The sequence below is a fragment of the Oncorhynchus nerka genome, linkage group LG7 (assembly GCF_034236695.1).
Source record: "Oncorhynchus nerka isolate Pitt River linkage group LG7, Oner_Uvic_2.0, whole genome shotgun sequence".
Taxonomy (NCBI): domain Eukaryota; kingdom Metazoa; phylum Chordata; class Actinopteri; order Salmoniformes; family Salmonidae; genus Oncorhynchus; species Oncorhynchus nerka.
In genome coordinates, this window is record NC_088402.1 from 78742885 (window position 1) to 79024029 (window position 281145).

At 42.4% G+C, this 281145-nt stretch overlaps 11 protein-coding genes and 2 pseudogenes across 21 annotated transcripts; 4 read left to right on the forward strand and 9 right to left on the reverse strand.

The window, feature by feature from the left end:
* The first annotated feature begins 31239 nt into the window (after positions 1–31239).
* LOC115132460 (adenosine deaminase-like) lies at positions 31240–51796 on the forward strand. The gene is made up of 11 exons (XM_029665137.2): positions 31240–31422; positions 36429–36490; positions 37086–37208; positions 44112–44255; positions 44509–44624; positions 45400–45524; positions 46667–46738; positions 48551–48652; positions 50581–50648; positions 50817–50946; positions 51215–51796. Exons 1-11 carry the CDS (start codon positions 31255–31257, stop codon positions 51317–51319), a joined length of 1215 nt encoding a protein of 404 aa, XP_029520997.2. The 5' UTR covers positions 31240–31254; the 3' UTR covers positions 51320–51796.
* A 694-nt stretch (positions 51797–52490) lies between these two features.
* LOC115132461 (cAMP-dependent protein kinase inhibitor gamma-like) lies at positions 52491–112566 on the reverse strand. 7 transcript variants are annotated; one of them, XM_029665139.2, is made up of 5 exons: positions 112265–112566; positions 84839–84935; positions 53763–53937; positions 53332–53516; positions 52491–53150 (listed from the first exon to the last, which is right to left on the reverse strand). In XM_029665139.2, coding segments are annotated over exons 3-5 (270 nt in total). In that variant the 5' UTR covers positions 53765–53937; positions 84839–84935; positions 112265–112566; the 3' UTR covers positions 52491–53067. The 7 variants fall into 7 exon arrangements, with proteins under 7 accessions (XP_029520999.2, XP_029520998.2, XP_064876911.1 ...); XM_029665138.2 differs by lacking the exon at positions 84839–84935; XM_065020839.1 differs by lacking the exons at positions 84839–84935; positions 112265–112566 and adding an exon at positions 84001–84145.
* A 172-nt stretch (positions 112567–112738) lies between these two features.
* On the reverse strand, positions 112739–118350 carry LOC115132855 (alpha-tocopherol transfer protein-like). 2 transcript variants are annotated; one of them, XM_029665593.2, is made up of 6 exons: positions 118267–118350; positions 117497–117782; positions 117061–117242; positions 116455–116648; positions 116150–116260; positions 112739–115871 (listed from the first exon to the last, which is right to left on the reverse strand). In XM_029665593.2, exons 2-6 carry the CDS (start codon positions 117772–117774, stop codon positions 115587–115589), a joined length of 1050 nt encoding a protein of 349 aa, XP_029521453.1. In that variant the 5' UTR covers positions 117775–117782; positions 118267–118350; the 3' UTR covers positions 112739–115586. The 2 variants fall into 2 exon arrangements, with proteins under 2 accessions (XP_029521453.1, XP_064876915.1); XM_065020843.1 differs by lacking the exon at positions 118267–118350 and adding an exon at positions 117911–118242.
* Positions 118351–123251: 4901 nt separating this feature from the next.
* Positions 123252–147323, reverse strand: LOC115132462 (hepatocyte nuclear factor 4-alpha-like). Of its 3 annotated transcripts, none has more exons than XM_029665144.2 (10): positions 147206–147323; positions 131412–131586; positions 130981–131105; positions 130250–130356; positions 129918–130073; positions 128723–128810; positions 128197–128349; positions 127729–127965; positions 127386–127508; positions 123252–126919 (listed from the first exon to the last, which is right to left on the reverse strand). In XM_029665144.2, the coding sequence occupies exons 1-10, from the start codon at positions 147291–147293 to the stop codon at positions 126777–126779; spliced, it is 1395 nt and encodes a 464-aa protein (XP_029521004.1). In that variant the 5' UTR covers positions 147294–147323; the 3' UTR covers positions 123252–126776. The 3 variants fall into 3 exon arrangements, with proteins under 3 accessions (XP_029521004.1, XP_029521003.1, XP_029521005.1); XM_029665143.2 differs by lacking the exon at positions 147206–147323 and adding an exon at positions 133088–133376; XM_029665145.2 differs by lacking the exon at positions 147206–147323 and adding an exon at positions 133088–133369 and having other exon boundaries at positions 131011–131105.
* A 3328-nt stretch (positions 147324–150651) lies between these two features.
* LOC115132465 (peptidase inhibitor R3HDML-like) lies at positions 150652–155089 on the reverse strand. Its single transcript, XM_029665148.2, has 6 exons — positions 154890–155089; positions 153163–153522; positions 152654–152772; positions 152345–152447; positions 152023–152138; positions 150652–151333 (listed from the first exon to the last, which is right to left on the reverse strand). The coding sequence occupies exons 1-6, from the start codon at positions 154893–154895 to the stop codon at positions 151192–151194; spliced, it is 846 nt and encodes a 281-aa protein (XP_029521008.2). The 5' UTR covers positions 154896–155089; the 3' UTR covers positions 150652–151191.
* Positions 155090–178631: 23542 nt separating this feature from the next.
* LOC115132466 (acyl-coenzyme A diphosphatase FITM2-like) lies at positions 178632–184895 on the forward strand. The gene is made up of 2 exons (XM_029665149.2): positions 178632–178943; positions 181569–184895. The coding sequence occupies exons 1-2, from the start codon at positions 178771–178773 to the stop codon at positions 182149–182151; spliced, it is 756 nt and encodes a 251-aa protein (XP_029521009.1). The 5' UTR covers positions 178632–178770; the 3' UTR covers positions 182152–184895.
* On the reverse strand, positions 183401–199850 carry LOC115132464 (ganglioside-induced differentiation-associated protein 1-like 1). The gene is given in 7 exon segments (XM_029665146.2): positions 183401–186691; positions 187140–187254; positions 188389–188483; positions 189350–189523; positions 192420–192555; positions 192557–192613; positions 199494–199850. Coding segments are annotated over 7 exon segments (1104 nt in total). The 5' UTR covers positions 199677–199850; the 3' UTR covers positions 183401–186347.
* Positions 199851–200955: 1105 nt separating this feature from the next.
* On the forward strand, positions 200956–227965 carry LOC115132467 (junctophilin-2-like). Its single transcript, XM_029665150.2, is given in 7 exon segments — positions 200956–201898; positions 204459–205293; positions 220912–221030; positions 223496–223654; positions 223657–224399; positions 225387–225483; positions 227289–227965. Coding segments are annotated over 6 exon segments (2316 nt in total). The 5' UTR covers positions 200956–201519; the 3' UTR covers positions 225468–225483; positions 227289–227965.
* A 3303-nt stretch (positions 227966–231268) lies between these two features.
* LOC115117762 (tubulin alpha-1C chain) lies at positions 231269–236606 on the reverse strand. The gene is made up of 4 exons (XM_029646258.2): positions 236492–236606; positions 235020–235242; positions 234766–234914; positions 231269–234683 (listed from the first exon to the last, which is right to left on the reverse strand). The coding sequence occupies exons 1-4, from the start codon at positions 236492–236494 to the stop codon at positions 233709–233711; spliced, it is 1350 nt and encodes a 449-aa protein (XP_029502118.2). The 5' UTR covers positions 236495–236606; the 3' UTR covers positions 231269–233708.
* Positions 236607–237069: 463 nt separating this feature from the next.
* Positions 237070–239655, reverse strand: LOC115132469 (tubulin alpha chain-like; annotated as a pseudogene).
* A 605-nt stretch (positions 239656–240260) lies between these two features.
* On the forward strand, positions 240261–247598 carry LOC115132468 (tubulin alpha chain). 2 transcript variants are annotated; one of them, XM_029665152.2, is made up of 4 exons: positions 240261–240425; positions 245951–246173; positions 246282–246430; positions 246534–247598. In XM_029665152.2, the coding sequence occupies exons 2-4, from the start codon at positions 246053–246055 to the stop codon at positions 247512–247514; spliced, it is 1251 nt and encodes a 416-aa protein (XP_029521012.2). In that variant the 5' UTR covers positions 240261–240425; positions 245951–246052; the 3' UTR covers positions 247515–247598. The 2 variants fall into 2 exon arrangements, with proteins under 2 accessions (XP_029521012.2, XP_029521011.2); XM_029665151.2 differs by lacking the exon at positions 240261–240425 and adding an exon at positions 244954–245090.
* A 59-nt stretch (positions 247599–247657) lies between these two features.
* On the reverse strand, positions 247658–254028 carry LOC115132650 (melanocyte protein PMEL-like; annotated as a pseudogene).
* A 16319-nt stretch (positions 254029–270347) lies between these two features.
* Positions 270348–274749, reverse strand: LOC115132856 (uncharacterized). Its single transcript, XM_029665594.2, has 3 exons — positions 274096–274749; positions 271014–272845; positions 270348–270848 (listed from the first exon to the last, which is right to left on the reverse strand). Exons 1-3 carry the CDS (start codon positions 274735–274737, stop codon positions 270656–270658), a joined length of 2667 nt encoding a protein of 888 aa, XP_029521454.1. The 5' UTR covers positions 274738–274749; the 3' UTR covers positions 270348–270655.
* Between the last annotated feature and the right edge of the window lie 6396 nt (positions 274750–281145).

Here is a 281145-nt window from a genome sequence, read left to right on the forward strand (position 1 = left end):
CGCTGTCGACTAAGACAGTGTAATATACAGTGCATTCGGAACGTATTCAGACCTCTTGACTTTTTCCACATTAGGTTAAGTTACAACCTCCTTCTAAAATTGATTAAATATTTTTTTCCCTCATCAATCTGCACACAATAACACCAAAAAGACAAAGCAAAAACAGTTTTGTAGAAATTTTAGCAAAACAAATAAAGAAATATCACATGTACATAAGTATTCAGATCCTTAACTCAGTACTTTGTTGGAGCACCATTGGCAACGATTACAGCCTCGAGTCGTCTTGTGTATGACGCTAAAGCTTGGCACACCTCAAGGACATTCAGAGACTTGTCCCGTAGACACTCCTGCGTTGTCTTGGCTGTGTGTTTAGGGTTGTTGTCCTGTTGGAAGGTGAACCTAAGCCCCATTCTGAGGTCCTGAGGACTCTGGACCAGGTTTTCATCAATGATCTCGATGTACTTTGCTCCGTTCATCTTTCCCTCAATCCTGACTAGTCTCCCAGTCCCTGATGCTGAAAAACATCCCCACAGCATGATGCTGCCACCACCATGCTTCACCGTAGGGTTGGTGCCAGCTTTCATCCAGACGTGATGCTTGGCATTCAGGCTAAAGAGTTACATTTTGGTTCCAACAGACCAGAGGATCTTGATTCTCATGGTCTGAGAGTCCTTTAGGTACCTGTCGGCTGTCATGTCCCTTTTACTGAGGAGTGGCTTCCGTCTGGCCACTTCACCATAAAGGCCTGATTGGTGGAGTGCTGTAGAGATGGTTGTACTTCCGGAAGGTTCTCCCAACTCCACAGAGGAACACTGGAGCTTTGTCAGAGTGACCATGGGGTTCTTGGTCGCCTCTCTGACCAAGGCCCTTCTCCCCCGATTGCTCAGTTTGGCCGGGAGGCCAGCTCTAGGAAGAGTCTTGTTGGTTCCAAACTTCTTCCATTTAAGAATGATGGAGACAACTGTGTTCTTGGTGACCTTCAATTCTGCAGACATTTTTTGGTACCCTTCCCCAGATCTGTGCCTCGACACAATCCTGTCTCAGAGGTCTACGGACAATTCCTTTGACCTCATAGCTTGGTTTTTGCTCTGACATGCACTGTCAACTCTGGGACCTTATATAGACAGGTGTGTGCCTTTCCAAATCATGTCCAATCAGTTGAATTTACCACAGGCAGACTCCAATCAAGTTGTAAAAACATCCCAAGGATGATCAATGGAAATAGGATGCACCTGATCTCAATTTCGAGTCTCATAGTTAAGGGGCTGAATACATGTAAATAAGGGATAATCTGTTTATTTGTAATACATTTTCAAACATTTCTAAAAAACTGTTTTCGCTTTGTCATTATAGGGTATTGTGTGTAGATTGATGATATATTTATTTATATATTTATATATTAGAATAAGTCTGTAACGTAACAAAATGTGAAAGAAGTCAAGGGGTCAGAATGTTTTCCGAATGCACTGTACATGATTACTACAATGCATTGCATGAAGCCTCTCTTCATGTTCCACAAAGCTAAAAGGTTTACTAAGTAGACACCAGCAGGAAAGGTGGCGGTCAAAGACTGCACATGGTTTCAACTGCATGGTTAGGAAACCTGGGATGAAGAGGATGAGGAGGTCGCAGGTGAATAGTTTGGATAATGTAATGCTCACCAGCCAGACAGAGACACTATTTTAGGTTCTTGATGTACTGTACTTTACAGGTGTGTCCATGAAAATATTTGCATGTACAAGGATTTGCATGCTGACCTCTTGAAACCCATAAGAAAATGCTACAGGTGCATATTTGGAACATCATGCGAAAGTATATTGTCTGAAATTGGGAGAGTACTGTCAGAAAACACAAATAAATACTTTTCAAGTAACTAATATATAAAAGCAAAAATGTTCTCAATCCTTTCATGTTCAACAAGATGCTTTGTCTATCTTTAATCCCAGCTGTGGTCCAGATGTGCTTTGACAGTTCAACTATGTAGACACAGAGAGCTCTCCAACTCTCCAACATGGAGGGATAGTCTCCGGCAGCCAAGATGTTTTGCTATTGGAGGAAATGGCACCTAGATTCCAGGTATTCCAGGTGGATGTGTGAAAATCTCATAGGGCTGTCAGAGACACTCCGGAACAACCAAACACTCCGATAAGGACAGTGTCCTGACCAGAAGGTCACCTGATGACGTCAGTAGGGTGAGGCACTACACTCTCTCCCAGGCTTTGTCCCAAATGGCATCCTATTCCCTATTTTGGCCCTGGTCAAAAGTAGTGCATTTCATAGGGAACGGGATGCCACTTGGGACACAGATCCTGTCTGTCTGTCTGTCTGCTAAATAGGAAACTTTGGTAGACTACCGGGACACACCCACCCACCTTGACAGCTGCAGTGACAGGATTATTAGCTAGGAAGGAAGGAAGGAAGACAACACTGTCTGAGTAGCAACATGGGTGTAAATATTAGTTTCTGGCTTGTTAATGACAATCTGTGTACACTATGACTTTACTGGTAATATTCTGTTAGCCATGGCAGAGTAAGGTTGGCCTTGAGATTTGATTGATAAATTCAGGGAATGTCAGTACGTGAAATGAAATTCGTTTTCCTGTATAGACCGGATTCAAAATGGAATACACCTTCAACCCTGTTCTGATAATCCAGCATGGTCTTTCTTGGGTACCAGGATGGCGCAACCTCAACCTGGACCATTTATGTTACACGTTGCATACAGAAACAGGTTTGGTAGAACTTCAGGCTCTTTCAAAAATGGACAAACAACATGTATGGCAACCCAGTGGCAACAGTGAGTAGACGTTCAGAGGGACCAAAAATCTTCCAATATGTTGTATCAAACTCAAAAAATAAAAACAACTACAGAATACATAGCATCACTTAATGTGCCTGTCATTAGGCTATATCTTCTATAGTCGGACCATTCCAGCTCTAGTGAAGGAGGAGGAATGTTTTTTGTTGTTGTTGATGACATTATGAATTAACCGCAGCAACCTGGTCTCAGAGCATTTCGTATTATTTGGTATGTAAATCCGGGTGTTACGGCTGTCGTAAGAATGGGACCAAGGCACAGCGGATATTGAGTTCCACATATTTATTCCAAAGAAACTTAAGCAAAAAACAAATCAAATAAACAAACAACAGAACGTGACTACGTGGTGCACATGCACAAACACAAAATATATCCCACAAACACAGGTGGGAAAAATATCTACTTAAATATGATCCCCAATTAGAGACAACAAATACCAGCTGCCTCTAATTGGGAATCATACAAAACACCAACATAGAAAACATAAACTAGAACACAACATTGAAATATTAAACCAGAATACCCCCTAGTCACGCCCTGACCTCTTACACCGTAGAGAAACAAGGGCTCTCTATGGTCAGGACGTGACACCGAGACGCTCCATTTCGTGTGATATGTTACGTTTCGTATGGAATGTATTAATTTGTAGATGTCCATCACCCAGAATACCTACTCATTCAAGGGTTTTTCTTTATTTTTACTATTTTCTACATTGTAGAATAATAGTGAAGACATCAAAACTATGAAATAACACATATGGAATCATGTTGTCACCAAAAAAGTGATTCTTCCAATAGCCACCATTTGCCTTGATGACAGCTTTGCACACTCCTGGCATTCTCTCAACCAGCTTCATGAGGTAGTCTCCTGGAATGCATTTCAACCACCAACTTACTACCCTGAGACAAGGCTGAGTATAGCCCACGAAGATCTCCCCCATGGGTCGAACCCGAGGGGGGCGCCACACCCGGACAGGAAGATCACATCAGTGCCAAAGGGGCTTCAACAAAGTACTGAGTAAAGGGCCTGAATACTTATGTAAATGTGATATTTTATTATATATAATTAGCAAACACTTTAAAAAAAAAACATTTTTGCTTTTTCATTATAGGGTATTATGTGTAGATTGATGAGGGGAAAAAACAATTTAAGCAATTTTAGAATGAGGCTGTAAAGCAACAAATTGTGGAAAAAGTCAAGGGGTCTGAAAACTTTCCGAAGACACTGTATATTTTATCACGTTCATCACACTAACCGGTGATCTGAAGTTGAATTACAACAATGTTTCACAGTCATTAGCTAATAGAAAGCGAGCTGCAACAAAAAAACAGTGCCACCAACCAGATGATGATCATTTGTAAGCAAAGTTTAAAAGAAGTTTAAATGTTAATTTTATAAAGGGTGATGCTAACAAATTAGCAACAACATCCACCTTGAAGTTGTTAAGAGCTACTGCTGCTGCCATCGCCGTTGTCACCCTAATACAACACAAGCTAGCCAACTTTACTAGCGTTAGCATGGGAATACTACTGCTCGCACCACTGATTATTTGCTGTTGCATGTATGTAGTGCATGTAGTGACATGTTTAGGCCTTAATTTTTTTTTACGGTTCCACCCATTGTAAGCAACTGCTCTAATACAGTTGAATGGCATTAGCCTTCTGTCCAGCTTCTGAAGGTCTAGCTAAAGGCTGGCTGAGTTAGCTAGATTTTTCTACCCAGAGACTACCAAAGAAAAATCCTGACTGCATATTTCTTTTAATCTTCAGTACTGAAGCGATGAAATCAGAAAATCATAAAAAATATTATAAAGATGAAATAGAAATTAAAAGGCCTCTGAAGGCCTTCACTATTCCCCACTGCGGCATCCCAACTTGTCAAGTCAAGTTTGCTCTTCTTTGCTCATTGAGTTCATTTGGTCAGCCAGGATTCACAAAGGTAGCTGTTTATGGAAAAATAATTGCAGCAACAACATACTGTAAAAATAGCCATGTGCAATGCATCCAGACACACCTAAAACAACAACACATCCATTTCTAGTCTCGTTACTAAAAATAACTTGACAACAAATAAATATGGTACAAGGACTGACTTCATCTATGAGACCACTTCCTTACATGTCGTGAGCCGTGTCAATATTTTTAGTTGAGATTGTGCCCTTTACTTCAGTGGTGGTTATATACTGTACAGCATACAGCATATTGAGCATGTCTAACACACTGTGAATCACTGAGAAACACTGAGAACTCAACTGGGATTTAGCCTTTTTACAATGCAAACCACTGATCAAATGAATGAATAATGTGTTGACAGATGTGAACACTAACAGTAGCGGGTTGCTGTGAAAACGTCTGATGACAGCTTGCTCCTCCTTCACTAGAGCTGGAATGGTCCGACTATAGAAGATATAGCCTAATGACAGGCACATTAAGTGATGCTATGTATTCTGTAGTTGTTTTTATTTTTTGAGTTTGATACAACATATTGGAATACACATGGAATATTATGGGAATGTTTAAACCAACAACGTTACTGTGAGAGAAGCTCAGCTCGGAACATGTGTGATTGATCACATCTCTTTTGTTTCCGAGGCCCCAGGCAGAAATAATCTAGCACTAAATACACCCAGCAAACCAAAATTGGTTCTGTGAAGGTTCCCAGAGCATTCATTAAGTCGTGGCAAATGTTCTCATAACACAAAAATTGTCCAGTTATGGTGATGATTATAGAATTATCTTTTATTGTTCTTTCTTTGAAACGCTTGATATGACCCCCAATGGCTTATTTTTCATGATCTGAAAAGCAAAAAATGATCCTAGATCAGCTGTAATAGTCTTGTAAATGTGGGCCCAGAAGTATGCAGCATATAAAGAGGATGGGTGGAGTGATGGTGAATAACCCATTTAACAGTATTTCCCTGGGTTAGTTATGTGAAAGAAGGCTAAATGGGAAGCATGGAATTCCTAAGTGACCATACTGCCATGGCTATATACTGAAAAAATACAGTGCAGATGAGCTTCTGTGGTGGCGCACATGAGCTTCTGTGGTGGCGCAGATGAGCTTCTGTGGTGGCGCACATGAGCTTCTGTGGTGGCGCAGATGAGCTTCTGTGGTGGCGCACATGAGCTTCTGTGGTGGCGCAGATGAGCTTCTGTGGTGGCGCAGATGAGCTTCTGTGGTGGCGCAGAGGATAAAAGACATGGCTTGGGAACCAAACATTGCAGGTTCAAACCCTACATGTGCAGATTGTCCACAGATTAACTTTTAAAAAATGAATTATGTTTGTATGATTAAATGTCCTATAGTGTAAAATTCACATAGTCTAGACCAGTCTTCAAATGTGAATTGCTATAAAATCTGGTGAGCAACATAGTGGATTTTATTGCTGAGAATGTTAGGTAAAGGTAAATATAACATTGTTTTATGTTCTTGAAAGGTAAATGTATATTGTGTGAACATCAATGGAATATTATGTTAAACCTAAAACAAATACACTATGAATGTCATAAAAACTGATTTATTTGATTCTTACAACATTAATGGGAATGTCCTGTGCAACCTAACTTAAACATTCCATGAAAGTCATCAGAACTGAACATATTTTGTTTGTAATGTACCCACACTGTTCCCACAACATAATTACAAGTTCTGGGAACCTTTAAATAACCCAGAAAAGCTTAACTGTCAACATTCTTGCAACATCAAAGGAATGTTTTATGCACCCTGATACAAGCATTATCTGAATGTCAGCACAACTGGTGCTTTGGGAACCTCTCCTATCATGTCCCCACAATATTTCCACAGCCTCATAAAACATTCTGAAAACATTTAAAGAACAGATGAAATGTGTTCTGGGAAAGTTCTTGTAACATCAAATGAATTTATTTTCACCCTTAAAGAAACATTGTAGAATAATCTGCACAACTGGACAGTTTTGGGGTTTTGGGAACATATATTTTGTGACGTCCCCACCAGACTGTTCCCACAACCTAATGAAACATTCTGGGAAACTTTAAAGAAGAGATTAAATGTTCTTATAGCGACGTTTTTGCAACATCGGGCAAACGTTTCATACAAACATACACACTTCTGGGGAATGTTCTGTGGTGGTTGTTACAGATGTTGTGCACAACATTTTAGTGAACGTTAAGAGAACATTCCAAAGATATTTCATCGAAAACATTTTTGATAAATAAATGGGGACGTTATCATGCTAATGTTAGATAAAATTCTACTCAAAAGTATTTTCACAGACACCAATGAGATTAGTTAATACGGAAATCTTAGAAATCTCATCCATCAAAACAATTTTATTTTCTGAAATATAAGAAATAAATGACTTATGATTATGCTCATAGTTGTGGCTACAGAACAAGCTGTCCTTAAACTAAACTAAATAAGATCCACTAGATGACAGACTGTCAGGGTTTTCCTGTGGTGAAGTAGAGGACCAAACGCAGCGTGGTTATATTGACTCATGTTTAATAAAAACAGATAAACATGAACACTACAAAACAATAAACGTGGAAAACCAAAAACAGCCCTATCTGGTGCAAAACACAGAGACAGGAACAATCACCCACACACACACAGTGAAACCCAGGCTACCTAAGTATGATTCTCAATCAGAGACAACTAATGACACCTGCCTCTGATTGAGAACCATACTAGGCCGAAACATAGAAAAACAAACATAGACTGCCCACCCAATTCACGCCCTGACCATACTAAATAATGACAAAACATAGGAAATAAAGGTCAGAACGTGACACAGACGAGGTCCTTCTTGACTTTTGCCATGTTTTGAATAATATTCTCATAAAATTAGAGTGTAATCGATTTGACAAAATCATTTGCAGAAGTAATATCAACAGCCATAATACTTAAATATCCAGAATGTGTGAGGTTTTGGCTCTCTCTTGTATCAGCCCCCACTACAAGGATGAAAACATGTCATGTCTGAAACAATTGATTTAAGGGACAGTTCACTTCTTTGAAGTTTCAGCTTATGTTAGATTTTTTTAAGTGTTTAAAATAGTCATTTGACAGCTAGCCTTTAAAAAAATTGTATTTATTTATTTTAAGTCACATTCAATAAATCAATGGTGTCACATTTAGAAGGTTGGAAAATGATGATTTAAATGGTTTCACTATTCAGATCCATCTACACTTGCAAGGATCCAGAGACATTGAGTTCCTGACTACCTCCGGAAGTGATCAGAAAAATCTGATCACAATCAGATAACAATGTGTCTTTTAATCATATACACCTCTCTACCAATGTGAGCACAATCAGAATGTGAACAAGATCAGGACAAAGGATGCATGTTAGAACCAGAAATAAACGAGGCTTGAGAGGCTGAGGGTCTCTTATTCTAATGCAGTTTTAATTGCAGTATTTCATATATCTCTGTATTTTTCATGTATGTCTTTTCAAATATTTATCACTGTGAACAAGATTCAAATTCAAATGTATTTATATAGCCCTTCTTACATCAGTTGATCTCTCAAAGTGCCTAAAACCCCAAACAGCAAGCAATGCAGGTGTAGAAGCACGGTGGCTAGGAAAAACTCCCTAGAAAGGCCAAAATCTAGGAAGAAACCTAGAGAAGAACCAGGCTATGAGAGGTGGCTATTCCTCTTCTGGCTGTGCCGGGTGGAGATTATAACAGAACATGGCCAAGATGTTCAAATGTTCATAAATGACCAGCATGGTCAAATAATAATAATCACAGTAGTTGTCGAGGGTGCAACAAGTCAGCACCTCAGGAGTAAATGTCAGTTGGCTTTTCACTAGATGACCTCTAGTGGTCATGGAGGAATATTTATACTATATAAAGTAATCAGCCATAATAATAATCAATATCATTGTGTGTTGTCATTGTTAATATCATGTCAATCGGACACAACCTTTAGTTGAATGTATGATAAAATACAAAACGCATTTACAAAACCATTGTGTGATCGAAAAGAACATAACTTATGGGGATGTGGCTATGATAATTTCATGTTATTTAAATAACTGACCTAATCAAATCAAATGTTATTAGTCACATGCGCCGAATACAACACCTTACAGTGAAATGCTTACTTACGAGCCCCTAACCAAAAATGCAGTTTCAAATAAAAAATAAAAAAAAAAATACGGATTAGAAACAAAAATAACAAGTAAATAAAGAGCAGCAGTAAAAAAAACAATAGACAGACTATATCCAGGGGGGTACCGGTACAGAGTCAATTTGGAGACTATATCCAGGGGGTACCGGTACAGAGTCAATTTGGAGACTATATCCAGGGGGGTACCGGTACAGAGTCAATTTGGAGACTATATCCAGGGGGGTACCGGTACAGAGTCAATTTGGAGACTATATACAGGGGGGAACCGGTACAGAGTCAATGTGCGGGGGCACCGGTTAGTTGAGGTAGTATGTACATGTAGGTAGAGTTATTCAAGTGACTATGCATAGATGATAACAACAATGCGAATAGAGTTCTTATGGCTTGGGGGGTAGAAGCTGTTAAGAAGCCTCTTGGAACTAGACTTGGTGCTCTCTTGGTGCTCTGGTACCGCTTGCTGTACGGTAGCAGAGAGAAAAGTCTATGACTAGGGTGGCTGGAGTCATTGACAATTTTTAGGGCCTTCCTCTGACACCGCCTGGTATAGAGGTCCTGGATGGCAGGGAGCTTGGCCCCAGTGATGTACTGGGCCGTTCGCACTACCCTCTGTAGTACCTTGCGGTCGGAAGCCAAACAGTTACCATACCAGGCAGTGATGCAACCAGTATAGGCTTTGTTCATGTGCTTGGACCATGACAGTTTGTTTGGACACCAAGGAACTTGAAGCTGTCAACCTTCTCCACTGCAGCCCCGTCGATGAGAATGGGGGCATGCTCAGCCCTCTTTTTCCTGTAGTCCACAATCATCTCCTTTGTCTTGATCACATTGAGGGAGAGGTTGTTGTCCTGGCACCACATGGACAGGTCTCTGACCTCCTCCCAATAGGCTGTCTCATCGTTGTCGGTGATCAGGCCTACCACTGTTGTGTCATCGGCAAACTTAATGATGGTGTTGGAGTCATACCTGGCTGTGCAGTTATGAGTGAACAGGAAGTACAGGAGGGGGCTTAGCACGCACTGCTGAGGGGCCCCTGTGTTGAGGATCAGTGTGGCGGATGTGTTGTTACCTACCCTTACCACCTGGGGGCGGCCCGTCAGGAAGTCCAGGATTCAACATTTCAGTTTCAAGTTTTTATGTTTACATGCACAGTACAGTGAAATGCATTTCTTGACAACTCAAAACCCAACAATGCACTAATCAATAACAATGTAATGCTATAAAAAAACACGAGAAATTAGTAGAAATATGAAGAACACAATAAGTAACTAAGCATACTTTAAACAGGGTCAGTTCCAATACCATATTTACAATGTGCAGGGATACTGGAGTGATGGGGGTAGACATGTGTAAGGGTAAGGTGACTAGGCATCAGGGTATAAGATAAACAGAGTAGCAGCAGCTTGTATGTGAGTGGGTGTACGTGTGTGTGTCAAGTCAGTATAAATGTACGGTGAATTTGGAAAATATTCAGACCCCTTGACTTTTTCCACATTTTGTTACGTTACAGCCTTATTCTAAAATGTATGTTAAAAAAATTATCATCAATCTACACACAATACCCCATAATGACAAAGCAACGTTTTTAGACATTTTTGCAAATGTATTAAAAAAAACTGAAATTTCACATTTACATAAGTATGCAGACCCTTTACTCAGTACTTTGTTGAAGGACCGATGGCAGCGATTACAGCCTCGAGTCTTCTTGGGTATAACGCTACAAACTTGGCACACCTGTATTTGGGGAGTTTCTCCCATTTCTCTCTGCAGATTCTCTCAAGCTCTGTCAGGTTGGATGGGTAGCGATGCTGCACAGCTATTTTCAGGTCTCTCCAGAGATGTTCGATTGGGTTCTGTCTCTGGCTGGGCCACTCAAGGACATTCAGAGACTTCTCCTGAAGCCACTCTTGCGTTGTCTTGGCTGTGTGCTTAGGGTCGATGTCCTGTTGGAAGGTGAACCTTCGCCACAGTCTGAGGTCCTGAGTGCTCTGGAACAGGTTTTAATCAAGGATCTCTCTGTACTTTGCTCTGTTCTTCTTTTCCTCGATCCTGACTAGTCTCCCAGTCCCTGCTGCTGAAAAACATCCCGACAGTATGATGCTGCCACCACCATGCTTCACCGTAGGCAGAGGTGGAAAAAGTACTCAATTGTCATACTTGAGTAAAAGTAAAGATACGTTAAATTAAAATGACTCAAGTAAAAGTGAAAGTAACCCAGCAAAATACTACTTGAGTAAAAGTCTAAAAGTATCCGATTTTAAATGTACTTAAGTACATTGGTGGAAAAAGTTCTCAATTTTCATACTTGAGTAAAAGTACAAAGTAAAAGTAAATGCTATACATCAAATGTCTTATATTTAGCAAACCAGGTGGCACAATTTCCTTTTTATTACTTTTTTTGACAGCCAGGGGCACACTCCAACACTCAGACATCATTTTAAAAAGGAAGCATTTATGTTTAGCGAGTCCACCAGATGTGAGGCAGTAGGGACGTTATCAGTAGGGACGTTATCTTGATAAGTGTGTGAATTGGACCGTTTTCCTGTACTGCTAAGCATTCAAATTGTATCTAGTACTTTTGGGTGTCAGGCACAATGTATGGAGTAAAACATATATCATTTTCTTACTTAAACATGTATTGCAAATGTTCATCAGCACAGCATTATGACAGCATTTTCTAAACTGCAGAGGGGGTTCTTGCTATTATTTTGTAGGAATGTAGTGAAGTAAAAGTAAAAGTAGTCAAAAATATAAATACTGAAATAAAAAATTTACTTAAGTAGTACTTTAAAGTATTTTTTACTTAAGTACTTTACACCACTGACCATAGAGATGGTGCCAGGTTTCCTCCAGATGTGACACTTGGCATTCAGGCTAGAGTTCAATCTTGGTTTCATCAGACCAGAGAATTTTGTTTCTCATGGTCAGAGAGTCTTTCGGTGCCTTTTGGCAAACTCCAAGCTGGCTGTCATGTGCCTTTTACAGAGGAGTGGCTTCCGTCTGGCCACTCTACCATAAAGGCCTGATTGGTGGAGTGCTAAAGAGATGGTTGTCCTTCTGGAAGGTTCTCCCATCTCCACAGAGGAACTCTGGAGCTCTGTCAGAGTGACCATTGGGTTCTTGGTCACCTCCCTGACCAAGGCACTTCTCCCCTAATTGCTCAGTTAGGACAGGCGGCCAGCTCTAGGAAGAGTGTTGGTGGTTCCAAACTTCTTCCATTTAAGAATGATGGAGGCCACTGTGTACTTGGGGACCTTTTCATTTAACCAATTTTTGATTACAGCTGTAACTTAACAACATGTGGAAAAAGTCACGAGGTCTGAATACATTATGAAGGCACTGTATGTGCATGTTATGTTTGAGTGAGCAGATGATGGAGAGATTGTGAGTGTATAGGGCCCTGTGAGTGTGTGTATGAATGTGTAGGGCCCTGTGAATGTGTGTATGAGTGTGTAGGGCCCTGTGAATGTGTATATGTATGTGTGAGTTTTTAGGGCCCAGTGAGTGTGTGTATGAGTGTGTAGGGCCCTGTGAGTGTGTATTTGAGTGTGTTAGTGTGTAGGGCCCTGTGAGTGTGTGTATGAGTGTGTAGGGCCCTGTGAGTGTGTATTTGAGTGTGTTAGTGTGTAGGGCCCTGTGAGTGTGTGTATGAGTGTGTAGGGCCCTGTGAGTGTGTGTATGAGTGTGTAGGGCCCTGTGAGTGTGTGTATGAGTGTGTAGGGCCCTGTGAGTGTGTGTATGAGTGTGTAGGGCCCTGTGAGTGTGTATTTGAGTGTGTGTATGAGTGTGTAGGGCCCTGTGAGTGTGTGTATGAGTGTGTAGGGCCCTGTGAGTGTGTGTGTGAGTGTGTAGGGCCCTGTGAGTGTGTGTATGAGTGTGTAGGGCCCTGTGAGTGTGTGTATGAGTGTGTAGGGCCCTGTGAGTGTGTATTAGAGTGTGTTAGTGTGTAGGGCCCTGTGAGTGTGTATTAGAGTGTGTTAGTGTGTAGGGCCCTGTGAGTGCGTGTGTGAGTGTGTAGGGCCCTGTGAGTGTGTGTATGAGTGTGTAGGGCCCTGTGAGTGTGTGTATGAGTGTGTAGGGCCCTGTGAGTGTGTATTAGAGTGTGTTAGTGTGTAGGGCCCTGTGAGTGTGCATAGAGACAAAAATAAAATGTCAATGAGGTTACAAGGTTAACTCAGATAGTGTGTGTAGCAATTTTGTTAGCTATTTATCAGTCTTATTGCTTGGGGATAGAAGCCGTTCAAGAGCCTGTTGGTGCCAGACTTGATGCACCGGTACCATTTGCCAAATAATCTATGGCTTGGGTGTTTTGAGTCTTTAACCATTTTCTGGGCCTTCATCCCACCCTGCCTGATATAGATGTCCTGGATGGCAGGGAGCTCGGCCCCAGTGATGTACTGGGCTGTCCACACCACCCTCTGTAGCACCATTGCCATACCAGTTAGTGATGCAGTCAATAGGCTCTCAATGGTACAGCATTAAAACGTTTTGAGGATTTGAAAGCCCATACCAAACTTTTTAAACCTCCTGAAGGGGAAGAAAAATCCGCAAACTATCATTTCTAAAACAAAACCTTGTTTCTTTCAGTGAAGTACGGAACCAGTACGTATTTAATTGAACGGGTGGCAACACTAAGTCTAAATTGCAATGTAGAATCGGCCATAACCGGCATCCAAAAAGGACGATTACCGATTGTTATGAAAACTTGAAATCGACCCTAATTCACAGGCTTCACGACTGTGCGTGTGTGTTTGGACCATTTTAAGTCTCATTGAACTTACTGACGTTGAGGGAGAGGTTGTTGTTCTGGCACCACACTGCCAGGTCACTGACCTCCTCCCTGTAGGCTGACACATTGTCGCCTACCACCGTTGTGTTGTCAGCAAACTTGATGATGATGGTGTTGGAGCCGTGCGTGGCCACGCAGTCTTGGATGAACAGGGAGTACAGGACGGGATTAAGCACACACCCCTGTGGGGCCCTTGTGTTGAGGGTCAGCGTGGCGGAGGTGATGTTGCCTACCCTCACCACCTGGGGTCGGCCCTTCAGGATGTCCAGGATCCAGTTGCAGAGGGGGGTGTTTAGACAGACTCCTAAACTTGGTGACGAGCTTGGAGGGGACAATGGTGTTGAACACTGAGCTGTACTCAGTAAACAGCATTCTTAAATAGGTATTCCTCTTATCTAGGTGGGTGTGGATCTGTTGGAGCAGTATGCAAATTGAAGTGGGTCTAGGGTGTCTGGGATGGTGGAGTTAGTGTGTGCCATAACCAGCCTCTCAAAACACTTTATGATTACAGAAATGAGTGTGGTAGTGTGGTAGTCCAAAGACGCTCTACCAAATATGTTTTGTACTGAAACAGGTCTTATTACATGGCAACGTTAAACTGGATGGTATCTTTAAAGTCCAGACCAGTACAGTAATTCCATAGTAGTTTACAGCCACTATCACACACATGACCATTCTCAATCAACTTGAACACGAAACATAAGTTTCTGTTTTGGGTAAAACAAACAAATGATGTGATGTATACAACTGTCACTTTGATTCATCACACACAATACAGGTTAAACCTGTACTGTGAATCCTAACATGATAAGACAGGTTAAACCTGTACCATGAAGCCTAACATGAAGCCTAACATGAAGCCTAAACACCTTCTTTGCCCGCTTTGAGGATAATACAGTGCCACCAACGCGGCCCGCTACCAAGGACTGCGGGCCCCCTCTCCTTCTCCGTGGCCAATGTGAGTAAGATATTTAAATGTGTAAACCTTTGGAGTTGTGGTGTCAGGAAAACACTGTCTCATTCAACGTCAACAAAACAAAGGAGATGATCATGGACTTCAGGAAACAGCACCCCCATATCCACATTGAAGGGACAGCAGTGGAGAAGGTGGAAAGTGTTAAGTTCCTCTGTACACATCATGGACAAACTGAAATGGTCCACCCGCACAGACAATGTGGCGAAGAAGGCGCAACTCAGGAGGCGGAAGAAATTTCACCTAAAACCCTGGCAAACATTTACAGATGGACAATTGAGAGCATCCTGTCGGGCTGTATCACCGACCACAACTGCAAGGCTCTCCAGAGGGTGGTGCGGTCTGCACTAGAGGTCAACAGAGTAATCGGCATGGCCGATTAATTAGGGTCGATTTCAAGTTTTCATAACAATTGGTCATCTGCCTTTTTGGATGGCGATTATGGTCGATTACATTGCAATTTAGACTTAGGGTTTTGCCACCTGTTCGATAAAATACAAAACGGTTCCGTATTTCACTGAAAAAAACAACATTTTGTTTTCGAAATGATAGTTTCTGGATTTGACCATATTAATGACCAACGGCTCGTATTTCTGTATTATACACTGCTCAAAAAAATAAAGGGAACACTAAAATAACACATCCTAGATCTGAATGAATGAAATAGACTTATTAAATATTTTTTTCTTTACATAGTTGAATGTGCTGACAACAAAACCACACAAAAATGATCAATGTAAATCAAATGTATCAACCCATGGAGGTCTGGATTTGGAATCACACTCAAAATTAAAGTGGAAAACCACACTACAGGCTGATCCAACTTTGATGTAATGTCCTTAAAACAAGTTAAAATGAGGCTTAGTAGTGTGTGTGGCCTCCACGTGCCTGTATGACCTCCCTACAACGCCTGGGCATGCTCCTGATGAGGTGGCGGATGGTCTCCTGAAGGATCTCCTCCCAGACCTGAACTAAAGCATCCACCAACTCCTGGACAGTCTGTGGTGCAACATGGCGTTGGTGGAAGGAGCGAGACATGATGTCCCAGATGTGCTCAATTGGATTCAGGTCTGGGGAACGGGCGGGCCAGTCCATAGCATCAATGCTTTCCTCTTGCAGGAACTGCTGACACACTCCAGCCACATGAGGTCTAGCATTGTCTTGCATTAGGAGGAACCCAGGGCCAACCACACCAGCATTTGGTCTCACAAGGGGTCTGAGGATCTCATCTCGGTACCTAATGGCAGTCAAGGCTACCTCTGGCAGCACATGGAGGGCTGTGCGGGCCCCCAAAGAAATGCCACCCCACACCATGACTGACCCACCGCCAAACCGGTCAGGCTGGAGGATGTTGCAGGCAGCAGAACGTTCTCCACGGCGTCTCCAGACTCTGTCACGTCTGTCACATGTGCTCAGTGTGAACCTGCTTTCATCTGTGAAGAGCACAGGGCGCCAGTGGCAAATTTGCCAATCTTGGTGTTCTCTGGCAAATGCCAAACGTCCTGCACAGTGTTGGGCTGTAAGCACAACCCCCACCTGTGGACGTCGGGCCCTCATACCACCCTCATGGAGTCTGTTTCTGACCGTTTGAGCAGACACATGCACATTTGTGGCCTGCTGGAGGTCATTTTGCAGGGCTCTGGCAGTGCTCCTCCTGCTCCTCCTTGCACAAAGGCGGAAGTAGCGGTCCTGCTGCTGGGATGTTGCCCTCCTACGGCCTCCTCCACGTCTCCTGATGTACTGGCCTGTCTCCTGGTAGCGCCTCCATGCTCTGGACACTACGCTAACAGACACAGCAAACCTTCTTGCCACAGCTCACATTGATGTGCCATCCTGGATGAGCTGCACTACCTGAGCCACTTCTGTGGGTTTTAGACTCTGTCTCATGCTACCACTAGAGTGAAAGCACCGCCAGCACTCAAAAGTGACCAAAACATCAGCCAGGAAGCATAGGAACTGAGAAGTGGTCTGTGGTCACCACCAGCAGAACCACTCCTTTATTGGGGGTGTCTTGGTAATTGCCTAAAATTTCCACCTGTTGTCTATTCCATTTACACAACAGCATGTGAAATGTATTGTCAATCAGTGTTGCTTCCTAAGTGGACAGTTTGATTTCACAGAAGTGTGATTGACTTGGAGTTATATTGTGTTGTTTAAGTGTTCCCTTTATTTTTTTGAGCAGTGTATTATAATTAAGTCTATGGTTTGATATTTGATAGAGCAGTCTGACGATGATGCATCATGCTCTGGGTTGTATTCTTCTGAATCTTCTTCTTCAGATACCTCCTCCTCTTCTAAATCATTGTTCTCTTGTTCCTCCTGGACATCTGAAAAAATCTGATCTACGACCTGTTGGGCACCGAGACATGCGCACATGGCTTCAGCAAAGAGAGAACTGGGGGGACTGTCATCTGCAGCACCTTTAAGGCCTCTGACTGCCTTCCCCATTAGTAAACAATGCTTTCAATAAATGTATTTTGTCTGAAATGGTTTTTATTTTGTCTGTGAACTTGAGTCATGTGTGGGGTCATGAAGGGGGGATGCTGCACATGCACAAGAAAGTTCGAGTTCAATCAGTAGCACTCATAATCTCAATTTCTGTGTGACCCTAAAATAATCTTTGTACCCTGGTGGGGTACAGCTTTCATGGAAATATGAACAAAGGCAATGTTATACTTTTTCTAAAGTTGGGGTCACTCTAGGAAAAGTCCAATTTCAAATTTCAAGTTGAAAAAATATCATTTAGGGGGTTTTCTCTGCTGTTAAGCATAGTGGCGGGTCATGTTTTACCCTTAAGACAACACAAGGGACAACTTGAAGACACTTCACATACCTAACCATTTCCTTGGCTCTCTTGTAGAGTGTATATGTTGTTTTCAGTGCCATGATGTCCTTGAGGAGCAGATTCAATGCATGAGCAGCACAGCCAATTGGAGTGATGAGAGGGTATGACTCCTCCACTTTAGACCAAGGAGCCTTCATGTTTGCAGCATTGTCTGTCATCAGTGCAAATACCTTCTGTGGACCAAGGTCATTGATGACTGCCTTCAGCTCATCTGCAATGTAGAGACCAGTGTGCCTGTTGTCCCTTGTGGTTGTGCTCTTGTAGAATACTGGTTGAGGGGTGGAGATGATGTAGTTAATTATTCCTTGCCCACGAACATTCGACCTCCCATCAGAGAGGATTGCAATACAGACTGCTTTCTCTATGATTTGCTTGACCTTCACTTGAACTCTGTTGAACTCTGCATCCAGCAAATGAGTAGATGTCTGGTTGGAGGGGTGTATGCTGGGCGAAGAACATTTAGAAATGTCTTCCAATACACATTGCCTGTGAACATCAGAGGTGAACCAGTTGCAGACACAGCTCGAGCAAGATATTCATCAGCATTTCTCTGACTACATTCCTCCATGGAGTCAACAAAAACTTCTGATTCCAGGAGGACCATGAGCTGTCGCTATCGATAAGGTGTCTGATTCATCCATTTCACCTCGAATAGAAGTAGAGGGACTTTTGTCAGAGGTTGCTTGTTGTGAGCGCTGTGGGAACTTTTTGCACTTGGCCAGATGATTCTGCATCTTTGTTGCATTCTTCACATATGATTTTGCAAAGTATTTGCAAATGTACACAGCTTTTCCTTCTACATTAGCTGCAGTGAAATGTTTCCACACATCAGATATTCCTGTAAAGATTAGAAAAAAATGAATTTAAAAAAACAAATACAATTCCATGTACAGAGAAATAGTCAAGCAGATTAAACAACTCCTTTGTAAGATTTTTAAAAAATGAAACACGCAGGCTCAAGCAAGCTAAAACCCACAGTAGCAAAAACGAACTAGCATAAATTGCTATGAAGTTTGAAACGATTTAAACACATGGTAGGCTACTGTTTATTAACAAAAAACATATGTGTCATATAAAATACATTCACCCCACCCAGTATTGTAATCATAACTTGTCAGAAATCATGTAGTCCTTGGTTCAGACATTGTAGCAGTGTGGGCTCAATAGCATCTCATCTGACGTAATTACCTGTCTCAACTTGTGGACTTGTTTATGTGCTGCTGTATGTTTTGTTTATGCTTTATCTCGACATGGTTCTACAGGACCTCCACCAGCCGAAGCTAGGTAGTAACATTAACATTATGCATTCTAATTGGGAAATGGCTGGGAAATGGCTGACAACACAGCTCTTCGCTCCCTCAGTAGATGCCTACTGGAGAACTTATTTGTATTGCTTTTAATGTTTTTAATGAATTTATCTTATTAACACTTTGTTCTAGCTAGCTATTTGTGTAGATAGCTATCAAGTAAACGCAATGATATAGTAATGTCAAGTAATGCAAGGGGAAAAAATGGCACAGCACCCATTTTGGGAGTGGGTATGGATGACCACACACCTTAGCAGTCATCTTTTTTCTCTACCAAATGAGAACCATTAGTCGCTGTACTCATAATAAATATATATTTTAATTTTTTATTTATCCGTTATTTTACCGGGTAAGTTGACTGAGAACACGTTCTCATTTGCAGCAACGACCTGGGGAATAGTTACAGGGGAGTGGAGGGGGATGAATGAGCCAATTGTAAACTGGGGATTATTAGGTGACCGTGATGGTTTGAGGGCCAGATAGGGAATTTAGCCAGGACACCGGGGTTAACACCCCTACTCTTACGATAAGTGCCATGGGTTCTTTAATGACCTCAGAGAGTCAGGAAACCCGTTTAACATCTCATCCGAAAGACGGCACCCTACACAGGGCAGTGTCCCCAATCACTGCCTTGGGGAATTGGGATATTTTGTTAGACCAGAGGAAAGAGTGCCTCCTACTGGCCCTCCAACACCACTTCCAGCAGCATCTGGTCTCCCATCCAGGGACTGACCAGGACCAACCCTGCTTAGCTTCAGAAGCAAGCCAGCAGTGGTATGCAGGGTGGTGTGCAGGAGAACGATCACCTTATGGTGAGGATAGCAGTGCTACAAGACCGGCTTCAGGCGCAATCGTTAGGCAAGGGTAATTTAAGTGTAGGAAAGGATGAAACATCGTCTGTGCCATAAATAAGTACAGATAGTAGTATAAATTCCCTTGCACAGTTCCCGCAGCCGTACAATTTTCTCATGGCTTCTGGAAGGAAATGCTGTAGGAATGCTCAACCGGTGTCGCTCATTCAGCCGACAGAAACTTTCAACCGGTTATCCCCATTAAGCAACAAGTCGGAGTCAGAGGCCGAGCTTTCTCTGGTCTCTGCTCCACCTGTTACGGAATCTGAGACGCCGAAGCCTCCCACCATTAGTTTTGACAAATTGAAAACCCTAGTCATTGTCGACTCCATTATCCACAGAATTAGACTTAAAAATAATTATCCAGTGATCATACACTGTTTACCAGGGGGCAGGGCTACCGACGTCAAGGCTAATATGAAGATGGTGCTAAAACTGGCGAGTATTGTCACGTGTGCTCCTTCTCCGGCCTCTAGGTCGCCAGGATGCTCTGTATGGTGCACACCTGTCACCATCGTTATGCGCACCTGTGTGTCGTCAGACTCACCTGGACTCCATCACTTCCCTGATTACCTTCCTTATATATGTCACTCCTTTTGGTTCCTTCCCCAGTCGTCATTGTTTCTGTTTCTTGTCTGTGTGCTGGTTGAGTTTCATGTTTTGTATTATGTTTAGTTTATTTCTTAAAACGCTCACTCCTTGAACTTGCTTCCCAACTCTCAGCGCACGTCGTTACAAGTATAGGGATATTATTATCCACGTCAGCACCAACGATGTTAGGATGAAATAGTCAGAGGTCACCAAGCGCAACATAGCTTCAGCGTGTAAATCAGCTAGAAAGATGTGTCAGCATCGAGTAATTGTCTCTGGCCCCCTCCCAGTTAGGGGGAGTGATGAGCTCTACAGCAGTCTCTCACAACAATCGCTGGTTGAAAACTGTTTTCTGCCTCTCTCAAAAGATAGAATTGTAGATAATTGGCCCTCTTTCTGGGACTCACCCACAAACAGAACCAAGCCTGGCCTGCTGAGGAGTGACGGAGTCCGTCCTAGCTGGAGGGGTGCTCTCATCTTATCTATGAACATAGACAGGGCTCTAGCTCCACAATGAGACAGGGTGCAGGCCAGGCAGCAGGCTGTTAGCCAGCCTGCCAGGTTAGTTGGTGTCTGCCACTAGCAGTGTAGTCAGCTCAGCTATCCCCATTGAGACCGTGTTTGTGCCTCGATCTAGGTTGGGCAAAACTAAACATGGTGGTGTTCGCTTTAGCAATCTCACTGGAATAAAGACCTCCTCCATTCCTGTCATTATTTAAAGAGATTGTGATATCTCACATCTCAAAATAGGGCTACTCAATGTTAGATCCCTCACTTCCAAGGCAGTTATAGTCAACTAACTAATCAGTGATCATAATCTTGATGTGACTGGCCTGACTGAAACATGGCTTAAGCCTGATGAATTTACTGTGTTAAATGAGGCTTCTCCTCCCGGTTACACTAGCATTTACGATACCAAATTGAAATTTACAACAACCAAAAAATTATTGCGTTTTCGTCTTTTGAGCTTCTAGTCATGATTTCTATGCAGCCTACTCAATCACTTTTTATAGCTACTGTTTACATTTACGAAAATAGCTCTACACCAAACTGGAAGTCTTTCGATTAGCTTGGAAAGACAGTACCGTGCAGTATCGAAGAGCCCTCACTGCTGCTCGATCATCTTATTTTTCCAACATAATTGAGGAGAATAAGAACAATCCAAAATGTATTTTTGATACTGTCGCAAAGCTGACTGAAAAGCAGCAATCCCCAAGAAAGGATAGCTTTCACTTCAGCAGTGATAAATTCATGAACTTCTTTGACGAAAAGATCATGATCATTAGAAAGCAAATTACGGACTCCTCTTTAAATCTGTGTCTTTCTCCAAGTTCAGTTGTCCTGAATCTGCACAACACTACCAGGACCTAGGATCAAGGGAGACACTCAAGTTTTTATATATATCTCTTGACACATTGATGAAAATAGTCATGGCCTCTAAACCTTCAAGCTGCATACTGGACCTTATTCCAACTAAACTACTGAAAGAGCTGCTTCCTGTGCTTGGCTCTCCTATGTTGAACATAATAAACGGCTCCTTATTCACCAGATGTGTACCAAACTCACTAAAAGTGGCAGTAATAAAGCCTCTCTAGAAAAAGCCAAACCTTGACCCAGAAAATATAAAAAACTATTATATCAAATCTCCCATTCCTCTCAAAAATGTTAGAAAAAGCTGTTGTGCAGAAACTCACTGCCTTCCTGAAGACAAACAATGTATACGAATCGCTTTAGTCTGGTTTAAGACTCCATCATAGCACTGAGACTGCACTCGTGAAGGTGGTAAATAACATTTTAAAGGCTCTGCATCTGTTCTCGTGCTCCGAGACCTTAGTGCTGCTTTTGATAGCATCAATCACCACATTCTTTTGGAGAGATTGGAAACCCAGATTGATCTTCACGGACAAGTTCTGGCCTGGTTTAGATCTTATCTGTCAGAAAGATATGTTTGTCTCTGTGGATGGTTTGTCCTCTGACAAATCAACTGAACTTTCGGTGTTCCTCAAGGTTCCGTTTTAGGACCACTATTTTTTTCACTTATGCTGCAGTAGTTTGTGTCGGGGGGCTAGGGTCAGTCTGTTATATCTGGAGTATTTCTCCTGTCTCATCCGGTGTCCTATGTGAATTGAAGTATTCTCTCTCCTTTTCTTTCTTTCTTTCTTTCTTTCTTTCTTTCTTTCTTTCTTTCTTTCGTTCTCACTTTCTTTCTTTCTTTCTCGCTTTTTTTCTCGCTTTCTTTCTCTCTCTTGGAGGTCCTGAGCCCTAGGATCATGCCTCAGGACTACCTGGCCTGATGACTCCTTGCTGTCCCCAGTCCACCTGGTCATGCTGCTGCTCCAGTTTCAACTGTTTTTCCTGCGGCTATGGAACCCTTCACCGGACGTGCTACCTTGTCCCGGACCTGCTGTTTTCGACTCTCTCTCTACCGCACCTGCTGTCTCTAACTCTGAATGATCAGCTATGAAAAGCCAACTGACATTTACTCCTGAGGTGCTGACCTATTGCACCCTCTACAACCACTGTGATTTTTATTATCTGACCCTGCTGGTCATCTGTTATAATCTCCACCCGGCATAGCCAGAAGAGGACTGGCCATCCCTCAGAGCCTGGTTCCTCTCTAGGTTTCTTGAGAGGAACCTAGCATTGCTTGCTGTTTGGGGTTTTAGGCTGGGTGTCTGTATAGCCCTTTATGACATCGGCTGATGTAATAAGGGCTTTGTAAATACATTTGATTGATTGATTGATTGATTGATTGATTGATTGATTGATTGGGAATCAGCTGTACATGTGATGGAAGAGGGCACTGCACATGTGATGGAAGAATGCACTGTGCATGCAGAGGGTTGCAATTCCATTGAATTGGGGATAGTTTAACCAAAATATGCCAAAGACCCTTTGCAACCCTAACTGTAGATATGAACCCTAACATGATACGACAGGTACAACAACCCTAACTGTAGATATGAACACTAACATGATACAACAAGTTAAACATGCACTGTAGATATGAACCCTAACATGATACAACAAGTTAAACATGTACTGTAGATATGAACCCTAACATGATACAACAGGTTAAACATGTACTGTAGATATGAACACTAACATGATACGACAGGTTAGACATGTACTGTAGATATGAACACTAACATGATACGACAGGTTAAACATGCACTGTAGATATGAACACTAACATGATACAACAGGTTAAACATGTACTGTAGATATGAACCCTAACATGATACAACAGGTTAAACATGTACTGTAGATATGAACACTAACATGATACGACAGGTTAAACATGCACTGTAGATATGAACCCTAACATGATACAACAGGTTAAACATGTACTGTAGATATGAACACTGACATGATACAACAGGTTAAACATGTACTGTAGATATGAACACTAACATGATACGACAGGTTAAACATGTACTGTAGATATGAACCCTAACATGATACAACAGGTTAAACATGTACTGTAGATATGAACCCTAACATGATACGACAGGTTAAACATGCACTGTAGATATGAACCCTAACATGATATGTCAGGTTAAACATGTACTGTAGATATGAACACTAACATGATACAACAGGTTAAACATGTACTGTAGATATGAACACTAACATGATACAACAAGTTAAACATGTACTGTAGATATGAACCCTAACATGATACAACAGGTACAACAACCCTAACTGTAGATATGAACACTAACATGATACGACAGGTTAAACATGTACTGTAGATATGAACACTAACATGATACAACAGGTTAAACATGTACTGTAGATATGAACACTAACATGATACGACAGGTTAGACATGTACTGTAGATATGAACACTAACATGATACAACAAGTTAAACATGTACTGTAGATATGAACACTAACATGATACAACAGGTTAAACATGTACTGTAGATATGAACACTAACATGATACGACAGGTTAGACATGTACTGTAGATATGAACCCTAACATGATATGTCAGGTTAAACATGTACTGTAGATATGAACCCTAACATGATACAACAGGTACAACAACCCTAACTGTAGATATGAACACTAACATGATACGACAGGTTAAACATGTACTGTAGATATGAACACTAACATGATACAACAGGTTAAACATGTACTGTAGATATGAACACTAACATGATACAACAGGTACAACAACCCTAACTGTAGATATGAACACTAACATGATACGACAGGTTAAACATGTACTGTAGATATGAACACTAACATGATACAACAGGTTAAACATGTACTGTAGATATGAACACTAACATGATACGACAGGTTAAACATGCACTGTGATATGAACACACAGGTTAAACATGTACTGTAGATATGAACACTAACATGATACGACAGGTTAAACATGTACTGTAGATATGAACACTAACATGATACAACAGGTTAAACATGTACTGTAGATATGAACACTAACATGATACGACAGGTTAAACATGCACTGTAGATATGAACACTAACATGATACAACAGGTTAAACATGTACTGTAGATATGAACACTAACATGATACGACAGGTTAGACATGTACTGTAGATATGAACACTAACATGATACAACAGGTACAACAACCCTAACTGTAGATATGAACACTAACATGATACGACAGGTTAAACATGTACTGTAGATATGAACACTAACATGATACAACAGGTTAAACATGTACTGTAGATATGAACACTAACATGATACAACAGGTTAAACATGTACTGTAGATATGAACACTAACATGATACGACAGGTTAGACATGTACTGTAGATATGAACCCTAACATGATACAACAGGTACAACAACCCTAACTGTAGATATGAACACTAACATGATACGACAGGTTAAACATGTACTGTAGATATGAACACTAACATGATACAACAGGTTAAACATGTACTGTAGATATGAACACTAACATGATACGACAGGTTAAACATGCACTGTAGATATGAACACTAACATGATACGACAGGTTAAACATGCACTGTAGATATGAACACTAACATGATACGACAGGTTAAACATGTACTGTAGATATGAACACTAACATGATACGACAGGTTAAACAGGTTAACAGGTTAAACATGTACTGTAGATATGAACACTAACATGATACGACAGGTTAAACATGCACTGATAGATATACGACAGGAACTGTAGATATGAACTAACATGATACAACGACAGGTTAAACATGTACTGTAGATATGAACACTAACATGATACAACAGGTTAAACATGTACTGTAGATATGAACACTAACTAACATGATACGAACACAGGTTAAACATGCACTGTAGATATGAACACTAACATGATACAACAGGTTAAACATGTACTGTAGATATGAACACTAACATGATACGACAGGTTAAACATGTACTGTAGATATGAACCTAACATGATACAACAGGTTAAACATGTACTGTAGATATGAACACTAACATGATACGACAGGTTAAACATGTACTGTAGATATGAACCTAACATGATACGACAGGTTAAACAACTGTAGATATGAACACTAACATGATACGACAGGTTAAACATGCACTGTAGATATGAACACTAACATGATACAACAGGTTAAACATGCACTGTAGATATGAACACTAACATGATACGACAGGTTAAACATGTACTGTAGATATGAACACTAACATGATACGACAGGTTAAACATGTACTGTAGATATGAACCCTAACATGATACAACAAGTTAAACATGTACTGTAGATATGAACACTAACATGATACGACAGGTTAAACATGTACTGTAGATATGAACCTAACATGATACTAACAACCCTAACTGTAGATATGAACACTAACATGATACGACAGGTTAAACATGTACTGTAGATATGAACACTAACATGATACAACAAGTTAAACATGTACTGTAGATATGAACACTAAACACTGTAGATATGAACACTAACATGATACGACAGGTTAAACATGTACTGTAGATATGAACCCTAACATGATACGACAGGTTAAACATGCACTGTAGATATGAACACTAACATGATACGACAGGTTAAACATGTACTGTAGATATGAACACTAACATGATACGACAGGTTAAACATGTACTGTAGATATGAACCCTAACATGATCATTTCATGTAGGCTATAAAAATTATGATGAACAAAAATATAAACGCAACATGCAACAATTTCAATGATTTTACTGGCTTACAGTTCATATAAGGTTATTGAAATAGTGAGGCTCATACATACTCTACTAAGACTTATTAGTCATACCAGGAACTCTTGACATTTGCATAGATAAGAATGACTGAACTTTTAACCTAATAAATGAGTGAACCCCTGTTCACGATCCAGAGAAATGTTAAAGAGATTCCCCGGTACTTTTGTATACTTTTTAGCCAGAAGTTCTGAAAGTAGCACTCAAGAAGTGGTCCCAGAAAATTAGCTTTGTCATTTTTATGCGGTATTGTGTGTAGATTGTTGAGGGGAAAAAACATTTAATCCATTTTAGAATAAGGCTGTAATGTAACAAAATGTGGAAAAAGTCAATGGGTCTGAATACTTTCCGAATGCACTGTATGTGCACCACTTATTGTGCTCTCTCTCTCTCTCTAACTCAGCTGTCACTGAAAAGGTGATTTATGGTAATTTAAGTATTTTTCTGGACAACATTTCTTATCTATGTGAACATAACTTGCTAAACTAATGCTTGAATCATGGAGGCCCCAAAGGCAATAAGGTAATATCTGGCGGAAGCATGTACAACCAGTACATCTAATGCCGGAGTAGAAAAAACAACTAAATATTGAGGTTTGATGCAGGATGAAAGTAATATGCAGTCTAGCTACTTAATTAAACGTATGTGTTCTCACATGTACACTACAGTCATTGGTTTATTATGGGACATAGAACCATAATAAACAAAGGCAGCTTCAGATAACAAACACATGGTGGTGCTACATCCTAATAGTGTTGAGATTTCAAGAGCAATGTGGGGTACCCTAACACTACAAATGTTCTTGATCTTTATAACGTTCTTAATTGCATTTAGAAAGAACAGACCAAATACAAAAAACATATGTAAGTTGTACAGATCAGTAATTTAAAAAGAAATGGCAAGTGTGCATATTATCTGTGTGGCAATGATACCTGATGCCACTGTTCTGTTTGAAATATATGTTTGTTGATTTTCACTGTAGAGCGTAGCTTACTTTGTTAATTGTTGAGTGTTCTTTAATAGTACAATGAAAAAAACTGCAATAAGACATAGATTTAAAAAAAGGAAGCTGACAAGATGAAGAGGCCCAACTGAAGAGGCCCAGGACTTGATGATAATCTTGAAATTAAAAGGGAAGCACTTTCAATAGTGGCCCCAAGCCAGCAGGCCCCATAAGCTCCTGTAAGAGGAACCTGACACCTGAGTGAGTCCCATGGACATCCCTATATCCTTTTCATTATGTGGTACCACCATCAATTAGGCTACTAGTTTAATCAATTTGAAGAACCATTTAATTATTTACCTGTATGTTGGACTTGTTTCCTTATCAGTAACATGATTGGGTAGGTTACTTTCTAAATGTAATTCTAATTTTAAATGCAATAGTTACATGTCCAAAATTGTTATCAGTAACGCAACTTTTGGATGACCCAAACTCAATAACATAATCTGATTACTTTCAGTCACTTTTGGATTACTTTCACCTTAAAGGCCCAGTCAAAATGTGTTTTATATATACTGTATTTCCACACTATGAGGTTGGAATAATACTGTGAAATTGTGAAAATTGTAATAATGCCCTTTTAGTGTAAGAGCTGTTTCAAAAGACTACCTGAAATTTCAGCCTGTTTTCGTGAGATGGAATTTTGGCCTGCCTGGTGACATCAGTATGTTGTAAATTGGTTAATAGACCAATATAAAATAGTTTCAAACCACTCTGCCAATAAAATAAAATAAAATGTTATTTGTCAAATGCATGAATAAGACAGATGTAGACATTAGGGGGTGCGGGGTCAACATAAATAGTCCGGGTGGCCATTTGATTAACTGTTCAGCAGTCTTATGGCTTAGGGGTAGAAGCTGTTAAATTCATTATTGAGCATTTTGGTCCTAGACTTGGCTCTCCGATACCGCTTGCCGTGCGGTAGCAGAGGGAACAGTACTTAACTTGAGTGACTGGAGTCTTTGACAATGTTTTGGGCCATCCTCTGACACTGCCTAGCTTCCCCTAGTATATAGGTCCTGGATGGCGGGAAGCTTGGCTCAGTGATGTACTGGGCCGTACGCACTACCCTCTGATGCCAAGCAGTTGACATACTAGGCAGTGATGCAACCGGTCAGGATGCTCTCGATAGTGCAGCTGTAAAACTTTTTGAGGATCTGGGGACCCATGCCAAATCTTTTCAGTCTCCTGAGGGGGGAACGGTGTTGTCATGCCCTCTTCACAACTGTCTTGATGTGTTTGGACTATGATAGTTTGTTGGTGATGTGGACACCAAGGAACTTGAAACTCTCGACCGGCTCCACCACAGCCCCCTCGATGTTAATGGGGGCCTGTTCGGCACTCCTTTTACTGTAGTCCACAATCATCTCCTTTGTCTTGCTCAAATTGAGGGAGAGGTTGTTGTCCTAGCACCACACTGTCAGGTCTCTTACCTCCTCCCTATAGGCTGTTTCATCATTGTCGTGATCAGGCCTACCACTGTTGTGTCAACAGCCAACTTAATGATGGTGTAGGAGTTGTGCCTGGCTACGCAGTCATGGGTGAACAGGGAGTACAGGAGGGGACTGAGCATGCACCCCTGAGGGGACCCCGTGTTGAGGATCAGCATGGCAGATGTGTTGTTGCTTACCCTTACCACCTGGGGACGGCCCATCAGGATGTCCAGAATCCAGTTGCAGGGGAAGGTATTTATTCCCAGGGACCTAAGCTTAGTGATGAGCTTTGTGGGCACTATGGCGTTGAACGCTGAGCAGTAGTCAATGAACAGCATTCTCAAATAGGTGCTCCTTTTGTCCAGGTGGGAAAGGGCAGTGTGGAGTGCGATTGAGATTGCGTAAACCGTGGATCGGTTGGGGCGGTATGCGAATTGGAGTGGGTCTAGAGTTTCCGGGATGATGGTTTTGATGTGATCTATGACCAGCCTTTCAAAGCACTTCCTTGCTACCAACATGAGTGCTACGGGGCGGTAATAATTTAATTAAGCAGGTTCCCTTTGCTTTATTGGGCACAAGGATTATGATGGTCTGCTTAAAACGTGTAGGTATTACAGACTTGGTCAGGGAGCAATTGAAAATATCAGTAAAGACACTTGCCAGTTGTTCCACGTATGCTTTGAGTAGACGTCCTGGTAATCCGTCTGGCCCGCGACTTTGTGAATGTTGACCTGTTTAAAGGTCTTGCTGACATCGTCTACAGAGAGCGTGATCACACAGTAGTCCGGAACAGCTGGTGTTTTTATGCATGCTTCAGTGTTGCTTGCCTCAAAGCAAGCATAACATGCATTTAGCTCGTCTGGTAGGCTCGTGTCACTGGGTAGCTCGCGGCTGGGTTTCCCTATGTAGTACGTAATAGTTTGCAAGCCCTGCCACATCTGACGAGCGTATGAGCCGGTGTAGTAGGATTCAATCTTAGTCCTGTATTGATGCTTTGCCTGTTTGATGGTTCGTCAGGAGGGCATAGCGGGATTTCTTATAAGCGTCCGGATTAGTTTCCCGCTCCTTGAAAGCGGCAGCTCTAGCTCTGTGTGGATGATGCCTATAATCCATGGATTCTGGTTGGGATATGTACATACGGTCACTGTGGAAACGACGTCGTCGATGCACTTATTGATGAAGCCGGTGACTGAGGTGGTATACTCCTCAATGCCATCGGATGAATCCCAGAACATATTCCAGTCTGTTCTAGCAAAACAGTCCTGTAGCGTAGAATCCACGTAATCGGACCACTTCCGTATTGAGCGAGTCACTGGTAATCCCTGCTTTAGTTTTTGCTTGTAAGCAGGAATCTGGAGGATAGAATTATAGTCAGATTTGCCACATCGAGCAATAACAGCTAGCTTTCAGTTTTCCCCTCCCCACTCAGACTACCCCCAGACAGTCCTGGCAAAATTCTTGCTTGAGAAATTGTTATTTGCTAAACAAATATTTTTGTTTATTTTTGACCATTTTAATTGATACAGTCACAGTAAGGTATTTAATTGTTACCCAAAAATGATATGATATTGAGATTTTAAAAAATATCTGCATTGGACCTTTAAAAGGCATTAGAAGAAGACAAAAAGGATCCATGAAACACATTTGGTGTGTCATCATAGTGGTCTCTGTCTTGTGGTCTCAAAGGAATAAACTTAAACATGCACTTTTTTCAATGCTGAATTCAATGTTACTTAGAAAACACATTTTTTATATTTTTTTATTTGTATTTTGTATTGTAATGTCTTTTTTTTGCAAACATTCTTTCTGATTTTAAAAGTAGATCACCTAGTAATCGTAGTTTTCAAATGTATCTGTAATCTGATTACAATATTTTTGCTGTACATTCAGGTACATTTTTGTTTTGTGTAATCAGATTACATGTAACTGATTACATGTATCACTTCCTCCTTTCCCTAGATGTGTAGGACTTGGTCTGGCTACAGTAGCTCTGGACAGGCCATAATCAGATCATTGGTAAACCTCTAAGCATTTGGCCAACGATTAACCTACTGTATGCTGCTAATCCTACTCACCACAACTAGTCTACTGGTTACACCGTGGAAACATTGTTACCGTGAAAATGTATCTGTAGACCTAATTATCTGGTTACAATACCTTCTATAGTATAACGGTAGATACACTCGATTTGCTTGCACGTTTATGACAATGGGCCTAATTGCATGCTGTTGTTGGGGGTAGGATCAAGGCGTGTCCCATGTCCCATGCGAGCTAGACATGTATATAATGGTAGTAATGAACGCTATTCGAGTCCTGGGAGTGACAAGCTTGAAGTTGCGCCTCTCATTCTGTGCTATCAGCACTTTCACATTCACCGGCACACACAGGAGAGCCTTCACAATGGCAGAACACTTCACTGAACAAATAGTATTTAACAAACCAAAGGTAAGTTGTATTTGACGACTAATGTATCAGGCAGAATGACAGTTGCATTACATTATTAATTATCCTGTTTACTCTCCTTTCAACCACTTTGTAACCATTTATTCATTACCCTATTATTCCTTCTCAAACTTGTCACCGTGTAGGCTGTACTTCGTTCGGTAATGATAGGGTTTGACGTGGCTCTTTCATTTGTTTCTAAATTCTAAAATCAAGGAAGCACGTGGTTAGAAGAAACGAAAAGTAGAAAGGGAGCGTAGGCTACTATTGATGAACTGTTGTGCCATCTGTGGGCCGTTCCTGTAGCCTATTAATTTGCATCAATACCTAGCTAAACGTTTTAAGAAGATCCTAACTAGATGCATTTTCCATTGATACATTTTCTAAAGTGTTGTGTGGTATTTTCACACTCACTTCGGTTTTACATAGCATGTAATACGTTGAGCATTAGATAACATTTCACTGTAATTATGGATGAGCATTGGTGGTGCCGCCTCTTTCTATAGGCAGACTAAGCGCGCTAGGCGTAGGGCACCACGTTAGAGCATCAGTATATTTCCACTTATGTCAGTCACTCAACGCTTTTAGATTGCTAGGTGAGGTAGTCTAGCCAGCTATCTAACCCTTGTATGAGGCCTAATCATCACCAAATTACCAACCAGGCACGCAGGGCATGTTGATTTACTTAGTCACTCTCACACATATATCATGTGAACATGACACAATGTGTAGAACGGCAGGAAATTTGCTTTAAAACTGCTAAATGTTCTCCGCCCCATGGCAAACATATTAATAATTGCAGATTGCTTTAAAACTGCAACACAGTCTCCCGACCAAATCTCGCCTAGCGTCCCCAAAAGGCTAGAGGTGGCTCAGGGTGGTGGGATTGGCAGGTGCATTTACTGGTGGAGCCAGATATCTTGATGTGTCAAGCCCATGAAGACTGGCTGTGTTTAGAGTATCAAAAGACAAGGGGTGACACTGTAGGCCTATATAACACATATATACCATTGTTTAAATATTAATGGTGGACAAATGCACCAAAAACACCAGTAATAAGATAGTTTGGCTGTTGATTATAAGCAGTAGGCTACTCTACTTGTTTCAGTGTTGCCTTTTTAAACTGATGTAGAGGGTAAATTAATCTTGGTTACCCAAAAGTAATGTCTCATTTAGAATCTGCCCACGAGAGATTAAGGTTAAGCAAGCTGCTCTTCCTGATACCCGGACAGTGTAATTCAATTCACACACTGTAGCTTGTACTGCACCACTGTGTCTCCTATAGAGGGGCAACACAAAAAACAATACAATATTTTATTGTTCCATTATTCAGAGACAATGGTAATGTGGTTGTTTTTGCTGTCAGAGTCCCCAGCCCCAACACACAACGTACAGACAACATACAGACAACACACAAAGTACAGACAACAACACACAACAGGCTGGGAGCAGCACAGGGTCAGCCACAGAGCAGTGACCCTGGAGCAGGTTAGGGGTTAAGTTGCCTTGATCAAGGGCACATTCGCAGTAGGTGGAGAATGCCTAGTGAGTGCTCGATTGATTTGTATGTATTATGGATCCCCATTAGTTCCTGCCAAGGCAGCAGCTACTCTTCCTGGGGTTTATTATGGATCCCCATTAGTTCCTGCCAAGGCAGCAGCTACTCTTCCTGGGGTAAAGCAAAATTAAGGTCAGTTAAACAATTAAAAACATTACATTACATTTCACAACATATCAAGTGGATTTCCTCAGGCCACTACTCTACTACCACATATATACGATATATATGTGTGTGTGTGTGTGTGTGTGCGCTGCTCGGACATTAGTTCAGGAGGCGAGGGGTAATAAAGACCTTTTTGGATAATTATGTATAACATGGACAGGAGGGACCTGATCCTAGATCAGCACTCCTAGTCCTATACACAAGATACTGGCTCAGGGGTAAGAAAGACACTTCAGTAAATACTGATCCTAAGTCTTCTTGAACATATACCACCCATTAGCACCAGCACACAAACAATAGTGCCCTTTGGAGTTATGGTCCTGCGTCAGCAGAACATGCACAGGGCGAGGAGCTGATAGCTGATAACAAGAAGCGTAATGTGTGTGTGCAGTAATACAGTAAACAGGGATGGACAACCTTGAAGAGTGACTTTGTCATTGATAACATCTTGATTATCAACCAATAACTGAATGTATGGGGCGTGATGAGCCTGACCTCAACTATCCATGCAACAGAAACAGAACTATATGAAGTTATGTAATGACTATACATTACACAACATGTCACATTGTTTGAGTATTAATTGTCTATAAAATGATGCATGCATTTTGTGAAAACGTGCTGTTGGTCTCATGGCTGTTACATAAAGTTGTGTAATGATGGCTGTGACACAAACAAAATAAGGTTGCCGTGCTGTTATAGACACACATTTATAACAACAAGAACACAGATGATTAATAACAGTTTCTTCCATTACATTTATACCTGTTGATAGATAAAACCGGTTATATGCTTTGTATTGGTCATGGTTAGTAAAGTAGGAAATCACAGAAGAATAGCCCATGAGGAAATGAGTTGTTACTACAATGCCAGAAAATGACTTAATCTGTAAATGACTGAAACAGCTGTCATAGGCCTGATCTGTGTATGTATTTAAACACTGTCCAATTCAAGACTCTACACACACACAGGGAGGCACACACATACAGTTGAAGTCAGAAGTTTACATCCACCTTAGCCAAATGTATTTATTTTTATTTATCCGTTATTTTACCAGGTAAGTTGACTGAGAACACGTTCTCATTTGCAGCAACAACCTGGGGAATAGTTACAGGGGAGAGGAGGGGGATGAATGAGCCAATTGTAAACTGGGGATTATTAGGTGACCGTGATGGTTTGATGGCCAGATTGGGAATTTAGCCAGGACACCGGGGTTAACACCCCTACTCTTACGATAAGTGCCATGGGATCTTTAATGACCGCAAAGAGTCAGGACACCCGTTTAACATCCCATCCGAAAGATAGCACCCTACACAGGGCAGTGTACCCAATCACTGCCCTGGGGTATTGGGATATTTTTTAGACCAGAGGAAAGAGTGCTTCGTACTGGCCCTCCAACACCACTTCCAGCAGAATCTGGTCTCCCATCCAGGGACTGACCAGGACCAACCCTGCTTAGCTTCAGAAGCAAGCCAGCAGTGTGGTATGCTGCTGGCTAAATACATTTAAGCTCAGTTTTTCACAATTCCTGACATTTAATCCTAGTAAAAATTCCCTGTCTTTGGTCAGTTAGGATCACCACTTTATTTTAAGAATGTGAAATGTCAGAATACTAGTAGAGAGAATGATTTATTTCAGCTGTTATTCCGTTCATCACATTCCCAGTGGGTCAGAAGTTTACATACACTTAATTAGTATTTGGTAGCATTGTCTTTAAATTGTTTAACTTGGGTCAAATGTTTCAGGTAGCCTCCACAAGCTTCCCACAATAAGTTGGGTGAATCTTGGCCCATTCCTCCTGACATAGCTGGTGTAATTGAGTCAGGTTGTAGGCCTCCTTGCTCGCACACACTTTTTCAGTCTGCTTACAAATTTTCTATAGGATTGAGGTCAGGGCTTTTTCGTCCTTAAGCCATTTTCCACAACTTTGGAAGTATGCTTGGGGTCATTGTCCATTTGAAAGACCCATTTGCGACCAAGCTTTTAACGTCCTGACTGATGTCTTGAGATGTTGCTTCAATGTATCCACATAATCTTTCTTTCTCATGATGCCATCTATTTTGTGAAGTGCACCAGTCCCTCCTGCAGAAAAGCACCCCCACAACATGATGCTGATACCCCTGTGCTTCACGGTTGGGATGGTGTTCTTCAGCTTGCAAGCATCCCCCTTTTTCCTCCAAACATAACGATGGTCATTATGGCCAGACAGTTCTATTTTTGTTTCATCAGACCAGTGGACCTTTCTCCAAAATGTACGATATTTGTCCCCATGTGCAGTTGCAAACCGTAGCCTGGTTTTTTTTAATGGCCGTTTTGGAGCAGTGGCTTCTTCCTTGCTGAGCGGCCTTTCAGGTTATGTCGATAGAGGACTCGTTTTACTGTGAAAATATACTTTAGTACCTGTTTCCTCCAGAATCTTCACAGGGTCCTTTGCTGTTGTTCTGGGATGGTTTTGCACTTTTCGCACCAAAGTACATTCATCTCTAGGAGACAGAACGCATCTCCTTCCTGTGCGGTATGATGGCTGCGTGGTCCCGTGTTTATACTTGCGTACTATTATTTATATAGATGAACGTGGTACCTCCAGGTGTTTGGAAATTGCTCACAAGGATGAACTAGACTTGTGGAGGTCTATAATTGTTTTCTGAGGTCTTGGCTGATTTCTTTTGATTGTCCCATGATGTCAAGCAAAGAGGCAGGTGAGGTGTCTGTTTCTCAAACTAGACACTCAAATGTACTTGTCCTCTTGCTCAATTGTGCACCGGGGTCTCCCACTCTTTCTATTCTGGTTAGAGCCAGTTTACTCTGTTCTGTGAAGGGAGTTGTACACAGCAATGTATGAGATCTTCAGTTTCTTGGATGTTTCTTGCATGGAATAGCCTTCATTTCTCAGAACAAGAATAGACTGATGCGTTTCAGAAGAAAGTTATTTGTTTCTGGCCATTTTGAGCCTGTAATCGAACCCACAAATGCTGATGCTCCAGATACTCAACTAGTCTAAAGAAGTCCAGTTTTATTGCTTCTTTAATCAGAACAATAGTTTTCAGCTGTGCTGACATAATTGCAAAAGGGTTTTTCATTGATCAATTAGCCTTTTAAAATGGTAAACTTGGATTAGCTAACACAACGTGCCATTGGAACACAGTAGTGATGGTTGCTGATAATGGGCCTCTGTACGCCTATGTAGATATTCCATAAAACATCAGCTGTTTCCAGCTACAATAGTCATTTACAACATTAATAATATCTACACTGTATTTTATTTTTGTCATATTTTTATCTTCAGATTGAGCTGCATGTGCATCTTGATGGCGCTATCCGAGTGGAGACGATCCTAGACGTTGCCAGGTAAGTTCATAAACCTGTTGAGTTCTTAGCATTTTTCTTTTAGTTAAATAATGTGTTAAAATTGGTTTTGCTAGTTCTCTTGAATCATGAATTGCCTATTACCCTTCACAAAAAGGCTGTTAGGTTCAATTGACATACGATGTTCTTTCAGTCTTTGTGTTTGGAACATGTAGGTCTAGTTTTGGTGCTCTTTTTGAACTAGCAAATATCTTTAATGTCCTTAATATAATTAATTGAAATAATAATAATAATAATTTTATTTGTATAGTGCTTTTCAATACAAATAACAAAGTGATTCACATAAAATAATCAATTAAAAGTACTAAGAAACAAACAAAGATAGTAAAAAAAGATAGTAAAAAAAGACATTTCATTAAAATAATACATTGAATCATATATTAAAAGCATCTTCATAAAAGGTTGTCTTCAACAGAGATTTAAAAAGAGGCAATAAATCTGGCAGACCATTTCAAAGTCTAGGGGCCCTAATGACAAATGCCTGGTCTCCTTTCATTTTCAGCCTAGAGAAATGAACATTGAACAGCTGTAGCTAAATATTGCTGATTGTACTTTTAAAGTCCTCTGTCTGTCTCAGGCGACGTGGGATTACCCTGCCTGCAGGCACAGTGAAGGAGATGACACACATTTGTGTGGTCCACCAGCCTGCCACGCTCACAGAGTTCCTTGGCAAGTTCGCAGAGTACATGCACGTCATTGCGTAAGTACCCTGAACATAAAGATAGATATGAGATAATTAGATGCTGACTACTGTACTAACCACCTGAGCTTTTGGTTTCATTTACATTCCCAAACTGTGAACCACCTTTTTTTAAGGAACTCTGTCCGGCTTTCAACTCACTCTTGAAAGTTGTAATAGTAGAATTTACAAGGTGCAATTTTGAAATTGGGTAGTGCATCACCAGTTCCTCTTGTCATGTTAGTCATTGCATACCTTAGAGAGATATTTATAACTTGTCAGAAATGTCCAGATCAACTAGCCCACATCAGCTAGCGGTGCAGGAAGGGTGTTTCCCGATGCTGGAAGGGGTTATCTTATCATTATCACAGAGGGGTTATCTTATCATTATCACAGAGGGGTTATCTTATCATTATCACAGAGGGGTTATCTTATCATTATCACAGAGAGGGGTTTTCATGGACCTAGATCTATTTGTGCCAATAGTATAACAATGACCATAGGAATTGGTAAGACAGCAAAAACAGATCTGGGAACAAGCTAGGGACGTCAAACTCAAGAGTGAGAGTTTGACAAATATCTTAATAAATGAGTGTCACGGTTAGTTTCCTTCATACTGGTAGTGTTACAGGATTGGAGGGTCTCAAGAGAGAGGGAGAGACACACACAGGGTAGAGAGAGACACAAACACAAAGAGTTATCTATCCAAAACGGAGATGAATGGGTAAACCACTTCTCCAATCTTTTTGGCCCTATAACAAAGAACAAACAGCAAAAACATATACATGACCAAATACAAATCTTAGAATTAACTTCTCATGGCTGGGGGCAGTATTGAGTAGCTTGGATGAATAAGGTGCCCAGAGTAAACTGCCTGCAACCCAGTTCCAGTTGCGAATATATGCATATTATTAGTATATGTGGATAGAAAACACTCTGAAGTTTCTAAAACTGTTTGAATGATGTCTGTGAGTATAGCACAACTCATATGGCAGGCAAAAACCTTAGAAAAAATCTAACCAGGAAGTGGGAAATCTGAGGTTGGTCCTTTTTTCAACTCATTCCCTATTGAAGATACAGTGGGATATTGGTCATGTTGCACTTCCTAAGGCTTCCACTAGATGTCAACAGTCTTCAGAACCTTGTTTGATGCTTCTACTGTAAAGGAGGGGCTCATAAGGGCTCTTGACAAGCTCGTGACGCAAGCTCGCGCTCCATTGCATTTCTGAAGACAAGGGAATTCTCCGGTTGGAACATTATTGAAGATTTATGTTAAAAACATCCTGAAGATTGATTCTATACATCGTTTGACATGTTTCTATGGACTGTAATGGAACTTTTTGACATTTCGTCTGCTCCTAGTGAACGCGCTTTGTGAGTTTGGATTTGTTTACCAAATGCACTAAAAAAAGTAGCTATTTGGACATAAATGATTGACATTATCGAACAAAACAAACATTTATTGTTGAACTGGGATTCCTGGGAGTGTATTCTGATGAAGATCATCAAAGGTAAGTGAATATTTATAATGTTATTTCTGACTTCTGTTGACTGCACAATATGGCGGATATCTTTTTGGCTTGTTTGGTCTCTGAGCGCCGTACTCAGATTATTGCATGGTTTGCTTTTTTCCCAAAGCTTTTTTGAAATTCAACACAGTGGTTGCATTAAGGAGAAGTGTATCTAAATTTCCATGCATACCACTTGTATTTTCATCAACATTTATTATGAGTATTTCTGTAAATTGATGTGGCTCTCTGCAGAATCACCGGATGTTTTTGGAACTACTGAACATAACGCGCCAATGTATACTGAGATTTTTAAATAAATATTAACTTTATCGAACAAAACATACATGTATTATGTAACATGAAGTCCTATGAGTGTCATCTGATGAAGATCATCAAAGGTTAGTGATTCATTTTATCTCTTTCAGATTTTTGTGACTCTTCTCTTTGGCTGGACAAATGGCTGTGTTTTTGTCAAGTAATTATTTAATCAGTGTTCATAAATTCCAATTATATTTATCTGTCTGATACCCAGAGTTTGTAAAGTTCTGGTCTTAAATAAAACAGACAGAATTCCCAGCTCACAATTGATCAGGTTCCAATTTATTTGCGAGAGCTCCAAAGTTTTCACAAATCCATTCCTTCTTATATCATCCTAAACTACGCACACACATACACACAAACATGGATTTTCTCTTGAGTCTAACCACAGTTTATAACCCCTCAACTGACCGTTCCAGGCTCCCCCAGACACCATAACTCTGGAGGAGCCCTCCCTGTCCTCTCTTATCTCCACATACATTCCTTTCTTCCTAGGTACATGCCATATAACCCTTTCCTAATGGACAAACATTATTTAATACTACAAGAAAGACAGGGTAGAATTCTTTCCAGTTATAGTGCAGTATACCTCATTTAGTCATTATTGATAAAAATCCCAAAACAGTTTTTCTGTGACTTGGCTCTGACCTAACATAATCGTTTGTGGTGCTTTCACCATAACGCCTATTTGAAATCGGACACTGTTGTGGGATTAACAAGAAGTGTATCTTTAAAATGGTGTGAAATACTTCTATGTTTCAGGAATTTTAATTACGGGATTTCTGTTGTTTTGAATTTGGCGCCCTGCACTTTCACTGGCTGTTGTCATATCGATTCTGTTAGCGGGATCTCAGCCCTAAGACGTTTTAAAGACTACCATAACCCACTGGATTCTCCAGTTACATTGAATGAACTACAGGACAAAATACAAACCCTCCAACCCGAAAAGGCCTGTGGTGTTGGTGGTATCCTCAATTAAATTATAAAATATACAGACCACAAATTCCAATTGGCTATACTTAAACTCTTTAACATCATCCTTAGCTCTAGCATCTTCCCCAATCAACAAAAGTGGAGAAAAATTTAACCCCAATAACTACCGTGGGATATGCGTCAACAGCAACCTTGGGAACATCCTCTGCCTCATCATTAACAGCAGACTCATACATTTCCTCAGTGAAAACAGTGTACTGAGCAAATGTCATATTGGCTTTTTACCAAATTACCGTACGACAGACCACGTATTCACCCTAATTGACAAACAAACCAAAACAAAGGCAAAGTCTTCTCATGCTTTGTTGATTTAAAAAATCTTTTGACTCAATTTGGCATGAGGGTCTGCAATACAAATTGATGTAAAGTGGTGTTGGGGGAAAAACATATACGACATTCTGAAATCCATGTACACAAACAACAAGTGTGCAGTTAAAAGTGGCAAACACAAACATTTCTGTTACCAACAGTTACATGGTGTTGGAAGTTGAGAGTCTATGTACTCTATATGACCGCGATTAATTGGTGTTGTTGCCAACAATGCAATCAACAAGCTTTTAAAGAACACTTAAGACCAGTCTTGATTGGTCTTCTTCCTGGTTACTGAGTGGATGTAATGCAGGAGCAGGTCATGATGCAGGCAGGTGTGTCTGTGGCAACCAACTGAATTTACAGTGTCTAATTGGTCGTTATAGATATCGTTCCCATTACAATACTAGCTTATATTTAACCCTAAAGCTATCAACATATTTCACATTTTTACCCCAAGATGGTACTTTTGAAAAAAAGCAACAATCATAGTAACATCTAAAACTCAAATCTCACCCACTGCTGAAACTAAACAATGTATTAAAAGACAACATTTTCTGTGATGGTTCAGTTCCATACCAGACTAACCAGTAACTTCCCACAACCAGTGGTGGAAAAAGTACACAATTGTCATACTTGAGTAAAAGTAAAGATACCTTCATAGAAAATGACTCAAGTAAAAGTGAAAGTCACCAAGTTAAATACTACTTGACTAAAAGTCTAAAAGTATGTGGTTTTAAATATACTTAAGTATCAAAAGTAAATGTAATCGCCAAAATATACTTAAGAATCAAAAGCAAAAAGTATAAATAATTTCACATTCCTTATATTAAGCAAACCAGACTGCACAATTTTCTTATTTTAATTTACGGATAGCCAGAGGCACGCTCGAGTGAGTCCGCCAGATCAGAAGCAGTAGGGATGAGCAGAGATGTTCTCTTAATAAGTACGTGAATTGGACCATTTTCCTATCCTGCTAAGCATTCGAAATGTAACAAGTATTTATGGGTGTCAGGGGAAATGTATGAAGTAAAAAGCACATTATTTTCATTAGGAATGTAGGGGAGCAAAAGTATAAATAGTAAGTAATGTACAGATACCCCAAAAAACGACTTACTACAATACTTTAAAGTATTTTTAATTAAGTACTTTACACCACTGCCCACAACAAGTATGAAAAGACCCAATGATGGTTTGTAATAGCAGCCAGGGAAGCTGCTAGCTGTCAGTTATGCTGAATGAAGCATTTTTTAGCAAGGCCTTCCCTTGAAAAGCTGTGTTGTTGCATCTGGTGCTTCCCCCCTACACGACAACAACATGGGGAACTTGCTAGCTGTGTTTGGCTCATGCAGAATTGTTGTGTGTGTTGGCGGATAGACCGGCACAGAGGGGGGTCACGGGGTCGGAGGGAGAGACAACAAGCATTCAGACCAGGCATGTTAGAAACAGGCATTCACGTCTAGTGTAAATGCTGGTCTGTTTTCCAATCGTGATGTGAAACAGAAACTTTGTTAAGTCAAAAATCAACAAAGGGAATTGATGCTGGATATATCTGTCCCACTGAGTTTGCAGACATTTCCCACCCCTCCAACCAGAATACCAATTGCTCCACGGGGACTTTTACAGAAATGTCTACTTAAATAAAACAGAATGATATGCACTCAAAATCAAATGAAAATGACAAATGACTATAATATTCTATCATTCCCTATGTCAGGGTTCCAAATAGGTGGAACTCAAGCCAAATTAGTAAAACATATATATATATATATATATATATAAATAATGATTTTTGTTGTTGAACATAAATGGCTGTAAAATCCCCAGGAAATCAGCTCAAAGTTATTTTAATTTAGGAAATATGTCAAACACTATATTTGTTTGGGCTTCTTGCAGTCAATTTGCAGTGTAGGTCTACAAATGATTTAGAATTATGTTCCGGCCCCAGGACCATCCACTCAAAAAATAATTGGCCCGTGGCTTAATGTAATTGGTAGTCCCTGCCCTATGTCATCCCTCAAATACTGTACACAGGCTGATCTTATGTCCTTTACCTTCATTATCATACAGGGATACTGATAGTCATATTCTCCTGCTGACAGTTAGTCATATTAGCAGTAGCAGTGCCAGTCAAGTTCAGGTCAGGGGTCACAGGGAGCATTGGTTCAGCCACTTGGCTCTCTCTGTGACAGTAATAGTCCTCCTGGCGTGGTGTGCTGAGGATTTACCATCAGATTACCCTCCTGTCATTTAGAGAAACACTTCTACCATGTAATACCATGTAATACCCAGTACTAACCCTGTAATACCCTGTTACTAACCCTGCAATACCCTGTTACTAAACCTGCAATACCCTGTTACTAAACCTGTAATACCCAGTACTAACCCTGCAATACCCTGTTACTAAACCTGCAATACCCAGTACTAACCCTGTAATACCCTGTTACTAACCCTGCAATACCCTGTTACTAAACCTGCAATACCCTGTTACTAAACCTGTAATACCCAGTACTAACCCTGTAATACCCTGTTACTAAACCTGTAATACCCTGTTACTAAACCTGTAATACCCAGTACTAACCCTGTAATACCCTGTTACTAACCCTGCAATACCCTGTTACTAAACCTGTAATACCCTGTTACTAAACCTGTAATACCCAGTACTAACCCTGCAATACCCTGTTACTAAACCTGTAATACCCTGTTACTAAACCTGTAATACCCTGTTACTAACCCTGCAATACCCTGTTACTAAACCTGTAATACCCTGTTACTAAACCTGTAATACCCTGTTACTAAACATGCAATACCCTGTTAATAAACCTGTAATACCCTGTTACTAACCCTGCAATACCCTGTTACTAAACCTGTAATACCCTGTTACTAAACCTGCAATACCCTGTTACTAAACCTGCAATACCCTGTTACTAAACCTGTAATACCCAGTACTAACCCTGTAATACCCTGTTACTAAACCTGCAATACCCTGTTACTAAACCTGCAATACCCTGTTACTAAACCTGCAATACCCTGTTACTAAACCTGTAATACCCAGTACTAACCCTGTAATACCCTGTTACTAACCCTGCAATACCCTGTTACTAAACCTGTAATACCCAGTACTAACCCTGTAATACCCTGTTACTAAACCTGTAATACCCTGTTACTAAACCTGCAATACCCTGTTACTAACCCTGCAATACCCTGTTACTAAACCTGTAATACCCTGTTACTAAACCTGCAATACCCTGTTACTAAACCTGTAATACCCTGTTACTAAACCTGCAATACCCTGTTACTAAACCTGTAATACCCTGTTACTAACCCTGTAATACCCTGTTACTAACCCTGTAATACCCTGTTACTAAACCTGTAATACCCAGTACTAACCCTGTAATACCCTGTTTACTAAACCTGTAATACCCTGTTACTAAACCTGTAATACCCTGTTACTAAACCTGTAATACCCTGTTACTAACCCTGTAATACCCTGTTACTAACCCTGTAATACCCTGTTACTAAACCTGTAATACCCAGTACTAACCCTGCAGGCCAAGAGGGAAGAGACGTAAAGAACAATGGGCTGTTCCTAGAACGTCTCCTGTATTTTACGTGTCCTAAATTGAAATATAGCTTCTTCCAACATCTTCATTTGTTCCTGGATGAACATGATGTGATGAAATATAAAGCAAATGTAGGGCCTTTGCTGGTGACTATTCATTATCTGCCATAGTTGAGTAAATATTTATGTTGTTTCTCTTGGGCTTCCTCTGATTTTCTGTGAACTTTCCAGTGGTGACAGAGAGGCGATCAAGAGGATAGCCTATGAGTTTGTGGAGGACAAAGCCAAAGAGGGGGTGATCTACGTTGAAGTCAGATACAGCCCACACTTTCTGGCTAACACTGACGTAGAACCCATTCCATGGAACCAAAAAGAGTACGTGGATGATACTATGTTTCTGATCCGGTAAAGTAGATGACAGAAAAGCGTGCCTTTGAAACATACTGTATGTGTGATTGATGTCTAATTACTATATGGACATGCGCAATACAGTTCTTTGAGTTACTTGTGCTCTCCGATTGCAGTCTTGTATTGTTCATGTAGGTATCTGTTCTTAGAGATAAAAAAAAATGTGACATCGCAATGCATTGAAGAGTTCTCTGTGTGTTGATTTTACTCTCTTCCCCAGAGGTGACTTGAGCCCAGATGAGGTTGTTTGCTTGGTGAACCAGGGTCTGGCCGAGGGAGAGAAGGCATTCAACATCATAGCCAGGTCCATTCTGTGCTGCATGCGCCACATGCCAAGTAATGCCCTCACGGTCCTGTCCTGTCTGTCTGGCCCAACACAGCCCCTCCTTATTGTCTGCCTCTGTCTGTTTTCCTGTCCGCAGTCCTCTGTCTGTGATCCTCATCACACTAAGTTGCAGGCCAAACATCTCCCAGTCAAAAATACTCGCTCCTGTTTTGGGCATCGTCTGACTATGTCTTTTTTCATTTCAACCCCACTCAATGATGTTGATCTATATGTGAGGAGGTGTGATGCTGTGCTTATTGAGTTTTCTCCTTAGCTAATGTCACCATTTGCTGACCCTAATGCAGTAAAAAGGGGCTCATTTGTGTAATGTATCACTGAATTAAAAATTGCAAGCCAAATCTCCTATGTTACAGTCCAGAATAGTCCCAGCAGTAAAGGAATTTGGTTATATGTAACTTTCTGACTTCACAGAGCATAGTATCTGTTTTTGTTATTACATGCAACAAAATACAAGTGACTATTTTAGGCAAACATTCCAGTGAACAGTTTTCTGTTGTCAGTATTTAGTTTTTTGTATTTTGTTCTGCTTTTGTTAACAATAAGTTTGGAAATGAACAATTTGACCTTTACAACCATTGCTTTACACTAGCTTTCACGGAGATGCTTGATATGATTCACAATGTCTCTCATTCGTAGCAGCAGATATTCAGATAACCTTTAGGTCATAGATCTAGCATGAAAACATTTCACAAACATCCACACAAATCAAACATCCTGCATTTTAAAACGACCTGTCTCTGGGTCTTGGGTTGTTGCGTTGCGCAGGCTGGTCCAAGGACGTGGTGGAGTTGTGTAAGAAGTACAAGAAGGATGGAGTGGTGGCTATTGATCTGGCAGGAGACGAGTCACTCAACTGTGAGGCCTACCCAGGACACAGGATGGCCTATGAGGTAACTTACCACTGTCCAACTTTGAACCCTCGTGTCCAATTCATTCTGTATGTGCTGTAGGTAACTGTTCCATGCATGCATGGTTCATGGCCACGATACAAGACAATAGCTAGCCTCAGCAGGATATGACGCTAACCACTTTCCTACTGAACGCTGTCATGCAGCATTCCATGCTCATTTTTATTGCTTAAAAAGGTGGCAGATCACCCTCCAACTTGCACAAGAATTTAAAATTTGTGACACTATGAAAGAAAAAAAATCACATTTGACACTGTTGGCTACCCGTTGTCAGATAGTAGAGTTACAGTACAACCGATCTTTATTGGGGCTATTGCAGAACTTCAGACCTTAAATGGCCTACAATTGGTTGATTTGTTTTATAACTAGTCAATAATTTACACCGTATCATTATAACTCATCAACTCTCTATACATATACCCATAAATGGAGACCTGAAGGTCGCTTTAGACAGACTGTTGGAGGTCTGCAATTTCTTGCAACAGAAAACTCTCTCAAGAGCAATAACTGAATGAGTGAAACTATTCACCATGTTCATGATGACCAAATTTAGGCAATTTGTCCAAAGTATGCCACTTAAGTGTTTCAACTGCGTAGTTTGTTCTATCTCTGGTGGTTCCTGAATTAAACACACAGCCATTCAATCATTCCCCCAGGATAACATCTGGGAACACTGTGGTAAGGTCAAACAGCGGCTGAAGTGATAAATGTGGACATGTTAACATCTGTTTAAATCATTAGTGTGAATAAGTCCCATTTCCAAACACTAGGAGTCGGAGAATTAACATGCTCTTAGTAGAGTGCCACGCTGATACTAATACAGACAGTTATAACTGTACAAGCTCTAAATTCAGAGGTCTTAAATTCTAAGCTGGGTTTTGTCTAAAGCAGATCTGAAATTTCTCAAATGTTGGTGAGATGCAAATCTTACCAATCTAGCCTTTGGCAAAAAATAATGCATTCTCTTTACCGAAGCATGGGCTCTTGGAATCATGTTATGACTATGTTCATCCATGTATAATGACAGTTTCAAGACAATGGAAGGTATTTCAGTCAGGACTAACTGTCAAAGCCAGATGTTTCTCATGTTAACATGGTGTTGATGTGAGTGACCTTGTTGACAGGAAGCTGAGAGATGTGGGGTCCACAGAACAGTCCATGCTGGAGAGGTAGGCCCTGCCTCTGTGGTGAAAGAGGTGAGCTTCCCTTTCCTGTACAGCCTTTGGGGACCATTAAATATTTGACAGTTCAACTTGACCGAAGACTTTCTCTACTTCTCAACACACAACAGCAACACCTACAGTACCAGTCAAACGTTTGGACACATCTACTCATTCAAGAGTTTCTTTATTTGTACTATTTTCTACATTATTATTCTACAGTGAAGACATCAAAGCTATGAAATAACAGACTCATGTAAACAAAAAACGTGTTAAAACAAATCAAAATATATTTTATATTTGAGATTCTTCAAAGTAGCCACCCTTTAACTTGATGACAGCTTTGCACACACTTGGCATTCTCTCAACCAGCTTCATGAGGTAGTCACCTGGAATGCATTTAAATTAACACGTGTGCCTTGTTAAAAGTTAATTTGTGGTCATTTCTTTCCTTCTTAATGCGTTTGAGCCAATCAGTTGTGTTGTGACAAAGTAGGGGCACTATGATGAAAATGGCACTCATGATGACCGCTACAGGAAAAGAAGACCCAGAGTTACTCTGCTGCAGAGCATAAGTTCATTAGAGTTACCAGCCTCAGAAATCAGCAATTGACTGCACCTCAGATTGCAGCCCAAATAAATGCTTCACAGAGTTTAAGTAACAGACATCTCAACATCAACTGTTCAGAAGAGCCTGCGTGACTTCATGATTGAATTGCTGCAAAGAAACCACTACTAAAGGACACCAATAAGAAGAGACTTGCTTGGGCCAAGAAACACAAGCAACGGACATTAGACCGGTGGAGAACTGTCTTTTGGTCTGATGAGTCCAAATGTGAGATTTTTGGTTCCAACCGCCGTGTCTTTGTAAGACGCAGAGTAGGTGAACAGATAATCTATGCATGTGTTGTTCCCACCATGAAGCATGGAAGAGGAAGTGTGATGGTGCTTTGCTAGTGACACTGGTTTACTTAGAATTCAAGGTACACTTAACCAGCATGCTAACAAGCAATAAGCCATCCCATCTGGGGTGTGCTGAGTGGGACTATCCTTTGTTGTTCATCAGGACAAAGACCAAAAACACACTTCCAATATAAGGGCTATCTGACCAAGAAAGAGAGTGATAAGAGCTGCATCAGATGACCAGGCCTCCACAATAACCCAACCTCAACCCAATTGAGGTGGTTTGGGATAAGTTGGACCGCAGAGTGAAGGAAAAGCAGCCAACAAGTGCTCAGCATATGTGGGAACTCCTTCAAGACTGTTGGGAAAGCATTCCAGGTGAAGCTGGTTGAGATAATGCCAAGAGTATGAAAAGCTGTCATCAAGGCAAAGGGTGGATACTTTGAAGAATCTAAAACATTTTTTGTCGTACACTTTCAGTTACCACATGATTCCATAGTATTGATGTCTTCACTATTATTCTACAAATGGTGAAAATAGTATAAATAAAGAAACACTTGAATGAGTAGGTGTGTCCAAAATTTTGCCTGGTAGTGTACGTCATAACGTCTCTCACTGAACTGTTATCATGTTATAAGTGACACTGCATTGTGAAAACATATCTCCTCTTTTATAAGAACGTAAATACAGTTTGTTTGTCAGATAGAAACAAGTAAAACTACTGAGTACACAGAGCGCACTAGTCTGTTCATCACTAGCCAATATCACGTCACCCTGGAATTCTTCACTAGCCTATGTGAATTACTTTCTATGAAAGCCATATTTCTAAAATGTCAGGCAACTATGCAACCAAAGACAGCATGTTGCCAGGAATAGCCAGTAGTTCTGTTCGTGAGAGGATTTTGACAAAACTGATTGATGACACATATTGCATGACTTCTTCAGGCTGTGGAGGTCCTGAAAGCAGAGAGAATAGGACATGGCTACAACATACTGGAGGACCAAGTGCTGTACAAACAACTCCTGGAGCAGAATATGCATTTTGAGGTAAGAACGTACACATTTATATTTCACCTGTAATGTAAAGTAACATTAGACTTCGTACAGACAGAATATTACATGATGTATGAGCATACCTCATAAAACAAGATAAATTGATCCTACCTTGAATGGAGAGGCTACACAGCTGACGCTTAAACCGACTAGCAAAAACCTCAAAAGTGACCTTTACGTTAACCCTAACCAAATCCTTAACCCCGACCCTAACCTTAACCTAATTTTAATACTTTTATGAAATAAAATATTGGTTTGGGCATCAGGTTGTGGACTTATAGCCTTTTCCTACCATGAAGGTGGCTAGTGCAATGACCTCTGGTGGTCATGAAGAGACATTACACAAGCGTTGTGTCCCAATTAATAGCTCCTTTCTCCCAAAAGGTCTACTTTCCTAGATGGATTTGAAAGTAAAATTACTGGTACAGTGCATTCGGAAAGTATTCAGATTTTTTTTTTTTCACTTTTTATAACGTTACAGCCTTATTCTAAAATAGATTAAACAGGTTTTTAGAAATTGTTGCAAATTTATATATATATTTTTAAAAACTAATACTTATTTACAAAAGCATTCGGACCCCCTTTACTCAGTACTTTGTCGAAGCACTTTTGGCAGCGATTACACCTTCTTGGGTATGACGCTACAAGCGTGGCACACTTGTATTTGGGGAGTTAATCCCATTCTTCTCTGCAGATCCTCTCAAGCGATCAGGTTGGATGGGGAACGTCGCTGCACAGCTATTTTCATGTCTCACCAGAGATGTTCGATCGGGTTCAAGTCCGGGCTCGGGCTGGGCAACTCAAGGACATTCAGAGACTTGTCCCGAAGCCACTCCTGTGTTGTCTTAACTGTGTGCTTAGGGTCATTGTCCTGTTGGAAGGTGAACTTTCGCCCCAGTCTGAGGTCCTGAGCAGGTTTTCATCAAGGATCTCTCTGTACTTTACTCCGTTCATATTTCCCTCGATCCGGACTAGGCTCCCAGTCCCTGCTGCTGAATAACATCCCAACAGCATGATGCTGCCACCAACATGCTTCACCGTAGGGATGGTGCCAGGTTTCCTCCAGACGTGACGCTTGGCATTCAGGCCAAAGAGTTCAATCTTGGTTTCATCAGAACAGAGAATCTTGTTTCTCAGAGTCTGAGAGTCCTTTAGGTGCCTTTTGGCAAACTCCAAGTGGGCGGTCATGTGCCTTTTACTGAGGAGTGGCTTCCGTCTAGCCACTCTGCCATAAAGGCCTGATTCGTGGAGTGCTGCAGAGATGGTTGTCCTTCCCGAAGGTTCTTCCATCTCCACAGAGGAACTCTGTCAGAGTGACCAACGTGTTCTTGGTCACCTCCATGACCAAGGCTCTTCTCTCCCAGCTGCTCAGTTTGGCTGTGCGGCAACCTCTAGGAAGAGTGTTGGTGGTTCCAAACGTCTTCCATTTAAGAATGACGGAGGCCACTGTGTTCTTGGGGACCTTCAATGCTGCAGAATTGTTTTGGTACCCATCCCCAAATCTGTGCCTTGAGACAATCCTGTCTCGGAGCTCTATGGACAATTCCTTCCACCTCATGGCTTGGTTTTTGCTCTGACAGGTGTGTGCCTTTCCAAGGTATTTCCAGTTTGTCAGTATTGTGTGTAGATTGAGGAACAAATTCATTTGATCTATTTTAGAATAAGGCTGTAACGTAACAAAATGTGGAAAAAGTCATGAATACTTTCCCGAATGCACTGTATATGGAAAATCCCCATAGCCAACACAATTATTTTAAACTTGTGGGGAGTAGTGAACATGTGCACACTTCAGGAGGAAGGAGAGTTTATTGGGAGGCAACCAAGAACTAGTCTCCTTCACTAGCCATGTGTCCAACTACAGCCTAGAATCCTGGCAGACAAGGCTACTGTTCTGTAAGGAAGGAATGCCGTGTGATTTACAGGTGTGTCCCATATCCAGCAAACTGACTGGAGCCTGTGACCCAGACTTCACCAAGCATCCTGTCATCACGTAAGCCATCTTTCACTACTCATCATATTCTATGAATGATACTAACGATAAAGTTTCAACAACCCAATACCATAAAGATTGTAACAGGCGTTTGGAAACAATACCTTTTTTTTAACCGTTTCATTTTTGTCTGGGTTTACTTATCCCCTCTGAATGTTGTGTGTGTAGCTTCAGAAAGGATAAGGCCAACTACTCCCTGAACACAGACGACCCTTTGATTTTCAACTCCACCCTGCACTTAGACTACAGCACTGCCCAGAACTACATGGGCTTCACCGAGGAGGAATTCAAGAGACTGGTAAGAAAACACATTTCAACTCTTCCTATTTGGCTTGGCAGCTCAATACCATTAAATATTTAGCCTGGTCCCAGATCTGTTTATGCTGTATAGCTAAATCCTATGGTTGTTAACATGATAATTAATGACCAAAGGAGTTGGGAAGACCGCACAAACAGATCCAGGACCAGGCTATGAAATACTATGCGACTGTTGATATAACCATTAAATACTACAGTATACTCTCCCCTTATGGTTTAATAAGTCTCTCATTCACCTCGTTTTTCAGAACATAAACTCCGCTAACTCCAGCTTCTTGCCTGAGAAGGAGAAGAAGGATCTTATTAACAAGTTGTACGAAGCCTATGGAATGGTGGAGAACACTGGCTTTTAAATTAAGTACTGATCAGAGCTGCAACAACAACCCAGGCACCAACCACTTTGCCAAGTAAGATAGGTCGTATAGACTATTTGAATCGTCATGCCAACAACTTACATTTCCTTTGGTGGAAATAGAGTTCTTACCCCACATTTTAAAATAAATTGGGAATGCTTCAGGTAAACCAGCTCTATACCAAAAATGATCAAAAATGTAATGTTGTAGTCCTAGTTGTGAGCACTAGGTGACATACTCTATCTACTGCTGTACTGTTCTCACTTGGTGGAGAGTAAAGACTTCTGAAGTGGTCTTACCGTTTTTAGAGTAACTTCTGTAAGAGGTTTTTCTCAGAGGTAGATTTTGTGAAACATTTTGTAATTTTTGCATTTTACTAATTGAAAAGCAGTTCCATTTAATAAATTTCTTCCATTGAGGACAATGACGTTAAAATACGAGCAAAATCTACAATAAAAACGCTTTTGCATCTTAAAATTGTCATTATTGAAGGAATATCAGAATCAACTGCAATATGGACCTTACCTCACTATGGACAGTTTAGTTCAAATGTAAACCACTTGAGTGGCAGCTCTTACAGAGCAGCAGCATATCTTACTGGAAAAGCACAGGCTGGACCCAGGAACATAGAGCTTGCTCATGAGTACCACTTCACTCAAACACTTCTTCTCCTTTATCAAAAAAAAATACAACATGGAGGTGCTAGGGCGCTGTCCTATATGCTGTAAATTGGCTTCCTGTGACCACTCCAATGTACACTAAACTGCATTAGGAAATATTGATGATAACCTCAAATATTCAACTTCCATCAGCAATGGGTGTCTTTGAACGGGCATATCTTGGCTAACGTCAGTGTTTCAAAAAATCTATAGAAAACTGCACCTCTACTTGAGAACTAAATAAATCCCACTAGCAGTATTCTGACTACTGAAAGTACAAATTCTGACTACTGAAAGTACAAATTCTGACTACTGAAAGTACAAGTTCTGACCACTGAAAGTACAAGTTCTGACCACTGAAAGTACAAGTTCTGACCACTGAAAGTACAAGTTCTGACCACTGAAAGTAGCTTCACTGAAGAAAATGAAAGACTCCGGGAGTGCCTCAGGCAGCAATGGTATTCTGAAGATAAGATTACAGTTGTGCCAACAGCAAAAGTATGCACATACCGTAACAGAAGATAAACCTTTTATTACAGAAAAGAAATGACTATTACAAAAGGTATCAGAGAACCATTTGAAATAAATATGATACTATTATTATTGTAAAACAAAAGGTAAAATAATAAACACAAAAGAAATGGCAAACATGATTATAGATTCTACATAGCTCGTTTTTGATGATAGTTCCATGTTAGGTTTGGAACAACAACATTTCATTCTAAGAAAGGATAGTGTTCAGTACATCTGGAGAGACATAGATCCAAAGTTTGGTACATTCTCATAGTGATGTGAGAACTTTTCCTTTACCACCGTAGCCCAGCAGCACCTCTAGGCCAAGAACAGATGTAGTCCTACTTGTCAACAACTGTTCTGTCAACTACATTTCCCACAATGCCAATTGATAAAGGAGAAGGATCATGCAGCTGGACCAGCAAAGCTCCATCAAAGCTACACAGTGAGAGATGTCATCACTGTTGAGTTAGGAGAGGGGTAGGGTCTAGTCAGGCAGGACATTCAGGAGATCCTCTCTCTGTCTTATTCTGTCCCTTCTTCTCCGTGTCCCGCTCTCCACTCCTGTGAGGTGGATTAGGATGGGCCCTCGCCTCCCTGGGCCTCTTGGCTGGTCAACCCTTCACCCTCAGGGGCTGGTGATGCACCAGAGTCTCCTTCTGAAAGACACGGGAAACATGGTCCATTAAAAACAAAGAAAGTGCCCACAAGTGTCAATAGATTGGAGATGGCTTGGGAGAGAAGGCAGGAGGTAATGCTGACTAAGTGAATGAAGATGTAGAACACAAACACCTGGCTATATCTATCTACACACACACACACACACACACACACACTCACCCGCCACCTTCAGGTCCAGCCCTTCCATGTCTTTGGTTAATTCACTGGTGCTGGCTGCTGCCCCCTGTCCCTGTATGTCAGGTACTGCGTTCCTGCGGCCTGTACGATCACAGTTGATGAAGTCAGAGTACGGTGTTGTTGTCTCCACATCCATTATCTGTCCATGATCAGACACCTCATTACACCTGCAGAGAGGGATAGGATAGGATTCATTTTGATGTCCCAAGGGGAAAATTGTCTCAGACACCCGGTACTGATGTATACAAAATAGACATTACATTACACACATCATGATACACGTCACATACATAATACTTTCCATATTCCCTTATTCTGTCAGTGGCGTACTAACACAGTTCAGCTTTACTTATTGCTGGTTAGGTATTAGATGGACATGGGAATAAATGTGTGTTTATACCTGTTCAACTTACATGTGGGGACCTTACAGCGTCTGTCTGAGGGAAGGAGGGACCCTACAGCGTCTGTCTGAAGGGAGGAGGGACCTGAACTGAAATCATTTCCTGCTCTTGTCTGATGGAGAGGGGGAGGGAGAGGGACAGCCTTACTGAGGCCAACAAAACAAAGCTGAGCTAAACCAGGCTGGAACTGTGGAAAAAAAGGAAATATAAAAAATAAACATTTGAACCACCACAATTATGTTCAAGTTGACACGACAGTGTGAGGGGTATGACTATCTCAATGTTGAGCCATACAAATAGTCTGTACCATATCCAGAGCTCAGAGTTGACAGTGAAATATTGTCCTTTCTATTTCTGCACAGTGGGCTAATGGCGCTAGCGTCAGAGCTAATTTGCCAACCTAATTACAAGTTATTAAAATAAAATAAAAAACGGAGCGTTGGTCAGGGACTCAAACCCTCAAGCCAATCACTCACTTAACTTTGACTGTCTAAAAACTACTCACATGAAAAGTGCAAACTTACAATACGTTCTTTATACATATTAAGCCTTTCAAAAGTGCAGAGGCTGACTGGGGGAGAGAGAAAAGAGGAGAGACTATTGAGCTCAGCTTACATTAGCTACTCATTCCTCCCTGCTGGGTCTTCCTCTTCTCAGCAGACATTAGCTACTCATTCCTCCCTGCTCGGTCTTCCTCTTCTCAGCAGACATTAGCTACTCATTCCTCCCTGCTCGGTCTTCCTCTTCTCAGCTTACATTAGCTACTCATTCCTCCCTGCTCGGTCTTCCTCTTCTCAGCTTACATTAGCTACTCATTCCTCCCTGCTCGGTCTTCCTCTTCTCAGCTTACATTAGCTACTCATTCCTCCCTGCTGGGTCTTCCTCTTCTCAGCAGACATTAGCTACTCATTCCTCCCTGCTGGGTCTTCCTCTTCTCAGCTTACATTAGCTACTCATTCCTCCCTGCTCCGTCTTCCTCTTCTCAGCTTACATTAGCTACTCGTTCCTCCCTGCTGGGTCTTCCTCTTCTCAGCAGACATTAGCTACTCATTCCTCCCTGCTCGGCCTTCCTCTTCTCAGCAGACATTAGCTACTCATTCCTCCCTGCTCGGCCTTCCTCTTCTCAGCAGACATTAGCTACTCATTCCTCCCTGCTGGGTCTTCCTCTTCTCAGCAGACATTAGCTACTCATTCCTCCCTGCTCGGCCTTCCTCTTCTCAGCAGACATTAGCTACTCATTCCTCCCTGCTGGGTCTTCCTCTTCTCAGCAGACATTAGCTACTCATTCCTCCCTGCTCGGCCTTCCTCTTCTCAGCAGACATTAGCTACTCATTCCTCCCTGCTCGGCCTTCCTCTTCTCAGCAGACATTAGCTACTCATTCCTCCCTGCTCGGCCTTCCTCTTCTCAGCAGACATTAGCTACTCATTCCTCCCTGCTGGGTCTTCCTCTTCTCAGCAGACATTAGCTACTCATTCCTCCCTGCTGGGTCTTCCTCTTCTCAGCTTACATTAGCTACTCATTCCTCCCTGCTCGGTCTTCCTCTTCTCAGCTTACATTAGCTACTCATTCCTCCCTGCTCGGTCTTCCTCTTCTCAGCTTACATTAGCTACTCATTCCTCCCTGCTCGGTCTTCCTCTTCTCAGCTTACATTAGCTACTCATTCCTCCCTGCTGGGTCTTCCTCTTCTCAGCAGACATTAGCTACTCATTCCTCCCTGCTGGGTCTTCCTCTTCTCAGCAGACATTAGCTACTCATTCCTCCCTGCTCGGTGTTCCTCTTCTCAGCAGACATTAGCTACTCATTCCTCCCTGCTCGGTCTTCCTCTTCTCAGCTTACATTAGCTACTCATTCCTCCCTGCTGGGTCTTCCTCTTTCAGCAGACATTAGCTACTCATTCCTCCCTGCTCCGTCTTCCTCTTCTCAGCAGACATTAGCTACTCATTCCTCCCTGCTCCGTCTTCCTCTTCTCAGCTTACATTAGCTACTCATTCCTCCCTGCTCGGTCTTCCTCTTCTCAGCTTACATTAGCTACTCATTCCTCCCTGCTCGGTCTTCCTCTTCTCAGCTTACATTAGCTACTTATTCCTCCCTGCTCGGTCTTCCTCTTCTCAGCTTACATTAGCTACTCATTCCTCCCTGCTCGGTCTTCCTCTTCTCAGCAGACATTAGCTACTCATTCCTCCCTGCTCAGTCTTCCTCTTCTCAGCAGACATTAGCTACTCATTCCTCCCTGCTCGGTCTTCCTCTTCTCAGCTTACATTAGCTACTCATTCCTCCCTGCTCCGTCTTCCTCTTCTCAGCTTACATTAGCTACTCATTCCTCCCTGCTCAGTCTTCCTCTTCTCAGCTTACATTAGCTACTCATTCCTCCCTGCTCGGTCTTCCTCTTCTCAGCTTACATTAGCTACTCATTCCTCTCTGCTCGGTCTTCCTCTTCTCAGCAGACATTAGCTACTCATTCCTCCCTGCTCGGTCTTCCTCTTCTCAGCTTACATTAGCTACTCATTCCTCCCTGCTCGGTCTTCCTCTTCTCAGCTTACATTAGCTACTCATTCCTCCCTGCTCCGTCTTCCTCTTCTCAGCAGACATTAGCTACTCATTCCTCCCTGCTCGGTCTTCCTCTTCTCAGCAGACATTAGCTACTCATTCCTCCCTGCTCGGCCTTCCTCTTCTCAGCAGACATTAGCTACTCATTCCTCCCTGCTGGGTCTTCCTCTTCTCAGCAGACATTAGCTACTCATTCCTCCCTGCTCGGCCTTCCTCTTCTCAGCAGACATTAGCTACTCATTCCTCCCTGCTCGGCCTTCCTCTTCTCAGCAGACATTAGCTACTCATTCCTCCCTGCTCGGTCTTCCTCTTCTCAGCAGACATTAGCTACTCATTCCTCCCTGCTGGGTCTTCCTCTTCTCAGCAGACATTAGCTACTCATTCCTCCCTGCTGGGTCTTCCTCTTCTCAGCTTACATTAGCTACTCATTCCTCCCTGCTCGGTCTTCCTCTTCTCAGCAGACATTAGCTACTCATTCCTCCCTGCTCGGTCTTCCTCTTCTCAGCTTACATTAGCTACTCATTCCTCCCTGCTCGGTCTTCCTCTTCTCAGCTTACATTAGCTACTCATTCCTCCCTGCTGGGTCTTCCTCTTCTCAGCAGACATTAGCTACTCATTCCTCCCTGCTGGGTCTTCCTCTTCTCAGCAGACATTAGCTACTCATTCCTCCCTGCTCGGTGTTCCTCTTCTCAGCAGACATTAGCTACTCATTCCTCCCTGCTCGGTCTTCCTCTTCTCAGCTTACATTAGCTACTCATTCCTCCCTGCTGGGTCTTCCTCTTCTCAGCAGACATTAGCTACTCATTCCTCCCTGCTCCGTCTTCCTCTTCTCAGCTTACATTAGCTACTCATTCCTCCCTGCTCCGTCTTCCTCTTCTCAGCTTACATTAGCTACTCATTCCTCCCTGCTCGGTCTTCCTCTTCTCAGCTTACATTAGCTACTCATTCCTCCCTGCTCGGTCTTCCTCTTCTCAGCTTACATTAGCTACTCATTCCTCCTGCTCGGTCTTCCTCTTCTCAGCAGACATTAGCTACTCATTCCTCCCTGCTCGGTCTTCCTCTTCTCAGCTTACATTAGCTACTCATTCCTCCCTGCTCGGTCTTCCTCTTCTCAGCTTACATTAGCTACTCATTCCTCCCTGCTCCGTCTTCCTCTTCTCAGCAGACATTAGCTACTCATTCCTCCCTGCTCGGTCTTCCTCTTCTCAGCAGACATTAGCTACTCATTCCTCCCTGCTCGGTCTTCCTCTTCTCAGCTTACATTAGCTACTCATTCCTCCCTGCTCAGTCTTCCTCTTCTCAGCTTACATTAGCTACTCATTCCTCCCTGCTCGGTCTTCCTCTTCTCAGCTTACATTAGCTACTCATTCCTCCTGCTCGGTCTTCCTCTTCTCAGCAGACATTAGCTACTCATTCCTCCCTGCTCGGTCTTCCTCTTCTCAGCTTACATTAGCTACTCATTCCTCCCTGCTGGGTCTTCTCTTCTCAGCTTACATTAGCTACTCATTCCTCCCTGCTTGGTCTTCCTCTTCTCAGCAGACATTAGCTACTCATTCCTCCCTGCTCGGTCTTCCTCTTCTCAGCAGACATTAGCTACTCATTCCTCCCTGCTGGGTCTTCCTCTTCTCAGCAGACATTAGCTACTCATTCCTCCCTGCTCGGCCTTCCTCTTCTCAGCAGACATTAGCTACTCATTCCTCCCTGCTCGGTGTTCCTCTTCTCAGCAGACATTAGCTACTCATTCCTCCCTGCTCGGTCTTCCTCTTCTCAGCAGACATTAGCTACTCATTCCTCCCTGCTGGGTCTTCCTCTTCCCAGCAGACATTAGCTACTCATTCCTCCCTGCTCGGTCTTCCTCTTCTCAGCAGACATTAGCTACTCATTCCTCCCTGCTCCGTCTTCCTCTTCTCAGCAGACATTAGCTACTCATTCCTCCCTGCTCCGTCTTCCTCTTCTCAGCTTACATTAGCTACTCATTCCTCCCTGCTCGGTCTTCCTCTTCTCAGCTTACATTAGCTACTCATTCCTCCCTGCTCGGTCTTCCTCTTCTCAGCTTACATTAGCTACTCATTCCTCCCTGCTCAGTCTTCCTCTTCTCAGCTTACATTAGCTACTCATTCCTCCCTGCTGGGTCTTCCTCTTCTCAGCAGACATTAGCTACTCATTCCTCCCTGCTCGGTCTTCCTCTTCTCAGCAGACATTAGCTACTCATTCCTCCCTGCTCGGTCTTCCTCTTCTCAGCAGACATTAGCTACTCATTCCTCCCTGCTCCGTCTTCCTCTTCTCAGCTTACATTAGCTACTCATTCCTCCCTGCTCCGTCTTCCTCTTCTCAGCTTACATTAGCTACTCATTCCTCCCTGCTCGGTCTTCCTCTTCTCAGCTTACATTAGCTACTCATTCCTCCCTGCTCGGTCTTCCTCTTCTCAGCTTACATTAGCTACTCATTCCTCCCTGCTCGGTCTTCCTCTTCTCAGCTTACATTAGCTACTCATTCCTCCCTGCTCGGTCTTCCTCTTCTCAGCAGACATTAGCTACTCATTCCTCCCTGCTCAGTCTTCCTCTTCTCAGCAGACATTAGCTACTCATTCCTCCCTGCTCCGTCTTCCTCTTCTCAGCTTACATTAGCTACTCATTCCTCCCTGCTCAGTCTTCCTCTTCTCAGCTTACATTAGCTACTCATTCCTCCCTGCTCGGTCTTCCTCTTCTCAGCAGACATTAGCTACTCATTCCTCCCTGCTCGGTCTTCCTCTTCTCAGCAGACATTAGCTACTCATTCCTCCCTGCTCGGTCTTCCTCTTCTCAGCTTACATTAGCTACTCATTCCTCCCTGCTCGGTCTTCCTCTTCTCAGCTTACATTAGCTACTCATTCCTCCCTGCTCCGTCTTCCTCTTCTCAGCAGACATTAGCTACTCATTCCTCCCTGCTCGGTCTTCCTCTTCTCAGCAGACATTAGCTACTCATTCCTCCCTGCTCGGTCTTCCTCTTCTCAGCTTACATTAGCTACTCATTCCTCCCTGCTCGGTCTTCCTCTTCTCAGCAGACATTAGCTACTCATTCCTCCCTGCTGGGTCTTCCTCTTCTCAGCTTACATTAGCTACTCATTCCTCCCTGCTCGGTCTTCCTCTTCTCAGCAGACATTAGCTACTCATTCCTCCCTGCTCGGTCTTCCTCTTCTCAGCAGACATTAGCTACTCATTCCTCCCTGCTGGGTCTTCCTCTTCTCAGCAGACATTAGCTACTCATTCCTCCCTGCTCGGCCTTCCTCTTCTCAGCAGACATTAGCTACTCATTCCTCCCTGCTCGGTCTTCCTCTTCTCAGCTTACATTAGCTACTCATTCCTCCCTGCTCGGTCTTCCTCTTCTCAGCTTACATTAGCTACTCATTCCTCCCTGCTCGGTCTTCCTCTTCTCAGCTTACATTAGCTACTCATTCCTCCCTGCTCGGTCTTCCTCTTCTCAGCTTACATTAGCTACTCATTCCTCCCTGCTCGGTCTTCCTCTTCTCAGCTTACATTAGCTACTCATTCCTCCCTGCTCGGTCTTCCTCTTCTCAGCTTACATTAGCTACTCATTCCTCCCTGCTGGGTCTTCCTCTTCTCAGCAGACATTAGCTACTCATTCCTCCCTGCTCGGTCTTCCTCTTCTCAGCAGACATTAGCTACTCATTCCTCCCTGCTCGGTCTTCCTCTTCTCAGCAGACATTAGCTACTCATTCCTCCCTGCTCCGTCTTCCTCTTCTCAGACATTAGCTACTCATTCCTCCCTGCTCGGTCTTCCTCTTCTCAGCAGACATTAGCTACTCATTCCTCCCTGCTCGGTCTTCCTCTTCTCAGCTTACATTAGCTACTCATTCCTCCCTGCTGGGTCTTCCTCTTCTCAGCTTACATTAGCTACTCATTCCTCCCTGCTCGGTCTTCCTCTTCTCAGCTTACATTAGCTACTCATTCCTCCCTGCTGGGTCTTCCTCTTCTCAGCAGACATTAGCTACTCATTCCTCCCTGCTCGGTCTTCCTCTTCTCAGCAGACATTAGCTACTCATTCCTCCCTGCTCAGTCTTCCTCTTCTCAGCTTACATTAGCTACTCATTCCTCCCTGTTCGGTCTTCCTCTTCTCAGCTTACATTAGCTACTCATTCCTCCCTGCTCGGTCTTCCTCTTCTCAGCTTACATTAGCTACTCATTCCTCCCTGCTCGGTCTTCCTCTTCTCAGCTTACATTAGCTACTCATTCCTCCCTGCTCGGTCTTCCTCTTCTCAGCTTACATTAGCTACTCATTCCTCCCTGCTCGGTCTTCCTCTTCTCAGCTTACATTAGCTACTCATTCCTCCCTGCTGGGTCTTCCTCTTCTCAGCAGACATTAGCTACTCATTCCTCCCTGCTCGGTCTTCCTCTTCTCAGCAGACATTAGCTACTCATTCCTCCCTGCTCGGTCTTCCTCTTCTCAGCAGACATTAGCTACTCATTCCTCCCTGCTGGGTCTTCCTCTTCTCAGCTTACATTAGCTACTCATTCCTCCCTGCTCCGTCTTCCTCTTCTCAGCTTACATTAGCTACTCATTCCTCCCTGCTGGGTCTTCCTCTTCTCAGCTTACATTAGCTACTCATTCCTCCCTGCTTGGTCTTCCTCTTCTCAGCAGACATTAGCTACTCATTCCTCCCTGCTCGGTCTTCCTCTTCTCAGCAGACATTAGCTACTCATTCCTCCCTGCTGGGTCTTCCTCTTCTCAGCAGACATTAGCTACTCATTCCTCCCTGCTCGGCCTTCCTCTTCTCAGCAGACATTAGCTACTCATTCCTCCCTGCTCGGTCTTCCTCTTCTCAGCTTACATTAGCTACTCATTCCTCCCTGCTCGGTCTTCCTCTTCTCAGCTTACATTAGCTACTCATTCCTCCCTGCTCGGTCTTCCTCTTCTCAGCTTACATTAGCTACTCATTCCTCCCTGCTGGGTCTTCCTCTTCTCAGCAGACATTAGCTACTCATTCCTCCCTGCTCCGTCTTCCTCTTCTCAGCTTACATTAGCTACTCATTCCTCCCTGCTCCGTCTTCCTCTTCTCAGCTTACATTAGCTACTCATTCCTCCCTGCTCGGTCTTCCTCTTCTCAGCTTACATTAGCTACTCATTCCTCCCTGCTCGGTCTTCCTCTTCTCAGCTTACATTAGCTACTCATTCCTCCCTGCTCGGTCTTCCTCTTCTCAGCTTACATTAGCTACTCATTCCTCCCTGCTCGGTCTTCCTCTTCTCAGCAGACATTAGCTACTCATTCCTCCCTGCTCAGTCTTCCTCTTCTCAGCAGACATTAGCTACTCATTCCTCCCTGCTCGGTCTTCCTCTTCTCAGCTTACATTAGCTACTCATTCCTCCCTGCTCCGTCTTCCTCTTCTCAGCTTACATTAGCTACTCATTCCTCCCTGCTCCGTCTTCCTCTTCTCAGCAGACATTAGCTACTCATTCCTCCCTGCTCGGTCTTCCTCTTCTCAGCTTACATTAGCTACTCATTCCTCCCTGCTCGGTCTTCCTCTTCTCAGCAGACATTAGCTACTCATTCCTCCCTGCTCGGTCTTCCTCTTCTCAGCTTACATTAGCTACTCATTCCTCCCTGCTCGGTCTTCCTCTTCTCAGCTTACATTAGCTACTCATTCCTCCCTGCTCGGTCTTCCTCTTCTCAGCAGACATTAGCTACTCATTCCTCCCTGCTCGGTCTTCCTCTTCTCAGCAGACATTAGCTACTCATTCCTCCCTGCTCGGTCTTCCTCTTCTCAGCAGACATTAGCTACTCATTCCTCCCTGCTGGGTCTTCCTCTTCTCAGCAGACATTAGCTACTCATTCCTCCCTGCTCGGTCTTCCTCTTCTCAGCAGACATTAGCTACTCATTCCTCCCTGCTCAGTCTTCCTCTTCTCAGCAGACATTAGCTACTCATTCCTCCCTGCTCGGTCTTCCTCTTCTCAGCAGACATTAGCTACTCATTCCTCCCTGCTGGGTCTTCCTCTTCTCAGCAGACATTAGCTACTCATTCCTCCCTGCTGGGTCTTCCTCTTCTCAGCTTACATTAGCTACTCATTCCTCCCTGCTCGGTCTTCCTCTTCTCAGCTTACATTAGCTACTCATTCCTCCCTGCTCGGTCTTCCTCTTCTCAGCTTACATTAGCTACTCATTCCTCCCTGCTCGGTCTTCCTCTTCTCAGCTTACATTAGCTACTCATTCCTCCCTGCTGGGTCTTCCTCTTCTCAGCAGACATTAGCTACTCATTCCTCCTGCTGGGTCTTCCTCTTCTCAGCAGACATTAGCTACTCATTCCTCCCTGCTCGGTGTTCCTCTTCTCAGCAGACATTAGCTACTCATTCCTCCCTGCTCGGTCTTCCTCTTCTCAGCTTACATTAGCTACTCATTCCTCCCTGCTGGGTCTTCCTCTTCTCAGCAGACATTAGCTACTCATTCCTCCCTGCTCCGTCTTCCTCTTCTCAGCTTACATTAGCTACTCATTCCTCCCTGCTCCGTCTTCCTCTTCTCAGCTTACATTAGCTACTCATTCCTCCCTGCTCAGTCTTCCTCTTCTCAGCTTACATTAGCTACTCATTCCTCCCTGCTCGGTCTTCCTCTTCTCAGCTTACATTAGCTACTCATTCCTCTCTGCTCGGTCTTCCTCTTCTCAGCAGACATTAGCTACTCATTCCTCCCTGCTCGGTCTTCCTCTTCTCAGCTTACATTAGCTACTCATTCCTCCCTGCTCGGTCTTCCTCTTCTCAGCTTACATTAGCTACTCATTCCTCCCTGCTCCGTCTTCCTCTTCTCAGCAGACATTAGCTACTCATTCCTCCCTGCTCGGTCTTCCTCTTCTCAGCAGACATTAGCTACTCATTCCTCCCTGCTCGGTCTTCCTCTTCTCAGCTTACATTAGCTACTCATTCCTCCCTGCTCAGTCTTCCTCTTCTCAGCTTACATTAGCTACTCATTCCTCCCTGCTCGGTCTTCCTCTTCTCAGCTTACATTAGCTACTCATTCCTCTCTGCTCGGTCTTCCTCTTCTCAGCAGACATTAGCTACTCATTCCTCCCTGCTCGGTCTTCCTCTTCTCAGCTTACATTAGCTACTCATTCCTCCTTGCTCGGTCTTCCTCTTCTCAGCTTACATTAGCTACTCATTCCTCCCTGCTGGGTCTTCCTCTTCTCAGCTTACATTAGCTACTCATTCCTCCCTGCTTGGCCGTCCTCTTCTCAGCAGACATTAGCTACTCATTCCTCCCTGCTCGGCCTTCCTCTTCTCAGCAGACATTAGCTACTCATTCCTCCCTGCTCGGTGTTCCTCTTCTCAGCAGACATTAGCTACTCATTCCTCCCTGCTCGGTCTTCCTCTTCTCAGCAGACATTAGCTACTCATTCCTCCCTGCTGGGTCTTCCTCTTCCCAGCAGACATTAGCTACTCATTCCTCCCTGCTCGGTCTTCCTCTTCTCAGCAGACATTAGCTACTCATTCCTCCCTGCTCCGTCTTCCTCTTCTCAGCAGACATTAGCTACTCATTCCTCCCTGCTCGGTCTTCCTCTTCTCAGCTTACATTAGCTACTCATTCCTCCCTGCTCGGTCTTCCTCTTCTCAGCTTACATTAGCTACTCATTCCTCCCTGCTCGGTCTTCCTCTTCTCAGCTTACATTAGCTACTCATTCCTCCCTGCTCAGTCTTCCTCTTCTCAGCTTACATTAGCTACTCATTCCTCCCTGCTGGGTCTTCCTCTTCTCAGCAGACATTAGCTACTCATTCCTCCCTGCTCGGTCTTCCTCTTCTCAGCAGACATTAGCTACTCATTCCTCCCTGCTCGGTCTTCCTCTTCTCAGCAGACATTAGCTACTCATTCCTCCCTGCTCCGTCTTCCTCTTCTCAGCTTACATTAGCTACTCATTCCTCCCTGCTCCGTCTTCCTCTTCTCAGCTTACATTAGCTACTCATTCCTCCCTGCTCGGTCTTCCTCTTCTCAGCTTACATTAGCTACTCATTCCTCCCTGCTCGGTCTTCCTCTTCTCAGCTTACATTAGCTACTCATTCCTCCCTGCTCGGTCTTCCTCTTCTCAGCTTACATTAGCTACTCATTCCTCCCTGCTCGGTCTTCCTCTTCTCAGCAGACATTAGCTACTCATTCCTCCCTGCTCAGTCTTCCTCTTCTCAGCAGACATTAGCTACTCATTCCTCCCTGCTCGGTCTTCCTCTTCTCAGCTTACATTAGCTACTCATTCCTCCCTGCTCCGTCTTCCTCTTCTCAGCTTACATTAGCTACTCATTCCTCCCTGCTCAGTCTTCCTCTTCTCAGCTTACATTAGCTACTCATTCCTCCCTGCTCGGTCTTCCTCTTCTCAGCTTACATTAGCTACTCATTCCTCCCTGCTCGGTCTTCCTCTTCTCAGCAGACATTAGCTACTCATTCCTCCCTGCTCGGTCTTCCTCTTCTCAGCTTACATTAGCTACTCATTCCTCCCTGCTCGGTCTTCCTCTTCTCAGCTTACATTAGCTACTCATTCCTCCCTGCTCCGTCTTCCTCTTCTCAGCAGACATTAGCTACTCATTCCTCCCTGCTCGGTCTTCCTCTTCTCAGCAGACATTAGCTACTCATTCCTCCCTGCTCGGTCTTCCTCTTCTCAGCTTACATTAGCTACTCATTCCTCCCTGCTCGGTCTTCCTCTTCTCAGCAGACATTAGCTACTCATTCCTCCCTGCTGGGTCTTCCTCTTCTCAGCTTACATTAGCTACTCATTCCTCCCTGCTTGGCCGTCCTCTTCTCAGCAGACATTAGCTACTCATTCCTCCCTGCTCGGTCTTCCTCTTCTCAGCAGACATTAGCTACTCATTCCTCCCTGCTGGGTCTTCCTCTTCTCAGCAGACATTAGCTACTCATTCCTCCCTGCTCGGCCTTCCTCTTCTCAGCAGACATTAGCTACTCATTCCTCCCTGCTCGGTCTTCCTCTTCTCAGCTTACATTAGCTACTCATTCCTCCCTGCTCGGTCTTCCTCTTCTCAGCTTACATTAGCTACTCATTCCTCCCTGCTCGGTCTTCCTCTTCTCAGCTTACATTAGCTACTCATTCCTCCCTGCTCGGTCTTCCTCTTCTCAGCTTACATTAGCTACTCATTCCTCCCTGCTCGGTCTTCCTCTTCTCAGCAGCTTACATTAGCTACTCATTCCTCCCTGCTCGGTCTTCCTCTTCTCAGCTTACATTAGCTACTCATTCCTCCCTGCTGGGTCTTCCTCTTCTCAGCAGACATTAGCTACTCATTCCTCCCTGCTCGGCCTTCCTCTTCTCAGCAGACATTAGCTACTCATTCCTCCCTGCTCAGTCTTCCTCTTCTCAGCTTACATTAGCTACTCATTCCTCCCTGCTCGGTCTTCCTCTTCTCAGCTTACATTAGCTACTCATTCCTCCCTGCTCGGTCTTCCTCTTCTCAGCTTACATTAGCTACTCATTCCTCCCTGCTCGGTCTTCCTCTTCTCAGCTTACATTAGCTACTCATTCCTCCCTGCTCGGTCTTCCTCTTCTCAGCTTACATTAGCTACTCATTCCTCCCTGCTCGGTCTTCCTCTTCTCAGCTTACATTAGCTACTCATTCCTCCCTGCTGGGTCTTCCTCTTCTCAGCAGACATTAGCTACTCATTCCTCCCTGCTCGGTCTTCCTCTTCTCAGCAGACATTAGCTACTCATTCCTCCCTGCTCGGTCTTCCTCTTCTCAGCAGACATTAGCTACTCATTCCTCCCTGCTCCGTCTTCCTCTTCTCAGCTTACATTAGCTACTCATTCCTCCCTGCTCCGTCTTCCTCTTCTCAGCTTACATTAGCTACTCATTCCTCCCTGCTGGGTCTTCCTCTTCTCAGCTTACATTAGCTACTCATTCCTCCCTGCTTGGCCGTCCTCTTCTCAGCAGACATTAGCTACTCATTCCTCCCTGCTCGGTCTTCCTCTTCTCAGCAGACATTAGCTACTCATTCCTCCCTGCTGGGTCTTCCTCTTCTCAGCAGACATTAGCTACTCATTCCTCCCTGCTCGGCCTTCCTCTTCTCAGCAGACATTAGCTACTCATTCCTCCCTGCTCGGTCTTCCTCTTCTCAGCTTACATTAGCTACTCATTCCTCCCTGCTCGGTCTTCCTCTTCTCAGCTTACATTGCTACTCATTCCTCCCTGCTCGGTCTTCCTCTTCTCAGCTTACATTAGCTACTCATTCCTCCCTGCTCGGTCTTCCTCTTCTCAGCTTACATTAGCTACTCATTCCTCCCTGCTCGGTCTTCCTCTTCTCAGCTTACATTAGCTACTCATTCCTCCCTGCTCGGTCTTCCTCTTCTCAGCTTACATTAGCTACTCATTCCTCCCTGCTGGGTCTTCCTCTTCTCAGCAGACATTAGCTACTCATTCCTCCCTGCTCGGTCTTCCTCTTCTCAGCAGACATTAGCTACTCATTCCTCCCCTGCTCGGTCTTCCTCTTCTCAGCAGACATTAGCTACTCATTCCTCCCTGCTCCGTCTTCCTCTTCTCAGCTTACATTAGCTACTCATTCCTCCCTGCTCCGTCTTCCTCTTCTCAGCTTACATTAGCTACTCATTCCTCCCTGCTCGGTCTTCCTCTTCTCAGCTTACATTAGCTACTCATTCCTCCCTGCTCGGTCTTCTCTTCTCAGCAGACATTAGCTACTCATTCCTCCCTGCTCGGTCTTCCTCTTCTCAGCTTACATTAGCTACTCATTCCTCCCTGCTCGGTCTTCCTCTTCTCAGCTTACATTAGCTACTCATTCCTCCCTGCTGGGTCTTCCTCTTCTCAGCAGACATTAGCTACTCATTCCTCCCTGCTCGGCCTTCCTCTTCTCAGCAGACATTAGCTACTCATTCCTCCCTGCTCGGTCTTCCTCTTCTCAGCTTACATTAGCTACTCATTCCTCCCTGCTCGGTCTTCCTCTTCTCAGCTTACATTAGCTACTCATTCCTCCCTGCTCGGTCTTCCTCTTCTCAGCTTACATTAGCTACTCATTCCTCCCTGCTCGGTCTTCCTCTTCTCAGCTTACATTAGCTACTCATTCCTCCCTGCTCGGTCTTCCTCTTCTCAGCTTACATTAGCTACTCATTCCTCCCTGCTCAGTCTTCCTCTTCTCAGCTTACATTAGCTACTCATTCCTCCCTGCTGGGTCTTCCTCTTCTCAGCAGACATTAGCTACTCATTCCTCCCTGCTCGGTCTTCCTCTTCTCAGCAGACATTAGCTACTCATTCCTCCCTGCTCGGTCTTCCTCTTCTCAGCAGACATTAGCTACTCATTCCTCCCTGCTCCGTCTTCCTCTTCTCAGCTTACATTAGCTACTCATTCCTCCCTGCTCCGTCTTCCTCTTCTCAGCTTACATTAGCTACTCATTCCTCCCTGCTCGGTCTTCCTCTTCTCAGCTTACATTAGCTACTCATTCCTCCCTGCTCGGTCTTCCTCTTCTCAGCTTACATTAGCTACTCATTCCTCCCTGCTCGGTCTTCCTCTTCTCAGCTTACATTAGCTACTCATTCCTCCCTGCTCGGTCTTCCTCTTCTCAGCAGACATTAGCTACTCATTCCTCCCTGCTCCGTCTTCCTCTTCTCAGCAGACATTAGCTACTCATTCCTCCCTGCTCGGTCTTCCTCTTCTCAGCTTACATTAGCTACTCATTCCTCCCTGCTCCGTCTTCCTCTTCTCAGCTTACATTAGCTACTCATTCCTCCCTGCTCGGTCTTCCTCTTCTCAGCTTACATTAGCTACTCATTCCTCCCTGCTCGGTCTTCCTCTTCTCAGCTTACATTAGCTACTCATTCCTCCCTGCTCGGTCTTCCTCTTCTCAGCAGACATTAGCTACTCATTCCTCCCTGCTCGGTCTTCCTCTTCTCAGCTTACATTAGCTACTCATTCCTCCCTGCTCGGTCTTCCTCTTCTCAGCTTACATTAGCTACTCATTCCTCCCTGCTCGGTCTTCCTCTTCTCAGCAGACATTAGCTACTCATTCCTCCCTGCTCGGTCTTCCTCTTCTCAGCTTACATCAGCTACTCATTCCTCCCTGCTCGGTCTTCCTCTTCTCAGCTTACATTAGCTACTCATTCCTCCCTGCTCCGTCTTCCTCTTCTCAGCAGACATTAGCTACTCATTCCTCCCTGCTCGGTCTTCCTCTTCTCAGCAGACATTAGCTACTCATTCCTCCCTGCTCGGTCTTCCTCTTCTCAGCTTACATTAGCTACTCATTCCTCCCTGCTCGGTCTTCCTCTTCTCAGCAGACATTAGCTACTCATTCCTCCCTGCTGGGTCTTCCTCTTCTCAGCTTACATTAGCTACTCATTCCTCCCTGCTTGGCCGTCCTCTTCTCAGCAGACATTAGCTACTCATTCCTCCCTGCTCCGTCTTCCTCTTCTCAGCAGACATTAGCTACTCATTCCTCCCTGCTGGGTCTTCCTCTTCTCAGCAGACATTAGCTACTCATTCCTCCCTGCTCGGTGTTCCTCTTCTCAGCAGACATTAGCTACTCATTCCTCCCTGCTCGGTCTTCCTCTTCTCAGCAGACATTAGCTACTCATTCCTCCCTGCTCGGTCTTCCTCTTCTCAGCAGACATTAGCTACTCATTCCTCCCTGCTCCGTCTTCCTCTTCTCAGCTTACATTAGCTACTCATTCCTCCCTGCTCCGTCTTCCTCTTCTCAGCTTACATTAGCTACTCATTCCTCCCTGCTCCGTCTTCCTCTTCTCAGCTTACATTAGCTACTCATTCCTCCCTGCTCGGTCTTCCTCTTCTCAGCTTACATTAGCTACTTATTCCTCCCTGCTCGGTCTTCCTCTTCTCAGCTTACATTAGCTACTCATTCCTCCCTGCTCGGTCTTCCTCTTCTCAGCAGACATTAGCTACTCATTCCTCCCTGCTCCGTCTTCCTCTTCTCAGCAGACATTAGCTACTCATTCCTCCCTGCTCGGTCTTCCTCTTCTCAGCTTACATTAGCTACTCATTCCTCCCTGCTCCGTCTTCCTCTTCTCAGCTTACATTAGCTACTCATTCCTCCCTGCTCGGTCTTCCTCTTCTCAGCTTACATTAGCTACTCATTCCTCCCTGCTCGGTCTTCCTCTTCTCAGCTTACATTAGCTACTCATTCCTCCCTGCTCGGTCTTCCTCTTCTCAGCAGACATTAGCTACTCATTCCTCCCTGCTCGGTCTTCCTCTTCTCAGCTTACATTAGCTACTCATTCCTCCCTGCTCGGTCTTCCTCTTCTCAGCTTACATTAGCTACTCATTCCTCCCTGCTCGGTCTTCCTCTTCTCAGCAGACATTAGCTACTCATTCCTCCCTGCTCGGTCTTCCTCTTCTCAGCTTACATTAGCTACTCATTCCTCCCTGCTCGGTCTTCCTCTTCTCAGCTTACATTAGCTACTCATTCCTCCCTGCTCCGTCTTCCTCTTCTCAGCAGACATTAGCTACTCATTCCTCCCTGCTCGGTCTTCCTCTTCTCAGCAGACATTAGCTACTCATTCCTCCCTGCTCGGTCTTCCTCTTCTCAGCTTACATTAGCTACTCATTCCTCCCTGCTCGGTCTTCCTCTTCTCAGCAGACATTAGCTACTCATTCCTCCCTGCTGGGTCTTCCTCTTCTCAGCTTACATTAGCTACTCATTCCTCCCTGCTTGGCCGTCCTCTTCTCAGCAGACATTAGCTACTCATTCCTCCCTGCTCCGTCTTCCTCTTCTCAGCAGACATTAGCTACTCATTCCTCCCTGCTGGGTCTTCCTCTTCTCAGCAGACATTAGCTACTCATTCCTCCCTGCTCGGTGTTCCTCTTCTCAGCAGACATTAGCTACTCATTCCTCCCTGCTCGGTCTTCCTCTTCTCAGCAGACATTAGCTACTCATTCCTCCCTGCTCGGTCTTCCTCTTCTCAGCAGACATTAGCTACTCATTCCTCCCTGCTCGGTCTTCCTCTTCTCAGCAGACATTAGCTACTCATTCCTCCCTGCTGGGTCTTCCTCTTCTCAGCAGACATTAGCTACTCATTCCTCCCTGCTGGGTCTTCCTCTTCTCAGCTTACATTAGCTACTCATTCCTCCCTGCTGGGTCTTCCTCTTCTCAGCTTACATTAGCTACTCATTCCTCCCTGCTCGGTCTTCCTCTTCTCAGCTTACATTAGCTACTCAATTCCTCCCTGCTGGGTCTTCCTCTTCTCAGCAGACATTAGCTACTCATTCCTCCCTGCTCGGTCTTCCTCTTCTCAGCAGACATTAGCTACTCATTCCTCCCTGCTCCGTCTTCCTCTTCTCAGCTTACATTAGCTACTCATTCCTCCCTGCTCCGTCTTCCTCTTCTCAGCTTACATTAGCTACTCATTCCTCCCTGCTCGGTCTTCCTCTTCTCAGCAGACATTAGCTACTCATTCCTCCCTGCTGGGTCTTCCTCTTCTCAGCTTACATTAGCTACTCATTCCTCCCTGCTCGGCCGTCCTCTTCTCAGCAGACATTAGCTACTCATTCCTCCCTGCTCGGCCTTCCTCTTCTCAGCAGACATTAGCTACTCATTCCTCCCTGCTGGGTCTTCCTCTTCTCAGCAGACATTAGCTACTCATTCCTCCCTGCTCGGTCTTCCTCTTCTCAGCAGACATTAGCTACTCATTCCTCCCTGCTGGGTCTTCCTCTTCTCAGCTTACATTAGCTACTCATTCCTCCCTGCTTGGCCGTCCTCTTCTCAGCAGACATTAGCTACTCATTCCTCCCTGCTCGGCCTTCCTCTTCTCAGCAGACATTAGCTACTCATTCCTCCCTGCTCGGTCTTCCTCTTCTCAGCAGACATTAGCTACTCATTCCTCCCTGCTCGGTCTTCCTCTTCTCAGCAGACATTAGCTACTCATTCCTCCCTGCTGGGTCTTCGTCTTCTCAGCAGACATTAGCTACTCATTCCTCCCTGCTCCGTCTTCCTCTTCTCAGCACACATTAGCATCTCATTCCCACTGGTGTAAAGTACTTAAGTAGTACTTCAAAGTAGTCAAATGGCCGTGGTCTGAGGGGCTAGGTCCGTTCTCCCCTCCAGGAGAGGACAGCACACCGGGAAATGTCACTCAAGTGGAATTGCCCTTATAGCACCATAACTTGTACCACTGTATGCCATTAAGCTAATGCACAGCTTTACATTAGAAAAAGAGAGAAACATCCACTCCTCTATTTTCTCTGCAGACAGAAATCCTGTTTTAACGTTCTTTAGACCAACATTACAAACTAGCTAATGCAGCTCTGTTTCTTGAATGATGGTTGGTTGTTATAGTCTGCCTAGCGACAGTGTATGGGACCTTAAATTACCATTCTGGGGTCTGAGGTCTTGCCCAGACATGTTGATTTTCAGCCATGCTCTCTCTCTCAAACACACACACTCATACACAGGAACGCACACACAATAACTATGGTGTGCTCTATACTAAAGACTACCTCCACGGTGGAGGAACGCTGCAGCATCTTATTGAAACTATGGTGTGTGTGTGTGTGTGTGTGTGGTCTACATACACGTGTTATTATAATGTATGGCACGAACTGCTTAAGGCTGGGCGATATATTTAATTAGTTCGAATTTATGTTTTTGAACGATATCCCAAATGCCTGTATCACAGAATCAAGTTTTTTGTACTTTTTGTTTTTATGAGCATTTGTCTTTTTGGTCTCATCTCGTTCGCTCCTTCCATGCTGTGCAACTTCCCATTAACACCAGAGATTTGTGTATAATGATGAGATGCTCATGTCTCCAGCCTAACAATAGGAATCGTTGTTCCAAAGGCATGAAAACTGGCGACAAGCTTACATGCTGACCAGACCGGACACGTCGCAAATTGGATTTCTAAATTTATGTTATTCAATTATTGCACCCACACTGCTCGCACGCGCCAAAGTGCTTCTGCGACACCAAGGGCTAAAATAGAACTCATTCCTATTTCTGACACAGATTGCGCTGAAAGTCCTGCCTCTCCCACCTCTTGTTGTTTCCTGCCAGTTTAAACCAGTTGTCCATCAGATAACTGAATGTCTTTGGCCAAAAATTGGAAGCTCCACTTGTAGGCCTTTCAAAGAATGCCAAGACACTCTTACCCCACGCCTTCAGCACCAAAAAAAGCATCTTATCATATGGATTCTTATTGCAATCTGATATCACACCGATTATTTTAGCCTTTTAGCTAAATGTCTTAATCAAATGTATACTCAACGTGAAGAGAGGTGCAGCTCAACAGGAAGTAATGCATAATGAGGGGGCCTGCCAACAGTCTGGATTCAGATCTACAGTAACAGTCGAAAGTTTGGACACACCTACTCATTCAAGGGTTTTTCTTTATTTTTGCTATTTTTTACACTGTAGAATAATTGTGAAGACATCAAAACTATAAAATAACACATATGGAATCATATAGTAACCAAAAAGTGTTAAACAAATCAAAATATTTGATTCTTCAAAGTAGCCACCATTTGCCTTGATGACAGCTTTGAACACTCTTGGCATTCTCTCAACCAGATTCATGAGGTAGTCACCTGGAATGCATTTCAATGAACATGGAATTTCTTTCCTTCTTAATGCGCTTGAGCCAATCAGTTGTGCTGTGACAAGGTAGGGGTGGTATGCAGAAGTCCATATTATGGCAAGAACAGCTCAAATAAGCAAGGGGAAACAACAGTCCATCATTACTTTAAGACATGAAGGTCAGTCAATATGGAAAATTTCAAGAACTTTGAAAGTTTCTTCAAGTGCAGTCGCAAAAATCATCAAGTGCTATGATGAAACTGTCTCTCATGAGGACTGCCACAGGAAAGGAAGACCCAGAGTTACCTCTGGTGCAGAGGATAAGTATATATGTTTTATTTATTTTTCTATTTAACCTTTACTTAACCAGGTAGGCTAGTTGAGAACAAGTTCTCATTTACAACTGCGACCTGGCCAAGATAAATTATAGCAGTGTGAACAGACAACAACACAGGGTTACACATGGAGTAAACAATAAACAAGTCAATAACACAGTAGAAAGAAGGAAAAAAAAGTCTATATACATTGTGTGCAAAAGGCATGAGGAGGTAGGCGAATAATTACAATTTAGCAGATTAACACTGGAGTGATAAATGATCAGATGGTCATGTGCAGGTAGAGATACTGGTGTGCAAAAGAGCAGAAAAGTACATAAAAACAGTATGGGGATGAGGTAGGTAAATTGGGTGGGCTATTTACCGATGGACTATGTACAGCTGCAGCGATCGGTTAGCTGCTCAGATAGCAGATGTTTAAAGTTGGTGAGGGAGATAAAGTCTCCAACTTCAACGCTCGGTCTTTTTTGCAATTCGTTCCAGTCACAGGCAGCAGAGAACTGGAAGGAAAGGCGGCCAAATAAGGTGTTGGCTTTAGGGATGATCAGTGAGATACACCTGCTGGAGAGCGTGCTACGGGTGGGTGTTGCCATCGTGACCAGTGAACTGAGATAAGGCGGAGCTTTACCTAGCATGGACTTGTAGATGACCTGGAGCCATATTAGAGTTACAAGCCAGCAATTGCAGCCCAAATAAATGCTTCATAGAGTTCAAGTAACAGACACATCTCAATATCAACTGTTCAGAAGAGACTGCATGAATCCGGCCTTCATGGTCAAATTGCTGCAAAGAAACCCCTACTAAAGGACACCAATAAGAAGAAGAGACTTGCTTGGGCCAAGAAACACGAGCAATGGACATTAATCGGTGGAAATCGGTCCAAATTTGAGATGGACTGTCATTTGTTTTTCAACAGGACAATGACAAACACACCTCCAGGCTGTGTAAGAGCTATTTGACCAAGAAGGAGAGTGATGGAGTGCTGCATCAGATGACCTGGCCTCCACAATCATCCGACCTTAACCCAATTGAGACGGTTTGGGATGAGTTGGACCGCAGAGTGAAGGAAAAGCAGCCTACAAGTGCTCAGCATATGTGGGAACTCCTTCAAGACTGTTGGAAAAGCATTCCAGGTGAAGCTGGTTGAGAGAATGCCAAGAGTGTGAAAAAAGGGTGGCCTTTGCCTTGTTTAACAATTGTTTGGTTACTACATGGATCCATATGTGTTATTTCACAGTTTTGATATTATTCTACAATGTTAGAAATTGTAAAAAAAATAAATAAAGATAAACCCTAGTTGTGTCTAAACTTTTGACTGGTACTGTACTTCCAAATGTAATATGTCTCTGGTAAATCTCAGTTAATTATTTCGTAATAAACACGGGAAATAACTATTGCTGAAAATAACTTGTTGCCTTTATGCTGTACACACGTTACATACCAAAGCAGTGTGACCCAACTCTTCAGAAACTTGCTCCTTAGCGTCAAATTCAAAGCTTTTAGAGCACTTTTTGGTCACTAATGTCATTGGTTTGTGATGGTAGGAGCCTATGTTTGTAGGACTGCATTGGGATACGTTCAAGTAACGTATTAGAAAGCTTCCAGCAGGATTAACAATGTAAAGTGGCTTAACAAGAACTTGAGAACAGAATGCGCTGTCAGAGAAGTATTATAATGCTCTAAAGTTTACTATTATATGTTCATAAAATGACATTAAACATTGAATACAGTTGAGTATTAACTCGAATACAGTAAACATTTGTTTCCCCCAGCCTGTAAAGCAACTGATTTTAGAAGAATAAATGTTGCAGAATACGCAAATAAGGTGGCCCCACAGCATGAGTAAATGTGATTCAATGAAACATTGGATTTCTGTTCAAAATGTTGTATCAAGACTGCCCAAATGTGCCTAATTGGTTTATTAATACATTTTCAAGTTCATAACTGTGCACTCTCCTCAAACAATAGCATAGTAATATTTCACTGTAATAGCTACTGTAATTTGACAGTGCAATTGGATTCACAAGAATTTAAGCTTTCTGCCCTTATCAGATGTGTCCTGGGAAATGTGCATTACTTCCAACCTCATGCTAATCACAATCCTGTAGAAGTTAAGTATATTTAAAAAAAATACTTTTAGACTTTTACTCAGGTAGTATTTTACTGGGTGACTCACTTTTACTTGAGTCATTTAAAAAAGTTATCTTTTATTCAAGTATGACGTTTGAGTACTTTTTCCACCACTGCTCATTCCTCCCTGCTGGGTCTTCCTCTTCTCAGCTTACATTAGCTACTCATTCCTCCCTGCTGGGTCTTCCTCTTCTCAGCTTACATTAGCTACTCATTCCTCCCTGCTGGGTCTTCCTCTTCTCAGCTTACATTAGCTACTCATTCCTCCCTGCTGGGTCTTCCTCTTCTCAGCTTACATTAGCTACTCATTCCTCCCTGCTGGGTCTTCCTCTTCTCAGCTTACATTAGCTACTCATTCCTCCCTGCTCCGTCTTCCTCTTCTCAGCTTACATTAGCTACTCATTCCTCCCTGCAGGGTCTTCCTCTTCTCAGCTTACATTAGCTACTCATTCCTCCCTGCAGGGTCTTCCTCTTCTCAGCTCACATTAGCTACTCATTCCTCCCTGCTCAGTCTTCCTCTTCTCAGCCCACAGTAAATTGGGTCATGGATCTTGCCAGGGACTACAATACTATACAGCTAGCTCGTGGTTTCAGGAGAACAGGTGGGTGGAGGAAAAAAATCTGCTCCAAAAATAAGAGACAATCTGTTCCTTTTAGAAGTAGGGCCTTCCTCTGGAAAAGAGATGAGGAAGACAATCTGGTAGCCGTTTAAACCAGGCCAAACACGGCACTCAACTATTGTTTGAAACAGTGACACATTGATCATTTGTATGCCAGGCTACGAATCTGTCAGACAATTATAGGCAGCTGGACAAGTGGACATATCCTACTCCAACAATCAAACACTTCCTTCCCCCTCCAACCGTCATTAAGAATCAGGCATAGCTGGCCCCAAAGCCTCAACATGGCATGGCCAACAGCATTACAAAGACTTGATTAAACATCTGAACATCAACTAGGAGCATAACCAAATCAAATTGTATTGGTCACATACAGTAAACATACTTAGCAGATGTTATTGCAGGTGTAGCGAAGTGCTTGTGCTACATAATCTGATAGTCAAGGTCACATGTCCCCACAGATAAGCCACTTGGACAAAGCCCTGAACCACAAAGAATGGAGAAAGAAAGTTGGCAGCCAAAGCTAGACCTTCTCTCCCATGCATTGACACAATAACCCAGGGTCGGGTGTTTCCCAAATACTTTCACTCACATCACATTCCTTCAGTATCACTCAGAGGAATGGCTTCCTCTGTACAGAATATTATCTACCGTGCCAAATGAGAAGTACCCAGGGTCAGAGTAAAGCAGGGCAGCTGTGCCAAACCAGGGCTGCTTTAGAATGAGCAATGAGCAGGAATGTGCAGATAGTCCCATAGAATTACTAGAATGGCCATTCCCATTCAAGTCAATTAGGTGTACCAGTCAAATGGCCGTGGTCTGAGGGGCTAGGTCCGTTCTCCCCTCCAGGAGAGGACAGCACACCGGGAAATGTCACTCAAGTGGAATTGCCCTTATAGCACCATAACTTGTACCACTGTATGCCATTAAGCTAATGCACAGCTTTACATTAGAAAAAGAGAGAAACATCCACTCCTCTATTTTCTCTGCAGACAGAAATCCTGTTTTAACGTTCTTTAGACCAACATTACAAACTAGCTAATGCAGCTCTGTTTCTTGAATGATGGTTGGTTGTTATAGTCTGCCTAGCGACAGTGTATGGGACCTTAAATTACCATTCTGGGGTCTGAGGTCTTGCCCAGACATGTTGATTTTCAGCCATGCTCTCTCTCTCAAACACACACACTCATACACAGGAACGCACACACAATAACTATGGTGTGCTCTATACTAAAGACTACCTCCACGGTGGAGGAACGCTGCAGCATCTTATTGAAACTATGGTGTGTGTGTGTGTGTGTGTGGTCTACATACACGTGTTATTATAATGTATGGCACGAACTGCTTAAGGCTGGGCGATATATTTAATTAGTTCGAATTTATGTTTTTGAACGATATCCCAAATGCCTGTATCACAGAATCAAGTTTTTTGTACTTTTTGTTTTTATGAGCATTTGTCTTTTTGGTCTCATCTCGTTCGCTCCTTCCATGCTGTGCAACTTCCCATTAACACCAGAGATTTGTGTATAATGATGAGATGCTCATGTCTCCAGCCTAACAATAGGAATCGTTGTTCCAAAGGCATGAAAACTGGCGACAAGCTTACATGCTGACCAGACCGGACACGTCGCAAATTGGATTTCTAAATTTATGTTATTCAATTATTGCACCCACACTGCTCGCACGCGCCAAAGTGCTTCTGCGACACCAAGGGCTAAAATAGAACTCATTCCTATTTCTGACACAGATTGCGCTGAAAGTCCTGCCTCTCCCATCTCCTCATTGGTTTATAGAAGCAGGTACCCACGTGCCATCTCCTCATTGGTTATACCCACGTGGGTGACTGAAAGACGAACTGTTTTGCCGGTAGTTGTGGTAATACAATAAAAGTTTAGATGCGATCACCATATAAGTTAAACAATGAAAAGGCCTGGAAGGAGGAGAGATGACTAGAAACGATTCGGTTGGCCGTTGTTTGTCGGAGTAGAGGTCCTTGTGCATTTCAGGTAAAATAACAACTCAATGTGTATATCCCAGAACAAATTAGCTAGCAACAGCAAGCTAGCTAAATAAATACAAATTAACGTTAGCTAGCAAGTGCAAGCTAACTAGCTAAATTGCCATACATGTTTAATGACTTTCGACCTGTCCCCAAATGAATGTCATTGGTTCAGAGTTTGTTTTGATATTTTAACCTGCGTGTCGTGATCGCGTTTGGGGGGGTGGTGCAATACCTTTGTGCACGATGGCGCACGGGCGCAGCCGGTTTGGGTTCCGTGTTAGGTTCAAAATAACCTCATTGCGCTTATCTTGGACAACTTTTTGCGGGGCGGGGGTGCAATACCTTTGTGCACGATGGCGCACGGGCGCAGCCGGTTTGGGTTCCGTGTTAGGTTCAAAATAACCTCATTGCGCTTATCTTGGACAACTTTTTGCGAGAGTGAAACCTCTCGCATTCTGGAAAATTAATGCGCTAGCAATATTTTTGTCAAAAATATATTTATACTAGCTGTTTAGTCTGTTTTATAAACGTGCAGTAAGCATAAAACAACTAAGGAAATGGCAACTCGTTGCCATTCTGACAAAAAAAGGTATGCCACTTGTTTTCAACATCTGAACAAAGTGGATAGGCTAGCATGCTTTTCAAACAGTTGAGACGGACAGAATTTTGTGTTCATAACTCAACTGTTATGACTTGTTAGCTGAATTCAGAGCTTGTGAAATTATACAAAGATCCAAGTTGGCACAACTTGAAATATAAATATTAGTTGGCTACTTGCACAAGCACGTGGGCTTCAGAGATTGTTTATGAGACCGGTGTTCATTTTCTATGCTCCCTCCTACATTATCTAGGACCAAAAGGCTCCTTAACAGCTTCTTCCCCAAGCCATAAGACTTCAGAACAAATGGCCACCCGGACTATTTACATTGACACACCACAACTATGAACTAACACATATGGAATCATGCAGTAACCAAAAAAAAAGTGTTACATTAAAATTCATTTTAGATTTGACATTCTTCAAAATAGCCACCCTTTGCATTGACAGTTTTGTACACTCTTGGCACTCTCTCAACCAGCTTCACCTGGAATGCTTTCCCAGTAGTCTTGAAGGAGTTCCCACATATGTGGAGCACTTGTTGGCTGCTTTTCCTTCACTCTGCGCTCTGACTCATCCCAAACCGTCTCAATTGGGTTGAGGTCGGGGGATTGTGGAGGCCAGGTCACCTGATGCAGCACTCCATCACTCCTTTTTGGTGAAATAGCCCTTACACAGCCTGGAGGTGTGTTGGGTCATTGTCCTATTGAAAAACAAATGATAGTCCGACTAAGCCCAAACCAGATGGCGTATCGCTGCAGAATGCTGTGGTAGCCATGCTGGTTAAGTGTGCTTTGAATTCTAAAATCAATCAGACAGTGTCACCAGCAAAGCACCCCCACACCATAACACCCCCTCCCCCATGCTTTACGGTGGGAAATACACATGCAGAGATCATCCGTTCACCCACACCACATCTCACAAAGACACGGCGGTTGGAAGCAAAAATCATAACCACATGTGTGTTATTTCATAGTGTTGTCTTCACTATTATTCTACAATGTAGAAAATAGTACAAATGAAGAAAAATCCTTGAATGAGTAGGTGTTGTAAAACTTTTGACCGGAGTGTAGATTAAGCCTAGGTATGACAGTATTGCTGACAGTTTTAAAATGTAGTGTATTTGACCTTTACAATTGTACAACAAAGCTTATTTAGAGGGGGGGAAAAGACAAATTTGACTTTTTTTATTTTTAGATATGACTTTTAGGCCGTATCACTCAGCCCTAACTGCAACCAGGTTTACCCTCAGTTCACCACTTGCCTATGGTCTATGATTGAAGTTTGTTTACCCATAAGTTACAGTTTAAAAGTCAATGGTAACTCAATATATTAGCCAACAGACCGCTTCATAAAGGAGGCTCCTGAAAGGTCCTGAAAAGGGCAGAGCAGGAGAGGAAACTGGACCCAGCTGCAGCTTCTAAACACGACCAAAGTAATGTCACAGGTGTGCTTTCAGCCCAGACAAACTCCTCCTTAATCCTCTACAGGAAATTGCTACACTACAATAAGTGACCTGTTAGTTTAGCGCCTCTAGACACTAATGTGCATTTACAATGTCCTATGAATCTCTGAACAGGCGGTGATTCTCAGAAAGAGGGTGGGCTTTCATTGGCTCCATAAAGAATATATCACTATTGTAATGTGTGATGGTGTGGGGGGGGCTCACAGATTGGATAAAGGGATTTGTTTACAGTATATGAACATCGGTATCCTAGCGGTTAGAGCGTTGGGCCAGTAACTGAACGGCTGCAGTTTCGAACAGCCGAACCGACAAGGTAATTTCCCCCCCTATGTGCCCCATGAGCAAGGCACTTAACCCTAATTTGCTCCAGGGGTGCTGTACAACTATGGCTGACCCTGTAAAACCATACATTTCACTGCACTTATAAGGTGTATGTGACAAAACATCTAAACTCGGCAAAAAAATAAAATAGCCCTTTTTCAGGACCCTGTCTTTCAAAGATAATTCGTAAAAATCCAAATAACTTCACAGATCTTCATTGTAAAGGGTTTAAACACTGTTTCCCATGTTTGTTCAATGAACCATAAACAATTAATGAACATGCACCTGTGGAACGGTCGTTAATACACTAACAGCTTACAGACGGTCGGCAATTAAGGTCACAGTTATGAAAACTTAACACTAAAAGGAGGCCTTTCTACTGATTGAAAAACACCCAGGGTCCCTGCTCATCTGCGTGAACTTGCCTTAGACATGCTGCAAGGAGGCATGAGGACTGCAGATGTGGCCAGGGCAATAAATTGCAATGTCCGAACTGTGAGACGGCTAAGACGGCGCTACAGGGAGACAGGACGGACAGCTGATCGTCCTCGCAGTGGCAGACCACGTGTAACAACTGCACAAGATCGGTACATATGAACATGCGGGACAGGTAAAGGAAGGCAAAAACAACTGCCAGAGTTACACCAGGAACGCACAATCCTTCCTTCCATCAGTGCTCAGACTGCCAGCAATAGGCTGAGAGAGGTTGGACTTAGGGCTTGTAAGCCTGTTGTAAGGCAGATCCTCACCAGACATCACCGACAACAACGTCACCTATGGGCACAAACCCACCGTCGCTGGACCAGACAGGGCTGGCAAAAAGTGCTCTTCACTGACGAGTCACGGTTTTGTCTCACCAGGGGTGAAGGTCAGATTTGCGTTTATCGTCAAAGGAATGAGCGTTACACCGAGGCCTGTACTCTGTGGAGCAGGATTGATTTGAAGGTGGAGGGTCCGTCATGTTCTGCGGCGGTGTGTCACAGCATCATCGGAATGAGCTTGTTGTCATTGCAAGCAATTATTGGGAAGACATTCTCCTCCCTCATGTGGTACCCTTCCTGCAGGCTCATCCTGACATGACCCTCCAGCATGACAAGGCCACCAGCCATACTGCTCGTTCTGTCCGTGATTTCCTGCAAGTGAGGAATGTCAGTGTTCTGCCATGGCCAGTGAAGAGCCCGGATCTCATTCCCATTGAGCACGCCTGGGACCTGTTGGATCGGAGGGCGAGGCCATTCCCCCCAGAAATGTCCGGGAACTTGCAGGTGCCTTGGTGGAAGAGTGGAGTAACATCTCACAGCAAGAACTGGCAAATCTGGTGCAGTTCATGAAGAGGAGATGCACTGCAGTACTTAATGCAGCTGGTGGCCACACCAGTTACTTTTGATTTTGACCCCCCCTTTGTTCAGGGACACATTATTCCATTTCTGTTAGTCACATGTCTGTGGAACTTGTTCAGTTTATGTCTCAGTTGTTGAATCTTGTTATGTTCATACAAATATCTACACAAGTTTTCTGAAAATAAAAGCAGTTGACAGTGAGAGGTCCTGTCTTTTTTTGCTGAGTTTATAGAAAATAATGTAATAGGACCGCAACACACACACCAACATTTACATTTACATTTAAGTCATTTAGCAGACGCTCTTATCCAGAGCGACTTACAAATTGGTGCATTCACCTTATGACATCCAGTGGAACAGCCACTTTACAATAGTGCATCTAAATCTTTTAAGGGGGGGGGGGGGGTGAGAAGGATTACTTTATCCTATCCTAGGTATCGATTGATCCTATCCTAGGTATCGATTGAAACGCTATTTAGCTCGCACCACCGCTAACTAAGCTAGCTGTTTCACATCCGTTACGCTCACCCCTCTTTTGACCTCCTTTTCCGCAGCAACCAGTGATCCGGGTCAACAGCATCAATGTAACAGTATAACTTTAGACCGTCCCCTCGCCCATACCTGGGCGCGAACCAGGGACCCTCTGCACACATCAACAACAGTCACCCTCGAAGCATCGTTACCCATCGCTCCACAAAAGCCGCGGCCCTTGCAGAGCAAGGGGAACTACTACTTCAAGGTCTCAGAGCAAGTGACGTCACCGATTGAAACGCTATTTAGCTCGCACAACCGCTAACTAAGCTAGCTGTTTCACATCCGTTACACACGATGATGAGTTTCTCACATGACTGGCCTATCTGGATGTTTTTTCTCACCTTAATGATCTGAATCTAGGATTACATGGACTCTCCACAACTATATTCAATGTGCAGGACAGACTTGAGGCTATGATTAAGAAGTTGGAGATCTTTTCTGTCTGCATTAACAAGAACACACAGGTCTTTCCATCATTCTATGATTTTGTGTGTGCAAATGAACTCAAGCTTACGGACAATGTCAAATGTGATAGAGCAAAGCACCTGAGTGAGATGGGTGCACAATTACGCAGGTACTTTTCCGAAACGGACGGAACAAACAACTGGATTCGTTATCCCTTTCATGCCCCACCTCCAGTCCACTTACTGATATCTGAACAAGAGAGCCTCATCTAAATTGCAACAAGCGGTTCTGTGACAATTGTATTTAATCAGAAGCCACTGCCAGATTTCTGGATTGGCCTGCGCTCAGAGTATCCTGCATTGGCAATTTGCACTGTTAAGACACTGATGCCTTTTGCAACCACGTACCAGTGTGAGAGTGGATTCTCGGCCCTTACTAGCATGAAAACTAAATACAGGCACAGACTGTGTGGATATGCCCAAAAACGTGTCAATACTCTCTCCAATACAGCCCAACATTGCTGAGTTATGTGCATCCTTTCAAGCACACCATTCTCATTAACCTCTGGTGAGTTATTCACAATGTTCAATGAACAAATAAGGTTTTACATGTAAGATGGTAAAATAAAGAGCAAAATGGATTATTATTATTATTTGTGCCCTAGTCCTCTAAGATCTCTTTGTCACTTCCCATGAGCCGGGTTGTGACACAAACTCACACTCATTCTTATGTTTAATAAATGTATAGTGTGTGTGTGTGTGGCAGGCTTAAAATGATGGCAATAAACAACATTTGAGAGTGCGGTGACCCTGGTGAGTTGGTACGCAGCTGAAGGTTGAATGTTTGAAGGGGGTACAGGACTATAAAAAGTTGGGGAACAACTGCTATAGCCTACACCTAGCCTACAGACTACAGCTATCCTTACTGACCTTCAACAATTAAGTTAAAGGGTATTTGTTGAAAGCCCTCTGTCAAGACCATTGTAAAAGGCATAAGAAAATGTGATTTTTTTTTCTTTCAAATTTGAGTATTTGGTAAGATCAGTTTATTTGTTCTGATAGGTGAGATAATTAGCTGAACTTGTCTAGGGCTATCTGTTGATACGCAAAACTGAAAAGGTTGAATAAAACGTGGAAGATGGTGTTAAAATATTGTAGTCCAATTTGTTCCAATTTCACATTCAAATCGCCCAGAATAGAGGATAGGCAGTAGCCTATATTCCACCAGACGAGACCACCTACATTGTTCAATTATAGATAGGCATTCCACTGAGTAAATAACAGAATAAAACGTCACTCAAGTGCCTAATGTTGGCAAGTTTGACGAACACACGACCTGCATCAAAATCAGAACAAATCCCTCGTAACCAAATGTGCATCCGCCGAGGTTGCGCGGCAACAGTCATTTTCACATAAACATTGTTATAGTGTAACAAAAAGACAAATGACTAACCTTGATTCGGTAGCCTTAATTATCCACTTGATACAATCGGATCAAACACCAATTCAGTTTCCGGGCCCTTCTGCCACACGTAATGTAAATCTTACAGCGATGAAGTCTCATAAAGCGGGAATGTTTCTCTGGCAACCTCCCGAAACAATGGGACAAACAAACAAACACCAACATCATCATCAACAAAAGCCTGTGATCAGCCCGGGAATAGAATATGACTCAGCAGTGCTTTCACTGATCCAATAGGGAGAGGCTGGTCCAATTCCACCAGTCTTTTAAATCACTGTGTAATAAGCTCACATTATCTGTAATAACCTGCACAAAGAAACCCCGCCTCACTGTCTTCTAAACCCATTAAGGCTGTATCCTGCCCAATTTGGAAACTGTCAACTAATTTCACTGCATTTATTGACAGAGGGGAAAGCTAGGCTACACATGACTGAATCCAACAGTCTCTCATAGTAACAAGAATAGTCACGCAAGAATATCTCTCCTGACTGGTTGCTTTGGGGATCTGTTTGATATATTTAAGCTATAGTAAAAGGCATTAAGATGTCATTATTATAGGCTAACCATGTTAGTGAGACAATAAGAATGATCAAAACAGCAGCCCATTTTGGAAGGATAATTTTAATAGCAGAATAAAATGTATTTTCTGAAATAGGGATGCAAAATAAAACAGGAAACCATGAGCAACCAGCGGAGTAGAAATGGGACACTCAACTGTCCTAACATTCCTGTCCAGCCAAACAGCCTTTCTAATAAAAAAAAATATCAAACCATATGGCACATTCAAGTCAGAATGTTCAGAAAGAAATATGATAGTTCTCCAGCTTACCAAAATAATCAGCAGTGAAGAGTGTAGCTACACAAACTCCAGTTTTACAGAACCCAGAAGACTGTGTAAAGCAGGCAGCCGTCCATTGAGGCTCTCTCTGGGAAAGAAAGCAAAGTCTGTCTCAGCCATGGCACAGTGCCTCCCTCCACTCCTTCCCTCTTCTAACCCTGGGTGTCAATGAATCACTGGGAGTGTCTGGGTGCTGTCCGTTCTCATGCCTTCAGCAGCTGCTGCCTGCATTGACTACCAGCCCACTCCACAACACTGGGGAGTTGTATTTCCTCCAGACAGCCAGATTAGTATTGTTGTCCTACACGGTTCTTCCGTTTCTTTCATACATAAATAAATCAAACCTTTTCTATTGAATACTGGTGGTGAGTATGTGCCTCAGCTCAGTATATGGGCCTTTCCATGTAAAACTCCCCATGAGCAAGTTCATGGATGCTAAGTCTAGAGTATATTTTTGAGAAATTAAGGCACATACATTTTTCAACCATTTTCCATCCCAAAAATGTGGAATAAGCAAAGGCTTTCATTTCTGGTCAAACAGATGGAAAAGGGGTCTTAGAAAAAAATCTAAGTTTAAGAAATATTGCCTAGTGTCTTGTCATTCGGTTACCAAAAACCCACATATTTTAAAATAATCTCCTAAAGACGAAGGATAATCAAAGTTCACAGAAGTAACAAGGCAGACCTATCAATTAGTGTTTTTACTGATAACAATTTGATTTATGATTTAAGTGATTAAAACACTTCATTCTGTTACCAAATCGGTAATAGAATGAACAATAAACAGAATATTTAAAAAAAAACTGCAATGTTGATTAAGGGCTTGTAAGTAAGTATTTCACTGTAAGGTCGACACCAGTTGTATTCGGCACGTGACAAATAAAATTTGACGGACTTTAATATTCATACGAGGCCACTGGACCTAGGTGTGAAGACTTAATTTCCCCTGATAGTGAGTAGTACAAGTTGTGAGACAGAAAGCTAGCCTGGTGTGAGACAGAAAGCTAGCCTGGAGAGAGAACTTCCAGCAATTCCAGCAAGGAATTCCCCTGACTGACTGAAGGAGAGGAGGGAGGCTGAGGCTCTGACATCTTTGCCAAGTTTTATTTAAACATGTCACTAGGGCTTTTCAGCACTTTACAACTGCAGCTGCCCTCATTGCTCACTATGTAAATCTCAGCCAAATTGTTCCCATAGCTACAGAGTACAGACCATCAGTAAGGGATAATACACTATTTGATACAATCCGTTTCCCCCTCTTGATGCTGTAGAAACATGTTGAAAGGCAGATACATATAAAAGTGTGTCTAAGTGTTGTTCCCCATCACTAATCCCATCCAGTTGTTGTATCTTTCTAACAGCTCAAGGAGAGGTAAAGGTATGACCAAAGCCTGCATAAAACAAAAGCAACTATTAGCGTAAAAGTGACAATGAACTGATGAATAAAACAATAGATAATCGAGCTAGCTTGATGTGTAAAGCTACTTTAAAAAGTTACTGTTAAATCAAAACAAGCCTTAGATGCAGGATAATCTTGACAGGAAGCAGAGCCAACACTTCACAACTGTCAAAAACAACTCAATATTTAATTTGCATTTCTTGAACGATAATTTGAATCATTGTATGTTGGAAGTGAGTGGTGGCGTGAGCAGAGCAGTAATGGAGTATCAGTGAAAGTGTTTAGTAGCGCACGCTGTAGCAAGAACATTTTGCACCCATCATTGACAAGTTCAGTTGGAAATGATCCTACTGAACACAACCCTTCTGCTTTAGGACCTTCGGTTGGAGGATGACATCAGAGGCTTCACCCATCGTCCCTCACATGACAACTCACCACATCTCAGAAAGTCCTTCATTACTTCATGTTCTCAAGGTGCCTATTCAAGTAACTTACTGCTCCCTGAATAACTCACTGCTTCACTGAATAACTTGCTGCTCCCAGGCCCACTGAATAAAAACCTACATAATCTAGGCTACTGTAACACATCAAGTTCAGCCCTGACATCACATCCACTCACATTGTTTTAAAATATTCTAAAACCATAGTAGGCCAAGGATCTTTTATTTATTTAAAGGAGCACAACGTTCATTTTCTTTTTTTACCTGAAACGTAATGTGGAAAGAACAGACAGTTCAATATTTATCTTGCTTCACAGGTTCGTCAAGGCAAAGCAGAACCCTACTTGACGCCCAAAATCAGATGGCAAAGTTATCATAAACAAGAATAAATCATGTCACAATACAGGTAGAATACATCCTGTACAGTAGGCGGTCTGTTCTCTTCTTGGCATAGTTCAGTGTCTTACAGACTGCCTAAAGCTGGGTCAATATCAACTCCCTGTGGACCAGGTTTAAATGACAATGTATGGTCCACGGTGTCTTCAATGGAACCACACCACATGGCCACAATAGAGTATAGTGGCTTCACACTTTAAGGCAAAGCATCTCTCTCACACACACACACACACACAAACACACACTTGAGGGCAAAGCAGCAGATGGTGTCCATGGGTGGAAGTAGCGCTGTAAATGAACTAAAATGAATCATTCCTTCTACTCTCTTCTCTTGTCCAGAATGAATTAGAGATGTGTGTAGATGACCCCACCCTGTCAGCCAGACACATGACAATGAATGTAGAAACATGCCCAACCCAGCCTAAACAGTAAGGGGATTCCCCAGTGTGTGTGTGTGTTAGGACTGCACACATCACAGCTGAGGTGGCATCAGCAGCAGGTGTTAACAGCTTTAGAAGACAACTGCTGCTGTAAACAGTCCAAAGCACTCATCTTCATAAAACACACACATTTTGGATTTTGACCTTTTCCCATGCTGCTAAATCATATAATTGTTTTACTATTGTGACAAAGTTGAATCAGGATAAAAATGGTATGTTATTTTCCAGAGACTGTGGGAAAGTAATCCATGAAACCCAGACGTTCTCTCTCCTGGTGCAGAATGAGTTTAGAGGAAAACAAGGCTAATGAGCCAAGACCCCCATAAGGTGAGACACAGGGGCATCTGAAATGGCACTCTACTGCTTATACACATAGGCCTCTGGTTAAAAGTAGTGCACTAGATCCGAAATAGGGTGCCATTTCGGACGCAACCAGGAATGCACTGGGGCGCAGTAGTGGAAAAAGTACCCAATTGTCATATTTCAGTAAAAGTAAAGATAACTTAATAGAAAATGACACTAGTACTAGTCGCCCAGTAAAATACTACTTAAGTCTAAAATTACTTGGTTTTGAATATACTTAAGTATCAAAAGTAAATGTAATTGCTGAAATATACGTATAACTCATGCTTCGTTTGTAAATTATGTCTGTGTGTTTGGCAAATCCGCCAGATCAGAGGCAGTAGGGACGACCAGGGATGTTCTCTTGATAAGTGTGTAAATTTGACAAATTTCCTGTCCTGCTAAGCATTCAAAATGTAATGAGTACTTTTGGGTGTCAGGGAAAATGTATAGAGTAAAAAGTACATTATTTTCTTTAGGAATGTAGAAGTAAAATTTGTCTAACATATAAAAGTACAGATACCGCAAAAAAAACTACCTAAGTAGTACTTGAAATGATTTTTACTTTTAGTACTTTACACCACTGCTGGCAAGGATAAGGCTCCAGATATTAATGTTTCTAAAACAACTGTGACAGAAGGTACAATGTGCCGTTTTTATTTATTTATTTATTTAAGATGTGATGCATCTTTCTTAGCCATCTAAACAAACACTGATCAGCACAATGGAATGTTATAAGGCCTACCTAACCATGTTGAAAATGTTCAAGATTAATGTTCAGTAAGACATGTATACTCAAAACATTTACTAATATCCTCTTTTGTATACTTAAAGTAAAAGGCTAAGTTATAGGTATATGTCAAGCAGATGAATATGGGTTTATCATGGAGATAATGCTTTGTCTGAGCAGGGTCCATGCTGGTCTCTTCATATCTGTTCACTACCGTGGGGAGAGAGGGAGACAAGGGTCATGGTGGTTATGGTGACAGGACCTCGTCAATATCAAGTCTATTTCTGCTCCTCTATTTTTTTTTTTATTATAAAAAGGTCCAATGCAGCAGTTTTTTATCTGGGTAACTATTAAGTACCTTACTAATAAATAAAAAAAGTCAAAAGGTTTGGAACTCTTTCTTATTGGTCTATTAACATATTTACCACCCGGTGATGTCACCAGGCATGCCAACATTCCCTCCCACCAGAACAGCCTGAAATTTCAGGTGGTATTCTCAAACAGCTCTTACTCCTAATTATCATACTTATTTCAATGTCAGCCCTTGCTGATGGAAGGAGGTTTTCACTCAAAATCTCACAATACATGGCCCCATTCATTCTTTCCTTTACATGGATCAGTCGTCCTGGTCCCTTTGCAGAAAAACAGCCCCAAAGCATGATGTTTCCAGCATGATGTTTGGATGCAACTCAGCATTCTTTGTCCTCCAAACACAACGAGTTGATTTTTGACCAAAAAGTTATATTTTGGTTTCATCTGACCATATGACATTCTCCCAATCTTCTTCTGGATCATTCAAATGCTCTCTAGCAAACTTCAGACGGGCCTGGACATGTACTGGCTTAACTTCTTGCGTCGAGCCATCCCGGATCCGGGATCGTGACTACAGCCTCAAGCCCATTACCATAACACAACGTTAACTATTCATGAAAATCGCAAATGAAATTAAATCAATATGCTAGCTCTCAAGCTTAGCCTTTTGTTAACAACACTGTCATCTCAGATTTTCAAAATATGCTTTTGAACCATAGCTAAACAAGCATTTGTGTAACAGTATTGATAGCCTAGCATAGGATTATGCCTGGCATTCAGCATGCAACATTTTCACAAAAACCAGAAAAGCATTCAAATAAAATCATTTACCTTTGAAGAACTTCAGATGTTTTCAATGAGAAGACTCTCAGATAGCAAATGTTCCGTTTTTACAAAAAGATTATTTGTGTTGACAAATCGCTCCGTTTTCTTCATCACGTTTGGGTAAGAAAAAAAAACGAAAATTAAGTCATTAAAACGCGAACTTTTTTCCAAATTAACTCCATAATATCGACAGAAACATGGCAAACGATGTTTAGAATCAATCCTCAAGGTGTTTTTCACATATCTATCGATGATAAATCCTTCGTGGCAGTTGACTTTCTCTTCTGAAGAAATGGAACGCGCATGGACCTAGAGATTACGCAATAATTTCGACACAGGACACCGGGCAGACACCTGGTAAATGTAGTCTCTTATGGTCAATCTTCCAATGATATGCCTACAAATACGTCACAATGCTGTAGACACCTTGGGGAAACGACAGAAAGGGCAGGCTCATTCCTGGCGCATTCACAGCCATATAAGGAGACATTGGAACACAGCGCCTTCAGAATCTGGGGCATTTCCTGTATGAAACTTCATCTTGGTTTCGCCTGTAGCATTAGTTCTGGGGCACTCACAGATAATATCTTTGCAGTTTTGGAAACGTCATAGTTTTTTCTTTCCAAAGCGGTCAATTACATGCATAGTCGAGCATCTTTTCGTGGCAAAATATCTTGTTTAAAACGGGAACGTTTTTTATCCAAAAATTAAAAGAGCGCCCCCTATCTCGAAGAAGTTAAGCAGGGGGACACGTCTGGCACAGCAGGATTTGAATCCCTGGCGGCGTAGTGTGTTATTGATGGTAGGCTTTGTTACTTTGGTCCAAGCTCTCTGCAGGTCATTCACTAGGTCACCCCGTGTGGTTCTGGGATTTTTGCTCACCATTCTTGTGATCATTTTGACCCCACGGGGTGAGATCTTGCGTGGAGCCCCAGATCGAGGGAGATTATCAGTGGTCTTGTATGTCTTCCATTTCCTAATAATTGCTCCCACAGTTGATTTCTTCAAACCAAGCTGCTTACCTATTGCAGATTCAGTTTTCCCAGCCTGGTGCAGGTCTACAATTTTGTTTCTGGTGTCCTTTGACAGCTCTTTGGTCTTGGCCATAGTGAAGTTTGGAGTGTGACTGTTTGAGGTTGTGGACAGGTGTCTTTTATACTGATAACAAGTTCAAACAGGTGCCATTAATACAGGTAACGAGTGGAGGACAGAGGAGCCTCATTTTGTCTGTCATAGGTGAAGTGTACCTATGATGAAAATTACAGGCCTCTCTCATCTTTTTAAGTGGGAGAACTTGCACAATTGGTGGCTGACTAAATACTTTTTTGCCCCACTGTACATGTCATCCACGCACTTACATAGCGAATGGAATACGCTTTTCCCATGGTTCATTTTCATGACAGCCAGGTAGGCTATACTCCTGTTGTAAAGAGAAGCAATGTGCATTATATTAGGAAAGTTGAGAAATAAATGTAGTAGGCCTAGCCTATAGAAAGTTAAGAGGCAATCACCCTGTTCTCATGCTTTTGCATAGCCTATATAAATGTTGCACAACATGAGCTCATGTGCTCCCATTAAGTGTTTGATTAGATTTGACACATTGATGTCAGAGTGATTAGAGGGACAACACAGTCCTGAGTACCACAGTTAGAAAGTTTGGTAGGATACTAATGACCATCAGCAGCATCAGAGCTTGGAGATGCCTAATTACCGAGACTAAACATTCAGTGTGGCAGTAATACGGTTACCGTAAAAGCCCTAACTGTGGCTAAATAAGGCAATCAGGAACAGGGTCTTGTTTTTTCCTTTACATCTTTAGATGACTAAAAACACCCTGCTACGTACAGTTGAAGTCGGAAGTTTACATACACCTTAGCCAAATACATTTAAACTCAGTTTCACAATTCATGACATTTAATCCTAGTAAAAATTCCCTGTTTTAGGTCAGTTAGGATCATCACTTTACTTTAAGAATGTAAACTGTCAGAATAATAGTAGAGAGAATGATTTATTTCAGCTTTTATTTCTTTCATCACATTCCCAGTGGGTCAGAAGTTTACATACACTGTGTAGCCTTCCACAAGCTTCCCACAATAAGTTGGGTGAATTTTGGCCCATTCCTCCTGACAGAGCTGGTGTAACTGAGTCAGGTTTGCTCGCATACGCTTTTTCAGTTCCGCCCACAAATATTCTATAGGATTGAGGTCAGGGTTTTGTGATGGTCACTCCAATACCTTGACTTTGTTGTCCTTAAGCCATTTTGCCACAACTTTGGAAGTATGCTTGGGGTCATTGTCCATTTGGAATACCCATTTGCGACCTCTGGTATGATGAAACAAAAATAGAACTGTCTGGCCATAATGACCATCGTTATGTTTGGAAGAAGAAGGAGGCTTGCAAGCCGAAGAACACCATCCCAACCGTGAAGCACGGGGGTGGCAGCAGGTCTTAAGTGGCAACAAATCTGCCCAATAAGCTAAATCACTTTCCATACACCCAATCCTTGACACACCCACACTCCGATCACCATATTGGGCTGCAGCCAACCATACTCAGGAATCACACCTGTGTGGAAGCACCTGCTTTCAATATACTTTGAATCCCTCATTTACTCAAATGTTTCCTTTATTTTTGCCAGTTACTGTACCTGTAGAGATCTACAGTCCAGATACTTCTCTATAGAGCCAACCAACAGCATAATTCTATTTCTCCTCCTTTCCCTGGGAATTATTGTAGAGGTGTCTACTTCCATGCCTGACGCTGGCTTGCCAAGCTGCAATCCCACACAGCTGCATCATTGCCTAAACCTTGTGCTCTCCCACAAATCTACCAGGATGTGGATGCAGGGGTCCTGTGATTCATTTTGCTGAGTCGAAAATGAGAAGAGTTGAAGTAAAAGCACAACATTCCCCATTAGTAGCTAGCTTTAAAAATCAGCAGACTTGGGTAATCATTATGGTTTGCAGAGGCTGGTGGGAGTTGCTGTGCGTTTTGTTGCCAACCTATTTTGCTACCTGACAACTTTACGGTTTTTACTTTTTAATTACAGTTTATATTTTTGTTTTTTTTCCTCAACTTTTTCACTCCGGACGCTTTATCTGGACACGATTCGTCAGGACCTCCAACAGCCGAAGCTAAGTAGTAACATTAACATGATGCCTTCTAATTGCAGTCGCTGTACTCGCCTTACGGCAAGGATAGCTGTGCTACAAGCCCAGCTTCAGACGCAATCGTTAGGCAAGGGTAATTTCAGTGTAGGAAAGGATGAAACAGCGTCTGTGCCACCAGTAAGTACAGCTAGTAGTATAAATCCCCTGGCACAGTCCCCGCAGCCGGACAACTTTCTCACGGTTTCTGGAAGGAAATGCTGTAGGAACGCTCAACCGGTGTCGCTCATTCAGCCGTCAGAAACTTTCAACCGGTTTTCCCCATTAAGCAGCGGGTCGGAGTCAGAGGCCGAGTCTTCTCTGGTCTCTACTCCTCCCGTTACGGGGTCTGAGACGCCGAAGCTTCCCACCATTAGCTCTGACAAATTGAAAACTCTAGTCATTGGCGACTCCATTACCCGCAGTATTAGACTTAAAACGAATCATCCAGCGATCATACACTGTTTACCAGGGGACAGGGCCACCGACGTTAAGGCTAATCTGAAGATGGTGCTGGCTAAAGCTAAAACTGGCGAGTGTAGAGAGTATAGAGATATTGTTATCCACGATAATTGGCCCTCTTTCTGGGACTCAGCCACAAACAGGACCAAGCCTGACCTGCTGAGGAGTGACGGACTCCATCCTAGCTGGAGGGGTGCTCTCATCTTATCTACCAACATAGACAGGGCTCTAACTCCTCTAGCTCCACAATGAAATAGGGTGGAGGCCAGGCAGCAGGCTGTTAGCCAGACTGCCAGCATAGTGGAGTCTGCCACTAGCACAGTCAGTGTAGTCAGCTCAGCTATCACCATTGAGACCGTGTCTGTGCCTCGACCTAGGTTGGGCAAAACTAAACATGGCGGTGTTCGCCTTAGCAATCTCACTAGGATAAAGACCACCTCCATTCCTGTCATTATTGAAAGAGATCATGATACCTCACATCTGTGACAGCTAACCGATCGCTGCAGCTGTACATAGTCTATTGGTAAATAGCCCACCCATTTTCACCTACCTCATCCCCATACTGTTTTTATTTATTTACTTTTCTGCTCTTTTGCACACCAATATCTCTACCTGTACATGACCATCTGATCATTTATCACTCCAGTGTTAATCTGCAAAATTGTAATTATTCGCCTACCTCCTCATGCCTTTTGCACACATTGTATATAGACTCCCTTTTTTTCTACTGTGTTATTGACTTGTTAATTGTTTACTCCATGTGTAACTCTGTTGTCTGTTCACACTGCTATGCTTTATCTTGGCCAGGTCGCAGTTGCAAATGAGAACTTGTTCTCAACTAGCCTACCTGGTTAAATAAAGGTGAAATAAAAAATAAAATAAAAAACCTCAAAATAGGGCTACTTAATGTTAGATCCCTTACTTCAAAGGCAATTATAGTCAATGAACTAATCACTGATCATAATCTTGATGTGATTGGCCTGACTGAAACATGGCTTAAGCCTGATGAATTTACTGTGTTAAGAGGCCTCACCTCCTGGCTACACTAGTGATCATATCCCCCGTGCATCCCGCAAAGGCGGAGGTGTTGCTAACATTTACGATAGCAAATTTCAATTTACAAAAAAAAAAACTAACGTTTTCGTCTTTTGAGCTTCTAGTCATGAAATCTATGCAGCCTACTCAATCACTTTTTATAGCTACTGTTTACAGGCCTCCTGGGCCATATACAGCGTTTCTCACTGAGTTCCCTGAATTCCTATCGGACCTTGTAGTCATAGCAGATAATATTCTAATCTTTGGTGACTTTAATAATCACGATGAGAAGTCCACAGACCCACTCCAAAAGGCTTTCGGAGCCATCATCGACTCAGTGGGTTTTGTCCAACATGTCTCTGGACCCACTCACTGTCACAGTCATACGCTGGACCTAGTTTTGTCCCATGGAATAAATGTTGTGGATCTTAATGTTTTTCCTCATAATCCTGGACTATCGGACCACCATTTTATTACGTTTGCAATGGCAACAAATAATCTGCTCAGACCCCAACCAAGGAACATCAAAAGTCGTGCTATAAATTCACAGACAACACAAAGATTCCTTGATGTCCTTCCAGATTCCCTCGGTCTACCCAAGGACGCCAGAGGACAAAAATCAGTTAACCACCTAACTGAGGAACTCAATTTAACCTTGCGCAATACCCTAGATGCAGTTGCACCCCTAAAAACTAAAAACATTTCTCATAAGAAACTAGCTCCCTGGTACACAGAAAATACCCGAGCTCTGAAGCAAGCTTCCAGAAAATTGGAACGGAAATGGCGCCACACCAAACTGGAAGTCTTCCGACTAGCTTGGAAAGACAGTACCGTGCAGTACCGAAGAGCCCTTACTGCTGCTCGATCATCCCATTTTTCTAACTTAATTGAGGAAAATAAGAACAATCCGAAATTACTTTTTGATACTGTCGCAAAGCTAACTAAAAAGCAGCATTCCCCAAGAGAGGATGACTTTCACTTTAGCAGTGATAAATTCATGAACTTCTTTGAGGAAAAGAATATGATTATTAGAAAGCAAATTACGGACTCCTCTTTTCTGCGTATTCCTTCAAAGCTCAGTTGTCCTGAGTCTACACAACCCTGCCAGGAACTAGGATCAAGAGAGACGCTCAAGTGTTTTAGTACTATATCTCTTGAAACAATGATGAAAATAATCATGGCCTCTAAACCTTCAAGCTGCATACTGGACCCTATTCCAACTAAACTACTGAAAGAGCTGCTTCCTGTGCTTGGCCCTCCTATGTTGAACATAATAAACGGCTCTCTATCCACCGGATGTGTACCAAACTCACTAAAAGTGGCAGTAATAAAGCCTCTCTTGAAAAAGCCAAACCTTGACCCAGAAAATATAAAAACTAAAATCGGCCTATATCGAATCTTCCATTCCTCTCAAAAATGTTAGAGAAGGCTGTTGCGCAGACAAACAATGTATACGAAATGCTTCAGTCTGGTTTTAGACCCCATCATAGCACTGAGACTGCACTTGTGAAGGTGGTAAATGACATTTTAATGGCATCGGACCGAGGCTCTGCATCTGTCCTCGTGCTCCTAGACCTTAGTGCTGCTTTTGATACCATCGATCACCACATTCTTTTGGAGAGATTGGAAACCCAAATTGGTCTACACGGACAAGTTCTGGCCTGGTTTAGATCTTATCTGTCGGAAAGATATCAGTTTGTCTCTGTGAATGGTTTGTCCTCTGACAAATCAACTGTAGATTTCAGTGTTCCTCAAGGTTCTGTTTTAGGACCACTATTGTTTTCACTATATATTTTACCTCTTGGATGTCATTCGAAAACATAATGTTAACTTTCACTGCTATGTGGATGACACACAGCTGTACATTTCAATGAAACATGGTGAAGCCCCAAAATTGCCCTTGCTAGAAGCATGTGTTTCAGACATAAATCAAATCAAATTTTATTTGTCACATACACATGGTTAGCAGATGTTAATGCGAGTGTAGCGAAATGCTTGTGCTTCCCGTTCCGACAATGCAGTGATAACCAACAAGTAATCTAACTAACAATTCCAAAACTACTGTCTTATACACAGTGTAAGGGGATAAGGAATATGTACATAAGGATATATGAATGAGTGATGGTACAGAGCAGCATACAGTAGATGGTATCGAGTACAGTATATACATATGAGATGAGTATGTAGACAAAGTAAACAAAGTGGCATAGTTAAAGTGGCTAGTGACATAAGAATGCAGTCGATGATCTAGAGTACAGTATATACATATGCATATGAGATGAATAGTGTAGGGTAAGTAACATTATATAAGGTAGCATTGTTTAAAGTGGCTAGTGATATATTTACATCATTTCCCATCAATTCCCATTATTAAAGTGGCTGGAGTTGGGTCAGTGTCAATGACAGTGTGTTGGCAGCAGCCACTCAATGTTAGTGATTGCTGTTTAACAGTCTGATGGCCTTGAGATAGAAGCTGTTTTCAGTCTCTCGGTCCCAGCTTTGATGCACCTGTACTGACCTCGCCTTCTGGATGATAGCGGGTGAACAGGCAGTGGTTCGGGTGGTTGATGTCCTTGATGATCTTTATGGCCTTCCTGTAACATCGGGTGGTGTAGGTGTCCTGGAGGGCAGGTAGTTTGCCCCCGGTGATGCGTTGTGCAGACCTCACTACCCTCTGGAGAGCCTTACGGTTGAGGGCGGAGCAGTTGCCGTACCAGGCGGTGATACAGCCCGCCAGGATGCTCTCGATTGTGCATCTGTAGAAGTTTGTGAGTGCTTTTGGTGACAAGCCGAATTTCTTCAGCCTCCTGAGGTTGAAGAGGCGCTGCTGCGCCTTCTTCACGACGCTGTCAGTGTGAGTGGACCAATTCAGTTTGTCTGTGATGTGTATGCCGAGGAACTTAAAACTTGCTACCCTCTCCACTACTGATCCATCGATGTGGATAGGGGGTGTTCCTCTGCTGTTTCCTGAAGTCACAATCATCTCCTTAGTTTTGTTGACGTTGAGTGTGAGGTTATTTTCCTGACACCACACTCCGAGGGCCCTCACCTCCTCCCTGTAGGCCGTCTCGTCGTTGTTGGTAATCAAGCCTACCACTGTTGTGTCGTCCGCAAACTTGATGATTGAGTTGGAGCGTGCATGGCCACGCAGTCGTGGGTGAACAGGGAGTACAGGAGAGGGCTCAGAACGCACCTTGTGGGGCCCCGTGTTGAGGATCAGCGGGGAGGAGATGTTGTTGCCTACCCTCACCACCTGTGGGCGGCCCGTCAGGAAGTCCAGTACCCAGTTGCACAGAGCGGGGTCGAGACCCAGGGTCTCGAGCTTGATGACGAGCTTGGAGGGTACTATGGTATTGAATGCCGAGCTGTAGTCGATGAACAGCATTCTCACATAGGTATTCCTCTTGTCCAGGTGGGTTAGGGCAGTGTGCAGTGTGGTTGAGATTGCATCGTCTGTGGACCTATTTGGGCGGTAAGCAAATTGGAGTGGGTCTAGGTGTCAGGTAGGGTGGAGGTGATATGGTCCTTGACTAGTCTCTCAAAGCACTTCATGATGACGGAAGTGAGTGCTACGGGGCGGTAGTCGTTTAGCTCAGTTACCTTAGCTTTCTTGGGAACAGGAACAATGGTGGCCCTCTTGAAGCATGTGGGAACAGCAGACTGGTATAGGATTGATTGAATATGTCCGTAAACACACCGGCCAGCTGGTCTGCGCATGCTCTGAGGCGCGGCTGGGGATGCCGTCTGGGCCTGCAGCCTTGCGAGGGTTAACACGTTTAAATGTCTTACTCACCTCGGCTGCAGTGAAGGAGAGACTGCATGTTTTCGTTGCAGGCAGTGTCAGTGGCACTGTATTGTCCTCAAAGCGGGCAAAGTGATTTAGTCTGCCTGGGAGCAAGACATCCTGGTCCGTGACTGGGCTGGGTTTCTTCTTGTAGTCCGTGATTGACTGTAGACCCTGCCACATGCCTCTTGTGTCTGAGCCATTGAATTGAGATTCCACTTTGTCTCTGTACTGACGCTTAGCTTGTTTAATAGCCTTGCGGAGGGAATAGCTGCATTGTTTATATTCGGACATATTACCAGACACCTTGCCCTGATTAAAAGCAGTGGTTCGCGCTTTCAGTTTCACGCGAATGCTGCCATCAATCCACGGTTTCTGGTTTGGGAATGTTTTTATCGTTGCTATGGGAACGACATCTTCGACGCACGTTCTAATGAACTCGCACACCGAATCAGCGTATTCGTCAATATTTCCATCTGACGCAATACGAAACATGTCCCAGTCCACGTGATGGAAGCAGTCTTGAGTGTGGAGTCAGCTTGGTCTGACCAGCGTTGGACAGACCTCAGCGTGGGAGCCTCTTGTTTAAGTTTCTGCCTGTAGGCAGGGATCAGCAAAATGGAGTCGTGGTCAGCTTTTCCGAAAGGGGGCGGGGCAGGGCCTTATATGCGTCATGAAGTTAGAGTAACAATGATCCAAGGTTTTACCACCCCTGGTTGCGCAATCGATATGCTGGTAAAATTTAGGGAGTCTTGTTTTCAGATTAGCTTTGTTAAAATCCCCAGCTACAATGAATGCAGCCTCCGGATAAATGGTTTCCAGTTTGCAAAGAGTTAAATAAAGTTCATTCAGAGCCATCGATGTGTCTGCTTGGGGGGATATATACGGCTGTGATTATAATCGAGGAGAATTCTCTTGGAAGATAATGCGGTCTACATTTGATTGTGAGGAATTCTAAATCAGGTGAACAGAAGGATTTGAGTTCCTGTATGTTTCCTTCATCACACCATGTCTCGTTAGTCATGAGGCATACGCCCGCCACTCTTCTTACCAGAAAGATGTTTGTTTCTGTCGGCGCGATGCGTGGAGAAACCCGTTGGCTGCACCGCCTCGGATTGCGTCTTCCCAGTTAGCCATGTTTCTGTGAAGCAGAGAACGTTGCAGTCTCTGATGTCCCTCTGGAATGCTACTCTTGCTCGGATTTCGTCAACCTTGTTGTCAAGAGACTGGACATTGGCAAGAAGAATGCTGGGGAGTGCTGCGCGATGTGCCCTTTTTCGGAGTCTGACCAGAACACCGCCTCGTTTCCCTCTTTTTCGGAGTCGTTTCCTTGGGTCGCTGCATGCCCCAGGACTAGGACCATGCCCCAGGACTACCTGACATGATGACTCCTTGCTGTCCCCAGTCCACCTGGCTGTGCTGCTGCTCCAGTTTCAACTGTTCTGCCTTATTATTATTCGACCATGCTGGTCATTTATGAACATTTGAACATCTTGGCCATGTTCTGTTATAATCTCCACCAAGCACAGCCAGAAAGAGGACTGGCCACCTCACATAGCCTGGTTCCTCTCTAGGTTTCTTCCTAGGTTTTGCCTTTCTAGGGAGTTTTCTAGCCACCGTGCTTCTACACCTGCATTGCTTGCTGTTTGGGGTTTTAGGCTGGGTTTCTGTACAGCACTTTGAGATATCAGCTGATGTACGAAGGGCTATATAAATAAATTTGATTTGGGAGGAGCTATAGGAAAACAGGCTAATTGAAATAGCTGGAACGGAATTAATGGAACCGAGTCAAACATGTGGTTTCCAAATATGGTATAAATAATGAAACCAGCTCTGCACTAATTCAGGGTTGGTAAATTACTTACTAAATTAAATCGGTTACGATTACTAATTACCTGTTCAAAATAATCAGTAACGTAACTTTTGGATTACCTTCCCCTTAAAGGCCCAGTGCAGGCCAAAACGTGTTTTTTTCCTGTGTTTTATAAAGTATATATTTACACACTGAGGAAGGAATACTATGGTGAAATTGTGAAAATTATGATATGCGATAAGAGCCGTTGGAAAACACTGCCTGAAATGTCAGCCTGTTTTGGTGGAATGGAGCTTGGCCTGCCGGATGAATTGGTTAATAGACCAATAAGAATTTCCAAACCTCTGCCAATAACAGACACTTTTTTATATTGTTTTACTCAAACCAATCCCAGACAGCCCTAGCAAAATTCTTCTTTGAGAAATTGCGCTTTGCTAAGAAGCTGTTTATTTTTGACCATTTTAATTGACTATCATTGTGATGACTGTTATTAATTGAATAATTACCTACTATGTTTAATTATTACACTATTAAATTAGTCATGTAACAATTAACTTATTAGGAATTTAGGGCACCACGGGAAAAGTTTATTTAACGAGTTACCGCCTCCAGAATTAACTTAAAACAATAAATCCCTAGCGGACAAACACAATGACACTTGTTACACAAGATGGAGATTTAAAGAGAGCAAGAGAGAAAAACTACGCTTAGTTTAGCACTAATACCTTGCCCCGAACTGCCGTTCCTTTGGGTAAGAAGTAATGTAATGATGTATTTACACGTTGAAGGTCTTCCTGGTGTATCTCTGTTGGGCCCTCTGATGGCCTTGTCTTTCATTCTCAGGTGTAAGTCTCTGATTGTCCACAAGAGGGCACAATGTCCTTAGTTGTCTGTGTACTGGCACTCGTTCTGGAAGAGGAGTCTCCAGAGGACAGCTAACCAGCCATGTCGATGATCCCAGAGTGGTGATGAAAGCAGTGTAGGACACGATGATTTGAGGAGAATAACTGGATGGTCCTACTTAAATTCACCTTCTTAGATACTGCTACTCAACCGTAGCAATGATTGTTAAGAGGTTCTTGTCTTCAACCTCGTGTTGCGTTTTGGGGGTCACATCTTTCTTAGCCCACGCTGCAGCCCATTTTAGTCTGATATGTTAATTCTCAACTCAAATGCTTTATACCCTCGGGTAAAAAGTGGGCGTTTACATCAGGCTGACAAGCTCTCTGGGTTACCTGGTGTGTGGCTAGTTACGAAGTAAGGTATCAATTTACTATGATCTCATTAGTGAACTAAAACACAATCGTATCATCACAAAAACATCTTTATCCTGGATATTTTCCACACAACGTAATGTATATAAACATGATATACACCGTATGACAACTCAAGCAAAATTCTCATAACATCTTCACGCACCTTTTAATGACATCACAAAATAGACATATTTTCCACATTCCATCTCTCATCATTCCCAATATTTAAATGTTGAAATATATTGTCCCAGTGTCCATGGTTTGATGATGTAGTTTAGGCGGAAAACTTCATAAGACAAAGACATTCCAGTCACCCAAACTAGGCCCCTAAAGGAATCTTCTGCTACCTATGGTTTATGATCGACATGCGATGTCATAAAACCCCCACATCCATCCCTCTTCCCCTCTGCAGGAGAGAGAGCTCTGTAGAGCTGATCCACTATAACCTGATCTTCTGGATCCTCACAAGAGTCTTAACAACAATAAGATAATTATAACCCAGAAGAAGACAAAAAAGGATCCATCAAACACATTTGGTGTGTCATCAACGACTTGTGGTCAGACTCACTCAGGTGGAACAAATTTAAACGTCATTGAGAAAACCAAAAAGTGTCTATTTTTTCACAAATACCTTCTCTGAATTTAAAAGTAATCTAAGAAGTAGTTTAGTTTTTCAAAAGCATCTGACAATATTTGTTATGGTAACTAGGTTTGCACATTTTGGGGAATATTCAGGGGTGGAAACTTTCCGTGGGAATTAACGGGAATATATGCAATTAATACCATTTATGTTTTTGCATTGGATATATTTACCATATTAAATGGAGACAGAGACATAAACCTTTTACCTTATCATAAGTAGACAAATGATTAAATCCTTCCAATAGAAATAAAAACAATTTAGTTACATATTGAACTTGAATTAAATGAGTCGACTCTTCACATGGAATGATTTCACTGAACAACAAAAAGGGAATATATCCATTGCATCTCCTAAAAACATTTTCAACATACATCTGCAAAATGATAGAAACTAAAGTCTAGAAACTAAAGCTTTGGTTGTCTTTCTCTCAGGCTTCCATGTCTTCTCCCTGGACCTTCTCAATGTCCACCTCTTGAACATCAGACTCTGAGGCCTCATCTTCACTGTCACTTTCCAACCTTGAGGATGGCTCATTGTCAGGCTCAAAAAGACTCAAATTTGCTCAGATGGCCACCAATTTTTCAACCCTTGTATTGGTCAGCCTATTGCGTGCTTTGTTGTGTGTTCCCGGACCAGTTGCGTTCCGAGGCGGCTGATGTTGGTGGGATTTGGAGGATGATGGAGGCAACAGGGAAAGATCCTCAGATCCACAAAGTCCCTTCCACCAGGTGGCAGATGAGATATGTTGGCATGACTGCCATATTTCATCTCCATCCCAAAGCCCTTACTTGAAGTGTACTTCACCAGACTGCCAAGAACCTTGCCCTCATCCAGGCCAAGGTGGCGAGACACAGTAGTGATGCCACCATAGGACTTGTTGATCTCTGCACCAGACAGGATGCTCTTACCAGCATACTTGGGGTCCAACATGTACGCTGCAGCGTGGAGGGGCTTCAGGCAGAAGTCTTCACGCTTTTTGATGCATTTCAGAATGGCAGTTTCCTCTGCTTGGAGCAACAGTGAAGTGGGCAGGGCAGTACAGATTTCTTCTCTTACATCTGCAAGCAGAGTCTGAACATCAGACAGGATGGCTTTGTCTCCCTCAATCCGAGCAATGGCTAATGCTATAGCTTTCAGGAGTTTCAGGTTGCTTACCATTCTCTCCCAAAATACATCACCCAGGAGGATACTCTTGATGGGGCTGTCCATATCAGCAGACTGTGATATGGCCATTTCTTGGAGAGACTCCTTTCCAGGAGACTGTCAAACATGATGACAACACCACCCCAACGGGTGTTGCTGGGCAGCTTCAATGTGGTGATCTTATTCTTCTCACTTTGCTCAGTGAGGTAGATTGCTGCTATAACTTGATGACCCTTACCTAACATAACTAACCATTCCCTTGGCTCTCTTGTAGAGTATCCATTGTTTTCAGTGCCATGATGTCCTTGAGGAGCAGATTCAATGCACGAGCAGCACAGCCAATGGGTGTGATGTGAGGGTAGGACTCCTCCACTTTAGACCAAGCAGCCTTCATGTTCACATCATTGTCTGTCATCAGTGCAAATACCTTCTGTGGTCCAAGGTCATTAACTGCCAAGAACCTTGCCCTCATCCAGGCCAAGGTGGCGAGACACAGTAGTCTGCAATGTAGAGAACCGTGTGTGTTGTCCTTTGTGTCTGTGCTCTTGTAGAATACTGGTTGAGGGGTGGAGATGTAGTTAATTATTCCATTCCCACAAACATTCAACCACCCATCAGAGATTATTGCAATACTGTCTGCTTTCTCTATGATTTGCTTGACCTTCACTTGAACTCTGTTGAACTCTGCATCCAGCAAATGAGTAGATAAAGCATGTCTGGTTGGAGGGGTGTATGCTGGGCGAAGAACATTTAGAAATGTCTTCCAATACACATTGCCTGTTAACATCAGAGGTGAACCAGTTGCAGACACAGCTCGAGCAAGACATTCATCAGCACATCTGACTACGGTCCTCCTTTGAGTCAAAAACACTTCTGATTCCAGGAGGACCATGAGCTGTTGCTATCGATAAGGTGTCCAATTCATCATTCGTCTTTTTTTTTTTTTTGACACAGTATTTGCAAATGCACACAGCTTTTCTTTCTACATTAGCTGCAATGAAATGTCTCCACACATCAGATAGTGCCAGTGGCATTTTCCTGTAAAGTTTAGAAAAAAATGAATTTAAAAAAACTAATACAATTTCATGTACAGATAAATAGTTAATAACTTAGATTAAACAACTCCTTTGTAAGATAAATGTTTTAAAAATGAAACATGTTAGGAAACATTTAAATTAACACTCCTCAGTTAGCAGGCACAAGCAAGCTAAAACCCACACGGTAGCAAAAACTAACTAGCAGAAATTGTTAAGTTAGAAATTATGTAAAACACAAATTATGTAAAACACACTTTTCTGTAGGCTACTATTTACTAGTTAAAAAAATAAAAATAAATTGCATGTATGCCATATAAAATGTATTCACGCCACCCAGTATTATCATCAAAACTTGTAGTCCTTGGCTCAGACCGTGTAGTTGTGTGGGATCAACAGCATCTCATTAGTGTGCAAGATCTTGAGAATCAGCTGTACATGTGATGGAAGAATGCACTATGCATGCAGAGGGTTACAATTCCATTGAATTGGGGATAGTTTAACCAAAATATGCCACAAGACCTAGAATTGCCTTGTGTATCCCACAAAGGTTCACCGTTATAAGCTAACTTTTTTGATGAATTTAAGCAATATTCCCAAAATACCCGGTCTTAACTTCCCATGGAAAACGTACGGAAATTGAACAGATCGTTTCCAAACCTAAACGTAACTGATTAGTTTGTTTTTTGTAATCTGATTTTATGTAACTGATAACATGCACTTGTTACTGTCACGTCCTGATCAGAGAGCCTTTATTTTCTATGGTGGAATAGGTCAGTGCGTGACTGGGGAGGTTAGTCTAGTTTTTATTTTCTATGTTGGTTTCGGTATGATTCCCAACTAGAGGCAGCTGGCTATCGTTGTCTCTAATTGTGGATCATACTTACGTAGCATTTTTCCATCTGTGGGTTATGGGATAGTGTTTATGTTTTGAGTTAGTGGTGTAGTCACGGTTCGTTCGTTGTTGGTTTATTGTTTTGTCTTTGCTAAAGTTTCACTTCTTTAATAAATTGTGTGGAACTCAACGTACCCTGCGCCTTGGTCCGTTAATTCTACAAACGACCGTGACAGTTACTCCCCAACCCTGAATGTAGTAAATTTAAATTATGGAGCAATTAAATCTGCGTTGCTAGTTGGTTACCCACACATGTCATTGCGATATTAACATTGATCATTAACGTTATTCTAAGAGGGACTCAATCATACCCACTTATCCCTCATTCTTTTACATGTCCTTAATGACTAAGCCCACACAGTTATTTTGCTAAACCAATAAACATCTTGACTTACTAAAAAGCCAAAGTGAAGGGTAATATGAAAGTCATATGGCGCACGACAAATGAAAGACAAGGAGTTAATTCGGATCAAAACTAATAAAAAGAAATCTATGGTCTATAGATGAGTGTGTATGCCTGCGTGTCTATAATATAATTGTGCATAAGTACTACTTTTCTTCCTGACAGTCACTTGGTCACAAGAAAGAAAGGGTGGTTGTGGTACTTAACTCTTTCCCAGCCAGTGATGGAGCTAAACATCAAATGTCCTATAGCCTAGTCTAACTACAGAGCATGGAACATGGTTAGAGGTCAGTGGAGTACTGAGTAGGTGACTACTGACAAAAACACAGCCTGCAAATGTGTAAACACATCTCCCATAATTAGAGAGGGAGTAGAAGACTAAAATATAATGCCCATTAATAGTTATACACACATGCTGGATATTTCTATAGATTGGAGATTGCCTCCAGCCTCCAGTATTTATGCTGCAGTAGTTTGTCGGGGGGCTAGGGTCAGTTTGTTATATCTGAATTTAAGTATGCTCTCTCTAATTCGCTCTCGCTCTCTCGGAGGACTGAGCCCTAGGACCATGCCTCAGGACTACCTGACATGACTCCTTTCTGTCCCCAGTCCACCTGGCCGTGCTGCTGCTCCAGTTTCAACTGTTCTGCCGATGATTATTATTATTTGCCCATGCTGGTCATTTATGAACATTTGAACATAAATGTTCTGTTATAATCTCCACCCGGCACAGCCAGAAGAGGACTGGCCACCCCACATAGCCTGGTTCCTCTCTAGGTTTCTTCCTAGGTTTTGGCTTTTCTAGGGAGTTTTTCCTAGCCACCATGCTTCTACACCTGCATTGCTTGCTGTTTGGGGTATTAGGCTGGGTTTCTGTACAGCACTTTGATATATCAGCTGATGTACGAAGGGCTATATAAATACATTTGATTTGGATTTGATATAGAGCAACCAAATGCTTTACACATTTTAGACTGAAGTCTGTGGGCACTATGCTTATAGTTCTGGATCGCTTCTCTCCGTCCAGTAACATATTTTGTATTGTGTAAGAAAGATAGTCCTGAATACTAGGGATGCACTGACATGACATTTTTGGCCAATACCGATATCCAATATTCAAAATTTTAGCGGCCTTTTAAGCATTCTAGTACAGTTAAATAGTTAACAAACAGCGGTCTAAGGCACTGAATCTTAGTGCAAGAGGCGTCACTACAGTCCCTGGTTTGAATCCAGGCTCTCTCACATCCGGCCGTGATTGGGAGTCCCATAGGGCAGTGCACAATTGGTCCAGCGCCGTCCGGGTCTGGCAGTCATTGTAAATAAGAAGTTGTTCTTAAATTACTTGCCTAGATAAGTCACACACACACACACACGTTATTTTGATGGCATTTACATCATTTACATTACATTTAAGTCATTTAGCAGACATGTCCCCATTACCAGTAAAACATAATCAAAATCTTTTTCACTTAATTGCTGTGCCGTTACATTGTTAATTTGTTCAGTCATTTAATTCTCAACCAGGATTTCCTTATACATGTCAAGCAGCGAAGTTTCAGCTGTCTGTCCATGGCCTCTCTTCCTCGGTGCGCACTGTCACTGTGTCCGTTTCCATCTTGTCCAGCTGTGTTTTTATTTTATATTTACCTTTAACTAGGCAAGTCAGTTAAGAACAAATTCTTATTTTCAATGATGGCCTAGGAACTGTGGGTTAACTGCCTGTTCAGGGGCAGAACAACAGATTTGTACCTTGTCAGGTCAGGTTTTGAACTTGCAAACTTCCGGTTACTAGTCCAAAGCTCTAACCACTAGGCTACCCTGCCGTGTCCAGCTGTGTATGTAACATTTCATGTAAACCCTGTTTCTTGTCTGCGTAAAAGTAGCGGTCCTTGCACCGAGCATGGTGGCGACACTGTAAAGAGACTCAGAGAGAATGCCACAAATCGCTTGTTCACAGCCTCAAGTAATGTTGTAAATTTAACCCCACAGTCTGTATTGGCAGTTTTGTTGAGCAGCCGTTTCAATGCCATGACAGAGGGTATCACGCCTGCTGCAGACGCAGTTGATAAGCTAATTTCGCAAGTTTTTTGAATGGCGCAAAAAGTGTTTTCATGTTGCCAAGTTTGTTGCCAAGTTTCAAACGTTCAGCAGGGGTATGAGAACCAGCACATTCTTGAGCATGCAATACGGCTTTCCTCCATATGAAATCCTCATCAACCCAATTGCCAGGTCGCAATTGTAAATGAAAACTTGTTCTCAACTTGCCTACCTGGTTAAATAAAGGTGAAATAAATCAAATAAAAATCGACCCACTGTGCGGTCAGGTCCAAATGTCAGTTGTGAAGCTAATAGCAGTGAAGCTCATATATGTACGTTTCAACAATACTGTAACTACAGTAGGGCAACATCTGAAAAAGAATGTGTACTGGGGCTCGACCAGTCGGCGAAAGCCAACGTTATCCACAACAGAGGACGGTTGATTGTCAAGGGCAATAAATTCCATTATCTTGGCATTAACGGGTTTTGCCTTTGAGTTGCATCGCTGAAATGTTCTTACTTTCAAATGACTGCTCGACTTTAACTAGTTGTTGGAAGTGTGCGCTTAGTATTTTTCTGTTATGTGTAGCGCTGTGTTTTCGTGGCGTCATTACGTCATCTACCTACGTTATATAGGTATGCACGTCAGCTTTGACATCGGTTTTGCATATCGTCGTTAGGCTAGATATCGGGCCGATGCAGATGTTGGCATTTTTAGCTAATATCGGCCGATTCTGATATGCTCACCGATATATCATGCATCCCTACTGAATACTCTTAATTGGTGGCAGGTAGCTGGCCAATGGTCGCTGGTTTGAATCCCCATGCCGACTAGGTGAGAAATCTGTTGATGTGCCCTTGAGCAAGGCACTTAACCCTAACTGCTCCTGTAAGTTGCTCTGGATAAGCGCATCTACTAAAAGACAAATGTAATAGTATGACAACTGTAGAGTCAGTGGCACAACACATCAGTAGGAGTTGACAAGATAGACCAACCAGATCTGGGACCAGACACAAAAAAATGTACTTCCTGAGGGAAGAAAGTAATAAATACAAGATGACAAAACAACCATACACAACTAACCCTTACAACTGACCCTTATCCCCAACAAAACATACATTTCACACTCGTCCAGAATACTGTATTCAATCTTAATTTTTCCATTGCTTATAATGTTATTGGCCACTATCAACACAACAGCAGACATCCATTAGCTAAAGGGAAAGTTGGAGGAAGAGGAGAGTGATGCTGGTAGTGCCACTGCTGCACTGCTGCACTGCAGATATACAGTACATGACCTCATTATTGTTGATCCATGAAGCCTTGAAGATGCAATATGTAACTTGTTTGGTATTTTTTCCCCCCATCTTTTAGTTTCAGTGTTGTGCACCAGCTTCAAACAGCTGAAAATACAATATTTTTGGTTATTGAAAATACAATTCACAGCGGCTTAGATGGTACAATGATTCTCTACTTTACTTGCTTGTTTTGTCAAACTGAAGTTAGGTGCACTATTAGAATTTTAGCAGCCAGGAAATGGCAGAGCGATTTCTACATAGTGCACCTTTAAATAACTATCTGTATGATAAAAAAATGTTGTGTTTTTCGACCCTGGTCCTACAGGTGTGTGCAGGCCTATGTGCAAGGTCATATCAACTGATTCAGTTAATGGTATTGTTTGTCAGGTGTTTGTGCTGCCGGTCTTGAACAAAACCCTGAAAATACACATAGTATCCCTACAGGACCATCAGAAACATGTCGAGGGGTGTATACACTAGAAACCAAACCGATGAGGACTACCTGAACTCAAATTTTCTGTTAAGTTACAGTTTGCACTAAAGCAGGTATTCCCAAACTGAGGTACAAGTAGGGTAAGCGCAATGTCGTTGGGGGTACGCCAAATAAAAATGTGATTCATATTTAAAAATGTATATTTTCCAATGGGGCTATACATTTGGTTGTTTTTTTTCCTCCCCGAGTAGCCTCATTTCACTGGCAAAAATGTAATTAAGCCATCTAGTGTTCAGCGAAATAACGTCAAATACAGGTAGCCTAGTCAAATAAGTAACATCCAATCACATTAACCATTACTCTCCACGGGAAACCTTCACTCTTGCGCAGACATTTAGAAACATGACAATTTGAAAGATAAGCCATGGGAGTTTTTTGAACGAGAATAAAGACTACTTTCGAGTAGTAAGACAAAAGCAACAGATACCATTAATAAGAAGGGGCTAGAAGTGTCGTATATGGTGAGCTACCTAGTGGCTAGAGAGGCAAGCCCCATACTATTGTGGAGGACTTAATTCTTCCTGCTGCAGCAGATATGGCTGAGACCATGCTGGGGGAAACGGCCAAAAAAACTATACAGACAATGCCTTCCTCAAACAACACTGTCCCAAGACAGGAGATGTTTTGAAACAATTACTGCTTCGCATACAAGCCAGTGAAGTCTATGCATTACAGCTGGATGAGTCAACAGACGTGGCGGGCCTGGCAAGGCTCCTGGTATATGTCTGTTACGTTTATGGGGGGTCAATTAAGGAAGACATCCTCTTCTGCAAACCACTGGAATCCAGGACAACAGGAGAGGATAAAGTACTGGACGGACAGCTTTGTGACGTCAAAAGGACTTTGGTGGTTAAGATGTGTTGGCATCTGAACTGATGGCGCAAAAGCCATGGCAGGGAGACATGGAGTGGTAATACGTGGAGTGGAGTGGTAATACGCCTGCAAGCAGTTGCTCCTGATGCAATTTGGGTACACTGCAGCATCTACTGAGAGGCTCTTGCTGCCAAGCGAATGCCTGATAGCTTGAAAGATGTTTTGGATACTACAGGGAAAATGGTTAACTTTGTTAAAGCAAGGCCCCTGAACTCTCGTGTAACTTCTGCATTATGCAATGACATGGGCCGCGACCATGTAACGCTGTGACGCTGGTTATCAAGGGGAAAAGTATTGACATGTTTTTTTTAATTGAGAGACGAGCCTAAAGTTCTTTACTGACCATAATTTTTACTTGTCTGACCGCTTGCATGTGTAACAGTATAACTTTAAACCGTCCCCTCGCCCATACCCGGGCTCGAACCAGGGACCCTCTGCACACATCAACAACAGTCACCCACGAAGCATCGTTACCCATCACTCCACAAAAGCCGCGGCCCTTGCAGAGCAAGGGGAACTACTACTTCAAGGTCTCAGAGCAAGTGACGTCATCGATTGAAACGCTATTTAGCTCGCACAACCGCTAACTAAGCTAGCTGTTTCACATCCGTTACACACGATGATGAGTTTCTCACATGACTGGCCTATCTGGATGTTTTTTCTCACCTTAATGATCTGAATCTAGGATTACATGGACTCTCCACAACTATATTCAATGTGCAGGACAGACTTGAGGCTATGATTAAGAAGTTGGAGATCTTTTCTGTCTGCATTAACAAGAACACACAGGTCTTTCCATCATTCTATGATTTTGTGTGTGCAAATGAACTCAAGCTTACGGACAATGTCAAATGTGATAGAGCAAAGCACCTGAGTGAGATGGGTGCACAATTACGCAGGTACTTTTCCGAAACGGACGGAACAAACAACTGGATTCGTTATCCCTTTCATGCCCCACCTCCAGTCCACTTACTGATATCTGAACAAGAGAGCCTCATCTAAATTGCAACAAGCGGTTCTGTGACAATTGTATTTAATCAGAAGCCACTGCCAGATTTCTGGATTGGCCTGCGCTCAGAGTATCCTGCATTGGCAATTTGCACTGTTAAGACACTGATGCCTTTTGCAACCACGTACCAGTGTGAGAGTGGATTCTCGGCCCTTACTAGCATGAAAACTAAAATACAGGCACAGACTGTGTGGATATGCCCAAAAACGTGTCAATACTCTCTCCAATACAGCCCAACATTGCTGAGTTATGTGCATCCTTTCAAGCACACCATTCTCATTAACCTCTGGTGAGTTATTCACAATGTTCAATGAACAAATAAGGATTTACATGTAAGATGGTAAAATAAAGAGCAAAATTGATTATTATTATTATTATTTGTGCCCTAGTCCTCTAAGATCTCTTTGTCACTTCCCATGAGCCGGGTTGTGACACAAACTCACACTCATTCTTATGTTTAATAAATGTATAGTGTGTGTGTGTGTGGCAGGCTTAAAATGATGGCAATAAACAACATTTGAGAGTGCGGTGACCCTGGTGAGTTGGTACGCAGCTGAAGGTTGAATGTTTGAAGGGGGTACAGGACTATAAAAAGTTGGGGAACAACTGCTATAGCCTACACCTAGCCTATAGCCTACACCCCTAGCCTACACCTATCCTACAGACTACAGCTATCCTTACTGACCTTCAACAATTAAGTTAAAGGGTATTTGTTGAAAGCCCTCTGTCAAGACCATTGTAAAAGGCATAAGAAAATGTGATTTTTTTTTCTTTCAAATTTGAGTATTTGGTAAGATCAGTTTATTTGTTCTGATAGGTGAGATAATTAGCTGAACTTGTCTAGGGCTATCTGTTGATACGCAAAACTGAAAAGGTTGAATAAAACGTGGAAGATGGTGTTAAAATATTGTAGTCCAATTTGTCCCAATTTCACATTCAAATCGCCCAGAATAGAGGACAGGCAGTAGCCTATATTCCACCAGACGAGACCACCTACATTGTTCAAGTATAGATAGGCATTCCACTGAGTAAATAACAGAATAAAACGTCACTCAAGTGCCTAATGTTGGCAAGTTTGACGAACACACGACCTGCATCAAAATCAGAACAAATCCCTCGTAACCAAATGTGCATCCGCCGAGGTTGCGCGGCAACAGTCATTTTCACATAAACATTGTTATAGTGTAACAAAAAGACAAATGACTAACCTTGATTCTGTAGCCTTAATTATCCACTTGATACAATCGGATCAAACACCAATTCAGTTTCCGGGCCCTTCTGCCACACGTAATGTAAATCTTACAGCGATGAAGTCTCATAAAGCGGGAATGTTTCTCTGGCAACCTCCCGAAACAATGAGGGAAGGTTAGGTCTTCAAACAGCTGTTTCCAAAATGGAGTTAGCCATTCCACAGCCAATCAGACATCGTCTTGTGATCCAGGCTCACATTTCACTCACGCTGAAACGTGAAACTCTTCATAACTTCAAATATGAAAACGAATAGAATGTGACAAAATTAAGCTTTCGACTAGGCCTAATTCTCAAATCGCATAAAGCCTAAACGGCAGCCTACTGGGCAATCTGGGAATTGACTAAAATAGATAGTGTTGTGTTCTATTCTACCCAATGAAACCATCCTCTGTACTGGACATGTAGGCCTAGGGTTTTGCAAATCACACATCTGAATTTGAAATGTGTTTATTCATCTATTGATCAATGGAGGCCTACTCTAAAATATGAAAAGACTGCAGACATGCTTAGACATTTTAGAAAAATAAATGGATTAGCTAATTACAATATAACATTGTGGAATGTAACTTAACGACAAAATATATATTTTTTAGACAATTTGGCCTTTCATAAAATAATGAATAAAATATAAACTCATGAGTATACAACACATTATGAACACCTGTTTCCATGACATTGAATGACCAGGTGAAAGCTATGATCCCTTATTGATGTCACTTGTTAAATCCACTTCAATCAGTGTAGATGAAGGGAAGGAGACAGGTTAAAGAAGGAACTCAATATTAGGAAGGTGTTCCTAATGTTTGGTATACTCTTTGTCTATTGAGTGAGTTCATCTGCACAATATAACCTAACCTCAAAATGGTCCATGGTAATAATAAAATATTTGGCACAATTACATAGCTCCAGTGTTGCTGGGTGGGTATCCCCATAGCTGGCTTCTGTGCCCTGGGTTGAGATTGTAACTGGTAAAACAAAACATTATGGACCAGTTTCCAGATCACAGCATAGGCCATTTCAATGGCGAATTTCCATTGAACATGCTTTTTAGTCTAGGACTAGGGTTAATCTGTGTCCAGGAAACCTGCCCTAAGTGTTGTTAATGCAAAGAAAACACAAAGTAGCTGTATCTGTCTGTAACATTACATATCAAAATAGTCTGTGGATTCAAACTTGTCTAGAACAATGCATAAACATAGCAATTTCATCTACATACTAGCTATTAAATGTCAAAAATGTTCATGTTAATTTGAGCTATGTTAACTTTAATGTAATACTGTAGTTAGTACTTTTATATCATACAACTATCCACAATTTACAATGCTAGTGGTGGAAATCAAATCGGCATGAGTGACAACTGATCAGGACTAGTTAAATTAGTATTAATATGAACAAATGTGCATCAATATTGCTTTGGTGTCACACTGTCATGTAGGTACACTACCATTCAAAAGTTTGGGGTCACTTAGAAATGTCCTCGTTTTTTATAAGCACATTTTTTTGACACTAAGACACTAATGTACTTGTCCTCTTGCTCAGTTGTGCACCGGGGCCTCCCACTCTTTCTATTCTGGTTAGAGTCAGTTTGCGCTGTTCTGTGAGTAGTACACCGCGTTGTACGAGATCTTCAGTTTCTTGACAATTTCTCGCATGGAATAGCCTTCATTTCTCAGAACAAGAATAGACTGACAAGTTTCAGAATAAAGTATTTGTTACTGGCCATTTTGAGCCTATAATTAAACCCACAAATGCTGATGCTCCAGATACTCAACCAGTCTAAAGGCCAGTTTTATTGCTTCCTTAATCAGAACAGATTTCAGCTGTGCTAACATAATTGCAAAAGGGTTTTCTAAAGATCAATTAGCCTTTTAAAATGATACACTTGGATTAGCTAACACAACATGCCACTGGAACACAGGAGTGATGGTTGCTGATAATGGGCCTCTGTACGCCTATGTAGATATTCCTTTTTTTTTTTTAAATCAACCGTTTCCAGCTACAATAGTAATTTACAACACTAACGTCTACACTGTATTTCTGATCAATTTGATATTGTTTTAATGGACAAAGTGTTTTTCTTTAAAAAACAAGGACATTTCAAAGTGACCTCAAACTTTTGAATGGTAATGTAGGTACACTGCCATGAAGGTACACTGTAGGCTTTGGCGCTCAGTAACTCAGACATTACAGGTCTTGAGTGGTTCAGGAAGAGCATGGCGCCAGCAAAGGCAAGTTCATGGGTTTCAATTCCTGTTGGAATTACATACACATGCTACAATTGTACGCTATCCACTCACTGCACTGTACGTTGCTTTGGATAAAAGTGGCATACTTGTATGATTACATACAAATTAAAAACCATTCATAACCCCTTGCATATCTATCATTATCAAAAATAGATTAAGGCAAAGTATGTGTCCTGTAACTACATGGTGTTTGAATATCACCTTGCCGATGAAGAGCCTCGGTACGTGTATTCTGTAACTACATGGTGTTTGAATATCACCTTGCCGATGGAGAGCCTCGGTACGTGTATTCTGTAACTACATGGTGTTTGAATATCACCATGCAGATGAAGAGCCTTGGAACTTGTATTCTGTAACTACATGGTGTTTGAATATCACCATGCCAATGAAGAGCCTCAGTACATGTATTCTGAGAAATTAAGGAGAAAGTGGAAGTGAGTGGCATTTCAAATGGGCACAGTCAAACGTCTTCCTCTATGGGAAATAAATCTTACAATGGAAATCAGAGCCATTTTAAAACAGAGGCACAAACTACTAAATAAGTATACATGCATTAGCAGCTCCTGTAAAGCTTCCTTACCAGAACCTAAATGAGCCTTATGCTTGGCCAATGTGGAGTGTAGTAGGCCCCATATTCATTTTGATCTCAAAGGTAAAAACGGATCCTATATCAGCACTCCTACTCTTGAGACGCTTTTTGAATATGGGCCCAGACTTCTCTTTAGCTCTTCCTGTAGTGATTTCTACTAAATAACTTTTGCTGCGTTTATACAGGCAGCCTTATTCTGATTGGTCAAAAGACCAATTAGTGAAAAACAATCAGATCTAAAAAAAATATCTGATGTGATTGGTCAAAAGAACAATTAGTGGGAAAAATAAACAGTGGTGTCCTCAGTCTGGTCCCAGATCTAGTTCTGTTTTACCAACTATGGTCAATGTCACATCAATGACCATAGGAGTTGGCAAGACAGCACAAACACATCTGGGACCAGGCTAGTGTCCTCATAGTAGCGAGAGGTGGTGGTGGTCATTATCAGTAACAGTAGTAGAGCTGAGAGCGTAGCCCCCTGAAGGTGTCGTCATCCCTGGCACCACCACCAGGCTGCTCCCCTTCAAACAGCATGGAGTCTGGGAGGACTACACCCTCTAGAGGATCTGGCTGGCAGAACTCCACTATAAACTCCTCCTCAGAGTCCAGTAATGTCTTTGACCAGGCTGACATGTCAAGGTGTCTGGCCACTCCACCATACTCCTCTGGCAGGACGGATTGAGGAATTTTGCGGTGCAGAGAGCGCAGGTCTGACCCGTGGAGAACGTACTGTATGAAAAAATAAGGGAATTATGTTAGGCTGATGTCACACAATCACAAAGGATCCTACAGTACTTCAAGAGGGCTTCTGCCCCATGTTCATTTGATTAGGTTTATTCATAATGGCTTTAAAACACTTTGAAAATCACTGAAATCATATCACAACTGTTATACGAGATAAATGTAATCTGAATGCAGTGATCAAATTAACAGGTTACCATGTACAGAAAAAGGAGGATATGTAGAAAGACTCCATATTATGTAAAAGACAAAGAAATGAAACTCACCCTCTCTGCCATCTTCTCCTTCAGGAAAGGCTTAATTATTGCAAAGATCCCTTTGAAAATCCGGGGCTCATTTATGATGTTAACAGCCTTGATTCTTATTGGGAAGCTATCCTGAAATCCAACATTAAAATGTCTGTTATTGACAGAAGACACAAGCCATATCTCGAGGGTGTTATGTTTTCAACAAAACATATTTGATAAGATACATATTCTAGATAGACCTCAGTGTATTTTGATCATGCTGTCATGGGTGACGATCTCAAAACTTAAATAACAGAACAATAACAAGGTATTTGATGGCATACCTGAAGGATGCTGACAACCTTCTTGGCCAGGAACGGGCCCGGATTGGATGCCTGGGACAAGCCCACCCCAGTGTAGTCTGCTAAGATGACGATCCCATTCACCTGAGTCTCCTCTGGCTGAATCAGCTTCTCCAGAGTCAGGTAAACGGCCCGGATGTTGTCCTCAAATGGATAGTCATTTGCTTTCCATTTTCCTGTTGTAAAATAACGTATATTTAGTAACTCTGAAAAAGGCCAAGCATAGGACAATCTGAATCCGTTTTAGCAAGGCTATTATCGGACATGTTTTCAAGATTTTAAAAATTATAGATGTTTATGGGCAGCTATTAGCACCTATGTCATGCATTATAGTGCATTATACATAGGTCATAAGGGATAGTAAGTAAATGCACTTATAATGCCGGTTTAGGTAAAGCAGACAACCAATTTCCGTCTTGTATGAATTAATAAAGTATTATATGAAGAGGGTGTTCATATAAAGTATTATTCTATTCTTCTATGAAGTATATCCAAATAAAGATCAAAAAATGAGTTAGAGCGCTTCTAGGACATAAAACCCTTCTAGGACATAAAAGAACAGTAGATAGTGTGAGCTAACACACTGACCAGGTCTAAGACAGAGGATGTAGCATCCATTAAGGTCCGGATGGGGCAGAACAGTCAGGAAGCCCAGGTCTAACACATGTTTGACCGTGGAGGGCTTCAGGTCCTGGAAGACCTCGGGCCAGGCCCGCCGGCTGGTGTGGTAGTTGAGGAGCAGCTGCATGGCACGGTCATAGTCAAACTTCCTGTTGGATGGACAAGGAGACGGGACAGGTCATCATTATGTAAGCTTCAAGATAGAACATCTTCAATAAGATGACACCAGGGCCCTTATTCATAAAGTGCCTTAGAGTATAAGTGCTGATATAGGTTCAGATTTGCCATTCAAATCATAATAATATGATTTTATGGACAGGGGGACCTGATCCTAGATCCGACCTACTGTGAGACGCTTAAGGCCAGTTTCGTGGATCATTGTACAGAGAGCATCATGCTTTACCTGGCCCGTAGGAAGCGCAGGAGAAAGGCATCGTCCAGCCTGGTCCGGAGGTTAGGCTGCTCCTTCAGCACCATGTCCCTCAGGGCCTGTGCGTCTCTCAGCCTCCACTCTGGCTTCTCCTGTAGCTCCTCCCGGGCCTTGGCCACCAGCTCAGGAGTCAGAGTGCAGGAGTAGACGGGCGGGGGAGGGCCAGGGAACCAGTGACCAGCCGCTGGTTGTTCCAGAGAAGGAGACCCAAGATCAATGTGCCTCATGGGCTCACTTTCTTCAGACATCATTTTGGCCACTAAAATTTGTATGAATACCACATAAATGTCGGGATTAAACAACACAGCAGAAATATTCGTGGTACAAAAAAAATGGATTGGAGAGCATCACAAGACCGTAGAAGGACGTGCGAAATACCACAATTACCACTAGACATCGCTGAGGTCATCGGCAATTAGTCATACACTGTAGCCACACAATTGACTGTATTCTCTAGTCTAGCAGACAGCAACAGCAGTGACCTAAACAAAATACATATCTTGAAAACATTGCCTTGTAAACATGTATACATTTCTCATAATTGCGGATTTTGACAGCGCTGCACTCGTGAAGCTGAGGCTAGTTGCACGCCACTGCGGCTTCAGAATACCAGCCAATGGAATTAGTATTTCCAGGGTCGATTTTTTTTTGTAATATATCATAATTCCATGTCGATTTTCTGAACGTTTTATCAAGACAAATGCTTGCTAAATCATAACAGAACCTGTAAACAACAAACCAACCTGCTTGGAGCAATCCGCGGACAGTTCCGGGTGGTGCGACATTTCTTCTCTCGTTGGAGAGTGTGATGAGCTGCGTCACTCTTCTTCTTCTTCTTCTATGGTATATTGGCGATTGCAGAATTGAATGTGCATCCCGCATTCTACTGTTCAGAATGGAAACAAGACTCCCCCAAAAACGGACTCCCCCAAATATTTTTTAATAACGACCAAATTACCACATTTTTATTTAACCAAATCAAACAACCTTAATGTTAAAATAAATGAACACATCTGATCCTTACACAGGCTGAAGGGGAGACTAGGCTGCAGGACTTGCTACATTGTAACAACAAATCATCATCAAAACTCACTTCATTGTATTTAGATGGTGATTTTGGTAGCCTACTACTGTAATGAATCTCTTGGTTTGTCTTTTGTGTGATATATCCACAGCTAAATATGCTATTAGGAATTGTGTTGGGTTTAGTTTGATTTATTTTCAATTAGCATTCATGCATTTATGTGTATTAAATAAAAAATATAATTTATGATACACTTGATATTTCATCCTCGTCAGCCTGTCAGCCTGTCAGCCTAAAACTGTTTACCTAGACCTACTATAATGTAACGTTAAAATCCAGGTTTTATACGCACATTTTATCCAATAGATGGTGCAATTGCACCACAGACTTCAGATGATAGGTTTACACCCGACACCAGGGATAGGCAACTTGGCCTACACCCCTAGTGTAGGTTTTAGGCCTATCATTCACTTTTCATCGGAGTGGATTGGTCCCCGTTGCTGACAGGTGTATAAAATTGAGCACACAGCCATGCAATCTCCATAGACAAACATTGGCAGTTGAATGGCCCATACTGAAGAGCTTAGTGACTTTCAACGTGGCACCATCACAGGATGCAACCTTTCTAACAAGTTAGTTTGTCAAATTTCTGCTCTGCTAGGTCTGTCACGGTCAACTGTAATGGCTGTTATTGTGAAGTGGAAATGGCTAAGAGCAACAACGGCTCAGCCGCGAAGCCAACACATAAGCTAACAGAACAGGATCACCGAGTGCTGAAGCGCGCAGCGTGTAAATATCGTCTGTCCTCGGTTGCAACACTTACTACTGAGTTCCAAACCCTCTGTGGAAGCAATGTTAGAACAATAACTGTTCGTCGGGAGCTTCATGAAATAGGTTTCCATTACAGAGCAGCCGCACACAATCCTAAGATCACCATGCGCAATGCCATACGTTGGCTGGAGTGGTGTAAAGCTCACTGCCATTGGACTCTGGAGCAGCAGAAACCTGTTCTCAGGAGTGATGAAGCATGCTTCTCCATCTGGCAATCCGACTGATGAATCTGAGTTTGGCGGATGCCAGGAGAACGCTACCTGCCCTGATACATAGTGCCAACTGTAAAGTTTGGTGGAGGAGGAATAATGGTCTGGGGCTGTTGTTCATGGTTCGGGCTAGGCCCAATAGTTCCAGTAAAGGGAAATCTTAACACTACAGTGTACAATGACATTGTAGACAATTCTGTACTTCCAACTTTGTGGCAACAGTTTGGGGAAAGTGCTGAACTGTTTCAGCATGACAATACCACCGTGCACAAAGCGAGGTCCATACAGAAGTAGTTGTCAAGATTGGTGTGGAAGAACTTGACTGGCTTGCACAGAGCCCTCACCTCAACCCCATCAAACACCTTTGGGATGAATTGGAACGCCGACTGCTAGCCAGGCCTAATCACCCAACATCAGTGTCTGACCTCACTATTGCTCTTGTGGCTGAATGGAAGCTAATCAATGCAGAAATGTTCCAACATCTAGTGGAAAGTTCCATGTTTCATGAGCTGAAATAAAAAAATCATAGACATTTTTCATAAGCACAAAATGCTCATTTCTCTTCAATTATCTGCACAAATTTGTTTACATCCCTATTAGTAAGCATTTCTCTTTTGGCAAGATAATATATCCACCTGACAGGTGTGGCATATCAAGAAGCTGATTAAACAGAATGATCATTACACAGGTGCACCTTGTTCTGTGACAATAAAAGGCCACTCTAAAATGTGCAGTTTTGTCACAAAACACGATGCCACAGATGTCTCAAGTTTTGAGGGTGCGTACAATTGGCATGCTAACTGCAGGTATGTTGAACAGAGCTGTTGCCAGAGAATTGAATGTTAATTTCTCTACCATAAGCCACCTCCAATGTCGTTTTAGAGAATTTGTCAGTATGCCAACCGGCATCACACCCGCAGACCACGTGTAACCACGTCAACCCAGGACCTCCACATCCGGCTTCTTTACCTGCGCCACCCGAAACAGATGATGATCCTGAGGAGTATTTCTGTCTGTAATAAAGCCCTTTTGTGGGGAAAAACTCATTCTGATTGGCTGGTCCTGGCTCCCCAGTGAGTTGGCCTAACTCCCAAGTGGGTGAGCCTAAAGCCTCCCAGGCCCACCCATGACTGCACCCCTGCCCAGTCATGTGAAATGTATGCATTGGCCTAATTAATTTATTTGACTGATTTCATTCTATGAACTCTAACTCAGTAAAACATTTTTTTTACTCAAATCTTTTGGGGCCCAAATAAAATAACTCGCAAGCCGGTTTTGGCCTGCGGGCCGCCTTGCTGACTCCTACACTACACAGATTGAGCCCATTGAATTGAACGCTTGCTTCACAAGTGATCTTCTTGAGGCTTCAAGGGACTTGTCAGAAAAATGATAAATAGATACAGTTGAAGTCAGAGGTTTACATACACCTTAGCCAAATACATTTAAACTCAGTTTTTAACAATTCCTGACATTTAATCCTAGTAAGAATTTCCTGTCTAAGGTCAGTTAGGATCACCACTTTATCATTAAGAATGTGAAATGTCAGAATAATAGTAGAGAGAATGATTTATTTTAGTTTTTATTTCTTTCATCACATTACCAGTCGGACAGAAGTTTACATACACTCAAATAGTATTTGGTAGCATTGTCTTTAAATTGTTTAACTTGGGTCAAACGTTTCGGGAACCCTTCTACAAGCTTCCCACAATAAGTTGGGTGAATTTTGACTCATTCCTTCTGACAGAGCTGGTGTAACTGAGTCAGGATGTAGGCCTCCTTGCTCGCACACACTTTTTCAGTTCTGCCCACAAATATTCTATAGTATTGAGGCCAGGACATTGTGATGGTCACTCCAATACCTTGACTTTGTTGTCCTTAAGCCATTTTGCCACAACTTTGGAAGTATGCTTGGGGTCATTGTTCACTTGGAAGACCCATTTGCGACCAAGCTTAATGTTTCTTTCTCATGATGACATCTATTTTGTGAAGTGCACCAGTCCCTCCTGCAGCAAAGCACCCCCACGACATGATGCTGCCACCCCCGTGCTTCACGGTTGGGATGGTGTTCTTCGGCTCGCAAGCCTCCCCATTATTTCTCCAAACATAATAATGGTAATCATGGCAAAACAGTTCTATTTTTGTTTAATCAGACCAGAAGACTTTTCTCCAAAAAGTAAGATCTTTGTCCCCATGTGCTGTTGTAAAGCATAGTCTGGATTTTTATGGCGGTTTTGGAGCAGTGGCTTCTTCCTTGCTGAGCGGCCTTTCAGGTTATGTCGATATAGGACTCGTTTTACTGTGGATATAGATACTTTTGTACCTGTTTCCTCCATCGTCTTCACAAGGTCCTTTGCTGTTGTTCTGGGATTGATTTGCACTTTTCGCACCAAAGTACGTTCATCTCTAGGAGACAGACCGCTTCTCCTTCCTGAGCGGTATGACGGCTGCGCGGTCCCATGGTGTTTATACTTGCGTACTATTGTTTGTACAGATGAACGTAGTACCTTCAGGTGTTTGGAAAATGCTCCCAAGGATGAACCAGACTTGTGGAGGTCTACAATTGTTTTTCTGAGTTCTTGGCTGATTTCTTTACATTTTCCCATGATGTCAAGCAAAGAGTTTGAAGGTATGTAAACTTCCGACTTCAACTGTAGACCATAGCCTATATTGAATTGTCGCTGTTCCATGCTCCTGAACATGCCTGTAAGATAACACTACTCCAAAAATTGGACCACAATAACAAACTCATAGTAGGCCTATTGTGAGAAATGGAGGGAAACGAGGAAGGGGCAGCGATAGGCTACATACAACATGCTGGAAAAAATAGTTGTTTGAGTCCACCTATGATGAAATGCCTAGTCCGTAACCCATCATAAAAGGAATTAATAGTGGGGAAGATATCACTGACATTTCTTCTTTACTCAAGAGGAAATATTGGAAAAGCTTTGAAGTGAGGCGCCTGCTTCCTTTCACCTCTATCTGCAATTACTTTATGACCTTTTATCAGCCTGAAGAAACACACCTACTAATTATCCTGACGATGCACTGCCACGTAGGCAACAGCTTGTATCATTCGTCACCCACTGGCCACACACTGGTTGAACCAAAAACATTTCCACATCCTTTCAATAAAATTAAGTTTAATCAACCTGGAATAGACGTTGAATTGACGTCTATGCCCAGTGGTCAGACACTAAAAAACAGCCAACAAGCAGTTTAAACTGGTTTTGAAATGTCACTCCAAATCTTTAGCCAGGGTTAACCTGTCCTTGATAAAGAAACATTGGATACCATTATGGCCATTGGTTATCATCCATGTTACAATAGCATAATCATTGAGAAATACTCATCTTGATTGTAGGCTTCATCTTCATAATCACAGCTTAGTTATAACTCAGGACAGTAAAATGAAGATAACAAACCATCTCGTTTGCTCATTCACTTAACTTGTACAATATTGACTTAGCCAGCAAAGTGTCAGAGTGTGACAGGGGAAGACCTCTGAAATAATGTTAACAAAATGTTATATTTTTCCTCCTGACATAAGGGTTTACCAGAAGCTATCCTGCTACATTTACAGTTAATCTCCTACAGTTTAAGGTTGCATGTCCTTTTCTACGTTAACGTCTGCTCTTATTGAAATAAAGCACAGTACAATGCAATGTAAAAAATAAACCTTGACATTTTATTCATCTTCACATTGTAAGGTGAAACACATTGCCCATCTTTGCAGTACAAGGCGGTACAGATGACAAGGCACCATGTATTTTGTCATGTAGTTATAATACCGTCACAAAATAACATTCTATGGTAAAAAAAAAAAAAAAACACTACAATGTCTTTACAGTTGAACTGAAGATAAAAATGGAATGGGTAAAACATTATGAATTCATCAACCTGTGAATGCCTGTTGCAGGATAAATCCATGTTAAAGTTGACATAACTGGCCATACATGGATTTAACATTTTACTTTATGGGTTGGTTATGAAGGCTTCTTCTAACCCATTGCTTTGTACAACATATAATAATATGATTAAATTATATCTTTACATAAATATATCTAGTATATAAAGCCAAAAATGGATGTATTAACTACAGATTGCCCCATTTAAGTCTATCAAAAGTGTGCCAGTTCGAGCATGTGTCCATTAAGACTATGGATGTCTTTTTTTTGTCAGCGTGAATTTGATTAATAAAAGCCCCACTTTTATTCCATAGGCTGGGATCAGCACTATGCAGCTATTGCAAGAGCGCATTTTTCACTGGCGATCCACTGATTTCAAAAGCAATGATTGATAGGCAGGTTAAACTTGTTGAATTCAACCACTATTGTGTTCAAATATACATTAAATTTGTGAACAGCCATCCAACAACAACCACAATCCGTAAGGCGCAAATAGCTAAATGAGAGAGCAGCAGTGTGATTCACATCAATGCGCTATGTAGATATCAATAGTAAATTATATCCGTATCGCCATAGACTACACCACGGCTGTCATCCTTACCTCCAAGCGTTTATTCAAATGTAATCATTTATGGATACCGACAGCAGTTGCACCATTGGAAGACATAGCTTGGACTGTATCCTACAAAAGCCCATTCCTGCTCTTTTCCTGAGATCCATCAAACACGTTTGGTGTGTCATCGTAGTGGACTCTGATTTGTGGTCAGACTCGCTCAGGTGGAACAAATTTAAATGTGCGCCTTTTTTCAATGATGATGTGAATGTCATTGAGAAAACAGAGAAGTGTCAAATATTTTTTTCGCAATCATCCTGTTTGAAGTAATCATCTAGTTTTTCCAAAAGTATCTCATCTGATTGCAATATTTTTGCTTGTAACGTAACGGGTTATAGTTTTTTGTAATCCCTTACATGTAATCCGTTACTCCCCAACTCTGGTATTAAATTAACTGAGCTGTTATAATTCAAACATTTAAGCTTTTTGCTACACAACTAGCGAATTCCAGTGCATATAGACAGGGATATCTTAAACCTGGATTTCAATGCAACACAACTGTCATACGGCAAGTACACGATAACTTTAAAAAGCTAAATATGTCCTTTCAGAACCAATTGACTGCCTATCATACCTGTATATCTCCATCTGTCACATAATTACATTATTTAAAAACATGATAATATCATTGTATTCTTTTTTCTGGGTACAAGTTGTAAGTGACTATATCAGTCAACAAAACTTGTATTGCCATTGACAACCATCTTTAAAATACTGTGTAACAACAACATCATGATCTGCCTCATCACAGATATGAGGCCTGTTTGTAACATTTATACAATTGAAATGTGATTAAGAAAACCTATCTAACATGTATACAGTCATATTTTATTTACCAATTCATCATCTGAACTCTGTGTATAAAGACATAGATAACCTGTACAGCTACAGTACCAGTCAAAAGTGTGGACACATCTACTCATTCAAGGGTTTTTCTTTAATTTTACCATTTTCTACATTGTAGGACAATAGTGAAGACATCAAAACTATTAAATAATACATGTGGAATCATGTAGTAACCAAAAAAGTGTTAAACAAATTAAAATATATTTTATATTTGGGATTCTTCAAAGTAGCCACCCTTTTCCATGATGACAGCTTTGCACACTCTTGGCATTCTCTCAACCAGCTTCATGAGGTAGTCACCTGGAATGCATTTCAATTAACAGGTGTGCCTTGTTAAAAGTTCATTTGTGGAATTTCTTTCCTTCTTAATGCATTTGAGCCAATCAGTTGTGTTGTGACCAGGTAGGGTGGGTATACAGAAGATAGCCCTATTTGGTGAAAGACCAAGTCCATATTATGTCAAGAACAGCTCAAATAAGCAAAGAGAAACGACAATACATCACTACTTTAAGACATGAAGGTCAGGCAATACGGAACATTTCAAGTGCAGTCGCAAAAACCATCAAGCACTATGATCCAGTGTTAATCTGCAAAATTGTAATTATTCGCCTACCTCATGCCTTTTGCACACAATGTATATAGACTCCCCTTTTTTTTTCTTCCTATTGTGTTATTGACTTGTTAATTGTTTACTCCATGTGTAACTCTGTGTTGTCTGCTCACACTGCTATGCTTTATCTTGGCCAGGTCGCAGTTGCAAATGAGATCTTGTTCTCAACTAGCCTACCTGGTTAAATAAAGGTGAAATTTTAAAAAATTAAAAAATTAAACTGTCTCTCATGAGGACCGCCACAGGAAAGGAAGACCCAGAGTTACCTCTGCTGCAGAAGATAAATTAATTAGAATAACTGCACCTCAGATTTCAGCCCAAATAAATGCTTCACAGAGTTCAAGAAACACACATCTCAACATCAGCTGTTCAGAGGAGACTGCGCGAATCAGGCCTTCATCGTCGAATTGCTGCAAAGAAACCACTACTAAAGGACAGCAGTGATACGCCATCAGATCTGTTCGGCGCTTAGTGGTACTGTCATTTGTTTTTCAACAGGACAATGACACAAAATACACCTCCAGGCTGTGTAAGGGCTATTTGACCAAGAAGGAGAGTGACGGAGTCCTGCATCCGATGACCTGGCCTCCACAATCACCCGACCTCAACCCAATTGAGATGGTATGGGATGAGTTGAACCACAGAGTGAAGAAAAAGCAGCCAACAAGTGCTCAGCATATGTGGGAACTCCTTCAAGATGGTTGGAAAAGCATTCCAGGTGAAGCTGGTTGAGCAAATGCCAATAGTGTGCAAAGCTGTCATCAACTATTTTGGTTACTACATGATTCCATGTGTTATGTCATAGTTTTGATGTCTTCACTAATATTCTACAATGTAGAAAATAGTATAAATAAAGAAAAACCCTTTTATGAGTATGTGTGTCCAAACCTGACTGGTGCTGTATGTCAAAGAGCATACTGTATCAAATTGCCCATGAATGAGGTTGTTCTAGCCGTTTGCAATTTCAGCTTGATACTACATGCAATAATATGAGTAGGCCTACCGTAGGTACTGTACCTCAGCTGGGGATTAGTTTACTAATGTATCCCAACTGTACAGTACACTCCCTGAGATTTTTGGAAAATATGTATTTCTCACTAATGAGAATTGTTGTTGCACCTTTATACTGAGCGTGTTTACAGAGAAACATATGCTAGCAAAGATGGTAAAATTGTAAATGCTTTGTTGGATGGGTTTGTGGGGTCCAGTTCTGTGTTAGATGGCTTCTTGCTTGGTGATGGTGAGCTGAGGGATGGAGATAGGATGCTTGGGCACAGTGGCTATAACCCCTTGAGCCATTTTATAGTGTTCTGAACTGGAGACTGTGGGAGGAGAGGGGATTGGGGTTCCAGGAGTGGCTGCAACAAACCAGAAATGATCAATTAGTGGAGGAATCAACAAAAGTCGGGTTAACAAACAAATCAACATATATACCTTGTGGCATGACATTACTTGAAAAAATATTAATATATTCAGACAAGGAATAAGTACATTTGTGAAATTTTCTGAGGTTATTAAAAATGTTAATAAAAAATAACATACATTTTCTTTGACAAAGCAAGCCTGATTAGTCTCTCTGAATAACTTCTTAGTGGATTATTCTGCCAAGCTTGTGTGTCCTTCCAACTACCTGACTCTGTTACACATGGCAGTGGATTGATGCCACTGAGCTCACTGTTGGTTGTGAATCTCAAGCATTTTTTTGTCTAATTTTGGGGTCAGTGTCCGGGACACAGCTTTCAGTGCTTTTTAATCCAGAACTAGGCTTAATCTGTCTCTGGGGAACCAACATTTGGGGTCTGGCATGTAGTTATTGATACTCACAGATTTGGCCATTGTGGATGGAAGTAGTCATGTTGCTTGAAACGATGGCATTGTTGCTGAGGTGTTCCTGAACCAGATGTGGATGCAGAGAGTGAGGTGTGTGAGGTGCCTCAGTAGCAGAACCTGAGGAAAACAACACAACATACACCAACCCCCCAAACAGTTAATTTTCTCCTTCACTGTCCTTCGGTAATAGAGTATGATATTCAACTAGCAGTCTATCATATTGAAGAGTGTAAACTTCTCTAACCAATAGAACTCACGGAAAGTTGTTTGTATTAAATTATTTTGGCATTAGATTGAGACCTTTTACTTTCTTTGTAACAATATCAAGATGTCTAACCTCCTAAGAGCATCTCTTGGAGCAGGTTGTCAATCTTGGCCATGCCAAAGAGTTTGACAAACTGTATCTGTTCGATCATCTGCCAGGTGATGCTCTGTAGTGTGGGCAGCAGCAGGAGCAGCTCTCCAAAGCGTCCCCGGGAGTCATACTGCCGGTCGTTGATGTAGTCCTCTAGGCTGACCTGAACCTGGTACCGCATCCGCTTGATCTTACCTGGGTCACTCAGACCTTTGGCATCTGAAGCAGGAGAGAGTAGGCATTTGGTTAACAGCTTGGTCACTCGCTGCACAGACACGTTGCTCATATAACAGGCATTCTTAGTCACTAGTTTAGTTGCTCACTGGTTACATCGTTTTTTGTTTTGCAACATAAATGTTACTGCCCTAGAATGCTTCATATGATGTCTCACTGTTTGAATCAGATGATAGGCTGTTCATTTTAAAAGTGACGTTGTGTTCCATGTAATACCTGGATCGAAGAAAACAATGGCTTTCAAACAAGCGTATTCATTGTCGTCTATCTGGAGTTCCTGGAAGGACAGCACTAGCTCGTCCAGAATCCTCACTGCTACCCGGCACACTTCCATCTCCGGGCAGTTCCGGGGAATAATGTGGTCATTTCCTATAAGGAACAGAAACCAATAAATGCCATGTATACCGAATCACTCTGTGATTTTTTGATGATTTTGCCCCCCTCCCAAACAAATATCATATTGCTAGCATAACTCTTATATAACTAATCTATTATATTACATAACTATTATATGACATGGTGTAATTATAATAATAATATTACTTTGGTGTGTGCTTATATTTTTACAAGTGTGTATCAGTTACCATATGCATGCGTTAATTGGAAATGTGATTTTTGCATATACCAAATCCACCTGAGACACCCTCGGAGAATGGAGTCACTGCCAGGGTCTACCATTATTAATGATGACCCTGGAGCAATTAGATGGTGTACAGTAGCTAATATCTTATCTTGAGTTTACCTAGTAACAGGAGGTCCTTGTACAACATAGACCTCTTTGCAGCTCCAATCAGAAGATTCTCTCCTGCATGGGCTCGCAGCAATGCCACCTGAAATAAAGGAAAGCCTTTCATTATTAATCACTGGGCAAAAACTGGTTGAATCAACCAAGGTTGCCAGGTGAACGGTGTTTCCCCCGACACATTGGTGCGGCTGGCTTCTGGGTTGGATGTGCGCTGTGTTAAGAAGCAGTGCGGCTTGGTTGGGTTGTGTATCGGAGGATACATGACTTTCAACCTGTGTCTCTCCCGAGCCCGTATGGGAGTTGTAGCGATGAGACAAGATAGTAGCTACTAAACAATTGGATACCATGAAGAGAAAACGGGGTAAAAGAAAAACACCGCCTCTGAACTTCTCTATGAAACAATGCATTTTATTTTTTATTAACCTTTTTTTAACCTTTATTTAATTAGGCAAGTCAGTTAAAGAACAAATTCTTATTTACGATGATGGCCAACACCGGCCCAATCTGGACGACGCTGGGACAATTGTGCGCCACCCTACGGGACTCCCAATCACGGCTGGTTGTTATGCAGTCTTGATTCAAACCAGGGTGTCTGTAGTGACACCTCAAGCGCTGAGATGCAGTGCCTTAGACCGCTGCGCCACTCGGGAATCCCAATTTGATAAGACATGGAAAATATTACATCACTTCTGCCAATCACACCTAACCATTAAACAAGTAACCTGTCATACCACCTTTAAGGTCACTGAAGAGCTAACCAAAGATTCTCACAGAGAGAGAGTCAAGTAAATGTGTGAAGATACACCTGATGGATCCCTCACTAATTCAACATCAGCAAATCAGTTACCAAAGCCCTGGTTGTCACGGTGTTAATGATTCTGGAATCGTTCTGATCAGAGATACAACTATCAAACTAGCTCATCATATTCTAACTGGATTCGGAGGTCTTTAAAGACAGCAGCAGCACTCCATGCTCAAAATGCTGATCGAAGAGCTTTATATTCCCTGGACACAGCTTCAAGTTGTTCTTTTTAAGAATCCCAATAATGTCATTATCAGACCGGTTTCTGGCCTTATATTGCATGCTTTTTAGTCCAGGACAAAACAGCCCCTAAAATGCAGTACCCCTGAATGAGAGTAGTATGGTTTAGTCTAACCTAGTCTGTCACTGTTAAATCTAATGCAACCTTACCTGGTCATCCAGGGGCAGGTCACAGAAGGCAGGGATGTACTTGGCCCATTCCACCAACACCAGCAGCTGCTGTTTCATTGATTCACACACATCTGTGATGGTCGCTACCTTTTTTGTCCTGATGTCACCATTCAGTATAGGTCCAGGTGAGGATATCTACACATACAGAATTAAAAATGAATGAGTCTCCTATGACAAATTATAAACATAATTTATTTAACCAAAATAAATTAAACTCCATTCCATTCTATTCAGTACAACTGGGGCAAATAAAAATTTGTTTTAAACGCTTACATGATTTCGATCGAAAAAGCCATATCCATGGGCCTTACCTGTCTTGAGAGTACATCTGCCTGGATAAGTGCATTGATAGATGGTAAACTGCTGTCTTCATAGCTAGATCTCCTAGTGCTGATTCTGTCTCTCTCGTTTTGTACAGCTGAGAAACAATAGAAACATAAACCGCGGCTATCAGAATAGAATAAATACTCTATTGTTCACTAGAAATGGTTTAGTCAAAGCACTCCCCATTTTCTCAGACACAAACCTACAAAGTCATTCAACTCAAATATTCCATTCCATGTGCAGTAGAAAAAACACATGTAATAAACAGTGCATAGATTATCTGACAGACATTCATAGTTCCTAGTGGGTTATTAGCATTGACTCAGAACAGCATTGGGAGAAAACATTCTCCCAGGGCTGATGTGTTTATTAGTATGTGTGGCTATAACTCCCTCACAGAAGTTTTCGCTCAGCATAAGCTGGTCATAGAATTCAGTGAATCATGGAGTGAACATTAACAAAGTGCTGCTCTCGTGGCTCTTGCAACATACCCCACTCTGAGCCATGAGCAGTCCCAATGGCTCTGCTCCTCTCTACAATTCTACGACAGGGACTGGCTGATACAAATGGAACGTTCTAGTTCTAGGATATACCTTACCATGATTAAATCATAACTGCTAGTGTCAACACATTGTGTAGAGACTGAGTATAATACGTAATAACACAATATGGCTACACATTGCCACTCTCAATGTTGTCATTCTTTAATTCTAATTACCATTTGAATGAAGTTGAATGAATTGTATACCTTCTTTTTTCATGCCAGCTCGAAAGCATTTCTTCAATCGACAGTATCTGCATTGATTCCTCTTGTCTTTGTCCACAATGCACTGTCTGCTGAACCTGGGAAGTGAGTTTGAAGAGGGCTTGATTATTAAGGGCCTATTGAGTAGATTGCAGTTAGAAGACTCTTGTTGAATATGCCAGTGCTATTGCAACCTACTGTAGAATGTTGAAGTCTATTGGTTTCTCTCAAGGCCTAGCTACATCAGTTTGATATTGCAACCGTCAATGAACACCCCCATCTATGTACAGGTGCTGTATCCCAATCCCAAAACTTGTCAAATGTAATAGTATTTTATTGTAAATGCCCAAGGATACGATGGTCACTGTCTTTGCTCTTGTGTGTAATATTGGCCTAAACCTCACCTGCATGAATACATGTGGTTTTTGCGAACGCTCCGACGGAAGAAGCCTTTGCAGCCGTCACAGCTGGAGGCCCCATAGTGTTTGCCCGTGGCCCTGTCCCCACAGATGGCACACAGGGTGCCCGCTCCGAGGTGGTTGGCTGCATTCATGTTGGCACTCTCAGCCGGCGAGGAGTCTGAAGCAACAATGGACAAAGACATATTTTATACAGTATATTTTAGATGTGCGTATCACGCTATGCTTAAGAGTATGGAGTGAGAGATAGAGAGAGATATTCCTTATCAAGTCAGGGGCTCTTTGGGCCATCAATGTTGGAGATGAGATAGAGAATATGTGCAGTTATGTGATCCAAAATCAAAACTAAAAGATATTTATGAGGGCTATATAAAGTAATTAAATAATGAACTGCTATGTTGGTGGAAGATAACCTGAGCGAGTGTAGGGATGGATGTTATGGAATAACTAGTGGTCAACAGTTTGAGAGAACTAGAGGAAAGGTCATTCATTTAAATCATTTGTTACTTTAACCAGAACGTTTTTCTACAAAATGTGAAAAATGTAGTCTTTTTTTAAAAGCTCTTAGCTCTCTCAGTCCTCATTTATTGACTAATATAATCAATATATTGACTGAATATAACTTAGAGGGTCAATAGTGAATGACCTAACTAACTAACCAACATACTTTCAAAGAAAACAGATATTTTGATTCATTTCAAAAGGTGAGAGCGACATTAATTGGTTGACTGCATCAGGTGATTACATTAAAGTCAGTGGCATTGCTGGTTACTCTTATACTGCTTATACGTCACATTAAGTTACTCTTATTAATACATGTGCAGTAAAGCTGTAATTAAACTAGTAACATCTAAAGTAGAAATAAACAACACACTGTATTGTATGCTGTTTAAGTATCATAAAACAATTTAATTTTGTGAGGATTAAACAGTCCAATAATTAAGGCATATCAAAGATATTGGCCATGCAATGTAAGTGTCTTTCAAAGGTCATTTCTTTTTCATCCTGCAAGGAAGTTGTTTCATTTTAGAATCAGGTTCACAGCCAAATGTCATGGGAGAGTAGAAAGGACAATTTCTCACTTTCAAAAAGCATATATCATGCTGTCACACAACTCTGTGAAATGTTTTTCTCATTTTATGGACCTCAAAATGCCGAACATAGATGTAGGTAACAAGAGAGAGATGTCCATGTCTCTTAAATCACTATCGCATAGTATGAATATCTATTCGTTGTAATTCTATCTAAAGTGAAATATGACCACTATACCATAACAATCTACATGTTACAACAGGAGAAGGTAATTCTCTACCAAATGGTTGTTTCACCACTAAATTATCCAGATGCATTGTATGTATTGTGCAAAACCCCTGAATGTTTTACAACTGCAAGAAGAGGGGATAATATTATCATGAAAGAAGCACATTATCATCCATTAGCATCCAATACAAGATGGACAACTGAGAGCTGCTCTTGATAACAGCAACTAAAACCCTCCGTCCACAACTGACCTGTCCAAAAGTTTAACGTATGGGTGGTCCTGGGAATCAAACCCACTATCCTGGTGTTGAACGCCATCCTCTACCAACTGAGCTACAGAAGACCAGTTTAATAGCTAAAAGTCTCAAAGTTCAACCAGGTAATGTGTAACTCTGACTCACCTGAGCCCATGGAGAGAACTTGCATGTTTTCAAACTCCAGGGTGGTATAGGCTGGGTCCAGGGCATCGCTATAGTCTGCCATATCCATGTCTACTAGTTCTTTGGACAAACAAATTCCCTCTCAGCTACCTGACAGTGGGGAAAAAGATTTGTCCAAGAGGCTAAGTGCCCCCCCTGCACCCATCCTCCCCCTTCTCCCATATTTGGCCAAGCTCCTCCTCATAAAAGTAGATAGAGATACCTCTGAGTATTCGATGGGGACAGTCTCTCCTCCAGAGCTCCGGAGGAGGAGGCCATTAGGAGCCTGGTTGTGACTGACAGGAGGAGCCTCCTCCCAGTTAGGCTGCTAACCAGAGGAGGGCTGGGGTGAATGTCAAGTTGATATTTAACTATATTCCTCTATTGGTGTATCACAGTTGTTTTTCTCTCAAAGATAACATAACTTGGAACTCTCAATCTTTTCTCTCTCTCTCTCTCTCTCTCTCTCTCTCTCTCTCTCTCCTTCCTTCTTTCTCTTTCCACCGTGCTGTCAGTAATAGATCAACGATTATACTATGAGAGACATAAAATGTTGAATCTCAGCCAAATCATTGTGCTTTACTTGCTTGACATCACCTCTTGTTGTTTCCTGCCAGTTTAAACCAGTTGTCCATCAGATAACTGAATGTCTTTGGCCAAAAATTGGAAGCTCCACTTGTAGGCCTTTCAAAGAATGCCAAGACACTCTTACCCCACGCCTTCAGCACCAAAAAAAGCATCTTATCATATGGATTCTTATTGCAATCTGATATCACACCGATTATTTTAGCCTTTTAGCTAAATGTCTTAATCAAATGTATACTCAACGTGAAGAGAGGTGCAGCTCAACAGGAAGTAATGCATAATGAGGGGGCCTGCCAACAGTCTGGATTCAGATCTACAGTAACAGTCGAAAGTTTGGACACACCTACTCATTCAAGGGTTTTTCTTTATTTTTGCTATTTTTTACACTGTAGAATAATTGTGAAGACATCAAAACTATAAAATAACACATATGGAATCATATAGTAACCAAAAAAGTGTTAAACAAATCAAAATATTTGATTCTTCAAAGTAGCCACCATTTGCCTTGATGACAGCTTTGAACACTCTTGGCATTCTCTCAACCAGATTCATGAGGTAGTCACCTGGAATGCATTTCAATGAACATGGAATTTCTTTCCTTCTTAATGCGCTTGAGCCAATCAGTTGTGCTGTGACAAGGTAGGGGTGGTATGCAGAAGTCCATATTATGGCAAGAACAGCTCAAATAAGCAAGGGGAAACAACAGTCCATCATTACTTTAAGACATGAAGGTCAGTCAATATGGAAAATTTCAAGAACTTTGAAAGTTTCTTCAAGTGCAGTCGCAAAAATCATCAAGTGCTATGATGAAACTGTCTCTCATGAGGACTGCCACAGGAAAGGAAGACCCAGAGTTACCTCTGGTGCAGAGGATAAGTATATATGTTTTATTTATTTTTCTATTTAACCTTTACTTAACCAGGTAGGCTAGTTGAGAACAAGTTCTCATTTACAACTGCGACCTGGCCAAGATAAATTATAGCAGTGTGAACAGACAACAACACAGGGTTACACATGGAGTAAACAATAAACAAGTCAATAACACAGTAGAAAGAAGGAAAAAAAAGTCTATATACATTGTGTGCAAAAGGCATGAGGAGGTAGGCGAATAATTACAATTTAGCAGATTAACACTGGAGTGATAAATGATCAGATGGTCATGTGCAGGTAGAGATACTGGTGTGCAAAAGAGCAGAAAAGTACATAAAAACAGTATGGGGATGAGGTAGGTAAATTGGGTGGGCTATTTACCGATGGACTATGTACAGCTGCAGCGATCGGTTAGCTGCTCAGATAGCAGATGTTTAAAGTTGGTGAGGGAGATAAAAGTCTCCAACTTCAACGATTTTTGCAATTCGTTCCAGTCACAGGCAGCAGAGAACTGGAAGGAAAGGCGGCCAAATAAGGTGTTGGCTTTAGGGATGATCAGTGAGATACACCTGCTGGAGAGCGTGCTACGGGTGGGTGTTGCCATCGTGACCAGTGAACTGAGATAAGGCGGAGCTTTACCTAGCATGGACTTGTAGATGACCTGGAGCCATATTAGAGTTACAAGCCAGCAATTGCAGCCCAAATAAATGCTTCACAGAGTTCAAGTAACAGACACATCTCAATATCAACTGTTCAGAAGAGACTGCATGAATCCGGCCTTCATGGTCAAATTGCTGCAAAGAAACCCCTACTAAAGGACACCAATAAGAAGAAGAGACTTGCTTGGGCCAAGAAACACGAGCAATGGACATTAATCGGTGGAAATCGGTCCAAATTTGAGATGGACTGTCATTTGTTTTTCAACAGGACAATGACAAACACACCTCCAGGCTGTGTAAGAGCTATTTGACCAAGAAGGAGAGTGATGGAGTGCTGCATCAGATGACCTGGCCTCCACAATCATCCGACCTCAACCCAATTGAGACGGTTTGGGATGAGTTGGACCGCAGAGTGAAGGAAAAGCAGCCTACAAGTGCTCAGCATATGTGGGAACTCCTTCAAGACTGTTGGAAAAGCATTCCAGGTGAAGCTGGTTGAGAGAATGCCAAGAGTGTGAAAAAAGGGTGGCCTTTGCCTTGTTTAACAATTGTTTGGTTACTACATGGATCCATATGTGTTATTTCACAGTTTTGATATTATTCTACAATGTTAGAAATTGTAAAAAAAAAAAAAATAAAGATAAACCCTAGTTGTGTCTAAACTTTTGACTGGTACTGTACTTCCAAATGTAATATGTCTCTGGTAAATCTCAGTTAATTATTTCGTAATAAACACGGGAAATAACTATTGCTGAAAATAACTTGTTGCCTTTATGCTGTACACACGTTACATACCAAAGCAGTGTGACCCAACTCTTCAGAAACTTGCTCCTTAGCGTCAAATTCAAAGCTTTTAGAGCACTTTTTGGTCACTAATGTCATTGGTTTGTGATGGTAGGAGCCTATGTTTGTAGGACTGCATTGGGATACGTTCAAGTAACGTATTAGAAAGCTTCCAGCAGGATTAACAATGTAAAGTGGCTTAACAAGAATTTGAGAACAGAATGCGCTGTCAGAGAAGTATTATAATGCTCTAAAGTTTACTATTATATGTTCATAAAATGACATTAAACATTGAATACAGTTGAGTATTAACTCGAATACAGTAAACATTTGTTTCCCCCAGCCTGTAAAGCAACTGATTTTAGAAGAATAAATGTTGCAGAATACGCAAATAAGGTGGCCCCACAGCATGAGTAAATGTGCCATGGTAAACAGTAGTGTTGTAATTGAAGAAGGGAACGTGCCAGTACACTACAAGCCACAGGTCAATGATCTAGGGTTCACCGAGACCTCAAAGCAGTTAAACGCAGGCTGGTGAACTCGAGAACCACCCACCCAAAGCATATAGGATTCATAAAATAAAATCTCTTCTTCCGAGTTTACCATCGTAACATTCCTGTGGTTAAGTCGGTCACTGTGATCCGCCTGAGAGTGTAGAGAAGAGCAAATATTGACTAAAATTGATCCAAATCATATCAGAAGCCAATATGGGAGACACCATCTTGATTAATGTTTGGTAGATTTACATTGTTCAGGATAACCAGTTAGATGGATGAAAACAAGTTTAGCTTAATAACAAACAAAACGGCATCTTTAAACTTTAGAGAGGAATATTTGTAACCAATAACATTTTTTATCAATGGATGACAAGAGGTGGTCAAATAGAACATGCAACTAATCTAGGGCCTCGCCTGAGCTTCTGGGTGTCCGTGTGTCATAAGTCTGAACAGAGGTCATTACATTGCTTACTTCTCCACATCTTAGGTAGACATAGACTCTAGAGTAACGCCTCTCAAGTGCCCACATTTGCTCATGTTTGCTTGAGCACCAAGGCAGTAATGATCACTCTATTCCCTATATAGTGCCCTATGGGCCCTGGTCAAAAGTAGTGCACTAGGGAATATGGTGACATTTGGGACACATCCATAGACTCTGTTGGAGTGCACTTCAAGGGCCCGTATTTGCTCATTCACCACGGCAGTAATGATGGTGAAGCTAGAGGGAAATCTGTGTGACGGAATGAAGAGAACGAGTCACTTAGAACAAATCTTATCTCCTTAGCCATTAAACGTCTTTATTATCGCCAGCTCACGTCTTCATTTTCTGTGAACTCCTCCAAGGGCAATCATATACTGCTCCATAAAGTGTAATCTGCAAGGTTAAGACTTTCTTAATCACACTCAGGCAGTGACAGACTGTTCAGGTTTAGAAACATACTGATAGCAACATTTTGGATCATCACCTTAAACTCACATAACTTGTCTACTTTTTAGTAACTGATATAGATTTTTTTTCGCGATTTACATGTCATTTACATAATGATAACAGCATAACATGTCATAGTACTCAAAATGTAATCTTGAATTATAATATATAATCTTAGTAACTATTTCATTTGTCATGCTTTTGCAAATATGGAGAGTTCTATCATATCAGGTTGTATGTTTAAGCAATAAGGCACGAGGAGGTGTGGTATATAGCCAATGTACCACAACTAAGGGCTGTTTTTATGCACAATGCAATAAGGCACGAGGAGGTGTGGTATATAGCCAATGTACCACAACTAAGGGCCTGGACACAGCCCTTAGCCGTGGTATATTGGTCATATACCACAAATCCCCCAATGCCTCATTGCTATTATAAACTGGTTACCAACATAATTAGAGCAGTAAAAATAAATGTTTTGTTTTATACGGTCTGATATACTACGGCTGTCAGCCGATCAGCATTCAGGGCTCAAACCACCCGGTTTATAATTAACATTAGTCCCTGTTTGATAGGCACACTCCCATAGCACACAAATTTCCACCAGCTTCCAGAGTATCTTATCATAGAGTAACCAGAGAAGCCTCCTGATTTAACTAGTTCACTTTAGTCGGTTTAAACACTGGGCCAGACCCTAACACAGCCACCAGAAGACTAGACCATAGCAGTAACATGCAGTCCATAAAACTACAAAAGTGAAATGTCTTCTAGACAAAGAGTTTATTTCTGTGTACTCAACAAGATGATTCATATTTTTTTATGAAGGTTTAACGTGACATAACATGTTCCCTCATGCTCCCGTTTGACACAGTCAATCCTCGTCGTACACACCTGAAGCAGCCATGTTGATGTGTGTATGACGTCTTTATGTAAGTTCTGTCCTGTCAGTATTATAATGAGTCACACAAGCAGCCCGGGGCTAAAAGTCAAAAGACTGACTTCTGATGAGACCTGATGTAACCAGTGTAATTCTCCCCTTTGAAACTAACTTCAAACTCCAGTTTGTGAACAAAGTCCTGTCTGTCTTCTGAATAGGAATCTGAATAGTCCGACCACTGACCAAACTCCATTTGTTAACCACTGCCTATTTGTACCTTCCACTGAATGACTCTTTTTCATTCCACACGTCCGATCCCAATGGAAAGAGCTACTGAAGCTAAAAGAGAATAAGTGGAGACAACAACTGGAGGAAAACCAAGAGTCAATCATATTTGGAATATACTGTATGGGAAAATATGTATTTCTAGGAGAGCTCCAGCACAGGGCAAATGTGAGTGTTTATGATGTGTGTATTCTACACTGTTGTAGATGTTGATAGGAATGAATGAAAGAAGGACGGAGACATTAACAATGTGTTTGTTGTAGCATACTTGAGGCCAGTGTTGAGCCTGCGCTGCTCTGTCTGTCTGTGTGTGTTAGATGTAGGAGATACCATGTGAGTAGCAGTAGTGTCATGGCAGGCGAAGACCTTGTCAACAGATGATAACTATCTACAAATCACACAGCTTGTGCAACTCCAAGCCCTTTGGCTGACCAGTGGCAATATGTGTCTGTGCCGTTCGAAATTGTTGACTTAATATATTAATGTTGACATTTGTTGAAACTATTCTTATTTGCTGTTTTTGACGTTGCTTTGGTTTTGGTAATGCAATTGAAACATTATGTTTACTAGTGAAGGTAATTATGTTGACTTGATACCCTTTCCCCCTGTTTTAGCTAGCACTGACCGACACCTCTTGTAGATTGTTTGGTAAAACAGCTGTCAGTAAAAAAATAAGCTGAGGTGAAATCAATGCTTTGACTCACAACCATTTTGTGCAAATGTCTGGAACAACATGGAATCTTAAACTTGCAGTAGTAGTAGACTCGCAAGCCTTGTTCAGACTGTAGGCCCTAATGCTTTGTTTTTCAAATCCGTTTTGGAATACTGACTGTCCAAACAGCAAGTTACAAGTGAACAAATCAGATTTGTGTGTGTTCAGACATTTGCTGATTGCTACGCTAGTTGTCATAGTAATGGTGTGTGTGTGTGTGGTGGTGTTGGCTGATTGGTGATGGTGCTCCTGCTTCATCTCACTCAGAAGATGTTGTGCAGAAAGCTAAGGTGGCAATAATGCCTGCAATGGAAGTTTCCTAGTTGCTTAGAATGTTCGAAATCATAGTGTAAGAACACTTTTATAGCCTCAAAGTGGAAGATGATCCAACATTCAAAACTAGTCATTTTTGGCTAGTCACAGCAGTCAACTAGTTAGCTAGCTAGCTGTTTAGTTTTCTAGCACATTCACTCATTTGTTTGTAAACAATTACCACACGTTGTTGTCAAATTTTTAATTTTTTAATTTTTATTTTACCTTTATTAAACTAGGCAAGTCAGTTAAGAACAAATTCTTATTTTCAATGACGGCCTAGGAACAGTGGCTTAACTGCCTGTTCAGGGGCAGAACGACAGATTTGTACCTTGTCAGCTCGGGGGTTTGAACTTGCAACCTTCCGGCTACTAGGCCAATGCTCTAACCACTAGGCTACCCTGCCGCCCCAAATTGTCAACAGAGTAACTAACAATCGACAAGATATGCCTAACAAAAGTCTAAAAACACTTGAGGTCAAATAAATCCGATTTGACCGTCCAGACACATGCTTATTGGCCAGGAATCAGATTTGTATCTGATTTTAAACCACCTACGAAGGTGGTTTGAAATTTTCTATGAAATATCCGATTCCATGTGCTTTTTGGCTGCAGGAAAAATATCAGATTATAATTGAGCAATAATGCCTGCGGCGGTGTGGTATATGGCCAATATACCACAACTAAGGTCTGTTCTTATGCACGACTTAACGAGGAGGGCCTAGATACAGTCCTTAGCGGTGGTATATTGGCCATATACCACAAACCCCTGAGGTGCCATATTACTATTATAATACTGGTTACAAACATAATAAGAACAGTAAAAATAAATGTTTTGTCATAATCGTGGTATAGGGTATCATTTACCAGAGATTTCAGCCAATAAGCATTCAGGGCTCGAACCCTCCAGTTTATAATCGGATTTCAGTCACTTCAAACTGCCAGTGTGAACAAGGCCTACACAGTAGGAACATGTTACTTACACTTTGTTCAGAGGGCCTACATTAGGCAGCTTTTAGTCTGCCATCTCAGGACGGAACAGAAAACCACAGAGAGTTATTATTGAGGCACCAATAGTACATTTCAGAGCTCTCTATAATTCTGTCTTGAGCGTTATCCCTTTATTTTAGAGTGGCCCTTCCACTTAGAACGAGCTACAAAAGGACACTGCAGGAGCTCGTCTTCTTCAATGAGTTCGTCTTCTTGAATGAGTTCAAAGCTAGGCTCAAATCTATGGTGGACAGTTTAGTGGGGTCTGTCAATGTTTTGACCCCTAGATGCAACACACCTCCCCAGATAATTATTGCCTGTTCAATGTGTAAATGGTATGTTTTTAAACTGTAGTGCTTAGTGTTTTATGGTGTAATTATATCTGAATCGCTGTGTGATGCTATTTTGGCAAGGTCTCTTTTGAAAAATAGGTCTCTCTCAATGGCACTAACTTGGTGAAATAAAATAAAATCTTTGATTCAAGTACAGAGGAGGAAACCAAAAGCAAAAGACTGCTGTGTATTACTGTCCATGGGATTGACCTTTCAATTACTCTCAATTTCTCAGCAAATGAAGGTTTAGGTGCCGTACAAAAACATGCAGTTTTACCAGTTTTAACTATTCACTATTCCAGGACTCAACTCCTCCTTGTGGATTTACAGAAGGAAAAAGCAAAAATCTTCATATGAAAAACATCTCGGATTGTTAAAATAGTTTTCTGAAACAACTGAAATATTCTCATAGTCCTGACCCATGGCTGTTTGGTCTAAGAGCAATGATAAACTTCTAGGGCCTAAATTTGCTCACCCTCCATAACCCCAAAATTATTGGGCAATAAAGAAGATAAAGATATTTTAATAGTTGCCGTTAAAAAGTTGTGAGGGAATATGCTACACTTTGTTTGTAGATAACTTTCAACAATCAAGGATTTGACATTTAAAACTTAGACTACCATCTACATGCAAAAGTTCCTAAACTAAAACTTAGACTACCATCTACATGCAAAAGTTCCTAAACTAAAACCTAGACTACCATCTACATACAAAAGTTCCTAAACTAAAACCTAGACTACCATTGGGATATTTTCTTACACATCCACCCCTAGTTGTTTTTTCCACCATGCAGGAGGAAAACTCAAGTAGCCCCATGTCTGTACACTAAATAAGTCAACAATTGCATCAATAAACATTTAACCCAATGCTCCTCGTAAATCAATCACAGTGTCTTGATAAAGCCCTTTAATCATTAACTGCTGTTTTTGCTGAGAATTAATTTTGCCTGCTAGCACAAATCCTATCTCTCAGCAGACCGCATGGCCGGTTATCACTCTCTCTGCTGCTATAGGCTCTCCCATGATCAACCAATCAATATCAAGAAGGAATCACAAGACACTATAAGCCAAAGAATTCAACCTCATCCTAAATCATCACATTAAAATAAAATGTAATACCTAAGTAGCAGCAGAAGCTGGACGGCAACTGACATTGGTGCCTCTTTCATTAACTCTGCTATTTGCCTTCTGCAGATGTAGGATCTTAATTTCATCACCCTGTTGCAGGATAACTTTCCTGCAATGCAGGACATTTAAAACTTGTAGTGTATTTGAGGTTTAAAAAAGCTTCCGAAAATAGTCATTTCCACTTAGAAATTTCAGACTTGATTTTCCCTTATGAAAAATGGACCAACTCTTACAAAAATGTCCATGAATTATAATCCACCTAATAATTAAAATGTCCTGTTTCTGCAAGATTATTTTCCCAATGTGTTAAACTGGCTCAAATTAAGATCCTACATGTGTATATAACCTTCTTAGAGGACAGTTTCAACATTTTTTTTAAAAGTCAGTGGCCCCATTATGAGGGTTCATCACCCTTCTACAGTCTACTGACTGAGCTTGATGACTGGCAACCTCTCTGCTACAGTCATCACTCTGTTTGAACAGTTCAACCCAATGGAGAGTTGAAAGAGGATGTTCAGATAGTGATCTAAGTATTAAGCATTAAGATGAATGAGGAGGTAGATTTCACAGGCTGACCTGTATAAGGGGGATTGGAATCACTTAGTAGCAGCACCACCTTGTGGACAATGGAGGCAGTATCCTATGGTTTTTGTTTGTAATAGAGTTTCTCAAAAAGAAGACTGGTCTGTTAGAGCAAATTAATCAATCTGCAGTTTTCCCAATTTTGTATGAATACACTCAAGATAAAATATAAATTGATACACATTAACGTTAATACATGGTTTCATTTGGCCTTTTACATTACCAATATGGTCTTCATATAAAAAAAATACTATATTATACTATGGTTTAAATACTGTAGCATTACTATATTTATACACTATAGTATTTACTGTAGTGTTTTTGCAGACTTTACTGTAATATTTACTATAGTGTTTTTGTGGAGGCTTTCTCCTTGAGGAAACCTACTGGGGAAATACTAAAAGAGCAAATTGTCCATAACCTGTTGATAGGTAGGTATGTAGGACTGGGGTCTGAATGGCTAATTCAGAGATGCTGCTCTTTTCTATAACCTGTACACAATATACTTATGGGTGGCACAAATTGGGATATGGGGCAGGGAATGGGCAGGGTATATGCAAATAAAATACTGCAGTATTAACTATAGTTTAAAACAAGTTGAGTGTTTCTGTAGACTTTACTGTAGTATTTACTACATCTATCAACAAATCTACAAATCTATCAACCCCTACAAAAATGTATATTAATCCACATAATAATTCACATTTCCTGTTGCTGCAGGATTATTTTCCTGATGCAGCAAACTGGTTTAAATGAAAATCCTACATCTGTACCTGGAGTGGTGAGGTGACCATGCAGTGTTCCATGTTCCCCTCCATACATCCTCCTGACTGTGGATAGCTGACCCCTGACAGTGACCAGGCCCAGGGACCAGACTGTATGCCCATCAGCCTCTCTCTCCCCTCTCACCGGGAGCACGCTGCAGTACTCACCCAGGCCCGGCCTGAGCAGAGTGAGGGTGAAGGAGTGTGTGTCTGAGGGAGGGAGAACAAGGGGGCTGTAGCCGGTGGGGATGTAGGGCCATAAGCCATTCACCGAGGCCTGAGGTAAAATGCGTGGGTGTATGTGTGTGTGTGCGAGCCAGAGGCTGCAGCCACGTGACCATGAAGTGGCAGCAGGGATAATCCTATAATGCCTGTCACAATGAGATTTGACTGGAGTCTGGAACACTGGGCTTCATAGTGTCAAGTGTACCGAGTGTGTAATACCCCCATCCACGCACACTGCTAATGGGGATCTCTACTGGGTTTAATACTAAAACACATCTAGACCGTGTTAACTCATTATAGCAGTTGAGTCCAGCTCTTCATTGAAAAAGAAATGCCAAACTCAATATGACTTTTATAGTTAAAAAATATGAGGAGAAAAAGTTTCAGCATGTAGCCTATCCAAGCATAGAGATCAGTTATAGCCAAAGAATGAATAGCCAAAGAATGACAAATGAGATGGTTTAGAGATTATGAATGGAGAGATACAGGATGTGTCTGTCTGTGCTCTAAAGCATAAGTCTACTGCATCAGATCAGAAAACTTTCTCCACCTTAGTAAGGTATTTATCATGTTATTTGAAAAGGCAAATGCTTTCCAATGCCCTTTATGTCAACACTGTCACTATATATGAGTCATATACGGCATCTCCTAAATTCACACTTAATCTTCATCTCAAATGGCAGATCACTCCTGTCCAATCCCAGTCCAGGAAAATGTTATGAGTTAATGTCAGAGGTCAGACGTCAAATGCTTCTGAATGCCCACCCTGTTCCCTATATAGTGCACTAACTCTGGTCAAGTAGTGCTCTATATACTGCAGGCAATAGAGTGCCATTTCAGACGCAGCCCAGGTAATGTCCACCAGGGACCAGAACTGCAGGTAATGTCCACCAGGGACCAGAACTGCAGGTAATGTCCACCAGGGACCAGAACTGCAGGTAATGTCCACCAGGGACCAGAACTGCAGGTAATGTACACCAGGGACCAGAACTGCAGGTAATGTCCACCAGGGACCAGAACTGCAGGTAATGTCCACCAGCGACCAGAACTGCAGGTAATGTCCACCAGGGACCAGAACTGCAGGTAATGTCCACCAGGGACAAGAACTGCAGGTAATGTCCACCAGGGACCAGAACTGCAGGTAATGTCCACCAGGGACAAGAACTGCAGGTAATGTCCACCAGGGACCAGAACTGCAGGTAATGTCCACCAGGGACCAGAACTGCAGGTAATGTCCACCAGGGACCAGAACTGCAGGTAATGTCCACCAGGGACCAGAACTGCAGGTAATGTCCACCAGGGACCAGAACTGCAGGTAATGTCCACCAGGGACCAGAACTGAAGGTAATGTCCACCAGGGACCAGAACTGCAGGTAATTTCCACTAGGGACAAGAACTCATAACTACTGTATACCATTTCAGACGCAGCCCAGGTCATGTCCACCAGGGACAAGAACTCATAACTGCAGGTCATGCCTGTGAAACATTAACGTCAGTATTTGTAAGTCTCCTGATGCATGAGAGACATTGTGTAAGCACTGTTATGAATTAGAAGAGACCTTATCAACAGTGATTTGCAGCATTCTTGTGTCTGCACAAAGAAACATATAACCTAAGATCTAGGCCAGAAATAAGCTTAAACAGGGTAGTTGCCAAGGAAATGTATTTGCAACATACAGTAAATTTCCTGGTTTGTGAAGCTCTTTTTAGCACTCAGAGGTAACACATTCCTTGAGAAAGATGCAGGTATTGTACTCAGTGTTATTTATTTATATATTTTCTCCCCAATTTCGTGGTATCCAATTGGTAGTTACATTCTTGTCTCATCGCTGCAACTCCCGTACGGAATCAGGAGAGGCGAAGGTCGAGAGCCGTACACTGCGCCACAGGAGTCGCTAGTGCGCGATGGGAGAAGGACATCCCTGCCGGCCAAACCCTCCCCTAACCCGAATGACGCTGGGCCAATTGTGCGCGACCCGATGCAGTGCCTTAGACCACTGTGCCACTCGGGAGGCAGTTATACACTTCTTACGACTAGTCGGCTCTCGACAGTATGAGCCAGCACAAAGTAAAGCAACAGCTGGTGTGTTCCACCATATAGAGCACCACAGTGGAGGTGTCATAATACCCATAAAACCTAGCGGTCAAACAGGGAAATGGTTCCAATAGTTGTTCCACCATCCATTTTTCCCATATAAGATTATATAAACACTTCAAATAAGTGCTGTGTTTGGTGTAGTCTTACACTGGCATGACGTTTTGATAACCATGTAAATCTCTCTGTACAAGGTGGCTTTTATCAATATATTCGGCTCTATTTACTCTCAGATTCGAAAATGCTAATTAGCATCAAAGTAGATATCATGCAAAACTACAAATCCCTACAAGCTCTGGCTGACACCTTTCCTGACAGGTACTGTGTCCATTTAAAACTTGCACAAGACAGTTCACAGAATTGTCCATTTAAATAAATGTAGCCAATTTATTCATTACCATATTTAGCTAGCATTAGATAGTTCATTCAGAGATTCGCACCTTTACTTTGATTCGGCAGTCTCGTCCAGATCATCATGGCATTTGTAGGTCTTTATGATAAAAGTCACCTTGCCCTAAAGAGATAGACACAGTTATCAAAACGTCACGCCAGGGTAAGTCTACAAGAATCACAGCCCTTATTTGAAGTGTTTCTAAAATCTCCTATGGGAAAAATGAATGGTGGAAAAACCATTTCCCTGCTTGACCGCTAGGTTTTATTCACTGAAACCTGAGAAAGTGCTTTGAACATTTGACTGTATTATAAAGGAAAGATGGTACAGTACAATAAAACCAGGAAGGGGCAACTAATATCGTCAGTTTGGTTGGTCAAAAGTGTTTTGCATCTCCTTGACTTATATGTCAATTATACCATGTGTGATCAATGACATAATGACAATAAATCCCCAAGCCATTCATGCATAGGCCACAGTACACTTCTGAAAAGGCATGTTCTGACACTTTGCAGTGTAACTGAGTCACACTCAGTTTGCAGATACTGTCAGGTGTTTTCCTAGTTTTTCCCAGGTGGTTCCCATGTGTTTTTCAGGTGAAAGTCCAGTGTTGTCCTCTGACAGAGTCTGAGGCTGCCCTCCACACCTTTCCACTATCCTGGCCACAATTCCACCCAGATTCACTCTGACAAAGTGTTTTACAGTGCTTGACACTCTAACAGGACTCCTCCTGAAATGTGTTGTTATGATTACATTCAGCCCACTGCCTATAGCGGTCCTTCATTCATCATGTTATGCTACACTGCGAAGCTTTGCCATGCCAGGCTGACATCAGTCTCGTCAGTCAGTCTTAGATTATTATGGGGCCCTTTTTAACAACCTTCATATCGTCGCCACACCTCCTAGATTGCAGTCGTGTCAAAAAAAATGCTGATTATATTTTCTACATTGAATGGACCTGCCATAAGAGAAACACTCTGCAGTGTGTATTGTATACTACAGTTTAAACAAAGTCAACAGTTGGTGTGAGCTCCACCATAATGCACCGAAACCGTGAGATGATAAAAGACAGAAACTGTGTACTCACCACCAGCGAATGGAAACTCCATGCTTGTACTGACTTGTGAGTTTACATTAACCATCTCTCTCCCTGTTTCTTTCTTATGTGTTTTCATTTTCTTCTGTATTCCCAAAGTTCTAGGGTTTAAAATATGGAAGTTAGCCACTGGCTGCGTTATAATGAGGAAGGTGGTGTTGGTGCAAGGTAAGGCCCCAGCATTAGGTAGGTACTTCCAGCTGTTATCTTATTGATTTTTCTAATCTGAGAAAAATGTGGGTGGAGATGTTAAACAGTAACCAGGCTCATAAAGAGACCACATATATATGGCAGGAAGCTATCGCTATAGCAACAAGATGGTAGAAACAAAAAGCCTGTCTGTAGGCAAGTTTATTTTATTAATGTGCATTGAGTAAAGGAAGGAAGGAAGAACAGGAGTAAATGAAGGAAGGAAGAACAGGAGTAAATGAAGGAAGAAAGAACAGGAGTAAATGAAGGAAGGAAGAACAGGAGTAAATGAAGGAAGGAAGAACAGGAGTAAATGAAGGAAGGAAGAACAGGAGTAAATGAAGGAAGGAAGAACAGGAGTAAATGAAGGAAGGAAGAACAGGAGTAAAGGAAGGAAGGAAGAACAGGAGTAAATGAAGGAAGGAAGAACAGGAGTAAATGAAGGAAGGAAGAACAGGAGTAAAGGAAGGAAGGAAGAACAGGAGTAAATGAAGGAAGGAAGAACAGGAGTAAATGAAGGAAGGAAGAACAGGAGTAAATGAAGGAAGGAAGAACTCCCCTGCAAGAGGGAAGGTGGAAAAAAGGGACATAAAAGAGAGAGAGGACTTGAGAGGGTGTCACCTCCCCACCTCAGATGGTGAGTGTGAATTAAGTTTCTAATGTTTTGGTTGAGAAGTCCTCCTATTCTCTTCAGGTTACGCAATGAATGAACAGAAAAACACTGCACAAATATAATAACATACAAATATCCCTGTGAATAGCAGTAAGTTGATAACATGGTACAGGTCAAGTTCTCACACTGATATTGTTACAAAATAGTTCATTCGTTTACCTTGTGGGAACTTTCACTTTTGGTTGCATGTATGGGTCAGTTGCTGTCCTGAAATGGAATTTCCCATGTTGGCCATTTCCCACAGAATCAGATATCCTCTGAAAACGTTGAAATGTTTGTTGATTGTGTAGGAGTCGTATAATTTCACTCTTCAAATATATTTTACAAGCATGAACATGTAAAGAGGGGTGTATGCAGTACATATTAAGACTTTATGGTAGAATATTGGGTTATCGGTGTGAACCATTTTGGACATGGAATAAAATACACAAATCATATTTTCATCCCAGTCTGTCATTGTTAATGGATATAAACCAATTGAATCTCATAATTATGACCATAAAAGCCTCATTAGAGTCCAGTTTAATAGTGAAGATAGACTCTCTGCAGATGAATATGGAGAATACATGAGGTGAAAACCAGTAGAGTGGATCCCCTAGCCCCCCTTACCCTCCCCTAGCCTCCCCTAGCCTCAACTTTTCTAGCCTCCCCTAGTCCCCTTAGCCTCCCCTAGCCTCACCTTTTCTAGCCTCCCCTAGCCCCCTTAGCCTCCCCTAGCCTCACCTTTTCTAGCCTCCCCTAGTCCCCTTAGCCTCCCCTAGCCTCACCTTTTCTAGCCTCCCCTAGCCCCCTTAGCCTCCCCTAGCCTCACCTTTTCTAGCCTCCCCTAGCCCCCTTACCCTCCCCTAGCCTCCCTAGCCTCAACTTTTCTAGCCTCCCTAGTCCCCTTAGCCTCCCCTAGCCTCACCTTTTCTAGTCTCCCCTAGCCCCCTTAGCCTCCCCTAGCCTCACCTTTTCTAGCCTCCCCTAGCCTCTCCTAGTCTCCCCTAGCCCCCTTAGCCTCTCCTAGCCTCACCTTTTCTAGCCTCCCCTAGCCTCTCCTAGCCTCCCCAGCCCCCTTAGCCTCCCCTTAGCCTCCCCTAGTCTCTCCTAGCCTCCCTTAGCCTCACTTCCCCTAGCCTCCCCTTGACTCCCCTTGCCTCTCCTAGTTTCTCCTAGCCTCCACTAGACTCCTAGTTAAATTAAAACATGCAGGCCAGGGGACATTTGAGATAACATGCACATGTAGCCAGTCATAGTTTCCAATGTATAGTATCTATGCTGACATGCTGTGTTTAGGTGTACATTAATATTAAGATGGGATTGGCAAGGAAGAAATAGGTAGAAAATCTCATTTTAATACAGATATAAGTGAAAAAGCAACCTGGAACTGTAAGGTTTAAACACCCACTACTGAGTTAAACTCCTTTCTTGTTTATTCAAATAATTATTGACAGTTATTTCACATTCAGGCCAATCATGAGCTGTAATAAGTGTATTACAATGTTATTAAAAAAAAGAATTGGTCTACAAGAGAACAAATAACCAACATGATCTCTAAATCTACAGTAAAACAAATGTGTTATAAAATAATAATAATAATAATAATAAAAAACAGTAACTATAAAAGTGCTTATTTTTAGCTTCGCAAAATGTCAATCAAGAGCCATATAATCAACCAAAAGCAGTGCAAACAATTTGTGGATTTATCAAACCAAACACATTGGCATAAGCATACAAATACACTACATGACCAAAAGTATGTGGACACCTTCTCGTCAAGCATCTCATTTCAAAATCATGGGCATTAATATGGAGCTGGTCCCCCCTTTGCTGCTATAACTACCTCCACTCAACTAGGACAGCTTTCCACTAGATGTTGGAACATTGATGCAGGGACTTGCTTCCATTCAGCCACAAGAGCATTAGTGAGGTCGAGCACTGATGTTGGGCAATTAGGCCTGGCTCGTAGTCGGTGTTACAATTCATCCCAAAGGTGTTCGATGGAGTTAAGGTGGGGTTAAGGTCAGGGCTATGTGCAGTCAATTCAAGTTCTTCCACACCAATCTCGACATACTATTTCCGTATGGACCTGTATGGACCTCTCTTTGTGCACGGGTGCATTGTCATGCTGAAACAGGAAAGGGCCTTCCCCAAACTGTTGCCACAAGCCACAAAGTTGGAAGCACAGAATCGTCTAGAATGTCATTGTATGCTGTAGCGTTTAAGATTTCTCTAGACTGGAACTAAGAGGCCTAGCCCGAACCATGACAAACAGTCCCAGACCATTATTCCCCCTCTACCAAACTTTACAGTTGACACTATGCATTGGGGGCAGGTAGCGTTCTCCTGGCATCGCGATTCATCACTCTGGAGAACGCGTTTCCACTGCTCCAGAGTCCAATGGCGGCAAGCTTTACACCCCTCCAGCTGACGCTTGGCATTGCCATTGGTGATCTTAGGCTTGTAAGCGGCTAATCGGCCAAAACCCATTTCATGAAGCTCCAGACAAACTGTTCTTGTGCTGACGTTGCTTCCAGAGGCAGTTTGGAACTTGGTAGTGAGTGTTGTAAACGAGGACAGACAACTTTTACGATTTAAACGCGATACGCACTTCAGCACTCGACGATCCCATTCTGTGAGCTTGTGTGGCCTACAACTTCACTGTGTCCACATACTTTTGTATATATAGTGTACATTGCACTCATCTTCTTAACATTTTCAAAAAAGGACATGATCAAATGAATACAACAGAAGTACTGTCTGGTTTTTGGTAGCTGGGTTCTTTCTGTGTCATGGCGAGAAAATGGAGCTTTGCAACACAAGAGTTTACATAGATTTAAGTTCACAACATCATGACCGAGGGGGAAAAACATTCTTTCCCTAACATCCAGTGGATGGATCAAACATTCGTTTATGATAAACACAAAAATAGTGGTACTTTAATTGAATCGCTGAAAAAAGCAGGTCTTGTGCTTTGATTTGTGTTTTATGTTTAGAAATCCTTCACCTTTCTTTCACACACCCTCTCTTGCAGTTGTTTGTTGCTGAGATTAATGGAACGGAATAATTGACCAGAAACAATGAACTCTTAAAAGTCTTCCATTATAACAGGGAAAGTATGACAGATGTCTTTCTAATACCTTTTTCTTTTCTTGGCTTTGGCTTTTGAACCACTGAAGGAACACTGCTTTCTGTTACATGAACCTCCATATTTTGATGGACAGGCAGAGCACGGTTTGCCACTCTTATAGGGAGCCTCTCCAACCCAGTTCCCCCTGGAAGAGAAATAAAACATGGTTAACTTCTGATCTTGTTTGCTTGTTTGTTTCCTGTCATTACAAAGGATATTCAATTAAATATAAGGCTCCGATGAGTCAAGCTTATGCAATAGAAAAAGGAGTGTATTAAATGAATGTAAGACAATAGAACACATTAGATCTGGTAAAAGATAATACAAAGATAAAACATGCATTTCATTTTTGTACCATCATCTTTGAAATGCAAGAGAAAGGCCATAATGTATTATTCTAACCCAGGTGCAATTTAAATTTTGGCCACTAGATGGCAGCAGTGTATGTGCCACATTTTAGACCGATCCAATGAATCATTGGATTTCTGTACAAAATGTTGTATCAAGACTGCCCTAATTGGTTTATTAATACATGTTCAAGTTCATAACTGTGCACTCTCCTCAAACAATAGCATGGTATTCTTTCACTGTAATAGCTACTGTAAATTGGACAGTGCAGTTAGATTAACAAGAATTTAAGCTTTCTGCCAATATCAGATTTGTCTATGCCCTGGCAAATTTTCTTGTTACCTACAACCTCATGCTAATCACATTAGCGTATGTTAGCTCAACCGTCCTGCGTGGGAACCCACCGATCCGGTAGAAATTAATCTATATTGGGTATGTACTGCAAGATCGCTTGCTCTTGCCATGAACAGAGAAGTGTGTACTTACTTGATAGAGTAGTTGCAAACCAGGAACACTGCTGTCCTCCAAGAGCTCCCGTACACATTCATGTTTGAGCATTTGTTGATGGCACATCCCATCTTATTGGTATTGGCCCAGACCATCTGAAATGTGTTGATGTAATGTGTAGTTCTCATGGTCAACATGATCAATCAGAGACAGTTCTCACACACAGTCACCCAATTTCTTACTAATACAAATATAAGCTATATGTAATGTCTATAAACTATTTTCCTGCTGTAGCAAACTGGCTCAAATTAAAATCCTACATCTGTACATTCTTATTTAGTGCAATATCTAAGCCACACACCTGTGTATAGTGGGAACAAACTGGTCCACTACATGTGTTGGGATAGGAGAAGGAGTTTTTCTCATCTTGCCAGGACCTCACCAGCTCAATGATTGACCAGTATCTAGGAGAAGGAAAAGACCTTTCAGCATTTCATGTTTCTTAAAATACCACCCTACTTCATATTTGACTAGATATACTGTAGCATAAGACAGTGTTCCTATAACAGTCTTTGTTGAACAAAAACACACCAGATCTCCAACAATCACATAAGCAACAGCTATAAAACAGTTGTAAACATGGAAAGAACCAGGGCTAGTTCTACAGTACCTGCCAGAGTTAATGGACAGGTTTTGGCCCATATATCTCATGGTCTGTGAGGGTCCATGATCCCATATGCAGCGGGAAGCCCAGGAATCTGCTGATTTAGCCAGTTGCTCATCCCACACCTAAAGCATGGAGAGTGAGAGAGAGCAGCTGTTCAACACTTCTCAAATAATATTTTGTTGTATTTATTTTAACGACATTCACCCTGTCCCTGCCAAGAGGAAGGCTTTACAGATATTCCCTGGTCCTATCATTCTAGCGACTCTTTTTCACATTGCTTGATTGTGTCTGTACTTACTTATGTGAGATTTGACTTATTCAATAAATATACATAATAAAACAATTATTTAAAAAATATAATTCTAAAATGTCAAATCTAACTCTGGTGTAGAGCAAGAATGCCACAGTTATGTTTCAGATTTGATTAAGTGTTAGTAAGCCCAGCCATAGAATGTGATAGAGGAGCAGTCCCTTGTTTTCCTGTCCTGGTTCAGCAGATGCAGGGGCCTCACCATGATCTCCATATTGGCAGCCTGAGGGAAGACCTGGGAGCGGACAAGGTTGTGATAATCCAACAAGGAATTAATTTCTCTGGAGGAGATGGCTCGCCTCCTTCGGATACGAGGCACGCTGATGCTGGTAAGATTCAGATTACTCCAGTCAGAGTCAGGGTCTGACTCGAAACCAGGTCTAGTTAGGTGGAGATGGTTAGTCCGGTTGGATTTGGATAGGCTCCGCACAGCAGCAGCTCCAGTGTAAGGCATTGACCACAAGATGGCAGCGAAGAGGAGCTGAGCACAAACAGGACGCATCTCAACCCTCTTCTCTTGTCTCTGGGTCGGGCTCTGGCAACACAGGGTTCTAGTAGGCTTCTGTGGAGGGCAGAGGCATTGAGGGCAAGAATGTTAAATAACGTATGTTTTTAAAAAGAGCCAAAAGGGCAAAAATGGTTGGGGGAAAGCTTCTCTAAAGCAACCACCTGGCTAACTGCCTCGTCATTTTTTCTCATTTCTGTGCAAAGTGTTAGCTGGACTATATCAACGTTTTTATCAATTAAGAATTAATAAGCAAGTTAATGATTAGAAGTCAGAATGAAGTTTACACAGAGGACAAAGAGAATAAAATTGTTTCAATTCCTAACGTATTGTCTGTAGTGTGGCAAACAATATATATACCAGTACTATAGGTAGACCCTAATATAGAGACAATATAACCATATTTCAACCATATTAATTAATACATAAATTACACAGACATAATGTAATCATTACATTTTTTAACATACATAAGTATTGCTCAAACTCAAACTGTACTTTAGACACAACTATTTGTAATTAATATAATATTAATTCAATTTGACAACAAAAAAATGTCTGTTGAACAAGTAGCCATTAATTCATTCTCACATATCTAAAAACATCAATAAATACTAGTAACTTTCTTATTGCATACAGTTATCACATAATGTCATTTATATTCAATAAATAAAAAGGCAGCATGAAAAAGCAGCTGTAACAGTGCCCCAGACCCAGACATTACATACCTTCATCAGCTGTAACAGTGCCCCAGACCCAGACATTACATACCTTCATCAGCTGTAACAGTGCCCCAGACCCAGACATTACATACCTTCATCAGCTGTAACAGTACATACCTTCATCAGCACATTACATACCTTCATGCTGTAACCCCAGACCCAGACATTACATACAGACTTCATCAGCTGTAACAGTGCCTTCATCAGCTGTAACAGTGCCCCCAGACATTACAGACCTTCATCAGCTGTAACAGTGCCCCAGACCCAGACATTACATACCTTCATCAGCTGTAACAGTGCCCCAGACCCAGACATTACAGACCTTCATCAGCTGTAACAGTGCCCCAGACCCAGACATTACATACCTTCATCAGCTGTAACAGTGCCCCAGACCCAGACATTACAGACCTTCATCAGCTGTAACAGTGCCCCAGACCCAGACATTACAGACCTTCATCAGCTGTAACAGTGCCCCAGACATTACAGACCTTCATCATTGCCCCAGACCCAGACATTACATACCTTCATCAGACATTACAGACCTTCATCAGCTGTAACAGTGCCCCAGACATTACAGACCTTCATCAGCTGTAACAGTGCCCCAGACCCAGACATTACATACCTTCATCAGCTGTACCAGTGCCCCAGACATTACAGACCTTCATCAGCTGTAACAGTGCCCCAGACCCAGACATTACATACCTTCATCAGCTGTAACAGTTCCCCAGACCAAGACAGTAGATACCTTCATCGGTGATTCTAGCCCAGTAGAGCAGAGCAGAGCAGAGCAGTCAGATAGGAGAAGAGAAGCCTAGCAGATCCACACTTAAACACTAGGCTTTGCAAACAAGACCGTTTGACATCTGTGTCAGGGAAATTTAACTGGGCCAACTCTCTCAGGATATCTGACGCACTCACAAGCCCTCCTGTCTTCTTCTTCTTCCTCTTCTTCTTCTCCTCCCTCTTCTTCCTCTTCTCCCTCTTCTTCTTTTTCTCCCACAGAGATGTTCCTTCCCAGGGGCCAGAAAACAATTTGATAGGCAATTTGGCTTTCTCAATACACTCATTATGTAAACTTGGTCCTGTAAAAAACACAAACACAAGATTTTCCAGTAATCATTTCAATATATATACAGTGCCGTTAGAAAGTATTCAGATCCCTTGACTTTTTTGTTGCGTTACAGCCTTATTCTAAAATGTATTAAATCGTTTTTTCCCCTCATCAATCTACACACAATACTCAATAATGAAAATGCAAAAACAGGTTTTTAGAAATTTGTGCTAATTTATACAATTTATATAAATATTACATTTACATAACTATTCAGACCCTTAACTCAGTATTTTGTTGAAGCACCTTTGCAGCGTTTACAGAATCAAGTCTTGTTGGGTATGTCCCTACAAGCTTGGCACACCTGTATTCGGGGAGTTTCACCCATTCTTCTCGGCAGATACTCTCAAGCTCTGTCAGGTTGGATGGGGAGCGGTCTCTCCAGAGATGTTTTATCAGGTTCATGTCCGGGCTCTGGCTGGGCCACTCAAGGACATTCAAGGACGTGACGCTTGGCATTCAGGCCAAAAAGTTCAATCTTGGTTTCATCAGACCAGAGAATATTGTTTCTCATGGTCTGAGAGTCTTTAGGTGCCTTTTAGCAAACTCAAAATGGTTTGTCATATGCCTTTTACTGAGGAGTGGCTTCCACCTGGCCACTGTACCATGAAAGCCTGTTTGGTGGAGTGCTGCAGAGATGGTTGTCCTTCTGGAAGGTTTTCCCATCTCCACAGTGGAACTTTAGAGCTCTGCCAGAGTTACCACTGGGTTGTTGGTCACCTCCCTGACCAAGGCCCTTCTTCCCGGATTGCTCAGTTTGGCAGGGCGGCCAGCTCTAGGAAGAGTCTTGGTGGTTCCAAACTTCTTCCATTTAAGAATGATAGAGGCCAATGTGTTCTTGGGGGATCTTCAATGCTGCAGAAATGTTTTGGTACCCTTCCACAGATCTGTGGCTCAACAGAAACCTGTCTCAGAGCTCTATGGACAATTCCTTTGATCTCATGGCTTGTTTTTTTGTCTGACGTACACTGTCAACTGTGGGACCTTATATAGACAGGTGTGTGCCTTTCGAAATTATGTCCAATCTCATAGGGTCTGAATACTTGTGTAAATAAGGTATTTTTGTTTTTTATATTTGTATAAATCAAATCAAATCAAATGTATTTATATAGCCCTTCTTACATCAGCTGATATCTCAAAGTGCTGTACAGAAACCCAGCCTAAAACCCCAAACAGAAAGCAATGCAGGTGCAGAAGCACGGTGGCTAGGAAAAACTCCCTAGAAAGGCCAAAACCTAGGAAGAAACCTAGAGAGGAACCAGGCTATGAGGGGTAGCCAGTCCTCTTCTGGCTGTGCCTGGTGGAGATTATAACAGAACATGGCCAAGATGTTCAAATGTTTATAAATGACCAGCATGGTAAAATCTAATCAAATGTATTTATATAACCCTTCGTACATCAGCTGATATCTCAAAGTGCTGTACAGAAACCCAGCCTAAAACCCCAAACAGCAAGCAATACAGGTGTAGAAGCACGGTCAAATAATAATAATCACAGTAGTTGTCGAGGGTGCAACAAGTCAGCACTTCAGGAGTAAATGTCAGTTGGCTTTACATAGCCGATCATTAAGAGTATCTCTACCACTCCTGCTGTCTCTAGTGAGTTGAAAACAGCAGGTCTGGGACAGGTAGCATGTCCGGCGAACAGGTCAGGGTTCCATAGCCGCAGGCAGAACAGTTGAAACTGGAGTAGCAGCACGGCCAGGTGGACTGGGGACAGCAAGGAGTCATCATGCCAGGTAGTCCTGGGGCATGGTCCTAGGGCTCAGGTCCTCTGAGAGAGAGAAAGAAAGAAAGAAAGAAAGAAAGAAAGAAAGAAAGAAAGAAAGAAAGAAAGAAAGAATTAGAGAGAGCATACTTAAATTCATACATGACACCGTAAAAGACAGGAGAAGTACTCCAGATATAACAGACTGATCCTAGCCCCCCGACACATAAACTACTGCAGCATAAATACTGGAGGCTGAGACAGGAGGGGTCAGGAGACACTGTGGCCCCATCCGATGATACTCCCGGACAGGGCCAAACAGGCAGGATATAACCCCACCCACTTTGCCAAAGCACAGCCCCCACACCACTAGAGGGATAGATCGAAGATCTCCACCATGGCACAACCCAAGGGGGGGGCAACCCAGACAGTAAGATCACGTCAGTGACTCAACCCACTCAAGTGACGCACCCCTCCTAGGGACGGCATGGAAGAGCACCAGTAAGCCAGTGACTCGGCCCCTGTAATAGGGTTAGAGGCAGAGAATCCCAGTGGAGAGAGGGGAACAGAGACAGCAAGGGCGGTTCGTTACTCTAGAGCCTTTCCATTCACCTTCACACTCCTGGGCCAGACTACACTCAATCATATGACCTACTGAAGAGATGAGTCTTCAGTAAAGACTTAAAGATTGAGACTGAGTCTGCGTCTCTCACATGGGTAGGCAGACCATTCCATAAAAATGGAGCTCTATAGGAGAAAGCCCTGCCCCCAGCTGTTTGCGTAGAAATTCTAGGGACAATTAGGAGGCCTGCATCTTGTGACAGTAGCGTACATGTAGGTATGTACAGCAGGAACAAATTGGAAAGATAGGTAGGAGCAAGCTTTGTAGGTTAGCAGTAAAACCTTGAAATCAGCCCTTGCATTAACAGGAAGCCAGTGTAGGGAGGCTAGCACTGGAGTAATATGATCACAATTTTTGGTTCTAGTCAGGATTCTAGCAGCCATATTTAGCACTAACTGAAGTTTATTTAGTGCTTTATCCGGGTAGCCGGAAAGTAGAGCATTGCAGTAGTCTAACCTAGAAGAAACAAAAGCATGGATATATTTTTCTGCATCATTTCTGGACAGAAAGCTTCTGATTTTTGCAATGTTACGTAGATGGAAAAAAGCTGTCCTTGAAACAGTCTTGATATGTTTGTCAAAAGAGAGATCGAGGTCCTTCACAGTTTTTTTTGAGACGACTGTACAACCATCAAGATTAATTGTCAGATTCAACAGAAGATCTCTTTGTTTCTTGGGACCTAGAACAAGCATCTCTGTTTTGTCCGAGTTTAAAAGTAGAACGTTTGCAGCCATCCAATTCCTTATGTCTGAAACACAGGCTTCTAGCGAGGGCAATTTTGGGGCTTCACCATGTTTCATTGAAATGTAGAGCTGTGTGTCATCCGCATAGCAGTGAATGTTAACATTATGTTTTCAAATGACATCCCAAGAGGTAAAATATATAGTGAAAACAATAGTGGTCCTAAAACGGAACCTTGAGGAACACCGAAATTTACAGTTGATTTGTCAGAGGACAAACCATTCACAGAGACAAACTGATATCATTCCGACAGATAAGATCTAAACCAGGCCAGAACTTGCCCGTGTAGACCAATTTGGGTTTACAATCTCTCCAAGAGAATGTGGTGATCGATGGTATCAAAAGCAGCACTAAGGTCTAGGAGCACGAGGACAGATGCAGAGCCTCGGTCTGACGCCATTAAAAGGACATTTACCACCTTCACAAGTACAGTCTCAGTGCTATGATGGGGTCTAAAACCAGACTGAAGCATTTCGTATACATTGTTTGTCTTCAGGAAGGCAGTGAATTGCTGAGCAACAGATTTTCCTAACATTTTTGCGAGGAATGGAAGATTCGATATAGGCTGATAGTTTTTTATATTTTCTGGGTCAAGTTTTGGCTTTTTCAAGATTGGCTTTATTACTGCTACTTTTAATGAGTTTGGTGCAAATCCGGTGGATAGAGAGCCGTTTATTATGTTCAACATAGGAGGGCCAAGCACAGGAAGCAGCTCTTTCAGTAGTTTAGTTGGAATAGAGGCCATGATTATTTTCATCATTGTGTCAAGAGATATTATACTAAAACACTTGAGTGTCTCTCTTGATCCTAGGTCCTAGCAGAGGTGTGCATACTCAGGACAACAGAGCTTTGGAGGAATATGCAGATTTAAAAAGGAGTCTGTCATGTTTTTTTCTAATGATCATGATCTTTTCCTCAAAGAAGTTCATGAATTTATTACTGCTGAAGTGAAAGCCATCCTCTCTTGGGGAATGCTGCTTTTTAGTTAGCTTTGCAACAGTATCAAAAATAAATTTAGGATTGTTCTTATTTTCCTCAATTAAGTTGGAAAAATAGGGTGATTGAGCAGCAGTGAGGGCTCTTCGATACTGCACGGTACTGTCTTTCCAACCTAGTCGGAAGACTTCCAGTTTGCTGTGGCGCCACATCCGTTCCAATTTTCTGGAAGCTTGCTTCAGAGCTCGGGTATTTTCTGTATACCAGGGAGCAAGTTTCTTATGAGAAATGTTTTTAGGGGTGCAACTGCATCTAGTGTATTGTGCAAGGTTAAATTGAGTTCCTCAGTTAGGTGGTTAACTGATTTTTGTCCTCTGACGTCCTTGGGTAGACAGAGGGAATCTGGAAGGACATCAAGGAATCTTTGGGTTGTCTGAGAATTTATAGCACGACTTTTGATGCTCCTTGGTTGGGGTCTGAGCAGATTATTTGTTGCGATTGCAAACGTAATAAAATGGTTGTCCAATAGTCCAGGATTATGAGGAAAAACATTAAGATCCACAACATTTACTTCATGGGAAAAAAATAGGTCCAGAGTATGACTGTGACAGTGAGTAGTTCCAGAGACATGTTGGACAAAACCCATTGAGTTGATGATGGCTCGGAAAGCCTTTTGGAGTGGGTCTGTGGACTTTCCCATTTGAATATTAAAATCACAAAAAATGTGAATATTATCTGCTATGACTACAAGGTCCGATAGGAATTCAGGGAACTTAGTGAGGAACGCTGTATACGGCCCAGGAGGCCTTTAAACAGTAGCTATAAAAAGTGATTGAATATGCTGCATAGATTTCATGACTAGAAGCTCAAAAGACGAAAACGTTAGGTTTTTTTTTTGTAAATTGAAATTTGCTATCGTAAATGTCAGCAAAACCTCTGCCTTTGCGGGATGCACGGGGGATATGGTCACTAGTGTAACCAGGAGGTGAGGCCTCATTTATCACAGTAAATTCCTCAGGCTTAAGCCATGTTTCAGTCAGGCCAATCACATCAAGATTATGATCAGTGATTAGTCCATTGACTATAACTGCCTTTGAAGTGAGGGATCTAACATTAAGTAGCCCTATTTTGAGATGTGAGATATCACGATCTCTTTCAATAATGGTAGGAATGGAGGAGGTCTTTATTCTAGTGAGATTGCTAAGGCGAACACCGCCATGTTTAGTTTTGCCCAACCTAGGTCGAGGCACAGCCACAGTCTCAATGGGAATAGCTGAGCTGACTACACTGACTGTGCTAGTGGCAGACTCCACTAAGCTGGCAGGCTGGCTAACAGCCTGCTGCCTGGCCTGCACCCTATTTCGGCAGGGTAGCCTAGTGGTTAGAGCGTTGGACTAGTAACCGAAAGGTTGCAAGTTTGAATCCCAGAGCTGACAAGGTACAAATCTGTCGTTCTGCCCCTGAACAGGCAGTTAACCCACTGTTCCTAGGCCGTCATTGAAAATAAGAATTTGTTCTTAACTGACTTGCCTAGTAAAAAAATAATTTAAAAGAAAAATCATTGTGGAGCTAGAGGGGATAAAGTACCTTCTATGTTGGTAGATAAGATGAGAGCACCCCTCCAGCTAGAGTCCGTCAAAGGCCAGGCTTGGTTCTGTTTGCGGGTGAGTCCCAGAAAGAGGGCCAATTATCTACAAATTCTATATTTTCAGAGGGGCAGAAAACAGTTTTCAACCAGCGATTGAGTTGTGAGACTCTGCTGTAGAGCTCATCACTCCCCCTAACTGGGAGGGGGCCAGAGACAATTACTCGATGCTGACATCTTTCTAGCTGATATACAGGCTGAAGCTATATTGCGCTTGGTGACCTCTGACTGTTTCATCCTAACATTGTTGGTGCCGACGTGGATAACATTATCTCTATAATCTCTACACTCGCCAGTTTTAGCTTTAGCCAGCACCATCTTCAGATTAGTCTTAACGTCGATAGCCCTGCATACATTTCTAAAACCCTGTTTTCGCTTTGTCATTATGGGGTAGATAGCTGAGAAGTTTTATTTATTTAATCCATTGCAGAATAAGGCTGTAACGTAACAAAATGTGGAAAAAGTCAAGTGGTCTGAATACTCTCCGGAGGTACTGTTATATACTGTACTTTATGAATTCTCTTCTGTTTCTATAGAATTGTTAAAACATTGCCATTTCTTTTTGTATTTTCTTGTTTAGATGTATTGCTTACTTGAAAAATAGTACCCCTGAATAATTGAGATTGTGTGGTTCATCCTTCCATATAGATGAACCATAACCATTAACCATTTTTCCATCAAAAGAAGGAGCAGATTATTCAGGGGAGAAAACGGCTATAAAAACTATCCATTTCGTTTGGAGTTTGGGACATGTTTATTTACCAATATTTTTTTGGAGTGTTGAGGTCTGCCTAAAGAGCTGTTTGTCATCGTAGAACACATGCTTTGGCTGGCCCTCTACCTCCCCAGCCATCCCCAGGTTGTTTCAATAAAACAAAATAAAAAATAACAATAAATAAGCAGAAAGCCTTTAAGAATGAAAAGAGAGAAGAATGCATGTTAAGCATTAATGGTCCTATTTTGAAAGTCCCTGACACTGCAGCATTAGCATTCATCTCCAGCTGTCCTGGTGATTTCTAGGAAAGAAGGTTCTGGCACTGCCAATGTACACTACACGGCACAAGTGCCATGGAACTGCCAAGGTACACAACACGGCAACAACTGGCAAAGCTCTACCAGCAGCGTGAGGTCAAAGAGATCGCCAAGACACTGGCATCGTCAGTGGAAAACTTAAACTGTAAATGGCAAAGGAGAGGTAGTTACAGTGATTAAATCAGTGGTTAGGGACTTAATCAAAAGGTTTTTATACCATATATACAGTTGAAGTCAGAAGTTGACATACACTTAGGTTGGATTCATTAAAACCCGTTTTTCAACCACTCCACAAATTTCTTGTTAACAAACTATAGTTTTGGCAAGTCGGTTAGGACATCTGCTTTGTGCATGACACAAGTCATTTTTCCAACAATTGTTTACAGACAGATTATTTCACTAATAATTCACTGTATCACAATTCCAGTGAGTCAGAAGTTTACATACACTAAGTTGACTGTACCTTTAAACAGCTTGGAAAATTACAGAAAATTATGTCATGGCATTAGAAGCTTCTGACTAATTTACATCATTTGAGTCAATTGGAGGTGTACCTGTGGATGTATTTCAAGGCCTACCTTCAAACTCAGTGCCTCTTTGCTTGACATCATGGGAAAATCAAAAGAAATCAGCCAAGACCTCAGAAAACAAATTGTAGACCTCCGGAAGTCTGGTTCTTCCTTGAGAGCAATTTCCAAATGCCTGAAGGTACCACGTTCATCTGTACAAACAATAGTATGCAAGTATAAACACCATGGGACCACGCAGCCGCCATACCACTCAAGAAGGAGACGCGTTCTGTCTCCTAGAGAGGAACGTATTTTGGTGCGAAAAGTGCAAATCAACCCCAGAACAACAGCAAAGGACCTTGTGATGATGCTGGAGGAAACAGGAACAAAAGTATCTATATCCACAGTAAAACGGGTCCTACATCAACATAACCTGAAAAGCCACTCAGAAAGTAAGAAGACACAACTCCAATACCGCCATAGAAAATCCAGACTACGGTTTGAAACTGCACATGGGTACAAAGATCGTACTTTTTGGAGAAATGTCCTCTGGTCTGATGAAACAAAAAGAGAACTGTTTTGCCATAATGACCATTGTTATGTTTGGAAGAAAAAGGGGGAGGCTTGCAAGCCGAAGAACACCATCCCAACCGTGAAGCACGGGGGTGGCAGCATCATGGGTCGGCAGGGTAGCCTAGTGGTTAGAGCATTGGACTAGTAACTGGAAGGTTGCAAGTTCAAACCCCCGAGCTGACAAGGTACAATTCTGTCGTTCTGCCCCTGAACAGGCAGTTAACCCACTGTTCCTAGGCCGTCATTGAAAATAAGAATTTGTTCTTAACTGACTTGCCTAGTTAAATAAAGGTAAAAAAATAAAAATTAAATAAAAAAAAAAAAAATGTTGTAGGGGTGCTTTGCTGCTTGAGGGACTGGTGCACTTCACAAAATAGATGCATTATGAGGGAAAATTATGTGAATATATTGAAGCAACATCTCAAGATATCAGTCAGGAAGTTAAAGCTTGGTCACAAATGGGTCTTCCAAATGGACAATGACCCCAAGCATACTTCCAAAGTTGAGGCAAAATGGCTTAAGGACAACAAAGTCACGGTAATGGAGTGGCCATCACAAAGCCCTGTCCTCAATCCTATAGAAAATTGGGGGCAGAACTGAAAAAGACTCAGTTACACCAGCTCTGTCAGGAGGTGGGCCAAAATTCACCCAACTTATTGTGGGAAGCTTGTGGAAGGCTACCCGAAACGTTTGACCCAAGTTAAACATTTTAAAGGCAATGCTACCAAATACTAATTGAGTGTATGTAAACTTCTGACCCACTGGGAATGTGATGAAAGAAATAAAAGCTGAAGTAAGTCATTCTCTCTACTATTATTCTGACATTTCGCATTCTTAAAATAAAGTGTTGATTCTAAGACAGGGAAGTTTTACAAGGATTAAATGTTAGGAATTGTAAAAAACTGAGTTGAAATGTATTTGGCTAAGGTGTATGTAAACTTCCGACTTCAACTGTAGTTACACATACGGTTGGCATGTCAAACGGTAACAATTGCATATTATGTTTCTCTAGAAGACTGTGAGTACTGTATACATGAGGCACTATTCTATAAAAAACAGCATAGTCTAACCATTGACCACCAAACCTCTGAATGTATTGTGGAATTAATAAAGAATGTGTCACAGCCAGGAAATACCCTGGATGTATGCCATTGAATCCTATGGAAATGTCTTTACTTTTTGGAGGCTCCATCCATTCTCTTCCCCAGGGTTTGCCAAACTTGATCCTAGCACTACACATCTGATTCAAATCACCAACTCATTATCAAACTTTGATTATTTGAATCAGCTGTGTTGAGCTAGTGCAAAAACCAAAATGTGCACCCAGGGTGGGCCCCAGGACCGAGTTTGGGAAACCCTGCTCTGCTTCCATGCCATGTCCCAGGCGAAACATGGTATGTGTACAGAATTACCAGCAGTCTTTAACTTAGGTCGTCCAGTGAGTCTCTCACATTGAGTGGATAGGAAAAGCTTGGGATCTCAGTCCTTATTAGTTTAACCAGTTTATAGTAGAGAGTTTAATGGATTTCAGTCAAATTGGCCTAAATGCTAACTGCAATAAGTACAATTTTTTTCATGCAAATGAAAACCCATAATTTTGTCAGTAAAATATAATAGACTTCCTGAAAAGCATCCTGTTTTGAATAAATCATTGAGGAACAACTGTATTGATGCCTGCTGTAGGTACTAACTGGACCTATGTATGGTGAAATAATTGACATTCCCTCAACTCTGGCTAATCTTGACATCATGTTGGTGTGAGAGGAACGTGACACTCATGGAACAAGGAGCAGCCAGACCACACAATGGAAAAATTAATAGGAAATGAAAATAAACCCCATACATTTTTATATAGAGTATTTATGGTATATGGACATAGAATTTCCCATTTGAATGACCTGGCAAAAATAATTTGCCCGGACAGTGTGACAGAGTAGTGTGTGTACTGTCAAATTTTGACTTGAGAGGTTTGTTTTTATTCTGTAAATCAAGACATACTGCCAGGTTGACCTAGTCCAGTTAGGATCACCATGGTGACAGTGATTAGGTTCAGGAATAGGTTCCAGAGAGTTCTGGAACTCTGACTATAGGCAACTGAGTAGAAACACAAGCATTTTGCCCTTTTGAGTTACATTTGACATGCTCTTGTGATTTCTGTTAGTATGTAGGTTATGGTGCCTTAATTTCCTCGCCAGCCACCGTCTTTGTTGCTTCATTAAACATGTCCTCCTTTTTTCAAAAGATTGGCAGGCTGTCCATGCAGCCATGGTCAAATGCTTACAAAACAACCAATCTTGAACCAAAGCCAATTTCATATGCCTGTAAAACCTGATCACTCAATTGTATGCCCCAATTTCAAAGCCTTCAGAAATACCTCAACACAGTCTAGTAGTGTTGTCAGACTTTGCGATTGAGTGTCTAAAATGCACAGCAAACTCCTTCAAAGAGTCTGTGTGAGCTCAGGAAGTCATAGGAGGTCACCAGAAAGCTATAGACCCTTGTCTGTGTCAAGGTTTACTCTCAACGTCTGGTGATCTTCAATCTTCACTGATTTGCAGTGGTAGTACCACAAAAGACGTGGACATTAATGTTGTACTTTATTTAGACAGTTGTTTGAATTACTTGTTATGGGAAGAAAAAAAATAGAGAAATACTTTATTTCACTTAACATGTTTGTATACTTATAATATGTTGGATATATGTGCCAACCAGCATGATTATATAATAGACACTGACCTAATGGTCTCTTAGCGCTGTGTCATACAGTTGCTGTTGCCATCATTTTTAAGCAATTGGCTTTTTCCAGTGACACTGGCCTGAATCAAACTGTTATCTTTAGAGTTACATCAATGGAATGTTTTGGTGTTGGTTATGATAAAATGAAGGATGACCATGAGACACAAAGTGCCAGGTCTACGACTGACAACAGAGCCTTGTCAGGGCTAGCATTTAAATATAGCAACAAGCACACCCATGTCACTTCTGCCACATAGTTACCAGTTCTGTCATCACACATCAAAGGATAGGAAAAATGTTGTGGCAATATCAAATGGATCCACCAAACCTGCACAGTAGTAGCCTACAAGGAGGAGGACATGGACTATCATGTAAGATTTAGATGAATGATGAATGATGCAACATTATGGGATGGAACAGGACATGTTGGGTGATTGTGTTATTGGTGTGTTTGGGTGTAATGTAGGCAACAAGCTTGTCAAAAAATAATTTCCTCCTCCTCCTCAGACAAACTCATTGCCTCAAGAGTCAGTACATATGAGTCAGCAGTGATATTTCCTTGTTTTCTCCCAGTCCCAGGCCAGCTGGATATTGAATAACAACTAATTGTAGACATGAAGGTCAAGGAGTGCACAGCTGTGTGGTTATCCCTCCCCTCCCAGTCAAGGAAATGGTAGAGTAACGCCTAGCTATCCCTGTGTGAAGCACGTCATTTAGCATGAATCCAAGAAAGAGTCCTGCTCTCTATGCTCCTGCTGCTTCCATGTAATGAGCCGTTGTTTTTTTCATGTCAGAAAACTTTGTCCAAACTTTGTTTTGGCAGCAAGAAAACCAAATGTACCCAGTGATGTAGCAGCGAGCCCTTCCCGGACCGACCAGTGAAACATAGAGAGACGGAGGGAGACAGTGACAATTGGGTCATCGTTCCAGGTGGAATTTAGAGGAACTGAAAGAATTGAACATTCTGCTTTCTAGGAGAAACTTTCAGCCAGGCATTTAGACACAATTAATGGTTTGACAGGTGTTATGAAGGTCCAAAAATGACAATGTTATAGAATTGAATCCTTCACGCATTATTAGGCCTACTTCTGGAACATTTGTGTGTTTTATGTACGTCGATGAACTTTAGAAAGACAAGATACTGTTATTCCCAGCACCGCAAGTAGAGAGGAAACTATGCTGATTAACACATTAGCCACAGCGTAATATTGTGCTATATAATGTGTATCAGACCTGGGTCAAATACATTATGTCAAACACTTCAAATAATCAAGCTGTGCTTCATTTAATTGGCCTGGTACAATGGAACCAACGGAAATAGTCCCAAAAGTGTAAACTGTGTGAAATTCAGCACAACATTCACTCAGTCTTCTCTTCCATGTATTTATTTGACATTTACTGTACATGATCAGAAACTACACGATCCCTCAAGCCAAAACAACTAGGCCTACTCTTTTACAAGATTATGTCACTTAGTATTCAAATAGCCGATCACCTAAAACACCAAATGAATAATTGCCAGGCTGGTATAGACCTGGGTCAAAATTATTTGAAATCTTTCAAATACTTTGAGAGTTTATTTTAGCCTGCCTGGAGTGCCAGGTGGGCATGGTTTGCACTTTTGGGAGTGCTTTATCGCTTACATTGCAACAGGAAAGCTTAATCATGCACAGCTAAAGTATTTGAAATAATTTCAAATACTATTCAAACCCAGGTCTGGACTGGTGATTTATCGTTTGGAACTCTGCTGAAGCATTGCTAACTGTCCAATAAATCTGACCAGACCTTTCTTCGGGAAAGCTTGGAGTAGGTCAGACTGAAGCCTGGGAGGATGATACCCAGACCAGACAATCAGACCAGAGACAATCCCACCCCCTGGCCCTGCAATATGACATCATCTGTCTGGGTCTAGACAGAGTTGACTATGGCCTTGCATACAAAAGCACACTGTGACCTCGTAGTGTCTAAGTAGTGCCAAATGCATGGCACAGAAAATCTCTGCACACTAAATGGACCCCATATTTACCTTCAGTGAGCATAAAATCAACCTTATAAAAAAAATGTATTTGAAGTCCCTTAGCCACAGCATTCAATTTTCAGCCAGCTAGCTCCTCTTCACCCTGGCTACATTAGCAGCTGGTGCCTTGAGGGAAGAGGTTTGGCAGGTGAAATATAGGCTCTACCTCTGTGTCACAGCAGACACACAACTAACAGTCTAGAATGCACAGCAAATATATCCCATAGTCAAGGGGACAATAACACTGACTGCATTACTCTCCAAGCAAGGAGATCAAATAAAGAAACAAACTTGGTAGGAGTACTTGATACTTATGTCAATTAGGGAAAGGTCTCAGACAAAGTTGGGTCTGCTTTGTTTTTCAGCTTGAAGTCAATAAACACATGGACAGTAAAACAGACAGTAGTCACCATGTCAGTCATTGTGCGGGAATGCATGTAGAGTTGGCACCCTATAAGGCCAGGTCAGGGGAGTTTGTTTAAAAAATGTACAGTCTAAGTGTTGTACTCTGGGTAAGTCCAGACCCTCTTGATCATTGGGCCAAAATGTCTGCAGGACAGCATCCAATGTTTTATCTCCTGCACAGTATTTGTTCAACATTTTGAAACTCCAGAGAAACTTGGAAATGGTCTCCCTCCACACTCTTGCCAACTGACTTTTAAATTAGTTTGCAGTGATTTTTTGCCCTCAATTTGAACAATGACTGGATTTGTTGAGGCATTCAATACCGTGTGTATGTGATCATATTTATCATACATTTTGCAATGCATCATAATCATAAATGTTTCTTGTCCTTGCTTGAAAACAGACCAACAAAAATACTGCAAAAGCTGCCTGCTCTTGCTTGGAAAACATATTGATCCAACCAACATGTGTAATCTCTGGCTGCTCACCAATCCATCAAATGTTATATTGACAAATGATCAGAAAGCACTGAGCCGGATATCATAACCACCTTTATCATTCCGCTAAGGACACAGGGTTTGCCTGGAACAATTTAGACTACAATAGTCTCTGAACAACAGTAAAGTAAGTTTAGTAAAGTATGTTCATGTCACTGTTATAAAGCAATGTCAATCTCAAACTGCAGTGTCTGCTGTAATGTGCAACACATTGAAAAATGTTCTATAACTCGTCTTGTACAAACACATGGTAAAGATTTGACTCAAGATTACAATTGGACGTCCAAATGTAACTAGCATATTCCCTCTAAACTATGCCTGCCTCTGCCAGACATTGTTGAAATCTGTAACCATTTAATTTCAAACACCAGTGTTTCACCTCAACCCAGCCCAGACTGTACAGTCAGGCATGGATTCTTGAGACAGAGTGATCTCAAGAACAACAGCCAAACACAAGACACTGATGGGGAAATGTGATTTCTAAGAGAAGCTTATTGGCCAAGTCCAAGTGCATCAAGCTACACTGAAGGATAGCCCACTTCTGAACCCCCGAGTTCAATATCCCTCATGATTAGACAGCCATCTAGGGGCCATGCGATGCCTGGTCCCATACCGTTGGGACACTGATATAACAATAGCCTATATAACTGAAAACTACTTATTATTCTGTAACAATAAATGAAGCAGATTTATTACATTTGCGAACAAAAAGGTATTAAAAAAAATGGATGCCAATTTTTTTCTTTCTTTACATTTTACTTTAGAAATGACTGCATCGTGGTGATAACTCTACAAGTATCTGATCTGTTAGATATAGCCTCATCTATTACAAAATACAATCCGAATTCTGTGTTTTTCAGATATGGCTATACTGATAGGACAACGTGGTCTCAGGGCAATTCATATTATCAAGCACTCAAATGTATTTATAAAGCCCTTTTTACATCAGCAGTTGTCACAACGTGCTTATACAGAAACTGAATCTAAAACCCCAAAGAGCAAGTAATGCAGAATCATGGTGGCTAGGAAAAACTCTTGAAAAAGCTGGAACCTAGGAAGAAACCTAGAGCAACCATACTGTGAGGTGTGGCCAGTCCTCTTCTGGATATGCCGGTTGGAGATTATAACAGTACATGGCCATAAAGGCCAGATCGTTCTTCAAGATGTTCAAACGTTCATAGATTAGCAGCAGGGTCAAATAATAATCACAGTGGCTATCAAGGGTGCAACAGGTCAGGACCTCAGGAGTAAATGTCAGTTGGCTTTTCATAGCCGAGCATTGAGGTCGAGACAGCAGGTGCAGTAAAGAGAGAGAGAGTCGAAACAGCAAGTCCAGGACAAGGTAGCACGACTGTTGAACAGGTCAGGGTTCCATAGCCACAGGCAGAACAGCAGCAGACACTGGATCAGCAGCAGGACCAGGTGGATTGGGGATGGGGATAGCCAGGAGTCGTCAGGTCAGGTAGTCCTGAGGCATGGTCCAAGAGCTCAGGTCCTCCGGGATGGGAAATTAGAGGGAGAAAATCTAAGATCACACAGGACACCAGATAAGACATTGATGTATTAATGTTGATTGTTTTCTGCCCAGGGACTACAGATGAAAGTGAGCTAAATCTAGCTAGATCTAGCTAAATCTGGTGCAATGGCATGTTATACATGGTCCCTGACAAATAAACATAATAATAATAAAATAATTGCACCAGATATTGCAGACTGACACTAGACACCTGGCACATAGACTATTGCAGCATAGCTACAGGAGACCTTGTCCAAAGTTACTCCCAGACAGAGCCAACCAGGCAGGATATAACCCCGCCCACTTTGCAAAAGCACAGCCCCCACACCACACTAAAGGGATATCAACAGACCACTAACTTACTACCCTGAGACAAGGCCAAATTTAGCCCACAAAGATCTCCCCCACAACACGAGCCAGAGGACAGGAAGGAAGATCACGTCAGTGACTCAACTCACTCAGATTGAGTATAGCAGAAAAAAGCCTGGCACGATGAGATAAACCCCTCCTAGGGATGGCATGGGATAGCGTGACTCAGCCCCCATAATAGGGTCAGAGACCCTCTCCCAGTGGAGAGAGGGGAGCCGGCCAGGGTGGTTTGTCACTCCAGTGCCTTGCCGTTCATCGTCACATCATAGTGTATGTGTAGATATGTATGGCCCGATCAATCAGCGAGATAGGTAGGAGCAAGTCCATGTAATACTTTGTAGGTTAGCAGTAAAACCTTCAGCCCTAGCAATCAGCCTTAACAGGAAGCCAGTGGCGAGTACTGGAGTAATATGATCAAATGTAGTTTTAGTCAAGATTCTAGCAGCAGTATTTAGCACCAGCTGAAGTTTATGTAGTGCCTTATCTGGGTAGCCAGAGAGTAGAGCATTGCAGCAGTCTAATATTGAAGTGAAAATAAAGCATGGATTAGCTTTTATGCATACTTTTGGGACAAAACGTTCTGATTTTTGCAAAGGCTGTACTTGAAATATTTTTGATATGTTCAACAAAAGAGAGATCAGGGTCCAGAGTAATGCCGAAGTCCTTCACAGTTTTTTTGAGACGACTGTACAACCGTCAAGATTCACTGTCAGATCCGACAGTAGATCTCTGTTTCTTGGGACCTTGAACCTCTACTTTTAAACTCGGACAAAACAAATAACTTTTTCACCATTCAGTTCCTTATATCTGAAACAAAAGCTTCCATGGTAGGCAATTTTCGGGCTTCACCATGTTTCATTGAAATGTACAGCTGTGTATTGTCTACATAGCAGTAAAAGTTTAGATTGTGTTTCTGAATGACATCACCAAGAGGTAGCATGTATAGTGAAAACAATAGTGGTTCTAGAATGGAACATTGAGGAACACCGAAACTAACAATTGATTTATCAGAGGACAAACAATCCACAAAGATTAACTGATATCTTTCCGACAGATAAGCTCTAAACTAGGCAAGAACTTATTCGTGATGGCGCAGACGGAGATGGCAGCATCGCGACTAGCTCTTAGGAAACTTTACGTTCTATGCTATTCTACTGTATCTTAGTCCATTCTGTTCTGACGTCACTTGTCCATATGTATATAGTCTTAATTCATTCCTACTTAGATCTGTGTGTATTGGGTATATGTTGTGTAATTTGTTAGATATTACTTGTTAGATATTACTGCACTGTTGGAGCTAGAAGCACAAGCATTTCGTAATACCCGCAATAGCATCTGCTAATCAGGAGAGGCATTATAAGGGAGCCATTTAATATGTTCAACATAGGAGAGTCAAGAACAGGAAGAAGCTCTTTCAGTAGTTTAATTGGAATACGGTCCAGTAGACAGTCTAGCAATCCAAAGTTTGCATGTTCAAGTAGTGTCGGGGGCAACTGTAGCATTTTAGCTAACCCACAACACAATTTGTTGTTGGTTAATTTGTTCTTAACTGACTTGCCTGGTTAAATAAAGGTAAAAAAATATACAAAAATAAAGAAGGAATGGATCAGAACAATGAAGTCCTGATCTGTCAGAACCCGAGAGTATCTATTTGGACTGCAACATTTGTGATGTTTGTGATGGGCTAATTGTGCACTTTTTTGAGTGATGTGATTGTGAAGTCAGAGGATGAAGACAAGGAGGTGCAGGCTTGCTTCCCTACCATGGCAGCTAATGGAACTGGGTAAGGGGTCATTCAGAGCGTAACAAATGTACTATTCTTCTTATTGGATTGATGATAGTCTTTTTCATATTTCTAAGTGATATAAAGTCAGGGGAGGAAGTCCAGGATACGAACGGAGTCCAGGATACGAATGGCTCATTTACGATTTTAGCGAACGGCAAATGCTCCCCACATACACGTCACACACAGAGCAGGCTTGCCAGAATCCCCCTGTTCGCAGGGGAGGCACTAGTCATGTCTGCAGGTTTCGGTTTGGCTATTTGTTTCAGGTGTATTAGTCAATAAATAAATATACTTTCCAAAATTCGTCATATCTCCCATGTCTTATTCGACTAGTAATTGTTCTGAAATGTTTATTGCTTGCCTACATTTTACTCTCTCCTTTATGTTTAATATAACACACATACATTACTTATTCATTGTGGTTGCATATCCACACTTGAAGACTGTTCTATATAAAGTATTTGACTCTGATGTGTGCTACAGAAAGTATTAGACCAGTGACAAAAATAAGGAAATTAGAAGGGGGGGGGGGGTTAAGGTAAGGCCATTGACGTGGTTCCCAAACAATGGGTTTCTTTCCAGCCAGGCCGCCTGGGGTGCAGCTGGACCCTACCAACTGGGCACAGATGTCAGTTCAACGTCTAGTTTTGATTTACATTTGGTTGAGTTTTCAACTAATGTGAATTCAACGTGAAATAAAAAACTATTTAACCATGTCATTGGGTCTAGGTTAAAGGTTGGGTGAAAAAAAGACTAAATTCAATTTGTTTTTGAATGAGGATCTTGTGTGACAACACCAACAAACAAGCGGCCATAAACATAGCGAGAACGATAAAATACGCCTGGACGGGCATCACTGTTCTAGAGTTTTACCAATTCCTAGGGCTTCTGTTCTACATGTCTGGTCAAGTTGAAACGTATAAGAAACTACTCGAAAGTGAACAGCAGGCAGTTTATTGGTCAAAGATATCTTGTCCTGCCGTTTATCGTGCACGGAACTAAGCAATGCGACTCTGTGAAGAGTCAGAATAATTAGGCTGCTCAGCCAGAGTTTACAGCAGAATGTATACACAGAATAATGTAGGTGGAGTCTCGTCGTGTTGGTCTTCTGACTGGTCCTGAAGAGTTGGAGGCGGGCCTTGCTCTAGCCAGAGCGGGCCCCATTGGTGCACAGCAAAGTCCTTTGCTCTTGGCACCCGACCAGTAGGGGGGGGTCGAGTGTGAGTGTACAGTGCTTCATGAGATGTATGCGTGTCAAGGAAGTGTGGATATTGGTAATGTCTGCTTTAGGCTCAGGTGTTTCCTGTCTTTGCAGGAGGGCATGCAAGGGTCAATGTCAGTGAGATAGCTTGGCACTTCTAAGCTCGTTAGTGTTGCAGGCTGCTCTTTGTAGTTTACAGGGGAGTATATTTGCGTGATGGCAGCTGTGTGTCCTTCGGATAATCATGTTATTGCACGTAGGCTCTAAACTTGACTGAGGACACTGGGCCCAGAGTTATCTGAGGGCATCCGGTTTAACCAGAGCTTTGGTCTGCTAGTAACGCTTTATATTAGATTATTTATATAACATGAGCAAATGGTGGCATCTACGGCTAAATATTAAAAGCCTCAGTGCATGAAGAGCAATGCCGGTCCAGTGGGGCTTCAAGCCCTTTGATTTGGCTGACTCCAGCAATAGCTACACCATTGACTTCAGTGTGTACACTGGAAAGTCCAACTCCTCTGGCAACGGACAATGCTACGACACTGTCATGAGTGTCATTCAGCCTTCCTACTTGGGCACTGGTTACCATCTCTGCTGTGACAATTTCTACACAATTCCAAAACTGTTCCAGGATTTATTATCCAGGAAAATTGGTGCTTGAAGACCCTGATTATGTTGAGACAAATGCCCTGACCATGAAATCCCAGAGTGGATCCATAAGGTGGAGGAGGGAGGGCAACCTGCTGTATGTGAAGTGGAATAAAGCCAGCAAGGTCTCGATGTGTGGTTGCCAACATTTAAGTAAAACATTTATTTTAATGTGTAAATGTGTTATATATGATGTAGTCAGGGCAAAAGCCAGTTGTTACGTATGAGATTCTGAAGTTGCTAAGCAAACAAGCTGGTCATTCATTATTTTGGGATGTTTTAACTCAGTCGTTCATTATATTCATTCCATGTTGCTATGCTGTCACGTTCTGACCTTTATTTCCTTTGTTTTGTATTCATTATTTAGTATGGTCAGGGCGTGAGTTGGGGTGGGCAGTCTATGTTCGATTTTCTATGATTTGGGGATTTCTATGTTTTGTCTCTGATTGAGAATCATACTTAGGTAGCCTGGGTTACACTGTTTGTTTGTGGGTGATTGTCTATGTTGATTGCTTGTTTCAGCACAGTTCGCTTCACGGTTGTTATTTCGTTTATTGTTTTTGTTTAGTGTTTCAGTGTTCAGTGTTTTCTTTATTAAAATTAATGATGAACACCTACCACGCCGCATTTTCGTCCTCCGATCCTTCTCGCCTCTCCTCTTCAGATGAAGAGGAGGACGACCGTGACATATGCTGAACAAATCCTTGGCATGTAGCTAGCTAGCTACAGTAGCTAGTAGAGGTTCAATGATCACGAGATACAAGAACTTCAATAAATAATAATTTAATAAATAATGTATAAATAGGCAAACTGCTGATTATCAAGTCAATAATACAATGTTAACGTTAGTTGTGGAGGATAGCTTGGCTAATTACTTTACTTCTCATTTGCTAGCCAACTACACACAATCAGATCAGGCAGCTGAAATGACAGCAAACTATGTGCATTTGTGTTGGTTTTACCTGCATTTCTATACGGAACAAAATTATAAACTCAACATGCAAACATTTCTAAGATTTTACTGAGTTACAGTTCATAGAAGGAAATCAGTCAATTTAAATACATTTGGCCCTAATCTATGGATTTCACATGACTGGGCTGGGTCACAGCCATGGGTGGGCCTGATAGGGCATAGGCCCACCTACTGGGGAGCCAGATCCACCCACTGGGGAGCCAGGCCCAACCAATCAGAATGAGTTTTCCCCCACAGAAGGGCTTAATTACAGACAGAAATACTCCTCAGGTTCATCAGCTGTTCAGGTGGCGCAGGTGAAGAAGCCAGATGTGGAGGTCCTGGGTTGGCGTGGTTACACGTGGTCTGCGGTAGTGAGGCCAGTTGGACTTACACTGATTCTGATTCTCTCAAATGACATTGAAGAAGGCTTATGGTAGAGAAATTAAGATTAAATTCTCTGGCAACAGCTCTGTTGGACATTCCTACAGTCAGCATGCCAATTGCATGCTCCCTCAACTTGAGACATCTGTGGCATTGTGTTGTGTGACAAAACTGCACATTTTAGAGTGGCCTGTTATTGTCCCCAGCATTTTTTTATTTTAAATGTAACCATTATTTAACTAGGCAAGTCAGTTAAGAACAAATTCTTATTTACAATGACGGCCTGTAAGGTGTTATAAAAGGGAGAAATGTACTTTTCAACAGTTTTGGAAGGTATAGCCTACCTTCCAAAACTCGAGATGACCTCAGGAGAACCGTGGGTGTTGAAGATGTCCACTATCACCTTGGAGGTGACCTCACCAGTCTCGTCCTTGATGGGTATCATACAAAATAAAAATAAATGTCTGGTTCCAAGCATCCTTTTTAATGGGTTACAGAAGGGAATGTAGAGTTAAGCACGTTCTCTTCCTTTACTGACCTTGGCATTGTGCATGGTGATCTTAGGCTTGTGTGCGGCTGAGCCGTTGTTGCTCCGAGACGTTTCCACTTCACAATAACAGCACTTACAGTTGACCAGGGCAGCTCAAGCAGGGCAGACATTTTATAAACTGACTTGTTGGAAAGGTAGCATCCTATGACAATGGCACGTTAAAAGTCACTGAGCTCTTCAGTAAGGCCATTCTACTGCCAAGTTTTGTCTATGGATATTGCATATATACCTGTCAGCAACGGGTGTGGCTGAAATAACTGAATCCACTCATTTGAAGGGGTGTCCACATACCATTGTACAGTGTGTACAGTGCATTCGGAAAGTATTTTGACCCCTTGACTTTTTCCACATTTTGTTAAGTTACAGCCTTATTCTAAAATGTATTAATAAATAAATAAAACATCTCAGCAATCTACACACAATACACCATAAAGACAAAGCGAAAACAGGGTTTTACAAATGTTTGCTGATTTATTACAATGGAAAAACAGAAATACCTTATTTACATAAATATTCAGACCCTTTGCTATGAGACAAAATTGTGCTCAAATGCATCCTGTTTCCATTGATCATCCTTGAGATGTTTCTTCAACTTGATTGGAGTCTACCTCCGGTAAATTCAATTGATTGGACAGGATTTGGAAAAGCACACACTGGTCTGTAAGGGGTCCTACAGTTAACAGTGCATGTCAAAGCAAAAACCAAACTATGAGGTCAAATGAATTGTCCGTAGAGACAGGATTATGTCGAGACACAGATCTGGGGAAGTGTACCAAAAATTGTGTGCAGCATTGAAGGTCCCCCAAGAACACAGTGGCCTCCATCATTCTTAAATGGAAGAAGATTGGAACCACCAAGACTCTTCCTAGAGTTGGCCGCCCGACCAAACTTAACAATTGGGGGAGAAGGGCCTTGGTCAGGGAGGTTACCAAGAACCTGATGGTCACTCTGACAAAGCTCCAGAGTTACTCTGTGGAGATGGGAGAACCTTCCAGAAGGACAACCATCTCTGCAGCACTCCACCAATCAGGCCTCCTCAGTAAAAGGCATATGACAGCCCGCTTGGAGTTTTCCAAAAGGCACCTAAAAGACTCAGACCATGACAAACAAGATTCTCTGGTCTGATGAAACCAAGAGTGAACGCTTTGGCCTGAATGCCAAGCGTCACGTCTAGAGGAATCCTGGCACCATCCCTACGGTGAAGCATGGTGGTGGCAGCTTCATGCTTTGGGGATGTTTTTGAGTGGCAGGGACTGGTAGACTATTCAGGATTGAGGGAAAGATGAACGGAGCAACGTACAGAGATATCCTTAATGAAAACCTGCTCCAGAGGGCTCAGGACCTAAGACTGGGGTGATGGTTCACCTTCCAACAAAACAACGACCCTAAGCACACAGCCGAGGCAACGCAGGAGTGGCTTCGGGACAAGTCTGAATGTTGTTGAGTGGCCCAGCCAGAGCCCGGACTTGAACCCGATCGAATATCACTGGAGAGACCTGAAAATAGCTGTGAAGCGACGCTCCCCATCCAACCTCATAGAGCTTGAGAGGAACTGCAGAGAAGAATGCGAGAAACTCCCCAAATATAGGTGAGCCAAACTTTCAGCGTTATACCCAAGAAGACTTGAGGCTGTAATCACTGCCAAAGGTGCTTCAACAAAGTAGTGTAGTGGAGTGGGTTAAGAGTTTCAAGTTTCTTGGCGTCCACATCACCAACAATCTATTATGGTCCAAACACACCAAGACAGTTGTGAAGAGGGCACGACAACGCCTTTTCCCTCTCAGGAGACTGAAAAGATTTGGCATGAGTCCCCAGATCCCCAAAAAGTTCTACATCTGCACAATTGAGAGCATCCTGACCGGTTGCATCGCCGCCTGGTATGGCAACTGCTCGGCATCCAACCAGAAGGCTCTACAGAGGGTAGTGCGTACGGCCCAGCACATCACTGGGGCCAAGCTTCCTGCCATCGATGACCTATATACTAGGCGGATGCAGAGGAAGGCCCAACAAATTGTCAGACTCCCATCACCCAAGTCATAGACTGTTCACTTCACTTCACTGTTCACTACATTCCATACTCCACACATTTTCCCTGACACCCAAAAGTACTCATAGCAATTTTTTATGCTTAGGAGGATGGTAAAATGGTCCAATTCACACACTTATCTAGAGAACATCCCTGGTCATCACTACTGCCTCTGATCTGGCGGACTCACTAGTGTTGGAGTGTGCCCCTGGCTATCCCTAATTATTTGGTTTGCTTAATATAAGGAATTTTAAATGATTTCTTCTTTTACTTTTGATACTTAAGTATATTTTAGCAAATACATTTACTTTTGATACTTAAGTATATTTAAAATCAAACTTTTACTCAAGTAATATTTTACTGGGTTACTTTCACTTTTACTTTTACTTAAGTCATTTTCTATTAGGGTATCTTTACTTTTACTTCAGTATTGACAATTGTTTACTTTTTCCAACACTGCTCTATTCCACCTCGTCAGAACCGCGTGGAATATACCAGAGAAGAAGACATCCTGTCGTAACACCAAAATGCAACATTCAAAGAGTTCATTGGCTAGAGAGGGCTGATGTACCTACCAATCCCCAGATCATTCTTGTTCCAAGTGTCCGCATTTCAACATGGCAGCCGTGGATGTCATCGTGGACAACTTTGCTGCACTTTGGAGTAAACCTTTTAACCGTGTTATATTGGCTCAGATTTTTTTTGCTATTTCAATAGTGGGATCCTTTGTAAATTGGACACAGCTCGTTCCGGAGACATATTTCAGCAACAGAAGAAATGTTGTCAATATGTAAGTAGCGGTTACCCATTAGCAAACTAGCTAGCCACAATGACAGCTCGATAATCATTGAGGCTGTAGGCTAGCTAACACCTAAGTTAGCTTACGAAGTGGCAAACCCTTTCGAGCACAGCCATGATGAAAACATTTTTTTTTTTTTTGGTCAAATACTGTACAGCGGATAGGTGCAGACGTTGAATTTAAGTAATGAATGACAAGTGGAAATATGCATTTTTACATAAGTTTAAAATGCATATTTTCGGGATGTTAAAATCAGGTTCATTTTCGGTTCTGAATGAAAGTGAAAAATACGTATTTCCCAGATGTTGGTTCTGAATGAAAGTAGAAAAGACGTAATTGTCTATGTTCGGTCCAAATCAAGGCTGGTCCTGACCGGACAAAATCTGAACCAAACATAAACATCTGATTTGGTCCGGACTAGACCAAAAACCAATACATGCATACACCAATACTTTTTTCATGCTACCCAACTTCATCAGGAGTTGTTGTGAGCCTATTTTGCAATGTGTTTACACAGTGGGAAATGCAAAGTATTTTGTTTTTGCTATGATCAGCTTGTCAGATAAAAACTTGAACCACTGATCATGACAATGGGGTGAAATTCTTGGACAACAGTTGTGATTGTCCATTCTTATATTGTCCATTTTACTTTACACTAGAGAGGCGCGCTGGGAATATGTTGAGCCCCTGGCTTTGACAACATGGGCTCTGCTTATCACTGAGCGGTATCAAAGTTCACCTTATGGCACTGGTTGAGAAATTGTTGACTACAAAATAATAGATTCCTCAACTCCTTGCCTGTCGACTCAAGTAGCGGAATCAACTCCTAAGATTCAGTATTTTTGCAACGGAGGATACTGAGTAGTTGCTATAGGCTACTTCAGAGAATACAATCTCTTGCATCTTTAACAACAAAGAGAAGGGAGAGAGATGGGAGCGGCATAGGTCGGCCAGCAGGCCTACAGTCAGAACTGCGGTAATCAAAATATGTATAGGCTGTCACAATCCTGTAGGCTCTCGCAATTTCTTGGCTTGCACGGTTTCTCAAGTTCACTAAAGTAGGGTCTGTCAATGAGTAGGCTGAAATATTCTACATGCAATAGACTGAACCATACACAGTACAGTATGAAGATAGGATAAAACTGCTTCTCCAATAGAAAATTGAAACAGTCACCGGGTCTAGCAGTCGTCTCACGCCAAACTCTGCATATATAGGCCGTCAAATCAAAGGCACTCCTTCAATATAAAGTTGTTTTTCACGAAAATGTCAGTTTGTCGCCTTCATGAGTTTGGAGTAATAACATGTTCAACTACTTAAGACATTGGCCCGAATCTAGGTTGTGCCTTTAGATTTCAAGAAAATGTACAACTAAGGCACACTTTTTTACTTCTTTCATGGACTTCTCAAACCCCAAACCTCTGCCTGGTGTGTTTCGCAAGCATTCCCAGAAGTCTAGCGATGTTGCGCCTCTGGATTTAGAAACTCTGTGACTGAACACACTCGCATCTTTCATAGCAAAGAAAAAGAGCAGGTGAGCCAGCAAGGGATATTGATAATCTGTGTCTTTCAATGTCTTGGCTTGCAATGCCTTGTAAATTCACCAAAAGTATAGCCTAATCTCTAATTTAATATCAATGAGTATGGCTAAGCTACAATACATAGTGCCAAGTGAATTGAAGTTGAACATCGCCAAATGTGTCAGTTGAATTAGGCTTAAATGGACACCCTGGCTGGCTGTTGGTGTCCTAGAGCAATGCATCGCAAAGCAGGGCATCCCCTCTAAACTTTTTGGAAATGGCAAGTTCACTTTCTCATTCATAAACGCATCTCAAGTACAAGTACTGTTCAGCAGCTCAAATCAGCTGGATGGGTGGTGGTGGGGGGGCATATTTATTAGGAAGGACATCTACCATGGATCGCTAAAATACCATTATGGCAGTTAATATAGTTTGCCTAATTTCAGTTCATGTGAGAAAACAAGCAGTAGAGTCATTGTACCATCTAAATATATTTTTATATATTTCCCATCAACAACAAAAAAATGTATTTTCAGTTTTTTGAAGCTGGTGTACAAAACTAAAAGATGGAGAGAAAAAAACTAAACGTAGAAAGAAAGAAAGAAAAAGCATAGAAATAGCACACAGAACAGATCTACTGCTTCTTAGACTGGCATTCAATTAGAATGACAGATATATAACTCACATTTCTATGCGAATGTGGTCATGGTTAGTTAAATGGCCTGGGGATAGAAGCTCTTTATCAGTCTCTCAGTTGTAGCAGGGTGAACAGGTTGTGGCTCGGGTAGCTGAGGTCCTTGATCTTCTTGGCCTTCCAGTGACACTGGGTGCTGTAGATGTCCAGGAGGGCAGGCAGTGTGCCCCCTATGGTGCGTCAACCCATTGCACCATCTTTAAATTGTCAAGAAGGAGCGACATGGGGCTAAGATGGCTAGCTACAACAACCCCTTACCAAATTCTTCTTCTAGGCTCACGTTAGACACACGTCAGTCAGCGAGAGAGTTTGCCTGCAGCTATGTATTTACCAATACCTGCAGTCTGGTTCTCAACTGTGTGTGACAGTGCTACCTAAATGACCACTTCCTGTATCTCTTCCAGGTATTTTGTCAAAGTTTCCTGGGGCTGGTCCTTGCTGCTGTTGACCCCGTTCATCCTCTTCACGTCATACAAGAACTTGACCTTTGCCCTCCGGCGACTGAGCTCATTGGTGGTGGCCACAGCCATTTGGTACACCATCACCAAGTTTTTTTCCTACATCAACAATGCCACAGGTACCTGTCACGTTCCTGAATCTGAAGCCATGGATCAAGTCCCTCATGATGACGTCACCTCATGCAGGAATGCTGGGGGTCAATGGGACGGCTTTGCCATCTCAGGACACTCGTTCATTCTGTCGTACTCTGCACTCATCATTGCCGAAGAAATGGCACCTATGGTGCACCTGGTGAAGAAGAACAGGAATACTGTTTTGGATTTGTTATATATTTCCCTTAATTGGATATTAATCACCTGGATATGGATGTTTGTGTGTACCTCGGTGTACTTTCATTCTTTCCCTGAGAAGCTTCTCGGGACAGTTTTGGGGATTGTGCCATGGTTTGTCACATATCGGATATGGTATTCAATGCCCTTCTCTCCTGGTCTCCCATATCAGCCAAAAGAGCAGAGACAACTAGCTTAAAACCAGCACTACTTAGCACTAGGCTAGACCTCCAACTCTCCTAATGTATTGGCTCTGTAACATGTTTGACTGCCACCTTCAAAACACTCACGTTAAAAACAATGACATTCTTCTCACGTTCCAAGTTGACTGTTGGTATTTAAAGTTTTTTTTCTTTCCTTCAGAAAGGTCATTGGACAGGAGGCCAGGGTTGGTTTGCACACGCGGGTCTCGACTCCCTGTGTGGCTGTAGGCATCTAGTGTTCTTAAAATGACACTGATGTCATCTGAGATCAGTGCAGTGCATGGCGTTGATGCCTAGGCCTATCCACTAGCTAGTCGTCCCCAGGGTTGGGGTCAATTTCATTTCAATTTAAGCAGTAAACTGACTTTTTTTTAAGATAAAGGTGTGCACCCCAACATAAAGAAAAATGAATTCACCACAACTCTGGGGGCCGTGCTATTTTTTTGGAATACTTCATCTTTTAAAAGCCAATTTTGTTGTGAAAGCCTTTGCAGTATGTGTATGTATGGTTGGAGAGTGTCATTTTAGTGTTAGTTCATTTTCAGTTTGTTTCAATTCTCATTATTTTATTTGTGTGGAAATGTATATTGGAGAGAAATATATAAAGTAATCAATTTTAGTGGCAAATGTAGTGGGGAACACATGAGAATGTTTACAATGAAATAGTTTAAGGTATTTAAAAAAAAATGTGTGCTTTGCCAACTCATTTTTTTGTAACACAACCCTCCAAATAGAAATGAGATCCGTTCTTATGTGGTTGTCCCACCTCGCTATCTTAAGATGAATGTACTAACTGTAAGTCGCTCTGGATAAGATGCTAAATGACTAAAATGTAAATGCCAAATGTCTTAAATGTCCAGCCGTTCTCAATCAACATTGTGTTTTAGTCATAAGGTTTACATAGCCAGACAAAATTATATCCTAACTTTTTTATTTTTATTTTTTACAAATCATTAAGGACAACATGCAATTATTTCCAGAACCAAAAGGTTCTATTCATATTATGGCTACTACTAGCTGTAGGCCTATCTGTTTATTCTCAGCACTACCAAGGGAATATTCGGCATGATGTGCAAGTAAAATAAAAGGTATTTTTAGTAGGTTGCCTGACAATGCATTATAACACTTCATAACCAGGAGAATTGTGTCTGTTTTGCTTAGCATTGTGAAAAGCCATATAGTACAAAATAAGAGAAAATGCATTACATTCAATCATGTTGAAATAACAATTCTGTAAACTGCAAGTTATGTTTTTCATTTTCAGAATTTATTTTTCCTTGATGACAACTGAATAAATTAAGGCTTATGAACAGACATCATCAAAAGCACTAAATAAATGCATATTTATAAATATAAAAAATACTATTGTGAAATATATTGGCCACAAATAACAACTAGGATTACTCAACTTGTTGACTTCCTTGGCTTGAGAGTTATGTGAGCCATATGAAATAAATACATCATTTGCAGGAACTCAGTTTTAAGAGGCAGTGAATTATTGGTAACAATGGTGATTGTTATAATGAAACCTAGAAAAACACTGACAATGATAGGCTAGTTATGGAAATGTAATTTCTCAATTGGTCTCTGACATTACACCCAGACAGTGTTAGTTTATGTATCAGTGAAAGTCCCAGGAAAAAACCCACCAAATAAAGTGGATTGTAGACACACTTGATTTGATCTACTGTATGGCTAATAATGAAAGCCAGTGTATTAGTTGAGTACTAGGCTAAATGTAAAAATGTGTTAACTTGTTTACTTCCAGCAACAACAAAAAAAGCTCAAACTTAAGATTTTCAAACCTGTGCCATTTTATGTTATTGTCGTTAGACAGGCAACTACTGGTGTCAAATGTTCTTTCCATTACATATATCTCCAAAGCTCAACATGAAGAAAATGCCAGACAGTTATTCAGTTGTGAATGTTTTCTTCTCACCAACAAACACCCAATGTGATGAGATGAACTGTGACTTCTCAAATTGCTGTTTTCAGATGACCTTGTAGGGCTGGTTTCCCAGACAAACATTAAGGCTGTCCCTGGACTAAAAAGTTATGTCAATGGAGATTCTCCGTTGAGCATGCTATTTAGTCCAGGACTAGCTTTAATTTGTGTTCAGAAACCGGTTCCAGGTGTGTCTTGACATGTATTCAAAGTAAAACCTTTATGTGAATCCAAAATTACACCCTATTCCCAACATAGTGCACTACTTTTGATCAGAGCCTTATGGTCCCTCGTCAAAAGTAGTGCACTACATAGGGAATAGGGTGCCATTTAGTACTTAAACTTAGATACCCTACACAGCTGACACACTTTTAATGAAACATTGGCCATCGTTTGTCAGCCATGCAGTCTGTTAACAACCATACGCACGGTTACTCTGTTCACTCAAAAATCTTGCCTTTTCCTTTTCCTACAAGGAAGAAACATGTTCTTTGTTGACGTCTGCTGCCCATGACTTCACAATGAGATGGAACTGAAGATCCAAGGTTTATCTTGTCTTCTACTTTAATGCTCTCCTGTCACCTCACTTCCCTCTGCCATTTTGAAAAGGAGGACGGGGGGAGGACATGAGGAAAGACTATTGAGAAAGAGCTATTTCAGTGGCAAACCAGAACTGGATCTTACTGTCTTGTATGTTGTCTTGTTATACATTGAGTGTCAAGTTACTGTATGTTGAATTTTTTTACCCAGACCTTATTTAAATTGAAATAAATCCTTGTAGTTATACAATTATAACCCTTTTGACATTCATCTGTGTACATGCTAGCACTTCTGAGCAGAGGGGAACATTGTATAGGTCAGTTAGACTCCAGAGGATTTGGGTTGCAAAATTCTGGGAACGTTCAATCAACTCCCTGGTTTTCCAGGAATCCTAGTTGGAGGATTCTGGATTTCCTGCTTATGCTCTCCTAATTCTGGGAATCCTGGAGAGAATAAGCAGGAAATCTGGAATCTTCCAACTAGGATTTCTTGAAAAACCAGGAAATATGTTGAAAGTTCCCAGAATTTTGTAACACTTGTCACAGTTTTCCAAGAGGTTTGTAGTGTACGAGTTTAGTTTAAATGGCTAGTCATACAAGTTATGGGGAAAAAGCTTGGATTATTGAACTAATACTGGTGCTGCTCAATGTTGCTGGGATCAAACCAACATGTCAGCTATTTATGTGACTATTTAACTGAACCATGTATAAGTTCATAGTCACTCTGTATGGACACTGTCAAAAGCCGCTGAGTGATTCCTCGCTCAATATTTTGGATGGCTCAATTGACACTTAAATTATTTCTCTATCAGACCCATCCTCTTGACATTAAAGTCAGAGAGCACTTCATGATCAGCTCAAGACTGTGGTGTGAGAAATGACAATCACATTTTATTAATGAATGAATTGATGGAGTGCATATACTCTCATAGTGCTTTAAAGGGAGTGCCTGTATATGGCTGAGAGTGTCTGTATACAGTCCCAATTCACTCCTTACCCCTTTCCTTTGGCCAGATCCTTCAATGTTTGCATAACTGGAGGGTCTGGATTGGTATAAACAGTGGTGAAACTTACAAATCTGCAAACAACAATTATGGTCAAGGGGGAAAAGGAAAGGGAGCGAATTGGGACCGACTGGATGTCTCACTATCCTATCTTCTCATCTGGCAGTTTCTGGCAGCACAGGAAGTATCAGAAGGATTTAATAAAATAAACCAATGGCCAACAGAGGCATGAAGGGCAATAGGTGAACACCAAAACTGTGATGAAAAACGACTTAATAAAACTCTATAGTGACGTGCAGGGTGTGGATGAGCCCCACTTTGGATATGGTGATGCAATGTCAAGACATTGTCTCTCATGTGTAGGGAATATGACCCTAATGATCATTAAAAACAAATAAGTTTGTTCCGTTAATTAAAATAACTGGATAATGCATGCCTCCAAAATTAGCTAATTAGAAAGTAATACTGTAGGTTGATAGAGACCTGAAGAAGGGAGCCAGAAATTAAATAGATGGATTGGAATACCAGAAAAATGTGCTGTTAACAATTCCTTTGTGTATGGAATGTTCTTATCTTTGTTCACCTAGGTAAGTAATAGTGTTCCCTATATAGATTCATATTTTCCTCCTGTTGTAAAACATTACAGAAAAATTGAAACATCACACAAATACACAGACATTTAAGACATGGAGGGGGGGCGCTCACTACACATATTTCTTTTTTAGAAACCAATAGGCAAAGTATCCCATCCCTCCCAGAGAGCCCATGAGGAAAGAGGCCCCGAAGAAAGATGGCGGCTTCTTTTTTACCATTCGGAATGCATTGGGTAGAACTGCTGACAGAAGGGTTGTGTGGATGTCGCCCAGAACTTTTCGGAAAGCGTAGCGTTTTTGCACCCGCTCGAAAAAGGACTGGAGGTTGGGTCGGCTGCCGTCCTCCCAGTATTTCTTTGAGAGTCCCAAGAACTTAAGCCTGTGCAACAAGGCTCCCAGGCAGACATCAGCTAATGTAAATTCAGGTCCACATAGCCACAACTCACACTTTTGACCTGCCAAAATAAAACATGCTACTGTAGCAGAGTGGTACAAAGTAGCATGGTTCCACATCTGTTTGTGCTATCGTGCCAACTGCAACTCCTGTGGTCATATAAGACGGGACAAACAGATCTGGGATCAGGCTAGCAAGATGAAACAGTCGCCATGTCCAAATACCCATACTAAATAGTATGCGGAAAAAATAAAAATAGTAAGCCGAATGCGTCATCTAATGCATGATTGCGTTGACTCTCGCCATTCGTTCATTTTGGTACAGCTTGTGTATCTGATTATCAGCTGTTGTCGGAAAAGAGGAGTGAATTCTACTAGACCAAATGGTTGAAATGGATGTGCAGTTTAGGTGAGTCGTGCGGTAATGTAGGTATTCGGACACGACCACCATGTTTGATAATGTAATGTCTGAACTGAAGGACATAAACACCAGTAATAATCTGCACTCACCTTCATACTCGATTTTCCTCTTTTCCAACTCGGCCTCTACCTGATCTAGTACCATGGCCAACTCTCCAAGGATCTTCTTTAGGTAGGTTACATTATCGTGGTCCAATATTTTTGCCTGTGAGCACAAGAACAAGCCCATGTCACATGTGTACAACCCATCAATATGTCTGTCTATGCAGTCTCGTATTGTCGCTATCTGCTCATAGGTGAAGACCACAGAAAACATTGGTGGACAACATCTGCCAAGAGACTGGTCTCAGAACAGAGCACCTACCAGCTGTCTTGAACAACAGAGAGCTATGGCATGTCTTCATCTGGGGTAAGCAAGCATCTATATGTCTCCTCGAAATACAATAACAGAGTAAAATAAACCTATTTTTAACAGTGTAACTAATAACAATGGAAAATATAGGTACTGTCTAAAGGGCTGAGCCAACCCGTTAAAAGGAAACCATTTTTTTAGCCAGCAGATTGGCCCTGGCAATGACAGCTATCCATGTTGATTCATCATGGGTCGATACAGAACTAGCACAGACCCTGACGCAAGCAATTAGGGTCATTTTGAAATATCTATCCTACATCACACTCAAACATTGTAAATAACAACCACGTTGGAATTGCTCTTCTTTGTAATAACTTAATCTAACTCATATTGCTTGATGTTTGTGTACAGTATGTGACAATATGAGTCAGACCATTATCAGGTCATCTTAACAATCTTGTGAGGCCATTTCATTTAATGAAATCCTAATATGCCTCTAACATACAGAAACACATGCACACACATAAATGGTAAATAGGGCGACTGGAAAAGTCTATTGTTGCTATTGCATTATATCAATCATTGATTCGCCCTTTTTACGCTTCTCATGCAGTGTGGTGCCATGCTAACCCTAACCCTGTCTAGGGTCATGCTAACCCTAACCCTTCTTGTGCAGTGTGGTGCCATGCTAACCCTAACCCTGTCTAGGGTCATGCTAACCCTAACCCTTCTCGTGCAGTTGGTGCCATGCTAACCCTAACCCTGTCTAGGGTCATGCTAACCCTAACCCTTCTCGTGCAGTGTGGTGCCATGCTAACCCTAACCCTGTCTAGGGTCATGCTAACCCTAACCCTTCTCGTGCAGTTTGGTGCCATGCTAACCCTAACCCTGTCTAGGGTCATGCTAACCCTAACCCTTCTCGTGCGGTGTGGTGCCATGCTAACCCTAACCCTTCTTGTGCAGTGTGGTGCCATGCATCAGTCTCACCATGAGTTTCTTCTGCTTGGAAAGGTATGGCTCTGTCAGCGTGGGTTCCTCGTGGTCCAGCTTCATCAGCTCCGACGCAGCGTTGGCTAAGTGTCCTGAGGACAGAGAGATAGAGACATTAATGACTCCTGGATGAAATACTTCTCTGAGTTAAGAGACAATAGTCATTTGAAACCCTTCTGTGGTCTAAAGCAGTACCAAAACAGAGAGTGGATGTTCAGTAACAACAAATTATAACTAGTGTATACTTTCCTACATACAAGAATATAATGTGTTAGAAATACACAATTTACAAATGTGCAGAGACCCCATTGACTATTCTGTTTTCCTGCTAAATCTTAATTTCCCAGCGACAACCAATTTCAGTTATAAAATGTGAGAGATAAATCAATAAAGTGTTGTTCATGAAAACACATGAATGACTGATTAAAATATTAACATAATCGGTGAACTTCCTCAAACAAATAAACAACAAATAAAGCATCAACATGATTTAACAGACATCACACTGGGCAGGGGGATCTCTGGTTAATTGATTCCCCTGCAGGGTTTAGGCCGGACCAGACTTTTTCTTGATTTACACAAACACGTCCATGAAGGAGCAATGCAGTGCCTGCAGACTCAATTACCTAGTATCTCCTACAGGGAATTAATGACTTTGCTCCAATGATCTTTGCTGTGATAAGTAATTTAATTTTAAACCAGGTCAAATTGGACAGCATGATTTGGTTGAGACACAACCTGTTAATAGGAAAATGTTGTGAGAATGCTGAATAGTGCATTATTAATGGAAAATTGCAGATACTATCAATCAAATTTATATGAAATAATTATATGCAATATTATATTGAATGTTATTTACATGTGTGTTTTCATGTCCTGCATATTCTACAGCAATATTTCTCATGAATTGTGAATGGGGTGTTCCCACTGTGAAACACAGAGTTCTGACTTGACTTACTACGTATTTCAGCAGTGGCGTACTTTGGGATCATGGAGTCTGTGGTGAGCTCTGGGTGCAGGATACAGCCGTGTGTGTAAGCATCCATGGGAAGGCCGTCCAGCAGTTTACGGTACTGCTGCACACACTCGTGGACAGGAGAGCCAGCATCTGGAATCAGCTGGGCCACCGTTTCTACAAGGACACCAGGTTCAAACAGACAGAGGTGTGTACAGCACTGTGACATAATTACACATATAGGAGCGTACAGCATTCTAACATATTAGGTCTGTAACATAAAGATACAGCACTGTATACCAACTTCAGCCTTTACTTTATGTGCAACAGTCCACTTAACATATCACAAAGGATAACAATGGTGCATTAGGGGTATTTTCCTGTGTACACTCAGCAACAAAACTGTTTCTGAGAATGGGATCTATAGGCCATTAGACAGACATATAAGCAAACATTCCACCATATTAACAAATAGCTCTGTGTTTTTACTCTAAATTAGGACACCATAAAGGTAGGCTATGGGCTGGAGGCTTACTGATGATTGGGAGTGGGGACACAGGAAAGGCCCAGGGATATTCCAATATGTGCTGATTCTCCGGTTGCATGGCTCTAGGGTGGAGCCGATGCCCGGAGCTGCACCTGGCAGAAGGCCAGACTACTGGCTAATCAGTCAATCACTAACATGCCGACCTGGGCATGGGTGTGGCTGTACGTGCCCTGGCTCTGGAAATCTGCTGGTGCTCTCTGCTGCAGTGCTAAGCAGCACAGGGGTGTGAATATCAGAGCAGGCTCCTTAAATCAGTTCTTAGGACAAACAGGGGGCATGGCCTTGGCTTGGGCACACAATACTACTGGACCGACATGATGATGGTGCACAATGAAATGTCACACAGGAGAGAACCCAATGATCTCTGACTGTGTTACTGCTCAGGCACATTTACACTCTTAGAAAAAAGGTGTTCCAAAGGGTTCTTCGGCTGTCCCAATAGGAGAACCCTTTTTGGTTCCAGATAGAACTCTTTCAGGTTCCATGTAGAACCCTCTGTGGAAAGGTTTCTACATGGATCCCAAAAAGGGTTCTACCTGGAGCCAAAAAGGGTTATTCAAAGGGTTCTCCAATGGGGACAACCAAATAACCCTTTTAGGTTCTAGATGGCACCTTTTTTTCTAAGAATGTATCAAGCAAATGGGCTACAGCTGACAAAATACCAAAACAAGATTCTCCCTGAGAAAGCATAAGGAGAGAATATGGAGAGCTTAGGGCTCTTAGCTGTCATAAAATACTATGTGATTGGGCAGTGGATTACACCTTGCTGGAGGTAGAATTTCACCTGGGTCCACTACACCATAGGGTAACTTGAGTTGCCTTGGCAGGAGATTCTGTCCACTACTCTAATAGGATTTTCTCTGCTGCACCATCTGCACTTCCTAGGCCAGTTCCATCCCCTTTGGCAGGGTGCATTAGAAATTACACAGAATGAGAAAATATCTGTAAATCAAGCAGCTGAATGACACAACATCCTCTTTAGAATGAGCATGAGGTCTGAGTCATGTTCATTAGGCAGAAAGCGTTTTCCAACAAAGTGAAATGGGGAGGTATACCACAGTGTGAACTTGTCAAATAAGCAAATGCTAAACGCTTTGCTACACTGTGCCCTGCTGAACACAAATCTGTTTTTAAATTTGTACACTAAAAATATCAACTGAAAATAATGTAGACGTCATCAAAATAGCTACATTTGTTTAAAGTCAATGGGCTTCAAATTAGCAAATGGAGATAAATGACAAGAGCTGGGTTAGGATATTGAGCAACCATTGAACCATAGCCTATCCGTTGCCTCTGAAATCAGTGTACAGTAGTTGGCAGCTATAGCACCAAGCTTATCTATCATAGGGGGGTGAGCATGAAGTATCTCCATCTGAACTGAGAAGTCGTCCTTCATCCATAGGCCATGTTCAATATCCCCTCCAGCTTTCCTGGGGTCATCCTTTCAGGACGTTACATAACGACCCACAATCATCAACACCTAAAATGACCCATAGGACCATGATAGGACAAATGACATACATACTTGAATTACACTTCCCTGATGAAAAACAGCAACATGTTACCAATGTTTATAAACCTTAAAATAGCAACCTTAGGCTCAATAGAAACCTTAAAATATTCCTAATCTTTGCTATACAGCCGCCAGCCAGTCACTAACTTCATGGAAGATCATTTATCCTTGAGCTGCAATGAACCATATAATTGGCCAGTTAGATGTATCTCTGACATGTTCCTAACTGCACCTAATATGATGATTGATAGAAAAAAATGGTTGATAGAGATCAGTATTCTTAAAATGTGCATACTGTTTCCTATGCAGTCCATCACTGACTAACATCATCAACAAAAGAGATCAAGTTAGTCTGAAAAGCAATACTTCTCCCAAAGTAACCGTGCAGACGGTATACTGTTTTACTATGCAGACACTCACTAAACATCATGGACACCGGAAGTGATGAGTAGTCTGACAAGCAATACCCCCTCCCAAAGTTAGTCTCTATTTACTCAATAATCTGGTTGTAATAGCAAACTTAAAAATACAGAAAAATACTACGAAAATAGATCAATAGTAATGTCAAAAGCAATACCTCTCCCAAATCCAGTCTCTAAGTAGTCAATAACTTGGTAGATACTGTTTACAGTCACTAATAAAGATATGAGTAGTCTGAAAAGCAATTCCTCCCCCAAAGTAGACTTGGCCAGGGTTATACATGGAACCCAGAAGAGCTCTACCTGGAACCAAAAGGGTTCTTCAAAGGGTTCTCCTATGAGGACAGCCAAAGAACCCTTTTAGGTTGTAGATAGCACCTTTTTTTTTACAAGAGTGTATACTCTATTATCTGATTGTATACTGTATGCTATTCAGTCACTACTGTAACATCATGGATGAAAAGAGATGAGTAGTCTGAAAGGCAATACCTCTCCTAAATTAACCTTAAAAAGAGCATGTGCAGTCACTCACATCAGATCACACTGCAGTCACTATCATAATGGAAAGAAATCAAGTAGTCTAAAAGGCCATACCTCCCCCAAAGTTAGCCTCTAGGTACTGTATGATTTGGTTGTAGTCTGAGACGATGGTGTCTCCGTGGATGAAAACAGGCACCTCCTCCCCCAGGTTGAGCCTCATAAACCAGGGCTCATTGTGCTCGGCTATAGGGAAGACTCACATCCCTCTCTTCACACAGCAGACCCTTCTCATTGATCACCAGACGCACCTAGAGAAAGATTAACACAGAGAAACACGGGGAACAGAGAGACAAGTCACATCTTCGTCTCATAGCTTTACTCTTGTTTGTATGTGTTTTTGTGTTTTAGTACAATCCCTACTCTAATGGTCTATGTTATTACAATTTTATAACACATAAATGTGCTTGGCAAGTTACTCTGATAGAGAAACTCATTCAGGTCTACAAAGGTTAATATTCAAAAGCAAATTGTAATTTGTAGTCTACAATGTTTTGTTGAAGAACAATTAAAAAATAAAACAATGATATCTCTATTTCTAACCAACTGCACACCTTAGAGCAGGGAACCCTGCTCGACCTACACAAGTACAGGCATAAAACAGGCCGTTAAAAGGCCTTAGAAGAAGTAACACTCATGCACCATTGCCAGACATAGGCCCTACATCTTTTGTTTTCCTATCCCCAGGCAAAATAATGTTTTGTTGAGCTCAATATGAAACAAAAATGGCTTCTGTGAGGCAGGCAATATCCATTTACAGTGTTTATTTAAAGCCATGCCAAGATCCATGGAGATGCATGGAGGGTCATTTGTAGAAATAAGATGAATGAATGTACAGTCAGCGCTTGACTTGGGCAGGAGCTCACCGGAGCTGAGTACCGGCACCTCAAATTTTCTACAGTTTGAGTTCCTGTTCCTCTCATAGAATATTAGCTCAAAAGTATTGTGGAGCTCCTGCACCTAAGTATAAACAGTACAGGCACTCATCTATTTCAGTCCAAGTCAAGCACTGTGTACGGTAGATCACACTATGGAGGTGAGGGGGCCATGGAGTGAGAAACGTTGGACTTTTGTTGTAAACTTGTAACAAAACATCACAAAGTGGGAGTGCACCGACTGAGTAAACGGTTAGTATAGGAATTGTTACCACACCTTTCTAGTACAGGAAAACCTTGCTATTGAGCACAGAGGGATGAAGTCTGGTGCGCAAGACAGAACAGGAAGACCTTGTAGCTCGCTCAATTTACTGTATAATTATTATTTTTCCAAAAATCCTGCAACAATTCCCATCACTGATTACGTATGTATTAGCATGAAACCTCAACTTTAACAGTGACTGGAGTAGATGACTGTAGAGAACGATTAGGGGATACAATCAACCAGACCAAGTGATTCAACAATGACAAATATTTCTCAATCATATTTATCTCTTAATCAATGACATCATCTCTGGTTGCAGCAATTGTATCAATCTAATTGCTAACCAGACAATTAATGACACCCTAACATTAACTCGTCATCATAAACTGACATGGATCCACTGACAACCTCTGACATCTGAGCTGGAACCACCAGAGCAACAGATAGTTATAGAGATCTCTATATCTTACTCAGAGAACTTCTGACGTCTGAGTTAGACTCACTGACACCTGAGTTAGACTCACTGACACCTGAGTTGGACTCACTGACACCCGAGTTGGACTCACTGTCATCTGAGTTGGACTCACTGTCATCTGAGTTGGACTCACTGTCATCTGAGTTGCTAACTGACAACTGAGTGTTGACTACTGTATAGATCTAGCAGTAGAGACCTACAGGCTCTGAGTTATACTATCATGACGAAAGTGTAAATCTCCAACCTGCTGCAGCAGTTTAGAATGACAGACAGTGGAGTATTGATCTTCAATGGCTTCCAAATATGTGGTTACATTAAGTTATCAAACTCCCGCTACAGTCATTCCTCTTGTGTGCACAATCCATCATTTACTGTATGACAGATGGATCAGTGATCAAAGGAACTACTGTATGAGAGAACTATTCAGAAGTAGTTTAGATATCTTGATGCATTTCTAAAGACAGCAAGAAAAACAGGTTTGTACAGAGTAGTGCAATGACACAGCCATTTTCTGTCGGTCTCAGCTATATTTGCAGCATCTTGGACAAAATCCATATGGATAATGTGAATTGTGCAGAGACATACACTACATGACCAAAACTATGTGGACACCTGCTCATCGAACATCTCATTACAAAATCATTGGCATTAATATGGAGTTGGTTCCCCCCCTTTGCTGCTTTAACAGCCTCCAATCTTCTGGGAAGGCTTTCCACTAGATGTTGGAACATTGCTGCAGGGACTTGCTTCTGTTCAGCCACAAGAGCATTAGTGAGGTAGGGCACAGATGTTGGGCGATTAGGCCTGGCTTGCAGTTGGCGTTGCAATTCATCCCAAAGGTGTTTGATGGGGTGGGGATCAGGGCTCTGTGCAGGCCAGTCAAGTTCTTCCACACTGATCTCGACAAACCATTTCTGTATGGACCTCACTTTCTGCAAGGGGGCATTGTCATGCTGAAATAGGAAAGGGCCTTCCCCAAACTGTTGCCACAAAGTTGAAAGCACAGAATTTTCTGGAATGTCATTATATGCTGTAGCGTTAAGATTTCCCTTCACTGGAACTATAGGGGCCTAGCTTGAACCATGAAAAACAGCCCCAGATCATTATTCCTCCTCCACAAAACTTTACAGTTGGCACTAGCGTTCTCCTGGCATCCGCCAAACCCAGATTCGACCGTTGGACAGCCAGATGGTGAAGTGTGATTCATCACTCCAGAGAAAGCATTTACACTGCTCCAGAGTCCAATGGTAGTGAGCTTTAAACCACTCCAGCCAACACTTGAAGCAGCATTCCCCAAGAGAGGATGGCTTTCACTTCAGCAGTAATAAATTAATGAACTCCTTTGAGGAAAAGATCATGATCATTAGAAAGCAAATGATGGACTCCTCTTTAAATCTGCATATTCCTCCAAAGCTCAGTTGTCCTGAGTCTGCACAACTCTGCCAGGACCAAGGATCATGGGAGACACTCAAGTGTTTTAGTACTATATCTCTTGAAACAATGATGAAAATAATCATGGCCTCTAAACCTTCAAGCTGTACTGGACCCTATTCCAACTAAACAACTGAAAGAGCTGCTTCCTGTGCTTGGCCCTCCTATTTTGAACATAATAAACGGCTCTCTATCCACCAGATGTGTACCAAACTCACTAAAAGTGGCAGTAATAAAGCCTCTCTTGAAAAGGCCAAACCTTGACCAAGAAAATATAAAAAACTTTTTGCCTAGGGTAGCCTAGTGGTTAGAGTGTTGGACTAGTAACCGAAAGGTTGCAAGTTCGAATCCCCGAGCTGACAAGGTACAAATCTGTCGTTCTGCCCCTGAACAGGCAGTTAACCCACTGTTCCTAGGCCGTCATTGAAAATAAGAATTTGTTCTTAACTGACTTGCAAAGTAAAATAAAGGTAAAATAAAATAAAAAAATCTTCCATTCCTCTCAAAAATAAGTGAAAAAGCTGTTGCTCAGCAACTCACTGCCTTCCTGAAGACAAACAATGTATACGAAATGCTTCAGTCTTGTTTTAGGCACCATCATAGCACTGAGACTGCACTTGTGAAGGTAGTAAATTACCTTTTAATGGCGTCAGACCGAGGCTCTGCATCTGCTACCTGTCCCAGAGCTGCTGTTTTCAACTCTCTAGAGACAGCAGGAGCGGTAGAGATACTCTCAATGATCGGCTATGAAAAGCCAACTGACATTTACTCCTGAGGTGCTGACTTGTTGCACACTCGACAACTACTGTGATTATTATTATTTGACCATGCTGGTCATTTATAAACATTTGAACATCTTGGCCATGTTCTGTTATAATCGCCACCCGGTACAGCCAGAAGAGGACTGGCCACCCCTAATAGCCTGGTTCCTCTCTAGATTTCTTCCTAGGTTTTGGCCTTTCTAGGGAGTTTTTCCTAGCCACCGTGCTTCTACACCTGCATTGATTGCTGTTTGGGGTTTTAGGCTGGGTTTCTGTATAGCACTTTGAGAGATCAGCTGATGTAAGAAGGGCTATATAAATAAATGTGATTTTATTTGGCATTTGCATTGTGATCTTAGGCTTGTGTGCGGCTGCTCGGCCATGGAAACCTATTTCATAAAGCTCCTGACGAACAGTTAATGTGCTGACGTTGCTTCCAGATGCAGTTTGGAACTCGTAGTGAGTGTTGCAACCAAGGACAGACGATTTTTACGCACTATGTAAAAATTCCCATTCTGTGATCTTGTGTGGCCTACCACTTTGCGGCTGAGCTGTAGTTGCGCTTAGACGTTTCCACTTCACAATAACAGCACTTACAGTTGACCGGGACAGCTCTAGCACGGCAGACATTTCCATGTAGAACCTAAAAATGGTTCTACCTGGAACCAAAAAAGGGTTATCCTATGGGGACAGCCGAAGAACCCTTTTGGAACCCTTTTTCTAAGAGTGTAAGTATAAAATATACTCTATTTGCCTGTATACAGGCCACATTTACAGCTGCTGAGAGGACAGAGGAACCAGGGTATCATAACATTCCTTGTTCATTATCTCAACATGAATGCCCCATAACTATGATTAAACCAACCTCAATGAGAAGACAGGGTAGACTTTGCTTAATGACAGTCACACTGTTTAACCTAAAGGAATGCAACATCTCTAAATCCTGTATTGAGTGGAACCACGACAATGAGCCTCATGTTTTACTAGTACTGTTGAGTGACAACAGGCACAGATCAGCAGTAGCTTCCAGAGAGGCTCGTAGCCAATATCCTAATGGTTGACAGACTAAATCACACAACTTTGCCACATGGGGAGTGGAGCAAAGCTAGCTGAGCACAATACAAACAGCTGTGAGAGTGGATGTCTAATCAGGTGCAGAGCAACACTGGCCCATGTTGTCTGCATTGCATGATATTTCACAATGATTAGTAACTTACCATACATACAGTGGGGGAAAAAAATATTTAGTCAGCCACCGATTGTGCAAGTTCTCCCACTTAAAAAGACGAGAGAGGCCTGTAATTTTCATCATAGGTACACTTCAAGACAAAATGAGGAAAAAAATCCAGAAAATCACATTGTATGATTTTTTTATTAATTTATTTGCAAATTGTGGTGGAAAATAAGTATTTGGTCAATAACAAAAGTTTATCTCAATACTTTGTTATATACCCTTTGGTATTCACACACTGTTGCTGGTATTTTGGCCCATTCCTCCATGCAGATCTCCTCTAGAGCAGTGATGTTTTGGGGCTGTTGCTGGGCAACATGGACTTTCAACTCCCTCCAAAGATTGTCTATGGGGTTGAGATCTGGAGACTGGCTAGGCCACTCCAGGACCTTGAAATGCTTCTTACGAAGCCACTCCTTCGTTGCCCGGGCGGTGTGTTTGGGATCATTGTCATGCTGAAAGACCCAGCCACGTTTCCTCTTCAATGACCTTGCTGATGGAAGGAGGTTTTCACTCAAAATCTCACGATACATGGCCCCATTAATTCTTTCCTTTACACGGATCAGTCGTCCTGCTCCCTTTGCAGAAAAACAGTCCCAAAGCATGATGTTTCCACCCCCATGCTTCACAGTAGGTATGGTGTTCTTTGGATGCAACTCAGCATTCTTTGTCCTCCAAACACGACGAGTTGAGTTTTTACCAAAAAGTTATATTTTGGTTTCATCTGACCATATGACATTCTCCCAATCTTCTTCTGGATCATCCAAATGCTCTCTAGCAAACTTCAGACGGGCCTGGACATGTACTGGCTTAAGCAGGGGGACACGTTTCCACCATAATTTGTAAATAAATTCATAAAAAATCCTACAATGTGATTTTCTGGATTTTTTTTCTCATTTTGTCTGTCATAGTTGAAGTTATACCTATGATGAAAATTACAGGCCTCTCTCATCTTTTTAAGTGGGAGAACTTGCACAATTGGTGGCTGACTAAATACTTTTTTGCCCCACTGTATCATGTCATATTGGTGCCAATCCTGGTTTCACTATAATTGTATGTAGGGAAAGGTAAAGAATTCTGTCTCTACATTCAAAATGCATAATATAGATTCGGTCTACACCTTTCATTGCCAATTTACATGTCCTTCAGGGCTTGAAATGTAAGCATTATGCCCGAGTATCGAAACATACTGTAGGCCTATCTATTACATATACTGTACATTGAAAGCACATGCAAAGAGGATAGAATAAGTTCAAAATGAGGTGGACATTATTTTTTCACAGAAAATGTTAGATGAGGCAATAATCTCAGACTTTGTCATCCGCCTGTTCCTTAAATTCGTAATCTGGAAAGCTGTTGATAATAATGAAAGGAGATTGAAGCTCTGTTATAATGCAACATCTCTCACAGACGCCCCACGGCTGTACGGGTATAAGTGGCACTAACTCAAAACGCCGAGATGTCAAGGCATTGAGCTATGGTGGTCTGCAGACAACATGAATAAGATCATGCTCTACACATCTGAAGGGAAAGATCTCTGTTTCACAGACTCATGTGGGGTTCTACATCCTATTTGAATAGAAATGGCCAAGTCTATTAATATATTTCAGAATAATTTACAAGCGCTGCACTGAGAGAAAGCCACAGGGAGGGTTGAAATGTTGCCTATCTTTTGTTTTTCACAGAGATACCTCATTTTACATAAATTATTTAGATTTGTCACGTCGGACCACATATGCGGTGTAGACTGATTTCTCATCGATGAGGGGAAAACTGTCAAAACAGACGTCTTGTTAGAATTAGACACCATCTTCTTCGCTGAATCATCCATTGTTATATAATATTGATCACCTATCCAGCTATAGCCTTTCTATCTCGTATAAACCAATGTCAAGGAAAATGTCCACACATGCTGCCGACGTTTCATAACGTCTCATATTGGAAATATTGCCAGAATTAAATAATTTCTAACACAGACCTATAACATTATATTTCAAATCATTATTTTCGAATAACACATTTAGCTCCTATAGCAGATATGACATGTAAGAGAGAGACACCCCCATTTCGTTTTCATGATGTCTGTGTGTTACCTTTTGAGAGATGAAAGACTGCGTCCAGTGATACAAAACAAGCTTGTCTTTAGAGAAATTAGGTTTCGTCTCGATACCTGGCTCCTCGCTTTTCTCTCCGTCTGTCATTCCACCGTCTTCATCCAAGGCTGAGATGGGCCACCAGCTACAGTTGGTAGGGGTAACATTGTTGGAAGACGCCATGACAGAGGGGTTGTGCGTATGAGATAGAACCAAGGGAGGGATAGAGGAGAGATGGAGGGAGGGAGGGACAGAGAGGAAATGAAAGAGAGCGAAAGCGCAAAGGATTTCAGTACCACGAACGGAGCATCATCAATTCAACGCGATGTGCTATAATCAGTTCCGGACAGCGACCGGATACTGAAATCTAGATCTCTTTCGATAAAGGTAGCTTGCAAAAATGGTACCGCGTAATCCACAGAACGCTAACCCTTAATAACTCAAATATGTAAATACGTTTACGATTAAATTAAAGTGTAGACGACGCACAAACATGCGCGGTGGAAACCCCTTGCCAGTGACGGGAGGAGGGTGCATTTGACATGAAGATCAAAGTGCTCTCTATTAGAACAGGGTGTTCGAAAGCAATTAATTAAAGACCTTAATTCAAGAAAAGATTTTTAAAACAATAATTAATAGTTTCCAACATTGATAGTTCCATTAAAACTCCCCCAAGGGAAAATGTGTTTAGGTGGAAATAAGATGCAGCCCAATCCCGCGAATGATAGCCCAAAAAGCTCCATTGAATCCCCCTCCCCCGCACCTGTGTAAAGCAATTGTTATGTTTTTGTGTGTTTTTGAACCGCAAATATTGCAATGATTGATCCGTGCCAGTAGAGGGGGCGACATAACATGCTTGGGCTGAGCAATCAGGATCCGAGTCACTGGACATAAGTGCCAAAAGATATCACAGGCAAGCCTCAAGGCGGCGTAAAACTAAGTGTGCAAATCAAGTGCATAATGAACTAAGGGGTGTGAAATATATGAAATGTTTCAATAGAAATTCGGCCACTGTAAATGGCAGAAATGCAAGTTTTAAGATGCGTCAAATGAATAAGCAATCGGAGTGTGGTTGCAGCTAAGTTTTAGTACAATTTTATTTAACGTTATAGCTTACTTATTTCCCATCCAAGTCGTTGTCTATTGGTCCCAGTAAAGGAATTTTAGCAGTGCTACCATTTAGCAATTACTAAGCTATTACGCCATCTTTTAAATATTTGGACATTTTACTTTCACCATACGTTGTTGGTGGTGCACAATTGGTTGAAGCGTTAAATAGAAGATTGGGGCCTATTTTAAATGCACTAGATTAGAGTATGTGGCTGTAGATAGACCATATGCACGCCCAACCCCGAAGTGGCAAGTGATCTGGCATCACTCCTTGCAGCAGCGTAAGGATTGGGTTGTATTTTTGGAACAGTGTGTGTGGATCTGGTCGCCTTGTTAGGTCTGCTAAAACATTTCCAATAGCACCAACTGTTTGGTGATAGCAGCGCCAGTGAGGGGAGGCAGGGACAGGGAAAGGGGCTTTTCTATGGCCACCTTGGAAAGCCATGCAAGATCCCTGGCTCAACCAGAAAAAGAAGACATCCAAAAACTGTTCAACTAAATAATCGCATATTAGTAGGGAAAACAACCGTAACAAATCTTACTCAGTCAGCACAGAGCCTTTATGAGGTTCATGACTCTGAAATCGAACAGCGATCAATAGAAGAAGAGTACTGAAATAATCCAAGGGAATAAGAGATAATTAAGTAGACTAAAATGCGCGTTTGAAACAAATTGATTTGAAGTGTCTATAGAGTGCACCGCTACATGAAAAATACCCCAAAAATATTCAAGAACAATACAAAGAACATTCTAAGCACAGTGCCAAGGATCTCTTCAATCGTTTTTGATGACAGGTGAAGGCGGATCCATTCTGACAGAAAATATTTGATCTTTACCAAGATTTTCAAAAAGTCATTGATTTGACTCCGCCTTTAAAACTACATTTTTTTTGGTCTGCAGTCACAGAAGGGAAGGTATGAGTGGAGGTCGTTTTGAATTTGATGATGGTGGAGCTTATTGTGGTGGTTGGGAAGGTGGCAAAGCCCATGGGCATGGGATCTGCACCGGACCTAAAGGACAAGGCGAGTTCTCCGGCTCCTGGAATTACGGGTTTGAGGTGGTTGGAGTCTACACCTGGCCAAGCGGAAACGCCTATGAAGGTTTCTGGTCGCAAGGGAAGCGCCATGGTCTTGGAGTTGAGAGTAAAGGACATTGGGTTTACAAGGGAGAATGGACTCATGGCTTCAAGGGGAGATATGGCTTGAGGCTGAGTGTTGGTAGTGGGGCGAAGTATGAAGGAACGTGGAATAACGGATTGCAAGATGGATATGGCACAGAGACCTATGCTGATGGTGGTATGTTCTTTATTCCTTTATTTATATGTTGTCCTGAATCTGGTGGAGTACTTCCTAGACACATCATGTACTTCCTAGACACAACATGGGAATGTTGCATTTGTAATATGTAATAACTGTGTAATAACACTAGCACATCTATTAGCCTCATTGACATCTGTCATACCTGACATTTAACATTTGAAGAAGGTAAAGGGTAGAGGTAGTTAATTACATAGGACAGGTATGCAGTTTTGGTTTCTGCTGATATATCCAGGTGCAGCTGAGAATATAAGAGCAGGAATATGAGTGATTATCAACAAAGCATAGTGGGCTATATACTACACTACAATACTAATGTTCCATTTGGGTGTTTTATGAGAGAATGAGTGACTCAAGTTTGCAGCAGTGAACCAAGGAGAGGAACCCAAGTGTTGCTGCAGATGGTCCATTGGGATCTTGCCCATTCCTAAGGGCCTCTTGCCAAACGATAGTGGCAGTGGATGGCGCATTAGCAGTGTGTGTCCATACAAAGTGTGTGCTATGTTGTGGGATGTTAAGCTGTGTTTTTATGTGGAAGTTATTGTTTCAATTGCTGTCACACGAACAAACACGTGTGCAAACACACACACACAATAAGTCGTGGGCCTAGAGTAAAAGTGCGGATCTAGAATCAGGTCCCCCACTGTCCATGCAATTGTATTCATTATGAGCTAAAAGGAAAAACTGCACTCCTACTCATTGTATGGGCCCCAAAGAAGAAGTGGTGAGAGTAAATGAAAGGAGCAGGAGGAGAAACACTGATTGCTCTACTGTTGAATGAACTAATAGTCAGAGGAGTTGACAAACACACATACAGTAGAGATCTCGGACCAAGCTATATTGTCCTCATACTGGCACTACACTTGAACCTGCTGAGAGATCACACCAATGATATTGGTGGCAGTGCTGTCTGTTTAAAGCCCCTGGTGCCCTCAGTAGCTGACTCATCAGTTTTGGGCACTTTTGATTGGTTGATTGGGAGGTTCTGACACCATGTGTCAGGAAGTAATAATAGCCCAGCAGACGGCCTAGCTATAGCTACAGCCGATGGCATCCAGACACATGTCTGATTTTGCATGAGAGACCCATGATTAGTTTGAGTCACATTAATAACTTTAGTTTGAACTACAGACTTTCCAACTACCCTGAACAAAAATCTAAAGGCAACATGCAACAATTTCAAAGATTTTACTGAGATACAGTTCATATAAGGAAATCAGTCAATTGAAATAAATTCATTAGGCCCTAATCTATGGATTTGTTGGTCACAGATATCTTTTTTTAAAAAGGATGTGTGTGGATCAGAAAACCAGTCAGTATCTGATGTGACCACCTCACATAGAGTGGATCAGTCTGTTGATTGTGGCATGTGTAATGTTGTCCCGCTCCTCTTCAACGGCTGTGCGAAGTTATTGGATATTGGCGGGAACAGGAACAGGATGTCGTACATGTTGATCCAGAGCATCCCAAACATGCTCAATGTGTGACATTTCTGGTGAGTATGCAGGCCATGGAAGAATTGGACATTTTCAGCTTCCAGGAATTGTGTACAGATCCTTGTGACATGGGGCCATGCATTATCATGGTAAAACACGAGGTGATGGTGGCGGATGAATGGCACGACAATGGGCCTCAGAATCTTGTCACGGTATCTCTGCGCATTTAAATTGCTATAGATAAAATGCAGTTGTCGTCGTTGTCTGTAGCTTATGCCTGCCCATACTATAACCCCACCGCTACCATGGGGCAGTCTGTTCACAACATTGACTTCAGCAAGCCACTCGCCCACACAACGCCATACACGTGGTCTGCGGTTGTGAGGCCACTTGGACGTACTGCCAAATTCTCTAAAACAATGTTGGAGGCGGCTTATGGTAGAAATTAACATTAAATTATCTGGCAACAGCTCTGGTGGGCATTCCTGCAGTCAGCATGCCAATTGCATGCTCCCTCAAAACTTGAGACATCTGTGGCATTGTGTTCTGTGACAAAACTGCACATTTTAGAGTGTGCTTTTATTGCCCCCAGCACAAGGTGCACCTGTGTAATGGTCATGCTGTTTAATCAGCTTCTTGATATGCCACATCTGTCAGGTGGGTGAATTATCTTGGCATAAGAGAAATGCTCACTAACTGGAATGTAAAGAAATGTGTGCACAAAATTTGAAGAAAAAAGAATTGTGCATATGGAACATTTCTGGAATCTTTTATTTCAGCTCATGAAACACTTTACATGTTGTGTTTATATTTTAGGTCAGTGTATGATACCTACTGTATCAAACCGTATAGGCTGACTATGCCAATGCACTTCACAGTGCAGGAAAAAGTTCTGGTTATTTTATTTTACTTTCAAAACAAAACCACTCATCTTGTCTCACTGTTGAAGTGCTTGCAGTTATATAAGGGTGATCATTTGGTGTGAGTTAAACAGCTGGCCCAAACATTTTCAATCAAATCAGAGGCGGACAAAGCTTCATTTTTTTATTGGCTATTTCTCCAGATGTTAACATATCTATCAATTCCCTCTCTTGTTTTTCCAGGCACATTTCAGGGCCAATTTACTGGCGGCATGCGACACGGGTACGGAGTACGCCAGAGCGTGCCTTACGGCATGGCGGCGGTGGTTCGCTCCCCTCTCCGCACTTCCCTCACATCCCTCCGCAGTGAGCAAAGTAATGGCACCCTGCTTCAGCAGGACGTCCCCGTCATCATCGCCACCAACGCCGCCGGCCAGGAGGCCCGAGTCACCACACCCACCCAGCTGGGACCCTCCCGGGGTGGCTTCGCCCTCACGCTCCAGGTGGACCCAGACGCCGTCAAGCCCAAGAAGAAGGGCCTGTTCCGAAGGGGGTCTCTCCTGGGGAAACTGAAGAAGTCTGACTCCCGTACTTCCTTATCCAGCGTGAGGAGCAAGCTAAGCTTCCTGGGAGCGAGGAGCGAGTCAGCGTTGAGTTCAGCGGCCAGTGATGTGGCCAGCGATGCCAACTCTACCATCAGTCTGGGAGATGAGAGCCTAGCCGGGGCAGAGGATTTCCCCCCTGTGGAGGCCGACATCGATGCCACCACCACAGAGGTTTACATGGGGGAGTGGAAGAACGACAAGCGTTCAGGCTATGGAATAAGCGAACGTTCCAGTGGGCTAAAGTATGAAGGCGAATGGCTGGACAACCAGCGACACGGCTATGGATGCACTACCTTTGCGGAAGGAGGGAAGGAGGAAGGAAAGTATATGAACAACATGCTGGTGAAGGCCATGAAGAAGAGGGTTATCCAACTGAAGGGCAGCAAGATCAGGCAGAAAGTGGAGCGCAGTGTGGAGGGAGCTCAGCGGGCGGCAGCCATCGCCAAACAGAAAGCAGAGATTGCTGCCTCCAGGTATGGAAAAGACCATGCATATTCCTTACTGGGATAGACTAGGTGATCACGATCAGACACATTTTCAGTAACACTTTTTAAATCCTTCAAGTACACCACATTTCTTCTCTATAACAACTCACCCTATGCCTCTCCTCCCACTATTCCTTTTAGCAATTCCCCAGGAAATGCACCCACAAGAGCAAGGCTCTGCTTCAATGTTCAGTGTTTTAGACACTGATGCCTACCTCTGCATAACAGTACATGGACAGGAGGGCTACTGTATGGCACTGAATGGTAAAAATAGGTTGAAGCTAAAAATAGGCAAATAAAGACGCCATTGAATTAGATCAGATTCAGCAGTTGCAGGTGTTGCTCCTGTGATTTCTCTGGCTGTGGTCACAATAGGAGCCATAGAAGACAGAGAGAAAAAAGTGACTTCTTCTGTGTGGAGTCATTATATACAGCTTGTAACAGACTGAAGAGAAAAGGACAATGTCTGTTTGCCACCCTGTCTCATCTAGTCTTATTTGAAATTCTTCTGCATTCTGCATTCTTCTAGTTTTCCTGCTTCTCTTGTGTGCTATACAGAGGGCAACCGTTGTAGTAGAAGGCTGTTCCTTGACAAATTAGCACCACTGTTCGTTGACAGCACAGTGCCTCAAACAACGAAGGCCATTCCTTTCCTGCAGTGTATGGGGCAAAGTCAGCCATGTCACACAGAAATCAATGTCAAGTTCGACAGCGGAAGCAATGCCATGGTTTCAGTTTATTGTGCAGCCCCCCTGGCAAGGTAAGGGGGATGTCAGGGAACCAAACATACTTTTTAGGGAAAGGCCCATGTCACCATTACACCAAAGTCTGATTGATTACGTGACACCCCTCTTACCTCTGTCATTTGTGTGTGACAGTAGGCATTGTGGCAGGAAATCATTATCTGCAGTGCACTTCAATTTATATTGATACAGTACACTTTTGAGAGAGGGTGTTGGTTGAGACTCCCCTATTTGCTTAAACTGATAGGGAAGGAAATCTCTGAGGCATCTCTTTACAATTAAGTTTTGATATCAGAATATGATTTTGTTCTTTGTTTACTGTAGGCCGGCTAGACCTAATTTGTCCATACATGCTTATGCTACCGACACAGAGAAACCCAGTCGCTGACTTTCAAGATGACAGAGGTTTCTTTCGTGCCTCACCATAGAAGGCAGCAGCTTTTAGATCTACTGTAAGCCACAGCAGCACCTGAAATAAGCCCTGTGTTTACAACAGTAGGTTTACGTCCCAAATGTCACCCTATTGCCTTTATAGTGCAATACTTTTCACCAGGGCCCATAGTGCTCTGGTCAAAATTAGTGCACCACACCGGGGATAGGTTGCCATTTGAGACATATACTCAGGCTGATGAACTGCAGATCCTGTGCTGACTCCTAGACAGATGGAAATCTAAATATTTTACCACTGAGACAAGCAGTATTACAAGAATTATGGGCCAAATGTGTTTTGTATTGTTTTAAGGCTCAGCTACATTATCTTCTAGACAGGCCTAGTCCCAAAGACTCCATGAATAGACATCTGAAACAACCAGAAGCCTTTTGAGGACTTACTGTGGAAACACACTTAGTGGATTAAGGACACCACGGTGGTTATAACCTGTCTGGTCTCTTGACTTTTTCATCAATGGATGAGGTCAAATCTGATTGTCCCATACATCCAGCTCATTTTAGTGGTACCCAGAATCTCTAACAGCCAGTAATGCAATAGTGATGCAAAAAATATATATTCTACTTAATCATATTGCTACTCTGGAAACAGTCATGAGAAGATTGTCACTTGTATTCTAGAAATAGAACTGGGAAGTGATTGAATCACCCCTATATCCAGAGGAGTTTTCCATTGAAGCCTTCTGCTCTGTTGTTGTGGGGTGGAGGACAGGGCAGGGCAGCTAGCCAGGATGGTATCCTTTTGCATGACGTGAACCATGTCCCTGACAGCAGAGCAGCAGTGCTCCCTGTCCACTGCACAGGCAACAGCCAAGGTGCCAGGGCCAAACAACCATCAGCCATTGTGATTAAGTCAGGGGTTTATAAATACAACCTATTTATTCAGCCTGGTCTCATAGTATAGACGTATCATAATAAATGTACATCCGGGACAGTCAAATTACTAAGATATGTTACGTTTGGTATGGTTACATAAGACAGCAGTTTATTTAAGGCAAAAATTAGTGTGGTTGGTCGGGGTGGATGGGTGGGTGTATAATGTGAACAGCTAGCAACCCTAAGGTTGCATGTTCGAATCTCATCACAGACAACTTTTGTACTTTAGCTCATTAGCAACTTTTGAACTACTTACTACTTCTTAGCTACTTTACAACTACTTAGCATGTTAGCTAACCCTGATCCTAACCTTAACCCTTTTAGCTAACCCTTCCCCTAACCCTAACCTTAACCCTTTAACCTAACTCCTAACATTAACCCTCAAATCAAATCAAATTTTATTTGTCACACATACACATGGTTAGCAGATGTTAATGCGAGTGTAGCGAAATGCTTGTGCTTCTAGTTCCGACAATGCAGTGATAACCAACAAGTAATCTAACTAACAATTCCAAAACTACTGTCTTATACACAGTGTAAGGGGATAAGGAATATGTACATAAGGATATATGAATGAGTGATGGTACAGAGCAGCATACAGTAGATGGTATCGAGTACAGTATATACATATGAGATGAGTATGTAGACAAAGTAAACAAAGTGGCATAGTTAAAGTGGCTAGTGACATAAGAATGCAGTCGATGATCTAGAGTACAGTATATACATATGCATATGAGATGAATAATGTAGGGTAAGTAACATTATATATGGTAGCATTGTTTAAAGTGGCTAGTGATATATTTACATCATTTCCCATTATTAAAGTGGCTGGAGTTGGGTCAGTGTCAATGACAGTGTGTTGGCAGCAGCCACTCAATGTTAGTGGTGGCTGTTTAACAGTCTGATGGCCTTGAGATAGAAGCTGTTTTTCAGTCTCTCGGTCCCAGCTTTGATGCACCTGTACTGACCTCGCCTTCTGGATGATAGCGGGGTGAACAGGCAGTGGCTCGGGTGGTTGATGTCCTTGATGATCTTTATGGCCTTCCTGTAACATCGGGTGGTGTAGGTGTCCTGGAGGGCAGGTAGTTTGCCCCCGGTGATGCGTTGTGCAGACCTCACTACCCTCTGGAGAGCCTTACGGTTGAGGGCGGAGCAGTTGCCGTACCAGGCGGTGATACAGCCCGCCAGGATGCTCTCGATTGTGCATCTGTAGAAGTTTGTGAGTGCTTTTGGTGACAAGCCAAATTTCTTCAGCCTCCTGAGGTTGAAGAGGCTCTGCTGCGCCTTCTTCACGACGCTGTCAGTGTGAGTGGACCAATTCAGTTTGTCTGTGATGTGTATGCCGAGGAACTTAAAACTTGCTACCCTCTCCACTACTGATCCATCGATGTGGATAGGGGGTGTTCCCTCTGCTGTTTCCTGAAGTCCACAATCATCTCCTTAGTTTTGTTGACGTTGAGTGTGAGGTTATTTTCCTGACACCACACTCCGAGGGCCCTCACCTCCTCCCTGTAGGCCGTCTCGTCGTTGTTGGTAATCAAGCCTACCACTGTTGTGTCGTCCGCAAACTTGATGATTGAGTTGGAGGCGTGCATGGCCACGCAGTCGTGGGTGAACAGGGAGTACAGGAGAGGGCTCAGAACGCACCCTTGTGGGGCCCCGTGTTGAGGATCAGCGGGGAGGAGATGTTGTTGCCTACCCTCACCACCTGGGGCGGCCCGTCAGGAAGTCCAGAACCCAGTTGCACAGGGCGGGGTCGAGACCCAGGGTCTCGAGCTTGATGACGAGCTTGGAGGGTACTATGGTGTTGAATGCCGAGCTGTAGTCGATGAACAGCATTCTCACATAGGTATTCCTCTTGACCAGGTGGGTTAGGGCAGTGTGCAGTGTGGTTGAGATTGCATCGTCTGTGGACCTATTTGGGCGGTAAGCAAATTGGAGTGGGTCTAGGGTGTCAGGTAGGGTGGAGGTGATATGGTCCTTGACTAGTCTCTCAAAGCACTTCATGATGACGGAAGTGAGTGCTACGGGGCGGTAGTCGTTTAGCTCAGTTACCTTAGCTTTCTTGGGAACAGGAACAATGGTGGCCCTCTTGAAGCATGTGGGAACAGCAGACTGGTATAGGGATTGATTGAATATGTCCGTAAACACACCGGCCAGCTGGTCTGCGCATGCTCTGAGGGCGCGGCTGGGGATGACGTCTGGGCCTGCAGCCTTGCGAGGGTTAACACGTTTAAATGTCTTACTCACCTCGGCTGCAGTGAAGGAGAGACCGCATGTTTTCGTTGCAGGCCGTGTCAGTGGCAATGTATTGTCCTCAAAGCGGGCAAAAAGTTATTTAGTCTGCCTGGGAGCAAGACATCCTGGTCCGTGACTGGGCTGGGTTTCTTCTTGTAGTCCGTGATTGACTGTAGACCCTGCCACATGCCTCTTGTGTCTGAGCCATTGAATTGAGATTCCACTTTGTCTCTGTACTGACGCTTAGCTTGTTTAATAGCCTTGCGGAGGGAATAGCTGCATTGTTTATATTCGGACATATTACCAGACACCTTGCCCTGATTAAAAGCAGTGGTTCGCGCTTTCAGTTTCACGCGAATGCTGCCATCAATCCACGGTTTCTGGTTTGGGAATGTTTTTATCGTTGCTATGGGAACGACATCTTCGACGCACGTTCTAATGAACTCGCACACCGAATCAGCGTATTCGTCAATATTTCCATCTGACGCAATACGAAACATGTCCCAGTCCACGTGATGGAAGCAGTCTTGGAGTGTGGAGTCAGCTTGGTCTGACCAGCGTTGGACAGACCTCAGCGTGGGAGCCTCTTGTTTTAGTTTCTGCCTGTAGGCAGGGATCAGCAAAATGGAGTCGTGGTCAGCTTTTCCGAAAGGGGGCGGGGCAGGGCCTTATATGCGTCGCGGAAGTTAGAGTAACAATGATCCAAGGTTTTACCACCCCTGGTTGCGCAATCGATATGCTGGTAAAATTTAGGGAGTCTTGTTTTCAGATTAGCTTTGTTAAAATCCCCAGCTACAATGAATGCAGCCTCCGGATAAATGGTTTCCAGTTTGCAAAGAGTTAAATAAAGTTCGTTCAGAGCCATCGATGTGTCTGCTTGGGGGGATATATACGGCTGTGATTATAATCGAGGAGAATTTTCTTGGAAGATAATGCGGTCTACATTTGATTGTGAGGAATTCTAAATCAGGTGAACAGAAGGATTTGAGTTCCTGTATGTTTCCTTCATCACACCATGTCTCGTTAGTCATGAGGCATACGCCCCCGCCACTCTTCTTACCAGAAAGATGTTTGTTTCTGTCGGCGCGATGCGTGGAGAAACCCGTTGGCTGCACCGCGTCGGATAGCGTCTTCCCAGTAAGCCATGTTTCTGTGAAGCAGAGAACGTTGCAGTCTCTGATGTCCCTCTGGAATGCTACCCTTGCTCGGATTTCGTCAACCTTGTTGTCAAGAGACTGGACATTGGCAAGAAGAATGCTGGGGAGTGGTGCGCGATGTGCCCTTTTTCGGAGTCTGACCAGAACACCGCCTCGTTTCCCTCTTTTTCGGAGTCGTTTCCTTGGGTCGCTGCATGCGATCCATTCCGTTGTCCTGTTTGTAAGGCAGAACACCGGATCGCGTCGCGGAAAACATATTCTTGGTCGTACTGATGGTGAGTTGGCGCTGATCTTATATTCAGTAGTTCTTCTCGACTGTATGTAATGAAACCTAAGATGACCTGGGGTACTAATGTAAGAAATAACACGTAAAAAAACAAAAAACTGCATAGTTTCCTAGGAACGCGAAGCGAGGCGGCCATCTCAGTCGGCGCCGGAAGTCGATCCCTAACCTTAACCCTAAGCCCTAGCTTAGCTAATGTTAGCCAGCAAGCTAATGTTAGCATTAGCCACCTAGCTAATGTTAGTCACAACAAATTGGAATTCGTAACATATCATACGTTTTGCAAATGTGTAACAAATTGTAAGGTTGTAAATTCGGAACATATTGTGCGAATTGCAATTCGTAACATATTGTACAGATTTATAAGAAATGCTCTGAGACGTGGTTGGTTTATTGAGACACTCAGCCACCCGCAGGTTAGGTTAGTTAATGCTCCCTCTCTGCCCCCATGCCTCCCTGCCCTGACTTTCAGTTAATATTTTGAGTTGTCCCTGGTATTGTGTGTGCGCACGTGTGTGTGTCTGATGTGGGCTGAGTCTCTTCAGAGTATCTGAATGAAGAAGAGGCCACGGCTGTCTGGGACTGTCTGGGTGTAAATGACGCACAGATAGAGAAAGGCCTAGTGTCAGTACTCAGTACAAACTGGAGCCCTGACTGGCTGGCTAAATAAGGGCAGGCACACACTGTTGCTGTATCACAATCACAAGGGAATGCAGGCAGCAGCTGATTGCTGTTGCTCTCCCGTCTTCCTTCATCTTTCCTGCCCAGTCACAGTAAGCCACAGCCAAATGATGTTTTCTCTGCTAAATAGTCTACGCTCTGTCTGACACGGTAGACTAGTAACGTCACATCATAGTTTACTGTAGAAGTAGTACTGCTGTAAAACAGCTCATCAATGAATTAAACAACCAAGTCTTGCTTACTTGAATGACTACAGGCTTGCTTCTTAAGACCTAAAAATGTACTATGTTTATGGTGTTAGTATCCTCAACTAAACCTGAAGACAACATTGTGGTCTGTTCGAACAGTTTGCTAACCAGTCCCCCATGCAGTGACAAGGCTCTCAAATAGGTTTTAGAACTTACTGACTGGTATCTAGCAGACAAGAAACCAGACCTGGGTTTAAATAGTATTTGACATAATTTCAAGTACTGTAGCTGGGCTTAAATGAGCTTGCCTGGCACAATACAAACCTCACCTATCTGACATTGCAGGCAGGCTAAAGCAATCCATAAAAGTATTTGAACAATTTCAAATAGTGTTTAATTAAACCCAGGTCTGCAAGTAACACATCATGGACACCACAGCAGTTAGTAGCCTGGCGGACAGGCAACACATCATGGATACTGGGGCAGTCAGTAGCCTAGCAACACATCATGGATACTGGGGCAGTCAGTAGCCTAGCAACACATCATGGATACTAGGGCAGTCAGTAGCCTAGCGGACAGGCACCACATCATGGATACTAGGGCAGTCAGTAGCCTAGCTACAAATCATGGATACTAGAGCAGTCAGTAGCCTAGCAACACATCATGGATACTAGGGCAGTCAGTAGCCTAGCGGACAGGTGACACATCATGGATACAAGAGCAGTCAGTAGCCTAGCAACACATCATGGATACTAGGGCAGTCAGTAGCCTAGCGGACAGGTGACACATCATGGATACAAGGACAGTCAGTAGCCTAGCAACACATCATGGATTCTAGAGCAGTCAGTAGCTTAGTGGACAGGCAACACATCATGGATACTAGAGCAGTGGAGGTAAGAGTTTGGCATGTACATTCCCACGGGGCAAAAACCTGTTGAATCAACATTGTTTCTATGTCATTTAATCCAAATAATTCACCGTGATGATATTGAATCAAGTGGGAAACTGATTGTTTTTGTAAAAATTAATCAACGTAAAGGCATTTTGTATTTTTTTTTTCACTTTTAAACTTCATCTAATGACATGGTGACATTTAATGTTGATTTCACGTTAAATTCAAGTTAGTTGACAAATCAACAAAATGTAAATCAAAACTTGAAATTGAAATGACGCTTGTGCCCAGTGGGTTTTGTCTCAATGCAGCCAATCATATGATTAGTAAATATGAGTGTTTGGGATAACACTGTCTATTCTAACTGTTGTACTGTACGTACACTTCCTCAGTACCCATTTAGAGTACATTGAATGTCTATTGTCAGAATTAATGTGATGCTGAAAACTGTAAAGTAAATGAGACAAACTTTTACCTGACTACATTGTCAGCAGTTTTCATGTTTACATTGTTTCAAATCAGAAGAGGTAATGAAAGTCTAATGTTGGTGTCCTTTCACCCAGAACAACAAACAGATACTGTATTGCTTGACTGCTCAGTCAAGTAGCACATCCATACTGCTAGTAGTACTATAAAACCCTCCCACTGGCACAAGTTCAGGACCCCACTCCTCTGCAGAGCTCCAGTGACAGGCACAATGACAGAGTATCTCCTGTGACTGTCGTGTGAAGTCTGAGCTGTAGCATGACGAAAAGCAGACTGACCTAAATGTAATGTCCACTGATAGTCATGGCTAATGAAGGCTTTTTAAGGAAAATTGCATTAGCTATTATTTTTCAAATGAATGTCAAGCTAGCTTTATGTTAATGTTTAAAAATATATACTGAACAAAAATATAAACGCAACATGTGAAGTGTTGGTCCCATGTTTCATTAGCTGAAATAAAAGATACCTGAAATTTTCCATAAACACAAAAAGCTTATTTCTCTCAAATGTTGTGCACAAATTTGTTTACATCCCTATTAGTGATCTCCTTTTCCTTAAATAATCCATCCATCTGACAGGTGTGGCATACCAAGAAGCTGATGTGCAGTTTTGCCACAGATGTCACAGGCGTATCACAATGCCACAGATGTATCAAGTTTTGAGGGAGTGTGCAATTGGCATGCTGACTGCAGGAATGTCCAACAGAGCTTTTGCCAGGGAATTGAATGTTAATTTCTTTACCATAAGCAGCCCCCAACGTCGTTTCAGAGAATTTGGCAGTATATCCCAACAGGCCTCACAACCGCAGTCCACGCCAGCCCAGGACCTCCACATGCAGCTTCTTCACCTGCGGATCGTCTGAGGATGGGGTGGGGGGGTGCTGAGGAATATTTCTGTCTATGACAAGTTTGTGACGACCAACTGAGTGTCTTGCATTCACTGGCTTCTTGCCCTCAGAATAGTGCATAGGTATTTAGGTTGCAGCTTCACATAGACTTTGTTCAACAAACTTTTTGAAGTGAACCAATGAGTAGAGCTGCCTTGGTTCAGGAGCAGTGAGCACTGATGATTCTGTAGCCTGGGTCCAGATCTGTTTGTGCTGTCTTGCCAACTCCTATGGTCATTGTCGTGCAATAGGAGTTGGCTATACAGCACAAACAGATCTGTGACCAGGCTACGTAAAACCACCAGTGTAGGCTGGTCCCAAATCTGTTTGTGCTGTCTTTCTTGACAATTCCTATGGTTATTACCGAACCATAGGAGTTGGCTAAATAGCACAAACAGATCTGGAACAAGGCTACCATCAGTAGTTCAGAAGCAATATACTAGCATTGGTGGCCATCTCCTCGTCGGTTCACTTCACACAAACAGATCTGGGATCAGGGCCTACACTGATGGTTTACTTTACAAGCAATCTAAGAGGACTGTGAGGAGTACTGCAGGTAGTCAAGAAGCACCATCTGTCATGACACTCCTCCCACGGAAAGGCACAGCACTGCCTGGCAAACCAACAGAACGGCCATTTTAGGAACCTCTAAACACTACACACCAGATCATGTTTGTTATGTATTCCTTGAAGGAGCCCGTCGTATCTGTCAACTGTTTACATTTGAGGTATATACTGTATGTTCATTGAAGTCCCACTACACTCACTATACTGTTATAACACTATACTGCTATAACTGCCATTCTAGTCTAGAATAATTGAATTTGTTTAAGTAATCAGTTTGAGTTTTAGTGTTCAAGAGTTTGTTTTATATTAAGATACGTCATATCCTAGTTCATAAACTTGTAAACGGCAGATGTGCTTGTCAGCTGTTCAATCGAACAGACTCTCTCTGCCTCTCTGTTTGCCATTTTATCAAGACCTCAGCGTGTCTGAGACTACTGTATAAGAAACAGTGAAGAAGCCCTTAAAAGAGGGATTGTTGACTTAAGAGCAGACAGTTGTTGATCTACTGTACTATATGAAGACAGGGATTCTCAGCCTCCTCAACCTAATTATTCTGTTGGGGAAGTGCTTCCCACATAATTAGGAATTAGAATACTATAATTTTTTGGACCATTCTGGAACTTTGAGGGTTTATGACATTGTCCCTCTAGTAATTTAATAGGATCTCTCAACCTGGTCTCATAGACTAGATGTAACATAGTAAAGTCATTCCAGGACACTCAAATTTGTATGTTGTGTTTGGTATGGTTAAGGGTAGTTGGTCGGCGTGGATGGGTGAGGGTATAGCGCAAATGTCTAGCAACCCAAAGGTTGCGTGTTCGAATCTCATCACAGACAACTTTAGCATTTTAGCTACTTTGCAACTACTTACTACATTTTAGCTACTTTGCAACTACTTAGCATGTTAGCTAACCCTTCCCCTTTAACCTAACCCTAATATTAACTGTAACCTTCACTGTAACTTTAACCCCTGACCCTAACTCCTAGCCTTGCTAATGTTAGCCACCTAGCTAACGTAAGCCATCTAGCCACCTAGATAACATCAGCCACAAGAAATTGGAATTCGTAAAATATCATACGTTTTGCAAAATCGTAACATATTGTATTAATTGCAATTCATAACATACAGTATCATACAAATTGTAATTTGTATTAAACATTTCAAATGAAATGGATGATGGACAGCCACAAATTAATACATACCAAATGAAAAGTGAAATATCAGACTAATTGTAGTGTCCTGGATTTACATTTACTATGTTACATCTACCCCTGAGTCCAGGTTGGATCTCTATGGTGCTGCCTACCCCTCAAAGTCTTCAAGTGGATGGATCTATTTAAAGCCCCAGTGTAACGTTACAGTATGTCAAGTATTCACGGAGTCATCACAATCAGTAAGACTCAGCCCCAGGCTGGGCCTGGGGTAGATATCAGTAGCATTGAAGCCTGAACACACTCACTCCTTCACTAGGGTTTATAATAACACACTCACTCCTTCACTAGGGTTTATAATAACATACTCGCTCCTTCACTAGGGTTTATAATAACATACTCCTTCACTAGGGTTTATAATAACATACTCCTTCACTAGGGTTTATAATAACACACTCACTCCTTCACTATAATAACACACTCACTCCTTCACTAGGGTTTATAATAACACACTCACACCTTCACTAGGGTTTATAATAACACACTCACTCCTTCACTAGGGTTTATAATAACACACTCACTCCTTCACTAGGGTTTATAATAACACACTCACTTCTTCACTAGGGTTTATAATAACACACTCACTCCTACACTAGGGTTTCTAATAACAGACTCACTCCTTCACTAGGGTTTATAATAACATACTCACTCCTTCACTATAATAACACACTCACTCCTTCACTAGGGTTTATAATAACACACTCACTCCTTCACTGGGGTTTATAATAACATACTCACTCCTTCACTATAATAACACACTCACTCCTTCACTAGGGTTTATAATAACACACTCACTCCTTCACTAGGGGTTATAATAACACACTCACTCCTTCACTAGGGTTTATAATAACACACTCACTCCTTCACTAGGGTTTATAATAACACACTCACTCCTTCACTAGGGTTTATAATAACACACTCACTAATTCACTAGGGTTTATAATAACACGCTCACTCCTTCACTAGGGTTTATAATAACACACTCACTCCTTCACTATGGTTTATAATAACACACTCACTCCTTCACTAGGGGTTATAATAACACACTCACTCCTTCACTAGGGTTTATAATAACATACTCCTTCACTAGGGTTTATAATAACACACTCACTCCTTCACTATAATAACACACTCACTCCTTCACTAGGGTTTATAATAACACACTCACACCTTCACTAGGGTTTATAATAACACACTCACTCCTTCACTAGGGTTTATAATAACACACTCACTCCTTCACTAGGGTTTATAATAACACACTCACTTCTTCACTAGGGTTTATAATAACACACTCACTCCTACACTAGGGTTTCTAATAACAGACTCACTCCTTCACTAGGGTTTATAATAACATACTCACTCCTTCACTATAATAACACACTCACTCCTTCACTAGGGTTTATAATAACACACTCACTCCTTCACTGGGGTTTATAATAACATACTCACTCCTTCACTATAATAACACACTCACTCCTTCACTAGGGTTTATAATAACACACTCACTCCTTCACTAGGGGTTATAATAACACACTCACTCCTTCACTAGGGTTTATAATAACACACTCACTCCTTCACTAGGGTTTATAATAACACACTCACTCCTTCACTAGGGTTTATAATAACACACTCACTAATTCACTAGGGTTTATAATAACACGCTCACTCCTTCACTAGGGTTTATAATAACACACTCACTCCTTCACTATGGTTTATAATAACACACTCACTCCTTCACTAGGGGTTATAATAACACACTCACTCCTTCACTAGGGTTTATAATAACACACTCACTCCTTCACTAGGGTTTATAATAACACACTCACTCCTTCACTAGGGTTTATAATAACACACTCACTCCTTCACTAGGGTTTATAATAACACACTCACTAATTCACTAGGGTTTATAATAACACACTCACTCCTTCACTAGGGTTTATAATAACACACTCACTAATTCACTAGGGTTTATAATAACACACTCACTCCTACACTAGGGTTTATAATAACACACTCACTCCTTCACTAGGGGTTATAATAACACACTCACTCCTTCACTAGGGTTTATAATAACACACTCACTCCTTCACTAGGGTTTATAATAACACACTCACTAATTCACTAGGGTTTATAATAACACACTCACTCCTTCACTAGGGTTTATAATAACACACTCACTAATTCACTAGGGTTTATAATAACACACTCACTCCTTCACTAGGGTTTATAATAACACACTCACTAATTCACTAGGGTTTATAATAACACACTCACTCCTACACTAGGGTTTATAATAACACACTCACTCCTTCACTAGGGTTTATAATAACACACTCACTCCTTCACTAGGGTTTATAATAACACACTCACTCCTTCACTGGGGTTTATAATAACATACTCACTCCTTCACTAGGGTTTATAATAACCCTGTGAGGTAACCAGAGAAAAATAGAAGAGAAAGTGTTGGGCGGGAGGAGGAGTCTCTGTAGATTATACAATACAGTATACATCTTGAAGTGCTGTCAAGGTCCAACATTTGATATACATTTATTTAATGCAATATGATGTAGCCATTATGTCACAGACACATTGTGCAGACACGATTTACTGTATATGCATTTAATTTATTTTTCAAGTAGTACACAGCAAATATGCAGCAAAAATAGCAAACATGGAGTACCATCATACTGGGAATGTTCATTTATTGCATTTGCCTCTTATACAGTATTCTAATTAAGAAATAACTTAATTAATAAATTCACATGATAAACTGATACTTCTGTGAATATAACATACAGGATTAACGCCCCCTGGCAGTATCTCGTTGTCTGGGTTGAGGTGTTAAAGAGTCATTTATTTCTGTTACAGTTCTCCAACGGCAGAATAGGACACCCTCTCCAGCTAATACTAATAATAAACCTTGCAACCAACTCAACTCCACACAACAGCCCTATCAAATATTTTTTTAAAGATGAAATATTGTAAACAATCATCTCTGTAGTATTTTGGTCCATCTGAGTCTGGTTTTGGATTGTTACAGTAACGTTTGTTTCTTACAGCACAACCCCTGAGTTTTTAGTTCGTACCAGTATAAATCTCTTGGACTAAAGGGCTAGCTGGCTATAAGGCATGGGAACAGACTCTTAAGTGTTGGGGATGTTCTCTTTGCTTTTTATAGTCCAGCCAAAGTATCTTTCCAAATAAATAGTAGGGAAATGATCTCTAAGGGGTGCTTGGGTTTGCAGTGGCAACAGTGATCACCTAAAACCTAGTGAAAGGGTAGCAGAATATCCCATTTATTTTCACAGACAATTGTCATGATCAATGATCAGAATCTGATTAACAATATTTCAGCTTTTAGGTCAGATCTGTTTATTTGAACATTTTAATATTTGATCACAATGACGTAAGTAGCTACAGATTTAGCCATTGTAAAGTTGAACAGACAGGGTTCACTAAACATGCACTTTTGTGGTCCTTTGCTCCACTAGGAGCTATAACCTCTTGAGACCCAGCAATACATTTTTGTCCTGTCTAGGGGACATTCGTTTTTGGTCCGTAAGTCTAAAGCCACACATGCCACTGTGTACCTTTTGAGAGGATATTCTGGGCATTTCAAAGATATTTCACGTGTGGGGGTGTCACCGTGTGTAATTATCCATTTTGTGAGTAAAATTGTTTCTAATGGGTAAATATCTCAGGAATAGTTTGGTGAGTTTTCAGAGTAGTGTCATATTTTTTTCACATTAAATAAGAGCTTAATAAAAGCTTGTTAATACATGTCCTCTGTAGTGTAAATCAGGATGCTCTAACGATACTTTATACCCACTGCCCCATACTGTGAGACTAAATGTTTCATAATTACCATCAACTAATGGCCAATACAGTGCACATACAATAAAAAGTCAATACAAATATTTGTTCAATGTATTTTTCTTTGTAACATGTTTTTTTCACCCCAAACATTTATGTGATGTAAAAGAAAGAGTATATATACGGTGCATTCAGAAGGCATTCAGACCCCACATTTTGTTACGTTACAGCCTTTATTCTAAAATAGATTTTTTTTAATCTCATCAATCTACACACAATACCCTAGAATTACAAAGAAAAAAATGTTTTTTAGAAATTGTGAAAATGTATTACAAATAAAAAATTGAAATATCACATTTACAGAATTATTCAGAACCTTAACTCAGTACTATGTTGAAGTACCTTTGGCAGTGATTACAGGCTCGAGTTTTCTTGGGTATGACGCTACAAGCTTGGCACACCTTTATTTGGGGGAGTTTTCCCCATTGTTCTTTGCAGATACTCTCAAGCTCTGTCAGGTTGGATGGGGAGCATCGCTGCACAGCTATTTTCAGGTCTCTCCAGAGATATTGATTGGGTTCAAGTCTGGGCTCTGGCTGGGCCAGTCAAGGACATTCAGAGACACTCCTGCATTGTCTTGGCTGTGTGCTTTTGGGTCGTTGTCCTGTTGGAAGGTTAACCTTCACCCCAGTCTGAGGTCCTGAGCGCTCTGGAGCAGATTTTCATCAAGGATCTCTGTACATTGCTCCATTCATCTTTACCTCGATCATAACTAGTCTCCCAATCTCTGCTGCTGAAAAACATCCCCACAGCATGATGCTGCACCACCATGCTTCACCGTAGGGATGGCTGGTGTAGGCCGTCATTGTAAATACTAACTGACTTGCCTAGTTAAATAAAGCTTAAATAAAAAAAAATACAACAATTTTGTGTAGTTTAATGAGGGAAAACATGTATTTTATCCATTTTAGAATAAGTCTGTAGTGTAACAAAATGTGGAAAAAGTCAAGGGGTCTGAATACTTTCCGAATGCACTGTATATAGTATATCAGGAGAATAAGGAATAAGTCAAGTAAGTCATTGTTAGGTTGGGTTTGTGGATATTGAGTAAATTAGGCTTTGTCTGTTTCCCTGCAGGACGACCCATGCTAAGGCCAAGTCAGATGCTGCCGATCAGGCTTCCCAGGCCTCCAACCAGGAGTCCAGCGTCGCCAGGGTGGTGGCCAGGGAACTGTCCCCTTCCTTCTATCAGCCAGGTATGTGAAGTGGACTTCTCAACTGTATGATCCAGGGCATGATACTGACAAGAGATACAGTACCCAAGAACCTGGATATCCAGGCTTTCTCACATACCTTCCAATAGCCAAGTGCTCTACAAGACCTGGAAGAACAGTAATGCAATACTTTCAAGAACAGTATTTAAAAGTGAATTGAACGATATTACAAGATTTTCAAAGCAAAGTAAAGTCCTGTTCAAGGTATCTAGCATCTTGCTGTACAGACCGATAGAAAGATCTGTCTTGCTGCTGTTTCTGTTCTTTGCTTGGATGAGGTAGGCTCTCCGCAAGGGTAGTCACCTTTGAAGGTCTAAAAAAAGAAGCGTCTTACTTGGGTAGAGGGACCATATCAGTTTCCTTACAGGTCTGTCAGTGGCCCAGGGCCACACAGTGTGCCCCTGCATTTCTTTCTCCTCTCAGTCACTCACTACCCACCCAGGACACCGTGGAGTGCTTTGCAGATCTAAAAAGACACTGATAACAAGTTGCACTGACTGTTGAGTGCCTGCCCGAAATGTCTGGGTCTTATGGTACAAATGGGCATAGCCCACTGTGAATTCCACCATCAACTATCACTAACACACAGCTGACAGGGAGAAACTAGAGGATATAATATTTCCCAGATTCTACCTGCAAGAATTGTCTTGGATCTTCTTGAAAGAAAAATTGTTAGCTAAACAACAGTATGTGATCGATCTTTTCTCACTCCATCTATTAGTCTTTTTGTCTGGGTCCGTGTTTGCTTGTCTGCCCTTTACGTCAGATAGTAAGTGTTTACATCAGAGCCTGTAAATAGAAGGCTCTGACAAATCAGTATTTCAAATCCTACCATGCAGAATTATGTTATAGGTTGTACATCAAGAACCAGCTCGCAGTTCATATTTCATTAGGCCTATATTACAGACTCAACTTGTTTGGATTGGCATATTGCAATTCAGCTGTTAAGATTAAAGGTCCCGTCTATGATATTTACAGCCTAAAGTACCATGTTTTTTTATCAGACTGTGAAAATGAGAACTATGAATAATCAATCTTAATGGGATCTTTAATGGGATCAGCAGTTGCTCTGTTTTCTCAGTTCAGCTGTAGTCCCCCCACATGAGGTTTTCTAGCAAGACGTTCCTGGTGTGACTGAAACTGGACTGTGTTACAAGCAGACAGAGTGGCTCCAAATACAAATAGAGACCTTGGTGATACCCCTCAAATAGAGACCTTGGTGATACCCCTCAAATAGAGACCTTGGGTGATACCCCTCAAATAGAGACCTTGGTGATACCCCTCAAATAGAGACCTTGGTGATACCCCTCAAATAGAGACCTTGGTGATACCCCTCAAATAGAGACCTTGGTGATACCCCTCAAATAGAGACATTGGTGATACCCCTCAAATAGAGACCTTGGTGATACCCCTCAAATAGAGACCTTGTGATACCCCTCAAATAGAGACCTTGTGATACCCCTCAAATAGAGACCTTGGTGATACCCCTCAAATAGAGACCTTGTGATACCCCTCAAATAGAGACCTTGGTGATACCCCTCAAATAGAGACCTTGTGATACCCCTCAAATAGAGACCTTGGTGATACCCCTCAAATAGAGACCTTGTGATACCCCTCAAATAGAGACCTTGGTGATACCCCTCAAATAGATACTCCTCAAATAGAGACCTCGGTGATACCCCTCAAATAGAGACCTTGGTGATACCCCGGAAAATCCATCCTTCACTGTCTCCACTTCTTAGCTAAACAAATTAGTCTGATCTTTATCTAGTCTGATCTAGTCTTACATATTGGCCAAACCGGCACAGCGCGTGCGCCATCATGCGCATGTTGATTTTGTCTGTCCCCACCAGACGCTTTCATGGCACGAAGGTTAAAATACCAAAAACAACTGTGAACCAACTATATTAATTTGGGGACAGGTCGGAACACACATGAAACATTCATGGATGTTTAGCTAGCTTGCTGTTGCTAGCTAATTTGTCCTGTGAGATTTGGTTTGTTATTTTACCTGAAATGTATATGGTCCTTTCTTTCTGGGTCTTTGGAAAATTTTGACCCATTTTGAGTCCTACAAAATCTTGTGTTCTTTACTCTGACAATCCACAGATAAAAGAGGAAACTTTGTTTTTCTTGAATTAATCTCTCCTCGTTTATCTTTCAATCACCAACGTGGGTTAGTATGCTCGTGAAAACCAATAAGTAGATGGAAGAGACAGGACTTGCAGCTCACCAAGGGTCTCAAATAGAACCATGTTCTATTTTTGCTCCTGGCTACGCAAACGCCCGTGAGCAGTTTTGATAATTTGATTGAATAACATGTATGTGTACATTTATTTTGCAACGCTCGCATGCACACAACATGACCAGTCTAGTCAGGGTGTTAGCTTGTTGTTGAGATTAGAATCTCATCAAACATAATAACATTAATTCATGTTGTTCCACAGGCCCAGAGTACATGAAAAAGAGAGCATTACAGGAGATCTCAGAGGCCAATGAGCACACAGACCCTATAATGCATGAGCAACTGTTAGCAGAGCAGCCACTGACACCTGCTGAAAGCCCAATGCTGCACGACAGGCCTGGCTCCACTCCAGCCTGCACACCCTCCCCAGCCCGTCCATCACCCCTCCAGCATCCAGGCACTCCAAACAGGGCAGCATCAGCAAAGAGGACTCCCATCTACTCGGCCCTGCTGGCTGGAACGGGGACAAAGGTGGTGGAAGTCGGGGGAGCAGCCGTCCCAACAGCAGAACCAACAGCCGACCCACCACCCCCTCGTCCAATGTGGCCACCACCACTGCTCCCCCTGAAGAGTGCCCCACTTCTGCCCCCATCCTTAGCAGCCGGGGGAACTCCCGCGCCTCCAGCCGCCTGAGCAACAAGATAGAGCAGGGCTCTGACCTGGAGATCAAGCCCCTGGAGAAGACGGCCTCTGAGGCTAAATTGTCCAACGCTACTCCCTTGGTAAGGACCAGTGTCACCTACTCAGAAGAAGAAGTCCCACCCCCTCATCCCGCCTCCAAAGAGTCTTCCAAAGCTGCCGTCACCCCCGAGCTTAATGAGGCAGAGCCCACACAAAGAACAGAGTCGGTCAATGAACGACCAGTGTCCGCTGTATCTGAGAGCAAAGCAGGGTCCAGCGCTCAGTCTGTTAATAAAGTGTCACCCAAGCCATCGCCGTCACCCAAGCCATCGCCAAAACGAGAGGCCAGTCCGACTTCAAAACCTGTCACACCTGCACCCAAACAAGCACCTAAGGTTGAACCCAAAGCGGAGGCCAGGCTGATGAAGAACATGGTAAAGAGCCCAGGTACAAGTGAAGTTACAGAGCTAGACGAATTTGAGCAGGTAAGGCAATTCAAGCAATTAATATCTCATGTAATGAACAGTGTTGAGAACAAATTCAGTCAAATGAAGACTCTTCTTACATGTTCTGTAGTACATTCTCCCATGACCTGAGTTCTAAAAGTAGACTCATAGCATACAGTAGGTCCTCTCTCTCCTCTAAGTGCAAATTTGTAACATGATGTTACTCTGGAGACTGTTTACTGCCATTGGTGCTGGTCCTTTAAACCAGACTATTCAGACTCCCTATCTCAGTAACCTCCCCTCCTCCTCTACTCTGTTATGTTAATAATAACCCGTCTAGTTATGTTTGTACATATCCTCTACGGCAGTTACTTTTTGACTAACACAATCAATACAATTCTCCCATTACTGGTTGGGAGCGTACAAGGGAAATTATGAACAGATTACATGACAAACATTTTTCTCCAGCAACCAACAGCTACCATCAGTAGCTCTAAGTAGCTAAGAAAATTCCTATTTTGTCATCCAGATGACCAATTCCCATCAATGAAAATATGTAAATAAACATAGGTGACTGTTACATAGGTGTTTACAGAAGCAACAGTTGTTTGTTCGGAATTATTACTTAGATTTTAGATGCCGTGCAGACTAGGGGTTTGACTGGTACGTGAGCCCTATGCATAAGGCATGTATTCTAGGGGAGGTTTTCCAATAGCCCAGGCTAAATGTTGTTACTAGAGTCATTACAGAATTGCTACACAGGAATAGATGCAGCTTCACTGTAAAATGTTACCATAAGGATCATTGAGATTTTATGTTCATCCCATTCATATTGCTGATGTTTTATAGATCTATAGGAGTTTTAAAGTACCTTACCGGTATATTCATTGTTCTAACTACATCTCCTGCTATCTTGACTGCTACTATCTTGAACAGGTCTGTCTTGCAGAATTTATCACAACATGATAAACCTGTATAAATCAAGGTTAAATAAAAGATTAAATAAATCTACTCTCTCTCTTTCAGGGTCCGAACACCATCGTGATAACCATGGTGATTCTGCTCAACATTGGCCTGGCCATTCTCTTCGTACACATCCTGTCATGAAACTCTGTCGACCCAGGTAACTAACACAGCTCTCTGACTGTCCTGCCAGTTACAGATACAGTGGGGGGAAAAGTATTTAGTCAGCCACCAATTGTGCAAGTTCTCCCATTTAAAAAGATGAGAGAGGCCTGTAATTTTCATCATAGGTGCACTTCAACTACAGACAGACAAAATGAGGGGAAAAAATCCATAAAATCACATTGTAGGATTTTTAATGAATTTATTTGCAAATTATTGTGGAAAATAAGTATTTGGTCACCTACAAACAAGCAACATTTCTGGCTCTCACAGACCTGTAACTTCTTCTTTTAAGAGGCTCCCCTGTCGTCCACTTGTTACCTGTATTAATGACACCTGTTAGAACTTGTTATCAGTATAAAAGACATCTGTCCACAACCTCAAACAGTCACACTCCAAACTCCACTATGGCCAAGACCAAAGAGCTGTCAAAGGACACTAGAAACTCAATTGTAGACCTGCACCAGAATGGTAAGACTGAATCTGCAATAGGTAAGTAGCTTGGTTTGAAGAATTCAACTGTGGGAGCAATTATTAGGAAATGGAAGACATACAAGACCAATGATTATCTCCCTCGATCTGGGGCTCCACGCAAGATCTCACCCCGTGGGATCAAAATGATCACAAGAACGGTGAGCAAAAATCTCAGAACCACACGGGGGTACCTAGTGAATGACCTGCAGAGAGCTGGGACCAAAGTAACAAAGCCTACCATCAGTAACACACTACGCCGCCAGGGACTCAAATCCTGCAGTGCCAAACGTGTCCCCCTGCTTAAGCCAGTACATGTCCAGGCCCGTCTGAAGATTGCTAGAGAGCATTTGAATGATCCAGAAGAAGATTGGGAGAATGTCATATGGTCAGATGAAACCAAAATATAACTTTTTGGTAAAAAATCAACTCGTCGTGTTTGGAGGACAAAGAATGCTGAGTTGCATCCAAAGAACACCATACCTACTGTGAAGCATGGGGGTGGAAACATCATGCTTTGGGGCTGTTTTTCTGCAAAGGGACCAGGACGACTAATCCATGTAAAGGAAAGAATGAATGGGGCCATGTATCGTGAGATTTTGAGTGAAAACCTCCTTCCATCAGCAAGGGCATTGAAGATGAAACATGGCTGGGTCTTTCAGCATGACAATGATCCCAAACACACTGCCCGGGCAACGAAGGAGTGGCTTCGTAAGAAGCATTTCAAGGTCCTGGAGTGGCCTAGCCAGTCTCCAGATCTCAACCCCATTGAAAATGAGGAGGAGATCTGCATGGAGGAATGGGCCAAAATACCAGCAACAGTGTGTGAAAACCTTGTGAAGACTAACAGAAAACGTTTGACCTCTGTCATTGCCAACAAATGGTATATAACAAAGTATTGAGATAAACTTTTGTTATTGACCAAATACTTATTTTCCACCATAATTTGCAAATAAATTCATTAAAAAACCTACAATGTGATTTTGTGATTTTTTTTTCTCATTTTGTCTGTCATAGTTGAAGTGTACCTATGATGAAAATTACAGGCCTCTCTCATATTTTTAAGTGGGAGAACTTGCACAATCGGTGGCTGACTAAATACTTTCCCCCCCACTGTATACACTGAAAGGCCCCATGTTGCTTTTGTTTCAAGCAGTCGAAACACAGTGGCGCTCAACTTTTTACCCTTGCAACATGTAAGGAAATGTCTGTTTGATCTGATTACACCAAAAGTTACTATTTTGACTCTGAGGTACTTCAAGGTGATAATTATGATGAGATATATTAACTTGTCTTCATATTTGTTTTGTCTGCTTTAACTTTTTCCCACAGGTCACCAGCTTGCATTGGTGTTGAGGTAAGATTGCCCACATTTTTAAGCAAGGATCATCCAGAACAAAGAGACTACCAAGAAATTCAACCCTTATATGGAAGGAAACTGACAACAGCTTCTCCACACACAGCCTCTTGTGACTGTGTTGAGGCTCTTGGAATATCTGGAGCCGAATTGAAGGACTTATGAATCCTTATGAATCAAGACTGAAGGACATCAATGAATCTGAATGTCAGGAAGAGGGTCTGAATGGACACTGTGCTTGTAAAGGGGGGATCCACTGGTGAGTTTCAGTATCTACACTGGAGATGTTGTTGCATGTTATACACAAGTTAAGTCTACGCTCAATGGCTTAACACTGACAGATTAGAGTGGTTGGTGACTGGACAGGTGAGGTTGTGTTCACACAGTTAGCCCAATTCTGATATTTTTTCCTCTAACTGGTCTTTTGACCAATTAAATCAGATCTTTTCACATCAGATTTTTTTTTCTTCGAGATGATCTGATTGGTCAAAAGACCAATTAGTGAAAAAAATATCAGATTTGGGCTGTCTGTCTAAACGTAGCCTAAGTGTCATTAAATAATTAGTTATGTAATTAGATATTAATTTAACTGATAGCTTGCCTATAGAAATGTAGTCTCTTGGAAAATCTCAAATAAACTGAATATCCATCACTAATTTGTTCCTTGAAATTTAGTTTGATAGATCAGGTTTTCCCAAGCACTGTCCTCTGGATCCCAAGGGGTGCATGTTTTGGTTTTTGTCCTAGCACTACACAGCTATTTCAAATAATCAACTAATCCTCATTTGAATCAGCTGTATAGTGTTAGGGCATAAAACCGAAACTTACACCCCTTGGCCGAGTTTGGGAGGGAGGGAGGGAGGGAGGAGGGGAGGGAGGGGAGGGGGAGGGGGGGGAGGGGGGGAGGGGGGGGGGGAGGGGGGGGGTAATACTCAGTGTTGCAATTTATATATTATGCCACCATTAGATTATCTGTTTTCTTTTTTTGCCATATTCTCAGCTTTCTTCAGTAGACATCAGTAAAGACATCTCACAGTCTCTTTGACGCAGTCTCTTTGACATCACAGGGCTCCTGTAAGACATGAACTACAGAATATAGATTCGACAATGTCTGAGAATCAGTGATTCTTTTAACCACAATGGCAACACAACCCACCACAGCAGTGCAATGTCATGTACGGTTATGTTTTCAAATCAAATATTCGCTTTCCAAGGCAAATGTTTGAGTGAGTCACACTGGACTTGTGTTTAAAACAATATCTGTAACGGGAGTGGTACTGCACTAATAGAAGGCGTTGTATAATTCAGTAAGAGGTTTTCAAATGACACAGAATAGAGGATACATTTTAGGACTTTAACCAGTGTGTGTGGTATTGAATTTCTGGTGTAATGTCTACTGTATGTAAACTGTCTTCTGTTTGTCTGATCAAAAGTAAGGTAAAGCACCCTATTTTATGCTTTGACTTCAATAAAAGCATGACTCAATGGAGTCACAGTGACAGACGTGGGCGGGTGGGGGGTCAATTCTGTCAAAACAATTGGGGAACACTTTGTAAAGATTTTGAGAGGGTAATTATTTGAACAAATGGGTTTGCTTTGTTAGAATGTAATTGTGAGCAGTTGTTTAGGGATTTTGTTGGTCTGTATGTTTGAGTAGGTCACACTATTTAAAATGCATTTCATTCAGAACAAACAGCTTGCGCTTCAAAATCAATTAAGCAGATTTTCCTCCCAATTTTTGTAAGCATCTGGGCACTGTTTGTTTGTGTGTGTGTTTTTGTACCTTTTTGAAGTACACCTATTTTAATCTACGAAAGTATTGTGTTGTTGCATTTTTGAGTAATATCCAATCCCACATATATATTTTTGTTGTTGTTGTAGAGTCAATGAGATTATACCTCATGTTTGGGGGAGAGAGGAAAATGTAGCGTATTTTAATTGAGAGCACTCTGAGATTGTGTCTAAATCATTAGAGATTGTGTCTAAATCATTATTCCTAGCTTTAGTTTCCCTATTGTCCCAAAAGGTTGTCTTCGCCTCGAAAGATGATTGATAAATAAGTTGAAAAATATATTTGAGATAAGGTACTCTTGCCAGTTTCCTGGTAATGTAAAAGAGGACTCAGATCTATTTCCTTACTGTTTCAACTCCCCGCTATGGACCATGAACTTATATCATGGTCATAACTGCATAAGACTCCCTACCAGTTTCCTTACTCTCCATGACATTATTTTGTAAAACATCAAATGTTTCTGTAACATATTTTCATTACAATAATACACTAAAGAGGCCCACAATCAGAAGTGACTTTAGTTTGACCCAGCAGCCAACATGTATTTATTTTTAAAAGCTCTTAGATGTAATGTCCCCTGTTTAGGGGACCTGCGTGGTTCTGGTACCGGTTTCGACCGCCATTTTCACTTATAAATCAATCTGTGGACACCATAGATTGAAATGGCTTGCATTGAGTGATAGCCCTGGTTCCCACGGACACCATATTATATGTTCTGAGTGTGTGTGACGAAGGATGTGAAATCTGAAACCACTTGAATCTGGGATGCCCCTCCTTCCATTTAATGCGCTCTCCCGAACTGTCCATCAAATCCTGGCTGAACATTATGTCAAAACAACTGACAAAGCACATGCCTGCAATCCGTACATCATAGCGCACCAGGAGAGTGGTTTCATCACTAGCATATTCAGAGATCGATTTACAGCCATTCATCTGAAATCATTCATGTATTTTAAAGAAAAAAACACTTTCTCTTTGTCATAGACAAATACTAATATGTGAAGAAATATTAACAAGTTCAGGAAGCAAAGCTAGAACTCTGTGAGATGTTCACTGTGATGAGTGCAGATGTTTTGATCAAGAGAGACCTATAGAAAGTTGCACATTTTCTCTAACACTAAACATACAAATACAGTACACTAGATTACCAAAAACATGTGGAGACCTGCTCGTCGAACATCTATTTTCAAAATCATGGTCATTTGTATGGAGTTGGTCCCCCCTTTGCTGCTATGACAGCCTCCACTCTTCTGGGAAGGCATTCCACTAGATGTGGGAACATTTCTATTGGGACTTGCTTCCATTCAGCAACAAAAGCATTAGTGAGATCAGGCACTGATGTTGGGCGATTAGGCCTGGCTCGGAGTTGGCGTTACAATTCATCCCGAAGGTGTTCAATGGGCTTGAGGTCAGGCCTCTGTGCAGGCCAGTCAAGTTCTTCCACACCACCGATCTTGACAAAACATTTCTGTATGGAACTCACTTTGTGCACTGGGGCATTGATATGCTGAGACAGGAAAAGGCCTTCCCCAACGTTGGAAGCACAGAATCATCTAGAGTGTCATTGTATGCTGTAGAGTTAAGATTTTCCTTCACTGGAACTAAGGGGCCTAGACTGAACCATGAAAAACAGCCCCATACCATTATTCCTCCTCCACCAAACTTTACAGTTTGCACTATGCATTGAGGAAGGTAGCGTTCTCCTGGCTTCCACCAAACCCAGATTCGCTCGCTGGACTGCCAGATGGTGAAGCGTAATTCATCACTCCAGAGAATGCGTTTCAACTGCTCCAGAGTCCAATGGAGGTGAGCTTTACACCACACCAGTCAATGCTTGGCATTGCAGATGGTGATTAAGGCTTGTGTGCGGCTGCTTGGCCATGGAAACCCATTTCATGAAGCTCCTGACGAACAGTTATTGTGCTGATGTTGCTTCCAGAGGCAGTTTGGAAGAGGCACTCAGTACCGAGTGTTGCAACCGAGGACAGACAATTTTTACACTCTTCAGCGCTTTATGGTCCCGTTCGGTGAGCTTGTGTGGCCTACCACTTCGCCAGCCATTGTTGCTCCAAGACGTTTCCACTTCACAATAACAGTACTTACAGTTGACTAGTGTAGCTCTAGCAGGGCAGAAATTTGACCAACTGACTTTTTGGAAAGGTGACATCATATGACAGTGCCACAATGAAAGTCACTGAGCGTTTCAGTATAGGCCATTCTACCGTCAGTGTTTGTCTATAGAGATTACCTTATCTACATAAGTATTCAGACCCTTTGCTATGAGACTCGAAATTGAACTCAGGTGCATCCTGTTTCCATTGATCATCCTTGAGATGTTTCTACAACTTGATTGGAGTCTACCTTTGGTAAATTCAATTGATTGGACATGATTTGGAAATGTACACGCCTGTCTATATGTGGTCCCACAGTTGATTGTGCATGTCAGAGCAAAAACCAAGCTATGAGGTTGACGGAATTGTCTGTAGAACTCCGACACAGGATTGTGTCGAGGCACAGATCTGGGGAAGGGTACCAACACATTTGTGCAGCATTGAAGGTCCCAAGAACACAGTGGCATCCATCATTCTTAAATGGAAGAAATGCGGAGCCCCCAAGACTCATCCTCTTCCAAACTGAGCAATCGGGGGAGAAGGGCCTTGGTCAGGGAGGTGACCAAGAACCTGATGGTCACTCTGACAGAGCTTCAGAGTTACTCTGTAGAGATGGAATAACCTTCCAGAAGGACAACCATCTCTGTAGCATTCCACCAATCAGGTCTTTATGGTAGAGTGGCCAGACGGAAGAAACTCCTCAGTAAAAGGCACATGACAGCCCGCTAAAGGACTCTCAGTCCATGAGAAACAAATTCTCTAGTCAGATGAAACCAAGATTGAACTATTTGGCCTGAATGCCAAGCATCACGTCTGGAGGAAACCTGGGACCATTCCTACTGTGAATCATGGTGGTTGCAGCATCATGCTGTGGGGATGTTTTTCAGCTGCAGGGACTGGGAGACTAGCCAGGATCGAGGGAAAGATGAAAGCAGCAAAGTACAGAGAGATCCTTTATGAAAACCTTCATTTTCAATACATTCAGGACTTAATCCATTTTAGAATAAGGCTGTAACATAACAAAATGTGGAAAAAGACAAGGGATCTGAATACTTTCCGTTTGCACTCTATATGTTATTTTCTTCACGGGGCACATACTTGCACATGACTAATGATCTACAGTATATATTGTTGTTTTCATCCTTCTGGTCTCATGACATCAGACCCACGTGAAGCCCCTTGCTCATATATGTCTATTTTATCAAAATCGGGGGATAGCTTTGACCGGGACCTGGACACAGGTCCAAGCAACTGTCAAGCCAACACCTTAACTGTTATGCCACAAGGTTCAAACCTCTTGAAGAGGTTGCTAGGCAGGTAACAACAATATAATTGTAAACGAGCCTATAGCATGTTTTGCATCTGCAGTCGTCCTGTTTAGGTCCAATCTAGACACATTGGGAACAGTATTTTTAAACCCCACCTGTCCTGTCCCACAGCTTGACAGATCTCCCCCATGACAGGGCAGGGTATGAATACCAGGACCTATTTTAGATCAGGGCTGTGAACTGGGACTGGGCTCTTCTCAGGCCTAGCTGGCTTTCACATTGGTAAATTGGAGAGTACATTTCACAGTTCACATCTCCAATTCACAATGAATGTAGATAACATAGAATGTAATATTCTGCATGTATTATTTGTTTGCATCCTGAGGGTGAGAAAATGCAGAGTCTAGGTCTACCCTCTATGCATTTATGGCTGTGATTTTCTGAGTGTGTTGTTTTAATACTACCTTCATGGTATTTTGTAGCGTTCAGGAAAGTATTGATCTGTTGAGGTATGTATTGGGAATTGTTGCCCGTTCATGTTCACAGAAGGAAATGGACATGTATTTATTGCACAACACTGCCCTCTAGACATGAAAGTGGTTAGGTAGCAAAGCAAACTAACAAACACAAGCACCACTCTTTTAAAGAAAAGGTCTCATGACAAAGTTCAATACTGAAATGATTTAAACTTTAAATTCTTTAAGTTAGTAGTTAAAACAACTCATTTCTAGATTATTATGAATCCATAATGGACAGCAGCGCTGAGGGAGGAAAGCTCATAATAATGTCTGGAATGGTGTCAAGCACGTGGTTTCCATGTGGTTGACACCATTCCATCCATTATTATGAGCTGTCCTCCCCTCAGCAGCCTCCACTGATAAACATTATTTGAAATTTTGTGACTGTTAACAGTGTTCCTAGAAACCAATGAATTTGTCTAAGCCACCTATATAAGAATACACACAAGGGAGAGGATTATAAACTAATGGTATGAACACCTCTAAAGGGGAACCTGAAAATTACAACAAGTAAACATGTAGTTTTCCATACAATGTACATTTCTTGTCAAAATTAAAGTGCTTTTTGACTGAGGTTAGGAGTGTAGTGGATGGAAATAATAGAAAATGTGGATCTATGAAAAGGGAGAATGAACGGATAAAGGTGGATATATGGAAAAGAGAAATGAAAGAAGAGGGTGATAAAGAGTTTGAAAGACAGCCATTTCTAATACTCTTCCCCGTCCTCATCTCCTTCACCGCTGTCACGTCCCACCTCTTCATAATCCTTCTCCAGGGCTGCCATGTCCTCTCTGGCCTCAGCAAACTCTCCCTCCTCCATACCCTCACCCACATACCAGTGCACAAAGGCACGTTTGGCGTACATCAGGTCAAACTTGTGGTCAAGCCGAGCCCAGGCCTCTGCCACAGCAGTGGTGTTGCTCAGCATGCACACAGCCCTCTGGACTTTGGCCAGGTCTCCTCCAGGGACCACAGTGGGAGGCTGATAGTTGATGCCAATCTTGAAACCAGTTGGACACCAGTCAACAAACTGAATGGAACGTTTAGTCTTGATGGTGGCAATGGCAGCATTGACATCTTTGGGCACCACGTCACCACGGTATAGAAGGCAGCATGACATGTACTTGCCGTGACGAGGGTCACATTTCACCATCTGGTTGGCTGGTTCAAAGCAGGCATTGGTGATCTCAGAGACAGTTAACTGCTCATGGTAAGCCTTCTCTGCAGAAATAACTGGGGCATAGGTGGCCAGAGGGAAATGGATACGGGGGTAGGGCACCAAGTTGGTCTGGAACTCTGTCAGATCAACATTAAGGGCACCATCAAATCGAAGGGAAGCAGTGATGGAGGAAACGATCTGGCTAATGAGCCTGTTGAGGTTGGTGTAAGTAGGACGCTCAATGTCGAGGTTCCTACGGCAGATGTCATAGATAGCCTCATTATCCACCATGAAGGCACAGTCAGAGTGCTCTAGGGTGGTGTGGGTGGTCAGGATGGAGTTGTAGGGCTCCACCACAGCTGTGGACACCTGGGGAGCTGGGTAGATGGAGAACTCCAGCTTAGACTTCTTGCCGTAGTCAACAGACAGGCGCTCCATCAGCAGGGAGGTGAAACCAGAGCCGGTCCCACCTCCAAAGCTGTGGAAAACCAGGAAGCCTTGAAGGCCTGTGCACTGGTCAGCCTGAGGAGAGAGAGAAACACATCAATGGAAGGGCATGTAGTTGATAACATATTTTACTGATATTTTCATTCATCAAACCAACCAGTTTGCGGATCCTGTCCAGCACCAGGTCGATGATCTCTTTGCCAATAGTGTAGTGTCCACGAGCGTAGTTGTTGGCAGCATCCTCTTTGCCAGTGATGAGCTGTTCAGGATGGAATAACTGGCGATAGGTCCCAGTTCGCACCTCATCTGAGGAGAGAAAATGAGCAGCTCATGGAGGAGCTCAATACCACAAAAGCAAAAAATCATATCTAACAACCACCTTTGACTCAATGTAGGAAACATAAAGCTTACCAATAACTGTGGGCTCCAGGTCCACAAACACAGCCCTGGGGACATGCTTTCCAGCCCCAGTCTCACTGAAGAAGGTGTTGAAGGAGTCGTCTCCTCCTCCAATGGTTTTGTCACTGGGCATCTGTCCGTCTGGCTGGATCCCATGCTCCAGGCAGTAGAGCTCCCAGCAGGCATTGCCAATCTGGACTCCAGCCTGACCCACGTGGACGGAGATGCACTCTCGCTGTGGAAAGAGAGTTGTTTACGACTTTCTCAAACCAATAACTACTTTTCATTTGAAAATCGATCAAATATGAACTATACACATAAGTTCAGTTATAGTCAAAAGTTCTACTGTACAATCTTCTGAAAGAACTACTGGGCACAGATGTCAATTCAACACCTATCCCAAGTTGGTTCAACGTAATTACATTGAAATTATGTGGAAACAACGTTGATTCAACCAGTGTGTGCCCAGTGGGCAAACTGTTATATCTGAGTACATCTTTGGGCACAATAGACAATTGTACCAAAACATTCATCTAAAACTGGAATAGCAACGACAATATTTAATTTGTTCAAAAATGCCAATAGGATTGTTTGTTCTACATTATTCTTAGCAACTCTGTAGGGGAGGAGAGGGAGGAGAGGTGTGGGCACAGGGCATGACAGAAAATGCTTTCATTGTAGAAGAAGATAGGCTACCGGCTTAAACCAGAACACATGGGGACGCATCACCTGACTGAAGAAACAAGTGATCAGCTGTTGAACAGACAAACAGACAGTGTTTTTGAAGCCAAATGTCCGACATAGTTTACTGTGGGTGGTTCATTTGACAAATCATTCCCATCTGACCAACACAATGCATTTTACTTCAAATGTATTTAGTAGACCTTTAATGCTAACCAAATCTATTTTAGTATGCAATGTTAAATCAAGGTATTTAATATTGCATTAAAAAATGTAATAGCATATCAGCAAAGCAGTTTGAACTTTAATATCATCAGAAATTCAGAAATATCTCATGAAATATTTGAGTTCTAAATTCATTTTACAGGATAGACTTGCCTAATCATTACGTATAGCCTAGTTCATAAACGAGGCAATTATTTGAATATATTATGAGTGTCAATGACCGAGTTTACCTTTACCTCTACAATAAGTCCTCTTCCCTGGGTTACTTCTAATGCAGACAATCCAGACATCAAAGCAGAGAGAGATGTCACTGATAAATATGCCTCTAAGCAGAGACATCCATTTTGACATCAAGTTTTGTTAGAGTAGTTGACTGGAATTATCAACATAATTGTGACTGTTTATCATTTTGGTTTGGGTTAGGCTACAAAACTAAATCTGTGTAAGAGTATGACTTTAAAAATCATTTTAGTCGAATTGACGAAGTGTGTTGAAGAAATAAAATAGAAACAGCCTTCATCCGAACACTGAGACAAAATGAATGAAAGCAACAATAATAGTATTTGTTTTATACTCACCATGTTTAAGCTGAGAAGATTCAAGATTTGGTGCGGAGAAAATGAATCTTCTTTTAGTTCAACACTTACAGGCAGACCTTTAGGAGTCTGTTGTAAGAAGTCAGTGTGATACCAAATTCGGTGGGTGGGGCCATTTATAGTTCCACGATACAGTGGACAGACAGGCTTTGTTGAAACTGATTGGAAGATCTTATGATATGCCTGGTCCCAATTGGCTATCAGAGTAGAATACTACACAGTATCTCATAGGCATGTTGAAACTCTGCATGAGGGTTTTTCTCTGATATAAGTGTAAGCATCTTCAGAGCCTACTTGTGCAAGTTGAAGTAACACTGTATAACTGCAGTTATATGTCCAAAATATTCCCATTCACTGTAGTATGCTGTATCCAGTGATTTTGCAGTTCAACTGCAGTACTACAATTTCAGAATTCATATGTCACCAAATTATTAAGATTTTACTACATTGTAACTGCAGTATATTTTTTAGTTGCCCTTATCCAGAGCAGCTTAATTAAAGGAACAACTAGGATTAAGTGCCTTACTCAAGGGCACAATGATACATTTTTCACCTAGTCAGCTCTAGGATTCAAACCAGCAATCTTTCACTTAGTGGCCCAACGCTCATTTAACCGCTAGGCGATCTGCCTCCAAGGTCTATTGAATGCAGATTCCTCTACTTCCGGTAAATATGTTGGTTTTGAAAACATAGATAAATAATTCATGAAATAGTATGCAACAAAACATATACATGGGAAACAATTTCAACACATTTTATTGGTGAATCTTCAATGAGACTCGTTTTTTCCCCTGTGACTGTCACTATGTGTTTTAAACCTAAACAAGCAACAATAAAATATGAAACCGTAAAAATAAATGCATTGCTTTTTTTTTATTGTGCTTTTATAAGATATGGGAGCCAGAGGCATCCTTGCATGAACACTCAGTATTCCTCTCCATCCTCCTGTCCATCACCCTCTCCAGAGTCAACCCCTTCCTCTTCATAATCCTTCTCCAGGGCTGCCATGTCCTCTCTGGCCTCAGAGAACTCTCCCTCCTCCATACCCTCACCCACATACCAGTGCACAAAGGCACGTTTGGCGTACATCAGGTCAAACTTGTGGTCAAGCCGAGCCCAGGCCTCTGCCACAGCAGTGGTGTTGCTCAGCATGCACACAGCCCTCTGGACTTTGGCCAGGTCTCCACCAGGGACCACAGTGGGAGGCTGGTAGTTGATGCCAACCTTGAAACCAGTTGGGCACCAGTCCACAAACTGAATGGAAAGTTTGGTTTTGATTGTTGCAATAGCCACATTGACATCTTTGGGCACCACATCGCCACGGTACAGAAGGCAACAAGCCATGTACTTGCTGTGGCGAGGGTCACATTTCACCATCTGATTAGCCGGCTCAAAGCAGGCATTGGTGATCTCAGAGACAGTTAACTGCTCATGGTAAGCCTTCTCTGCAGAAATAACTGGGGCATAGGTGGCCAGAGGGAAATGGATACGGGGGTAGGGCACCAAGTTGGTCTGGAACTCTGTCAGATCAACATTGAGGGCACCATCAAATCGAAGGGAAGCCGTGATGGAGGAAACGATCTGGCTAATGAGCCTGTTGAGGTTGGTGTAAGTAGGATGCTCAATGTCGAGGTTCCTACGGCAGATGTCATAGATAGCCTCATTATCCACCATGAAGGCACAGTCAGAGTGCTCTAGGGTGGTGTGGGTGGTCAGGATGGAGTTGTAGGGCTCCACCACAGCTGTGGACACCTGGGGAGCTGGGTAGATGGAGAACTCAAGCTTGGACTTCTTGCCGTAGTCAACAGACAGGCGCTCCATCAGCAGGGAAGTGAAACCAGAGCCGGAGCCACCTCCAAAGCTGTGGAATACCAGGAAGCCCTGGAGGCCAGTGCACTGGTCAGCCTGAGAAGAAAGAGAAACCCATTAAAAAAAAGGATAACACAATACATAATTTATTAATTTTGTTAATTTAAAAAAATGCTGTAATTCACTTGTTCATTAAACTCACCAGTTTGCGGATCCTGTCCAGCACCAGGTCGATGATCTCTTTGCCAATAGTGTAGTGTCCACAAGCGTAGTTGTTGGCAGCATCCTCTTTGCCAGTGATGAGCTGTTCAGGATGGAATAACTAGCGGTAGGTTCCAGTGCGCACCTCATCTGAGGAGAGAAGAACAGCAGCTCGTGAGAAGCAGAACACTCAGAGAAAGGGGTGTTCTAAAAGAGTTATTCTACAGGGACGAGGGTTCTACATGGAACCTTTTTCATCTGAGGAGAGCAGCAGATAATAAGGGGATAAATGGCAAGAAAGCAATAAATACTTTCTACCACACCGCTTTGACTCAATTCCTATTCAATAAGAAACAGAAATCTTACCGATGACTGTGGGCTCCAGGTCCACAAACACAGCCCAGGGGACATGCTTTCCAGCCCCAGTCTCACTGAAGAAGGTGTTGAAGGAGTCATCTCCTCCGCCGATGGTTTTGTCGCTGGGCATCTGTCCGTCTGGCTGGATCCCATGCTCCAGGCAGTAGAGCTCCCAGCAGGCATTGCCAATCTGGACTCTAGCCTGACCCACATGAACTGAGATACACTCAAGCTGTGGAGAAAACATAGGCCTGTTTAGTCTGGACAACTTTTCTATACATTCAGAACATCTTGAAAATAAATCACAGAGAGGTGTAATGTTCTCAAAAGAAGTTGTAAGAGAGTTAAGTATGTTTTCATGTAGGTTTGTTTTGAAAGAAAGGCAACGCCTTAGGAATTGCTCTGTGCTAGGCATTCATGTATCAGTGTAGACTTTATATGGTAGTTACGTTCTAACAGCCTTCACAGTATCAGAATCTCTCAGATAATAATAATAGCTCTATAATAATATGCTACATTATCCAGAATAATTTCTCTCCTGAGGGGTATTCTGGTCCTCCATCACCGGCAACATACATTTTTGATGACTATGATGCATGCTGACAGTGCATTTCAGCAAACGAGGATAATGTTTCTTTGGGCGTAAGGCATTCGATAAGAACACTGTGCATCCTCCATTTCGATCTATTAAGCTAAATTATCCCACTGCAGTCGGGGATGAGAAAGGAAGCGGTGAACATATCGAAGACCGTGCAATTTTATTTACATAAACACCGGGACAAAACGGAACCGGTTGGCACCGTAGAGATACATTAAATTGTTCTAGCCTATTTCATTTTATTGTTGGCACCCCTAGTGGTTGGCACATTCTACGGAATTCCGTTCACATCACAACCTTCCTAACCCCGGTTTTGTCTGGGACATTACGCCATTATACTAACATGCGCTCGAATCTGGTATTTCATGTTATATTAGGCACAGACATAATTTGAGCAGAACAGAAGTCTGCCTTGGATATATATTTAATACTAATGCTATAATAAAAATTTCCTATAGAATCAAATGAAACACTTAACAAAATATATATATATAATAACAATAATAGCTGTTTATGCATAAACGGTTCTAAATCAGGTTCTTATTAAAGAGTTTGATATAAATGTCACATTTTTCAAATATACAATTTAAAATGATTCAGTAATTAAATGTAAATACAATAAAAACAATCTTACCATATTTATTTTTGTTCGGCTCCTCGATAGGGCTTACAATATGACTGCAAGGGAGTCGATGTACAGTGCGTGTGCTTGGCGGGTGAGCGCGTTCCTGTAAGACGTAGAGTCGCAAGCTAGCGCGAGGACGCGCCCTTTGAAAGGAGGGAGTAGTGTAACGACCCTGGGTTTATAACCGCGGAAAACGATCCTGCCGCACGAATAAGCTTTTGCGGCACAGTCGATAGCGCGCCGGACCTCGGGCTAGAAGGTGGAGGGTTCGAGACCTGCTCCCTGCCTGTTTCATTACAATATGTTCCAGACTGGACCAATTTAACGTGAGTTCTTGCTTGTCATAGAACTACTGTCTGCGATAGAGGTCAAATGACTCAATTCTAGATCTAAGACAGGGAGAAACAGACACTCAACCTCCCTGGCTCCATCCGTTGCTAGGTAATGAATACGTTGCTTGGATACAGGCCTACTATCCACATAAAGCGTCTTTATCTCTTAGTCACATGACCAAGCTTGAATAACAGCACTAATGGGGAGGAGGACAGAGCTGCAACAGTGGGGGGTGTGACTGAGGCTTTCCTCCCAGACAGTCCCTACCCCATTCCATGTTTTATTTTCGCTCATCCTGCGTTCAATGAAACAGGGACAATACGGTTTTCTCTATGTAGTATGTGCTGGAATAGAACAAAATGTAGTGAAAAACAAGCATGCTGGCAGATACCCATGGACTTCCAGTCATTGCGCTAACTAACGCTAGTTAGCACTGGCTTGCGAAACTGCCTCTTTACTTCCTTCACACTGGGCATAGAGACAACATTCATACAACATTCATCCACGAGTTCATCTGACTCTGGATAAGTAGATAAAGGGCTTCATTGGCAAAATCCCGAAGTATCTCTGCAGTGGAATGACAACAATCAGTAAGCAAATAAAAAAATTCACAGTCAACAATATGCTTATTTTTCAAAAGTGGCTTGTAGTATCATTCTCTTTCATTCAATAGAGAAGCTTAAACTTGTTCATAGAGATTATCAGTAGGCCCAGAGGCGTCATGCTCATAGCGCACAGGGGCACGTGCCCACTCAGATTTGTACTGTTTAATAATAATTATAATACTGTAATACTACTAGCCACCTGGCAATTTTCTGATGAAGAAAAGTATTCTAGATTCTTCAGCTCTTAGCAATTTTCGGAGCCAATCTCCAACCATCCATTCTTAAGCAAAATTCTGGAGAATTTGGTTTTCAAACAGCTAAACCAACTCCCTCACGACGCCAGGACAGCGGAGTCAATCACCACCTTCCGGAGACACCTGAAACCCCACCTCTTTCAGGAATACCTAGGATAGGATAAAGTAATCCTTCTCACCCCCCCCCCCCCCCCTTACTAGATTTAGATGCACTATTGTAAAGGGGCTGTTCCACTGGATGTCTTAAGGTGAACGCACCAATTTGTAAGTCGCTCTGGATAAGAGCGTCTGCTAAATGACTTAAATGTAAATGTAAATGTTTTTTTTTAAGTGCCAACTGCAAATGAATTACTTAAAAATCATACAATGTGATTTTCTCGATTTTTGTTTTAGACTCCATCTGTCACAGTTGAAGTGTACCTATGATAAAAAATTACAGACCTCTACATGCTTTGTAAGTTGGAAAACCTGCAAAATCGGCAGTGTATCAAATACTTTTTCTCCCCATTGTATGTTACTCCTTGGCAACGTTATCAGAAAGCACAGCATTGATTTTCACTGCTGTACAGACAATACACAATTTTGTATTTCTTTGTCACCAGAGTATTATAGTTCCACGGATAAATTATTAGACTTTATTAGTGATTTAAATACTTGAATGGCTCACAACGTCCTCCAGCTAAATCAAGACAAGACCGAGGTACTTATTGTTGGAGCCAAAGCACAGAGAGAGAATTTAGCTGCACATTTGAATTCACAGACAATAAAGATAAAATACCAGGTAAACACCTAGGTGTTATTTCAGATTCTGAACTCAATTTCAAATCACACATTAGTCATTTTACCATAATAGCTTTTTACCACCTGAGGAGCATTGCCAAAGTGTTTCTCAGGTGGTAATGGACGAGTCTCTCTGATACATGTTTTTATTACAAGCAGGCTTGTCTACTGTAATGCTCTCCTGTCTGGGATACCCAAGAAAGCCATTGGTCAACTGCAAAACATACAGAATGCATGGGTACTGACCAAGACCAGACAGAGAGCACACATTACAGAGGTGTTAAGGTCTCTGCAGTGGCTGCCTGTGAGTTTTAGAATTGATTTAACGATTCTTCTATTACTTCTACTTGTTTTTTTACTGTAGTACATTGTGTTGCATTCAATGTCTGAAATGTGCTGTATAAATAAAGCTTGATTTGATTTGAAGTTGGCTTTAGCTAGCCCAGATAGGTTCCCAATCTCCCAACCTCTTAAAAACTAGCTACCAAGAAGCCATTTCAGGCTATCAAGTTATAGTAGCTACCTGCTGGGCACACACTGATTGAATCAATATTATTTCCACATAATTTCAATAATAATTACATTGAGCCAACATGGAATTGACATCTGTGCCTAGTGAGTCTAACTATCTTAGCTGGCAAGCCTTGCTGGCAAGGTTGGTAGACTTTAGAAAATCAAGTAATAACTAAATGTACTGAATAAGACTCACAATCCTTCAATCTGTTACCCAGATTTTAGCATAGATGCAGAAGAGCATACAGTATTTATTTGTAAAAAAAGAAACACCAGTCAGGACGATATAGACCGCTCAAGAGGTATGTTTAGATATGCAGAGACAAATATACCTATTTTTTACTTAGAATTAAGCATAATGCTAACTTCTCCAACTTCCGGACATTTTTTACATATCAGTCATTTACCAGAAGCTCTGGACTTAAAGTGTATACATTTTCATACTTTTCCCCCTGCACTGGTCCCCTGTGGGTCCCCTGTGGGAAACGAACCCACAACCCTGACATTGCAAACGCCATACCAACTGAGCCACAAGGGCCAGCCCCCACTTTTAGTGTAAGAGTTGTTTGATAAGACCGCCTGAAATGTCAGCCTGTTTAGGTGGAATGGAGTTTTGGCCTGCCTGATGACGTCACCAGGCGATAAATAAGTTAATAGACCAATAAGAAAGAGAGTTACAAACGTCTCTGCCAATAACAGCTAGTTTTCAGTTTTTCCTGCAGGGAGGCCCTGCTCAGACCCCTCCCAGGTAGTCCGAGCAAAATTCTTGCTTGATAAATAAATAAGCTATTTTTGTTTATTTTTGATCATTTAAATCGAAAAAAATAACAGTAAGGTACTTAAGTGTTACCCAGAAATTATTTTATATTGAGATACTACCAATTTCTACAATGGACCTTTAAAGGAAAAGTGTGCACATTCCATGGAGGACCACTCCCATCTCAAACACTCCACCCTCTTCTCGCTTGCAACTGTTTAATGTCAGGCTCCTCCTTGTCCCTCAGCTGTTGGGGAATGAGGACCTTCTACTGGAACATTTTTCATGGGGCCACACGTCTTGTTCTGCCTAAATCACACTTACACTTACTGTATTACCCCACACTTTACATCTTTGTTGCTTGGTAAGCCCTCCAGTGAGCAAAACTGATTTAAAATATGTAATTTCAACCATTTTTGCTCACTGGGTGGGCTATATTTAGAAAATTTCAAATTTAAGCTCTAAATAGCTATTTGTATTTATTATGGATCCCCATTAGCTGCTGCAGTAGCAGCAGCTACTCTTCCTGGGGTCCAGCAAAATTAAGTCAGTTTATACAATTTTAAAACATTACAATACATTCACAGATATATACAACTAGTGTAGTTTGTGTCACAGATGCTTTTGAGTGGATTTTGGAGAGACTGTATCGAGGCGACAATTCACTTTGTAGTACATTACTTTGTAGTACAAACTGATGTAAACTTTAATTTAAATAGCTGCCAGACAAATTCCAGTATTCAGGATAGTCTGACAAAATGCAGGATTTTCAAGCATCGGATGTTGTGTAATCCTTCTGGGGATCATGAGTATCATGATGTACGCTCGGATTACCAAAATGCACTTGCAGAGACCTGAGCCCTAAAAGTCAATACATGTTTGGTCATCGTGGGTATTGAATTTGATAGATGGGTTGAAAGAAAAACGGATTACTTCCTTAACATACATACACTACGGCCAGCACAGTGCATTTAGCAGCAAGACACTGTGATCACGTGATCAGCCCAGATGGATGACATCATCATTGCAGAGAGTCTAGGACAAAGAGGAAAGAGAGATAGGAGGAGGATAGTGAGAAGGATTGGCTCCTAATTCTGCCATTCTACATGATTTATCCGGTACTGTTCCACAAAATGACTTTGGATGCAAATCTATATATAACCATACTTAAAAATGTGGGTATTTGTTTTAGGTATGGTGATATTGCCAGTTTTTTTTTTGTTGATCATTCTGACATGGCTTCCACGGTCACTCCCATTGATTTGTCATCAATTATAATGATAAAGCTGTCCCTACATCTAAACATTGGATTGCTCACTTTCAATGGTATCCGTGATAAGATGCATTTTTAATTGGGGTGAACTGTCCCTTTAAACGGGGTGACAGGACATCCTTTACGGTAAATCCACTACCTTCCCATTCATTCCCTCAGTTGGAGAAAATATGTTTTCTCCTGACATAACATTTATTTATTTTTGTTCAATCGCAAAGCACAATGAGAAAAATATCAAACAAACAAAAAGCTTCGTTTTAAAAACGTAAATGTCAGCCTCATACAGGCACATTACATAGTGTGCACTGGCTGTGCATAAATCTGGGAGCGCCGCCCCTCTTCATCAGCAGTTGTTGCGTCGGCGCTGACGGGCAGAGCATACAGTACACCCATTAATTCAGACACAAATAGAGATCTCTCTGCGTAGGCTATTTCTTTGTATTTTCCCTTATTTTCGATCCTCCTCAGAAAAAATGGTAAGTCATGTAGTTTTTCAGCAATAATAAGCCTGAAATAATTACGTGTTTGATGTTTTCTGTTGAGAATTTCTCAAATGATGAGACAATCACTACACGACCGTATAGTGGCTAAAATAGGTCGATTTTTATTGTATCGGTCAATGAATTCGAAATAGGGGCGAATTTGCAACATCTTGGTGTTGCTAACCCATTTTTAAATGACGAATTGAGTTGGACTGAATCAACGCGTTTGGGATAGGTATTGCATGCTATTTCGGTTTATCACAAGGCTATTACATAAAGTGGTAGACTAATTGAATTGAGGATGGAATGAAAGAACAAAGCACTACATTTAGAATGCATACTTTTTTGGTAGCTATTGAACACAGTTGAATTGTACAGTATTCATCAAATACAGCAGCATTTAATTATCTATCCAGGTAATGGATATAAAATTGGAATAAAATGGGATTCTATTCTTAAAGGCATCCATTGTGTTGCTAGGTGGGAGAGGGCAGACTAGGTGGGGACAGAAGGGGAATATATGTCTCTACTGTAACATGTGTCTACAGTTGTAGACTGTAACATATGTAAATGTTAATATGTCTAGTTTAACCCTGAAAATAAACCTATTCCACTCCAGCTTCCTTTTAATTCCTTAGTGATGTAATATGACCTCATTGTCAGCTTAGTAATGGTCATAGGTGTAAATGGCAAGATTCCTCTGCACATCAGTTGATGTGTCTCTATTGTAACTGTTCTCTAGTTTACATGTAGCCTAACCATTCTTCCACTAGGTGGTGTTTTTGCCAATTGTACATTTTTGTCAAATGTATTGTAATTCTGTTACACTACATGTTTTTCCATTTATTTTCCAGCGTGAGTGTATCTCTGTCCATGTGGGTCAGGCTGGAGTCCAGATTGGCAATGCCTGCTGGGAGCTCTACTGCCTGGAGCATGGGATCCAGCCAGACGGACAGATGCCCAGCGACAAAACCATCGGCGGAGGAGATGACTCCTTCAACACCTTCTTCAGTGAGACTGGGGCTGGAAAGCATGTCCCCAGGGCTGTGTTTGTGGACCTGGAACCTACAGTTATTGGTAAGATTTCTGTTTCTCTTTTAATTGAAACAAGGGTATGTAAAAGAGGTTTTCCTTTGCTTTTTTGCTATTGAGCTCCTTAATGAGCTGCTCATTTTCTCTCCTCAGATGAGGTGCGCACTGGGACCTATCGCCAGTTATTCCATCCTGAACAGCTCATCACTGGCAAAGAAGACGCTGCCAACAACTATGCTCGTGGACACTACACTATTGGCAAAGAGATCATCGACCTGGTGCTGGACAGGATCCGCAAACTGGTTGGTTTGATGAATGAATGAATGAAATATTTTATCAACTATCTGATCATAATGTGGACATCTTTTTCTGCCCATTTATTGATGTGTTCCTCTTTCTCCTCAGGCTGACCAGTGCACAGGCCTTCAAGGCTTCCTGGTTTTCCACAGCTTTGGAGGTGGCTCCGGCTCTGGTTTCACCTCCCTGCTGATGGAGCGCCTGTCTGTTGACTACGGCAAGAAGTCCAAGCTGGAGTTCTCCATCTACCCAGCTCCCCAGGTGTCCACAGCTGTGGTGGAGCCCTACAACTCCATCCTGACCACCCACACCACCCTAGAGCACTCTGACTGTGCATTCATGGTGGATAATGAGGCTATCTATGACATCTGCCGTAGGAACCTCGACATTGAGCGTCCTACTTACACCAACCTCAACAGGCTCATTAGCCAGATCGTTTCCTCCATCACTGCTTCCCTTCGATTTGATGGTGCCCTCAATGTTGATCTGACAGAGTTCCAGACCAACTTGGTGCCCTACCCCCGTATCCATTTCCCTCTGGCCACCTATGCCCCAGTTATTTCTGCAGAGAAGGCTTACCATGAGCAGCTCTCTGTCTCTGAAATCACCAATGCCTGCTTTGAGCCGGCCAATCAGATGGTGAAATGTGACCCTCGCCACGGCAAGTACATGGCTTGCTGCCTTCTATTCCGTGGTGACGTGGTGCCCAAAGATGTCAATGCTGCCATTGCCACCATCAAGACCAAGCGTTCCATTCAGTTTGTCGACTGGTGCCCAACTGGTTTCAAGGTTGGCATCAACTATCAGCCTCCCACTGTGGTCCCTGGTGGAGACCTGGCCAAAGTCCAGAGGGCTGTGTGCATGCTGAGCAACACCACTGCTGTGGCAGAGGCCTGGGCTCGGCTTGACCACAAGTTTGACCTGATGTACGCCAAACGTGCCTTTGTGCACTGGTATGTGGGTGAGGGTATGGAGGAGGGAGAGTTCTCTGAGGCCAGAGAGGACATGGCAGCCCTGGAGAAGGATTATGAAGAGGTAGGGGTTGACTCCATTGAGGGTGAGGGAGAGGAGGAGGGAGAAGAGTATTGAAATGACCCTGCAGGCAAGCCATTGTCAAACACTTACGGTTGCATGATCTTATTATTATACCTAATAAAACATTGAATTAAATTAGCTATTTGTGCTCTTGGACTTTATTCACCACCTTATCTTGACAAAAATAAAGACATTAGTACAGTTTTGGGGGGGGATTTTAATGGGGACTTCACAGTAGTTTACAATACTATTCACTGATAAAACTTCCACTATAAACATTTGAGGATGCACATTTAAGTTTGATGGTAATAAGCCAAATTATATCCATTAATGAACTTTCAGTTAAAAAATAAATGTATAAAAAATCAATTAAAGAAAAAGCAAAACATTTCAGATGACAGATGTTTCTATGCTGTTGTGTATTTGGCAGTTGAATGGGTTGTTTTCCATTCACACCAGCCTGTCATCGAGCAGTGGGCTGTTCTCTATAAGGTCCCATCGACTCAGAAGGTTCCAGAACAGTAGAGGCCCAGAGCTCCAACCAGGACTGCTCTCAGCGCTCTGGGAGGTGGAGCCAACCACAGACTCCTCCTTCAGAGGAAGGTAGGCTTTGAATCGTCTGTGGAACAAAAGGACAATTATTAATTACATTCCAAGGCTCACTTACACAAATATGTCAATCTCAATGTGACTCATCTGGTAAAATAAAGGATGAAAAGGTCATGAGAAAAGTGTTATCAATTGTACAATATGCTGCATACAGTTGCCCTGAGACAAGGCTATACAGTGTAGACACCATAGGGGTAATGTCTCAAGCAAGCTGAAAAGGTTATACCTTGTGGTGATATGGAACTCTTCAGAGAGCTGTGAATAGAGTAGACCAATGCTGATTTGTGACTCACTTGTAAGTGTAGGCCATGGTTCCTGTGACCAGGGCAACGATCAGGACCCTCATTACCATGGCTACAGTGCCAGCTGAGGACAGACTGGAACCTGCCACCAAAAAACCCAAACAATAATTTATGTAAAACAACTTAATATAACATCATATTACAATATATTAATTATATTATTTCCAATAACAATAGGTGTTGGACTGAAGGTGTTGGACTGATTGTCCCAGGGACCCAGATTCAAGACGTGGCGAGGCAGATGTGCAGAGCAGACATCTTACAGTACATACCCACGGTCACGCTATATTTGGCGCTGGTGACTGCCAGACTGACATTGTTGGTCATGGACACGTTGATACAGAAGATGCCGGAGTCATTGAAAAAGTGACGCAGTACCAGCTGGCACTCATTAGAGGGGGCCACTGTGTTACACATGGTGTGGATGGGCATAAAACAGTCTGCATCGGACACCACCGTGCACACCTCTGTGGGAAGGCTGGGTGGAGAATAGACACAGGGTCAGAAACACTTGTTGAAACTCTAAGGACCGGATTCCTTTGCTATTTATTTTTAGATGTGATATGTTTTATGACTGCCTCTCTGAGGACAATACAGTTTTCTGAATCTGAATTCCCTGACCCAGACTAATCCTGGACTAAAATGCAAGAATGATTTTAAATCCAGGATTAGGATTAATCTGAGGCACAGGCGGCTGGTTTCAATTTAAACCGGGAGGACGGGCTCATAGTAATGGCTGGAACGGAGTGAATGGAATGGTATAAAACACATTAAGCACAAGGTTTTCATGTGTTTAATACTATTCCATTTACTCCAATCCAGCCATTATTATGAGCCTTCCTCCCCTCAGCAGCATCCTGTGATCTGGGGCAATGAAACTGATCCTAGTGCCTAAGTGGTGGAATATAGGTCTACATACCTAGTGGATTTGTCTGTGGATCATGATTCTGCTTAGGGAAATAATAAATGGTGTGATTGTCTGAGACAGTCTCCCTTAATTGGGTCTGAAGAAGGAATACTCACCTCCCTTGGCAGGTGACAGTTAGATCCACTACGTTTCGTTCAACCTCAGATTCATCCATCTTGATCACAGCATTGTCCACTTGCACTATCTTCAAACTCTCAATGCCCTCTGAAGACAAAGACAGAAAGATGGGCCTTAAAATAATCCTGAATGTAAATCAAATACAATAATAGGATGGAGATTTACATGTTACATGTTACTCTTTAATTATTTCTTATTCTTATCTCTTGCTTTTTTAAGGTATTTTCTTGAAACTGCATTGTTGGTTAAGGGCTTGTCAGTAAGCATTTCACTGTAAGGTCTGTTGTATTTGGCGCATGTGACAAATAAAATTTGATTTGATTTATTTAGAGACAGTGGACTTACCAACGATGTCAATGCCAGTGCAGAAGGACCCATAGCGATAGATCACACAGTCATCATCCTTGGGTTTGTCATTGGCTTCACGCTTAACAACTATCCACACGGGAGATGGCCTGTAGCAGTCTGTCCTGTATCAGGAGAAACAACAATGGATTCCAGTTACTAAATTGAAAATCCAATAATCTAAAGTACATTAGATGAACAGTTAATTTGCTTAATTAATCAGTTAAAATGAATATGTTACATGTTTAGAACATACAGTACCTGCTGGCTCTAATTCCTCAGCAGCAGGGACAGTTGGAGTGTCAGGATAAACTTGAGAAGGTATCTTTGTGTCCCGAGCGGTGGAGGCTCCCTCCTCAGTGATGTCCTCTGTGTCAGTCTCAGCGGGAGCTGATGGGCCTACATTTATTGTAGCTTCCTGTGTGGCCACCATCACTGGAGCAGCAGGAGCTCCCACTGGAGGTAGAAACAGGACTACTACATGTTCTATTTTCTTTGTCAATCCTGGCATAGCCTACATATTGAGTGAATCTCAAAAGTATTTTCCATGATTCCCCGCATCCTCTCTTCTTGAAGACACTAAGGATGCAAAGAATCCAAGTTAAGACTTTAGAAATTCACTTCTGGACTAAAGCGCTTCAAGATAAGAATGACCTGTTGTGCCGGCTGGGTTTGCAGGCCCGATGGTGACAGCATTACCAGTGGGGTTGACACCAGCTGGTGTGGCACATGCTTTATCAGGGATAACGGCCTGTACGACCACCTGGGGCTTGAAGCCACCAGCCACTATATAGGTGTGGGTGACAGTCAGCTCTCTGGAGATGAGCGCCCCGCTGCTGTCACCAAAGTCCCAGTTGTAGGTGATGTCGGCGTCACTCAGGTACTCGCTGGGGTCGTGGAGGCTGATGGTGAAGGCTATGGCTCTGTTCTGGACGAAGCTCAGGTCTGCCTCGTTGATGTTGTTCACTTGCGTCATCGAGACTGCGAAGGGGATTTGATCTAAAGATATAGAGATGGAGAAAAACCCTCAGACACGCATCTTATTTTTCAAGTCAGCTGCTCATACATTCATCCATTAATTAGTTTGTCCATTCATTCATCCATTTATGACACTAACCAGTGATGGAGAACTGTATAGAGGCGTATCCCAGAGGGATGAACTTCTCATGGCTGCGGTAGTGGTAGATTACAATGTCCACGATGTAGGAACCCAGAGGGACATCGTCTGTCCCAATGGTGAGGGAGGAGGATGGGCCATCAGACACCTGCCAGTACTGACCTGTAAAGCAAAGAAAATGGCTTATTACATGCTTATAACAGTGTTATTACAGGTTTATAACATCTTTGGCAGACATTAAGTAAAACATGAATTATGTAGGCCCTAATAGGTGAGAGTGGTCGCAGCTGCACTTTACCCCATGTCTTCCATACAAACACATATGTCACCACCCTTCTTGAAGGGTGTTCCGTCAGGAAAGACATTATTCCAGTCCATGTTTTGTGCAGGATACACTGGCTCAGACTGATGGAAATTTGTTCCTGGAGGAAAACAGGGCGAGTGTTGGTTTCTGCTTTGTCTTAAGACAGAGGAGTATGTATTATGAATTACACTATATATACAAAAGTATGTGGACACTCCTTCAAATTAGTGTATTCGGCTATTTCAGCCACACTCGTTGCTGACAGGTGTATAAAATCGAGCACACATTCACACAATTTCCATAGACAAACATTGGCAGTAGAATGGCCTGTCCTGAAGAGCTTTGTGACTTTCAACATGGCACAGTCATAGGATGCCACCTTTCCAACAAGTCAGTTCGTCAAATGTCTGCCCTGCTAGATCTGCCCCGGTCAACTGTTAGTGCTGTTATTGTGAAGTGGAAACGTCTAGGAGAAACAACGGCTTAGCCGCGAAGTGGTACGCCACACATAAAATTAGTCTGTCCTCGGTTGCAATTCTCAATACCGAGTTCCAAACTGCCTCTAGAAGCAACGTCAGCACAATAGTCATTTGTCTGGAGCTTCATGAAATGGGTTTCCATGGCCAAGCAGCCGCACACACAAGCTTAAGATCACCATGCGCATTTGCCAAGCGTAAAGCTCGCCACCATTGAACTCTGAAGCAGTTGAAACGCGTTCTCTGGAGTGATGAATCATGCTTCACCATCTGGCAGTCCAACTGACACATCTGGTGTTGGCGGATACCAGGAGAATGCTACCTGCCCGAATGCACAGTGCCAATTGTAGAGTTTGATGTAGGAGGAGTAATGGTCTGGAGCTGTTTTTCATGGTTCGAGTTAGCCCCCTTAGTTCAAGTAAAGGGAAATCCTAACGTTACAGCATACAATGGCATTCTAGACAATATTGTGCTTCCAACTTTGTGGGAACAGTTTGGGGAAGGGCCTTTCCTGTTTCAGCATAACAATGCGCCCGTGCATAAAGCGAGGTCCATACAGAAATGGTTTGTCGAGATCGGTGTGGAAGAACTTGACTGGCCTGCACAGAGGCCTGACCTCAACCCCATCGAACACCTTTGATATGAATTGCAACGCCGACTGTGAGCCAGGCCTAATCGCCCAACATCAGTGACCGACCTCACTAATGCTCTTCTGGCTGAATGGAAGCAAGTCCCCGCAGCAATGTTCCAACATCTAGTGGAAAGCCTTCCCAGAAGAGTGGAGGCTGTTACAGCAGCAAAGGGGGGAACAACTCCATATTAATGCCATGATTTTGGAATGAGATGTTTGACAAGCAGGTGTCCACATACTTTTGGTGATGTAGTGTATGTAGAAAAAGAGAACGTAGTATTTAACCTCAAAATGTAATGTTTGCAGACAGCAACATGGCACTGTAGGCTCCAAATGGGGGGAAAAAAACAATACAAATACTGTAGTCTCTCTCGTGACAGACTTAAGTAACAATAGCTGGCTAGAAACCAGCATTCGTGCAATATTTGGTTCCGATTGCCAAGATTACTGTATAAGTGACAAAAGACCCTCATATGGCCAAAAGCTTGGGAATGAGGTTACCAGAACCCTGATCTTGTTCACCAGACATGGGATGAGGTTACCAGAACCCTGATCTTGTTCACCAGACATGGGATGAGGTTACCAAAACCCAGTCAGTCCTGGAGGAGGACTTACCATTGACGGTGCAGTTCTCAGCCCATCTCACTGGACCATTTTTATCCCCCCCCCCACACACACACACACACACACACATTGGGAAATCCTGGTGAGCCACAGCCTTAAATGAGGAATAAATCCCTTTTGTAAATTTAAAAAATACTTTCTTGAAAACATAAATGTAGATATGCCTGGATTATCTGGTATACATAATGATATCCAGAGTGGCTGTACTTACTTGCTGTAGCAGATGAAAAAAGTGCCAGCACCAACACTGCAAGAGCTGTCCCTCTCCTCATGTCCTAAGTGTGCACGCTTCCTTTCCACCTTAAATATGAAACATCCCTTTTCTTCTCCTGCACTGCAGGTCGGAACAAACTCACAAAAGCATTGTGATTACTGGCTTTATAAATGCTCTAATCTCTGACATAACAGCAGTAGTACTAGGCCCCTCCTACCCCACTGAAACCTGTGATCCCACCTCCCCAAAGGCACTTGTGACCTATCTGGTTTTGCTAGAACAGTAAAGGAGGGCTCACTTATGTAAAGGCACACAATGAAATGGAGATTGAAATGTATTTTACATGCACATTTTAGGTTGACCTTTGTAGACCATGTGTACAAGATTTCAGAAGATACCTGAGTGTAAGAAAGAAGTTGAACTTGTCTGGTGACACAGGGAGTGATATTATTTGGGGAGTGACGTCCACCAATCCAGTTAAAAGTAAGACATGAATAGAAGAGAACACACCTGTTGTGATTATTTCCCATTAGGCTGTGCAGAGTCTTGGGACTTCTGTCTATTTCTGTCTTCTTTATCTTAATTTGTTTCCATACTGTAGCCTTATAAACTCACTATTACCTACACATCTTCATGAGTGAATTTAGATTCATACTGTATTTGTTAATCTGATTACGGATGGGTGCAACAACTTGTGAAATCAGCAGTCTACCTTCCCAAGGCATTGAGCTAATAAAGCTGCATACAAACATGGCCTCTTTCTTGCTTTCTTGAGTAAGGAAGCTCCAAAATGCAGGTGTTTCAGCCTAGCTCAGTGCTTTCTGTGGTGGTGGGGCATCCAGCGGGAAGTACAGAGCGTAGGGATTGGTTATGTTCTCTAGTTGCACTGTGATTGGCTCAGTGTTCTGGCACTCTTGGGGACACTACGTCACCGCAAAATATACAGGGACCGCTAGAAAGTTCAAAATCCCTTGGGTGCTGCCATAGATTTACATTAGACGTGCCCATCCAAGAAGGCTCAAGGTCATTGGCCACAGAAAAAATTATGTCAAATCATGTTATATATTTTTTATATTTTACCCCCTTTATTCTCCCCAATTTTGTGAAATCCAATTGGTAGTTAAGATCTTCAATCAGATGTATTTATAGAGCCCTTTGTAAGGGATTTCCTCCTCTTCTTCCGAAGAGGAGAGGCGAGAAGGATCGGAGGACCAATATGCGGCGTGGTAAGTGTTCATGGTTCTTTAATCAGAGAAACTATACATGAACAGAATACAAAAAACAAGAAACGTGAAAACCCGAAAACAGTCCCGTGTGGCACAAACACTGACACAGGAGACAACCACCCACAAAATACTCAAAAAATATGGTTGCCTAAATATGGTTCCCAATCAGAGACAACGAAAAACACCTGCCTCTGATTGAGAACCACTCTAGGCAACCATAGACTTAGAGTTTAAAACAGGGCCAAACACCCACTTTGCCAAAGCACAGCCCCCACACCACATTTACATTTACATTTAAGTCATTTAGCAGACGCTCTTATCCAGACCACTAGATGGATATCTTCAACCACCAACTTACTATCCTGAGACAAGGCCGAGTATAGCCCACAAAGATCTGACCGAAGTTAGCTTGCAAGCCCCCGGCCCGCCAGAAGGAGTCGCTAGAACACAATGAGACAAGGAAATCTTCCCGGCCAAACCCTTCCCTAACCACGCAGAGCCAATTGTGCGCCGTCCCATGGGGTTCCTGTTCACGGACACTGTGACACAGCATGGGATAAAATCCAAGACAGCAGTGGCACCTCAGCACTGCGATGCAGTGCCTTAGACAGCTGCGCCAAAATCACGCTATATCTACTGTAGCTTTGATTGGACTGATCATGTCAACATCATACCTTAAAAATCTTAGCTAGCAAGCTAGACAAGCAGCCATCTTCATGAATCAAGTCGAGAATCTACTGGCAAATCCTTTTCAATCTTTGTGATATGAAGAGAAATTATAGATAAAACGTATATCAGTGCTCATCGGCCATTGGACATTACACAACATGTTGGAAATCACAAATTCATCATGAGCGGTTTGGAAGGAATCAGTGGCTAACTGCAAGTGTTGCAAAGCAAGCATTATTTTGCTTCCCCTGCTATTCGGTGGAGAGGGTGTGTGGCCTCCTTTTCCAAGCTTAAAAGGATAAACATTCACATGCAACACCATGGGCCAGAAAAGGTTGAATATATTGGTGTGACCTCTGCTGAGTTCAAAACAACTGGAAACTCAGAACTGGGAAATCTCATATTTCAGTGAGTTCAAGACAACTGGGAACTCGGAAAAGAACAAGCTCCAACTAGGAAAATACGTTTTGAGCGGTCATCCAATTCGAAATTCCAAGTCAGGAACTCAGACCTCTTTCTAGAGGTCCGACCTGAGGTCATGATTAAACATTGTTTTTTTTCTGAATTCTCAGTTGTCTTGAAAGCACCATACATCCAGAGAATGCCAGACTTTGATGACAAAGTTTCATGACAAAATTTGCAAGCAAGGACCGCCGCGCCACCTTCCTGTTCAAGTGAGCACAGCACAACGGTGAGTCCAAAAAATGTCTTGTATACTGGTGCATAAATTATGTAAAATACCAGGGAGATATGTATTTATTTTCATTTTATTTCACCTTTATTTAACAAGGTAGGCTAGTTGAGAACAAGTTCTCATTTACAACTGCGACCTGGCCAAGATAAAGCAAAGCAGTGTGACACAGACAACAACACAGAGTTACACATGGAATAAACAATAAACAAGCCAATAACACAATAAACAAGTCAATGACACAGTAGAAATAAAGAAAGTCTATATACAAAAGGCAAAAGGCATGAGGAGGTAGGCAATAAATAGGCCATAGGAGCGAATAATTACAATTTAGCAGATTAACACTGGAGTGATAAATGAGCAGATGATGATGTGCAAGTAGAGATACTGGTGTGCAATTTTTATTTTATTTTTATTTGACCTTTATTTTACTAGGCAAGTCAGTTAAGAACAAATTCTTATTTTCAATGACGGCCTAGGAACAGTGGGTTAACTGCCTGTTCAGGGGCAGAACGACAGATTTGTACCTTGTCATTTACATTTACATTACATTTAAGTCATTTAGCAGACGCTCTTATCCAGAGCGACTTACAAATTGGTGCGTTCACCTTATGACATCCAGTGGAACAGCCACTTTACAATAGTGCATCTAAATCTTTTAAGGGGGGGGTGAGAAGGATTACTTTATCCTATCCTAGGTATTCCTTAAAGAGGTGGGGTTTCAGGTGTCTCCGGAAGGTGGTGATTGACTCCGCTGTCCTGGCGTCGTGAGGGAGTTTGTTCCACCATTGGGGGGCCAGAGCAGCGAACAGTTTTGACTGGGCTGAGCGGGAACTGTACTTCCTCAGTGGTAGGGAGGCGAGCAGGCCAGAGGTGGATGAACGCAGTGCCCTTGTTTGGGTGTAGGGCCTGATCAGAGCCTGGAGGTACTGAGGTGCCGTTCCCCTCACAGCTCCGTAGGCAAGCACCATGGTCTTGTAGCGGATGCGAGCTTCAACTGGAAGCCAGTGGAGGGAGCGGAGGAGCGGGGTGACGTGAGAGAACTTGGGAAGGTTGAACACCAGACGGGCTGCGGCGTTCTGGATGAGTTGTAGGGGTTTAATGGCACAGGCAGGGAGCCCAGCCAACAGCGAGTTGCAGTAATCCAGACGGGAGATGACAAGACGGGAGATGACAAGACGGGACCAGACGGGAGATGACTAGCCAGCTAGCCCCGAATAGCAGCACAGTAGAAACTATTACACTCAACGGAACGACTTGATTAGTGTAGTGTCAACAACGCAGCCAATGCCAACTAGCCTACTTAGTCAACAACGCAGCCTCTGCCAGCTAGCCTACTTCAGCAGTACTGTATCATTTTAATCATTTTAGTCAATAAGATTCTTGCTACGTAAGCTTAACTCTCTGAACACTCGTGACGTGTAGTCCACTTGTCATTCCAATCTCCTTTGCATTAGCGTAGCCTCTTGTGTAGCCTGTCAACTATGTGTCTGTCTATCCCTGTTTTCTCCTCTCTGCACAGACCATACAAACGCTCCACACCGCGTGGCCGCGGCCACCCTAATCTGGTGGTCCCAGCGCGCACGACCCACGTGGAGTTCCAGGTCTCCGGTAGCCTCTGGAACTGCCGATCTGCGGCCAACAAGGCAGAGTTCATCTCCGCCTATGTCTCCCTCCAGTCCCTCGACTTCTTGGCACTGACGGAAACATGGATCACCACAGACAACACTGCTACTCCTACTGCTCTCTCTTTGTCTGCCCACGTGTTCTCGCACACCCCGAGAGCTTCTGGTCAGCGGGGTGGTGGCACCGGGATCCTCATCTCTCCCAAGTGGTCATTCTCTCTTTCTCCCCTTCTCATCTGTCTATCGCCTCCTTTGAATTCCATGCTGTCACAGTTACCAGCCCTTTCAAGCTTAACATCCTTATCATTTATCGCCCTCCAGGTTCCCTCGGAGAGTTCATCAATGAGCTTGATGCCTTGATAAGCTCCTTTCCTGAGGACGGCTCACCTCTCACAGTTCTGGGCGACTTTAACCTCCCCACGCCTACCTTTGACTCATTCCTCTCTGCCTCCTTCTTTCCACTCCTCTCCTCTTTTGACCTCACCCTCTCACCTTCCCCCCCTACTCACAAGGCAGGAAATACGCTCGACCTCATCTTTACTAGATGCTGTTCTTCCACTAACCTCGTTGCAACTCCCCTCCAAGTCTCCGACCACTACCTTGTATCCTTTTCCCTCTCGCTCTCATCCAACACTTCCCACACTGCCCCTACTCGGATGGTATCGCGCCGTCCCAACCTTCGCTCTCTCTCCCCCGCTACTCTCTCCTCTTCCATCCTATCATCTCTTCCCTCTGCTCAAACCTTCTCCAACCTATCTCCTGATTCTGCCTCCTCAACCCTCCTCTCCTCCCTTTCTGCATCCTTTGACTCTCTATGTCCCCTATCCTCCAGGCCGGCTCGGTCCTCCCCTCCCGCTCCGTGGCTCGACGACTCATTGCGAGCTCACAGAACAGGGCTCCGGGCAGCCGAGGCGGAAATGGAGGAAAACTCGCCTCCCTGCGGACCTGACATCCTTTCACTCCCTCCTCTCTACATTTTCCTCTTCTCTCTCTGCTGCTAAAGCCACTTTCTACCACTCTAAATTCCAAGCATCTGCCTCTAACCCTAGGAAGCTCTTTGCAACCTTCTCCTCCCTCCTGAATCCTCCTCCCCCTCCCCCTCCTCCCTCTCTGCAGATGACTTCGTCAACCATTTTGAAAAGAAGGTCGACGACATCCGATCCTCGTTTGCTAAGTCAAACGACACCGCTGGTTCTGCTCACACTGCCCTACCCTGTGCTCTGACCTCTTTCTCCCTCTCTCTCCAGATGAAATCTCGCGTCTTGTGACGGCCGGCCGCCCTACAACCTGCCCGCTTGACCCTATCCCCTCCTCTCTTCTCCAGACCATTTCCGGAGACCTCCTCCCTTACCTCACCTCGCTCATCAACTCATCCCTGACCGCTGGCTACGTCCCTTCCGTCTTCAAGAGAGCGAGAGTTGCACCCCTTCTGAAAAAACCTACACTCGATCCCTCCGATGTCAACAACTACAGACCAGTATCCCTTCTTTCTTTTCTCTCCAAAACTCTTGAACGTGCCGTCCTTGGCCAGCTCTCCCGCTATCTCTCTCAGAATGACCTTCTTGATCCAAATCAGTCAGGTTTCAAGACTAGTCATTCAACTGAGACTGCTCTTCTCTGTATCACGGAGGCGCTCCGCACTGCTAAAGCTAACTCTCTCTCCTCTGCTCTCATCCTTCTAGACCTATCGGCTGCCTTCGATACTGTGAACCATCAGATCCTCCTCTCCACCCTCTCCGAGTTGGGCATCTCCGGCGCGGCCCACGCTTGGATTGCGTCCTACCTGACAGGTCGCTCCTACCAGGTGGCGTGGCGAGAATCCGTCTCCACACCACGTGCTCTCACCACTGGTGTCCCCCAGGGCTCTGTTCTAGGCCCTCTCCTATTCTCGCTATACACCAAGTCACTTGGCTCTGTCATAACCTCACATGGTCTCTCCTATCATTGCTATGCAGACGACACACAATTAATCTTCTCCTTTCCCCCTTCTGATGACCAGGTGGCGAATCGCATCTCTGCATGTCTGGCAGACATATCCGTGTGGATGACGGATCACCACCTCAAGCTGAACCTCGGCAAGACGGAGCTGCTCTTCCTCCCGGGAAGGACTGCCCGTTCCATGATCTCGCCATCACGGTTGACAACTCCATTGTGTCCTCCTCCCAGAGTGCTAAGAACCTTGGCGTGATCCTGGACAACACCCTGTCGTTCTCAACTAACATCAAGGCGGTGGCCCGTTCCTGTAGGTTCATGCTCTACAACATCCGCAGAGTACGACCCTGCCTCACACAGGAAGCGGCGCAGGTCCTAATCCAGGCACTTGTCATCTCCCGTCTGGATTACTGCAACTCGCTGTTGGCTGGGCTCCCTGCCTGTGCCATTAAACCCCTACAACTCATCCAGAACGCCGCAGCCCGTCTGGTGTTCAACCTTCCCAAGTTCTCTCACGTCACCCCGCTCCTCCGCTCCCTCCACTGGCTTCCAGTTGAAGCTCGCATCCGCTACAAGACCATGGTGCTTGCCTACGGAGCTGTGAGGGGAACGGCACCTCAGTACCTCCAGGCTCTGATCAGGCCCTACACCCAAACAAGGGCACTGCGTTCATCCACCTCTGGCCTGCTCGCCTCCCTACCACTGAGGAAGTACAGTTCCCGCTCAGCCCAGTCAAAACTGTTCGCTGCTCTGGCCCCCCAATGGTGGAACAAACTCCCTCACGACGCCAGGACAGCGGAGTCAATCACCACCTTCCGGAGACACCTGAAACCCCACCTCTTTAAGGAATACCTAGGATAGGATAAAGTAATCCCTCTCACCCCCCCTCCCCCTGAAAAGATTTAGATGCACTACTGTTCCACTGGAGGTCATAAGGTGAATGCACCAATTTGTAAGTCGCTCTGGATAAGAGCGTCTGCTAAATGACTTAAATGTAAATGTAAAATGTAAAAGTGCCTGGATTAGGACCTGCGCCGCTTCCTGTGTGAGGCAGGGTCGTACTCTGCGGATGTTGTAGAGCATGAACCTACAGGAACGGGCCACCGCCTTGATGTTAGTTGAGAACGACAGGGTGTTGTCCAGGATCACGCCAAGGTTCTTAGCGCTCTGGGAGGAGGACACAATGGAGTTGTCAACCGTGATGGCGAGATCATGTGTAGCCTGTCAACTATGTGTCTGTCTATCCCTGTTTTCTCCTCTCTGCACAGACCATACAAACGCTCCACACCGCGTGGCCGCGGCCACCCTAATCTGGTGGTCCCAGCGCGCACGACCCACGTGGAGTTCCAGGTCTCCGGTAGCCTCTGGAACTGCCGATCTGCGGCCAACAAGGCAGAGTTCAGGAGGACCTGCGCCGCTTCCTGTGTGAGGCAGGGTCGTACTCTGCGGATGTTGTAGAGCATGAACCTACAGGAACGGGCCACCGCCTTGATGTTAGTTGAGAACGACAGGGTGTTGTCCAGGATCACGCCAAGGTTCTTAGCGCTCTGGGAGGAGGACACAATGGAGTTGTCAACCGTGATGGCGAGATCATGGAACGAGCAGTCCTTCCCCGGGAGGAAGAGCAGCTCCGTCTTGCCGAGGTTCAGCTTGAGGTGGTGATCCGTCATCCACACGGATATGTCTGCCAGACATGCAGAGATGCGATTCGCCACCTGGTCATCAGAAGGGGGAAAGGAGAAGATTAATTGTGTGTCGTCTGCATAGCAATGATAGGAGAGACCATGTGAGGTTATGACAGAGCCAAGTGACTTGGTGTATAGCGAGAATAGGAGAGGGCCTAGAACAGAGCCCTGGGGGACACCAGTGGTGAGAGCACGTGGTGTGGAGACGGATTCTCGCCACGCCACCTGGTAGGAGCGACCTGTCAGGTAGGACGCAATCCAAGCGTGGGCCGCGCCGGAGATGCCCAACTCGGAGAGGGTGGAGAGGAGGATCTGATGGTTCACAGTATCGAAGGCAGCCGATAGGTCTAGAAGGATGAGAGCAGAGGAGAGAGAGTTAGCTTTAGCAGTGCGGAGCGCCTCCGTGATACAGAGAAGAGCAGTCTCAGTTGAATGACTAGTCTTGAAACCTGACTGATTTGGATCAAGAAGGTCATTCTGAGAGAGATAGCGGGAGAGCTGGCCAAGGACGGCACGTTCAAGAGTTTTGGAGAGAAAAGAAAGAAGGGATACTGGTCTGTAGTTGTTGACATCGGAGGGATCGAGTGTAGGTTTTTTCAGAAGGGGTGCAACTCTCGCTCTCTTGAAGACGGAAGGGACGTAGCCAGCGGTCAGGGATGAGTTGATGAGCGAGGTGAGGTAAGGGAGGAGGTCTCCGGAAATGGTCTGGAGAAGAGAGGAGGGGATAGGGTCAAGCGGGCAGGTTGTAGGGCGGCCGGCCGTCACAAGACGCGAGATTTCATCTGGAGAGAGAGGGGAGAAAGAGGTCAGAGCACAGGGTAGGGCAGTGTGAGCAGAACCAGCGGTGTCGTTTGACTTAGCAAACGAGGATCGGATGTCGTCGACCTTCTTTTCAAAATGGTTGACGAAGTCATCTGCAGAGAGGGAGGAGGGGGGAGGGGGAGGAGGATTCAGGAGGGAGGAGAAGGTTGCAAAGAGCTTCCTAGGGTTAGAGGCAGATGCTTGGAATTTAGAGTGGTAGAAAGTGGCTTTAGCAGCAGAGAGAGAAGAGGAAAATGTAGAGAGGAGGGAGTGAAAGGATGTCAGGTCCGCAGGGAGGCGAGTTTTCCTCCATTTCCGCTCGGCTGCCCGGAGCCCTGTTCTGTGAGCTCGCAATGAGTCGTCGAGCCACGGAGCGGGAGGGGAGGACCGAGCCGGCCTGGAGGATAGGGGACATAGAGAGTCAAAGGATGCAGAAAGGGAGGAGAGGAGGGTTGAGGAGGCAGAATCAGGAGATAGGTTGGAGAAGGTTTGAGCAGAGGGAAGAGATGATAGGATGGAAGAGGAGAGAGTAGCGGGGGAGAGAGAGCGAAGGTTGGGACGGCGCGATACCATCCGAGTAGGGGCAGTGTGGGAAGTGTTGGATGAGAGCGAGAGGGAAAAGGATACAAGGTAGTGGTCGGAGACTTGGAGGGGAGTTGCAATGAGGTTAGTGGAAGAACAGCATCTAGTAAAGATGAGGTCGAGCGTATTGCCTGCCTTGTGAGTAGGGGGAAGGTGAGAGGGTGAGGTCAAAAGAGGAGAGGAGTGGAAAGAAGGAGGCAGAGAGGAATGAGTCAAAGGTAGACGTGGGGAGGTTAAAGTCGCCCAGAACTGTGAGAGGTGAGCCGTCCTCAGGAAAGGAGCTTATCAAGGCATCAAGCTCATTGATGAACTCTCAGAGGGAACCTGGAGGGCGATAAATGATAAGGATGTTAAGCTTGAAAGGGCTGGTAACTGTGACAGCATGGAATTCAAAGGAGGCGATAGACAGATGGGTAAGGGGAGAAAGAGAGAATGACCACTTGGGAGAGATGAGGATCCCGGTGCCACCACCCCGCTGACCAGAAGCTCTCGGGGTGTGCGAGAACACGTGGGCGGACGAAGAGAGAGCAGTAGGAGTAGCGGTGTTATCTGTGGTGATCCATGTTTCCGTCAGTGCCAAGAAGTCGAGGGACTGGAGGGAGGCTTAGGCTGAGATGAACTCTGCCTTGTTGGCCGCAGATCGGCAGTTCCAGAGGCTACCGGAGACCTGGAACTCCACGTGGGTCGTGCGCTGGGACCACCAGATTAGGGTGGCCGCAGCCACGCGGTGTGGAGCGTTTGTATGGTCTGTGCAGAGAGGAGAGAACAGGGATAGACAGACACATAGTTGACAGGCTACAGAAGAGGCTACGCTAATGCAAAGGAGATTGGAATGACAAGTGGACTACACGTCTCGAATGTTCAGAAAGTTAAGCTTACGTAGCAAGAATCTTATTGACTAAAATGATTAAAATGATACAGTACTGCTGAAGTAGGCTAGCTGGCAGTGGCTGCGTTGTTGACTTTGTAGGCTAGCTGGCAGTGGCTGCGTTGTTGACACTACACTAATCAAGTCGTTCCGTTGAGTGTGATAGTTTCTACAGTGCTGCTATTCGGGGCTAGCTGGCTAGCTAGCAGTGTTGATTACGTTACGTTGCGTTAAAAGAACGACAATAGCTGGCTAGCTAACCTAGAAAATCGCTCTAGACTACACAATTATCTTTGATACAAAGACGGCTATGTAGCTAGCTATGTAGCTAGCTGCGATCAAACAAATCAAACCGTTGTACTGTAATGAAATGAAATGAAAATGTGATACTACCTGTGGAGCGAAGCGGAATGCGACCGGGTTGTTGAGTGAGGAAGTTCTATTCGGTGGACGTTGGCTAGCTGTTGGCTAGCTAGCAGTGTCTCCTACGTTAAGGACGACAAATAGCTGGCTAGCTAACCTCGGTAAATTAAGATGATCACTCTAAGACTACACACTCTAAACTACACAATTATCTTGAATACGAAGACAGCAAAGACAACTATGTAGCTAGCTAACACTACACTAATCAGGTCATTCAGTTGAGTGTAATAGTTTTTACAGTGCTGCTATTCGATAGACGGTGGACGTTAGCTAGCTGGCTAGCTGGCTAGCTGCTGGGCAGATAGCAGTGTAGACTACGTTAGGACGACGAAATACGATAATTACGCAATTATCTTTGATACAAAGACGGCTATGTAGCTAGCTAAGAAGAAATTGCTAAGATTAGACAAATCAAACCGTTGTACTATAGTGAAATGTAATGAAATGTTATACAACCTGCGGACCGAAGTGCGAATGCGACCGCTCGCTCCAACCCGGAAGTTGTCAGCTCGGGGATTCGAACTTGCAACCTTTCGGTTACTAGTCCATGCTCTAACCACTAGGCTACCCTGCCGCCCCAGGGAGCAGAAAAAGAGCAGAAAAGTAAATAAAAATAGTATGGTGATGAGGTTGGTAGATTGGGTGGGCTATTTACAGATGAACTATGTACAGCTGCAGCGATTGGTTAGCTGCTCAGATAGCTGATGTTTAAAGTTGGTGAGGGAAATAAAAGTCTCCAACTTCAGCGATTTTTGCAATTCGTTCCAGTCACTGGCAGCAGAGAGCTGGAAGGAAAGGCAGCCAAATGAGGTGTTGGCTTTGGGGATGATCAGTGAGATATACCTGCTGGAACGTGTGCTACAGGTGGGTGTTATTATCATGACCAGTGAACTGAGACAAGGCGGAGCTTTAACTAGCATAGACTCAGTACCTTGACTCGGTACCTTGAGCGTGGCTGAGGTGCACCCGTGACTGACTCGGAACCCGATTGCACAGCGGAGAAAGTATGGTGGGATTCAAAATGGTCAGTGATCTGTTTATTAACTTGGCTTTCGAAGACTTTAGATAGGCAGGGCAGGATGGATATAGGTCTGTAACAGTTTGGATCTAGGATGTCACCCCCTTTGAAGAGGGGGATGAGCGCGGCAACTTTCCAATCTTTAGGGATCTCAGACGATATGAAAGAGAGGTTGAACAGGCTGGTAATAGGGGTTGCAACAAAGGCGGCGGATAGTTAGAAAGAGAGGATCCAGATTGTCTAGCCCAGCTGATTTGTACTGGGCCAGGTTTTGTAGCTCTTTCAGAACATCTGCTATCTGGATTTGGGTGAAGGAGAAGCTGGGGAAGCTTATGCGAGTAGCTGTGGGGGGATTGGTGTTGCCAAGAGGAAGGCATGGCCAACCGTTGAGAAATGCTTATTGAAATTTCGATTATCATGGATTTATCGGTGGTGACCGTGTTACCTAGCCTCAGTGCAGTAGGCAGCTGGGAGGAGGTGCTCTTGTTCTCCATGGACTTTACAGTGTCCCAAACCTTTTTGGAGGTAGAGCTACAGAATGCAAATGTCTGCTTGAAAAAGCTAGCCTCTGGTTTCCTGACTGACTGCGTGTATTGGTTCCTGACTTCCCTGAACAGTTGCATATCGCGGGGACTATTCGATGCTATTGCAGTCTGCCACAGGATGTTTTTGTGCTGGTCAAGGGCAGTCAGGTCTGGAGTGAACCAAGGGCTATATCTGTTCTTAGTTCTGCATATATATTTTTGAACGGGGCATGCTTATCTAAGATGGTGAGGAAATTACTTTTAAAGAATGACCAGGCATCCTCGACAGACGGGATGAGGTCAATATCTTTCCAGGATACCCGGGCCAGGTCGAATAGAAAGGCCTGCTCGCAGAAGTGTTTTATGGAGCGTTTGACAGTGATGAGGGGTGGTCGTTTGACCGCGGACCCATAGTGGATACAGGCAATGAGGCAGTGATCGCTGAGATCCTGATTGAAAACAGCAGAGGTGTATTTGGAGGGCAAGTTGGTCAGGATAATGTCTATGAGGGTGCCGATGTTTACGGATTTAGGGTTGTACCTGGTGGGTTCCTTGATGATTTGTGTGAGATTGAGGGCATCTAGCTTAGATTGTAGGACTGCCGGGGTGTTAAGCATATCCCAGTTTAGGTCACCTAGCAGAACGAACTCTGAAGCTAGATGGGGGGCGATCAATTCACAAATGGTTTCCAGGGCACAGCTGGGAGCGGAGGAGGGTTGATAGCAGGCGGCAACAGTGAGAGACTTATTTCTGGAGAGATTCATTTTTAAAATTATAAGTTCGAACTGTTTGAGTATAGACCTGGAAAGTATGACAGAACTTTGCAGGCTATCTCTGCAGTAGATTGCAACTCCTCCCCCTATGAAAGTTCTATCTTGACGGAAAATGTGGTAGTTGGGTATGGAAAACTCAGAATTTTTGGTGGCTTTCGTAAGACAGGATTCAGACACAGCAAGGACATCAGGGTTGGCGGAGTGTGCTAAAGCAGTGAGTAAAACAAACTTAGAGAGGAGGCTTCTGATGTTAACATGCATGAAACCAAGGCTTTTTCGATCACAGAATTCAACAAATGAGGGTGCCTGGGGACACGCAGGGCCTGGGTTTACCTCCACATCACCCAAGGAACAGAGGAGTAGGATGAGGGTATGGCTAAAGGCTATCAAAACTGGTCGCCTAGAGTGTGGGGACAAAGAATAAAAGGAGCAGATTTCTGAGCATGGTAGAATAGATTCAGGGCAGAATGTGCAGACAGGGGTATGGTGGGGTGCGGGTACAGCTGAGGTAAGCCCAGGCACTGAGGGATGATAAGAGAGGTTGTATCTCTGGAAATGCTAGTTATAATGGGTGAGGTCTGTAACTAAGAAAGTGTACTGTAGCTAAGAAAGTAATACTAAGTGTATGTTGTGTAGTAAGCGGTTAGTAGCCTCACCATAATAATTTGGTCCCTTTCCCCTTCATAACTTAGCCTACTGTAACTTAGTCTACTGCCTTGGTGGTGCACATGTACAGTTGAAGTCGTAAGTTTACAAACATTTAGGTTGGAATCATTAAAACTCGTTTTTCAACTATAGTTAACAAACTATAGTTTTGGCAAGTCAGTGAGGACATCTACTTCATGCATGACACAAGTAATTTTTCCAACAATTGTTTACAGACAAATTATTTCACTTATAATTCACTGTATCACAATTCCAGTGGGTCAGAAGTTAACATACACTTGACTGTGTCTTTAAACAGCTTGGAAAATTACAGAAAATTATGTCATGACTTTAGAAGCTTCTGACAGGCTAATTGACATAATTTGGGTCAATTGGAGGTGTACCTGTTGATGTATTTCAAGGCCTACCTTCAAACTCAGTGCCTCTTTGCTTGACATCATGGGAAAATCCAAAGAAAGCAGCCAAGACCTCAGAAAAAAATGGTAGACCTCCACTGGTTAATCCTTGGGAGCAATTTCCAAACGCCTGAAGGTACCACGTTCATCTGTGCAAACAATAGTACGCAAGTATAAACACCATGGGACCACGCAGCCGTCATACCGCTCAGGAAGGAGACGCGTTCTGTCTCCTAGAGATGAATGACCTTTGGGGCGAAAAGTGCAAATCAAACCCAGAACAACAGCAAAGGACCTTGTGAAGATGATGGAGGAAACAGGAACAAAAGTATCTATATTCACAGTAAAACGAGTCCTATATTGACATAACCTGAACGGCCACTCGGCTAGGAAAAAGCCACTGCTCAAAAAAACGCCATGAAAAAAGCCAGACTATGGTTTGCAACTGCACATGGGGACAAAAATCGTATATTTTGGAGAAATATCCTCTGGTCTGATGAAACAAAAATAGAACTGTTTGGCCATAATGACCATCGTTATGTTTGGAGGAAAAAGGGGGAGGCTTGCAAGCCGAAGAACACCATCCCAACTGTGAAGCATGGGGGTTGCAGCATCATGTTGTGGGGATGCTTTCCTGCAAGAGGGAACTAGATGGCATCATGAGGGAGAACAATTATGTGGATATATTGAAGCAACAACTCAAGACATCAGTCTGGAAGTTAAAACTTGGTCACAAATGGGTCTTCCAAATGGACAATGACCCCGAGCATACTTCCAAAGTTGTGGTAAAATGGCTTAAGGACAACAAAGTCAAGTTATTGGATTGGCCATCACAAAGCCCTGATCTCAATCCTATGGAGAATTTGTGGGCAGAACTGAAAAGGAGTGTGTGAGCAAGGAGGCATACAAACCTGACTCAGTTATACCAGCTCTGTCAGGATAAACGGGCCAAAATTCACCCAATTTATTGTGGGAAGCATGTGGAAGGCTACCCGAAATGTTTGACCCAGGTTAAACTATTTAAAGGCAATGCTACCAAATATTAATTGAGTGTATGTCAACTTCTGACCCACTGGGAATGTGATGAAAGAAATCAAATCTGAAATAAATAAGTCTCTCTACTAGTATTCTGACATTTCACATTCTTAAAATAAAGTGCTGATCCTAACTGACCTAAGACAGGGAATTATTACTTAAATGTCAGGAAATATGAAAAACTGAGTTTAACTGTATTTGGCTAAGGTGTATGTAAACTTCCGACTTCAACTGTAGCTTAAAGCCTGTTTTAGAGAAATGTCATCATCGAATATTGTAAGAGCTTTCATTGACTGCTTATATGCCCCCATTATTTATCCTACGATTCTGACTTGGTGTACAGGGATAATACAGTAAGAACAGCCTATGTTTTGAATTCTGTTGCTGTACATTTAAAAAATGCTGAACAAATAGTTATATTGACTACGTCCACCTTAAATGGCTCATTACTGTCTTCTCAAAATTACGGATTGCCTCTTACCTGCTCATCGGTCCCTTATGCCATATTTTGTGCATCTCAATTGTCAGTAGAAACCACATTTGTTTAAGCAAGTCAGCCATGTATTCAGTGAATGTGACAAATAAAGTTTGATTTGATATCTGCTATGTTTTTTTAAGGCAGTAAATGAGGCTGAATGAACTGTTTCGCTGCCAGACAAGGCCCCACTGATAGTCAGGTGTTGTGGTGGTAAGGATTAACACCATGGTGGTGAAAAGAAGGCTCTGCTGTTGGGACAGCTTTATGCAGGCCCTAACAGCTTGTGGGTGCCTGTTGTCACTGTTATAGTGCAATGTATGTGTTGTTTAGCTTTGCATGCATGCATCAACAACAAAAAATTGGGGAGTTTGCCCCACCAAGATTTGCATGCTAAAATCGCCACTAAATATCTACTGTGTTATGTACAGTAGATGTACTTCTTATAGGGTACTGTAAGAAGTCTAGTGAAACTGCTGGAGTGTTGAGAATGTTACTAGCTTTTATTAAAATTGGGTAATTAGCAGTGATGTATATACACCCTGGATTGGTATTTGCTATGTATTGGCTATTGAGAGGCGTTGAAAACACTGGTCGGCCATATTGGTACTCCCCAGTAGAAGCATTCCTCCATAGGAATTAATGGAATTCTACAGTATTTCAATTAAATGTAGCTATCGAGAGGCGTTGAAAACACTGGTCGGCCATATTGGTACTCCCCAGTAGAAGCATTCCTCCATAGGAATGAATGGAATTCTACAGTATTTCAATTAAATGTAGCTATTGAGAGGCGTTGAAAACACTGGTCGGCCATATTGGTACTCCCCAGTAGAAGCATTCCTCCATAGGAATGAATGGAATTCTACAGTATTTCAATTAAATGTAGCTATTGAGAGGCGTTGAAAACACTGGTCGGCCATATTGGTACTCCCCAGTAGAAGCATTCCTCCATAGGAATGAATGGAATTCTACAGTATTTCAATTAAATGTAGCTATTGAGAGGCGTTGAAAACACTGGTCGGCCATATTGGTACTCCCCAGTAGAAGCATTCCTCCATAGGAATGAATGGAATTCTACAGTATTTCAATTAAATGTAGATTTCAGTCATCTCTAAAAAAAACTATACTTCAGGGAAAAAAATGTTTTTTTTATGTTTAGCTCACATAATATAATTTAAAAGTATGCATTAAGGTTAAGGTGTCTGTAATATGATAAACGTGTCACAAACAAATGTCGTCATTAATAAATTAATTTCTATTGCATCCAAAATATATTTTACAATGGTGAGGGATGTCTTATTGGTCATCTAGTGTAGCCTATATATAAATCATTGGTGATTACAGTGTCACGTGAAAACCGTGCTAATAAGTGAATAGCCATCTTAAAATACCACCTGACCCATTGCATTTAGGCCAATCTGGACTCAATATGTCCCAAAGTAGTCCTTATGATTCTGGGATTTACACTCAAATAGTTGCAGCTCTATTCTAATGAGGCTATTCAGTATTAAAATATTCTGACAATCTGAGCAATAATGATCAAATCTTGCCAGAATAAACAGTGAATAAAATACCACAACACTCTTGATGCATAAATTCAACAATCTGAGGTATAATAACTGGAATGCAGAGTAAGTTGCACTGATTAGTGAAGCGTTTCTGTGTCAACAGAACAATAGGTCATACAATGCTGTCAAGAGAGACTGCTTACAGGCAGGAAAAATGTCAGGAATGTAAAGTTAATAATGATTACTGGGGCGCTTGTGACTCCTAAATTCATCCAGCTTTGTCCTCTCCTCCCTTTAGAACCATAAAAGTCACAGTGTAAAAAAAAAAGTGTATTAATATTTTATTGTCAAATTGTGAGACTGTTTAAACAATGTCACCATTCAGAGCAAAGATATATAATTACTCTCTCCTAACTTTCAATTTAATATTCCTAACTTAACACTAACATCTAAGAAAAACTACACAGTGTAAATAAATGCTTTTGTCTTTTTTAGAAAATAAATGCATTCTTTATTAGCTCAATGTGATTCAAAATAATGTAAGCAAATGCTTCTATCATGTATGTCCAAGTAAACATGTGAATCTTTCTTCAGTTATCACTCTCACTGTGAGGAGTGGTGTTGGAGGCAGTTCAGGAATCAGTGCGGGGTGTCCCACTCTGAGCCAAAGGGTTGAGCATCTCATTGTCAATTGACAGATTTGCGGGCAATTCGCTCTGCTTTGCCTCAACAACGTCCTCCCGAACAGACAGCATTATCTCTGCGACGAGTCGTTTGGATGAGTCTATATTAAAGATAGACTCCTTGTCTGAGCTGTCCACCGCTCTTAATGAATAAAAAATACATTTAATTTGTGCAGCACTTTTCATAACAGAGTTCTCAAAGCTCTACAAAAATAAAAACATTTAGAATTAAGGCTGTTCAAATATCAACAGTGGGCTAGGTGTTAAAAAGCTTTTCAGATTAGGACTATGAGAAAGACAGTATTACCTTGGCCTCTGGGACTCTGGAGTTGAGAAGTCTCCCTCGGGTGATGATGGACTGGTCGATTGCATTGTCTCAGTTGGGAAATGAAAAGCATCCCTGTGAACTGTGTAAATGTGCATCTTGTTGGGGGGCTGCTCTGGAACCTTTCTACAGCGAAGCACTGGGCGCCATGGCAGCCTCACCTTTGGCTTTCCCTCTGGAGGAGTAGGGACGAGGCCAGAGACATTGAAGACTGATTTGGAAGAGGTCGGGAGGGATTTGGACAGACTGTCTTCTTCGTCTGTGTAGGAAATCCTTTGGGCCTCTTCGTCGATAGGGATATCAGATCCACTGGAGGTAAACTCCAATGAGCTCCAACAGTTGCTCATGGCATAAAGTGAGGATGATGCAGAGACATCCTTTTGCAACTGTGTCAGTTTCAATTCTGTGCCGTATGAAATTTCCTTTGAGGTTGAAGTAGGCACATCAATTACGGCGAGAGAGTCAAGGCTTCTACTGAGGTGAGTAGCATTTTCAATGTCTTCAGGATTCTTCAAAGCATCAAGGTAGGACATTGACAGGCATCTTTTGACAGGCATGCAATTGACTGGGGATGCTGGTTTTGAAGTAATTACCTTCTGAAGATCAAGGTCTTCCTGTGAGGATAATGCACCAGCGCTCCGTCTGAGGAAACCATCCACATCCAGTAGGTCATCACAGACAGTGTCCATGAGGCCTGAGGCAATATATTTTATCTTCTGGGATGACATCCAGATCCCTGGATATGCTTCAAAAGCTTCAGTTGAGTAAGATGCTACATCATCTAGGTCAGGCTGGAGTCCAGCCACATCAGGAACAAATGGTGTGTTGCTTGCCATGAGAGAGGTTCCCATAGCACCCAAAATGTCGCTGACAGCATTGATGGCAGTCTGGCTTGCCTTGGAGGAAATCGCCCTGTTGGGAGAATCTTGTCTAATCATATTGATTATTATAGTCTTGACCTGCTCCAGAACTTTGATGATTAGGTCTTTGGCAGTAGACTGTAGTTTGGGGGTAAGTGAAATGGCACCTACATTGGCATTCATGGTCTCACTGGCTTTCCCGGTCAGCTGACAGGCCTGGTCTTTACTGAGTTTTCTGGATACACTTTTCAACATATCCTCAATCATTTCTTTCTCCGCGCAGTCCTCGCTTTTGAGGTTCACCGATCCAAATTGAGGCAAAGAGACAGAAGGTCTTACCTCATTCCTCACAGATTGGGCCAGTATTTCTTTGAAAGGTTCTGTGCTAATTTGGTCCAGAACTCCGTCCACAAGGGTGACATAGAGGTTAGGGAAAGAGGTGCTTCTGGTGGCCTTGTGAGCTTTCCTTCTAGGGGATGAGTCAAAGACATAACTTACTCTAATGACTCTTTTTTCATCCGTATTCTTCTCACCTGGGGATATGAGCGCTGTGTCTTGAATCAAAATTGGCTTTACCTCATGGTCTTCAATCTTTACTGCAGGGTCCTGTGATTTTGTGTGGCGTTCATCACATCCAGACAGGCTGCTCTGAATTGGTCCAGGAACAACAACATGTGATGGACCTTCTTCAGGATCGTCATGTAGTAGAGCTAGTGGCTGGTCGTCTAAAATCATTTCACTGCACATATCGATGGCATCTTCCACTAAATCATCAGCGATCAACTCAACTTTTGCAGAGGCCATTGATTTCGCTGGGTGCTCGCCTGTTGCCTCAGAGAGCATTCCTTCCATATCTGCTCTGGAAGTAGTACAAGAACATGGAACACTGGCCATCACAGTTGTCTCCATGTCACCCAGAAGACTGCTCACAGCATTGATGGCTGTTCGGCTTACCTTTGGAGATAGAATCAGAATACTTTATCGCCATGCAACAAATGCAGTGGTGTAAAGTACTTAAGTAAAAATACTTTAAAGTGCTACTTCAGTAGTTTATTTGGGTATCTGTACTTTACATTTGATATATTTTGACTACTTTTACTTTTACTTCACTACATTCCTCATGAAAATAAAGTACTTTTTACTCCATACATTTTCCCTGTCATCCAAAAGTACTCATTACATTTTGATTGCTTAGCAGGACAGGAAAATAGTCCAATTCACACATTTATCAAGAGAACATCCCTGGTAGACTCACTAAATACACATGCTTCATTTGTAAATGATGTCTCAGTGCTGGAGTGTACTCCTGGCTATCTGAAAATTTAAATTACAAAAAAATTGTGCTGTTTGGTTTGCTTAATATAAGGAATTTGAAATTATTTATACTTTCACTTTTGATTCTTAGAAATATTTTAAACTAAATACTTTTAGACTTTTACTTAAGTAGTATCTTACTGGGTGACTCATTTTTACTTGAGTCATTTTCTATTAAGGTATCTTTACTTTTACTCAAATATGACAATTGGGTACTTTTTCCCCCACTGAACAAATGATACTAGGAATGTATCTTGGTGTTGCAAATAGAAGCATCCCCATCAACAATCAATCAGTTCGCCATCAACACAGATTAAACATCAACACAAATACATTAACACCTGCTCTTTCTATGATATAGACTGACCAGGTGAATTCAGATGATAGCTATGATCCCTTATGGATATCTCCTGTTAATTCCACTTCAAATCAGTGTAGATGAAGGGGAGGAAACAAGTTAAAGAAGCATTTTTAAGCACTGGGACCATTGTATGTGCCATTTAGATGGTGAATGGGCAAGACAAAACATTTAATTGCCTTTGAACGGGGTATAGTAGTAGGTGCCAGGCACACCGGTTTGTGTCAAGAACTGCAACGCTTCTAGGTTTTTCACGCTCAACAGTTCTAAGAATCGTCCACAACCCAATGGACATCCAGCCAACTTGACACAACTGTGGGTAGCATTGAAGTCAACATGAACCAGCATCCCTGTGGAATGCTTTCGACACCACTCAATATTAGATTAGGAAGGTGTACCTAATTCTTAGTATACTCAGTGTACATGACCTCCCTTGTAGGAAAAGTGTCATGGCATCACACAGCACATATAAATGTTGCATACAACATTACACATTACACAGTACATACAACATATTAATATATTGACTTACTTTTGGGGATAGACATCTCTTGGGAGAACCCTTCTTGATCTTGAACACAAAATGTGTCTTGACCTCCTGGAAAACTTTCTGTATCAGTTGTGCTGCAGCAGATTCTAGTCTGTAGATCTCTTCTTCATCTGTAGCCTCTTCCGCCATGGTGCTAGAGCTTGTTCCTCCGCACTGTCGGGATACTTCCTTCAGCATATCCTCTAGCATTTTCCTCTCAAAGTAATTATCAATTTGAGTGTTCAACAATCCACAGTCAGGCATAGAAAGGGTGCGTCTCACCTCATTCTTCACTGATTGGGCCAGACTGTCTTTGAAGGGTTCTGTGCTGAAGTGGTCCATAACTGCATCCACAACAAGTCCATACAGATTGGGAAGAGAAGCGCTTCTGGTGGCTGCATTTTCTTTCTTCACCTTGTGCAAGAGAGTAGGCTTTGAAACAACTTCTTCAGTATTGACTGAGGGGACAGAAAGGGCGTTATCTGTTTCACTGGTGTTACCATTCTCTACTCTTTCTTCTTTGCATTCTACAGTGGTTGTGGTATCCGTCTCCTGGGGCGAGGTTGATGCAGCTGCGGAGGCCACTGAGCTGCTTGTCTTACTGTTCTTTTCTGCAACCTCTGAAGTGTCAGATGAAAACATCATTCCATAACTGGGAGAGTTGGATAAAGATGAGTTCACTGGCTCTGAGGGAAGTATTTCCAGAGTCAGGGAAGGAGCTTTTTCTTCAAAAGAGATTTCTATGTCACTTCTGATAGCCCTTGAGTTGCTTGGTTGTTCATCTCTTTCAACCTGAAGCTCAGGAAAAGCCAGCTCAAATAGGAGGCTGTCATATGCAGTGCTAATAAGGTCACAGGCGACACCTTCTAGTTTTGAACAGGAATCTGGGCGGTTCTCGGGGTCTGCCTTTTTTAATGTAGGTGGCTGACTGTTTGATATGCCTGAGGTGCCTTCTTCAGCATCACAGTCTAGTGCAAGCTCTTCAATGTTTTCCTCATTTAATAAGTGTCTAATGTCTTCCAAAACATTGCTTACCACATCAATGGCTGTTTGGCTGGCCTTTGCAGAGACAACTCTGAATTGGGTAGGGGAGTCTTCTCGGATCATTACGATAACCTGCTCCTGGACTTCCTCCAGAACGTCAGTGATCAACGTTGTCACATAGGTGTTTATGTCTTCTCCGTTGGCCATCCACTCCTCTGGTTCTGGATCATCTGCTTGAGCATTGGGTTTGATTGTGTTTCCCCCACGGAGTCTGCAGGCAGGTTCATTGCTAGGATTGGCAGCACGAGAGACGCACTTCAACACATCGTAAGCGATTCTGGCACTCAGAGCCCTTTGTGCCGCTGGTGTAGACCCTGGAATCGTCAGTTTGACCTCATCCCTGATTGACTCCGCCAGCTGCTTCCTGACAAGCTTGGAGCCCAAGTGGTCGAGGATGACAGATTTCAGCTGAGCTCTGTCTGGGATGCTTTGTCCCTCGATGGCTTTGAAGATCCTCAAAACAGGTTCTTGGAAACCCGTCAGCGGTGCCAGACCATCCAGGCATGGTCTCCTCTGGAGTGGTGCAAGGCCTGGTCTCCTCTGTAGCATGGCTGGCTTTTCCTTAGATTTCCCTATTAATAACACACACATTTAAAAAATTTGACTAAATTTACCATTCACTGGCTATGAACATACTCTGAAAGATATTTCGTAATGAAATTATGGTTCTTTAGTAAGGAAATGTTCTTACCTGACAGAGAAACTGTTTTCTTTACAGTTTTGGAGTGAGCAGGTTTGAGAGCAGGCTGAGCAGATGCTATAATAGTTAAAAAAAAATACAAAATATGAGATGATATACAGCACAACACATTCAACTGCTCCTTGTAGGTTGTATTTGGCATAGTCATTTAAACATTGCTTAACTGCGTGATGAATTCAAATGAAATCTTACCTGTTTTTTCAAATATTTCTTCCAGCAGCTTATTTGGTTTGATAGAGGCCTCTCTCAACCTCTCAAACTCCTGGAGGTTTTTCAATTCCTCTTCCATTATCCTCAACCGAATAGCCTGTTTTTGTTCCATAATGCACATTTTCTGCGAAGAACATAGAGTCCAAAAATAGCAATTTAGCATCCACAAAAGTTGAGGTAAAATGATTTCTTAATTTTCATGATTTATTCAAACTTGAAAATAATTGTGGGTAGTTTTGTGAAGTATGATGAAAGTGTGACATTTGTACCTTTCTGATGCGCTTTTCTTTGGCCTCTTTCATATACTTGGCCTTGTTCACATCGTGCCTCACATCCTTTTCAATGAGTTTCAGCCTGGATCGCTCCTTAGAAACCCAATCCTCTTTAAACTCTCTCTCTTGGTCATACAATGCAGTTTGCAGGCCATATTTCTGTCCCCTGTCCCTATCAATACATTAAACAGATGAGTCATGACATTGCCAACACAGAGTAGGCCTATATAACTACTTTATTACCTCATGCACTTCTTGCCTACCTGGAACCAATGGTTGACTGCAGATGCTTCAGGTTCTGTGCTCCTTTATTCAGTAAGTACTCTATCATATCTTCCAGGGTAACATCCTTAGGTATATGGCCTTCCTCTTGCAACTGAACCATTCTCAGTATCTGTTCCTTCTTAAATAGGATAAATACAATTTTTGTACATTTTAAACACTTATCTACCTAATAAAATACATGTTAGAGTAACATTGTTTTTAGAGTGATGAATGATCATTTCACATTGTCTTGTGAAAATAACATGTGTGATCTTCACAGAAGTTTACATTTAAGAAAGCAGTCATACTGCCCACATACCAACTTTTTGCTGTAAGTTTTATGATGGTCAGTCTTGACCGTATCCAGGTAATGTTTGTATGTGTTATACTCCTTTAATGAGCATACAACCTTGGGAAGAGAGAGAATCAAAATGTTTCCTGCTATAATACTCCTGGAGTTAACTATCGGTAAAGCTTATAGTCTTCTAATACACTGTTCAGAAACAACCATATTAACTTCAAACTTACGTTGTCCTCTTTAGTGATGAAGTTTCGCTTCTTTAACTTCTCATGCATTTCCTTCTGATGGTAGTATTTATTGAGGTTTGGGTCATGCAAACTGTTGTACGTCGGCCTCATAATGTGACAGTTTGGGTCACTGAGGTTGAAATCAGATGTAGGCTGATACAACTGAAGGAACAACGATGTAAACAAATAAAAAATAAACATTCTACTGCACCATTATACGGGATCCTTCTTCCATTCTACTGCACCATTATACGGGATCCTTCTTCCATTCTACTGCACCATTATACGGGATCCTTCTTCCATTCTACTGCACCATTATACGGGATCCTTCTTCCATTCTACTGCACCATTATACTGGACCCTTCTTCAATTCTACTGCACCATTATACTGGACCCTTCTTCAATTCTACTGCACCATTATACGGGATCCTTCTTCCATTCTACTGCACCATTATACGGGATCCTTCTTCCATTCTACTGCACCATTATACGGGATCCTTCTTCCATTCTACTGCACCATTATACTGGACCCTTCTTCAATTCTACTGCACCATTATACGGGATCCTTCTTCCATTCTACTGCACCATTATACGGGATCCTTCTTCCATTCTACTGCACCATTATACTGGACCCTTCTTCAATTCTACTGCACCATTATACTGGATCCTTATCCATTCTACTGGACCCTTCAACCATTCTAAAGCACCACTACTGGACCCTTCTTCCATTCTACTGCATCATTATACTGGATCCTTCTTCCATTCAACTGCACCATTATACTGGACCCTTTTCAATTCTACTGCACCATTATACTGGATCCTTATCCATTCTACTGCACCACTCTACTGGACCCTTCAACCATTCTAAAGCACCACTCTACTGGACCCTTCTTCCATTCTACTGCATCATTGTACTGGACCCTTCTTCTATTCTACTGCATCATTCTACTGGACCCTTCTTCTATTCTACTGGACCCTTCTTCCATTCTACTGGACCCTTCAACCATTCTAAAGCACCACTCTACTGGACCCTTCTTCCATTATACTGCATCATTGTACTGGATCCTTCTCCCATTCTACTGCACCATTCTACTGGATCCTTCTTCCATTCTACTGCACCATTCTTCTATTCTACTGCACCATTCTATTGTATGCATGTTCTTTAAAAAAATGTTATACCGAATCCTGTTAAATATATGTTCTGCTTACCTTTTTACCCAGGCTGGCTCTATAAAATTTAAAGGCGACCCCAGGTAGGAACGGAAGCTTTGTCATGGCAGGCAATCTGCTGCTCATTGACGGCTTTGTTTCTATCATGATCTGAGGAGGCTTCCCTTTCAGTGGACGAGTTTGCTTCTCTGGTTGCGAGGGTATCTGACACAGGGGCTTTGAGGTCTTCTCCTGAAAACAGCAACATAGCAATAATGTATTTCTTACAAACTCACCTGTGATAGTTCATCCGACCATTATGACATGGCGGCGGGCCTGATATGTCATCATAGGTTGATGCCCAATGAACTACTGTGGCCATAGCCTGAGTGCCAGTCTATTTCTTTTATTTTTTATATCATCTCCCTGCCACTCACTGTCATGCCAAATATGATGTTTGGCTTAGCTATGAGAGCAATTAAGTTGACAAGAGCACAAACATATCTGGGCCCAGGCTACTGTTGCCATAGAGATTCTAATTATGTGACCTGTGTCTGACCAGTAGCGGTGCATGTGTAAAATCACTGGGGAAGCCAAGACAGTAAAAAAGCCATATTACAACCTATGTTGTGATATTTGCTCTTTATACAACGGCTGGATCTAATCCTGAATGCTGATTGGTTTAAAGCGAATTCCAGCCGGTGTCTATTTGACAAGTTACCACTGGGTTAAATCTATGATGTTAAAATGCCTATTTACTCTGTTCCATCTGACTGCGCAATCCACTGTCTCCTCAGTCCAGGTAGGGAAGGTATAAACTTGATCTGCACTGTAAAAAGCATCTAAACATTATCTCACATTTCTTTTAGACTAACATTTAGTTTTCAACAGCAGAGATTTGTATAAACCTTGCTGTCTGTCTCTTGGACATTTGCAACATTGTTTCTTTATTCAAATTTGATCTCCAACTGTCCCATACAACGTGTAGGGGTAGGGTGTTGGGACGAGAGAGAGAGGCAGACAGCATTTCTCAGCCAGTCAAAATCACGAATCAGCTGGCATGATTTTTATGGATATATACAAAGAGATGTCAACTGAAAAAAGGTCAAATGAAACTAAGTGCAGGTAGTTTACAGTCTTTCCAGCTTCAGTTTGAAGTTATTGTGTTAGCTGTGTTGTTGGCTAGCTCCTCTGAACAACAGTGTCCTAAGAACAGAACAGATGGTGCTGACAGATATGGCAGCTCTGCTTCTAGCTCCTAAGCAACTTTGCAGTATTTTTTTTGTGTGTGTTATTTCTTACATTAGCCCAGAAAATTTTGTGTGTTATTAGATGCAGCCGGAAAGAACTTTTGGATATCAGAATGGCGGTACCTCACTTTCCGGAATTGGATCCTTTGTTCATACCCCCCAGGGCAATTTAACTTATTCCAGAGGCTGCTCCAAAACACTGCCGGCAGAGAAGAGGTATTTGGAGTGGACTTCTAGTCCGATTGTGGAGGCGTGCACACCATCCACCGCTTCCAAGTATATTACTTGCTAATGTTCAGTCTCTGGATAATAAAGTAGACAAGCTCAGGGCGAGGATCTCCTTCCAGAGAGACATCAGGAATTGTGACATACTCTGTTTCACGGAAACATGGCTCTCTCGGGATATACTGTCCCTGTCCATACAGCCATCTGGGTTCTCAGTACATTGCGCAGACAGCTATAAAGAACTCTCTGGGAAGAAGAAAGGCGGGGGTGTATGTTTCATGATTATTAACCACTCATGGTGTGATTGATATAACATACAGAAACTCAAGTCCTTTAGTTTACCCAACCTAGAATACCTCACAATCAAATGCCGACTGTATTACCTCCCAAGAGAATTTTCTTTGGTTATAGTCACAGCCGTGTATATTCCCCCTCAAGCCGATACCACGATGGCCCTGAAAGAACTACACTTGACATTATTCAAACTGGAAACCACAGATCCTGAGGCCGCATTTATTGTAGCTGTGGATTTTAACAAAGCAAATAAGGAAACGTTACTGAAGTTCTACCAACACATTGACTGTGGTCAATATTCCCCCTCAAGCAGATACCACGACAGCCCTCAAAGAACAACACGGGACTTTATGCAAACTGGAAACCACATATCCCGAGGCCGCATTTATTGTAGCTGGGGATTTTAACAAAGCAAATTTGAGGAAAACGCTATCGAAGTTCTACCAATACATTGACTGTAGTACCCGCGCTGGTAAAACATTTGACCACTGCTACTCAATTTTTTGAAATGCCTAGAAGGCCCTCCCCCACCCTACCTTCGGCAAATCTGATCACGACTCCATTTTGCTCCTCCCTTCCTATAGGCAGAAACTCAAACAGGAAGTATTCGTGCTAAGGTCTATTCAATGCTGGTCTGACCAATCGGAGTCCATGCTTCAAGATTCAAACCCACGCTTAGTTTGAACTGGAGTCATCTGCATGCCACAAGACTGTGTTAGCCCACTGCTGAGCGAATGCCTAGGCTCTAGCTCAAGTATTCTGTTCACGAAACCACCGCCACACCCCTCCCTTGACCTTCTCTCACAACACCCCAGCAGCTGATAGACATAAACTGTGCAATCAGGTTCCAATGGCACCAATGAGACTGACTGTGTTTGAACCCAGATCATATCCACGCCACAAGACTGATACCTCGGTGGGAGGAGTTTGAACTGTGTGAAATGTGATTGCATTCGTTTTGGAACCGCACCGCCTCCCGGGGCTGAGCCAGGTGCCCCGCTCTGGCCGAAGGCGAAGTCAGCTCAAAACAAAAGTGACGTAATTATTAAGCTCATGGAGTGATGAGTAGGATTATGTGTTTTCACATGCAAAAGTGATTGCTTTGATAAAAACGCTT

Bases quoted from the DNA above. Each gene is read 5' to 3' on its own strand.
- LOC115132465 (XM_029665148.2), bottom strand. The intron at 152,773-153,162 runs GTGAGGCCCCTG...TCCATGCTTTAG, and splicing joins CTGCCAATATGGAGATCATG to GTGTGGGATGAGCAACTGGC. The intron at 152,448-152,653 runs GTACTGTAGAAC...TCCTTCTCCTAG, and splicing joins CTGTCCATTAACTCTGGCAG to ATACTGGTCAATCATTGAGC.
- LOC115132461 (XM_029665138.2), bottom strand. The intron at 53,151-53,331 runs GTGAGTGTGTGT...CGTGTCTTTCAG, and splicing joins GCTGGACCTGAAGGTGGCGG to AAGGAGACTCTGGTGCATCA.
- LOC115132468 (XM_029665151.2), top strand. The intron at 246,174-246,281 runs GTAAGATTTCTG...TTCTCTCCTCAG, and splicing joins CCTGGAACCTACAGTTATTG to ATGAGGTGCGCACTGGGACC. The intron at 246,431-246,533 runs GTTGGTTTGATG...CTTTCTCCTCAG, and splicing joins TGGACAGGATCCGCAAACTG to GCTGACCAGTGCACAGGCCT.
- LOC115132460 (XM_029665137.2), top strand. From the start codon at position 31,255: ATGTATATAATGGTAGTAATGAACGCTATTCGAGTCCTGGGAGTGACA. The intron at 36,491-37,085 runs GTAAGTTCATAA...TGTCTGTCTCAG, and splicing joins ACGATCCTAGACGTTGCCAG to GCGACGTGGGATTACCCTGC. The intron at 44,256-44,508 runs GTACGTGGATGA...TCTCTTCCCCAG, and splicing joins ATTCCATGGAACCAAAAAGA to AGGTGACTTGAGCCCAGATG.
- LOC115132466 (XM_029665149.2), top strand. From the start codon at position 178,771: ATGGCAGCCGTGGATGTCATCGTGGACAACTTTGCTGCACTTTGGAGT. The intron at 178,944-181,568 runs GTAAGTAGCGGT...TATCTCTTCCAG, and splicing joins AGAAGAAATGTTGTCAATAT to GTATTTTGTCAAAGTTTCCT.
- LOC115132855 (XM_065020843.1), bottom strand. From the start codon at position 117,932: ATGACCTCAGCGATGTCTAGTG. The intron at 117,243-117,496 runs GTAAAGCATGAT...TCCATCCAACAG, and splicing joins CTGCGCTTCCTACGGGCCAG to GAAGTTTGACTATGACCGTG. The intron at 116,649-117,060 runs GTCAGTGTGTTA...ATTTTACAACAG, and splicing joins CATCCTCTGTCTTAGACCTG to GAAAATGGAAAGCAAATGAC.
- LOC115117762 (XM_029646258.2), bottom strand. The intron at 234,915-235,019 runs GTAAGCTTTATG...TTCTCTCCTCAG, and splicing joins CCTGGAGCCCACAGTTATTG to ATGAGGTGCGAACTGGGACC. The intron at 234,684-234,765 runs GTTGGTTTGATG...CTCTCTCCTCAG, and splicing joins TGGACAGGATCCGCAAACTG to GCTGACCAGTGCACAGGCCT.
- LOC115132462 (XM_029665144.2), bottom strand. From the start codon at position 147,293: ATGAAAACACATAAGAAAGAAACAGGGAGAGAGATGGTTAATGTAAAC. The intron at 130,074-130,249 runs GTAAGGCCCATG...CTGTATGTGTAG, and splicing joins CAGATGTACTCTCAAGACAG to ATATCCTCACCTGGACCTAT. The intron at 128,811-129,917 runs GTAAGGTTGCAT...CCTTTATTTCAG, and splicing joins ACCTGCCCCTGGATGACCAG to GTGGCATTGCTGCGAGCCCA.
- LOC115132856 (XM_029665594.2), bottom strand. From the start codon at position 274,737: ATGATGTTTTCATCTGACACTTCAGAGGTTGCAGAAAAGAACAGTAAG. The intron at 272,846-274,095 runs GTAAGTCAATAT...CTATCTCCAAAG, and splicing joins AGAGATGTCTATCCCCAAAA to GTAAGCCGAACAGCCATCAA. The intron at 270,849-271,013 runs GTAATACTGTCT...TTATTCATTAAG, and splicing joins CCAGAGTCCCAGAGGCCAAG to AGCGGTGGACAGCTCAGACA.